Here is a 238,113-nt window from a genome sequence, read left to right as displayed (position 1 = left end):
TCGAGTTAGGCCTAGCTCAGATTATTGCCAACCCTACTCCCAAGTGAATACTGACACTTAAATCATCTTCATATTATCTATCATTTTTTTCTTTTTTTTTATAAGTTGATGCAATGCAATTGATGATGGCTTATGTTTCAATTGTTACATGTAATCATTAGGAAAAATGAAAGGTTATTTTCTTTGTATTTTAATTTTTAATTTTAAATTTATATTTAATTTTATATTTTAAGTGTATATTTTAAAATTGTTAAAAATATATATTTTTTTGTAATATTTTTTACGTTTTAAAAATTTTGAACATGCTTGTGATGAAAAGAGTTCAAATGATTTTTTGTTATTTTGATTTTTTATTTTAAACAATATATTTTTTAAAATATTAAAATAAATAAGTTTTTACTATTTTAAAATTTTAAAAACTAAAAATTATGTGAAAATAAGAAAGAGAACAGACTAAGCTTTTGATAATTTCTAGGAAGTGTTTGTGCGGTGAGGCCAGCGACAATAATAAATAAGGATGAATTAGTAAAGAAGTTTCATCCCCGTGGGCTGGGCATGGGCTTGACATCTCAAGCTCCGACTCGTTCACTCATTTTGCTACTTGTTCAATTCATGGGTCATTTCTGTCCAAATTATAGGCCCAAAGAGAGCCCATTTCATTGCCAGAGCCCAATAAGAAAGCCTTAGACCTTCGTCCTTAGCTCGTTTAAAGGGCTTGCACCTTTTTTCAGTTCAATCAAGTTCCATTATACAGAATATCTAAAATTATTAATCTGGATTACAATTCATTTTGGAGTCAGCACTAATCAAAACGACATCGTTTTGATCATTTCCTTATCCTCTCATTCTCTTTCCCTCTTTTCTTCCCTTCTCTTTTTTTTTAATGAATCATCCTATTTTATTTGCCTAAAATTTTAATATTTGACCATAAAATTAATAAAAGTTGACCAGCAACATAATAAGAATGAGCAATGGCGAGACAAATGCTAAAGGCAAATTTGATGGCAGCAGAATAGCCGATGCAACCCTTCGCCTTCCCAATCATCGATGTAACCCTTTTCCATTGCTCTTTTCTATCGCGTTGCTAATGAATCTCGATTGCCTCGTTGCTAAATTTGACTTTAGTTCACGTTCGTCACTCCGTTACTCATTCCTATTGTATTGTTAGTGAGTCTCCGTTATCAAATATTCAACAATTATTGCACAAAGAGAATAGAAGAATAAAAAGGAAGGGGAATAAAAGAGAATAGAAAAAATAGAAATAGAAAAAGAATAAGAGAAAATGATCAAAAATATGTTTTTATTAGTTTAGATTGCAAAATAAATTGTAATCTATATTGATTTTAGATATTATGTCAACAATAAAAGCTAATGTTGTGTTTGGAAAATAATTTTTAAAAAAAGATTATATTTAAAATGAGAAAGTGGCAACGTTTTATGTTATAGTTGGATTTTTTTCAAGTTCAAAGAACTTTTATGGTACAAAGTATTGGCTTAGTTCTAGAATATTGAAGAATAAAGTATTAATATGTAAAATATGATTCTAATGCACTAAGTACGTTAAGAGGAACAAGTGATTATACAAGATAAAGATAAAATAAGAAATAAAATTATTTAAAATATTTTTTATTAAAAAAAACATATTTAAAATAATTTAATGATATCATAAGAAAACCAATAACTTATCATGATAGATTTAGGAAAACCACTTAAAAGTGAACGTTAATTTGATTTTTTTTTTATTTTTTCTACTATATAAAAAAGGTTCACTCGATATTAGACTAATTTTAATAAGGGTAGGCACACTTGAAAAATTTTAATAGATTTACATGACAATATTATAAGTTTATTTACTTTAAATTTATTGTTAAATAATTGTCCCAAATAGGTTGCGATTATATTTCTAGTTTTATGAAATATATATATGTTTGTGTGGGCTCATATAAATTGTTATGCAATGTTTTAGGCTTGATCAGATTGGGGTTATTTGATGCTGGCATGTTTTTGCTTCGGCCCATTTTTAGGGCTGCCGTGTTTTGTTGCCCCTACCATATATATAGTCGTTATGAGAAAGTCAAGGAGATATATTATTTTTTTGCTGCCTTGAGAAAGACAATTGTTTTGACACAAAGGAAATTAAGATGTGAGGAGCAAACCCTAACCTCCGTAATCCGATCCATGCTTTCTTGATGCCATGTTGTGATTTGTAAGTATGAGATATGAAGGTAGGAGCGTTGCAAACCCTAACTTCCGTAACCTCTGTTTATCTTTTCATTGATTGGTAAATTTGAAATCGGTAGGTTGTATAGATATTGAGATCTATCTTGTATTTATGTTTGTCCTTTCTTGTATGACCGTCTTAATCATTGATATAGTGGATTGATTAGGGGTCTAAAGCCCTTGCCATGAGTAGGATTCTATTTTGAATCCGAACACGTAAACTCCTCTGTCTCTTTGTGTGCGTGTGTAAGCGTTTCTTTATTGTTCTTGTGTATCTGTTTGCTTCGATCTTGTGGGTGTTTGGTTTCGGATAATCAAACAAGTTCAACATTTATATATACACATGACAAGAGATTATGTAAATACTTGGAGAAAAATAATTAAGTTTTAAAAAAGACAAATACAAAATCTCTAATTTAATAACTCATTATCTAACTATCTAAGTTGTCATACATATAATACATCTTTCATTTTATTTTTAACGTTCATAATATAGAGTAAAATTTATATAGAATAATATGTTGCCATTGTATTTATACTAAATTTTTTATTTAAATATTTAAATTTAATATTTATAATAACATTCTTGTATTTTATGTTATATATATTAATATAAAATATTATTAAAAATATTAAATTTCAAGTGTTAAATTAACATTTCCTTCTTCATATATCCCATAAAAATTAAGAACCAAACGCAACACAAAATTCTGCCACTTTAGAGACTGTTTAGCTTTGTGGTTTGACCGCTTATAAGCTACATAAACAACATTTTTGAGTGATGTGTTTGGCAATCCAAATTAGCTTAAACACTACTATAATAGCGTTTGAGAAAAGCTGGAACCCCCAAGTTTTTGCACAAAAAGTTGCTCGTTGACCAAATAAAAGACTATCCTACCCTACCCCATCATCTTCTATTCGCTTAAGCCATTATTGCCATTGCCATTGTCGTCCTTCCTCCATAATTAGGTCGCTGTTGTCCAGTTGGGCTGTTGCAAGCAGTTGAAGTGTTGGTCGCGCCATCGCTACATAACCACCAAGTTGTGCCATCGCTGTAACCAGGTCACGCTATCGCTGCATAACCAAGTTCCAGATCTTTTGCCACAAGTCGTCGACCACCATCAACCCTTCTCTATTATCGCCGTCACCATCAGGTGCTGCCTCCAACCTCGATCACGACCTCCTCCTCCATCATCGGTGTTGTTCTCGGCTTGTAAGTTAGAGTATATATAATATATATATATTAATAGTCATATTTTTAAGAAAAAATAAAAGATGTATATATATTATATTAATATTTTTTTAAGAAGTATGTATAATTTATCTAATATTTAGAAATTAATTTATAATTTTTTTTATAAAAAATAGTATTTTTATAAATTTTATTTGTATTATTTAATATCATGTCTATTTTAATTTTTTTGTCAATTTTGATAACTTATCAGATTTTACAAACCAAATACATAATTATTAACTGACAACTTTAAAGCATATTTATCTAAATGAATAATGCTATTGGTACACCTTGACCTACACAAATGTGTACTAATGATAAAAATATCTCTAATGAGGCGTATGGAGACGAGGAGTATTTTAGTCATAATACATTTTTACATAGATCAATATATACAAAAATGATATACATATAATATATTATCAACTTAAACACTATACAACTTTATTCTAAAAGCTAATTAACTTAAAAACTACAATTAAAAACGGTAAGCCAAACATACTCTCTCTGTCTTTCCGTTCCGTCGGAGTTAAATAGCAACTAGCAAGTGCCTTCCCTCTCCCCCCCTCTCTCTCTCTCTCCCTCTCTCTCTCACCGTTGTCTCCCCGCCGATTGCTCAGGATGGGAGGCCCTAACGCCGGTACTCTCTCTCTCGATCTGTGTACTGTTCATAGTATTCCTGTGTCCAACAATGCAATGAATGCTTTGATCTTTCTGCAAAACCCTAATCTTAAGGTCACACTAACTCATTCACTCTTTCCACTGCAGATTCCATCACATTGGACAGATCCGCCAAGATTTTCGTCGCTGGCCACCGGGGCCTCGTCGGATCCGCCATCGTCCGGAAGCTCCACCAACTAGGCTTCACGAATCTCCTACTCCGCTCCCACTCCGAACTCGACCTCACCTGCCAATCTGCCGTCGACGCCTTCTTCGCCGCCGAGAAGCCGCAATTCGTCGTCCTCGCCGCGGCCAAGGTCGGCGGCATCCACGCAAACAACACGTACCCCGCCGACTTTATTGCGATTAACCTCCAGATCCAGACCAACGTTATCGACTCGGCCTATCGCCACGGCGTCAAAAAGCTCCTCTTCTTGGGATCCTCTTGCATTTACCCCAAATTCGCTCCCCAACCAATCCCCGAAGACGCACTGTTGACCGGTCCCTTGGAGCCCACCAACGAGTGGTACGCTGTGGCCAAGATCGCCGGCATCAAAATGTGCCAGGCGTATCGGATTCAGTATAATTGGGATGCAATTTCAGCAATGCCGACGAATTTATACGGCCCAAATGATAACTTTCATCCCGAGAATTCACACGTTCTGCCGGCATTGATGAGGAGGTTTCATGAGGCGAAGGTTTCCGGTGCAAAGGAGGTGGTGGTGTGGGGTACCGGATCGCCATTGCGTGAGTTCTTGCACGTCGATGATTTGGCTAGCGCAGTGGTGTATTTGCTGGAGAATTATAGTGGATTGGGGCATGTGAATGTGGGCAGTGGGAAGGAGGTGACAATTAAGGAGCTTGCTGAGTTAGTGAAGGAGGTGGTTGGGTTTGAGGGGGAGCTTGTTTGGGATAGTTCTAAGCCGGATGGAACGCCGAGGAAGCTCATGGACAGTTCCAAGCTGGCTGGCTTGGGTTGGATACCGAAGATATCTCTTCGGGATGGGCTTGCTGATACCTATAAATGGTACGTGGAGAATGTCAAGCAATAATGGAGGTGATATCACCGTCTATGTATTCTTATGTGCTATCAAATTCCATACTTTCTAGTCACCATTATTTTTATTAATGTGCAATGTGGCGTAAGATTATATCTAGACGTCATTTTAAAAGTTGGTGTTGCCATGTATTGATAATTTAAAAGAGCAGTATTACTTCGTTGTATATTTCCAATGCGAGGAATGTTGGTTATTGGTTACCATGGGTGCTGATTCATGTGCTATTTCCCCTTAATCTTCATTGTCTTATGAGTTTTTTTTTTTCTTAACTGCTTTTATATCTTTTCCTTCTTCACTTGTAGATATGCTTTAAAATCTGACTCACCAAAAAAAGTTTCAAGTTCTGTTTTGGCACTTTATTGCTCTGAGTTTGCAGCAGTTTTCTTGTCATTGCGTGTTGTTTATTCCTCTTGATTAGTACAGAAATTAACATTATACCCATAAAAGCAGAGAAAAAATTCCTTGCATTTTCTTTCTGGTGGCTTGTGTTGCTTCTCTACCAAACTGACCCTTTCAGTCAAATGTTTTGGGACTTTATAATCAGATAGATGATGTCTGTTAATTTATTTTAAATTTGGGAAAATGATGAAAGAACAAGAGCACCAAAAATGAGCGCAGGAATATGAATCCCATATTTCTATGCTTCAGCTTCCTCAATCCTTTGTCCTTGTTATGTCTCTAAATCTAACTGCATATCACCCTCAAGGAAAGGTCTTCTTTTTCTTGTGATGTTTCCTCTGAATTATCTAAGTAAAACTAATACATTCTAATCCATATTGTTTTGCTACTCATTCTTCAGCATCCCTGTTTATGTAAACCTGCTTTATTTATTTATTTTGTAGTTATTGGCTTATCAAAATCAAATGTCCCATAAACAGGGTCATGAAAATTGTGATCCAAATGGCATGATCAATTTGTGGAGAATTCAACTAGAGTTCTTGTAAATTGCTTTTCTGTAGGATCAGAATAGGATTATAGGAATTTCCAAGACCTCCATTCTAGCCGTTTGAGTTTTTACCACTCTTTAGGTTAACATTTGGCTTTTGGCCTTTGTCTAACCTTTTCCAGCAGTGGCCTGGAGGCACATTATCCAAATTGAATGAATACTTGTGCAATTGAGAATTTCTTCTCTCAGCCATTAGTTTAGCGAACATTATGAACTCTCCTTGCTAACCATATGTGCTTCTTCTTCAATAAATCCAGATAGGTAATAGTGTTCTAGCTGTGATGATCTTCTTCTTCCTCATCCTCCATAAATCCAGATAGGCAATAGTGTTCTAGTTGTGAGGAGAAATGATGTTAACCTTAGGAGGATAGTTCTTGGGTAAGGTGGCCTCTCTTGAAGGAGTGGCTGGGGCGGTGAAATCCTTGGATAGTATCATCAGCCCTAGTCCCGGATGGGATTACTCTTTCTTTCAACAGTGATAGGAGTTTGTTATGGATATTTTAGGTCTGTTGTCGCCACTCTTAGAGTCTAATGTGTTTGAAAAAGTGTAGATGATGATGATGTCATTTCTTGCCTTGATTTCCAAGATGGAAGGGATTTGAAGCCTTTCAATAATCTTGGGAGCAAGTTAATAACTAGCTCTGGAATTGAATGGTTTGCTTCCTGAGGTGGTTTTGCTTCTCAGAATAGTTTTATGGTAGGCAAACAGATTTTTGGAGCGGACAGTGCGGCTTAATATGTAAATCGAAATTGAGAAAAGTAACAACCATATCAATTGGGACTTGCTCCCATATTTGCTTCTAGAATGAGATTTTCAAAAATAAATACATATTGTGTTTCTATTTTCACTTTTCTTTTTTGGTTTGGACAGTGGGTCAATGACTGGGTTTTCCTTGACATTAAAGGATGGTCCTACTTCATCCTTTTTTTCTTTTTTTTTGGTTTTTTGTCTTGGTTTTGATGGTTTTGAGCATGATTTTAAACATAACTGTAGTTTGGAGTCTGGATGACTTAAGGTACGCAGCTTTACGGGGCTTCATTTTTATGGTTTCTTGTTTACTTTGGTACGGATGATACTATCATCTTTTTGGGGGCATCAACTGAAAATTTTGATCATTTGTGATGTGCACTTTGCATTTTGAGGTTGTATCTGCCTTGAAGGTTGAGACTTGGGAAACCATGGTTTTGTGGACTCTGTTCTGGAATTGTTAATTGGTTACTCTGGCTTTTGTTTAGTTGGTTCACAACTCACAAGTGGTAGCATTAACCCCATCTTTGGATAATTTTTTGGATACTGTAATTGTAAAATGATGTGAAGATCTTTGTTCTGATCCTCTCCCTTTTATACATGGGCCGGTACCCTTGTTGTACCTTTTCCATGTGCACATGCTATATCAAAAAGGAAAATGAGAGCTCCAGTATGACTAAAAACGAGTTATGTTTTTTAAGTGTCAGTTCAGGTGCCATGAACACCATGTAGATTAAAGCCAGGTGCAAGAATCTATGAAATTGGTGAGCTTCCCACTATGAAACCGTGCCCCTCCCTCTATACATCGTATGGGAAATGCTACTTGTAGAGAAAGCTTTAGAGAAGGGGTTACAGAAAATATTATTTTCTTTTTTAATTTTTTTTCATCCTTTTCTCTTTCTGAAATCCCGCCCAACTTCATTTTCACTCTCTATCTCTCCCCCTCCCGCCACACAGCTCGCACCGTCACCGTCGTTGGCCCCCACTGCCACTCACAACGCCCCCGCCAACGCAGATCACACCGCCGTTGCCTCCACCCAGCCGGCTACCAGTTGCACCGGCCACCGCCTTTAGATCCGCCATCCCTCCCTTCCTCAGCCGCTCAATCTGCCGTCTATCCTGCCACTGCCGCCCTATCCGCCGTCCCTCCCTTCCTCTGCCACTGCCAGAGCTGCAGTGGAAGTTCTCTGGTTAACCAGGCCCGCCATTCTCGCAAGACAACACAATGCTGCCATAGCCATCCAAACGGCTTTCAGAGGATATTTGGTAAGCGCTAGTTAAAGGTGACTATTAGGTTCACAGAAAGACCATCTTCATGGCAGATCATAGAAAGTCCATTGTGAGTAACGTTTTGTTGCAAAGCGGAATGCTCCTTTTATGCGAGCTTTGATTGATTGGCTTTGCAACTCTGAAACACAGTCCAGAGATGACTGCAGCGGTGAAGATGACTGGAATACAGTAGAAGAGGTCAAAGCTATGGCTACTATTAAACGTGAAAAGGCCCTTGCTTAGCTTTCTCTCAACAGGTCATCAAATTCATGGCTTCTTTTTCTCTTTGGAGTTGAGTTTAATTTGTAGCTTCAGCTTAGTACTAAAATTTCTGAACGGTTTCAGATTTGGAGGTCTGATAAGGGCCTAGTCACAGTCAGCCAATTAGAGGTACAAGAGAAATCGGGATTGCTAGACTAGTGGATGATGACAGGCAGAAGTTCGTGCGACCAAAGACGGGCGTCCCCACTGCATGAGGGTCGTCCCCGGTTTGCAACAAGCAGAAGTTCCCGTGACACGATAAAAACAGTTGAAATCGACACTTCCAGGCCTTACTCTTACACAACCCCCAACTTCCAGCAAGAGCCATTTTCATCGCCTTACAAACCAAAACCTTTCCAAGTACACTCGGCTAGCCCACGGTGCTATTTTATGTTAGGAGGTGGCTGAATTGAACTATTTTACCCAAGATTGAAGAGAGAAGAAGCAGCTGGTTGAAAAAGCTCTGTGCTCGGAAATAAGCTTAAGCGAATGTACCATGCTTACACTGAATGCTTTGCCTATCAATTTAGTTTGACGAACATTTTTTCTATTGTAAGTGCTCTGAAATTGAGTTTGAAACGTTAAAATATCAATAATCTTGCCAGAATTAAAGTAGACAGTCACTCTTAAAATTCAGGTAAGTTCAAAACATCTGCTGCCCCAAATTGCCATTGAAAGATCAACTCAAAGTGGATAAAATAAGCATCTTGTTGCTACCAAAACCCGTAAAACTCTATGCACCAGGACTAGTAGTTTGAAATTATCCATGGCCATATCTTCTGACCAGGACCAAGCATTTTACCAAAATTAGAAGATAAAAACCGAAAACATGCATTATTGTCACCAAAGCCAGCAAATATTAGTGTCAGCAACCTTCGCTTTATGTTGAACTTATTGGCAAAAACCAAAAACCAAGTCATAAACGAGTTATGAATTAGAATCAGTTAGAACAATCTTGATATATATTTTTATATAGAGATATTTTAGGGCAATAACCTTATAAGCTCGATCAAGTCTCTGTAAAATTTTCGCATTGAAACCAAAAACCAAGTCACAAACGACTTATGGATTAGAATCAATTAGAACAATCTTGATATAGATTTTTATATAGAGAGATTTGAAGGCAATAATCTTGTAAACTCGATCAAATCTCTGTAAAATTTTCGCACAAAAAGTGAAATACAACTATACTATGAGAAAAGGGGGAACCTTTCCACGAAGGTCTATAGTAAAACACACAATATTATAAATCCAGATCGGGACATTAGATATGTAATATACACGTATATATAATAATTGAAACCTGTAGAGCTCAGTTTACAAAGATAAACAAGAAACAAACATGACAAAGATTGTAAAACAACCGGGTTCAAAATGAACAAAAAGCACTCCGAAAAGATGACAAATTGCTCAAACTCAAGGCGTGATCTTCAAGGCTGTAACCGTTGGGCTCATGTAGCCACTGGCATCAGACGAAGATGAGGGCCTGGTAGAATCCTCATTGCAAGGAAAACGAAAACTTGGAGTTGAGTTCTCAGAAATGCTGCTATGGTTTAAAACCTAGGCCAATGGCCCACCGGGTGTTGCGGAATCCAGCCAAGAAATCGAATTGACCCAGCTCGAAACTTGGGACTTTTGCTGATTATCCATTTCCTCATCGAGTCATAGCCATTGAAAGAGAGAAAAATGGGAGAGGTTATTGTTGTGTGAAGAAACAAATGACTCATTATTGTTGTTGTTGGCATTGAGATCTTCATTTAACCGGTATCAATGAAATCCCTTGGAGTTTCGATTTGGGGCTGGCTATGGAAGCCAAGAAGATCGGAATTCACAAACTAAGGGCAATCATCGCTTTGCTAGTTAGCTTCAGGGGCAGCAAAATCTGCATACGAGATCAGATTCAGAGGCTCTTGGATGCAATCTTGCTGGTAAACAATTAATAAATCAAGCATCAAGCAAGGAAGCAAACCCCATAATTTGTAAAAACATGCACGAAGCTCCCCACACACGAGGCACCGGTAGAACCATAATTGTATATAACCTTCTTTTTTATCTTTTTGTAAAGAGGCAATTTTCCCAACCCATAATCGTGATATTAGCAACCTAAAATCAAAGCCCATAATTTGTAAAGCTAAGAAAACATAAAGAAAACTAACCCATTGGATGGTTCCCCCCGCCGGGGGGGGGGGGGGGGGGGGGGGGGGGGCGTAGTGGCGGTAGCGGCGACGATTGTGCTAGGAGCTGTGGGGAAGGCAATCGCGATGGGTGCAGGTGACAATGGTGTGAGTGGTTGGGGGGCGATCGAGGAAGATGACAGCAGGCGATGTGAGCGATGATGGCAGGAATGAGAGAAAGGAAGTGTGAGAAAGAATGAGAGATACTGAAAGGAGTAATGTTATTCGACCATCCTCAACGCCATCCTCAAAGCTATTGAATATACAATTACAAATTTACCCATTATTACAATTACAAATATACCCTTAATACATAAGACCCTCAATTCATATTATCTCTCTCACACTCTCTTGTGCTTCTTTTTTGCTCATTCTTCTTCCCCAACCCTCTTCTCTCTCCCTCTTGCGCATGTGACCACTGTCGGCCGAAATCCCTTAGACGCAATCTCCATTGGCCTTGATCTACAAATAGGTAAGTCTTTTAATTTTATCAGCAATGATATATGTATATATGCGGATGTTGGGTTTGGATGAAAGTTTAAGCTTATATCTATAGAGATTTGGCCGTTGGATCTTACTGATTTTTGGGTATGTTGGTCGACGGGATTAAAAGTGTCAGGTGGTTGCCTTTGATCGTCGAAAACCACCAGCTACTATGGCCAGTGGCGACTAGCAGTGTGTTTACATGAGTGTTGAGTTTGCTCAAAAGTTTAAGCTTAAATCTAGGAAGATTCAGCCATTGAATCTTGTTGGTTTTTGGGTAGGTTGGTCAATGGAGATAGGGGTGTTGTTGTGGCTGAAAATTAAATATCAGATCTACGAAAATTCAATCATTAAATCTGGCTCATTTTGATGTATGTTAACCCCCTTGATTTGGTGTTTCTAATGGTATGCTCTGATAGTAAGAATCTTAGGTCGATGGTGGTCGTTGGCAATCGTTGGTGACTACAGTTGTGACTGGTTAGACTATTTTTCGCGTCCATACATACATACATACATATATATATATATTTCTATCTATTTATATATTTTTCTTTATTCTACATTAATTTTCCTTGTTAGTTCATGTATTTTTTTTTATGCAAATGATTATGATGATTTGGGTGTTGAAGTGGAAATTAAAAAAATTTATTTATTTTTTTTATTGGGTTTTGCATGAGGAGGAGTTTGGGTCTCATTCGTGGAGGAGGGGGGTTCGCAAATTAGTGTTTAAATATTATTTTATAATTATTTTAGTTCATGTTTTGAATGCCAATATTTAATGAGATATTTAATTATGAATTTGTATTGCAAATGTTGAATGTTAAGTTGAATATTAGATTTGTGATCTTTTGTGAAGGTTAAAATGAAATTATTGATTGAAATTTGAATGTTAATAAATTGAATTGGTTTGTATTTTTTTTTGTGAATTTTTGAAGTGAAATTATTAAGTTGATTTAAGAATTGAATTGTAAATAGTTTTTGTCAATTTTATTTGAATTTAGATATTTATTAATGTGTATATATATTTTAAATTTATATTAAATAAAATTTAAAAATGTTAATTAAATGGAAGTACAATTCTTACATCTTAGGTCACGTCCCCCAACACAAGTAATTTAATTTTATTTAATATAAATTTTAAATATACATACGCATTGCTAGTTGCCATTGATCACCGTAGATGGTGGTTTCCGCCGATCCGAGTCAATCACTCAACACTTTTGTTCCTATTGACTAACATACCAAAAAATCAACAAGATTCAGCGGCCGAATCTTCATAGATCTAAACTTAAATTTTCGGTTAAACCCAACACTCGCGTATATACCTTTGCTAAAAATCATTGTTGATAAAACTAAAGACTCACATCCTTGTAGATTGAGGTTAGAACAAGCCTAAGGGATGCTAGAGACGTTATTGCATGGGTTGGAGAGAAAATGATGGCCAAAACGAGCTGAAGGGACTCTGGAGCCTCGGTCGAACGCGTAGGAGAAAGTGAGAGATGGCCGGAATGAGAGGAACAGAGAAATGAGCTGAAAAGACTCCGGAGCCTTGATCAAACATGTGGAAATGAGAGAGATAGCCATAACTAGAGGAACAAGCCGAATGGAATTGAGAGAGAAAAGGTCGAAACGAGAAAATGTGGTGCAGGAGAGAGTGTGAAAGAGAAGTGTGAGAGAAAAAAGAGATTTGAACTTCTCAAATCAGAAGCTACCATTCTTTCATTGGATATATCGCGATATCTCTTGGGTGGCTTTGAGGGTGGTGTCGAGAATGGTCGAATTTCATTACTCTAATGAAAAAAGGGAGAAAAAGAGAGAGTGAAAATAAAATTGGATAGGTTTTAGAAAGAGAAAAGGATAAAAAGAAATTAAAAAATAAAATTTTCAATAAATCATTCTCTAAAGCTTTCTCTACGAGAGTAGCATTTTTCTACATCATGTATGACACCTGTAAATACCTTAAGCGTTATTTTATAATTAGAAGATATCAAACTAAAAATTGGAGACTAAGAAAAATTCGAGTAAACTATAAGAAGAGAAAAACTTTAAAATGATGTCAGTAGTCGATTTGTTTGTTTCTAAACAACAATTGGTTATTCCTTTTTGATCAATGGATTTGCTGCAGATGTTTCCGTTAACATTTATTTAACTTTAAAAAGCATATGCTCATGCTTATTGATAAGTTGCTTTCTATACCTATACTTAAAGGGTCCATTCATCTAACCTAACCTGACCTCTAAATCATGTTTAATCATTACATTTCTCTTTTCGAGGGGATTCTGTATAAATTTTACACGACTCTCTCTCTCTCACTCTCCCGATTCTCACAAAATGGGCCGACTTTATGTATTGAGAAGGAGAGTTGTTCTACGAGACCCGACGGGTCTATTGAGCGGCTCACAAAAAAGAACAAAAAAGATAATTTTGCCCCCATTTATTTTACAAATTTGTAAAATGGACCACTGCCCCCCCTCTCTGGTGCGTCTCCCCTGTCATGGCCGCCGCCTCGCCTCGCTGTCGTCGCCTCTCTACCATGGCCGCCTCGCCCTCGCCAACAATCGATGCGAGACAAGGCGACAACAGCGAGGTGCGACGGTGGTCATGGTAGAGGAGACACACCAGAGCAGGGGGGAATTCATGGGAGGGGGAGGAAGAAAGAAGGGCATGGGGGCAAAATTGACTTTTTGCCCCCTTTTAATAAACTCGTTGGTAAACTCGTCGAGCTTTCTAGCATTTTTCCTAACAGAGATTACTTGTTGACTTTATTGATCTGGATTTGATGTGCCACTTAAAACACTCAGTGATGTACCGAGATCTGTGTCTATTATTACAGTTACATGACTTTTGTATCATGTTCCCTTCTTTATTATATTATACATAAATAATTTATTTTTTATTTTAATTTTATCTCAAAAAATTGTATCTCTTATAATAATATTTTATATTTTTCTCTCTATTTGATTCTTTATTTTATTTTTTATACAAATTAATAATTAAATATATAAAATAATTAAATAACATATACATAAACTCAATAATTAAATACACGAATCAATAACTAAAATAAACAAATACACAATATCACTTATTTAATACGTAGATAAATAAAAAATTAAAAAAAAAAAAATCACAAACCAATCTGAAAGCCCGATGAACAACAAGTTGCAGCAATAGATTTATCGCCAGTCGTTCTACTTGTTGTCGTCACCGCTAGTCGCCACTGCCTTCGAATTTGGTCGGCCACTTCTATTGTTGCACCTTCACTGGTTGCCGTCGCCTTTGAATTTGGTCAGCCTCTTTTGCTATTGCTCGTTGCCTCTGTTGGTTTTCTATTACATCTGTAACTCATCTTTTTTGATGTTGATGGTCGTTGTGAGAGAAAAGGGAGATGGCGATGCTGTCCTTAAAGATTTTGATCATCATAGTTGATGATTCTTAGAAATTTAGTTGGTGTTCTCTTCATGTTTCAGTTTTCAATTTTAAGTTTTGAATTCATTTTTAATTTTGTGTTTTTAGTGTCTGTTTTGAAATTTTTGAAAACGTATGCTTTTTGTTATTTTGAAAAACTATTTCTTAAAACAAAAAACTAGAAAACGCGTTTGCTTTGAAATTTTGAAAAACATCATTTTATAATATTTTATTCAATAAATTTAATTTAAAATAAATTATAAACAATTATTAATAAATTATAAATTATTAAAAAAATTAATACAAAAAAATTATATTACATATCATATTACACATTCGTATTCAAATAAAACAAAAAAAAAATCAAATAAAAAAAGAATTCAAAACAAAGAAGACAAAATGGATGGGGTCTCACACGGAGGGGAGGCGATGATGGTGGACGCGAGATGCAAGGGGAGCAACGGTGGGCTATAAAAGGCGGCTCGCACGGTCGGTGGCGGGCGCAGTCGACGGCGGTGGCAGTGGCTAATGCGGTCGACGACGGTGGTGGAGGCGGTGCTATGTTTTTGGGTTTGCGATTTTTGGATGTTTTGGAGAGAAGAGAGGAGAGAGTGAATGGATGGGGTCTGCCAGATTTGGGGGGAGAGGGGTGGGTTGATGGCTGCTTTCGGCGGTGGCGGGCGAGGTCGACGGTGGCTCTGGCAGTGACGGAGATTGTGCGTGAGGTCGACGACGGCTCTGGCTGCAACGGAGATGGTAGGTGTGGTGTTTGGCCGAGATTTGAGAGAGAGAAAGAAGAGAGGAGCGAGAGAAGAGATTCGAGAATGGAGGCTGGGGGGAGCGTCTACCACTGCGTGAGAAGAAATTCTTGTTGTTTTTCGTGTTTTCCTCTTTTACCCCTGTTTTGGCTGAAAACAGCCAAAACGAGTTTTTGTTGTTTTGGATTTGCTTTACAAAATTTTTATTTATTTTTAAAAATACATTTTTGAAAATAATAAAAGAAATACATTTTGAGTGTTTTGAAAAATTAAAAATAAAAAATACACAAAGACGACAAAAAGAATGTGACCCTAGCTTCTTGAAAGGCTTTTACATTTGGATGAGTGAGAATTGTAAAAATTAATCATGACCCAAATAAAAAATATTTTTTTAACCAAAGGTGATCCACTGGTAACTAACCAATTTTAACCAAATAGAAAATTGGTTTCATTATAGTGTACTTCTACCGGTAACTAACAAATAAAAAGGTGACCCACTGGCTATTGCAATTGAAAAGTTGCTGTACTTTTTTTTTGTGTTCAAGGCTTTAAGCCTGTCTGAATATTTTACTTTACAAATAACTCTTATAAGTTAATGTGCTACACTTGGGACTAATTTTAAATAAAATTATTATAAATTTATATATATCATGTCAATTTATAAATATTATTTGTTAAATTTGTTCGTACACAAATTTGCGCTGCCTCTATTTTTTTTATTTAGTGTCTTAAATGGGTTTTCTTAAAACTTAAAACCCTTTTATTAGTCGATAATAAATTTACCTTATATTTATACATTATTCGCAAATAAGGCCGATTGAACCCAATAGGTAAAAGGCCTTTTCTGCCCCTGTTGCCTTCTGCTCTTTCTTCTTCTTTCTTGACACAATCTTTCATCTTCTTCCCACTAGTACAGTACTACAACGCCTGGACCTCAAAGCTTTCACTCTCCCCAAAAATGGGGTATGAAATTGGCCCATTCAAACAAGGGGGACGACAAAGCAACTTTAATTTAATTATTATGTGAGACTGAGATGTAACGTACCCTACCCTTTGTTATTTTTATTATTATTATTATGTTTTTGTAAGTCTATCACGACTTTAGAATATCTCCTCTCATACGTACGTTCTATATTCACAAAGAGGCTCACTTTGTGAAATGAATCAAAGGCCTGGGCTGGGCGGGCCCCCAACCCCAACCAATAAAAGTAGTAAGCACAAAAGCAGCAGCTCATGTAAAGCGACAAACCAGCCACGCGGCCACCTAATCCATCCCGATCCAACTTTTTCACCTCCATCTATCGCCATGCCAATTGCCAGGAAGGTGTCGCATGTACCCAAGAAAGTTTAATATATATTCATATCAGAATCACCAACTAAATTCAAAGAGATATGCTATTTGTAGAGATGGTCGTTTACAGGTGAATTTATAGGTGAGAAATATTGTGATAAATTAAAAATATTTTGAAGCTAAATTGAAGTAGTTTATCATGATAAATTAAAACGAAATGAAAAGAAGAAGACATGAACCAAATCCCTCCACCTTTCCTCCACTCAAACTAGTCGACCATCAATCTCCATTGACGATCTGCCTCTCGTTTGATTTGTCTCCCATCGTTCTGGCTGATCTACCTCCCATCGAATCAACCCATCGTTCCCCAAGACCCTTTCCTCTCCATCTCTTTGTGGCACTGCGATTCTCCCGATATCGCCATAGCCACTACCTCCAAGCTCCCCGTGAAGATGTTGCCACTATAGAACCACCAAACTTCGTCATCGACCTCTCTTTCTCGATCTCTCTATGGCATGAAAGGCCACCGAATTCACCTCAAGTGGCCACCAATGCCTTTTTTCGATCGACATTGCAAGGCCACTATTGCTTAACAATTTAGATCTGCTTCTCTCTAATCATTACTTCTAGATACAAATCTTGTATTGCAATCAATATTATTCTTACATTACTCTTCAAATTTTCATATTGAAAATAGCTCCATGTTCTTCAATATTATTTTTTTCAGCACAAAAACAAAATAGCTCCTTGTTTGTTGTCTATTTTTTTTCTTAATCTTTTTATTTATTAAGAATTTGTTTATCAAATTTGGTATCTCCGTAAATATATTTGTGGAGGCACTCAAAATTTAGGAATAAGTTGATTTATTGCCTTCTCTTCAGACAAGTATTCCCTCAAGAGGAGATTAAGGATTCAAACAAACAATGTAACTTGAAACTGCTCGAAATATTAATAAACTTTATGACAGTGTTGATTAAGGAGTCGAACAATCCGGATCTCTTCTTGATCTACGTGGGATGTGGCAGAATGCTTAAGATTAACATATTGCTAACATCTTTATGATGATAAATTTTAAGACAAATTTATTTATTCAACAACAATATACTCTTTTATACCGGCTATGTTGCTCACTAATGGGCAACATAGCAGGTGCCCGCTAGTGGAGGAGACACGGGCCCCTATGCACGTGCGGCCCGTCTCTGCACATGGGCCCATGTGCATGAGGCCCTAGCCCTTTTTTCACTGGCGGATACCTGTTATGTTGCTCATCAGTGGACAATATAACAGGATTGTTCTTTTATATATACAAAATCAATGATTTACAGAGATGATGTTATTGAGAGAGAATGAAAAAGGGAGACAGAGCAGAGACTTCACTAAATGGAGGGTGCAATTCCATTTAGAATAAATAGGGGCAAAATGGTCATTTAAATACTAAGGGCAAAATAGTCATTTACCCCACCGGTCAAAGTCATTATTATGTACAAATAGCATAACTCAAATTGAAAACCGAACTCTTGCTTTTGCAGTGAATTGAGGGGGCTGCTTCATGCTTAATTAATTGGCTTTTAGCTTCAAATTAATTAATTATAGGAGTCTGTCTGTCTGTCTACACACCTCAGCTTCAACAATGCCCTTTCTTTCTTTTATTCTTTCTTCTTCCATATATATCTGCGCCAGTATAGTAGTACCCTTTCTGATGTTAATTTTGTTGCTGCCTTTTGGGTACTTCTAATTTCGTCAAACATCTACCCAACTTTAATTGCATGTTATGTTATGGGGGAACCAGACAACCATATATACATTCTGCAGGTCACTAATTATTTATTTATTTTTTTAATTAAAACCCGAAATGACTAGTTTTGCATTTTTATTGAATAATTAAACTTATTATGAATATATATGTGTGTAATTGAATAAATTATGCACAACAAATAAAAATTAATTATAAAAAAAAATATGTATGTATATACTGGCTTCAAAAAAAAAAATAATTAATTAAAACCTGCAGGTTGCAGATGCAAAAACTACAATAGAAGAACCACTTCAAGTCAAGCCACAGTGGAACTTAATTGTAGTCACCAACTAGTTTTACAGAGCTTCACCATATATATCCGGCCCAAGATATATCCTCTCTATCTCTCCTTCATTTTCCTTTATTTATATGGATGTGTGTGTCTATACATATACACACACATACACACCTCATTGCTCATTATTCTCATTCCAAGTAAGGGTTTGCTTTAGGAAGTAGAGTATATATATATTTGGTCGCACAAGGCACAGGCAAAATGAGAGCGAGAGAGAGAGAGTAGCCAACCTGTTTTGGAAGAACAATACCACAATAACAATTAATTCCATACACCAAATCTGTAATTAACATGGAGAGAGAGAGAGAGAGAGAGAGAGAGATTGATTGAGCCGTCCCGCCAATATCACTACCAACGCCGCCGCCGCCGCAAGTGATGGAAACAGGAGGGAGGTGATTGCAAGTTGCGAAGCATTTTGATTTTGGACATGGAAACAAGGGGTTAACTTCTACTTCAGAACTAACCCAACCCTGGTGGAAACCGCCGGCATCGATCACAGGCAAGCAACCCCTCGTTGATTATGAGCTTCAGCCGCCGCCATCGGCGGAGCCACCACCGCAGAACATCATACCACCACGAAACAGTATATACATATAAAACAAAAGGAGGGTTTTTTTGCTGAAAGAAACTTGGTAGGTGAACATATCTCTAATTGCTTTCTAATTCTTTCCAAACCCTTTAATGGATCGATCTTAGACGGATATTTTGTCCTGACCCAAGAGAGAAGCAGTGGGTGGAATGAGAAAATCAAGGACCTTTGATGTTGATGGGTACTCGATCGTGTCGTGTCATGAAATTAAAACATAAAAGGTTGGTTCTTAGAATAATAAAATAACAAAATAAACTCTCTGCAATAAATATATTTTTTTATTGAAATCGAAGTCGAAAATACAAGCGACGAAAAACCCCACGAGCACAATAAGTGAAATTTTCTTCTTTTCTTATCCACAAAATCCACCAATACACAAGTATATTTAAGATAAGTAAAATGATAAATATAAATTATTTTTACGTCACCAATCTCTTAATTATTAAAATTCATCTTAACTAATTATATTTAAACAATCCATTACTTAAGTAATTAAACTCTAAGTTGTGTAATTAGAAAAAAAAAATTAAACAACTAACAATCATTTAAATTTTAAAGAATCAAAACTTAAAATTTTCAAAATTCACTTAACAAATCTATTTTATCGAATTACTTTAATTTTGGTTGATTTATTAACAATGTCAATCAAATACTCTAATTTATTTATTAATCTATGTTTAGCTCTAACAAGTTTATTCAATTAATCTAGTATTAAAATATTCGTTACAAATATAATCAAAGATTGCACATATAATAATCAAGTGAATATTTCTCAATTAACACATGTTATTTTGTCCAAAAATCTATTCCTTATTTATGTAAGTAGCGATCAAATAACTACAAGCATTAAGTTTAGAACAAAATAAACATAGTCGAAATAACAATCACAACTAAAAATTGAGTAAACCAATAAAGTTTCATTGCATAGGATCTATTAGAAATCCCAAAACAATTAATTAGCACTGATAATGAATAATATATTCTTAAAATCACCCGAGAATTGTTGCATAATTGAGATCCCAAATAATCAAAGAAAAACATAATTTAGAAACTAAAACCAACTTTGATGTTGCTTTGACTCCTCATTGGTATAACACCGCTATTTGTTTAAGCTTCTACCTCCAAAACCTTACTTTTGGCCCCTTTAGGGTTGCCGCAAAAGTTGGGAATGAGTAGACAAGTTCTTGGAATAAAAAGCTCAATACAAGAAGGAATGAAGCAAAACAGTATCTATAAAAGAAAATTTGTCTTCTCTCTAAAAAAAAAAATTGCCCTTTTCTCCCCTTATTTTTAGGGTTTCTTGAGGCTTAATCTATTCTCTAATGTGTCTCCCACATTCCTAAATAAATGGCTCTTCTAGAAAGTCTAAAACCAACATGGAAAAAGATTCTCAAACCAACAAGTCTTCTAAACAACAGGGTTGCGCACATATGGCAACTTTGCACGTGTTTTCAATTACCTTCACCCCATAATTGGGATTTATGAAAGTTATAGATAATTGTCTTAACTTTTTAATTCATATAAGTGATGTTCAAATCAAGTCATTGATTTTATGTTCAAAATTGAGTGATTAGTTTTGATGATGTAAAATGACAATTGATTTTTTGAATTCCTTATCGAAAATAATTTATTGTTAAATAATCAATATGTTTATAAAACTAATCATTATGATCAAATCAATCTTTATATATATAGCTATGAAAAACTATATTTAAAAGATTACCTGAACCGTTAGTCAAAATGGATTCAAAATGAAGTAAATTTCCCCCCTCCCCCCCAAAAAAAGTAAGGTCATCTTAGATTGGTCAAAGTGACCTCTCGATCGTTTTTCAAATTTTAACCAAACTATCAATAGTTGGTAATAGCCTATCGACCGACAGAATGCTTGCTTTTGAAATGACTTTTATTTGCCCACAGATTTCTCATTATCTGTCGACTAACCTTTTATTTTTTGGTCCATCTATCAATCAATACTCATGCATTTGTCGACCGGAAGAATCCACAACCTTATTCCTTCTAAATATTGCAAACCATCTGTCGATCGATACTTATACATCTATCAACAGTTTCAAATGAACTATCGATCGATATTTAAATATTTACTAATCTGTCAACTGATACCTTGCATCTGTTGACCATCTGTGTCGCAGAAACACCCAACGGCTAGTGTCGACGTTTGATTTCGGCCGACCGTGATTCGTTTTGGGCCGCGGTGAGTCAATCCAAAAAAAATACCGAGAAGGAAGGAAGAAACCCCCCCCCCCAAAGTTCCAAGCGTGTACACCAGAATCTTTTACGTGGTTCGGCCAGAACGATGCCTAGTCCACGGCCGCCATCTGATTATTCTCCCAGAGTGGCGGTATCTGATTATTCTCTTCTGTCCCTCCTCCTTGCTCCTCATGGCCCCCTTTATTTCCATTTTTCTTGAGGGACTTTTACAATCTAGATAATATATAAAAATACAGTGTTTGTATAATGGGGGACAAATAGTTCTTACCGCCTTCGCAAGACCGGGAGTGGGATCCTCATTACGAGGGGCATGGGCTGTTACAGATAAAGTGATCGGACCCTACCTCTGACTTCTCAGCAGCTTTGCCGCTCATGCGAGCTGGAGGTTTTAGGCGAGCGACCTGGATGGTCCAGCGATCTGGAGGATATTTCAGGAGCTCGTTAGTTGATTGCTCCGAGCTCGTTGGGGGATTACCGAGAGCTCGCCATACGCTCGCTTTACGAGTTCCGGATCTTTGATGGAGGCTGGACCTTCCTTGACGAGGTCGTCCGGGCCTTCTTGGCCTTGGGTGATTGGGCCGGTCTATCGGACCGAGTCTGGCCCATGCGGGGTGATGCGGGAAATACATATAACATAAGCCCCCCAGTTCGTGGCACGATCTTCGTGCTGGGAACTGACGCGTGCCAGCTGTTCTTCCATCCCTCCAACTTCTGTCCAATCACCTTAAGTCTCGTCGTTCCACGCAGCACGCTTTGTCGGCAGCGCATTTAATGCACGCCCCCTCCCCATTTCTGCGCATGATTAAACTCGTGGGACCCACAAGCTGTTGTGCGGCCGCTGGATGCGGAGCATGTGATAAGTCGTCATTCGATCCGACGGTTGGGATGGACCAGGCCGTCAGTATAAATAGTGGGGAGTGTCCACCCGCTTCTTCTTTCATGCTATTTTGAAACTCCCTCAAACCTTTGCCTCCCTGCTTTCTCGTTTTTTCTCTCTCGAGGCCTCCGTTATCGCCGTGCTTTCAGACGTCTGCCGTTCTCGTCCGGTGCTTGGTACGAGTCCCCATTCAGTCGTCAAGCGCAGCTTTTAGGTAAGTTTGTCGTGACTTTCTTCTTCTTCTTGTGAGGCCGTCCACCGTTGGTTAGCCGTCGGTGGTTTCTCTGGCTTCGTCGATCGATGTCGTTCTCATTTTGGAGAAACGGCACGATTCGGTTTGTCGTTTGCTGGGCCTTTGGGTCCAATGACCTTAGGATTAGCTTTTCATGGAACACCGGGCTTGCGGCTGCAGCCCCTCCGCCCTAGGCGGTACCCCTTTTGCGAAGCGCTCGGCCTGGAAGACCTAGGGGACGTTTTAGGGTTTTTCTTCTAGTTTCTTGAGGTCTGGTTCGCGACTTGCGACCTGACTGTTCTCTCTTTTCCTTTGTAGATGTCCGACCAACACCGTGGAAATTCAGGTCAAAAGCGCTGCAATTATATCGTAGGAGAAAACGACACTTCGAGCTCCGAAGATTGTCTCATTATGGAGGGCCAAAATCTTGGGGGTGCGAGCTCGGGGTGCAGGGAGGTCGCCGTCCCGACCTCTCGGGAAACCGAGCTGAAGGTTCAAAATCAGATCGCTGGTGGGAGTGCTGATCTTGCGGTCTTCAAGAGATTCTCGTCCAAGGCCAAGCTTCACGAGGTGATGACTTGTGCTCAGGAGTTTCGTCTCCCCAGGACCTGCCGAGTATACATCCCTGCATCAAGCTCCCATGCAGCCTACCCGCCAGCCAATTTCATAGCTATTAGCCCCCAACACCTCGAGTCTGGCTTTAGGTTCCCAATAGCCCCGTACCTTATCGCCCTCTTGAACGACGTCAAGCTCGCCCCCTTCCAACTAACACCGAATTCGTATGCCCAACTTACTTCTTTGGCCGTTTTATTCCTTATAAACAAACTTCCTCTCCCTTCCCCAAAACTGATAAGATTTTTATTTTCTTTCAAAAATGCCAAGGACGGGCTGTATTACCTGGCGGCTCGTCCTTCTCCGTACAAGGCCGCCCTTCCTCAGGGTAAAGCAAAGGGGAAGTCCAACGTGGGCGATTACAAGTCCAGTTGGTTCTTCGTGTCTTGCCCTTCCCTTTCTCTACTTAGGAATTGTAGCTTCGCACTGACCCCTGGTAAGAGAAGATGAGCTCTCACGAATCTTTCCTTTGTTCCGAGAGTGCTTGTTTTAACTTGCTCATGCTTTGATGCAGATTTTGGGGGGAAGAAACCGATTTTATCGGCCGAGGAGACAGATATCCTTGGCAAACTTGTGGCTGCGGAGTTGAGCTCGGAGATTCTTGAACTTTCGGACGAGCTACTTCGCGAATACGAGCTCGCCCCTCCTCTTGGCACCGAGACTATCGAGGGAGATCATTTCAGGGACTTGGGTGCGGAGGTTCTCTCTTCCGGCTTACAGCTCGCTGAGACGAACAGTTCAAGAGGGGAAGCCGACCAAGACGATAATATGGTTGATCTCGAGCTCCTCCAACCGAAGCGTCATAGGGCGAGGTCGAGCACTACGTCCTCCATAACCCCGAGCTATAGCTCACGGGATGGCAGGTCGGAGCAGCCGCAGCCGCAATCACGCCCCCAGCAGCAGCAAACCCAGCAGTCGCGGGGGGGGGCAGCAGGAGCAGCGGCAAAGAACACTGCCCCGTCAGCCCCAACAGTCAAAGCAAGCTCATCTGCAGTTGGGGCATCGGCCCCCTGCCTCCCGAGACCATGGTTCGAGTGGAGCCCGTGGGAAGGAGGTCGCAGTGGAGGTTCGAGACGCTCCTGCTGCCAGCTCGAAACGGAGATTGGACCAGCTGCAACAGGGGGAGGATATCAGGGCCAAACGGGTCAGGGTCCGTGAGAAGGAGCTGGCCGTGGAGGCCCTGCCAGGAGGGGTCTTTGTTGGTCCCCTCCTGGATTCCGTGCCCGATTTCCTGGGTCCGAACTCTAAGCCCCTTGACGACCCGAAGTTAAAGGGAATCCCCCTTTGTGATTTTGTCGCCCGTCACAGCCTGGTGGTAAGTAGGAATTCTTCGTACCTTGGTTTCTTAACCTACTTTTTTTTTTTTTTTTTTAATGAGCTAACATTTCTTCTTTTGCAGACTTCTCTTGCTGCCGTGAAGCTCCGAGCTCAATACAAAGATTTTGAGGAGCAGCTTCAGTCGGTGAGCATGTCCCGTCAGGCCGAAATCGCGAAGCTTGAGGACGAGAAGAACGCCCAAAAGGCCGAAATAACGAAGCTCTCGGACGAGAAGAAAGATCTCCAGGTCGAGCTTCTTGCCACTCAAAAGGAGGTGGAGGGTTGCTTGACGCGTCTGAGGATGGAGATCCAGAAGAATAAAGATCTCGACGAGGAGCTTCGCAGGTCGAAGAACATGTGGGAGCAAGCCAACTCCGGGCTCACCGGCGAGCTAAATGGAGCGAAGGCGGAGTTGCGGAGGGCTGAAGAGCGACTCAAATCAACCGAGGCAGAGCTTAGGGCGGCGAAGGAGGAGCGGACACGGGCGGATGATCGTGCCGTCCGATGCGAGGAGCTTGCCAAGAGGACCATTGACGATATAAGGGCGGAGGTCGGAGAGCGGATGGACGCGGCTCGTAGGGAGACCAGATCCGACACCTGCTCGGCATTTCTGTACACCCTTTGGGTGAACCATCCTGAGATGGATTTCTCCTTTTTCGGTGCGCAGGCTGTCGAGGAGGTGGCTCGGTATGCTGCCGAGGCCGCGGAGGATGCTGATGATGCCAATACCCTTGACTCGTTTTTGGTCGCAGCGCAAGCTCCTCAGGTCGGGGCCGAGCTATCCGGGGTCGCCGCGGCTCAGCCTGGTGAGACTGCCAAGGAGCCTCCTGTGGGGGTTGCCGAGGTTTTCCCAGCCGGGATTGTCGAGGTCGATCTCCAGCCGACCATACCTACTGAAGCTCGCCCTGTCGAGGTTGATTCTGCAGAACCAAACGCCCATCTTAGCTAGGATTCCCACATGTATTTTTTATTTTTTTTTTATTTTTTTTTTTTGTAATGTGACCTTCATCTCATAATAAAAAATTGGCATTTTGTGCACGTTGCCTCAGATGTCTTCGCGAATTCAAGTTATCTCTGATGACGATTCTTGAATCATGACTTGAAAGTAACTTCTTCACGGTATAACTTGAAATTTCTTCAACAAAGCTCCCGTATTTTTGAAAGGTCCACTGATAAGGAACTTTTGAGTATGTAACTTGATAATAAACTGTTCGAAAATAGGTCCAGGTAGATCCGGAGTTTTATCAGCTCGTAGACTAACGCTCTTTAACTAGCTCGTTGATGATAGTTGTAATAATCAGCGCGAACACTCATACCTAGGCAATTTCTAGGAAACCCCGTTCGGCATATTTTGACGAAATAACGAGAGCCTTCCCGAGATATATGTAAAGTCGGACGGCCTTGTGATCTTGTCTAACATGCGGTGGCTGAGAAGCTCGTTATAGGGCGTGTGCCTGATAGGTCGCGAATGCTTTATTTTTAGCCAAGTTAAGACGGACCTCAGCTGATAGGGTCCAATACGCAAAGTTTGCTAGGGTATGAGCTTATGCCATGGCCTCGGCCGGCATGTTGAGGCTTTAATAAGTTTTCAATAAATTGGGAGCGAACACTCAGGTAGGTCGCAGACCATGGCTTTAAGCCAAGATAGGAGGACCCCAGCTAGTGAAAGCGCAGCCTGTAGCACCAAGTTATATGTTCAGGCGGGTCATAGAGTGACCCCAGCTAACACACCATGGCTTGTTATTTCGTTTGACTTGTACGGCCGGGATATGTGTCCAGGTAGGTCGCGTTACGTCCTCAGCTAACACCCAGTGGCTTCTACAAGTTTTATTTGAACTGAGAGGGAACACCCAGGTAGGTCGCAGACCATGGCTTTAAGCCAAGATAAAAGGACCTCGGCTAGCGAACCCAAGCTCGGGGTTACTTGTGGAAGTGGTTGCTCAGTAGGTTCCGAACCATGACATAAAGTCAAGATGACTGGTTCTCAGCTCGCAAATCACGACCTGATGGAGGGACCAAGGTAAATGCTCGGTTAAGCCGTTGACCGTAGCGCCGTGGCTAGGTTATTTAGGCATCAGCTCGCAAACCATGGCTTCTCAACCCCTCGTTACGGGGGCATTCAATCGAATACCAATAAGAATAAAGTGTAATGAAAGTTCATAAATTCTGACCAGAATCATGAAAGTCATTCGTAATGAAAAAGACGGAGCATAGGCAAGAACGATTACATTTATCTGAAGTAAGGACGAAGATGTTCTGCGTTCCAAGCTCGTGGGAGAGGGAGACCGTCCATGTTTGCCAGATGATATGCTCCGTTATTCAAATTTTCTTTGATGATAAATGGACCTTCCCAGTTAGGCCCTAAGGTGCCATCGCTTGCCGCCCGTGCTCCTGGTAGTACTAGGCGTAGTACCGGATCTCCGACGTTGTAACGTCGGATTCGGACCTTCCTGTTATAGTATCGTGCCACTCTTTGTTGATAAATGGCGATCCTCACGCGAGCTACATCTCTTGATTCCTCGAGCAGGTCCAGATTAGCCGCCAGTAGCTCGTTATTGCGATCTGAGCTGAAGGTGGCCCTTCGGTGGCTGGCCACTTTATTCTCAGCGGGGATCATAGCCTCCGACCCATACGCCATTGAGAATGGGGTTTCTCCAGTGCTGCTTCGGGCTGTTGTTCGATAGGTCCATAGCACTGTTTGCAGTTCATCCACCCAGGCCCCCTTTCTAGCCTCAAGCTTTGTCTTCAGGGTCTGCTTGATTATTTTGTTGACTGCTTCGACCTGCCCATTGGCCTGGGGGTGATCAACGGCGGTGAAACTCTTTTGAATCCCCATTGACTCGCAGAATTGGATGAATTGCTCGCTGGTAAATTGGGTTCCGTTGTCCGTTACTATTTGCTGTGGCACTCCAAATCTGCAAATTATGTTATCCCATGTAAAAGCTTGTGTCTTCGCACTGGTGATCTGTGCGAGCTCTTTGGCCTCTGCCCATTTGGTGAAGTAGTCAACTGCCACTATGGCATGTTTGCATCCTCCGCGAGCCGTGGGCAGCGGCCCGATTAGATCCATGCCCCAAATGGCAAAGGGCCAAAGGCTGCTCATCTGCTGCAGGTAAGCCGGCGGAGCTCGCGGAACCTTGGCGAACCTTTGGTACTTCTCGCATTTCTTGACCGTCTCTATGGCATCTTGCTTCATGGTGGGCCAATAAAACCCTTGTCGGAGGGCCTTTTGTGCCAGAGAGAGTGCCCCTGCATGATTACCGCAGTGGCCTGCATGAATTTCTTCTAGCACAGACTGGCAATCGGTGCCGTCAATGCACCTCAGGAGTGGGGCTGAGAATCCCCTCTTGTACAGTCTTTCATCGTAGATGCAATATCGGGCGGCTTGAGCTCGCAGGCGACGTGCTTCCAGCTTGTCTTCCGGTAGTTTCCCGTCTTGCAGATATTCCAAGATGGGGGTCATCCATGAGTTTTGGGGCACCGTGATCAGTAGCGTTTCATCTCGTTGTTCTGTGCTCGAGGTGGCCAAAAAATCGACAGGTATGTCCCCCAAGAATTCTGCGTCCCGGGCAGTTGTTAGGCGAGCCAGAGCGTCCGCATGAGAGTTCTGGGAACGGGGGATTTGATGCATTTCATATTTTTCGAAAGTGGCTAAAAGTTCGCGTGCCTTCTGTAAGTATGCTGCCATCTTCGTGTCTCTGGCCTGGTATTCTCCCCGCACCTGGTTGACAACTAGTTGAGAGTCGCTGAAGATCTCCAAGAATTCAACTCGTATTTCCTTTGCCAGGCGGAGTCCTGCTAGTAAGGCTTCATACTCGGATTCATTATTGGTGGCTAAAAAATCGAACCTCAGGGCGCAGAGGATTTTGTGACCTTCGGGGCTTATTAGCATAACCCCGGCTCCCGCTCCTTGTTCGTTCGATGATCCATCGACGTATAGTTCCCAGGACGGTCCTTTCAGGTTTTCCGGCTCTTCGTCAATTGGCCCAGTAAACTCGGCAATGAAGTCTGCCAACGCTTGACCCTTTATCGCCGTCCTTGGTTTGTACTTTATGTCGAACTGAGCGAGCTCAATAGACCATTTTAGTAAACGACCTGAGGTATCCGGTTTTTGGAGGATTTGTTTCAATGGGTATTTGGTCAGGACTTCGATCTCATGAGCTTGAAAATAGGGTCGCAGCTTCCTCGACGCCACTATTAGACAGTAAGCTAATTTTTGGAGACGTAATAAATGGGGTGCTGCACCCCTTCTTCCCCCCGAACGAGGGCCGCGTTGAGAGCCTGTTGGGATACTCCTAAGTACAAGGTCAACCTCTCTCCCTCCTTAGGTTTGGCGAGCAGCGGGGCCCGTCCCATGTACTCCTTTAGTTGTTGGAATGCGAACTCGCATTCTTCTGTCCATCTGAAGTCTTTCTCCTTTTTTAGAAGCTCGAAGAATGGGGCACACTTGTCAGTTGCCTTTGAAATGAAACGGCTCAGAGCCGCGACCTGACCATTGAGGCTTTGCACCTCCTTCTTTCTTATAGGCGACCTCATGTCGAGCAGAGCCTTAATTTTGTCTGGGTTGGCTTCAATGCCTCTGTTGTTTACCATAAACCCAAGAAATTTTCCAGAGGCTACACCGAAGGCGCACTTGAGCGGGTTAAGCTTCATCTGATATTTCCTGAGGACTCCAAACGTTTCTCTTAGATCGGAAACGTGGTCCGTCACTTGCTCGGATTTTACCAGCATGTCGTCAACGTATACTTCCATGGTTTTTCCGATCAGTGTTTCGAACATCGTATTGACCAGCCTCTGGTAGGTCGCGCCAGCATTCTTCAATCCAAAGGGCATGACCTTGTAACAATAGAGCCCCCGGTCGGTTATGAACGAGGTGTGCTCTTGGTCCGTTGGGTTCATGGGGATTTGGTTGTAGCCTGAATAGGCATCCATGAAACTGAGGAGGCGGTGACCAGCCGTTGCATCTACGAGCTGATCGATTCTGGGGAGGGGAAAGCTGTCTTTAGGACAGGCCTTGTTCAGGTCGGTGAAGTCGATGCAGGTCCTCCACTTCCCGTTTTTCTTTTTTACTAGGACCGGGTTGACCACCCAGACCGGATAGTGGGCTTCCTTGATGAAATTATTCGCCAAGAGTTTGTCCACTTCTTCTTTAAGAGCGGTATAACGCTCCGGAGTCATTGGCCTCCTCTTCTGGCGCACTGGCCTGTAGCCTGGATCTACGTTGAGCCTGTGTGACATGACTTCTGGGGCGATTCCCACCATATCTTCGTGGTTCCATGCGAATACATCAAGGTTAGCTTTAAGGAAATCTGTAAGTTGGGATTTTACCTCGGGGGCTAGACTCTTGCCTAGCTTGAGGTGCCTTTCCTCGTCTGCCTCGCCAACTGAGATATCTTCGAGCTCTTCCATGGGACCGGTGGGCTTTTCGCAGTCGACCTCGCGTGGATCCAGGTCCTCCCATCGGCCGGTTGATCGCGGGCCGACTTTTGCGATGATATTTACTTTCTTTCCCTTTGCTCCCATTTTCAGGGCGTCCTCATAGCAACGTCTTGCGAGGTGCTGCTCGCCTCGTACACACCCTACACCGTCGGGGGTCGGGAATTTCACCATAAGCGACCTGGTTGAGGTCACTAGATCCAGGTCGTTCATCGCCGGCCTTCCGAGTACGACGTTGTATGCTGAGGGGCAGTCAATTATTAGGAATTCTGCCAAAGTAGTGGCCTAGCGGTTCGCATCCCCGATGGTGAGGGGAAGGCTGATCCGACCGACGGGAATCACTGCGTCTCCCGTGAACCCATAGAGTGGCTCTGGGGACGAACCCAACTGTTCCGGTCCCAAACCCATCTGATCGAAGCATGCTCTGTACATTACATTTACCGAGCTGCCCGTGTCCACCATTATCCTCCGCACTTCGGAGTTGCCGACCTGGGCTCGTATAACGAGTGCGTCGTTGTGCGGCCAATGGACGTCTCTGGGGTCTTCTTCCGAGAAAAACATCTTCTCTGGGATTGGGTTACCCCTAGGCCGCTTCGCGGGAACCGGCTGTTCGCCCGATCTCGCTAGCAAGACATGGTTGGCCTCTCGTATGTATTTGTCGCGGGATTTGTGGGAGGAACCAGCGAGGTGGGGCCCGCCATGGATCGTGTAGATGGTTCGTACAGCCGGTGCTTGGTCGTCATCGGTGGGAGGCTGCTGCTGTACCGGCGGCTGGCTTGGTTGATTAGTCGGCCGCACCACGTAATCTTTCAAGCGACCTCTTCTTATCAGATCTTCGATGGCGTCTCTTAGGGCCCAGCATTCCGAGGTGTTGTGACCCGCCTCGTTGTGGTACGCGCAAAATTTTTCTTTGTTTCGGAATTTGTTTGGGGTTCTTAACGGGTTGGGCTTCCCGAATTCCTCTTTGTTCCTTTCGATGGCGAAGATCCTTTCTTGGGGGTCTGACAGGGCACAGTAGCTGTCAAAGCGCTTTGATCTATGAGGTCGCTCATCTCCCTCTGCCTTCCGAGCTCGCTTGAACACTTCATTGCTCGAGCGCTCCCCCCGAGCTTCTCTTCCGGCGTCTCCGTTGTGCCTTCTCTTATTCTGGCTGGAGCCCCCAACTTCTTCTCTCGAACCGACGGGCTTCTTCGTCCCGAAGGCGTCTTCCCATCGGATTTCCTTGGAAGCTCGTTCATAGAATTCCCCCAGGTCTTTGACCGGGGTTCGGTAGATGCTCTCGTAGAGCTTTCCGTCTTTTCGGAGGCCGGCGGAGATCGCCGTTAGGATACTTTCATCCGAGGGATCCTCGACGTTGCTCACCTCGCGCCTGAACCTGGCGATGTAATCCCTTAATGGTTCGTTTGCTTTCTGGAATACGGTGGCGAGGTGGCAAGGTGGCGCGAGCTGCCTCCTTAGAGCCCTGTATTGGTTAAGGAACCTCTGTTGGCACTCCTCCCAGCTGTTGATGCTACGAGGCGGAAGGCTCCTGAACCAAGCTCGGGGGATGTCTCCTAAGATTGCTGGGAAGGCGCGACATTTAGCCAGCGAGCTGGTTGTCTGTAGATCCATTTGCACGTTGTACGCATCCAGGTAATCATAGGGGTCGCTGTCCCCATTATATTGTGGCATGCTCGGGACCTTAAACCTCCGGGGCAGGGGTTCGAGCTCAATTTCTCTGGCGAACGGCGTCCTATCCCCACGGCCATTATTCTGGCTGCGGACTCCTTGTCGTTCCTCCAGCTGTCGCACCCTCTGATACAACTCTTCCACAGTTGAGTCCGGTCCTACTGATTGCTGGGCTTGCGATCGCCTGCTTCTTTCTCGGACTGGGGAGCGGTGAATTGGGGACGGGTAGTTATCCCCGATATCTTCTTCCGCGGGTGGGTGTCTCTCCTCCCGCGGTTGGCGGACCCTGCGAGGCGACGCCGGTGGGTCGTGGACAGCCCGTGCTTGAGCTTGGGCCAGAATTCTGACCGCGTCAGCGAGTTGCATTACCGTATTCTCCAATGCTTCCTGGCGCTGTTGCCAGTCCCGGATCGTCCCTGTCCCGGTGATTTGGACAGTAGGCTGGACAGGGATCCGTGGTGGTATGCCGGGAGCGTCTCCGGCGGGCGGCGGCAAAGGAGTATCGGCTGTCGGGGCAATGGGTCCTCCATTTGGTGGTAAGTCTCGTGGTCGGTCGTGGTGATTTTCAGGTGGGTCGACCGCCGCCTCGGAACTTCTAGTATTCCTTCCTCTAGCCATGGCTATTGATCAGAGCGGCCCCTTCCTCTAGCGCCAAAATGTCGACGTTTGATTTCGGCCGACCGTGATTCGTTTTGGGCCGCGGTGAGTCAATCCAAAAAAAATACCGAGAAGGAAGGAAGAAACCCCCCCCCCCAAAGTTCCAAGCGTGTACACCAGAATCTTTTACGTGGTTCGGCCAGAACGATGCCTAGTCCACGGCCGCCATCTGATTATTCTCCCAGAGTGGCGGTATCTGATTATTCTCTTCTGTCCCTCCTCCTTGCTCCTCATGGCCCCCTTTATTTCTATTTTTCTTGAGGGACTTTTACAATCTAGATAATATATAAAAATACAGTGTTTGTATAATGGGGGACAAATAGTTCTTACCGCCTTCGCAAGACCGGGAGTGGGATCCTCATTACGAGGGGCATGGGCTGTTACAGATAAAGTGATCGGACCCTACCTCTGACTTCTCAGCAGCTTTGCCGCTCATGCGAGCTGGAGGTTTTAGGCGAGCGACCTGGATGGTCCAGCGATCTGGAGGATATTTCAGGAGCTCGTTAGTCGATTGCTCCGAGCTCGTTGGGGGATTACCGGGAGCTCGCCATACGCTCGCTTTACGAGTTCCGGATCTTTGATGGAGGCTGGACCTTCCTTGACGAGGTCGTCCGGGCCTTCTTGGCCTTGGGTGATTGGGCCGGTCTATCGGACCGAGTCTGGCCCATGCGGGGTGATGCGGGAAATACATATAACAGCTAGTTTGTCCACTACTACCAAGTGCTCTCTCCATTTACAACAGAAAGATTCGTGAATGGACTTTCAAGGGATTATAAATTCAAGTCAAATGGAGAATTCAAACAACTCAAGTAATCAATCTACAAGCTCCCAAGTGCTAACCCATTATTGTGCTTCATTGGTGGATTCAATCTCTTCATTTCAAGGTTTTGTATTCATCTTTGTAAAATTAGATTTCAAGCCTTGAATTTGTTTGTGGTTATATTGTAACTAAGAGTGTAAACTCTTAGACATCTCTTTCTTGTTCTTCAATTTTTGTTCCTAGCTCATATAGGTATAGGACTTACTTGTGTTTAAGTAGGAGAGTGTATTTTACTTAACTTTGCTAAAGGGTTTGATTAGTTAAGCAAGAGGATTGTATTTTCCTAATTTGATGCGAGAGGATCTATCTAGTGTGATAAGAGTTATAGTAATTTAATTAAAAATCATTAGTGAGGAGTTAAGGTAGTGGATTATATTTGTTTAAGTCGAACCACTATACATCGCTTGTGTCACTCAATTATGCTTACTTTTCATCTCATCAATTGTGATTTGCAATCTTCCAATCATCTTTAACTTGCATCAAAAATTTTATCCGTAAGAAAATTTCGAAGTTTTATATCAAAATTTTAAATAACTCAATTCTCCCCTCTTGGGTATTAGTGCCATAGCAATTCGATTCTATCAATAAGAACACCCAAATTTGATATATGTGGACGAAGTTATGTTTGGAAAATCGAGCAGAAGTCAAAGCAGAAATTTCAATCCTTGTGCATCTAAGATTCCAATTCGATTCAAACTTCTTTTTTTCATGTCATTTAAAAACTTTGACTTCCAATTAATCTCTTAATTTCTCTTTCAACTATACCACATAATAAAATAAATATTAGTATAATATTAATTCAAAATAAATTAATTAACACACTAATTAACTAAAATTCACAAAATTAGACATTTAATTTGTGTAAAAAATTCAGCTCATCATCCACCCATTGCACGCTCAATAAATTATAAATATAATTTGTTCTCAAATTTTTGACACACAAGGGGTTCAAGACTGTAAATTTCGGTTTGGGCTTTTAAATTGAACTGGATCGGGTCAAAAATATCAATCCGATCCAAGATCGAACCATGTCGGTTTGATGTTGGAGCCAAAAAGTAGGTAATTTGTGTTTATTAATTATTTGAGTAAATTAAGCCAATAAATTGTTTAATTTATTAATTTGAGTCACAAATTTTTTATTGATTATGTAACCCATAGATAATTTGTAACAAGTAATTAAGTTTATTAAATAATTTTTGCAATAATTAATTTGAATTTATTAATTGTTTGAGTGTAACCCATCGATAACCTGAAGGTGAAGGGTTTCTTTATGCATCTTGGAAGTCAAAGTACCCATAATCAAACTCTAAAACCTAGAACAAAGAAGATATCAACAATCAGGTTAAAAGTTTGAAATTGTTTTATTATTGAATATGAAACTAAAGATAGGGCTATTAGGGTATCAGATAATTATAGTGGGGAATATTATAATACTAACTCTAATAAGAATAGTATTAATAATTTATTGGCACGTATGAGATAGATGTGTCAAATAAATCCAACCAATTATAAGTAACTTAAAAAAGATATAGACAAAGTTGAATTTTCAACTCGTGTAGTGTTTGTTAAAATAAATAAGATAATATTATATGAAGATAATTTATCTATAAAGTTCAAGATAAGTTATTCGAATAGGGAGAATGAAAAATTAAATTTATTTTAAAAATTCAAGATAAGAAGTCATATGACTTGTTTTTAGAAAATTTAACAGATACAATGAAAATCACTTTTGTTTGAAATATTTTTTATATTTTATCTTTTTTGATTTATATCTTATTTAACAAACGCTATTTCAGGAAAGATAAGGGTCATGAAGAGAGGTACACTATCATGTTAAAAATTTGAACAAGAAACTATTAGGGAGGCAATAACTCTTGTGATCATTGTGGATGAACTTTATTTTAAATTTGTCGAGTATCTTGATTTTAAACATTTGGTATCAATGGCATGTCCTTAGAGTTCACATTTCACCATTGCACCTTATTGTTTTTAACTTTATATTAATGAGATTACAAAGTTGGGAGAATTTAAAACATCTTATGTCAAAGAATTTGTACTACCACTAACACTTGGACTTTAATTCAAATGATTAATTACACATTATTGTTTTTCATCATAAGGGTAAGGGCTATGAGGCTATTGACAAAGTTGTTAAAGCGACTTTAATGAATTGAAAACTTGAGATGAGAGCAAAGTTTTAACCATTGTCATCGATAATGCCAGATCCAATGATATTGTTTATTCACATTTGAAGAAGAAACTTACATAAAGAATGGGTTTTATATGCGAAAAATATATTCATACACACACAATGCATTGCTCATATTATTAATCTTAAGGTGTTTTTTGATTGCAAGTATGGAATTTACATAGAAAGAAAATATTTTTTAGGCAATTGAATTAGCTAAAATTAAATTACAAGAAAAATGTTAATTTAAGGTGTTTGATTGGCTTAATTTTCTACTTAGAAATTGTAATATTTTTTTAATTTTTGATGTTTGATTGCCATTGAATTCTAGGAAATTACCTAAAAATAAATCAAATACACTAAACAAAATATTCAAAAAATCAAATATACATACACCCAGCTTGAGGATGAAGGGTCGTCGCTGCCATCGCCATCATCACTGGCCATTACTGTCGCAATTGCCATTCACCATCACTCTCGCTCGCCCTTTCTCTCGCTCAATCCATCGTTGCCATCATTGGTTGCGGTTGCCATTGCCATTCACTCCTCATTCACTTACCATTGCCTCTCGCTCACTCAGTCCGTCGCTGCCTCTCATTCCTTGCTACCGGCGACCACTCTTTTTCTCCTTCACACTTTTGCTCTTCTTCTTCAATTCCCTAGAATTTCTTTTCCAAGCCCCCCTGAAAATTTGTTTTCCTGTAAAAGTGAGAATTGACTATCACGTGACCAAAAGTGAGAATTTGAATTGTTTAGAAAATATAGCCTGATCAAATACTACCAAAACTAATTTTTTTATAAAAAAATATGGCTAATCAAGCAAACCCTTATTATATGAACAGTTAGAAAAGAACAAACAAATTTATTGATGGTGTCGGATCTAATGGTAAAATGTGAGATAATCTCTGAATAGATTCTAAAGATTTAAGAAATGTGTACTTCAAAAAATTATTGAAAATGAGGTCTTGTTATCCTGCAAACTACATGGAATTCAACATATATAATGTTGAACACAACTCAAAAATTAAAAAAAAAGAAAGAAAGAAAGAAAGAAAATTAAGAGAGCATTTTTGAAAAGTATAGGGAGCAAGATCCTTTTATGCAATCTAACTTGGTAATGATGATAATGAACTTTTATTAATGATGATAAAAGAAAATTAAGGATCATTGGAAAGTTGTTAGAAATTTGACTACTATGTTAGTAAACTTTTATTAATGAACTTTTATTAATGATGATAATAGGGGGGGGGGGGGGGGGGGTGTAATAGTGGATATGATTTTATGATTTTGCTCTGTATTATAAGGACAAACTAATGGATTACCCATGCGATGTATGGATATCGTAAAAAAAAAAATGGTTAAAGTAAAAATTATATAATTTAGTAATTATAATAAATGAAAATTATAATAAAAAATAAATAAAATAATTATATTATAATCATGAAAATACAACAAAGAATTACAGATTTTGAAATATTTCCTTATATGCATTTAAGGTAGACGAACAATTAAAAGCACATAACTTTATCCCAAAATTATGTAAAAAATAAATCTAAATTAACATGTAATACAATAAGTAATGCGTAAAAAAATACAAAAAATACACAATAATAGGGAAAAAAAAAGAATAAACGATAACTAACATCTTTATTTTAAAATATGCAATCAAGGGTAGATGTTTTTTTTTAGATTTTCACGTGTATTTGTCTCATATGTGCGTACCACACGAACCCTCAAGGCCTAATTTTTCTTAGTTGCATTCACATCACTCATTTGACAGAATAATGGTGCTATGTTACATCAGAAGATCAAACTGGGTAAAAAAATACGGTTAAATGTACTAAATAAAAGTAAAGAAGAAGCGAAAATTTGAGAAGAATAATCAAGAAATGAGAAGAGATGAAATGGAATGGTCTAACGGGAATAGAGGAAGAAAAGAAAAATATTTACTTTCTTTTATTAATTTTTTTTCCTTCAAATTCTTCTATTTCTCTCAATTTATCAAATCACATGCCACTATTAAGTTTCTCTTTTTTCCCCTCGCTTTGCCACACAATTTGAATCTTATTCACTTAACATAATTTTCAAAACACAAATTTAATTTGCATTTAATTTCTCTAAGTCCAACATATAACACATCTTGGGAGTAGATTAATGGGAAAAAGGAGAATTAAATAAATGACAATAATCAATTAAGTTGAAAAATAAAATTATGACATTTAAAATTATAAAAAATAAATTTAAATTAATTAAATTATATGTAAAATAAAGATAATTTAAATAATTAATTAATTATATAAATAATAATAATTAATTTTTCAAAATTGATTATCCATGACTTTACATATTTCTTCTAACAATTAATTACTATTTAAAACACGTCAAATTTTTAAGGAAGCAAAAAAAAGAAAAAAGTTAAAAATAAAATTATAACATTTAAGTTATATATAAAATTATAATATTTAAAATTATAAGAAAATAAATTTAAATTAATTAAACTATATATAAAATAAAGATAATTTAAATAATCAATTAATTATATAAATGATAGTAATCAAATTTTCAAAATTGATTATCCATACATGACTTTACATATTTTTCCTTACAATCAATTATCATATTTAAGACATATCAAATTTTTAAGAAAGCAACAAAAAAAATAAAGTTAAAAAATAAAATTATAACATTTAAGTTATATATAAAATTATAACATTTAAAATTATAAGAAAATAAATTTGAATTAATTAAACTATATAAAATAAAGATAATTTAAATAATTAATTAATTATATAAATGATAATAATCAAATTTTCAAAATTACCACATTTAAGACATGTCACATTTTTACATTGATTATATATAAAATTATAACATTTAAAGGTATAAAAAAATAAATTTAAAATAATTAAACTATATATAAAATAAATATAATTTAAATAATCAAAATTTTAAAATTAATTATCCATACGTGACTATATATTCTTCCTAACAATCAATTATCACATTTAAGACAGATCACATTTTTAAGAAAGCAAAAAAAAAAAAATAAAGTTAAAAAATAAAATTATAACATTTAAGTTATATATAAAATTATAGCATTTAAAATTATAAAAAAATAAATTTAAATTAATTAAACTATATATAAAATAAAATAAAAAATTTACTTGGCAGTCAATATTCGGCAGTATTACCTAATATCTCAAAATTTCTCCCGATTTAAAAAAGTTTCATTTTTCTATAATTTATTTCAATTAAAATTTTATATTAGTATTTGAAAATTAATAATATGGATTAGATCTTGACTCTTCATATACCAGCATGCTTACACATTCTCCAAATACTATTTAGCCATAAAAAAAACCATTTACGTGTTTCAAGAACTATACATTTTTCACAAATCTAGATTTAATTAATGACGTATAAAAATTCTATTTCAGGTAAGCAAAAAGAATTAAAAAAATATAATAAAATATCAAAATAGTAACTGAAAATAGGCGAGAAAAAATTTGACGGTTGTTTTGTTATAATATATATATATATATATAGATATAGATATTACTTTGTGTGCAATTACCGTAGTTCCTGTAACTTGCAATTACCTTGGAGGTTGATCCTTTAAATATTGTGAAAGTTATAATGAAATGATTGATTGAAATTTGAATAAAAAAAATTTTAATATCATGTGAACCTTTGAAGTCAAATTATTATGTTGAACTAAGAATTAAATGTTAAACAATTATCGTTAATTTTATTTGATTTCAAATATTTATTAATGTAGGTGTATATATATATATATATATATTAAATGCATATTAAACAAGACAGAAAAAATTATTAAATCGATTTAAATTATGTCAATCCGGTCTTCGATTTTGAAAATAATTTTTTTTATTTCAATCTAGTCTAAACCCCTAATTTTCATCATAAAAAAAATCAAGTCAACTAAGTCAGTGATATTTTAGGTTTAAAAAATGATATATATCTATTATCCTTGATTAGGAAAACCTATTATAAAAAAGATGAAAAAAAAAAAAGAAAAGAAAATAAGTAGATTTTTAAAAATATTATAATACAAAAAAGAATTATTATATATTATTCTATTTATTATTATGCAGTATTTATAAGCGACACCCACCCCTTTAAATAAGGCGGAGGTACCCCCTAAAGGAAAGATCATAACATTTTCCCAAGAGGAATATATGTTTTGTTGATGGCTGCTGGCACCGCCTGTCATTATTATTATTTCAATTTGTACTCACTACAGGTCAAGCTCAGGGGGCAGCATCACAAAAATCCAAAAACCCCACCTTCCAGCTTTTCTTCTTTTATTTATTTTAGTAATATATATATATATAATTAATAATTAAAAATACTTACAGTTACATAGATTGACAACATATATATATAGGAGGTAGCAGGAGATGATGCACTGCTTTTGAGCTTTTGTTTTCGAGAGCTGCGGCCACTCTTCAGTCTTCAATCCGCACAAAATTCTCATATTCGGATCTCTAATAATAACTGAACAAACTAAAATATACATTAATTTTTTTTATTTTTAAATAAACTAAAACATAACATAAAAAAACCTATTTTATGATTGATAAAAAAAAGAGGTGAATTTTATGATGTACTTCAAAGGTCTATTATTTATTTATAATAATAATAATCACATAGTGAGACAAAAGGGGCAGCTGCAAGCAACACAGGGACCCCATTCATTACAAGTAATTATCACTTCAAACAGATATAGAAGAAAACTTTAAAAATCAATACAACGACGACAAAAAAGAGATGGTCATTTGCTCCTGATCACCTGTTTGTTTATTTGCGTACTGAAAGAGCAATATACAAACATTGTGAACTTATCATCAAAGTAATTGCTTATAAAGAATTGAAATTTAACATGTCATAGGCAAGCAGCCCATAATTGTTCTCCTTCGTTTTGAGCCCCAGCAAACATCAAACTTACCAATCTTTCTCTTCATCCCAAGATAACCTTGACAGTTTGGAGCTCCACAGTTACACCTTACCTCAGGCCCAAACTGCACAAATCTACAAAGCCAAACCAAACAACTATTTAGACATACGCTCCCTATTCATGTTCGGATCACTGCGTTTATATTCACTTCAAATACTATTAAATAAAAACATTTCCATTGGTGTTAATTAAAACAAAACAAATTTACATTTACCAAACAAGCAGGTTGCAAGGAGGACATAAAATACACACTGTGAAATTCGTAGAAGAGGGTGAGTTGTAACATGAAAGTTCATTATAAGCAGGTTGCAAACATCAAAAGCAGGAGCAGAACAAAGGAATTTAACAATGTGAAATAATTTAATCAAGAATGAAGTAGAGAGAGAGAGAGAGAGAAGTTAGTCAAAAAAGTTACCAAAGCAATTTTGCTAAACAGCTTATGTTTCCTCCCTTAGGCCATACAATCTATATAATCTTTCTTTCTTTTGTCCCTTCTCTGCTTACTTACAAACCATATTACCATGCAAGGACTGTTTTCTTTAAGTTTCCCATGACATATATGTTGTCTCCAGTATTGGGGACCCAGGAAAAGGTCCTAAACCAGAAGAGACACGTTTATCTTGCTCAAAGGACCTTTAAACTTACCACCCGTCCCAAGAACTAAAAATCAAATCTGGTCCCAAGGAGACCCTCACACTTACCACCGGTCCTCCTATTGAGGAAGAAATGAGACAGAAAGTAAACAACAATAGCATATCAATGGGTAGGGTAAGTTACATAGATTCTAACTTGCTAATAATCCCTATCTTTGGCTATATCTTTTGCAAGGTCATTATAACGCATTATGTCTAAGAATTTCCAGCTCAGCTTTTCTTGATCTTCATGTACCACTATTGGTAAAAACTTTTCCATTATATTCACTCTCCTGAGATGAGCATGCATCAGTCTTCTACTCACATGAGCAAATCATTTTAATCACATCTCATACATCCTGGCCACTCTAAACTTACAAGGAGAAGAGGCAGAAGCTGCAGAAAATAAATTCCAACAAACAAATATCAAAAGCAAAAGGCAGTGCATTGTAAGAGTGGCAAGTTTAAGTACATGAATTAGATGATAAGTAGAAGCGAAAGCAACGCAGGCCCACATAACCAATGCATGCATATTCCTCCACTAATAATCCAAGTGCAAGAGCAGTTGCTTGCGCTTTTTTAGTAAGAAGAAATTTCGTAGTAGCAATTTTCAGGCACCTTGCACTGGATGATTAAAACAAATATGTTCACTGCCTATTAAAGCTAGCTTTTCCTCTTTCTTCACTTGTGTAAATGCTTTAAGATATAAAATTTGAGTTCATCAATTTCCTTAGCATCAGCATTTTATTACTGTGAGTTCAAACTGTAGTTATCAGTTTCTGAACCAGCCAATACATACCATACCAAGAATACGTCTCTAAGTATCTAATAATAATAAGTCAACTCTTCAAGAACTTACATAAATGATTTGACTGATTGTAAGATTGGATTTCTACATGGGGCAAAAACCATGTGTATGTAGCACATAATATTAGTTATTGACTAGTTCATCAATGTTGTCACGAGCCTTAATCCCACTATTTGGAGTTTCAGCTGCATGAGTTCTAGATAAACGATGATATTTTCTCCATATATATAATTAGTTACTGACTAGTTATACTTGTATAGAGAAGAAAAAATACATCTAACTTGGTCCCAGCTGGAAGCTAAGTTGATATATGGAGAAAAAAGGAAACATATAAACCTAACTTGGTCCCAGTTGCATGCTAAGTAAGTTACATAGGGAGGAAAAAGAAGGAATATTTAATTTGGTCACAATTGCATGCTAAGTAAGTCTCTTCCACCTGCTCACCTGTATGCCCTAATTGAATACAAAAGTGCAAGTAGATTGACAGTCTGACTAAACATGCCAATCATATTTTCACATGCACAAATGCATGCTCAATTTCATCCTTTGCCACAATCAAGTATTTATAAGAATAACAGTGACAAAAAAAGGAGGGGGTGTGGAGAGACAAAACAACACACCTTAATAAAAGAGTTATCGAAGACACAGAATAAAATAAAACATACCGATAATCATATGTCAGTGGTTCCCCAATATTAATACATTTAGCAGCAAAGACACCAACACGTGTCTCCCCGTCCGCTTGCCTTCAAAAAGAAACACATAAAAAGGTTAGAACCTGTTTATGCAAATCAGTGAGATTTTAATATGATTTGAACATTCTTGAATCCTTTCTTACTACCACAAGAACAGTATTATAGACAAGCCAATGCCCAGTAAATAGACACATGAACTCTCAGATAATGTCAACAGATCATCCAATATAACAATAATACAAGATCTCACGTGAGCACATTAAATCTATTATGAAAAAACAATTATGGGGAACTATAAGGTCCAACACAAAATGGAACTAAGAATTAAGAGACCACCTCTAGATTCTATTCTACATCAACCATGTATCTTAATACATTTTTCCAGAAAACAAATGGAAGATGAGCTCATATGCTCAATGATGTTGAAATTTCTAGCCTCCAGCTACCTTCACTGTACAAGATTAGTAAACCTAGTCTCCATATAGATGTAGCAGAAAATACTCTGAATAAACCTACCTACCCCTAAATATGATTTGTGAACAGAGGAACTGTCTTAAAAGGACCTATCCAGGTATATAATGAAAGGTGTCAGAAAAGAGGGAATTGCAATCCCATTTATAATTATACAAGAACAAGAATCAGAAGCCCAAATCCCACCGGGTGCAGAATTCCATTTATGTTCATTTTAGGGGGTGGGGGGGAAGAAATCCCTGATGACTGTCAAACAAAAATAAATTGATAAAAAAATCAATAAAAACAAATCCATTCCCCTAAAAGAGAGAAAACAAGAATGCATGATGAGAAACAAGTAGAACCACCTTGAAATGAGAAGACAAGGTTTGGAGCATAAACTCAATATGCAGCAGCTCCAATTGGGAAATCAGATCTTTCTAAAACTAACATAAAGTAATTGCAAAAGAGATCAAGACTAACCACTTCTCCAGTTTACAGTTAGGATCACAACTATGGTTCAGAAAGCGAGAAGAATTTCCCTTGAAAGTTGCATCAATTATAAAGTCTTTTCGAATTTCACACATGTAGAAATTTTTATCGCCATTGTACTTCATGTCCCACAGCCTTTGTTCACAAATAGCATCATCAATAACTGCAAATAGAAAAAATTATTTAGAACATATAAATTGACAGAAAGAGGAACTGCATGCAAAAATTTAAATTACAATATCAAGAAAATTTTCATTATCTGATTTCAGAAGTTCAAACAAACACACTTTGATACTAAAAGCTGGAAACAGAAAGTGGAACATCACAATGTCCGCAAGCTGTCGAAATAATAATAAATTGTAAGAATTGTGAGTCCATGAATTCCATGTCTGGGAACGTTAGGAAAGGTTTATCAGAACTTTATGGATTTCCAAACAGAAATATAATGTACTGTCTACATGCTAAATAATAGTTCCAACCTGCAAAGATGGGAAAACATGTGAAAAAAAACCATTTAAATTGAATCCTATTCACATGTACTTCACACAGAAAGTTGTTGATCAACTATAAATAACAAGATAATATCATTAAGAGTAGCCATAAACAGCCAACATGTAGTCAATAGAACAATGTTAAAAAGATCATGAAGGGGTACACTCTAATACATCTCTAGTAATAGATAAATAAAATTACCTTCTCCAATATACTCTATCACAAAATCCCCTTTATTAATGGATTCAGCTGCTTCTACTCCCCACCCACAAAGTTCAGTCTGCAAAGGATATAACCATGCCATATTAAATAATTAAAAAAATAATTACTATCTTTGAGGAAGACCTAGATGAGCAACCAAATGCTATACTAAGGAAATTGAGGAGACCATAAAGCCAAATTTCGTACCTTAACAATTTTGATTTTCTTTTCCTTTCGAAATGGTCTGTTTGAACACAATTCAGAGCAGCGACAAGCCTTTGAGCAGCTTATACACTGAACCCTGTTAATCACACATTTATAATACAATACGTTGATCTACCAATAACCCAACAAAGAAAAAAGAAGTCCTTAGTGCACAAGGCATCCTGCTTTTTGAGGGCTGGGGAAGGGTCATTTTTGTTTACTGCCTTGCTTTTGCTTAGCAAAGAGGTTGTTTCCATACTGATGAATGGATAGCAGATGAAGTTAAATGCAGTAAAGTCAAGAGACAAGTTCTCAAAATTTCACCCCCCAGAATGAGTTAAAAATGCAGTAAAGTCAAGAGACAAGTTCACAAAATTTCACCCCCCCAGAGTGAGTTAAAAATGTTCTTGAATGCTACACGAGACTGATACCTAAGTTTAAATTCCATAGTTCTATTAGCATAAATTTGTCCATTGTCATGACATGCAGTCTACCTTCTCCCTTGGAGTTCAAGGGGAAAAAAAACATTGTGTGGTCTACATTGGGAAATTACATTTAAATAATTTCTCAACTCAAATCACAAGAACATTTATGCACCAGGATAAAGAATCATTATATAATGGAAGAGGCCGTGCCTAATTTCATTGTAAAATTGAAAATAAGCCCTCATAAATGAAGTCCAGATTTTTGCACTAGGACCAATTATCAGGAAATTCACAACGGAACTGGAAGCCCAACTGTAATATGATTGTTTAGACAAAATCACATTGTACTGGAACAAGATACCTGCAAACACAATCTTCAGAACATTGACTTGAACTGCAATTTGTGCATCCAATGTCAACATCAACGTCACTTCGTTTTTTCTTAATAAGGAAGACATCTAAACCAGTTAAGGAAATTAACTCCATGGAATACTAATAACTAATCCAATTCAAGCAAATAAATTTTAAGCAGAAACGGATTTGACCACATGAAGATGTTAGAAAATGTCAGTACTTTCACAAGGGCAGTTTATATGACTTAATCATCAGCCCAAAGAAAATGTCAAATAGATTAAGTTAAATTAAACAAATGCCAGTTTAGGATACTACGCCTGATGTGCACATAATGAGGAGGCTCCATTTTGTTCTCCACCATGTCTTTTCCATTGACGTCAATCTTGAACTCCTCCTCAACATATGGTAGTGGCAAGTGACAAAATATTTCCTAAATTTGAGAGGTCAATGAGTTAAGTCTTAGCAAATAATTTATGCAAAACATCTATAGGGGTGCAATAAAACAACACAGTGCTTTTTTAAGGCTTCCCAATAAATTGTAGCATGATTTGGATATTATCTTAGTTTTGAGTGAGACAAGAGACTGCATTCATGGAACCTGGAAATCAAGAAAGTTGTTTTTTCATAATGATACTACTTTGTTTAATTTTGGGAAATATAGCTAGACAAGAGGATCGGTTATGTTGTAGGGATTGTAAGGTGATACCGGGAGAGTGTTTGACTACTCAACATAGACTTTTAGTACTTGACGTCCAAGTAAGAAATTGGAAGAGAAAAAATCACATAAAACAAAATCCAAGAATCAGATGGTGGAATTTAAAAGGGGAGAAACAACTAATCTTCAAAGAAAAATTAAAAGGTAGCAGGGAATGGAATGGAGAAAGACAGACAAATCAAATGTGGAAAGAAATGGCTAATGCTCTGAGAAGCACGGCAAAGGTAGTCCTTGGAGAGACAAATGGTAGAGCCCCTAACCTTAAGGAGTCTTGGTGGTGGAATGAAGAGATACAATTGAAAATTAAAAATAAGAAAACTTGTTATAAGGCGGTATATCAATGCAATAATGAAGAAAATCAAAAAAATTATAAAGAAGCAAAAAAGGCAGCAAAAAGAACTGTTAGTGAAGCAAGGTCAAAAGCATATGAGAATCTATATAAATGACTTGATACAAAAGATGGAGAAAGGGATATAGCTAAAGCAAGAGAAAGAAAAACACGGGATTTAAATCAAGTGAAATGCATAAAAGATGACAATCAAAATGTTTTAGTAAATGAGGGAGCGATTAAGGAGAGATGGAAGGAGTATTTCACAAAATTATTCAATGACGGTGGTGACACAAGAGTTAGGTTGGGAAATCTTAGTAACTCCGAAGGGAATGTGAGCTACACATTCTATCGACGCATAAGTTCAAATGAAATAAGGCAAGCATTAAAAAAGACGAAAAATCATAAGGCAGTGGGACCAGATAATATACCAATAGAAGCATGGAAATGCATGGGAGAAGAGGGCATCTCCTGGCTAACGCAACTATTTAACGCCATCCTTAAATCAAAAAAGATGTCAGATGAGTGGAGGAAGAGTACTTTGGTTCCTATATATAAGAACAAAGGAGATGTTCAAAACTGTGAAAATTATAGAGGAATTAAGTTAATGAGTCATACCATGAAACTCTGGGAGAGAGTAATAGAACAAAGGCTCAGAAAGGAAACAAATGTGTCAGAAAATCAATTTGGTTTCATGCCTGTTGGTCAACAATGGAAGCTATATATTTACTGAGGCGTCTAATGGAAAGGTACCGAGATCATCAGAAGAACCTACATATGGTGTTTATAGATCTAGAAAAGGCCTATGATAGGGTCCCTAGAAAAGTATTATGGAGGGTTTTAGAGAAGAAATGAGTCAAAATAGCCTATATACAAGCCCTTAAGGACATGTATCATGGTGTAGAGACAAGGGTCAAAACATGCGGAGGGGATACTGAACCATTTACAACTACAATAGGACTGCATCAAGATTCTGCACTAAGTCCATACTTATTTGCCCTAGTAATGGATGAACTCACTAAAGATATTCAGACAGATGTGCCATGGTGTATGCTATTTGCAGACGACATAGTGTTGGTGGATGAAACAAAAGAAGGAGTGAACACTAAGCTTGAGTTGTGGAGAAACAATTTAGAATCTAAGGGATTTAAATTAAGTAGAAAGAAAACAGAATATATGGAATGCAAATTTAGTAAAAATGCAAGAGTGTATGATGTTATAATAAAATTAGAAGACCAAATCTTACAAAGAAAAGACCATTTTCGATATTTGGGATCAGTGATTCAAAAAGATGGAGAAATCCACGAGGATGTCGCACATAGAATTAAGGCAGGTTGGCTAAAATGGAGAAATGCATCGGGGGTGTTATGTGATCGTAAAATCCCATTAAAATTGAAAGGAAAATTTTATAGGACAGCTATAAGACCAGTCTTGCTGTATGGCTCAGAATGTTGGGCAGTCAAATACCAGCATGAGCAAAAGACGAGTGTAGCGGAGATGAGGATGTTAAGATGGATGTGCGGACATACAAGAAAGGATAAAATTAGAAATGAAGTTATTCGTAATAAGGTAGGAGTAGTGCCAATCGAGGAGAAAATGAGAGAGACTAGACTAAGATGGTTTGGTCATGTGAGAAGGAGACTAAGAGACGCTCCTGTGAGGAGAGTTGATGAAATGGAACAATTAGTCACAAAAAGAGGTAGAGGTAGACCCAAGAAGACTTTGGGAGAGACATTAAAATTTGATATGAAATATATGAATCTAAATGAGGATATGACAAAAGACAAAAATACATGGAAGTCTAGAATTCATGTAGCCGACCCCACATAGTGGGATAAAGGCTGGATATGTTGTTGTTGTTGTTTATAGCTAGCACCTAATCAATTAATGTAGTTTTAAGCTTAAAAAAATGGAGAAGGGATTAGGAAAAAAGAAAAATAATATTTTCCTCACTGTACACTCAAACAATGAGAAGTAATAGAATGTTACAACTCTCACCTCTATATCTTTCAGTGGAACTGTTCGCTGCTCATGCAACAAGATACATCAGTCCTGTCAACCAGCCTAATAAATAAAAAATATGAATAAAATAATAAAACCTAAACAAAAAGCTTGATTATCTAGAGTTTAAATGCAAGAAGTCCATCCAACATCATCAAACAATCAGTTTGAGAAGCTTAATAAGAGGAATAAATAACTTAAGAAATAAAGTATTGAAGGTCATGACTTCAAATAAACTAAACTCTGTATGAAAATAGCCTACCAGCAGAAATAGTTGCCTAGAACCTTTTTTATGTGTCAATAATATAGTTCAAATGTGTGGGGATAGAACAACAATGCAAAGAATTCATAAAGAATGTTGTGACCAAATAAATAACTAGACAATTGTACAAAATGGCATACAGGTCAAATGAAGAGAGAGAGAGAGGGGGGGGGGGGGGGGGAAGAAATGACCAAGAACTCAAAAAAGTGGATCAGCATAGCATGTTTGTGGACATTTACTGAACTTGATACTGAGGCCAAGTCCTGGCCAATGACTCAAGGAAAAAGTAATATGGTTAGAAATTAACACTTCTTTTTTTTATTTTTTGTTAGGTAAAGGAAAAAAAGAAAAAAGAAAATCAAGGGGAGGGGGCTGTGTGTGTGTGTGTGGGTGTGTTTGAGAGAGAGAGACTTGAGCAGAAATCAGCAATTGTGTTCAATGCCTATTAATAGGCTAAATTTTAACTAGGGTAAATAAAATAGTTGGTCCCTCAACTTTATGCTCTGCAACAAAATAGCCCTTGTACTTCATTTTGTCTTATAACAACCATTAAACTTTTAATCTTGTTACAATTTAGTCAATCTTTAAAAATTTCACCAAACTTTGTCAAAAAACTATCACATTGCAAATATATAAAATAAAGAAAAACAAAAAACAAAAAAATGGTTGACGGCAAGAGTCACCTAACACTTTGAAGATTCTGTACAAATAAATATAAAAAATTCAAATATATATGAAAATTTGCAATAAACTTTCTAGGCAAAGAGAAGAATCTTTTCAATTTTGACAGGAAATTTTTCAAGAAATTCAAGGAAAAGCAACTTCAAAGAAAACCAAGTGATTTCCAAAGAAGAATAAAGAACCCAACTATGTGTTCTTCCAACACTGGGTCTGTAACAAACAGTTACCAGCAACGGCTGCTAGCAATTGCTACTTCTATTTTTTTATTTTATATTTTTCTTTATTTTACGCATCTGTCACATTACAATTCTTTGGTGGAATTTTTACAAGGGACTAAACTATAAAAAGATTAAAAGTTTAATGGTTGCAATAAGACAAATTAAAGTATAAGGACTAATTTGTTACAAAGCATAAAGTTTAGGGACCAATAATGTTATTTACCCTTTAACTAAAAGATAAATACTTTAGTTACAATTATATCAAAATAAGTAAAAACAAAAGATAAAAATCCAAAATACAAAATTTAAGTACTACTTAAATACTAATATAAAAAATTAAAATTCAAAATTTCATTTTTATCATCAAGGGGTGCAACCTCTAAACATTGGGTCTATACAATCAAACAAAAGTCTTTCATCAAATGCATATATCCCTGACAGACCTACAAGATTCACTCATCAGAAATAGAGATACCATGCTGATGAAGGAAAGAAGAAATTGACCTTCTTCTCAAGCCGCCAATCAATGGGGTGCCTCCAACAAACAGCTCGACCTGGTTGATCCTTTAAATGTATCACACCCTCTGGAAATGCAGCACATCTGTCATGTGATGCTACGGTACATCTGACACACCTCCAATAAGATTTTTGCTTGCACAGGAAGCATGCCTGTTCATAAAAAGATGTCACATACACTAGCAAGAAATAGAGAAGCTAATAATACACACTGTTAGAATTATTAGTATATATTATAATTATTATATGTGTGTTTTATTTTTGTAATTAGATTAAGCCCATAACTTTAAGACTCGTTATGCTTATTATAAATAATAAGTTAAGAGATGCTAATCTCTTAGGTTTTTTCTCATAATTATTTTCTCACATGGTATCAAAGCCACCGGTGAGGAAAAAAACATAATCGTCGCTGTGTATTTTTTTTCTCACAACTGAAACCCTAGCTGTCAAACCCAAACATCACTGCCCAATACCAGAACCTCATTGTCCAGCCACCATTGAACCACACCACCACCACCATCGGGTTCGCCGCCCCTAGATCGGCCAACTGCAGCAGACTCGCAGGTGCCGGACCACCCACGCACCGTCGCCGCTTGTTGCCTCCGTCTCCACGCGCAAGCGCGTGACAGCACGTTCGCCGGCCAAGTTTTTCCGGCTTCTCCAGATTTGATCGCCGGCTACCCCTCAAGCCACTCCCGGTGTTGAAACCCTTGCCATGTCTACTTTCAGTGATGCCGTTTCTACCGGTGCTATTCCTGCTTCGACACTTGTTGCCCCCGCTGCCTCTTAATCCTTTATTGTCTCCAATCTCGGGACAGCTAACATTACCATTGACAAGTTGATAGGGTAGGTCAATTATCTCTCATGGGTAGCCTCTGTCAAAATGTGGTTCAAATGGCAAGGCCAAGCGGATCATCTTATCACAAAAGTTGAAAGTGTGCCAGAAGCGAATCGGGCTAGATGGGAACAAGTTGATGCCCAGTTATGTAGCCTCCTATGGCAATCTATTGATCATTCCATCATGCAGCTCTTTCGCCCCTTTGAAACTTGTGTTGATGTGTGGAAGGAAGCTGAAGAGTGTTATACAAACGACATCCAACATTTGTACACTGTGATTTCTAATATCAAGAATCTCAAGCAGGACTCGTCCATGGAATCTTATCTGGGGCAAGTTCGGGCTCTCATGCAAGAATTTGATGCTCTTCTTCCTCTCACTACGACCCACACAGAAAAGATTGCTCAACGAGAGAAGTTTTTTATGTTTATTGTTCTCTCCGATCTGAAACTAGAGTTTGATGCCATCCAACATCAAATCTTGACCAGCTCCGCAAGCCCTACCATGAAGGACTCTTTCAAAAGGTTGTTGAATATGACAGGTGCACATGGTATGGTTTCTTCTTCTCATGTTGTTCCTCCAGCCAAATCTTCAGCTCTTGTGTCTCAGGCTTCCACCATAGGAGGAAATAGAGGACGCAATAATAATCACTCACATCCACAATGTACCTTTTGTAAGAAACTGGGTCATCTTGAGGACAAATGCTAGAAGAAACATGGTCGGCCAGCTACTCCACCTGTATCATCTACCAGTGCAGCTCATGTATTTCAAAGCGATCCTAGTCCCTTTCCATCTTCATCAAGTTCGCAATTGATACCTATGTCTGCAGCTGAGTATGATGCCTTCATGAAGTTCCAGGCCACCCAGTTGTCTCATCCTGATAATCCCGTTACTCAAGGCTCATCTGTAAGTCATTGGATTATAGATTCTGGCGCCACTGACCATATGTGTGGTAATGAACTTCTTTTCTCCTCATTTACCTATTCTGATACCTTACCTATTGTTACCCTGGTTGATGACACCAAAATTGCAGTTAAAGGAATCGGCCAAATCACGCCCACCTCGTCTTTCTCATTAAATTTTGTTTTATACGTTCCTGATAGTCGTTTTAATTTGATTTCAGTTAGCCAACTTACCAAAACCCTTAACTGTTCTATTATCTTTACTCTTACCTCTGTTTGTGTTCAGGACCAGGGTACGGGGTTGACGATTGACGTCGGGTGTGAGTCACAGGGTCACTATCATCTTGTTGTGCCTAGTTCGTCGGTAGCTTGCACTAGTGCCGCTTCCCCAGATCTTCTCCATTATCGTCTCTATCATCCTAGCCTCTCCAAATTGAAGAAATTAATTCTTAATTTGTCATCATTGTCCATGTTTAATTGTTAGTCGTGTCAGCATGGTAAACACGTTCGTCATTCTTTTTCTCGCCGGGTCAATAATAGGGTTGAGGCTCCCTTTTCCCTTGTGCACTATGATGTATGGGGGCCTAGTCATGTCAATTTATTCTTGGTTTTTCATATTTCGTTACTTTCATTGATGACTTTTCTCATTGCCCTTGGTTGTTTCTTATGAAGAGTCGATCCAAGTTATTTTCTATTTTTCAGACATTTATTGCTGAAATAAAAACACAGCTTGGAGTTTCTATGCGTGCCTTATGTAGTGATAATGCCCCTGAGTATTTTTTTTCTCCATTTACTACCTTTATGACTTCTAATGGCATCTGCATCAATCCTCTTATCCTTACACACCTCAACAAAATGGTTGCTGAGCATGAGAATCGTCATTTTATTGAGACTGCACGAACGTTCCTTTTACATGCCAATCTTCCCACCAAATTTTGGGGCGATGCTGTTCCAACTACATGTTATCTAATCAATCACATGTCATCTTCAGCGTTACAAGAGCAAATTCCTCATTCCCTTTTGTTCCCTACACAGCCACTTTATTCTGTTCCTCTTCGTGTTTTTAGATGTATCTGTTTTGTGCATTCTTTTTCACATGGACAAGATAAGCTTACTGCAAAATCTCTCAAGTGTATCTTCCTCGACTATTCCCAGTTGCAAAAAGGCTATAAGTGTTACTCTCCTGAGCTGCATCGCTATTTTTTGTCTGTTGATGTCACATTCTTTGAACATCAATCTTTTTTTTCGATTGCTTAGCCTGATTCACGGAGTCTTCACCAGGTTTTGTCTGTTCCTTTTTTCTTTTCTTCCGTTGTCCTCCTCGGGTCCGTCTGTCTCCTTTGTGATGCCTACTCTACCATTTTTCAATCCACCTACTACGTCTCCTCCACTTCTTACATATCATTGTCATCCTCATCTCGCTATCGGCGCCAGCATTCCTCTATCCTAGGACTCTCCTGACTCGCTCTCTCCATCTGTGGTCCTTCCTGCTTCAGATCCTGAGCCTAACAATCTCCCTGTTGCTCTTCGCAAAGGTACACGGTTTACTCGTAATCCCCATCCTATTTATAATTTTTTATGTTATGACCATTTGTCTCCTTCTTATAGTGCATTTATTTCGAGTCTTTCCTCTGTTTCTATTCCTAAAACCACAGGTGAAGCTCTGTCCCATCCTGGTTGGCGTCAGGCTATGTTAGATGAGATTGACGCCTTACATTCAAATGGTGCTTGGGATTTAGTGTCTTTACCACCAAGAAAGACTCCTGTTGGTTGTCATTGGGTATTCACTCCCAAAGTGAGTCCTGATGGTCAGGTGGAACGTCTTAAGGTTCGTTTGGTTGCCAAAGACTTTACACAGATCTATGTGCTGGATTACAGCAATACTTTCTCTCATGTTGCGAAAATGGCCTCTATTCGCCTCTTTCTCTCTCTGGCTGCTACGCATCATTGGCCACTCTACCAACTTGATATTAAAAATGCCTTTCTTCATGATGATTTTCAAGAAGAGATATATATGGAGTAACCACCTGATTTTGTTGCTCAGGAGGAGTGCAATGCAGTCTGCAAACTCAAGAAGTCTCTCTATGGTCTAAAACAATCTCCACGGGCGTGGTTTGACAGGTTAAGCACTGTGGTCCAAGCCTTTGGTCTCACTCGAAGTGAGGCTAATCATTCGATTTTCTATCGCCATTCTACTTCCTTATGTATCTACCTTGTTGTTACAGAGTTTGTTAACTCCAATGATCAACTTGCAAATGTCTTCACCAAGTCCCTAAAGAGTGCTCGAATGGAATATATTTATAACAAGCTTGGTGCATATGATATCTATACTCTAGCTTGAAGGAGAGTGTTAGAATTATTAGTATATATTATAATTATTATATATGTATATTTTATTTTGTAATTAGATTAAGTCCATAGGTTTAAGCCCCATTATGCTTATTATAAATAACAAGTTAAGCGAAGTTAGTCTCTTGGGTTTTTTCTCATAATGATTTTCTCACACACCAGTGTAAAAATTAAACCCTAGTGCACATTAGAAGTGAAATATCATGAACAACATGAAAAGAAAATATAGCAAAAAGAATAATTTCATTGAAGAAAGGATCAACATGTGTGTGTGTGTGTGTGAATATATATATGAAATGAGATATTCATTCAGAATTTTTAGATAAAGAACGTATGTTTGCAAACTTCGGATAGGATAAACCTTCCTCCTGATCTTCTAAATTGTTAAATTATTTTTTCAAACACAAAAAAAAGGGGGTTTTGACAAGTAAAAAGTAGTCAATTTACTGTGAATAAGAACTGTAATATTCATTAAAGGTTGTTGAGTTGTATATAGAGATAGTTAGCATTATGTTATGAGTTACCATTATGTCATGGCTTATGTCATGGCATTTGTATAAATGTGTTCCATCTTTTAGTTTGTAAGATAATAGAAATTCCTCTCTCTTCTCTTAGGTTTTTCTATCCTAATTATTTTCTCATGTGGTATCAGAGCCACCGATGAGAAAACCCTAAGCAACCGTTGTGTATCTTTTCCAACAGTTTCCAAGCCCTCTTTTTCTCTCCTGGTCACCGTTGTCAGGGCCAGAACTCCATTGTTCGGCCACCGGTTGCCAAAACCATTGCCACCATAGGGTTCGTCAACGTCAAATCGACCAAACACCAGATACCCATTGTCGCCAGAAGTCTCATGCACCACCGCAAACTTCCTAACTCGTTATCACGTGCCAGTGCGTGGGAACTTATGTCTCATCGAAATTTCGCCATCCGTTCCAAGCACATGTCAACATTGTTGCCTTACCTTCTGCAATCATCGGATCTCACAACCAACAGCCAGTTGCCATCAAATCTCACAACCCTTGCCACTCTCTTCAAATCCAATAGTTGCCGCTACTGTTGCCGTTACCCAAGGCTTCCACCACTTTCATCAATGTCTATGGCTTCCATTGTCGCCGCCTGCAACCGCCTCCAACAGCTTATAGTTGTTGCCATTTGACTCAAGGCCGACCCACTTTTAAGAACTTTCGGTTGACCATCATCACGTTGTAGTCACTGTCAATTCCTTCTCCTCTTTTCGCCATTGACCATCCTCACACCCTTGCCATGTCTGACCTCACAACTCCTACCTATGGTGAGTCTGTTTCAACATTTGTTGCCTTTCAACCCTTTACTGATGCGGTCACTAATATTAGAGACCCGATCCAAAGTCGAATTGGCCCAAACTGGAACAGTAATCGGCCGAAACAATAGCACTACAGTAGAACTCCATAAGTTTTTAGAATTTTAGATGTTTTAGGATTTTTACTTCTATTCTACTTCATATGTTTTAGGATTTTAATTCTATTTCATATTTGATTGGGATTTTATTTTTATAAGGATTCTAGTTGAATTTTATTTACAAATATTAGATGAATTTGGATTAGCCAAACACTATAAATATGCCTAGAACCTAAAGTTTGTAATCAATTTTTCTCAATACAAATTTCGACAACCTATTTAGGTTTTCTTAGCAAAACAGTCTTGTTTTTGCATCCTCTTGAAAGCCAAGCTTTGGCCATTGAAGTTTGTTCTTTCAAAAGTTTATTTTGGTGTGTTTTTTTCACACACGCGCTACACTCTTGCGTCAGGTGGTATTAGAGCGGTTAATCAACCAATCAGACGACCAATCTTGAAAATAACGGTAGCAACCAACCTCATGACGGTGATTAAGGGCTGCCTACAGTTTGGAGAGCAATCAAAGAACAATAGGAAATAACTCATACAATGTAGCAGCAATTGGAGCGAATCCACAACCAATTGGGCGTTTTACAACGAGTTAATGATAATCGAGACCAGACTAATGGCGTGAATCAAGCCAGTTATGTTAAACCGGGAAGACCAGCCATTAATCATGTCCTCGTTAATCCTAGAAGACCAATGATGGATGATAGTGACAATGAGGATGATCTTAGTTGTATGATAGCCAACCCTAGTGGTAGAAAGGTTAGGAGGAATGCGCAGCAACACAACCATTGGGGAAACGATGAGTATAAACTAAAGAATGGCTTTTCGGTGAGTTTGGAGCTTGATCTCGAACATTATGTTGTCCCAGCAACCTCAACATTTGATGATAGAAACTCCAAGGTTGTTGACTTATATTGGGGTATTTTTCAGTCCTGAGGGCTCAGGCATTGCTTTGCAATCTAAGGATGGTGGTGTTTCTTCTGATCAGCTTGCGACTATAAAGGAGATGGAGGCCATGGTAGCAGATCCTTCTACAGTTTATTCAAGCTCTGGCATGGTTGAGTCGAAGGCAATAGGAATATATTCACCTTTGCAATTGCAAAAGCAAAATGGTCACAGAGGTCTCTTTGTGGATAAGGGTGTTGGATCTCCCAAGCTAGTTAACTCGGGTAGTGCAACTGCTTTCGGTATTAATCTAAAATTAGATTCCGAAACTAAGAATGTTGTAGCAGTTGCCGCTATAGATGATCAAGTGCTTGGACCAAAGGAGGATTCAAGCATTAATATTTTAAGTGATGGAGAGACTCCTGGTAGTCATGAAATAAGCCTCTATTCGAAACAGTTGCAAAAAAATGGTTCTCTAGGCAAGAAAAATCTACAGATGAATTCGAAAACTGTTGAGGAGTCAAAATCAAGAAAGCTAATGAGAGGAGGACATGTGATAAGATCTACCAGATTAGAGAAGCGCTCAAGATAGAATGCTCAACGTCTTCAATCTAACAGTAATAATACAATAGAGGCATAGGGCAACAAACCTAGCGATGGTTGGACCCATGCCAACGAAGATAAGGCTAAGAGAGGGAGGAATGTCTTTGCTCATGTTCCCTCAACAGAAAAGTTCAAGGGTTCTAAACCAAGGACTGTTCCAGTTGTTCATGTTGTGGGTGGCCTCCACAATACTATGCAGCCTTTGATCCTTATAATGAGTCAAGGTTTGGGTATTTCCAAACATTTAATATGGCTAATCTCTCTTTGTACTTGCCAAACATGGAGTTGTCCTACTCAGATCAAAATTCGAGGTCAAATTTTTTCTCTAGTAAAGGTGAATGATGCGGTCACTAATATTCAAGACCCGATCCAAGGCCAACCCGACCCAAACCAAAACAGTAACCGATCGAAACAATAATGCTACAATAGAACTCAATAAATTTTTAGAATTTTTGATTTTTTAGGATTTTTACTTCTATTCTACTTCATATGTTTTAGGATTTTAATTCTATTTCATATTTGATTAGGGTTTTATTTTTATTAGGATTCTAGTTGAATTTTGTTTACAAATATTAGATGGATTTGGATTAACCAAACATTATAAATATGCCTAGAACTTAAAGATTGTAATCAATTTTTCTCAATACAAATTTTGGCAACTTATTTGAATTTTCTTAACAAAGCAATCTTGTTTTTGCATCTTCTTGAAAACCAAGCTTCAACCATTGAAGTTTCTTCTTTCAAGGGTTTATTTTTGTGTGTTTTTTTTTCACACACGCACTACACGCTACATCATTTACCCTTTCCAACATAGGGAGCCATGTTATCACCTCTGACAAATTGATAGGGTCTATCAATTATGTCTCATTGACAACCTCTATCAAGCTGTGGTTCAAGGGATAAGGACAAATAGACCACCATCTCACCACGAAGGTAGAGGATGTCGACACAACCAACAAAGCTAGATGGGAACAACTTGATAATCAATTGTGTAATATTTTGTAGAATTCCATTGATCGCTCTGTTTTGCAACTCTTTACGTCGTTTGAAATTTGTTATGAGGTTTGGAAGGAAGCCACTAAGTGTTATACCAACAACATTTAGCATCTCTATACTGTTGCCCACTCTATCAAGAACATCTAATAGGGTCAATCTATGGAATCCTATATGGGCCAGATGCATTCTCTCATGCAAGAGTTTGAAGCTCTTCTTCCATACTCTGATTCCAAAATAGCTCATGATTCTCAATGAGAAAAACTATTCATGGTCCTTACTTTCCGATCTCAAGCCTGAGTTTGAGCCTGTCCGCCATCAGATATTGACTGAGTCCACTATCCCTACTATGAAACATACAAAAGATTGCTTAATATGGCTAGCAGTTCTTCCTCGATTGGTGCTTTTATCTCCCGAGGCCTCTGCTCTTGTGTCTCAGACTTCAAGCAATAATTAGGGCCAATCTGGTAATCGCTCTCGCCCTCAATGCAACTTTTGCAAAAAGAAAAGGCATGAGGAAGACAAGTGTTGGAAGAAGCATGGTCGATTAACTACCCTTCTTGTATCTCAAATATCCTAGGCAACTCACATTACACAAAGTGCCCCTAGTCCAGCATTTAGCCCTCTAACTGTAACCTTACTTGCTATTAACTATGAGGGTTTCTTGAAATTCCAAGCGTCTCAGCAATCTACTAGTAATCCCATGGCTTGTGTTACTCAAAGCCCTTTTATTGGGCCTTGGATTTTGAACTCTGGCGCCACCGATCACGTGTGATAATAAAAATCTTTTCTCTATCCTTACCTTTTCTAAACATTTACCAACAATCACCCTTGCAAATGGCACAAAAATGCCAATTAAAGGGATAGGGAAAACCTCTCCTACCTCCTCTTTTTCTTTAAATTATGTGATTTATGTCCCACGTAGTCCTTTTAATTTGCTTTCTGTTAGTCAGCTTACTAGAGAGCTACATTATTCAGTAACCATTACTTCCACTTCGGTTCGTGTGCAGGATTGGGGTATGAGGCAGACAATTAGTGTCAAGTGTGAGTCACAAGGCCACTACCATCTTGCTATACCTAGTTCGCCAGTAGCCTACACCAATGTGACTTCCCCAAACCTCCTCCACTCTCGTCTCGATCATCCAAGTCTCTCCAAACTAAAGCAATTAGTTTCTAGTTTGTCATCATTATCCACTTTTAATTATGAGTCATGCCAGCATGCTAAACACACTCGTAGTCCTTTTTCTAGCCACGCCCAAACTAGGGTTGAGGCTCCATTTCCCTTTGCACTCTAATGCATGGGGGCCAGTTGAGTCATCTCTACTCTTGGTTTTTCATATTTCGTTACTTTTATTAATGACTTTTCTCGTTGCACTTGATTGTTTCTCATAAAGAGTCGGTCCGAATTGTTTTCTATCTTTCAAACATTTATTATCAAAATAAAAACACAGTTTGGAGTGTTTATACATGCTTTTCGTAGTGATAATGCCCCTGAATACTTTTCCTCTCAATTTACTGCTTTGATGATTGTTAATGGCATCTTACATCAATCTTCATGTCCTTACACACATCAACAAAATGGTATTGTTGTGCGTAAAAATCACCATCTCATTGAAACTGCACAGACACTACTTTTACATGCCAATCTTCTCACTAAATTTTGGGGAGATGTTGTTCTTAGTGCATGTTATTTGATAAATCGCATGCCATCTTCAGTGTTACAAGACAAAATTCCTCATTCTCTTTTGTTCCTTGCACAACCACTTAATTTTGTTCCTCTTCATGTATTTGGATGTATCTTTTTTGTGCATTTTTTCACCTAAACAGGATAAACTCGTTGCCAAATCCCTCAAGTGTATCTTTTTCGACTACTCCCAATTGTAGAAAAGCTATAAATGTTACTCTCTTGAGTTGAGTCGCTATCTTATGTCTGCTGACGTCACCTTCTTTTAACAGTAATCTTTCTTCTCGATTGCTCAACCCGATTCATAGAGTCTTGTCCAGGTATTGCCTATTCTTTTTTTCTTCTATTCTGCTGCCCTCTTTGAGGTTGTTTATCTCCTCCTCTATGGACCCCCCATTACTATCTTCATGTTCACATTCCATGGATCCTCCACTCCTTACATACCATCGTTGTCCTCAGCCTTTGTCGACACCATCATTCCTCCAGAACAGGACTTTCTTGACTCACTCTCTCCATCAGTGGTTCCTTCTACCACAAATCCTGAGCTCAATAGCCTCCGTGTTACTCTCCATAAAGGTACAAGGTCTACTCGTAATCCACACCCTCTTTATAACTTTTTGTGCTTTGATTGTTTGTCACCTGCTTATAGTGCATTTGTTTCGAGTCTTTCCTTTGTTTTTGTTCCTAAAACCAAAGGTGTTGCCCTATCACATCCTGGTTGGTGTCAGGCTATGTTCGATGAGATTAAAGCCTTACATTCAAATGGTACTTAGGATTTGGTGCATTTATCACCAGACAAGACTCTCGTTGGTTGCTGGTGGGTGTTCACCCCAAAAGTAGGCCCCAATGGACAAGTGAATCGTCTTAAGACCTGCTTAGTTGACAAAGGCTTTACACAAATCTATGGACTGGATTACAGTGATACATTCTCTCTTGTTACTAAAATGGCCTCTGTTCACCTATTTTTCTGTGGCTGCTATGCGTCATTGGCCGCTCTATCAATTGGATATTACAAATGCCTTTCTCCATGTTGATTTACAAGAAGAGATTTATATGGAGCAACCACCTGGTTTTATTGCTCAAGGGGAATCCAATACAATTTGCAAACTCAAGAAATCTCTCTATAGTCTAAAAACAATCTCCACGAGCGTGGTTCAGTAGGTTTAGCAATGTGATTCAAGCCTTTGGCCTCACCCGAAGTGAGACTGATCCTTCAATTTTCTATCGACACTCATCTTCTTTATGCATCTGCCTTGTTGTTTATGTGTATGACATTGTTATCATAGAAAGTGATCAGGTTAGCATACATAAGCTGAAAGAACATCTACATCAACACTTTTAGACCAAAGACCTAGGCAAACTTTGATATTTCTTGGGTATTGAGGTTGCACAATCAAGAGATGGTATCTCAATTTTTCCAAGGAAGTATGCCCTTGACATCTTAGAAGAAACTGAAATGGTGAACTGCAAACCGATTGGCACTCTAATAGACTCGAATATCAAACTATTACCGGGACAAGGGGAGCCCTTTTCAAATCCTAGAAGGTATCAAAGATTGGTAGGAAGTTAAACTATATCACCATCACTGTCATAAAATTGTTTTTGTTGTAAGTGTAGTTAGTCAGTTTCTCAGTTCTCCATATGATTCTCATTGGGATGTTGTTATTCAGATTCTGAGATACATCAAAAGAGCACCGGGTAAAGGGCTACTCTATGAGGATAAAGGACACAGATATTTGTTGCTATGCAAATGCGAATTGGGCAAGATCTAATTCTAATCGTAGGTCAACTTCTGGGTATTATGTTCTTGTGGGAGAAAATCTAGTTTCTTGGAAAAGTAAAAAACAAAATGTAGTAGGTAGATCCAATGCAGAGACAGAGTATCGGACTATAGCTAATGCAACTTGTGAGCTCTTCTGACTTAAGCAACTCTTGCAAGAACTTAAGTTTTGTGAATGTCCCATATAAAGCTTGTTTGTAATAATCAGGTTGCCTTACACATTGCTTCTAATCCAACGTTCCATGAACGGAACAAACATATTAAAATCGACAATCACTTTATTAGAGAAAAGTTGGTTTAAGATATTATTATAGAGTTTGTTAACTCCAATAATCAACTTGCAGGTGTCTTCACCGAGTCTCTAAAAGGTTCTTGGATAGAATATATTTGTAACAAGCTTGGTACATATGATATCTATGCTCCAGCTTGAGGGGGGGAGTGTTGAGTTATATATAGAGATAGTTAGCATTATATCATGGCTTATGTCATGACTATGTCATGGCATTTGTATAAATGTGTTCCATCTTTTAGTTTATAAGATAATAGATATTTCTCTCTCTTCTCTTAAGTTTTTCTCTCCTAATTATTTTCTCACTAAGGTACCTAAAATTTATATTCCAATGACCAATATGAAGCAAACAATACAATATTTTGAACAACCTAAGCAACAACATCATATTGTAGAATGATTTGTTCAAAATTTTTATAAAAGCACCAAACACCAAATACGCAAATTATGCCGAGTAAAATCAATATTTTCTTCTTAGAAACCTATGATGTCATTTATCTGTACACAAGAAATGCACATTGAACACGTTACAAAGATAAAAAATTCTACCTAAAAGTAAAAGTTGAAAATAAGCCACAATTTATAGAATCATACATGCTGAGGACACTTGAATTTCTTTGAAGTGAAACAAAGCTTTTCTTTTGCACATATTGAGTGGAAAACACCTTGGCAACCACGAACAAAGCATGACACCTCGTCACCAGGATAGATTGAATTCTGGCAAACACGGCACTCAACCTGCAATACGTTTTGAAGTGTTTGAAAGCATTTGTTAGTTCAAACTGAAGCTAAAACAATAAATTTGCTGCAAATACATGAAAGGACTGGTAAAATTATGGTGATGAATTAAAATGAGAATGAACAAAAAAAAATGCAGAATTTTAGCCAATGGCAACCATAACATTAGTTCATTTTTGGCCTCTGTTCAGAATTTATATTTTTTAAGAAAAAAAGACATGGAAAGGCAAATAATACAAAAGGAAAAGGAGACTAAAGGAGAATAATTAAGATTAGGTTTTCATTCATTGTTTTTTGACAGGCCAAGAAAATGAGAAGAAACAACAAATAAAAACATGTTAAGAGAGTACTGCTGGAATTGATTATCCATAGAAAACATACTAGTCAAATTAAATTTGTTTTACTTTCTAATCCCAGTGCCAATCCTATAACAGTAACAATTTGAACAGATGTGTTTAATGGAGAAAGACAAGCAATTCTTTTGTTCCAAATTTCTAGAATTCTAGCTCCACAGTTGTGAACATTTTATAACAATAATTGGCAAAGGACATAATTGTGATAGAGGTAGTTTCTTAGTCTAGTGATTCATAATCATTTCCACTTCTCTTTCTTCAACACTCACACACACATGTCAATTGCATTGATTTGAAGGATAAACCATTGATTTCATACAGGACATAGTCTCAACTCAAACCATTGATTTGCAGTTTTGGCCTTCAAGTCATGGAGGTTTGAAATAGATTTAAATAATAAATGATATAATTGGATAAGGAGACTTTGTACAAATAAAATAGTGATAGGGCTTAAAATCAGGACAAAATCAAGTGAGTTTAGCCCTTCAAGTCATGGAGGTTTGAAATAGATTTAAATAATAAACATATAATTGGATAAGGAGACTTTGTACAAATAAAATAGTGATAGGGCTTAAAATCAGGACAAAATCAAATGAGTTTAGCCCGTTAACACTAGCACTAATATAAGTGACCAGCTTCATATCCTCTTTTTTTCAAGATTGAGAGTTCATTCTTGGCAACAAGTAAGATAAGTTTCAGATGGTCTCACAAGAAGACTGTTGCAAATACAGGAAATTCAAATTCAAGCCCAACAAATGCAAACCTTTTATAAATGAAACTTTTAATACAACAATCCAGTGCATAAAGCTATAGCACTTCTTACCATAGCCTAGAAAAATTAGACAAATGCAACTTGCTCCACATTCCACATCTGATAAGAAAACACATATATTTTGCTCTACTGTGTCGTGGCTTCACTTACAATTTGAAATTGCTTCAAATTTTGCACAAAAACTTACTGTATGGTTTAAAAGTATTTGTATTAGTGACTTTAAACATTAGAACCAAGTGATAGAGACAGAACAACATAAAGAGAAAAAACTAGCACCACCAACCATAACATAAAACAAAACAAAAAAAACGTTATATATGTAGAAGCAATAAAATCTTGAACGGGAAAGCGTCAGGGACGAGAAATACCAATCTTGGTGCACCGACAAGGAACGGAAGGAAGCATTTCTGTTGAGGAACTCCAGACTGGATCTTCTTTGTCTCCCAGTCCTTGACATAGGAGTCCACACTCTTGGTCCCCGATGTCTTCTTGGTTCCTTCCGCTGACCCGCGAACCCCCCTAAAAACCCTACTCCCATTTCCATAAGATACATCGGCCTTGTGCAAAATGGGCGAGGGCAGCGCCTGGTCAGAATTGATGAACCAGCTGTCTTCCCATCCTAGGGTTTTGACAGGGACCGGGTACAAAGAACCGCCAGAATCACATTGATCGGTGAGTGGCCTCAGGTTCGAGCAACGAGGGACGGTTAGCGACGGCGAATTCAAGCAACTGCCAAAGTCCGGCATAGTGACTTGAAAATCCTTGGAGTAACCGCTAGGGTTAGGGCTAGTATAAGATCCAAAGATGTGTATGATTACGTATATGCATTGAGGCGTGGAGAGACAGAGAGACTCTGAAATGGATGTCCTAGACGGTAAGAAAGAAAGAAATGGGCAGAGACAGAGAGAGAGAGAGAGAGAGAAAGAGGGAAATGGTTTGTTTTCTTTCTTTTTATTTATTTTTTATTTTTTATTTTTTTTACAAGGGATGGAGGGAGAGAGAGAAATGAATAAAGGGGGGAGGATTTGGGCGGGAAACCTGAAATTTGTAGTTGCATAGGTTTGCGATCACATTGCGGTGCCGAACTGTCCCTATTAAAACTACAGTGGGATTAAGTTTAACGTTGTCGTTTGATTTTGTACTTAGTTTTATATTTTTATTCTTTTTTATTTTTGCATTAGTTATTAAAGATCGTGATTGAATGAATAATTTAACAGTCTTTAGAAAGTTAAGCCCACTCATGCGCATGGGCCCAAAATACATGGCCTGGGGCCTCAGTGCAGCTCTTCATTTGTCAAAACTTCAATGTGAAATTTAGTATATACGTTATTTTAGTTTGTTATTTGTAATTATATCCATTATTATAATTTGTAAATTATAAATTAGTATTATTTTATAACTTTTTATTTATTAATATACTAAAACAATCAAAATAATTTGAATATTTTTTGAATTATCGCTCTTGCGCGATCTCTCACTACTCATGTTCTCAATTTCGACAGATGAGATAAATCACAGGGGAAGACTTTGCGTCACTACGCAAGACAAAAAATCGAACACACAATTTATTGATACGAATCTCGACTTATCATGACTCAACCACTTGACCTGTACCCTGAAAGTAATTTAAATATTTTAATTATTTGATAGTGATGCACGTAAGTGTTTTGATAGTGTTGTTTTTTCTTTTTCAAAATATTGAAAAAAGAAAAAAAAGAATAAGAAGGTTTTTATTCATTTTATATAATTTTAAAAATATTTTGAGGTGTTTCGTAATATATAGGTAAATATTGGGAACATGTTGCCAATTTATGAAGAGATTAGAGACAAAATTATTAATGTCTCTAATCAGGATAATACTTAATTTCGTTTCTAACTCTAGTCTATAGCTGACCTTCCTTTCATCGTTGTTTCTCTTACTATGAGTTTGCTAAGTGCTTGATACCATCGTCGATTCACAATTCTAATTGATAGGTGTCGTTGTCAATTCAATAATACAAACTAGGTCGAGCAGCCATCGATCACAACTCCAATTACTTGATGTTACTGTTGATTCACAGACAAAAACTCTTGACAACCATCTGAATACACTTTCTATATGTATTTATTTCAATTTTGTATTCTATTATATACGTATATATATTACCTATATGTATTGATTTTTATTATGTGATTGTATCTTGTATATATATATATATTATGTGAATTAGTGAATATATTGTGTATGAGTATATGTAATACTTATTTTTCTAACTCAATACTATCTATGTAAGATTTGTAGTTATGAATGTAATACTTGTTATGTGAATTTATGTAATATTTATAAAGTATTGACTATTAATGAATATGAATTTATGTAATCCTTATAGATCCTATGTCTGTTTGAATACATTATCAAATTTATATTTATTTTTAAATTAAATAATTATTTTTATAAATTTTATATTAAAAATTATATTTATAAAAAAATTCTATATTTTTTATTTACTTATTTTTCTCTCGTTTCCATTTTTTATTTTTATAAAAAATGCTACTTTCCTATTTTCATTTCGTACCGTACAACTTTCTATTTTCATTATGTAGAATTAAGTTTGATGTTGTTATAAGTACTTTATGCTCTCCTGCATATGGGTTGGACTTAATTCGATGGGTCAGCCTAACCGCTTGAGATTCAGAAGACCTCGAGTTACGTCCACCAGAGTGAGCTCACGCGTTGTTGGAGCCCAGGCTCATGTAGTAGGACCAAGCGGGCTCGCTGTAATGCCTCTAACTTATCAACGTATTCGGGCGAGCTCCCAACTGCATTTTGAGTAAGCTCCCAGAGATCATTGTGGTATGTTGGCTCAGCCGATCAACTTGCGTAACAGAAATGATGTAAGCCACGGTATATCATTAGGCCAAAGATCGCCACAGTAGGACTGATCAAGCCCATTTTCTCGGCCTATCTGGCCGGCTCATGCTAGTCCCATCTTGGCTCATTTGCAACAACATCATTACAACCACATATGGGTTTCTATGCGTTCATCTCAGATCCTAACCTCATTAATGGTGGATTCCATATACATTAATGAGGGTCTCATCGGCACCTTGTTACTACATCATCATCCCCGCCAACGCCGACTATCCCATCTCATCATCTATATACGTACAGGGGAGGCAGTGAGACATGTCCGAGGATATATATAGGCCAACTCTTTTGAGAGCCGGGGTATGTTTGTCTTGATCCACAAATAAATACCTTGCACATTTTACTGGCTCGCTCGCTGACTTGGGTATCGGAGTATCTTTGCAGGGAAGGATTGGCAGGTCAAGGCGTTAAACCAAGCACCCTGTTCTCTCTCTCTCGAATCCATCACACTAGAACGGGCCAACGAATCATCGTCGACCAATTCCAAACGTCGCCAAATGTATTTATTGATATTTTATATATTTATATTAATATTACATATAATGCAAAATATCATCTTAAATATTAAAATTAAGTATCAAAATAACATTATCATTAACATTCCTTGTTAAATTAAACAATTCAACTTCCATATATTATATTTTTTTGTCAACAAAAAATGTAAAATACCACTCAATCTATCAAGTGGAGCGACTTTAATCGTCCCTATCAATATTCTTGAATTAAATTAATCTGATTGTATTAGTTTAGTTTAAGTTTTTTTATTTTTTTAGTGTTGAATTTAAACAAAAATTCATTTTAAAACTACTATTATAAATTACAAATAATAAATATTTTCAATTACAATATCTACTTTACTTGCTTTATTTTTGTTGTTGCCCTGTTTTTCATTTAGATATTAGAAAGGCCTTATTATTTTTTTTTTTTTTACGATCTAGGTGTTTGGACTTTGCCTGTCTACCCCCGTAGGAGATCGGCCTTCTTCATTGATTTTGTCTCTAAATAAATCAGATGGAGATGCAAGTTTATACATTCCCTGTAACATCCCGCATTGAGCGATAGGAATGACCGGAACAACTTACCCTGATGGGCCTACATGAACTTCCCAGGGGGTCACCCATCATTGGATTACCCCAGGTCAAGCACGCTTAACTTGGGAGTTCTTTGCCTACATTCAGCCCAAAAGGTATACAGCTGGTGTTGTTTCCTTTCTTACACTATCCTCGATATATTCTAACTTTTCTGGGCCCTCGGGGTATTACATTCTCCCCCCCTTAAGCACATGACGTCCTCGTCATGCGACCTTACAACTGGTCCCAGACCTTCTCCCCTTAAGGGCTGCCATCCTAGAAGCCTGCCAGAAGCCGCTCCTTGTACAGGCCCTCAAGCCCCGGCGCCACTCCCCGCCCTCATCGGACCGCCTTCGCCAAGGGTCGGCTTTGATACCACCTGTAACATCCCGCATCGAGCGATAGGAAGGACCGGAACAACTTACTCTGATGGGCCTACATGAACTTCCTAGGGGGGTCACCCATCATTGAATTGCCCCAGGTCAAGCACGCTTAACTTGGGAGTTCTTTGCCAACATTCAGCCCAAAAGGTATCCAGCTGGTGTTGTTTTATTTCTTACACTATCCTCGATATATTCTAACTTCTCTGGGCCATCGGGGTATTACATTTCCAAGCAAACACGCGATCAGTCCTTATTAAATAAAATATTTTTATGTCCATTAATAATTGATTCATCGCTACTCCCAATAAAACTTAGAAATACCTTTTTGACAAGTCCCAAAATAAGATAATTATTTTACATGTTCGTTAACTCGAAATCTACTCGTATTCAAAATAATTGTTGTCCTATTCAAATAAATATATTGATGCTTAAATTTGTATTTGGAGATTTTTATGATTTGGGATGATAATTAGTAAATACAAATAAATTAGATGATAAACTAAAGTTTCGGACAAACTATCTTTAAACTAACATAAAAAGTTAGTGAAAAAAACTTACTCTTCATTTTTTTGATATAGAATTAAATATGTTAAAAGTTGTGTGTCTTAAATAACCATTGTTATTGTCTCATACCATCACATCTAACCATAAGATTTGTGGTTGTTGGCCTTTTGTCGTGTGTCACCGATCTTTATTACTAGTACTCATGAAGCAATTGATTTTCGTTGCTATCATATGGCAACCCTTGCGATTGCCTTGCCATTATTTGAGTTAACTTATCACCGCTATTGATTTACTCATGTAATATATAAAAAAAATTTATATGATAAAACTATATATATACACATAACTTGTAAGAAATATACATCTATCTATCTATTATTTATTATATCTATTATCTATTATGTATAATGAACCCAAATAAAGGATTTATAAATTAATGTGTGAGGAAAATAAGAAGTTATTTTTTATTAATTTAATCAATGTGATTTAATTAGCAAGAAATTGAAAAGTTGTTTCTTGAGGTATTGTTTATTAACTAAGATTTAGACCAAAATAAGTAGGGTATGAAAATCATATTAGATAAAAAATATTTTTTTATTATATTTGTTAAATTTATTTAAAAATAAGTCATATGATTTATTATGTTAAATGTTTCAAATAAATTTATTTTTATCTCTTCACATAAGTTATCTTGAATCTTACAAATAAGTTAATATAATCTTATTTTATTAATTTTAACAAATATTAATTATATTGATTACTAAGGCATTTAAGATAAAATTGAATAATTAGAATTTGAAAGATTACGACGAAATCAAATAGTTGAAATTTGAAAGATCATAAAGTTGAAGATTGAGAAAGGGTTTATAAACTAATGAGTGAGAAAAATAAATTTGCTATTAATTTAATTAGTGTTGGAGAAGGGGATTAGGGTTTGTAAATTTATAAGAAAGAAAAATGATATTTTTTTATTAATTTAATTAGTATGGCTAAACTACTTTAAAATTGAAATGTTGTTTATAAATATAATATTTGTTAATTAAGATATATATTAAAAAATATAAGATATGAAAAGTATTTTAATTTTTTATATTTTTAAATATATTTATTAAATTTATAACACTTTTAAAAAAGAAGTAATGTAATTTTTTATTTAAAATTTTGTAGATATATTTATCTCTCTATTTTCAAGATAAGTATATATTAGTTTCTACATATAAAAAATAATTTTTACATTATTTAATATATTTAAAAAAATTTAACAAACAAATAAAAATATAAAAATGTTTCTTAAATTTATTTTAATCATTTTATATCTAAAAAAGTATTCAAACCTTAGGTGAAGGTGAAATAAATTAGACGGGCTCTCTATAATTTTAATAATAATAATTATTTGCTAGGGTTTAGCCTCACTGTTCGGAGAAGACGACGACTAACCTTGAAGTTTTATCAATGGTTGCAGCGAACCAGTGGAAACCCAGTCAAAGTTGATACCAAGCGGAAGGATGGATTTGTCGGAGGAATGGAAGTCGCTGTGGCCAATCTCCTCTGTCTTTTCCGCACCTCTCCTCCTCTCATCCGGGGGTAGCACCCGCGGAGGCGGTAATTCTTCTTCATTAAAGTCGAAGCTCGGACCTCTCATCTTCAATCCGTCTCTGGAAACCCTAGAGCTGCTCTTCTCGTCTCCCTCTTTCTCCCCTCCGATTCCTCCCCCTTTTCCTCGCCTCTCTCTTTCCCGCTTCTTGTCCACCCCACCTTCCTCCCTCATCCCCTCCATCGCTTCATCCATCGCCGCCACTATTGGTCCGCAAATCTCCTCCGACCATTTCGCTGTATTCAGACACAACCGCCTCCAGTTGCTCAACTGGCCGGCTACAAACTCCGTCATTGCCTTCTTCCCCACCGGCGACAACTCTGACCAAATCGGGTTTGTTGAGGTGTCTTTTTTGCAAGATTCTAAGTTGAATGTTAGAGCCAAAGGAAGAGATGGTCAGATTTTCACGTCAGACAGACAATTTAACCATCGGATTGAGAGATTGTTGGTTAATCCTTTGCCATATTTTAGTAACTCTTCTGTTGCTGGGTATCTTTTGGCTTGTACAATGTACTCTGTTCATTGGTTTAGTGTTAGAATCGGGGAGCTTGGCGTGGATACTGGGAAAGCTACTTTAGGTTTTTTGGGTAGTAAGGTGTTCAAGAGTTCTGTTGTGTATGCTTGTTGGAGTCAACATTTGCCTGAAGAGAGCCTGGTATTGATGGAGAGTGGTGAAATGTTTTTGTTCGACGTAGATTGTTGTTCTAATGGAAGCTTTAGTGGGAAGAAGCTGAGAGTGCCGTGGGAAGATTACGCTAGTTTGGGTGATGGCCAGTGGCTGAGCTGTGAATTTAGTTGGCATCCAAGAGTTTTGATTGTCTGCCATTCAAGTGCGGTTTTTCTTGTTGATTTGAGACGTGAAGGATGCAATGTGAGTTGTTTGCTGCAAATTGATGCATTGGGTATGAATGCTCCAGTACAAAAAGATCAGTTTGTTGCATTCTCTAAGGCAGATTCTGATGATTTCTGTTTTGTGGTTGCTACTCGACGTTTGCTGCTTGTTTTTGATGTGCGGAAGCCACTGGTTCCATTGTTGCAATGGGCACATGATCTTTCTAGCCCATCTTATGTCAGTGCGTTTCCATTGTCTGATTTGAGGTCACATTGCAAGGATGATCGTTTTAACTGGGCTTCTGACTCGGGCCACTGCATTATATTGGGATCATTTTGGCACTCTGAGTTTAGTATTTTTTGCTATGGACCAGCCCTTGGAGGGACTGTTGCTTCCGAAATTTCAAGATTTGGCAAATCATTTTATGCATGGGAACTCCCTTCAGAGCTCTCACTGTCTGGTCGTGAGTGTCACTGCGGTAGCTGTCTTCTGAGAGAAGAGTTCTCAAAGGATGCCCTTCCTGAATGGATTGACTGGCAGCAAAAGAAAGAAATAGTTTTAGGGTTTGGCATTCTTGACAAAGACCTCCATGCCAAGTTGTCTGAACCAGACGAGTTTGGTGGGTTTACCCTGATTAGGCTGATGTCCTCCGGAAAGCTTGAAATAGAGAAATACTGTGCCTCATGGGAATTCATGAAAGTGCTGAAGGAAGGGCATAAGGAGTCATCTCTTCCAGAAGATACTCTTCTGTATGCTATGGGTGATGGAGGTTATAATTTTCCCAAGAGATTTAAATACCTGAAACTTGACTACCTTTATGCTTATACGAAAGGTAATCTTGACAAACTTCTGTTTACAAAGGCGAAAAAGCATATACGTGGTCAGTTCATGGCATCTGGCTTCAGTAGTTTAAGATCATATCCTGCTGTTCTTGATGTGCTTAAAGACATCCGACTACTAAGCAGCATGCATGAGGTTGCTTTGAAGAAAATTTATGCAGGCTTGCCTGCCAATCTTCTGCAGCTGACCTTTTGTTGCTACTCGGAGCTTGATGAAGTCCTTGTAGATGATAAGAAGGTGTCCTTGGAATTTCTAGATGTTCCCAGCCAGCCTCAGTTGCCTCCTTTTGTCTTCCGGAAACCTTCATCCCGTAGCAGTAAGTGGACGCATAAAGTGGGGCCCGGTGCTGCTTTGGTGGGTCCTGTTCTTCCTACGCCGGTTCTGCTTTGTCTTCACAAGCTACATAACGAAGAAGGCGATGTCCTCTCTGCTAATGCGGAACTAAGGAACCAATGCAATGAAGTCATACGTGTGGCTAGTGAAATGTCTTTAACAGGTGCTGCCACCATTGATCACAATGACCATGCTGTTTCCCTTGCTGATGATACAGATGAAATGCCTTACAGTACTGCAGATAAACCCACTCTGTTCTGTTTACACAAACCGGCTGCTTTTGCTAACGAGCTCTCTACAGTAGGACTGGTGGCGGAAAGTTTTGTTGGTGATCATGAGAGATTTACAACCTTTATTTCCAAAACACCTGAAAGGGAGCTTGTCCCCAACTCTGAAATGGAGATGGCCGGACCAGAACTGTTTAAATCTCTGTCGCCAGTAGAGTTGAGGTTCGATGAACGAGCAATGCCCTTTGGGCCAAATGAACTGAAAGCTTTCAAATTGTTGAGGAGACAGTACTCAAATTTTTTACACAATTTTAGTGCATATCAAGAATGTCTTGATAGCTCTAACTTCCAGAGACAGTATCTTTGATATTCAATTTTTTTTGAGCTAGAACTCAAGAGTGACGAAAAAAGGTTTATTATATTATTCACTTTTTCTCCCCCCACCCCCAACACCAAGCGCAGCCAATTTAAAATTCCAAAACAGGTGCTTCACTTCATTGGTTCCTCCTCTGTTGTTCGATTTGCTTATGTTTACTTAATTATCTCCTGTTCTGTTGTTCATGCTCAGCCATTTGCTCCTGTCAGGCATGTGGCAGAAGGGAGCCAGGAAGGTACCTACTGTGGATAAGGCTAAGTCGGGCACTTAAGAGTGACAGTTTTTTTTGAAAAGATGGAGAAAGATATTTGTATCAACTATTTGTTTACACGGATCGTGAAACTCTTGTTGTGGAACTGTATTGCACACACACTGCAGCTTGCATTTTCTACAATTTGGCTACAACGCTGCCTCCATCAAGGGAAGTTTATACATGGATAGGAAGTTTAAAGATGGGCAATTACTGTTATTCACACTTCAGAGATATTGATCTTTGAAAGCGTTATGTAACATCCTTATATTTTGCTATTGTTACAATTGGCAACTGTTGGTAAGCATCTTTTATTATGTCCTACATTTGCTAAGTTCGTTGAATTTTTTATATTTTGCTCTGTTTCTCGACTACTTTTTGTATTCATTGGTTATCTATCTGGTGATATGTCTAGTTTAACTTGATGCGACTGCTGTCAGATGTAAAAGTTTTCCTATATAGTAATTGTTTACTTTTAAATATTTTCTCTGGCTAGGGAAAAAGCTGGTTTTTTTTGTCTTTTGTCAGAATCCAGTGCAACTAGCCTATCCTCTTAGTAGTATTGCTTTGACAAGAGCATTTTTGTTGTTGTTGTTGACTCTGTAAAGAAACGAAGGCTCAAAAATTTTATATTTGTTGACTTGTAGCCTTTAGCCACGTAATGAATTTCTAATGTCAAATCTCTATGCAATTGACTATTTTGCCTCTTCTTTGGAAGCAATGCAAATGAATCCTTCAGTGTAAGGTACAGGTTTCTTTGAATTGGAGGTGAAGTTCCATGACCATTGATTTCAATATGCACAGGAAAATTTTGTAGAAAGAAGCCTTGTGTCACGGCACACCCGTGAATGTAACTACTCCTAGCCCCGATTGTATTAGGAATGGGTTTCGACCAACACAAAACAGAACAGAGCAAGGGAGGGAGAGAACGAGAGTGAAGAATGAGAGAGAAGAAGGAGAGAGAAGAAGGAGAGAAATAGGAGCAATGGAGGAGAATCAATTATGGTATTCTCATTCAATGATCCTTTCTCCAGCAAGCTGGGAATATTTAAACACTCGGTGGGTGGGGACTGCTACAGCATATCCCTTCTCCATGCGGTTATAACCGCTTCTTTGTCATATTCTAATTCCCACCCACGTGGGGAATCTTCCAGCTAATATCACTAGGGAAGTTACAGCAGAAAAATAACAAGATTACCGCAATAAGGAAATTACAATAGTAAGCAAAAAATAAACCAAGACTTTAACTATCTGATTCATCAGTCCTAGGCTCCCTTCCGTGACACCTTGATAATGGTATTATACATCTAGTTAATAGTGATCTGAAATTGCAAACCATGCCTGCGTGAAGATATGGCCCTAGGTAGGATTAGTTATCTACCGTCTTTTAGATAGGCTGTAGAATGACCAAGCTAATGAAGCTTTGTTGATATTTTCCGGGCTTGCTAAAAACCTGTTCTAGATCAACTTGTTACGTCAAAAAATCGTGCTTGGATTTGATTGTTGTCAAATATTTTAGCTATAAATGAACTTGGCTTGTTAAGTGTACAGGTATTTGATGACTGAATAAAATACTAAACTACTTGATCTTGGTTCTTGGTTGGCTTGATGAAGCTCAATTAAGGTAACTTCAATATAAAAACAAACCTCCCCTCCAACGCATACATATTTACAAAATGTCCTTGGGGGGGGGGGCACTCCAGCTGTTTAGGCTGCATTCATTCAATAATGAAACTTGAGTCAATACAAACATGTCGTTATTAGAAGAATTAGGAGATAGAAAATAGCAGAAACCAGTTGAACTTGTTTCAACTGGTATTATTTCAGTCTCAGTAGCTGGCAACAAACCACTGCAACTGTTATAAGTTGTTAATAAAGTCACTTACAATGTAACCAATTAACTGTTGAGGGTAGTCTTATATAAGGCTATACCACCTTGTATTGAGACATTAAGAATGAATTGATTTCAAGTTCTCTCATTCTCTCTATCCATTCGTTGTTTCCCTCTGTTTTTCTCCCTAATTTCCCTCATCTCTCTCTCTTTCTTTCTTCTTCCACAACTGCCAACTAGAAACCCTGGATTTGAAACCTAGGGTCCTGACAGAACACATGTATAAGCTATAAATACTGGCAGAGGATTAGTATATATGCTGTGCATATATTTACAATTTTTTGGATTATTTTATTATTACTTTTTTTGGCATGTAGTTAGCCTGGAATTCCTGGTGAACTGACAATATGTTCAGCCATGAACCTGTCCTCCTTTCTTGAGCATATCTAATAAATATATCCTTGATAAGCGTTTTGTATATTATCTGCTATCCATGTGCATGTTGTTGTTCACATTGGTACACTTGTTTCTTTCCAACACTTGTGCCATGCACTGTAAACAATGGTTCTCTTTTTGGTGAGAATGACGTAGTGCTACAATTTTTCTTAGAGAAGGGTTTCTCAATTATATGCATTGATTTCTTTCCACTCTGGCATAATGCTACAGGTTATGGAGAGATACATGCTGTCAATATCAGGGAAATGAATTTTATAATGGTCTTATGTCTCTTTTGATATGATTCTTGCTGCTTATCTACTTGGTAGCATGACATCATTGATTGTAAAAGGATCAAAAACAGAGAGGTTTAGGGGCAAAGTGACAGATCTTATCAAACACATGAACAGACACAAACTTGGAAAGGGTCTCAGTAATGAGGTCAAAGGCCACTTGAGACTTCAGTACGAGAGCAGTTACACAGAGGCTGCTGTTCTTCAGGATATTCCAATCTCCACTTGAGCTAAGGTATCATAAAACTAATAAGAATGATAGCATGCATCATTTATGCTAGTTCTATATTCAATGTTGACACCTACACACAAAACACAAAATAAAAAACCAAGAACACAAACAACCGTCAATATTAACTTGGTTTCTTTGACATAGTTCATTCATGACCTGTTGAATTTTGTTGAATTTGCAATTTGCTTTTTTGCTGCAGAAAGTCTATATCTTGAATTATTTTGCCCCGTTATCTGTTTTTTCTTCACAGATCTCACAGAAGTTATATGAGCCAATCATTAAAGAGGTTTCTCTTTTTGGGGGCTGCTCATCAGGATTCATTAAACATATTGCCAGTCTTCTTTGTTACTAGTAGAACACTAATGCTAAGTTTGTACCAGTTGATTTTTTTAGTTCAAACTTGTGGGCTCTGGTACCTGTGTGAGGTAAATATTTTCTTCAAGATCATAATACTGCTACATGCTTAACAGTTTTTAATTGCTGAATCTCAACTTTCTGATTCCTTCCTCTCTGGCTGTCACATGTAGAAATAAAGGTTCAAGAACCCAATCATTTGGTTGTCCAAAAATAATCAATAAATATTGGAGCCAAATCTTTGAAGTTTGAAAGATTACGAAAAAAATAAAATATTTATGTTACCTCATTTTTTCTTGTTATTTTATTTTTCCTTTTCTCATTTTTTGGGGCGTGTTCTATCAAAGTTGTTGGATTGATGGCTTTGCCCAGTGGGTAGATTGCTCCTTTGTGTCTTAAGCATCAGTGGGTTCCAAAACTGAAACAGCCTGTCCTCTCAAGGGGATACAGCCCTATAACTTGGACCATTCATCAGCCTCGTAGTGGCAGAAGCCTTGTGCCTTGCTCTTTATTCTATCAATTTGTCTGAGTCAACTGGGAGGCTAATGGATGAACCTGTAGGACTTTTTGAAGTTGAGGGTATCACCTTTCTTTAACGTTTCCAGCTTCTTCAGAGTGTTCTTGATAGTATTTTGGCAGGAGTAAATTGAATACTTTCTGCTGTATTTCCATGCTACCTCTATTTGCTACAATAATTAAACCCAAGTACTGGTTTCATGGTATCCCTTAAACTTCCTCTGATTGTTTTCCCCTTCTTGTTTTAGTTGTAATTTAATCATGCTCATATCTTCTGGTATGTTTCTAATGCGATAAGATTAGAAACCTAACTTCTTGTTATGTTTATACATTCTTGTTCAGATATAATAATATAATTTATATGTTGGAAAATTATCTTTATGCCAATAAATTCTTACAAGTCGACTCAGGGTATAGGCTTTAGTGGCCTATGCCTAGGGACCCCCAAAAATAGGCTCCCAAAAAATTGAGACCTCTTATGCTTTATTTCATGATGATTTTTTATTTAAATTTAAATTTTATTGATTTTGTTGTTTCATTTAAACGAGAAGGGTTTTTAACTCTTTGAGTCTATGAATAATTTTTTAATGTTAGATAATGAATAATGAGATATTATTTAGACAATAAATTTTTTTAATTCTTTATGGATATTTTTTAATATTAGATAATAAATTATAAGGTGTAAATTAATAACGTAATAAAAAAAAAAGAAAAGTGGTGTTATTTTATGAGAATAATTTGATAAAATAACTTTTGGGACAATGAAAATTTTATTTGGAGAATTTGCACTAATTTGGGCTTTAAAAGTTTGCACTGGAAAATAAAAATTTAATTAGTAATTTTGTATATCAAAAAGTAAGGAAAATAAATTTTAAATATTTATTTATATTATTAAAGGGCCTTAAAGTAAATATTTCTAAGATTACAAATATTCTTAAATTGACTTTGAATGTCTTCAGGGGCACAGGGCAGTCTTTATGTTATTAAGTTAATACGTAAGTCAGATTCTTGTAGTTGTTAAAAAAATTATAGAGCTTTTGAATTAGTATTAGTAATGTACATTTTTTAGCATAAAAGTTCTTTTATTTATATAGAAATAGAAATTTGAGATTTAAGGGTAAGTATGTATGGTATTTCAAGTTGGACTAAAATGTGGCCTTTTATGAATAAAACATATTTATTATGAATTTTTGGATAGATTTTTTATATTATATTGGTGCATTAATTGGGACTACCCCTTGAGAGGGGGAGGTCTCCAGGAGACTTATAATCTGTTGGAACCGTACTTGCTAGCTTTATTCTTGAAACTATTATAAATTTTTTCGGAGAATTTAATCTGTCAAAACTGTTGACAGTTTCAGTATATTGTGGATAATTTTCAAGACAATTTCTTAGAAATCTCTATGAACTGTCACGATTTTCGATAATTTCTAGGATAATTTTTCGAAGATATTTAAGAACTATTGATAATTTCTAGGAGACTTGATAGTTTTTGAGCAATTTCTCAAGTTTGAGGTGTTTTTCTTTTTATGGGGTTCGGGTTTTCTCTCTTTTGGGCCATCACTCTTATCGACTTTAACTAATAATGCATCAAGTACAATTCACAATGATTATAAATCAAGTGCTTGAATGAATGACACTATATTTTTGTTTTTGATAATCTAGGTATCGGTGCTTACGCTTCTCTAATCCTAGCCCTATAACCCACTCCCCAAGAACCATAGGCCGGTAAATTGATTCTACTAAATTTGAAACTCCAAGTCCTTTTCTTCTAGGATTCTTTGAAATCTCTGATAAATTGATTCTACCAAATTTCAAAATTCCTCAAGTGCCTGTAACGCATACACCTATATATATATATATATATATATGCAAAGCTCTCCCAAACGAATAAATTAGAGGTTTGAAGTGCAACTTTACAAAATTTTTGTCATTCAATTGAAAGAAAGAAATAACTCTGATTAATTTTAAATAAATTTACAAAAATAAATAAAATTTCAGACTACAAAGACCAGACAGAGGATTTTGGTTTTTTTCTTTTTTTTTTTTAATTGGTCAATTAAGAAGATACATTAATAAACAAATGTCACCCTCTCTCAGATTATTTTCCATCTGGGCAGAAGAGAATAAAGAATTTTTTTATATTTTCCTATGACCTCATTATTCCTTCTTCCTACTCACAAAGAATTCTTCTTCCTTCCTCATTAGCTGCCTTCCCTAACCATCAAACATGAATGAGTTGAGCTCTCCAAATATAGCATCGTCTCCTTCACCATACAGCCCAAAGTCTTGAGCCTCAAAGTGCGTTTGGATGTCATTCGGGAAGCTGCAGTGTGGCGAAAAAGACTCCTGAGGGTCAGCCGGGCACTCGGTTATTGTCGAGGTCATCTCCATCATTTCCTTAAATTTCGATGACTGGAGCAGAAGCCCAAGGGCTGTTGTGGCAGTGGTCGGCCGGGGCGGGGTTGGACCTGGACCGACTTCGTTAACGATCGAGAAGGGCTCTTGATTGTAGCGGTCGAGGCTTAATCCGAGCTCGTGGTTAGGGTTGGTTGGTGTAATGAAGTTTGGTTCGACATTGGGGTTTGAATTGTTAGTATTATTATTGCTGTTGGGTTTTAACCATTTTATGTAACGACTAAGGTTAAAGTTGGTAACGGCATTGACTCCTCTGTACTCGATAGCTGCCATATCATATGCAATTGCTGCTTCTTCTTGGGTAGCTGCAGATATATTTGACAACTTAGGAATATATGAATTAAATTCAAAAGAACTAATTAGACTAACAATCAGCTGGTAAAGTAGTTGAGAGTTAGAAACCTTTTGCAGGACAATTGGAGTTTGAAGATGATGGAATGGTCAGGGTTGGTTGATCAACCCAACTTACTGATTATTATTATTATTATTATGTATTTAAAGGTAAAAGAATTTCACCAATTGGACCATAAGTCTCATAAAAAATAAATAAATTACCATATGTTCCAAGATAAAGGTATTTGTTGCCAAAAACTCTGCCAATCCTAGCTTCCCATCTTCCATTATGGTGATGCCTGTCACATCATTTTATTACTACTATATATTATATATAACATAAAGATGAAATAATAAATTAAAAAAAAAAAAAAAAACTATAATGTGAGACATATATACTACCTTGCAACTCCCCTATACTTTGACACTCCTCTAGAGAAGCCACTGCTCTTCCTGCGGGATCAGTAACAAAGTTTAATATAATTCAAAATATTAATGATAACTCATAGCCATTATTTGAGGAATTAAGTAAGTGACTAATTACTCACAGTAACTTATTAAGAATCATAACATGGATAAAGGGAAATTTGGGATAAATTAATGAAGTTTAATCAAATAATAATTACCTCCTCAATGATCCAATGTATTCTTCTCTGGATGTCCCTTCCATTTCTATCAGTTCTTTCTCGTACGTCGTTAACTACGATTACATAATTTCGTTTATTAACGTTTCATAATACAATTTATTTATTAATTGCCGGAAAAAAAATTCAGGACGACCGAATCTCTGCGAGTCCGGTGAGAAGTCAGTTACCGGAAAGTTTAGAATGGTTTCTCGGCCCCAGTATTTCAGTGCTGCCAAATCGTAAGCATGAGCGGCAGCTTCTTCATCATCATAGGCACCTGAGTTGAGGAGACCAGCAGCAATGGAGGAACAAAACCGAATAAGCAAACGATATAATTAATTTTCCGGGAAAATCATCATAAGAAGTTGAAAGGAAAAGATAATCAAGAACTGTACAAAGAGATTGTTGATAAGAACATACCGAGATAGACTGCATTTGATTAGAGTTTCCACCAAAACCAGACAACCAGCACCATCCATGCAACAAGGAGACAAGAATCAACAAAATTGCACAACATATATATATTACAAAAACCATGTATTTATATATATATATGCACACGTAAATGCACATTAATATGTAAATGTATGTGTGTGTGTGTGTGTGTATAAAGGAAGATATATATATATAAATATAAACTGAACCTTGTCTTCCTTTCTTGTTCTGTGATTCATTCCAGCAGTTCTTGTCCCACAAATGAGCTTCATATCTCCCAGTCCATCGATGCCTGAATCAATTATATGGAAAACCCATTAATAAGAACAAAGTTATGGGATCGGTTCGATGGATTACTAGTCAAACTCTTTTTTTACAAGAACCAATGAAAATATCATCATCAACATCATCAACGAGACCTAAGCTAAATCGGATCCAAAGAGTCAAGCAAATTCAACCTGGTAACACCTCTGTAAATGGAGCTACGCTGAGGAGGCGAATCTCTGGGGACAGTCTTCCTAGTCCTCTTGGGCTTCGTCGACGTCGCCGAAGCGGAGCTGTTAGTAGGGTTCTTGAGATTTTTCTTCATGTTTTGCTGTGATAACTTCGTCATGGAAGCAGGCTTTTGGGAGGGCGATCGAGTTGTGGGAGAGGGAATTGGTAGCTAGCTAGCTGCTAGCTGTGTGTGGAGGGGAGGGGATGGAGGGAATAAGTTAAAAAGATGGAATGTATGACTGGGTCTCCAATGGCGAGGGCTTTTAAAAGGGAGCTGGAGATTAAAGAATGGGTTGGGAAGAAGAAAGCGTGTGTCTGTGGAATTAAGCAGAGGGTAGCCGGCGAGGAAGAAGATGTTTGTTTTGCCGTCTTTAACCGGCTTTCATGTCCTCTTCTCTCTTGTCCTCTCTCTCTCTCTCTCTCCCTGTATCTGTGGAATACTTCTACTTGTTAATAAGATACGGAACATATTTCAAATAAAATATTTTTATTATATTTTTTTAAATTTATTTCATAATACCTAAAAAAGAAGTTTCAATTTCTTATACAAAATTATCCACGTAAATTTATCTGATCTTCCAAATAAGAAAAAATGACTCGTATATAATCTTTAATATATTTTTAAAAAATAATTAAATAAAAAATTTAATAATATTTTTTTATCTTTATCTTAATATAATTTTATATTTTAACAAATGCAACTTTGCCATCAAGACTGTCCGTCCTTGCTGTTTAACATTAAAAAATCATGACAGCAGGAGGAACAGAGGATCTAAACTTGATAATTTAAAAAGATAAAATATTATTATCCCATGAAAATAGAACCTCATGAACAGATAATTTGAAATAGAATATGGACCCATTTCAATATTTTAGTTTTTTCTTTTTGCTACCTTTAGAGTTTAGGGTGTTTCTATATATATGAGGAAGTCAACGTCATTGGTACAGAATGTGATTGTATCCTTAAAAAAAATTCTAAAAAATATAAATATATTTTCGCTGTCACTAAAAGAAATTCTTTTTTATTGTGGATGATGAATTTTTTTTTTTAATAGTGCTACTTTACCAGACAAAATTATCGAGGGTGTCAAAAAGACTAAAATACCTTCGTTTCAATTACAAATTTTCAATAGCTGTCACTGCTATTTTTTCTTTCCATAGTTGCCGATGCAACTTTCGCCGCTGCCTTCGCCTTGCCACCTTGTTGCCATCACCTAGCCTCTCCAACCGTCGTTGAGACTATGTAGCGGCAGTCGAAAAGGTGATGACAACGAGACAATGATGGCGAGGCGACAAGGCGAAGATAGCGGCGATGGAGGTTGCATCGACGATCATGAAGAGAAGAGAGAACAACATGCAAGCAGTGACAACTTTTGAAAATTTAAAATTAAGGTGATGGTATTTTGATTTTTTTAACACCTCTTGATAAGTTCATCGGCAAAGTAGATTAACTCTTTTTTTGGGGGGGTGAAAACATCAACTTCAAATGGTGAAAATGACTACAAATTTTATAACATTATTGGTCTCATATCGTTGATTGCTTAAATTTTATAACTCTGCTGAATGTCAAACTCCAATGCCAATGGTTGTTTAATAGCCTTTCTAAAACCCAGCAATTCACAGGGTGTTTGGGCTTACCCTTATTAAAACAATTTTTAAGTTATTTAATTTTTAAATTATGTAAAACTTAAAAATTAGAGAGCATATGAGCAGAAATGTAATTTAAGCTGTCAATTATATAGTTATATGTTTGGTTTGAAAGAGTTGATAAACTATCAAAACTTAATAAAAGGATAAAAATAGACATGTTGAATAATACAAATAAAATGTATAAAATTTTAAATTTTAATAAAAATAAATTATAAATTAATGTTCAATTAATAATATTTTACTATTAAATATTGATAAATTATATATAATTATTAAAAAATATATTAATATACTATTTTATTGAAATCAATATATATTATGTGTTATATATATATATATATAGTGAAGAGTGGACGACGACGGCGAGAGAAGGTAGCAATTGAGATAACAGAAGAAGAGATGGGTGACGGAAGGAAGAGACAATGAATGCGACATGAAATGAAGATGCGATAGGAGGAAATCTAGCCGACAATGACAATGACAATGACAATGACGGCGTTGGGCTGGAGGTGGTAATGAACAATCAACTATGGAGGAGGTGATTAAACATTTGAATTGTGTGGAGAAGGAGATGGGTTTGGAGGTGGTGATGAACAATCGGCCATGGAGAAGAAGATGAGAGAGGATAAGAGAGTGTAAATATTTGAATTGTGTGGAGGCAATTTCATAATTTACTTGGTTAATACAATAAGCTAGCTTATTTGAAAATGTTGGGAGATGAGTTTTGGAACAAGTTACTAAAATAGCTTATAAATTCAATAATATTTAAATTCTTAAATTTTAGGATAAGTAACATAATTTATAAACTAAAAGAATAGCTTATAAACAGCAAAACCAGTAAGCTGTCAGTGGGCTTGTTAGTTACTGTTTAAGTCCTAAAACTTCCCTTTTTAGCATTAAGAAACTAATAAAAGCTAGAAAAGAAAGAAGCTACGAAATGAGTAGTACTTACTAATGTACTAAGTGCGAGTTAAGGAACGGCCTCGTCGACCACCTTAATTTCCTTAGGCCCATGTAGTTTAATCCAAGCGGATACCCGGCCCATTTAATTCAGTCATATTCATAGGATATGAGTTGGTTGGCCCATTTCTATTTTCCAGAGAAGGAAACTAAACAAATGTTATATTTGGAAAGAGGTCCAATTGTTGACTTTGTACGAGGCCATGACGCCGTTTTGCCCTTCTAGAAAAGGCAAATATATTCCTTCCTTCCTTCCTTCCAAAGTAAGGGATGGGGTTTGATTGCTACGATAAAAGAAGTAGGATCCCTTTCATGTAAATAGAAATGATTTCAGCATTATAGTACGCTTTGCACGTGAGTGACGCAACACAGGCCGTGCCACATTGCCCGTGGAGTTTATCAAATGGGATAAAAAAAAAATTAAAATGCCCTCGTTCAAAATATAAATTTACAAGGAATGTCATTATCTTCGCCTCTCTCTTCTCTGCCTTCCCATTGTCGTGATGCTATCGCTGATTGTTGCTACTTTCACCTCGTCGCCTCATTACTATCGCCTTGTCGCCCCACCGATTGTCTGAGGATGCATTCAGGGGCGGAGCCAGCATAGGCCCAGTGCAGGCCATGGCCCTCACTGGGCCTTTGTCCTCCATTAATTTGGCCCACACTGGGCCTTGGGCCTCCATTAACCTTGGCCCTCCATTAATTTGGCCCTTACTGGGCCTTGGCCCTCCATTAATGATGAGAAAATTTTGATTGGCTTTGTGGTTTATACTAATTTTTAATATATTTATATTATTTATTATTTTTTTCTTTAAATAAATTTTGCCCTCATTGAAAATATCTTTTGGCTCCGCCCCTGAATGCATCAACGGTCAGTAAGGTGAAGGCAACAACGTTTGACGGTCGCATCGCGGCCATGAGAAGAGAGAGAGGGGAGATGCAAAGACACTGGCATTCCTTACAAATTTATATTTTAGACGATGATATTTTGATCTTTTTGACTCCATTCAGTAAGCTCCTTGAGCAATGTAGATTAAACTCGCAACAAATCTTGTCTCCTTGACATCATGACGCCCAGTCTACAGAACGATTCAAGTTTGTGTTTTTGTAGAGGTTTTAAAATATGGTATTATTTTTAATATTGTAATATTATATTTAATATTTTATTAAATATGAGATAAAGCTAGTTGAGTTTAAAATAGTCTCTAAACTTTACACTTTATAATAAGTTAGTTATTATGTATTAATTTTTATCTCTGTAATTATTAAATTTTAATTTTGGTTATAATTTAGTACATTTATTGATTTTTTTTATCAAATTTTGTTAATAAAAATTGGCACGATATATATATTAATATAAACTAAAAATTTACTTAATGTTAAAATTAATACACACTCCACAATCAAGTGATTTTGAGGTTTATATTAATGTATACTATATTTGTTTTATTTATTAGAATTTGACAAAAAAAACTAAAAAAGAATTGAATTTAATAAAAAATAATATTTAATAGTTGTGATGATAAAAATTAAAATATGAAAATTAATTTGTTGTGAAATACAAAATTAAGAGACTAACAATATAATTAATCTTAAAATATAGGGGGGGAGTAGGATTAAACATTAGATCTTGCGTGGGCATTTTTACCCTCACTATACAAACAAATCTAGGCCATTCACTCTCTTCTCAATCTCATTTTATTTATTTTTAAAATTTTATTATATTATTAGATATATATTTGTAATTAAAATATGTTTTATGTAATTTAAAAATATTTTTTTGTTAATATAAAATATTTATAATTATTAAAAATTTGTTTCTCTTTTTGAAATTTTTTTGTTGGTGTAAACGGGGAATTGAGCTGAATTAGGTTCTACTCGGACTTTACTTGTTTACATATATGAATGTGTTAAAATTAGGGTGTGTTTGATTGAAAAAATATGAAAAAAAAAAATATTCTCCAATTTCATGGAAAACAATTCTCACCTCCTCTCTAATTGTAATTTTTTTATGAAAAATACGTCAAAATATGTTTCAATATGTTGTACCATGAAATTTTTTTCATTGATATAATATTTTTTTATGAAAAATAATTCCAATCAAATATGAGTTTTGTAAAATACATGAGTTTAGTTCGTTTATATATAATTTTTATGTTTATGTCAAACTCATTTGTTAAATTCTTTTAATACATTCATAAGGTAAATATCTTTATTCATTTTGTTTAATGAAAAAAGAAATATTTTTTTTTCTTTTAACTTAATTTGTTTAATAAATAAATAATAATTAACTTAAACTATACATGTTCATTAATCGTTTACCAACCAAACTCGTTGGTTCACACGGCTCCTTCCGCCAAATTTGAAAGTTTGAAACTAGAAGGCGCAAAGGAGGAAAAAATCTCCGGGAAATAACTTTTTCTTCAGCCAATAACTCTCTTTTACGCGTAAATTCTTAATTGGCTGTCTAGTGAGTGGGAATAATTCTTGTCCACCGACTTTGACAATTCTTTAGTCGAGCTACTTAGATTCTGAAAGTTGGCTATTCTTTTTAATTTTTTTCTTATTTTCTATGTAATCCGGTGACACTCTGATCGCTAGCTAGCTATAAATATCTCACCCGCTGCATGGAACTCCGTTGATTTGGAGACGGAGACGGAGGTGAAGATCAGGGTGAAGGATCTCGCCGGAAAACGAGGGGAAATGCCGGCGAAGATGAAACGGAGAGGGCAGAACCTCGGTCGTGGGGACCGAGTTGACTCGGAAGAGAACGGAACCGCGAAGGAGAAGAGATCGCAGAGGCGCTTAGTGAGGTTCGAGGAGTTACCTGAGTATCTGAAGGATAACGAGTTTATATTGAAGTATTACCGGTGCGAATGGCCTTTGAAGGATACGCTTCTCAGCGTCTTCGCTTTGCACAACGAGACGCTCAATATCTGGACGTGAGTCATCTATGGTTCATCAAATCTCCGTTTCATTCATCTGTCGATCTCAATTAATAATTCTTTAGTGAATTTATTTTCCGATTCGGTGATTGGCCGTTGCAGGCATTTGGCGGGGTTTCTGATCTTTTTTATATTGACGGTGTTGAGCTCGTTGGAGAGGACGAAGATTGATGGCATATTTGCGATTTTCTTCAGGTACGTAATTTTTCCGGCTTCCCGCATCTTGTCTCGTTAGTTGAGGAATTCATTCCTGAGGTGTGGCCCGTCGTTAGACCTGCGTTTCAGACACCGTTGATGACGATGAGGATGACGGCGAGAAAGTCGACCGGCACCAATGGCTCCGATCCTTTCTTCCAGGTTTGATCTTATTCTCTCTCTTCTTGTCAAAAACGAACAAGGATAGTGTCAAAAAGGTAATTTCCACAGAATTTATATATATAAAATATGATTTAGATAAAAAATAATGAGACAAGTATCTTTTTATTTTCGTCGGGACTTATAGAAGTATATTTTTGAATTTTGAGAATAGTGTGATAGATAAATTTAAATAATTATAGTTATTAATATTTTTAATTTGGTAATCATCAGAAGTTACCTCATTTATGATTAAGATATTTTTCTGTACGTTTTTATTCTATTTTAAAATTTGAATATAAATTATTTTTCTTTTATCGTTTTCTTGTTCTTCTCCATCACCATGGCCTGGCGTGAAATGACTACTCTGAAGCGACAGGTTACGGCTGAGAATTTGGTTGGATGGCCACTGAGCCCTACCACGTGGTGTGATTATTAGATTAATGTAGGTTGCGCGTGATTATCACGTGACGGCTATTGCGTACACACAATTACATATTATTTGTGCGTTGCATGTACGACGGCGACATGCATATCTTTGATTTCATCAATGGTGCCTAGGCTCTCTCATTTTCCAGTCTGATGCCTTCCAACTTCCCACCTACAAATTGATGCATGCATTTAATTTTATCATTTCTAGGAACTTGAAAAGAGGAAGAAATTTAATGAAAAATGTTATAATGTTAAATTTAATAACTTAATGACTAAAGGTTAAAGTCAGGCCACTTCAGTGCTTTGTGTTGTTGAGGATTGGAAAGGAAGAAAGGAGTGCTTGCTTTGTGTGAGTAAGGAGAGGCAGAGAGGGGTGGAGAAGAGGGTCAAAGACAACAGAGAAATAATTTTTGAGTTAAGACGACTATGAAGATGATGAAGTGAGGGTCTAGATCCAAGTTAACCAAGTAAAGATGACGAAAAAGTGAAGTAATCGAAAAGTTCAAGAAAAAAAATTGAACCGTACAGTAACACAAAAATAATTGGACCCAATCGATAATTTCAGTCATTTTAATTTAATTAATTCTATTTATCCGAATTTTTATTCACTCCTACTGACAGCTGAACTACATATTTCAGTTTGGTTGATTATGCATACCATATACTGTTGAATGATTTTTCTGGAAAAAAATAAATAAACGTACCAAGATGAGAAAGCCAAATAGGGTGCTGCCAATCATAGTGAAATATCAGATTTACCTTTGTGGGTTCAAAAACTCATGCAATGGAAAATTTCTTATTTCACAGTGTCGACACCTCATTTTGCCCCCTCTTATGGTATACCTATCGCTATTCTAGTAAAAATATATCTAGTAGTAGGGTATTAAAATTCTTCATATTTAGTTTTTTGAATCATAATTTTTCATTCAAGAATGTTATCTTCAATGAGGGTCTGAAAATGTATTTATCCATTTTATCCTTGCAATAACAATTGTTTAAAATGTGTACAAAAACATTTTCAGACAGATACTTCATACTTTGTTTTTTACTCGGATCTTAAAGGAAGATGAGCACTCTGCTTTTATCTTGCACTTTTACACCAAATCCTTCTCTGTGTTTTTATCTTCCACTTTAGTTGCTCGTGCAACTATATTGCACACTCCCTAGTAGTCTAATTCAAATGTCCAAGTCCAAATTAGTATCAACCAAAGATGAACAAATGAAGTCCAACTTGTGGAAGCTTCTTAAATTAGGTGGGTGTTCCATTATTTAAGTATTGAGTGGATTTAGTGCTTTCATTATTTAAGTATTGAGTGGGTTTAGTGCTAATTATGTGGTTGTCCTTAATTTAAGTATTGAGTGGGCGGTTGTATCTAATTTCTTTATTTTTTTAAAAAGTGTGGTCTTTAATACATTTTGTAAGCTATAAATAGTTCATTCGGTTGCATAAATAGCTCATTTTGTAAGGCATCCAATCTTGAATCAAAATATATGTGTATTCTTAGCACTTATCTTTAAGAATTGTTCTTCTTTTTGTGAGAATGTAAGTTAGAGTGAAATTTAACAAACCGTTGTGTCAATAGATATCAGAGCAATTAACGCAACGGCTTGTTAGATTTTGCCCTAACTTGGGTTCTTACAAAGAGAAAAGAAAAAAAAAAAACAATTCTCAAAGATAAGTGTTAAGAATACAAATGTATTTTGATTCAAAATTGGATGCCTTACAAGTGCAACCAAATGAGTTATTTATAGCTTATAAATGGTATTAGAAACCACACTTTTAAAAAAAAAACTAGGAAATTAGGTACAACCACCCACTCAATATTTAAATTAAGGATGACCACATAATTAGCACTAAACCCACTCAATACTTAAATAATGGAAGCACTAAATACACTCAATACTTAAATAATCGAACACCCACCTAACTTAAGAAGCTTCCACAAGTTGGGCTTCATTTGGTCTTCTTTAGCTAATGCTAATTTGTACTTGGGCCTTTTTTTTTGTGTTTTCAAAATATTTGGGCTGCATCAATTCTCCCCCTTTTGAAAACAACTTGTACTCGAGTTAGTTAAGGTATTGGTTGTAGACCATGGTACTCGTACAAGTCTTGAACATTGAAAGTCTTAGAAATTGTATAACTTTATGATAGATCAATGATATAAGCATTATCATTAATCTTTTGGAGGATGCGAAAATGACCAATCTTCTTCTTCTTAAGCTTATTGTATTCCCCGGTAGGAAGTCATTCTCTACACAAATGAACCATGACATAATCGCCTACATCGAAAGATTTAAACCTTTTATGCTTGTTAGCGTTGGTCATGTACTTTGCAGCGGATTGTTCTAACTTCTTCTTGACTTCTCTATAGACGTTGGTCACCTTATTGATCAAATGATCAGCAATGATACTCATTCCAAGTAGTTTTGGTAAGGGAATCAAATCTAGAGTATGCAATGGAGGACGAATATAAACAACTTCAAATGGAGACTTGCCACTAGAAAGATTTGGCATGTTATTGTAGGCAAATTTAGCTTGTGGTAGGACATTGTCCCACTGTCTTGGGTTTTCTTTGATCAAACATCACAAAATATTGCCTAGTGTGCGATTGGTAACCTTAGTTTACCCATCTGTTTGTGGATGATAGGTGCTGATGAACTGTAAAGTCTATCAAGTTTTTTCAACAAAGTACGCCAAAAATGACTAAGAAATTTGTTGTCGCGATTAAAAACTATTGTTTTTGACAATCCATGTAACCGAACAATCTCCTGAAAGAATAGTTGAGCAATGTAGGTAGCATATGAAGTTTTCTTGTAGGGAATAAAATGAGTCATCTTAGAAAAACGATCTACCACAACAAAGATAGAGTTTAAACCTCTTTGTGTTTGCGGTAATCCCAGAATGAAATCCATGGACAAATCTTCCCAAGGGGCATTAAGAATAGGAAGTGGCATGTAAAACCCAGTATTATGAGTTTGTGCCTTTGCAGTCTGGTATGTACAACAATGCTTGAACTTCTCGACATCACGCTTGAGATGTGGCCAAAAGTATCGAGCTTTAACCAATGAAATGGTCTTGTCTCGCCCTATGTGCCCTCCTAGTCCGCCAGCGTGTAACTCTTGAATAATGTGTTCTTTGAGAGATACTCGAGGAATACATAAACGATTTTCAAAGAATAGAAAACTGTCATGTATTTGATGTTTACCTACAACCTCGATAATGCACTGCTGCCATTTTTCTTTGAAATCTTCATCGTCTGCATATAGATCCTTCAAATAATCAAAACCAATTATTTCCTTTTGAACTGCTATCAATAACAAAACTCGACGGCTCAATGCATCTGTGACTTTGTTCAACTGGCCTAAGTTGTGTCGGAGTGAGAAAGTAAATCTCTAGATATAAGCAATCCATCGAGCATGCATTCAATTGACCTTGGAAGAATTGTTGAGATACTTGAGAGCCTGCTGTGTTAAGGATAAATTCCTTTTTTACTAGGTATGATTCCTACTGTTGCAAAGTGCATACAATTTTTGCTCATATGTTGACCACTTCTTCCTTGTGTTGTTGAGTTTTTCGCTAAAAAATGCTATTGGCTTCATTTCTTAAGATAGAATTACTCCAACTCCTACCCAGAAGCGTTACAATTGACTTCAAAAAGTTTGTCAAAGTCTAGAAGTGCCAGGACAGGTGCATTTGTAAGTTTCTCCTTCAAAATTACAAAACTTTGTTCTGCTGCCTCCGTCCAAACGAATTGTTTCTGCTTCAAATAGTCAGTAAGTTGTGCAACTATGGTATTGGAGTCCTTCACAAACCGCCTGTAAAAAGTTGCAAGGCCATGAAAACTCTGAATATCGTTAATTGTCTTCAGTGTGGGCCATTCTCGAATAGCTTTCACTTTTTCTTGATCGATTTTGATTCCCTCAAAACTTATAACAAATCCCAAGAAAATTAGGCTATTTGTCATAAAGTTGCATTTCTTTAGGTTGGCATACGACTTATTTACCCGTAACGCTTTAAAGACTTCCTTCAAATGTAGAAGGTGTTCTTCCTCACTATGGCTATAGATCAAGATATCATCAAAGTATACAACAACAAACTTCCAAATGAAAGGTTGGAATACCTAATTCATTAGCCTTATAAAAGTACTTGGAGCGTTGGACAAACCAAAAGTTATGACTAGCCACTTATATAACCCTTCATGAGTTTTGAATGCTGTCTTCCATTCATCATCAGGATGGATACTACTTTGATGGTACCCACTCTGTAAATCAATTTTGAAAAATAATTTTGATCATCCCAATTTGTCAAGCATGTCATCTAATCGAGGAATAGGGAATCGATATTGCACCGTAATCTTGTTGATGGCCGACTATCTACACACATTCTCCAACTTCCATCTTTCTTTGGAGTTAGAAGTGTTGAGTCTGACAACTAAACTCATGCTTTCTCGAACCATGCCTTTGTTAAGAAGATCTTTGACTTGTTCATGCAAAATCGCATATTCTTTGGGACTCATGCAATAGTGTGGCAAGTTGGGTAATCTTGTTCTAGGGACAAGATTGATATGGTGCTAAATATCCCTAAGTGGAGGGATTCCGATAGGTAACTCATCGGGAATAATATCATTGAATTATGCTAGTAGAGGCCGAACTAGATCTGGTACATTTTAAGAGATAAAAGCTTCTTTCGGCACTAAAATGAGGTTGGTTTTGACCTTTGAACAGGCTGGACCGTTTGGCTGTCTCATTAGGGTAAGAATAATCTTCACGTTGTCTCTGTAGAACGTGTATGTATTATTTTTTCCATTGTGCGCGGTATTTAAATTGAACTGCCATGGACGACTTAGTAACATGTGACAAGCATCCATATCAACATCGCATAATACCTCATCTTTGTATATTGAGAAAAGAATACAACACTGCTCTGTTACTTTTGTTTCTCCCACATCCTTGATCCACCCAAATACGATACGGAGATGGGTGTGGTTGAGTTGGTAACTGTAATTTATCCACCATGGTCTTGTACACTATTTTCTCACTATTTTTGCTATCAATGATAAGATCACATACCCGTTGACTAACTGCACATCGTGTCTTGAAGATTGTGATAGCATTGGGTTCCAGGTTCCCATTTTGCTGAGTTGTGCTTCAATTTTCAAAGCAAGCTGAATGGCACTAAACAAAGTACTATGTGACTTCTTAAACACATTGTCTTGAATGTTGTCACGGAGTCCATCAAAGAATCTTGAAATCTTTTGATTTTCAGATTCACATATGTCAACACGGGCATCAAGTTTGTGAAATTCAGCAACATACTCATGTACTGTTCGGTAGGCTTGCCGACGATGTTGATAAGGACTAAAAAGTGCTTGCTCGCAATCTAGGGGAAGGAAGTGCTTGACCATCAATTGTCTCATTTGACGTCAAGTTCGAACTTTGTTTTTGCCTTGTCGAATCCTTGCTGATTGTAACTGGTCCCACCAAGCTAACACATCTCCTTTGAGTCTATAGGCCACCAACTTGACCTTTAGGTGTTCTTTTGTTCCCCAATAATCAAAGAACTTTTCTACTTTGGCCAATCGAGAAATTCTTCGATCACGAATAGACCATCAAATTGTAGGATTTCAATCTTCATACGATAGTCATTTTCTCGAGGCCTTCGGTTATTTACTGGTGAAATTGGATTTTCTTGTTCTTCGCTCGAATCTTCATCTTGAAAAAGTTGGTTCCTATATAGCTTGAGATTCTGATGAGAATTAGCTTCGTCATGTCTCTCTTGTCGGAAGTTATTGTTTAGTTTACCAAAGAAGTGTTGGAATTGTTGAGTCAAGGTTGTAAGCATTGCTTCCATATTCTACAATCTTCCTTCAAGTGCATCTATTGATTCCTTTGTCCAAACATTTGGCTGGTTTCTTCACCTGACATTATTTTTCTCTTTACTTTCTTTTTTTTTTTGGCCTTTTTTTTCTTCTCTTTTTTTTTTTTTTTCCAAATAAGAAACAAAATTCTCCCAAACAATAAGAAAAAAAATTGACACTTTTTTTTTTTTACTCTTAAGGAAAAGGCCAAGAAGACTCCAAAGTATATGTAAGATTTTGTTTGGACTTGACATATGATATGGTAAGGTAGTTGTTGGGTTTTGATTTTGGTAGATATTGGACTTGGATAGTAGAGGGTAGAGGCTAGGATGGAAGTGTTTGGAAAGGTTAGTGGCAGTGAGTTTGGTTTCAAGATGGGAATAGTAGAAATAGTAGGAAATGCGGGGTTTCTTTGTTTTTTTTTCCCTTTTCTTTTTGGAGATAGTGATAATTTGTAAAAATACTAAAAATGAAAGTAAGGTGATAGGGGTGGTGATGGAAATACCTTGGTGGTGTTGAAGTAGTAACTAGGAAAGCTTCACTTGGAAGATTTTGATATCAATTGACGCAGCAGCTTGCTAGATTTCGTTCTAATTTACATTCTCACAAAGAGAAAAGAGAAAAGCAATTCTCAAAGAGAAGTGCTAAGAATATAAATATATTTTGATTCAAGATTGGATGTCTTACAAGTGCAACCAAATGAGCTATTTTTAGCTTACAAAATGTATTAGAGACCACACATTTAAAAAAATTAAGAAATTAGATACAATCACTCACTCAATACTTAAATTAAGTACAATCACACAATTAGCACCGAATCCACTCAATACTTAAATAATAGAACACCCACCTAACTTAAGAAGCTTCCACAAGTTGGGGTTCATTTGGTCTTCTTTGGTTAATGATAATTTGAACTTGGGTCTTTTTTTGTGTTTTTAAAATATTTGGGCTGCATCATAAGCTCAAGTTCTGGTCGTTTGGCTTCTTAGAAATCTATGGGTAAGTGCGGTTGCCACTAGTGGGAAACCCTTTTGTTTCTCTGTTCATTTGATTTGTGTGAAGTAGAAGAAGAATGAAGGTCTTCCAGATCTAATGCAATCACAAGTTAAGGAATTAAAATTTCAGTCAACAAGTAAATAAGAGTTTCATACTATCGTTTCATTTAATATCGAGTTCCTGGAGGGTGATTATGTTCAAGTACAGTGCATTAAAGAATTACAAAATTGTAAATTATAAATTTAACAATAATCAAAAGGAAAAGAATTATAGAACATGAGGAAATGAAGTTTAAAAACCAATCAAGATGTCAGCCTGGTCCTTTCATATCTCAACTGTATTTGATTTGAACAACTTCTAGATATTAAGTCTTGATTGGGAAATTAAATATAATTTTACCTGAACCAAAAAAATTTCTTTCTCAATCTACTCCAGGTTAGTGCACAAACTGTTCACATGCTATCTGAAATAATTTCTTTTTTTTTTTTTTCAATCTAGCATTGAACAAAATGCTATAGGAGAAAAATGCTGCTTCTTATTTGTCAGATACAGGGTGGTGTAACTGAAATTTTGTTTGTGATGCTTACTACAATTGTCTTTTGCCTTCTTTCTGTGTTTTCCACATGGCTTATTGACCTAATATTATTTATTTGTTTATTTTTTTTTCAAGGAGTAACTACAATATCCCTAATCTATAGGCTAGCTAGCTTCTCAAGGGATTGTCAGCTGAGCTAAATACTTACATTTAACTTTGCAGGATTCACAGGTAGGACACGTTTCGCCTTCATCAATGCTAGATATGGATAGATACGGTGACTCTTCTACAATTCCTCAATGGCCCTGGTTTGTGTTCCTCGCGGGCGCCATGGGCTGCTTTTTTTGCAGCTCCATCTCCCACCTCTTCGCTTGCCATTCCAAACGGTTCAACTTCTTCTTCTGGCGCCTCGACTACGTCGGCATTTCCCTAATGATTGTCTCCTCCTTCTTCGCTCCCATCTACTACGCCTTCTTCTGCAATCCACACGCCCGGCTCCTTTACCTCACCTCCATTTCATTCTTCGGCCTCCTCGCCATCACCACCCTCCTCGCACCCGGTCTCTCTTCTCCCCGGTTTCGCTCCTTCCGGGCCTCACTTTTTCTCACCATGGGCTTCTCCGGCCTGATTCCGGCGGCCCATGCCATGGTTCTCTTCTGGGACCACCCCCAGATTCTCGTGGCCGTCGGCTATGAGCTCGTCATGGGAGTCTTATACGCTATAGGCGCAGGTTTCTATGTACGTAGGGTGCCCGAGCGATGGATGCCGGGAGCATTTGATATTGCAGGGCACAGCCACCAGATTTTCCACGTCTTCGTTGTCGCCGGAGCGCTTGCCCACAGCGCCGCTACCTTGGTTGTCATGGACTGGCGCCGGGGTTTGCCAAACTGTGATAGGATATAGTTAATTAATTAGCTACAGCCTACACACGGCACGACACTTTTGATGAGGGACCATTTTCGAAGACGCAACAATTGTTTGTGCTCTGCCTCTCTTCTCCTCCCAGGGTACATAAGCCTTGATATTTTTTTCAAGGACAGGTTATTGTTGTGTTGTGCTTCTTGACATTATTCAAGAAACATAATGATTACATGATGATGATGAGTTTAGTGTACTGTAATTGGTTTTTGGCCCGGGCTGTTTGCCGAGGAACTTGTGGCATAGAGGCCTTTGTATTCGAATGACGTGGAACTATTCATACTGGAGTCTCTGATGAATATATTGCCAATTGCTAATTAATGATAGCTAAAGGGAACTGCTTCGATATCTTGCCTGAACACCTTGATATAAACCAGCGTAAAATGCCAACTCTAAAATGGTCAAACATCTTCCAGCCAAAAAACAAAAAAAAGATCAAACATCATACAAAATTTATTAGTAATTAGTCAGTCAAAATTTAACAGATCTCTTTAGTTTGAAACCTAACTGAATTCTCTAAACAATGTCGACTTACTTTTGGAAGTTATCATTGAAATAATGTTATAACATCTAAAATCTAGAATAAATTGATTACCAAATTAAGATCCTTTTGGCTACCCATGAAGCGCAACCCTACTGATTGAATCAACGATTTTGTCCACTACTGTGATTTTTTTTAAATGTTGAACAACCAGCGACACTGATTCTGAATTTTTTCAAGGAAAAACATTTTATGGCAATCACTTTATGATGTTGGATTGATGTCATTTTTTTTATTGCAACATATTGTTAGAAACCCAACTCCCACAATTAATTGAATTTTGGAGGAGATCGAAAATTAAAAGTCTAACAAATATTCAAAACTTGTAAAGCACAACTGCATACAAAACAAATAAAATTTTTATATGGAAAACCCCATCAAATAAAGAGAAAAAACTATGACACTAAGAGTCCATCAAGAGCTCCAATTTAATAAAAGAGCTTATAAAAAACCTTATTTAAGGTGACACAATGAGTGCACAAATTCATGGCAATTGTTCACACATTAAAATTGGAAGTTAAGGTGAACCAGTCCGCAATCCTTCTGTTTGAATAAATTTCAAGGTGTCCTCTATTTGCACACCTATTTTGGCTTAATTTTACCACGAATTAACCTCTGATCAACCACTTAAAGTTTGCTCACTCGACGAATTGAAATTTTGTAGTAGTTTTCGGCTTATTTTCTACCATCCACTAGAACATGGAGATATATAACCCAAGTAGCAAGTGGGCCAAAAAAGGCTTAAGTAAACCACTATATAATTTAGACTTAAAAATATAAGCATCCAAACTAATTTGGGCCATCCTTCACATAAAAGAGAAACCCAACAAATCTCCATCTCTAGACTATGTGGGGGTGGTTGCCATCTTCGGCAATCAAACGACAAGAAACAAGTTTTTCATTAAGTAAAGCCTTGATAAACATGTTCGAACTATTATCATTCATGTGGATCTTCTCAAGCTCTAATATGACTCTTGAAAGAAACTCTATGTTGCTTCTTCTCCAAACAATAATCACATTTTTTCAACCTTGCATTACTCACTCCATAAAGCAAGTTATTTTTGGCCAAACAATTAAAACCTTTCTCACTCATGTGATTAAGCCTCTCGTGTCATAAATAGGTGATATGGTCTTCTTTTAACGCATTAATAACACTTTTATAAAGTTTAGGTTTCATCACATATAAGCTACTATATTTCTTACCATGGGCCATAATTAAGGAGACTTTAATGAGTTTCCATTGTCCGTCACCAAATATGTTGCAATAACCCTCGTCCTCAAGCTTCCTCGCTGACATCAAATACAATCAAGCATTTAGTACGTCTCACATCTTTTAGTACTAAGTTAGTTGCATTGTTGGTTACCAAGAAAACATTTTTTATGCCAATAAATTTTGACAAACTATCGTTATCCATTTTCAAGACATAAAATCATCGGGTGCGTAAGAAGTAAAGAAGTCATTCTTTGATATCACATGAAGTGAAGCTCCACTATCAATAATCCAACTTGTCTCATGGCATGTCAAATTTATCAAATTCTCATCATAAACAATGACAAAATACTAGAAGAAATGGAGGTAAGAGGATCATTATTTTCATGATCTTTGTTTCACTTCTTATTGTTATTTTTCTTAACTCTCTTATATTGGAAACACTTTCTCTTATGTCTTAACTTGTGACAATAGTAACACTTTATATCCTCATACTTTTCTTTTGACTTGCTTTAGCTTTTATGCCTATTTTTTGGACCCTTGCTTTTAATCCTCCCCCTATTCTCAACAAACAAAATCTCAAATTTTGATGATAAAGCTTGAGATTTTCTCCTCATCTCTTTGTTTATGACACCACTTTTAACTATTTCCATTGTTATAACACCAGAGTTACAAAGTGATAGTTGAAATGTCTCCCAAGAATCCAATAAAGTATGTTACAACCAAAGTGTTTGAATTTCATCATCAAACTTTATACCCATAACATGCAATTGTTGAATAACACCTTTAAATTCACTTAAGTGATTGATAATGGTGCACCATTCCTTGTATTTCAAACTTATTAACTTCTTAATAAAAAATAACTTCTTGTTATTGTTTTCCAAACATACAAGGATTCAAGTATCCCACAAGGTTCGTGCGTGTATCTCATCACAAATGTGGCTAAGGACATGATCATCTACCCATTGCCTAATGTAGCCATAAACTTGTGCATGCTCAAATTCTCAATATTTATCAGACTTGGATTTGGGTTTCTTAATAACAAACATGGGTAAGTGCCAACTTTACACATACAAGACATCTTTCATCTTTTCTTTCCACACATGATAATTAGTGCCATTCAAACTAATCATTGTACATGTATTTCCCTATATCATTTAACAAAAAAAAAAAAAAATCAACAAACTTGGCTCTAATACCATTTGTAAATCAACTTATACAATTGATTGAACTTAAGAGGAGGAAATTACAACTCTAACAAATAATATTGAAGACTAGCAAAAAGTACAACCAGACACAAAACAAGCAAGATTTTTGCTTGGAAAACTCCTCCAAATCAAAGAGGAAAAATTATGGGACTAAGAGTCCATCAAGAGCTTCAGTATAATCAAAGAGGTTAAAAAGACTTGTTCAAACTCACATAATGAGTACACAATGTCAATTTAAACATCAAAGAAATTAATCTCAGAAAATTAGAAAATTGAAAAAATCTGACCAAATTTGTGGCTACTATTCACACAGGAAGTTACAGTGAACCAGTCCATAATCCCACTGCTCAACATAAACTTTAATATGTGCTCTATATGCACACCAAATTTTGACTCAATCGCATCATTGATTGATCTCTGATTAGCCACTTAAAGTTTGCTGGATGCACCAATTCTATAACTCCAGCCCTCCATTCACTTGAAGATAACCCGTACAACAAGTGGACAAAAAGGACTTTCTGTAAACTACCAAATAATTTGGACTTAAATATAAACACCCAAACAAACTACCTTAAGTCCTCCTTCACATAAAAAGAAAACCCAACAAATATGACTTCCTCTTATCTATCAACTTTTTGAAAAATTTATTTAAGCTAAAGTGATACGTTATTTTATCTTTGTCAATACTTGAGGTGATCATTTTTGTGCGACTTTTATCGCTCTTGCTCTTGATTTCAGTAAAAAAGATAAATCGTAGGTATGCGATTTTACTTTATTGTGCAGCGCGAAGATTAAACTCACAATCTATCAGAGTGAACCCGGGATATAGCGTGCTCGACCTATGCCTTGGAGGTTTTTTTTTTTTGTCAATACTTGGATGGATGATTATGTGGTTCAAAGTCTTACTAATGCAATCACCTTTATGAATTCTAAATTATTATCAAGGAGTTGATAGAGAATGTAAAGATAATTAAAGACATGCAATTAATTAATACTTATTAATGTATTATAAAAACAAACTAGTGGATAACCCATGCGATGCATGGATATTGTAAAAAAAAAAAAATCGTTAAAGCGAAAATTGTATAATTTAGTAGTTACAATAAATAAAAATTATAATAAAAAAGTAAAAATTAAATAAAATAATCATGTTACAATCATGAGAATACAACAAAAGAATTACAAATTTTAAAAGATTTCCTTACATACATTCAAGGGTAGACGAACAATAAAAAGCACATAACTCTATCCCGAAATCATGTAAAAAATAAACCTAAATTAACATGTAATACAATACGCAATGCGTAAAAAAATACAAAAATTACACGATAACAGAAAAAAAAAAGAATAAACGATAATCAACCTCTTTATTCTAAAATATGTATTCAAGGGTAGACGTTTTTATTTTTAATTTTCACATGTATTTGTCTCATATGTGCGTACCACACGAACCTTCAAGCCCTAATTTTTCCTAGTTGCATTCATATCACTCACTTGACATAATAGTAGTGCTATGTTACATCAGAAGACCAAACTGGATAAAAAAAAACGGTTAAAATTTACTAAATAAAAATAAAGAATAAGAGAAAATTTAAGAAGAAGAATTGAGAAAGGAGAAGAGAGGAAATGAAAGTGTTGAACGGGAATGAAGAGGAAGAAGAGACAAATATTTGTTTTCTTTTATTAATTTTTCTTCCTTCAAATTCTCCAATTTCTCTCAATTTATCAAATCATATGTCACCATTAAGTTTCCCTTTTTTTCCCATGCTTTGCCACACAATCTAAATCTTACTTAACATAATTTTCAAAATACAAATTTAATTTATATTTAATTTCCCCAAGTCCAACATATAGCACATCTTCGGAGTAGACCAATGGGAAAAAAGAGAATTAAATAAATGACAATAAACAATTAAGTTGAAAAATAAAATTATGACATTTAAAATTATAAAAAATAAATTTAAATTAATTAAATTGTATGTAAAATAAAAATAATTTAAATAATTAATTAATTATATAAATAATAATAATTAAATTTTCAAAATTGATTATCCATACATGACTTTATATATTTCTCCTAATAATTAATTACCATATTTAAGATAGGTCAAATTTTGAAAGAAGTAAAAACAAAAAAGTTAAAAAATAAAATTATAACATTTAAGTTATATTTAAAATTATAAGAAAATAAATTTAAATTAATTAAACTATATATAAAATAAAGATAATTTAAATAATCAATTAATTATATAAATGGTAATAGTCAAATTTTCAAAATTAATTATCCATGACTTTACGTGTTTCTTCTATAATCAATTACCACATTTAAGATAGATCAAATTTTAAAAAAGTAATAAAAAATATAAAGTTAAAAAGTAAATTATAATATTAAAATTATATATAAGATTATAATATTTAAAAATATAAAAAATAAATTTAAATTAATTAAACTATATATAAAATAAGAATAATTTAAATAATCAATTAATTATATAAATAATAATAATCAAATTTTCAAAATTGATTATCCATATATGACTTTACATATTTCTCTTGACAATTAATTACTACATTTAAGACAGATCAAATTTTTAAGAAAACAAAAAAAAATAAAGTTAAAAAATAAAATTATAATATTTAAGTTATATATAAAATTATAACATTTAAAATTATAAGAAAATAAATTTAAATTAATTAAACTATATAAAATAAAGATAATTTAAATAATTAATTAATTATATAAATGATAATAATCAAATTTTTAAAATTAATTATACATACATGACTTTACATATTTCTCCTAACAATCAATTACCACATTTAAGACATGCCACATTTTTAAGAAAACAACAAATAAAAATAAAGTTAAAAAATAAAATTATTACATTTAAGTTATATATAAAATTATAACATTTAAAATTATAAAAAAATAAATTTAAAATAATTAAACTATATATAAAATAAAGATAATTTAAATAATAAATTAATTACATAAATAATAATAATCAAAATTTTAAAATTAATTATCCATACATGACTTTACATATTCCCTCTAGCAATCAATTATCACATTTAAAACATGTCACATTTTTAAGAAAGTAATAAAAAAAATAAAGTTAAAAAATGAAATTATAACATTTAAGTTATATATAAAATTATAACATTTAAAATTATAAAAAAATAAATTTAAATTAATTAAACTATATATATAATTAAATTAAAATAAAAAATTTACTTGGCAGTCGGTATTCAATGGTATTACCTGATATCTTAAGAGTTCTCCCAATTTAAAAAAATCTCATTTTTCTGTAATTTATTTCAATTAAAATTTTATGTTAATATTTAAAAATTAATATAATAAATTAAATTTTGTCTCTTCATATATCAGCATACTTACACATTCTCCAAACACTATTTAATAATAAAAATATATATTTACGTGTTCCAAGAACTACATGATTTTCACAAATTTAGACTTAATTAATGACTTATAAAAATTCCATTTCGGGTAAGCAAAAAAATTAAAAAATATAGTAAAATATCTAAATAGTAATTGGAAATGGGCGGAAAAAATTTTGACGACTGTTTTGTTATAATATATATATAAATAGAATGAATGTTAATCATGTGATTAGAAACTAATTTCAAAATTGTTAATCTCTTATTGAGTATTATCCTAGTTTTATATTTTTCGTTGTTCCACCAAAGAAAGTGTCACTAATTTATTAGCAAATTTGATTGTAACCAATCCTGATAATAATTATATCTGCTTCAAATGATTATACTAATAGATTTGTAACTCTGAACAAGACATATAAATGCCCCAAAACAAGACATATGATTTATAAGTCATTACTTGTGATCGATGAGTTTAACATGAATGTCTCCAAAAAGTAATAGCCAATTATAAACAAAAGAAGAAAATTAACTTTAAGTTAAAACTCAACTTTTTAATATATCTCAAAAATCATATTTTATTTTCTAGAAACCCTCTTAAAACTTATAATTTGTAAGCTATGTCCATAAGTTACATTGACGATTATCACCTCTGAAAATTTTATTTTTAACATTATTAAACATAATCTTAGTAGTTATTTATCATCGTTGAGAAAATCAATTATTACTTTTAATGTGTGGATAAGAGGTTTATATTTTTTTGTTTGTTATTTATGTAACAATCGTGTCATCAATTAATAATTAATATTAATAAAATTAGATGATAATATATAATTAAAATAAATTATAAAATTAGATATTTTTAGTAACAAAATTAAAATTAGATTTTAAATTGAAAAACTTAGTAAAAGTTTAACACTTTTTCTTTTTAATAATTTACCATAATAAGTAAAAAGATAATATCCCTCTCAGCCCAAAAAACAGAGAGTTAATAATAATAATAAATAAAAGGCTAAAATCCCCTAACATTTGGAAATACGCACGCGCTGTGCTCCTTTCTGGCTGGGAAACCAGAAAAACCCTCCAAAACCCTGGCAATGGCAGTGAATGGCGATGCACAGACCGTCCATGTCCACAGGCTCCCTCAATCCAAGTACATCGACGAAGTTCGCTGGATTCCGGCGCTTTCCGCCTTCGATCGCTACTTCGCCGCCGCCGTCTTCGACTTTGATTCCGATGCCTCCGCCATCGAAATCCATTCACTCGACCAATCAAATCCAGCTAATCCAATCCTCCAATCGTCATGGTCCTCGCCCTCAAGAATTTCCTCGCTCAGAGTTTCTCAGGTCTTCCAAAAACCCCTCGTTGCTGCTTGCACTCTCGCCGGTCGGCTGCACGTCCTGTTCCCCGACGCGGTCGATGGCTCGATCAGATCGGAGGTCACGGTGCCTGACGATTCCCTGCACCATGGAGCCATTTCATTTTGTGACGTGCAGGAAAGTGCGTCAGAGTTCGTTACTGTTGGGGAGGATGGGAGGGTGAATTTAGTTAGTATCGGCAATTCGAGGTCGAGCCACCGTTGCATTTTCGATTGCGACGGGTTGGCGTCTTTTACGGCGGTGAAGTGGGCGTCGCCGACGGAGTTTGCCACCGGTGGGGTGGGGTTTGGTCTTCAGTGGTGGGATTTACGAGAGAGGCCCGGAGGGCCAGCTTCTGAGTTCAAGGCTAACTGGTGAGAAAGTCGCATTTGATTGCTTATGTTTAGCATAGATGTACAGCACTATAATAACATACTAGGTCTTTATTCTACTACATATGATTGGTTACATAAATTCTATTTCTCCAGTTGTTTCCATCTATGACTTTATCTTTTGCAAGTGCTAGACCCTTACAGCTAATGTCATACCTTTGTGTTTTTGTCAATTTTTTCTTGGTCTTCCTCTACTTTTTATGCTAGATACCTGTTCCATTTTATCCACTCTCCTCATAGGATGCACTGTTGGTCCTTTTTTCCCTTATAATTCCATTTACTTCATGGTATGCACAGGGTTATTCACTTTTGCGCCCTTTGAAGCAATTTACTTTTGGAGACGATCTGAGTAGTTATGTGGAGAGCTTCAAGTTGTACATTTCAAGTATCCCCATGTTTGCTTAGGCCCATTGTATTAGAACTTGGATGGGCAAGGATGGATAAGTTATGTGACATTGTAGAGCTTTATAGAAAAACTATGTGTAGGGGTAGCATGCTTTGTGGGACTTTTGATCTTTGGCTTGATTGTATTCGGTTCAAGTTTCAATTAATTCTGTTTCAGACAGGAAACATCCTAAGGATTTTTTTTTGGACAACACTTATAGCAAAAACTACATGGATCCCTTCCCATTTTAACTGGCTTGATTACTCATATGTTTAATATTAACAATTCAAATGCCATGAACATCTTAAAAGTTAAGTGGCATTAGCCACTTAGGAAAGATGTTTTTTTTTTTCTTTTCAGGATGAATGCTGCTGCCAAGGAGGCTGAAAAGCTTCCTGATGCTTTCAGTATGGCAATTGACGTATAAATAATGCTGTCACCTTGTCACATAATCATTTCATGTATTCTTGAGCTCATTTTATCACTTGCAGCACATCTGTCACCATTTCATTAAAAAGAAATTGAGGGGGAATGAGTGACCCATAGAGAGAGAGGGAAGGGGAGGGGGGGACGGAGGAATGGAGAACAGAGATTTACTTTCCTTTCACATCCGTAGATGTATTTTTTTTTATCAAAATTAGGGTTCAATTGTGTGTGTTTGTGTGGTTTTTTTTTTTTTAATTTCTTACCCATGAACTATTTGTATTTGTGTTTTTGTAATTAAGTTTTAAATTTCTATAAACTTTCATGTCTTGAAGTGAGTGCAACTCATGGACTCACGGGTTTGTACATGTCCAGACCATTGACATGTGTGTCTGTTGTGCTTCTATGACATATATAGAAATGAAAAAATAATAAAAACAATTAAGGAATGCCATTTGGCATACCCAACATGTATCCCGGTGTGTGCAAGGTATATTTGTGTTTTATATGTTCTGTACACTAGTATAGCATCCATAGAAAGTCTCTGCTATCTAGATAATCCACATGTTTGCCATTGGTGTAGAATGATATATCAGGAGATGCAAATTTGCAGGAGATACTGCTTAATGGATACATTTGCCTTAAACCTTCTTAGACACTTGGATCATCACCACAAACTAGCTTTCTCAAGCCATTAGAAATATAAAAGAACATGGATATTTTTCCTGTTGTCTGCTCTTACCATGTCTATGAAATGTTTTAACATTGTGTTGGCAGCGGTTCTAAATATAGAACCCAAGTGTTATGATATGAAAGTTTGTTTGCTTAATTAAAATTGTTGAAATATTTGCCTAAGGATTAGACACGGGAGAGTAAGGATGATTAGAAGGTATTAGATTAAGTCTTAGAAGTCTGTTAGTTAGGGATATATTTGTAACTGCAGGCAGTTAAATAGACTCCTTGTAAATCGCACCCTCTATAGTCTATAAATAGAAGGGTTTGGGAGTCTTATCGCTCTCATTTAGTTTTGCGATCTATCTTATGGAAAGAGAATGTGCTAGGTATGTGCGTGAGAGTAAGGGGTATCACTTTGTTATCTCTGGGTAGTGCAGCTTGGTAATAGGGCTGGGAGAGAAATCAGTGCATGTAATCTTTGTTTCGGTTTAAAGATAGTGAAGAGCAAAGTCATATCAGTCTGGATGTAGGTTCTCCTTCTAGGAGTTTTGAACCAGGATAAATCATTTGTCTTGTGTGTGTGTGGTTTGATTCTGTGTTAATTTCTTATATTCCTATTGTTCTAACTGTGAGTGAGAGATAGTATTTGTCTTGAGGGAGAATTGAGTGTGTGTTGGCGAGAATTATTATAAAAATGTTGAAAAGTGAAGGTATCTATTTGGTAGAAATGTGCTATATGAGTACATGACTATTACTACTTGGAGGATTGGTGAAAGCAATAAGGTTTTCATGTGTTTTGCTCTGCTATAATGAGCTTACCATATTTATGGATGTTGGGTTTTGAGGGTGTAGAGCATTTCATTCATGGCCAAATGTGAGATAACTTTGTCTCCCTTTTTGTATTCATTCTGCACCACGTATTTTACCCTTTTTATTCATTTTCGTGATGAGCCTTTTGTTTATGCTTATATGTATTATTCCTGTAGAAGGTTTTCCAGCTTAAGGTGATCTTCAGTCTTTATATGCCTTTTTACTCAACAAATTATTATTTTTTTAAAACCAATGTGTATCTTGCCCAGTCTTCACAGTAGTATCTGTGTATCCTTGCACTTGGGGTCAAAGATAGCACAACAACTCTCTCTCTCTCTCTTGTGGCTTGTTTTAGTTGTGATGTAAAAATAATTTTGTTATGATGTTGTAGGTCTGTTGGAACTACTTCTGGAATTGTACACTCCATTGATATTCATCCATCACGCAAGCACACTTGCCTTGTAAGATGCTGTTTTAGCTTTTACTTTTCCTCTTCACTCCAATCTTTGGTCTTGCTTCCAATTATTTTGATGATAATAGTTATTTTGTATTTAGTTTATAAATTGGCATAAGTTTTTGTGGCTTTTTTTTGTCTAAGCCGCTGAACAGTATGGTAATGACCAGGTAAACATATAAAAGAATAATGAATGGGATACGATCAGGAGACTTCCTGTCATGTCTCATGTGTGCTATGAACACATCTAATTGAAATGTATGCCATATCAACATTGCAAGGTGTTTGACTGGTAAAATTCCAACAACCTCATGCTGCTCTAGTTTTGTAACTCCTGTTGCTGAAACTTGTAGATATAAAGTCCATAATTCAATTCCTGTATACATTTGTGGACATGGTTTTGATTCTTGTTAAAGATTTAGAGCAGTCCGGTCTGTTTCTGCTCCCGTCATGTTCATGCATATAATCAACATCTTAGGGTCCCTAGTTCTTTTCCTCTATTTTCTGTTTGTGTTCAATTTTTTATAAAGAAAAACAAAAACTTTGGACGATGAATTGATTATGTTCAAAAATTCAAGAAACAGAACTTGGAAAAACATAACACACTAGAAAGGAGAGTTGATTGGAAATATTACAGAACAATATATTGATTTGTTCAGAGGTTATATTCATATGTTCTTACTATTGCTATTTGGAATATTTTGATATTAATGACCATAGCATTATATAATTGGGATATGATGGAATATAAGGAAGTAGAAGCACTTTTTGACATTAATATTATATCATTTATGTTGTTAATAGATGTTGATTGAAATGATTGAATATAGTTCTAATAGTGATATAGTAATATAGTTTGTTAATGATCTAATCAATTGAAAATAACCTATATTAGCATTGTTAAAACTAGCAACACTAGAAAGTGATATAGGTTAATGATATATGTACCCAATAAAATAAAAATAAATACTATGATAGGAGATTATTGAACATGTTTTCTTGTTTTTATTTTATTTTTAATTTTTTAAGAATTACCAAAATAACATCCTTTTGAAAAAATTACCGATCTAGCATCCTCCCTCACACGTCTCCTCTCACACAGAAAATTATTATCTTTCAAGTAGCTTCTATAGAGAGACAGAGCAATGTTAAATTGGGTACAAGCAATAGCAGTATAAGAACTGTTGAGCACACCAGTGGTTCTGCTTGTGAGGGAGAATGCTAGATAGGTAAGAACTGTTGCTTCTGCTTTTAAAATATATATATATATATTAAAACTAGTGCTATTTTTTGTCTATTTTTTTATTTTTATTTTTATCTGTTTAGAAAATACGCCTGTGGGTTTTGATTTATAGCCGGTCTGAACTCTGAAGCCCAAATAGAGGAGGGGTTGCATTAGGTAGCCAACAGCCAGTGTAAAGCTCAGTGGATCAAACGTCTTGAATAGGCAACCCCAGCTGGTGGAATTAAGGCTTGATAGTGAACTGTTTTGTGTGTTCTCCTCCCGTCTCCTTTCCTGTTATGAACTAAAGGTAGAGTACAAAAGAAAAAAAAAAACTGAAACAGAGAAAAAACAAAACAACTGACAGTGCTATTAAATGAGTCTTTTTGAGTTGGTTTATCTTGCCATTTACTATGATATTTCCCATATTGCATAAGACACGTAGAAGAGTTACATGATGCTTCTTAAATGTTGTATCACTGAAGTCTAAGAATGTTGAATTTGGTTAATGCTACTTTGCTCGAGAGCCTCACAGAGAGGCTTATTGAGAGGGGCCAAAATGACAAAAATGCCCCCTTGCCTGCTTGCCTACAACCTCCCCTCTCCTCTCTCTCCCCTTCCCATGGCCACTGCCTCCAGTAAGCTCCAGCTCCTACTGTCGCCTTCCTCGCTGCCTTGCCTCGTGCCGACCGTTGCTACATCCAGGTCAGCATGAGGCGAGGCGGCGGCGTCCATGGGAAAGGGAGAGAGAGGAGAGGGGAGGTTGCAGGCAAGGGGGCATTTTTGTCATTTTGGCCCCTCTTGGTAAGCCTCTCTATTAGGCTCTCGGGCAAAGTAGCAAGGCTCGTTGAATTTTCCTGTTTCACCTTGTCTTTATACATGCTATCCCAAAAATCAAGTGATTATCAAAGATCAAGTTGGTTGTTGTCAGCATAAGAAATTATTCTACATTACCGAAGTGGAGATATTTTCTCAAGCATATTGCTTAACTAAAGATATTTTCTGTTTTAATATCCTCTGATTCTATGCTCTGTGATGATTAAGTTCTTACTTGAGAAAGGTTCAATGTCGATTATAAGTCATCAATATAAAAAAAAGGAAATAAAACGATCAAGGTCAATCATATATTATGTTGGTTTATTTGAAGGCTGGAGGCTCCTCTGGTACTGTATTTGCATGGGATCTCCGGTGGCCACAGCAGCCTGTAATTTTATCTGCGGCTACGGCAGTTGAGATGGAGAACTCATCACCAGCTGAAAGTGAAGTCTGGGAAGTCCATTTTGATGGTTATATGCGTTCTTTAAACATTGGTAACAACTCTTCACGGATTTTACCGGTTATGATCTGCTCAGAAGATGGCATCCTCGCTGTCATTGAAGAAGGTATGAGGCTTGCTCCTGATTCTGTTTTGAATGATAAACTATTATTGACAAGGCGGTAATCCATTTTGTTTATTGTTATATTTTTACTTTTTGAGGGGGCGGGTTGTGGGTGGAACAGTGGAAGTGTGGATGCAAGTACAGACATATTATCACAGATAAGGGAACTCAGCACAAAATTGAGATTTAAATATGATGGAGATATGACGCTGAAAAAATAATTTATATACATATAAAATGTAGGTGAACCACCAAACATTTATTGGGAAAAAAAACACTAATTTGACATGAAGTTACCATTTAACTTGTAAATTTAAAACGTGTTTCTATTTATATGTTAATGTAAATCTCTGTCAATAATCCATCATCCATCAGGAAAGGAAAAAACAATAAGTCAATAGAGAATATCATAACCAATATGTTATTACAGTCTTGTAAATTCATTAATCCTCTGAGGGTAAAAATAAAGATTAAATAAAATAGAGAAGAACAAAAGTTTTTATGCCCTTCAATTAAGGAATCCTGGAATTCTGGTTCTATTTCTACTAGTGTAAGTTAGTCTATTGTGTCTAATCATTCATGACTATTGGATAAAGCATTAGGCATGTTTGGTGCTATTTTTTCTTGTCTGATCAGTGTGCATGTTAGATACATGTCAGACATGGAACCGACAATTTTTTCACAGGATTCATACTTCACGTTTTTCTGTTTCTGGCAATAATACCAACCATAATAATAAGTCAGACAATTGGCAACCGAGTTTACAAGGACTTAAACAGACTAACCGTTATCACTCAAACTTATAGGTCAGGAACCCGTTGAGCTCTTAGCAGAACCGTGTGCCATCAACAGCTTTGACATAGACCGACAGAACCCTGCGGTGAGTACTCGGTTAAAAATGGATTGGAAGTCGCTTTTTGGTTCTCTGGGATTGATCAACTTGCTTTATTATATATACATGAGGTGCAACTTAATTAATTGTTTTATCTGTTGACATAACAGGATGTTGTATGTAGCTTAGAATGGGAGTCCATAGCCATTTTGGCAAGGCCATAATTTCTGGATTTGTGATAAAGAACTCAAGGTTCGTGTATCTAAGGAGTGATGAAGCTCTGCTCTACTACTGGCACACCATGATCTTGGAAGGTGAACACAGCAACTGACGGCATTTTGTACCGGTATATACTTTAGATAAACCGCAACCCATATCTAAGGCTTATAGTTACATTTTCATTACATGTAGCACAAATGGTGCTTCCAGGGGCACTGGAATGCGTCTACCTCTGAAAAGCAAGTGTATTTTAGGAACTGTCTGATCTTGTTTCAGGGCATGTTAAAAGAAAATTGCATGCAGCAGCTGTAGTTTAGTTTGCTTGATCTATTGCCCCATCATCATTGACAGGACATGTTGAGTGACATTGTTGCTTCTGTTGTATCTCCGTTGATACTGGATTTTCTGTTTCTTTTAGGTAGTGCTACCTCCAGACGGCATTTTGCTAATTTTACCTCAGCATTCTGCTTTCTTCTATCAATCTCCTTTTAACTGTTGGAATCTTGTTCTACTGAGTTAAACAATGGCAGCTTGAGACATATTTGTTCTTGTAGGGAGGGAAAAGAAAGAGAAATGATTTGACTCTCTACATTTTGTTACAATTTCTTTTAATTTGTGGAATGGAAGGAAACGGATGCATATATCTTGCCAACTAATCTCCCCTCCAAATGGGAAAATGTCTGATTTTCTACTTATATTTTTGCAGCGATATTCTAATTTTTCTCCATCTTTTAACTACGATTTTAAAGAATTTATAGTCTATGGGAACGAGCTACCTTTTGAGCTGTTTTATGCAGCTGATGAGCACATTCATCTTGGAAAGTTTATGGGCCTTTCGACATCACAGAGTAGCTTCAAAATCAGTTACAACCCAATAAAATTTTGTTATCAGTAACTCTTGGCAAAGGTACTCCTTTAGTATTGTTATGATATTTTTGTTGTCATGAGAATCATTTTTAAAATGTATTTTAGAAAGAATAATTTTAATTAATTTGAAAATAATTTTATTTTTTTGTTTGTTTTCCGTAGCAATAATTTCAATTTCCTACGTCTCTTCTTTAGTAAAGAATAATTTTATTTTGCCATATAATTAAGTGTTTTGGTATTGGCTAAATGGAGTGAGTAGAAAAAATATATGTTTTCTTATCAATTGAACTAGCAGCATTATCAAACTTTTGTTATAACCCTTTGAGTAGACTTCACCCTCAAATGCTACTTGTAGATAATGGTGCTTAAAATGTTTTAAACTCTATATCAAGAGTCTAAATTTTTGATGTGGGATAAGTCCCATACTTTGCAATCTCACTCCTAAAAATTAGCTATCAAAGAGAAGATATCAAGAATCTAAATTTTTGATGTGAGACAAGTCTCATGCCTTACAATGATCATAACATATCATCACATTCTGTAGTATGGCTCTCACGACGACAAGTTATGCACTAGTCAAGATTAGTTATGGACAAACACTATAATGCTAGTGTCACCTTTGTTGCCTCACGATTGTAGCTAGAAGACATGGGGTCGGCTTTGATACTACTATTATACCTCTTGAGTAGAATTTACCCTAAAAAATTAGTTGTCAAATAGAAGGTGCCCAAGAGGTTATAAACTTTACAACAAGAGCCTAAACTTTTAATGTGGGACAAGTCTCATACCTTACAGTGGACCATAACATACCATCATGCTCCGTAGCCTAACGCTCATGACAATAGATTGTACACTAGCTAATACTAGTCCCGAATGAATACTGCAATGCCGATGTCACCTTAGTCGCTGCGTGATTGTAATTGGGAGATATGAGGCCAGTTCTAATACCACTGTTATAACCCTCTGTGTAGAATTTACTCATAAAAACTTGCTATCAAGGAAAGGATATTCAAGAGGTTATAAATTCCATGTCAAGAGTCTAAATTTTTGAAATGAGATAAGTCTCATATCTTACAGTGGACCGTAACAACTTTAAACTTCAAACTTGACCAATAGTGACCTATCATCTTTGTTATCATTTTCTTTTCATTTTGTTCCTAACTTAACATATTGAGATGGTCACAATTAGTTTGGTTTGAGTGGGAAATATTTTTACTATCTTTTTTCTATAGAGGCAAATGTTTTCAAAATCTCAAAATGATTAAACATAAGAATACATTTAACACACATATTTCTCTCTTTTACAAGTGAATTCTTTAAAATTTAGTGAAATGTTATGTTGTATCATATTAAAATACGTGAGTTTTATCTCTTTGTATGTATATATCAGACAATATAAATACAAACAACAAATATTTATGTTGGAATTTATCTCGAATAATAACACTAGCAACAAAAATATGAATACACTAATTTAAAAGTTAGATAAAAATCAAATTTTACCAACAAAGTTCAATCACTCTTGGGCACCAAAACCATTGTTTAGGAGGAGGACCACCCATCAAAGAATTACTCTTCAAACCAAAAGTTCACCCAATCCACGAGCACTCCCAACTCTTATCCATTCCTTCGGCTCCCAACCAAATTTTCACGTCAGCCGTAGACACACAGGCACAGAACAACCAACCCAAGGAAGAAAGAGGACGACGACAACCATGGCATCTTCAACAACCTTATTCTCTTTCGCCCTTAGCTTCTCGTCCTTAACTCCCTCTTCTAGTCTTCGCATCTCTCCCGCCATTGTTCCGCTTCCACCATTCCCCAAGAAACCCTCTCTCCGCCTCAGTTCCTCTCACAGCCTCTCTGGCTTTGCTCCCCTTCTTCCTCGCAGAGTCTCTACGCTGCCCTCTCTCTCTCAATACCCCCAATCTCTCACTATCGTCTCCGCCAAAGCCTACAAAATGAAAACCCACAAGGTATTTCTGTAGATTTATGCTATTCTATAGATAATCGAGAGAATTGAGGGCTTATTTGAGTCGAATTTGGAGTTTAGGCTTCGGCAAAGCGGTTCCGAGTGACGGGTAGTGGCAAGATTATGAGGAGGAGAGCCGGGAAGCAACACTTGCTCAGGAAGAAAAATGCCAAGAGGAGATCGCGCCTCTCCAAGATGGTTGGCCTTCGAATTCTCACACTTCTCTTATTTGTGCATACTTTTGTTTTTTCCTGTATGGTCTCAAGGAGACGTTCATTGGGTTTTATTTCTATCAACTTTCACTTCTTTTTACTTCTGATTGTTTAGAAATGAAAATTTGAATCTAATTTATTGGGTTGTTTGGTACTTGCTTTGTTTTTAAGTGTGGACTCCAAGGTTGGGAACCATTTCAAGTGCCAAGAAATATAGTGAATCAATACTTCTTACGTTTTTTTTTACATCTTTAAGGGGTAAGGTCATTGCGGCCTTTTTGAGGCAGGGGGAGGACTCAAATCCGACAAATGGTGTTTCTTTTTTCTTTTGGAGGGTGGGGTGTCCCGCTGGAATTGAAGCCTGAAGCTCTATGCTATGGGTTCCTAATTGGGTAGCATTTCGCAAATGATTTATGTTGGGTGGGTTAAATTGATGAATTTTGTTTCAAAAGTTGGAAGCCCCCCGTGTCAGAGATGAAGGTTGGTTTGGATTTCAATCCATGTTTCTTTATGTCTTATTTTGGAGGTCATTAGGGTAAATAGATTTTTGTCTACTCTAAGCTGGAAGCATTGAACAAAGTCAAGGTCAAGGTTATTGTGCTTGATGGCCTTAAACAAGGCAGCTAATTTGGGTCTGTTGAAATTCTTTACTGGTTAAAAAGTAACTGTTGTATTTTTTATGGTGTAACCTGATTAGGGCTTGGTATGTTGTTTATAGCTTTGATAGAGCAGTGGCTAGAACTAGACCAAAATAGTTTCAACAAGGATGTCTTCTTGCATGACATGGTGAATATGGTTTTTACCAGCATTGAGAGAATTGGATTTGATTGGCTGGGTTCAACCAGAGAAACCAGAGCTGGTTAACGGACAGCCGGTTGGCAGCAAAAAACCAACTGATTAACTGCTGAACCGACTGGTTGTACCAGGAATCAAATGGACTGGCTTGGTTCAACTGGTTGGATGTTTTACTTTTTTTTCCCTTTTACATTTTAATTTTTGTTTTAGATGTTAGAGAAGGTAACAATAATTTGTGAGATCTAGAAGGATTTGTTGCCGGCTCTTTATACACCATCTATCATTTAGATAGTTTGATTTTTAACATAAAAAGACAAGAACGCAATAAAAACATTTATAATGATATGTAATTTGGATATTGTTGATGCATGAACAAATTTTTTTTGTAACTTTTAATTTGTACTTTCAATATTTGATCCTGGGTTTTATTTTATTTTCATCCTAAATTTGTTTTGATATTGTTTGTATGGACTTTTCTAATTATTGGAGAATGTTAATAAGTTTTTAAATGTATTATAGGATTATGTTATGGATTTTTATTTTTTTTATTTTTAGATCTAAGTTTTAATTATGATGTTATTATTTATTTAATAAAAATAAATCTGAGTTTGACCTAGGTTCAACTCTGGTCAGACTATTGACCCTTGGCCGTCTCCCATTTCTGGTTTGATGCCCCATCTGGGTTTCAGAACATTGGTTTATAGTTAAGTGGAGAGGCTTCTAATTGTATAAGTTTGAGAAAATATTATGAGTACAAGGAGAAATAATCTAGAATGCAAGGAAACAGAAAGATGCTGGTTTAGTTTGTCTAGGCATGAGAAGGAGCCAGAGCTTGTTGACTGATGAAGTCTGATGCTTTTGGTTACATTAATATTTGAGCGCTATATATAATATTGTACAATCAAGTTCTCCCTAATTAGATTTATAGCTAATATATAACTTGAGATTATCGGGCTTGAGATGAAATGAAACTGCTGCGCAAAATCCACCAACCAAATGCCATATATGTTAAGATATCCATGTAAGCCATGGGAAAATTTTAGAGAAGCATGCAGCATATTTATGTGGCCTTTGTTTTTCATTTGTTTGTAAGTCTTGTTGAGAAATGCCAGTAAAAAATGTGCGAGGCTTGTAATTTGGAGCCATCCCACCCTGTCAACTTATGTCATGTGCATCAAGGGTACCTGACATGTCTTGCACATTCCGTATAAGATAACCTGGATTTTGTTTTGTTGCTGATAGCTACGGTTGTTGGATAGGTATGAAGTTTATTCTTTATTACCTTAGCTAGACTTTCTTTTAGCAAAGAAGTATGGTTAAATGAGCAATACATTGCTGGTTAAGGACATGGAGAGAATGCTCTTAAGGACTGTTATCTGGTTACTATTGCAGAAGATAAAGATGTCTTAGAGGCTTATCGGTGCCCTATGGCATGAATTCTTACTCTTAATTTTAGCAGTAATTTGAATTGGGATATCATTGGTATTTGTTTTTTAAAGATATTATCTTTTCAAAGTTTTTGGCGAGTGAAATTCTGGGATGTAAGTGGTGCTGGGATATTCTTATTGAAAAAGATGGTGGTTGGATATTATAAGCCCCTTTTGTTTGACAGATTATTTGGCTCAGATTTCTGTACAGCATGCCGTCTCTTCCTGGTATGAAAATTAATTGCATTCATATTCACTTCAAATTTGTGATTTTGTTAGCATGTTATGTTGGGAGGATTCTAGTTATTCAACTGCTTGATAAATGACATCCTGTTGCTGATAAGGAACAAATTGGGGGGTGGGTGGGTAAACCAGATCTTCCACTTCCTGGATTTGGTCTACTGGTGGTTTCTTGTTGCTTCCTTTTCTGAAGTGACATTCCTTGCTTATTTAGGCGATCACTATTCAAGTCCTAAAAGGCAAGATACTTGAAATCTCTTACATGGTTATGGCACAAAAGTACTGAAAGCTAGAATTCCTTGAGTTTCTACTTTCTAGTAGTTATTTGGTGGGAAATTTCACGATAACTGGATTGAGTTTTTGGATTGTAAGATGCTTTGTAATAACTTGGGTAATGGTTGTGATCTTTAGGCAACTTACTTGTTTGGAGGGTTCAAAAGCCTAGTGCCTCTTTGGGGGTGTGGTCTTTCTAGCTAATTTGGTCTCGGCTTCAGACATTAATATGTTAATAGTCTTCCTTGATACGCATATTGAGAGGTCAATAATAAGCTATGGGATGGGAGTGGCAATAGTAACTTGGGACGTCACTTGTTGGAAAATTTATTTCACAAGTCTCTGAAGATTTCAAGGAAAATCTTATCAGCATAACAGCATTCTTACCGTATTCTGTTATGCATGCAACAGAAGAACAGCAAATGGAATTACTATTCGAACTTGTTATAGAATATCAATTACTAATTGATTACTTTCTGTTGCTGTTTTCGTGACCTTTACATCAAGGAGGAGAGCATAATGCTTGAAAAAGTTCAGAACATTTTTCTTTTTAGTTTTTTTCTGCAATATTTACTTCTGGGCATCAAACCTGAAATCCCTATTTCTCTGCTGATCCTCTAACAACTGTAAAATTGTTTGACTAGATGAGCCTAGGTGTAATGCTTCTGAGTCAAATTCTTCTTTTTGGAAACACTAGAAAATTTAAATAACTGGACAAAGTTTTTGTTTTTGATGGTATTGATCCATCTATCATATCTCAATCTTATATATCAAAATCCTTTATCTGACATGATGGTCGTTGGTCATGTGCAGCAACAAGTTGATCGCAGTGACTATAACAATGTCATTGGTGCCTTGCCATACCTGAAGGTTAATCGACAGAACTAGAGGTGCTGTCTTCCTCATTTGAGATGGATTATTTCTTACATTTTTTTTTCCTTTTCTTTGGCTTATGTGAAGCCCGTAGTGTTCCATGTCTTCTAATTGATTCGTCTATTGCAATTTCTTTTAGCTCGAGATTTCAAATGTTATTTTATTGAGTGCAGGGAGATACAGTTATAATATCACTGCAGCATACACAATGAAATGAAATAGCTGTGTAAACCAACACACCACTGTTAGATTTCCATAGCTGTGTAATTGATGCAGCCTTTTGGCTCAGTAATCAGTTTTCTCAAAGATGCATTGTCTTTTTTGTTTAGGTTTGATATGCCGCAACTTAAATAACATACTGAGTTTTTATTACGCTATGTGGAGTTGGCTACATTAAATTTAGTTTTTCATTCATTTTTATCTATGTCTCATCTTCAGAAGATAAATTATTGCGGTTCTTTTGCACGAGGGTCCATTGTTGTATTGATATATTTGCATCGTTGAAAGTGGTTGGTTGGCCGCCATGCCAATTACGACCCAACTTTTACCTAGTTTACAAGCCTGGGGACTGTTTACATGTTACCGTGGATAATTATGGTACATTTGGATTTTGCAATAATTAAGCAGGCCATACTCACCTTGGGGTCACCAAGTTGTTGGTCACCAAGTTGTTGGTGTTTAGTCGCTCTGCTGACAAAGCTAATAGACACAATATTTTGATTTGAGTCCATACTTCCTTTATATGCGCAATATGACCATGGAGAGTGTTATGAAATGAATGCCTCAACTATATTGAACGGAAAACAGAACTAACTTACATACAGAAGGAAGGAGGAAAAAAAGAACAGAAACAAAAATTCTATTTCTAACTAATCTAACTAACTGAAATTAGTTTAGCTAATTAACAATATTCAAAAATTGATTTAACAACTTTCGCCTTCTTAACACTCTCCCTCAAGATGAGCATATATGTCATGAATGCTCATCTTGATCAGCAAATTGTGAAATTGAGATGGATGCAACGCCTTTGTAAATATGTCTGCTAGCTGGAGGTGAAGTCTTCAAATGCAACTGTTTTATCACTCTTGCAGGCACTTTTTCTCTAACAAAATGATAATCTAACTCAATATGTTTTGTTCTTTCCTGAAACATTGAATTTTTGGAGATATGCAATGCTGAAATATTATCATAATATAAATGCACTGATCCCTCGTGACGAATTCTGAAGTCATTTAATTGATAAATCATCCACATAACCTCACGTGTAGTCACAACCATTGCCCTATAATCTGCTTCAACATAATTTCTTGCCACTGTATACTGTTTCTTTGACTTCCAACTAACCAAAGCATCTATAAGAAAAATACAAAATCATGTCAAGGATTTTCTTGTTTCATTGCACCCTCCCCAATCACTATTTGAATATACTTTTAGGATGAAATCAGAAGATGACGATATAAGTATACCTTGTTCTAGTGCTGACTTAAGATATCTCAAAACTTAGTATGCAGCATTCAAATGTATTGTTACTGGTTTGTCCATGAATTGAGTTAAAATATAAACAACATAGCTAATATTAGGTCTTGTTAGAGTTAGATATAACAACTTCCCTACAAGCTGTTTATATGTTGTTGGATCTTGCAGCAAGTCAATATTAGTATGAACCAGCTTATGATTTACTTCCATAGGTGTACTAGGTTTTGCTCCCAAATGACCATAGTCTTCCAGCAATTCAGAGTATACTTTCTTTGAGATAGTGAAATTTCATGCTTGGATCTGGCTATTTCAAGCCCAAGCAAATATTTCAGTTCACTTAGTCTTTAAGCTTAAAGTGGGAGCTTAAGTATTTCTTTAGATCTTCAATAAGAACAATTTTCTTGCTTGTTATAATAATGTCATTAACATAAACCCATAAAGCAACATTATTTTCTCCCATATGATTAGTGAATAAAGAGTAATCTGACTTTGATCGAATAAATCCACAATAAAGTAAACACAGTAAACTTGGCATTCCACTGTCTGGAAGCTTGCTTTAAACCATACAATGATTTCTGTAATTTGCATACAAACTTAATGTCTTTAGATTGTGAGCTATCAGATGCAATAACAGTCTCCCCTGGAAGCTGATAGCCAAGGGGAAGATCCATATAAACTTTTTTGAGAAGATCCCTATTAAAAAATGCATTATTAACATTAAGTTGAGAAAAGTATCGGTTACTAGCAGCAGTAAGAGCAAGAAATACTCTAACAATTGTGTGCTTGGCAACATGACTAAATGTCTTGTGATAGTCAAAGCCTTCATTTTGATTAAAACCCTTAGCAACCAAATGAGCTTTATACCTCTCAATGCTACCATCTGCCTTGAACTTTATTTTGTACACCCATTTGTAATCAATGACATGTTTACCTAAGGGTAAATGAACAATCTGCCATATGTTGTTGTCCTCTAAAGCTATCAGGTCTTCTTACATGGCATGTTGCCAATGAACAAACTGACTTGCTTGAGCATAAGTAGTTGGTTTAAAAGTGGTGGAGATGGACAAGGTAAAAGCTTTGTACTGTGGGGACAAGTTATCATATGAAACAAAGTGTTGAATAAGAAATAAAGTTCAACCATTAGATAAGGAAGGTAGAGAATTAGAAAACTGTAGGTTGGTATGGTAGTTCTTGAGGTAAGAAGGTGGTTTGATAGGTCTAGTGTTGCATTTAGGCTGTACAGAGATAATAGGTGGGGAATCAGATATAGTAGGAGCAGGATCAATTAAGTCTGCAGTAGAATTAAGAGAAGCAACAGAAGAAAGAAAGAAATGAAGAAGATATATCAATAGATTGAGAATACAGATAAGGAGAAACATAATCAACATAGGGTGTTGAAGGAAATGATGGAAGAACCAAATTAGGAACAACAACAGAAATATGAGCATGAACGATGGTTTAATGTGCAGTATCACGAAAGGAAAAAATATCTACACGAAATTGAACATCTTTGGAAAAAAAAAAAAACATCGTTGGAATCCAAATCAGAGTTTATAAGCTTTGACACCAATAGGATAACCCAAGGATATACACTTTCTGGCTCGACAATCTAATTTCCTTCTATGAGTAATAAAATTGTCAGCAAAGCATAAGCATCCAAATGATTTAAGATGACTATAACCAGGGGGTTTATTGAAGAGCATTTCACAGGGTGTCTTATTGTCTAGAATAGGGGATGGATTTCTATTTATAAGATAAGTGGCAATAAGCATCGCATCACCTTAGAATTTTATAGGTAAGGAAGTATGAAACAAAAGGGCTATGGCAATGTTCAAGATAGTTTGATGTTTTCGTTCCACCACCCTATTCTGTTGGGGTGTATAAACGCAACTTATTTGATGTAAAATCCCTTTTGAAGCATAAAAAGTAGGCAAAGAGAATTCAAGTCCGTTATTAGTTTTAATGGCCTTAATGGACTTGTGAAATTGATTAAGGATCAGATAATAAAATTGCTGGATTAGTTTAGGGATCTCTGATTTTGTTTTCAGTAAAAATAGCCAAGAACATCTCGAAAAATCATCAACAATGGTAAAAAAATAATGATTTCCAACAATATCAGGTTGGGAATATGGACCCCATATATCCATATCCATATGCACTAGATCAAAGAAAGTAGTAGAATGATCAGTATGAACAGAAAATGAGAACGTTTCAACTTTGCTTTAGGACAGGTCAAACAAAAATTGTCTACAAGTGACAAATTGGGTACAACGGACCGCAAAGTATGAAAGTTTTTACTAGAGATATGTCTTAGCCTATGATACCATACATTTGAGGAAACATTACAAACGGTTTTATTGGAACAAAAAGCAACATGAGCAACAACATGAAACATTGTATGTTGAAAATGAGGCTGCAAGTAAAAGAGACCATCTCAGAGCTTAACTATGCCAATCGTCATCCATGATGACAGGTCCTGAATAACACAACAATTAGAAAGAACAATAAGGCAATCTTTCTTGGTTGAGGTGAGTTTACTAACTGACAAGAGATTGAATGTAAAGGTTGGAACTAGAAGGACATTGTGTAAAATGATACGAGAGTTCAAGATAACTGTGCCAGTATGTGTAACTTGAACTTTCATACCATTAGGCAAATGAATAAAGGCATTTTGAAGTGGAACATATGAATAAAAAAGAGTCAAAAAAACAAATAATGTGATATGTTGCTCTCGTATCAATGATCTATGAGGAAGTAACAAACTTTGTTTGCAACAGATTATGAAATGTGGTGGAACTTACTGCAAAAATAAAAAAAAAATTAAATGTATACCTACAAAGTTGGCCAAATGTGTAGGGGAATTGATTGATTTAGGTTGTGAATCAAGCAAAGAATGATCATTAAGCAATGCCATAAGTTTTTGAACTTGTTCTTTAGAGAAACTTAACTGTATAGATTGATCCACAAGCTTCTGATTAGCATTCATCTTCGATTGTTCACTCAAAACTTGATTAATTGATCCGTGATTTGAATTAGCACCAAAAGTTTTTGATTTTGTAAACTTAAAGCTAGGTGGAAAACCATTCAATTTGTAGCATTTATCTCTTGTATGCTAGGTTTACCACAATTTGAGCATACAACCTTAGACTTATCCCCTCTCTTAACAACCATTGCAAACATTTCAGTCAAATTTTGTGTTTGGATACAGAGACTCCTTTGTGTTTCTTTTCTAAGCACCATATTATAGACCTGATCTAGTGTAAGAAAAGGCTTCATAAGAATTATTTGAGTACGCAGAGCCTAATATGACTCATTTAGTCCGTTAAGAAACCTAAACACACATAATCTTTGAGTTGAGCATCATCAAACTTTTGAACACATGCTTTGTTATATGAACCCCACACACAATGTGGCAAAGGTCTAAAATTCCTTAATTCTTTCCGTCCTCCATTGAGTTCAATAAAATATGATTGTAGCATGGTTATTGCGTTCTATTTTACCGTCGATTGCTTCAACAATGTTTTACATGGAGGATGCACATCTCATTTGCGTTATGTAGATTACAAATTCTAGATTCATCGAGTTGAGAAAACCTTTGAAGTAATATGCTCATCTCTTTTCTCCGTGATACAACCATTGCATCTTTGAAATGAATGCATCAACTATATTGATCAATGAAAAGCATAACTTATATACAAAAGAAAGGAGGAAAAAAAAATATATTTCTAACTAATCTAACTAATCGAAATTAGTTTAGCTAATTAACAATAACCAGAAATTGATTTAACAACTTTCTCCTTCTGTTGGTTGATAAGTTAAAATTTATGTAATTGCCTCACGAGTATAAGGCTTGATATATTATTGTATGTACACTTTGTGTTTTTTTCGTTGCATTCATAGTCGTTGTGAGGTTTCTACTAAATAATTGGGGAAAGTATGTCATGCACCCCTAAAGTTCAATATAAATAAGTATTTTATATTTTAAAAATTATACTAACTACCCCTACTTATGTTTATACTTTGTAATTTACACTACAAGTAGTACCTTAACCTTAACGTTTGATACAATTATATAGATTTTTTAACGTTTGTTCATTGAAAAGGAGGTAGTATAATTTTAAAATGCGAGAATAGATATTGAAATTTTAGTAGTGTTAAAAGGGTGTAATTTACTCCAAGTAATACCATAGGCAGCCAACAAACTAGAGCGGTGAAAGATGGAATATATGTATGAACATGATACAAATATAATTCATATCAAATATAATTATACTTTGACATCATAATATAGTATAACAATCTTATATTAATTCTCTTGTACGTAAAATTCACTATCAACTAAAGAATTTATACGAGAAAGAATAATAATATGTCAATATTAATTAAAATCGAAATATTCTTTTTCACGTAGTTTTGTAAAAGTTAAAAGAAAAACCTCGCTCACATTACCTAATCATGTTTTGGTTACATTGAGTTGTTAGGTACCTTTTTCTTAAAAAAAATCAATCAGCTAGAGATGGATGGCTCATTTGTCTGGGTGACGGCATTTAAAAAGGACTCAAGTAGACAAAATGCACTAAAATGAGAGAACCCCTAGCAATGTATGTATCACGTCATCTTAGCCTCTGGCAACCTAAACATGCACGCACGCACGCTTATATATAATATAACAAAAGATTATCTTTTTAACTTTGCAACGCAGCATCATCATCCACAATCCCCATATATAGCCAGCCATATGCAAGCAAAACCATTCATTCCTTTGCTTTGTTAGGCCTCTGTATATATAATAAGTTAATGACATGTAAACCACCAAATTAAATCTCTGAAAACGATATCGGAACCTTGGTTCTTCCTCACTACCACCCCCTGTTCACGTGTTCCAATCCTATTCCTCGAGTTCATACATAGTCATCAAACATTAGGCGTCAAACCGTAACGTAACGTTCATCCTCTTCAACGGCAGTTAGGCACAAAGTTTCAAAATCTTCTGCGCTAGTTACTTCTTTGTATTGGCCATCTCTAGCTAGCTAGTTGGCGTCTTTACCTTAATAACCACATGAACCAATTCTTCTCTACCTTTCATCACTGATCTCCTCTCGAGCTTGAACTTTTAATTAGCTCTTCCAGAGAAGAAGCAGCAGACTGCAGAAAGTACTTTAATTTCCCAAATGGGCTTTCTCAAGTATTCCATGTTTAGTTTTCTGTTCCTGGTTGTGATCTTGTTCGTCGTATCGGGCGAAGACAATGCTCGGATTTTGAACGATCGACTTTCCCTCCTTTCGTTCTTTTCGGGGATTGTTTCTGATCCTTCAAATGCTCTCAAGAACTGGAATTCTTCAGCCGTTCATCTCTGCAACTGGGCCGGAGTTGTCTGCAACACCAATAGAGATCAAGTTGTCGAGCTCGACCTTAGTGGGAGGTCCTTAAGAGGCACCATCTCGCCAGCCATTTCCAATCTTTCTTCCTTAAAAATTCTTGATTTGTCCGATAACCACTTTGAAGGCCACATTCCGGTTGAGCTAGGCAGCCTTTCCGGGCTCCGGCAGCTCAGCTTAGCCTCCAATCTTCTTGAAGGGAAAATCCCTGATGAATTGGGATATCTCCAGCAACTGGTCTACCTCTCTCTGGGAAGTAACCAGCTCGCCGGAGAAATTCCTAAGCCACTTATCTGCAACGAGTCTTCTTTGGAGTATCTAGACCTTTCCAATAATTCTCTCAGTGGTATAATTCCTTTGAATGATCAATGTGAGCTAAGGGAATTGAGGTACCTTCTCCTCTGGTCCAACAACCTTGTGGGTCGAGTTCCTCGAGCCCTTTCGAACTCCTCAAAGCTTGAATGGCTGGACCTTGAATCCAATTCCCTTTTTGGGGAGTTACCGAGTGAGATTGTCAGTAAAATGCCATGGTTACAATTCCTTTACCTGTCCTACAATGGCTTCCTAAGCCATGATGGAAATACTAATCTTGTACCCTTTTTTGCTTCCTTGGCCAATTCATCTAAGTTGCAAGAACTTGAATTGGCTGGAAACAATCTTGGTGGAGAGATTCCTTCTATTATTGGTGATCTCTCCACTCATCTTGTACAGATTAATCTTGATGAGAATCTTATCTTTGGATTTATCCCGCCAGAGATTTCTAACCTAGCCAATCTGACACTATTGAACTTGTCTAGCAATCTCTTGAATGGCTCCATCCCGGTTGAATTCAGTCGACTGGGAAAACTGGAGAGGCTTTATTTATCAAACAACTCACTGTCCGGTGAGATTCCACCGGCGATTGGCATTGTTCCTCATTTGGGTCTCCTTGATTTGTCGAAGAACAAGCTCTCCGGTTCGATCCCCAATAGTTTTGCCAATCTCTCCCAGCTGAGAAGACTCTTGTTGTATGAAAACCAGCTCTCAGGAACGATACCACCAAGCCTAGGAAAATGCATTAACCTGGAGATACTGGACCTTTCTCACAACAAAATTTCTGGGGTGATTCCCAGTAAAGTTGCAGGATTAAGCAGCTTGAAGTTGTACTTAAACTTGTCTAGCAATCACTTACAAGGGCAAATACCTCTGGAATTGAGCAAAATGGACATGGTTCTAGCCATTGATCTTTCATCAAACAATCTCTTCGGCGCAATCCCATCACAGCTTGGAAGCTGCATTGCCTTAGAGCACCTCAATCTTTCCGGTAATATGCTTCAAGGTCCTGTTCCTAGCTCAATTGGCCAGTTGCCTTACCTTAAAGAAATGGACCTATCCTTCAACCACTTAACAGGGGAGATTCCTCAATCTCTGCAGGAATCTGCAACTCTGAGACAGCTCAACCTTACTTTCAACAGTTTCTCTGGGAATGTGTCGAATAAGGGGGCATTTGCCACAATGACCATCGCTTCTTTCCTCGGGAACCCGGGCCTCTGTGGTTCAGTTGAAGGCATGCGAAGCTGCAGGAGGAAAACAAGTTACCATCTTGCAGTCTTGCCAATTCTGCTTTCAGTAATTGGATGTCTCATATTCTGCTTGTATGGTTACCTTCTGGCACTCAAATCAAAGTTCAGGAGGAAACTTGCCATATTCAGTGGTGAGGAAGAAGATGAAGAAAAAGAAAGGAAAGAGCTCAAATACCCGAGGATCTCTTACCGAGAACTCATTGAAGCCACTGGTGGCTTCAGCAGCTCTAGCCTAATAGGGTCCGGTCGATTTGGCCATGTCTACAAGGGAGTTCTCAGAGACGACACGAGAATAGCTGTGAAGGTATTGGATTCAAGGACAGCTGCAGAGATTTCAGGTAGTTTCAAAAGAGAGTGCCATGTCCTGAGGCAAACAAGGCATAGAAACTTGATTAGGATCATCACAATCTGCAGCAGGCCTGATTTTAAGGCACTTGTTCTTCCACTGATGCCAAAAGGAAGCTTGGAGAACCATCTCTACCCAAGGCACGGTTTGAGACGCGGGCTGGATTTGGCTCAGTTGGTGAACATCTGCAGCGATGTGGCTGAGGGGATGGCTTATCTGCATCATCATTCGCCTGTCAAAGTCGTGCACTGTGATCTGAAACCGAGCAATATTCTCCTTGACGAGGACATGACAGCCTTAGTAACCGATTTTGGCATCGCTAGACTGGTAAAAGGTGGTGATGACAAAGCTTCTGTAATTGATTCAGCTTCTTTCAGCTCAACAGATGGCTTACTTTGTGGATCCATTGGTTACATTGCTCCCGGTACCTAGTTTCAATCAAAATTTCACAACTTAGTTATTAAAATCATTCCCTTAGTATAGATAACACATTCATTCTTCGTATAATGCAGAATATGGAATGGGAAAGCGAGCATCAACGCAAGGAGATGTCTACAGTTTTGGAGTCCTTTTGTTAGAGATCGTGACAGGGAAGCGTCCCACAGATGTGCTTTTTCACGAGGGCTCGAGCTTGCATGAATGGGTGAAGAGTTACTACCCACGAGAACTTGAAAAAATAGTTGAAGCAGCACTGGAAAGGTGTGCACCAGATGACAAGGTTTACAACACAAAAATATGGCATGATGCGATCATGGAGTTGGTTGAACTTGGGTTAATCTGCACCCAGTACAATCCTTCGACAAGGCCAACCATGACGGATGTAGCCCACGAGATGGCTCAGTTGAAGGACTATATTTCTAGTCCTTCCACCATGCTCATGGAAGAAGAAACATGTTCCTGAGATATGGGGTTTCCTGATTCATCATGGGATTTGATTGTTTTCTGCTTTTACTTCTGATTATTTGGTAATAAAAGCTCGCTGAAAGTCCAATATTTCCGTTCATTACAAAGTTGTTTCGTAACATTTTGCATCATTTCCTTCCATTCTGGAGCTTCATCCCTGGTATCTTTCCAAAAGCAAGTGTACTTTTTTCGCTCAGACTTTGTATTATGATGAGTTGCAAAAGTGAAAAAGGAGCAGTTGATTCGAATTCTGTAGTTGCAATCTTCTGTTTCCTTTTCCCCCCAAAATTAAAGGGTATGGAAGCACTTAAAACTAGTTTGTCAAAACTCATTTCACTATTTGACACTTATCTTTACGAACCATTATTGATAGCACCATCAATCTCACCCGCTTAAATTCATGAACTGTACAACATGAGAGTATTCAAGCAATAGTGCAGCTCAACACGACTTGAACTAGCAATCACAAACTTGCAAAGTGATGCATTGAACCTATGCTAATCACCAAACGAACACCTCGTATGGTTTATAGTTGCACAATGAAGCAGGTTTCTTGATTGTCTAGAGATTGTTGGACCAACACATCTATGGGGTGCAACCAACCAAACTCAAACCTTTGCCTGTTAATGTCAAGGACAATGATAGTAGCTATTATGAATTGTAAATTCAACCCATGCCTTGCTGTTTTAGTATTCTACTATTATCTCTCAAGTTAGTGTTTTGTGGTTTCCAGACTGTTTGTGCTTTGCATAATCAAATTGCACTTATATGCTTCTTTCTACCTACCCTCTTATGTTATTTTTTTTTTCTTTTTGCTAGATACCTTCTTATATTAATTAAATATACCAACAAGGCTGCTAGTGGAAGGTCAGAAAAACCAAACTCACTAGCCCGCCCAACATAAATGATACAATGCACTAAGAAATATATCAATTTTTATGGCTTTAGCAGGTAAAGAACAAGTGATTCAACTTAAAAAATTCCTCATCATACTGAAGTTTACTCTTCTGAGTAGCAGAAATGGACAGAAAAGCCGTGAGACATACGGTAAGTCAACATGGTGGCTGTCAATTGCAAGTTTAAGGCATTTTAGGATAGAAGTTATTGTTGCATGTTGACAAACTAATTCTTGAGCAGTACACAAACTACACTGGCTCCTGAACAAAATCTTTTCGACCAATTGCCTTCATTAAATTGTCAGCTATTACTATTTCATTAACTTTTTCTAGCTAGTTGATCATAATCCACACATCACTTAGTAACCACATAAAGAATACTTAAGAATGCATAAATATCCCATTGCTTTCTCCTCTTCAACCTACCATCCCCACCAAACTAGTTTCCACAGGCACAGAGAAAAGGCGAAACACTTGATTTTCCATTAGTAATCTTCAAAAAAAACAAACCTCTTAGTTCGCTGGTGCCACTTTGTGTGTTACTGTAATATCACTTGGCCATCTTTTGCAAAAGCCATTGGACCAGTGAAATTCTTGTGAATCTAGAGTAACTGCTTTTCTGCTGCACATATCTGAGAACCGAACTATGCAATTCTACCCGTCTAAGAAGCAACAAGTTGCATTATTAGAGAATTCTGTCTTAAATGAATGGCTTGCCGATCTTCAGGTTAGCTGCCCATCCTTTCTTAGAGAACTCCCCAAGCAATAGTATAAGGACCAGTTTCCTCTTTGCACTTCATTGGATTGTGTATGTTGCTGCAACAACTCAAACAAAAACAAAGGGAGAGAGAAGAGAGAGAGAAACAAGAGCGGTATATTTACAAAAATTTTAGCCCAATGAAGGGTAGAAACTTATTTTCTCATGAACTATTGCTCAAAATTATAACCAAGTGTACCGTGATAGTTTATGGTTAACCATGATAATAAGAATCTTGAGCTATTCGTGTCACAAACTAAAATAGTGTAGACGATGCTGAAAATTGGCAGGAACACAAGTACCATTATCCACCACCGTGTCCAGATCTAGTGAACAATCAATTGATGTGAATATCCCAGGAGATTTTGTTACTTTGCTTCAATTAATTCAACTGCTTAGATTATCTGATGATAACTAGGAGACTCCAACACCATTAGTATGGTTCAGTTCAATAACATACAAGATTTATTGAACCATGCTATAGACGAGATCCAAAATGAATAAATAGCATAGTTCAGTTTCCTATTCTTAAAAGCAACTGACTTCAAATTATCAATGTCAGATCACAGATAACTGAACAAGCTAGATTCATGTTCTAAGAAATTGACTAGGAGGTTCCAAGATACAATTGTTTAGATTAGATTGACATATTCCTGCAAACATAGTATTTTCTTATAATTTAACTTAACAAATGGATAGGTTAAAGTGATTGACATTTTACCAGAGTTATCAGGCAACATTTCCATGAAGCTGATTAATTGCTTCACTTGGCAATCTAAGTTTTGACGCTTGCAGGTGACTTTCAGAGATCAGAAAACCTGGATATTCTGTTTTATTTTTTCTGGTAAGATCCCAATAAGCCTTATAAAAGCCAGAGTCACTTTCGAACCCTTTATTTAACAATTTCAGAATCCATCACATCTAATTTCTTGTTTGTCATCCACGTCCACCTCTGTTCGTTTGTATTTTCCAGAGAAGGGAAAGATTTTTAATTTTTTACCTTCATGCAAGTTCTTAACATGTTGGCTCCTTCCAAATCCATGTTTCTGACTCGAGGAAAAAGAAAAAGTTTCATTCTCAGATTTTGGTTTGTCAAAGAAACAAGTTCTTCAATTCATCACAGGTGTAAGGCTATAGAGTAATAGAAAATTCTTGTGACAGCTTAATAAGCCTCGGAAATTGGCGCTAGAGACGCTAATAAAACAGATGTTCTTTTCATAAAATGTCATAAAATAAGCAAGGGACACCTTATGGCTCCCACAAGGTATCATCACCATCATCACAAGACTTAATTCTACTAGATGGGATCTGTAATTCAATTCTCCAATCATCTTTATCCAATGTCATATCTTTTTTCAAGCTGTTATATTCTATGTCAAGGCTAAAGGTTTCCTGCAGAATTTTCTTAGTTCTTCTACCTCTTTTACTACAAAACCCACTTGCCTCACAGATGCATCTATTGGTCTTCTTCTCATGTATTGAGACCATATTAATCATATCTCATGTCTTATCTTCAATAGATGCTACTTCAATTTCATTATGAGTAATCACGTTTCTAATTTTATTTCTTTTAATGCTTGCACAGTCACCATAAAACCCGCTCGGAGTTTGCATATGTTGGTACTTATTGCCCAACATTACAATGATGGTTTCATAGTTGTCTGATAAATTTTCTTTCTATTTCTAAAAGAATTTTATAATATGCTTTCACTTAAATCTAGTGAAAATTTTTAACTAAGCATTTAAAGCTACATGCTATTTACTGCTCAAACCAACAAGATTGCATTGAAAAGGAGCAAGAAAACTAAGGTTTCTCGATGGAGAGAGAAATCTGTACAAAGAATATTTTAACAAACAAAGAGTCCATGGTTAAAATTTTTTTTGGATAATTATGATTATTAAAAACTAGTGTTGTAATTATGAAAAAAGTCAACTAGTACTATAAGGTTGAAAGGACAATAAGACAAGACTAGATGAGAGTATATTTGGATCGATTATATGATTTATTGGTGGAGGAGATATATAAATTGTTCTTGTATGAGGACAATGACAAGTTAGTTGACCTTACCATTTATGAGGAGGCGATATCTGATATCGATGTCTCGAAGTGATAGATAACTATGGAATTTGAGATGGAGTCTATGTGCTCCAATCAAGTCTGGGTTTTGGTAGATCCATCTGAGGAAATTTTTTTTATCGAGTGTAAATGGATCTTCAAGAGAAAGATCAGTTCAGATGGACAGATTTTGACCTATAAAACTCGGTTGATGGCAAAAAGCTATCGTCAGCGTCAAGGTATTGATTATGATGAGACTTTCTCACTTGTCGCAATGCTGAAGTCTATTAGGATGATGTTAGGTATCGCTACTTATTATGACTATGAGATCTGACAGATAAACGTCAAGATGACTTTTCTAAATTGATTTCTTGAAAAAGAGATCTATATGGAATAGCCGAGTGTATTTGAGTCCGCTGATCCATGTCAGATGTGTTTGCTGAAAATATCAATTTATGGTTTGAAACAAGCATCAAGGAGTTGGAACATCTGTTTTGATAATGAGATCAAAGGGTTTGGTTTCTTGAGAAATTCAGATGAACCATATGTTTATAAGAAGGCTAGTGGGAGCAACATTGTATTCCTAGTTTTGTATGTGGATGATATTTTAATTATGGGTAACAGTGTGGATATGATGATGTCTACGAAAGCCTAGTTGTCTAGATTATTTTCCATGAAGGAACTGGGATATGCTACCTATATTTTGGGGATTAGATTTTATAGAGATAGAGTTAGGAAATTGATAGGTCTCTCCCAGAGCTTGTACATAGAGAAGATGCTAAAGAGGTTTAACATGTTGAATTTCAAAAAGGGGCAGTTGTTTGTCTGGGTTGGAGTTTATCTCTCTGAGGATATGTCTCTTAATACTTTTAAAAATAGGGATCGTATGAGTAAGGTACTTTATGCTTCGACGATTGGGAGTCTTATGTATGCGATGATATGTACGAGACTATATATTGTATATGTTGTGAATGTTGTAAGCCAATATCAGTCCAATCTCGGTGAGAGTTATTAATTAGATCGCAGTGAAACATATTTTAAAGGACTAAAGATATGCTACAAATTTATGGAGGGGGTGATTTCCATGTGGATGGATTTACTAATTTGAATTTTCAATTTGATGTTGATGATCACAAATCGACATCTGATTTTGTATATCTCTTGAATGGTGGTGTTGTGAGTTTGGAAAAGTTTCAAGCAGATAATCACAACAGATTCAACCACTAAAGCCAAGTATGTTGCGACATGTGATGTTGTTAAAGAAGTTGTTTGGATCCAGAAGTTTCTTTTAGAGGTTGATATGGTTTTGACCATTCTGTCACCAGTACCTTTGTATTGTGATAACAATGGAGCTATCGTGTAGACAAATGAACACATGTTTCATCAAAAGTCAAAACACATTGAATCCCAGCTTTATTTGATTTGAGATATTATAGCACGTAGGGACGTGCAGCTGCAGAGAATAGATTTTGCGGATAATGTAGCTAACCCATTCACCAAGGTTATGACTCAGTCACAGTTGGATTGACATGAATATAAGTATCCGATTCCTGCTAATGGTGTATCACTAGATGTACATGTAATGTAAATTAGTATTAGTGCAAGTGAGAGATTGATAGTGTTGTGTGCCTTGATGATAGATTTGGATGACATCGAACGAACTTATTTTAATGCATGAATTGTATTTTTGTTTAAATTAATAAAAAATAAGGTTTTCTTTATTCATATTTTCTCCAATCAATTATATGAATGAGTCCTAGGTCTTCTGTATGAGAAACTTATTCTCAAAATGTTGAAACTGTGTGACAAGATTATCTAGTAACAAGACTTCTTAAATTATTTATAGTCCTTAAATTATTTGGATGGAGACTCCAATTAATCGAGTATGAACTAACACAAAGGTTACTACCTCGTTTGGTATAAGGATACTAATGGGAGGATGGTGTGTCACGCGCCATATGACATGAGATATCGTTAGTAGACCTGTGGGTGGTCATTGGGGAACAATTAGCCAAATGTGACGTCAATGATTGACCACATAGTCTGGTAGATAATGGTCGTGTCATCAAGTTGCGATGGTGTATTGATTCTTAGACTTGAACTAACATGGTTGTTTTTTGTATTGGTGTGCGAGATTTGCTAATGAGCCAAACCATCCAATTTAGAGGTGAGAATGTTTATCTATGTGCTTCTGTATTACTAGTATATAGAGACAGGTGTTGGAAATATGATCCGTTACCCTTGTCAGTAATTGATGTAGTGAACGTCCTATGTGATTTACTATTAGTGTGACGGGATAGTCTCTAGTCAAGCCAGATTAAAAGTTAAGAAAGGTGTTTCCTAAGGTGTCATCTAGTCACACTAATGGAATTTAACACATAGTTATTGAGTTTGTGAGTTTGTTACTCCATGACTTTCGCTCAATCAGGACGTTAGGTGATGGAAGAATTATAACACATGTTAATCATTAACTGTAATAGATTCACTTAAAGTGAAACTTTATTACCACCTATACTATTTTGAATCGTTGTTAGGCACTATTCAGGAACTTTCAGAACTTCGTTAGGATTTGGAGAAGTTCAGGTGATAGATCAAGGGGTTGACCGATACCAAAAAGGGTTTCGGTATTATTTGATTGTTAGCAGATAATGAATCTAGAAAGTCATACACCATATAATGCTGCATTTGATATCGATATCGTGTGCCCAAAATGTCTTTAGAAATAGTTGGTCAAAAGTTAACCCTTGGCCCTTCCTGCCAATTATGCATAGTGCATAGTAAATTACATTATTACACTACATTATTAAATCAGGGGGGCAACAGACGTGAAAGAGTTTCAAATAGAGATAAGGAAAAAGAAAAGGGGGGAATGGGGGATTGAATAAAAAGATAGGCAAGTCCTCTATTTCTTTCTCTCTCTCCCTACACATTGCTTTCCTCTTTTTTTTTTTTTTTTCTTCTTCTTCTGAAAATATTATACTTTAGAAATATTTTATGTGTAATTGTTATGCGTATAATTTTGAGATGCGGGTATTAGTGATACGTGGAACTTCTGTATCTAGTACGAGAAGAGGTGATCGGAACGATACCATTTAGCATATTAGGTGTGGACCGACTAGGACCACCACATCTTGAGGTGGATTCAGTTGCAATACAAAAAATATTTATGTAGTCCATCCTTATATCGGGCAATAGGTATGTATTTATTTATATTCAATTATTGAATATGCGCATTTCTTAAATATCCAAGCTAGTGTATGTCGTGTATGCTATATTCTGCTGTGTATTTGATACATAGTAAAAATTTTATTTTTTTTCCATACCACTATCCACATGATTCCTTTCATATATCATAGCAAAAAAATTGAAGAACACAATAGTAATAAACTAGGACAACACCAATGTATATTTGTGTAGACAACACAACAATAATACACAATAAACATAATAGCAACTCGAAGATGTACAGTAACCCAAAACTAAATAGAAACTGCAAACCCAGTAATCAGAGATGCAAACCGCAACTGGAAACCTAGAACTTGGCAAGAACACCACTGTAACTAGAAGAAGGATAATAGCTATCGAGGCACACAGGAAACGTTGTCCCGAAGACAGTAATCGCCCTGCTTCGGTCACACACATGCTTCGACAAGGCGGGATTCAACAATTGTCTCCAACAGGTTAGCAACCACGAATAGTTGAATTTGGCAAAACTCTCACTGGACGCTTGCTTTCCGTGACAGGAACAACTCTAAAACGCAAGGGGAAGACTCACATTGGAACTCAATGACAAAAACGAAGACAAATTCAACTATATATAGTCGAAAATCCTCGAATTGAAAGGCCACATACTTACTCCGGTAATCAATCTAGCGTTGATTTCAATCATTAAAATAAAAAAAAATGCTTGATTTAAAAGTAAGAAACCGAAGCTGCAAAAATCAAAAAAATAAAGTAATTGATTTTGAGAGATCTCACCAAAACACCGTTACTTATTATTTTGTTTTATACAAAAATATATATTTACTAACTGAACTGATCGGACGACCGACAATGTAATGACGAGTAAAGACTTGTTCGCTTGTAGAATTTAAGTGTCCCTTGAGGCCCAACCTTAAGTGCAAGTGAGGGATTTATATACATATGCATATTCCATACTCCACCAATGTAGGACGGAGTACCCCTCCGCCCCTCTCCCACACACTTACATTCACACACTGACACACAACACTTATTGCATACTTCTTCTTGAATCTCTTCGATGTCTTACTGGCGAGCATTGAAGACGTAACGTCCATTGTTCCAGATTTCAAGGAGATCAAATGAGTAAAATAGAGAAAAAAATTGGTGATGCATGAAGTATCCAACGGTGGCCGATTGGTCCGTTAATTCCACCACCGACTGGTTCCAAGGTTGCAACACAATGACACTAATGCAACACGATATATTATTATGACAACATATATATATATATATATTATGATATTATTATTTTTATATAAGCAAAAAATTATAATTCTACACAATTATACAAATAATTAAGATACAATAAAAGAGTTCATCATTAAATTTGTACGACAATATAAAATACAAATTATTTTTAAAATTTGTCTCAACTATTTTATAAAAAATTCTAAAAAAAAATTCATATGGTGTCTATAAATGTTTGAAATATTTGTTTAGAATGTGAGATGTGTGTATGTAATTTTTTTAATAAAATTAAGTGTTAAATACAGGTATATCATATTAGTCATGTTAAACACATCTTAAGTCATATTAAATCACTTCAATTTCAACCACGTCAATACTACAATCCTAATCAACCAATGTGTGGGTTGACCATACACTAAAGGTACCTAATTATTTTCAAGGTAAAGATTAGAACTAAATAATAGAACAAAATAAATTAGAGGTGAAAATAAATGAGAGGTGAAAATAAAATGAATAGAGTGAAAATAAAGAAAATAAAATAAAAAAATATTTTCTGAAAAATGAGAGGTGACAAGTAATAAGATTGGATTAAAGTAACCGATCAAATGAGTTTTATTTCCTTTTAATTTTCTCTAATTTGGGAGGCTAAAAGTATTTTTAGAATATTAGATGAAAAGAGTTTTTATTTAATTCCTCTTCATGTTGTTGTCAAAAAGCCTATCAAATAAAAAATTATATATATTTCAATTCTTCACTATGATAGTTTAAATTTTTGTTATTAGCAAGGAAGGTTAATTAAATTTTAATTATGCTAATTTAATCTTAATTAGATTAGATTTAATTAAAATGAAATAAAAAAATAGCACTTTAATTGGGCACATTAATAATAAAATAAAAATATAAAAATGAAATACAAAACCTAAGATAAATACAAATTTATCAAACCACATGTACATTTTCACTTGATTAATTAAATGAAATAAAAACTAAAAATTAAAAGCAAAAGGGTTTTTATTTCGGAGTTGTTGCTTTCTGTGGTTCCGAGATAATTTGAGGGCGTTTTTGCAAAATTATTGAATTTTAAGAGCGCTTTCAGAGTATCGGGGCTCAACTCCGGAACCGGGGGACAGATAGAAGTGAGAGAAGCGGAAGAACCCTACCGGTGGCGTCCGTACCTCCGGTTAGCTTCTCCGGCAACAACAGATCTTGTTCAAATGGTTAGTGTTATTTGATCGATCAGTAGGCTGTATGCATATTGTGAAACGGCTTTGATTGTGTTTACTTAATAACATTTGGATGATCAATGGCGGTCTTTTGCGTCTCTCGTCATCCGTGAGATTGTATGTTAGGGTTTAAATTCCAGGTTTAGATTGCTAATTCTGAGCCGCTTATGGTGTGTTATTTTCATTGAGCGTGTCTTGGATAAACATATTGTCCTTTTTCTAAGTGTTTCCACATGTTTATAGAAGTTTAATATTGAAGCGTCCACATTAAATTGCCAAATGGAGTTCTTAAGTACAAGGATTATGTGATACAAATACGGTTCCCAAGTGAATGAGAAAGCTGATTGGGAGAGAGTTCAGAGATGGAAGTACGTTTGTTTCCTGAATATGTTTTGTATCATTATAGTGTCCCTCAAATTGGAGTCCACTCATTTTCTTTTTGGAACAATTCCTTTGTTATTTCTTATGTCGTATTTTATTTTGTTATTTTTTTTTAGTCTAAGCAGACTTGGGCTTGTAATTCCGTGATGACAAAAGTGCAACTTATCCATGCAAGTTGAGAAACAGGACACAGCCCTACCATGTTCACCTCTAAACAGAAAGTTTTTACTTTCCATAAATTGTCAAAACCTAAATTAATGGTCATTCTGGCGTCATAAAGCATCCATCTGCAGTGCCATACTCAATTAAAGTACATGAATGCTTTGCATTCTAGTTTCGTTCAACCTCAGATATCAAGGTCCTGTAAGAGGGTGGCTAGGAGGGTTTTAGAAGAATTAAAGAAAGCTTTTACTGGGGTCTGCTACTGGACAATATAGGATGTCTCAATTATAATTTGACAAAAGCAATATCCATAAATTATGGTGATAATGACAAAATGAAATAACTCAACAAAAAAAGATGCTGTTTAATTCATGAACTTAAACATTTTTTAACATACAAAATTCAGAATATTTGAATCGGTTATATACCTTGAAAAGCAAAGATGGTTAACATTTGTGTTCAATAGTTAATAAATTATCAACGTCCAATGTTCCTACTAAAACACAAAAGGAAAGAAAGAGCTAGAATTCAAAACTTTTGATGTTCATGGAGACATAAATTCAACTGAGCCATCATCATTGGGCAAAATAAAGTATGTTTTTCAACATGCCTGAGTCTAAGATGTATTTTGAGTGCCCTACAAGTATTTGTGTTCAATACATGTTGGATGTGGATATGCCCCATGTTTCAAAGTGTTAATGCCACGCAGCATTTGGCCATGCATGAAGAGACTACTAATCACATAGTTCTTTTGTCATATTTGATATTTCAGAAGCAGCAACATTAGATTTAGAGAGCGTTTGGTTAAACTTAAATTATTGGAGCTTATAAGATCTAGAGCTTTCTGTTGTAAATTTTAGATTTCAAAGAACGCATTTTGGTCTTTTACTTGGCCAACTATCGGATACCAGCTTTTGAAAAAAGCTATTGGAAGAGCTTATAAGTTCTTCCAACTTTGCCAAATAGGGAACAAAAATGTTTAAGCTCTTAAGGAGCTTATAAATTCCCTTGGGCTGGAAAATAAGCTAAGCCAAACACCCTCTTAGTCTATTAGTTGGAAAACAATTCAAATGCCAAAAATATTGCAACCATTTTGCTGAGTATAAATATAACAGAATCCAATCCTGTACATTCTTAGTATATCGTTCAGAGCAGTTCACTCTAGCCATTGATTATACCTTCATTTCTCGGAGAATCTGCAATATGAATTTTATGCAGGCTATGTACATTCGAGTGAAGCGTAGCAAGACAACCTACTTTCTGCAATGTGATCCAACTGAGACAGTTCTGAACATTAAGGAGAAGTTGCACTCCCTTATTGATCAGCCAGTCAATGATCAGCGTTTGATTCTAGTGGCAAGTGGAGAAGTGTTAGATGATTCAAAAACATTGGCAGATCAGAAGGTATCAGACAATGCCTTTTTATTTCATTTTTTGCTGCTCAGTAAACATTGCATTTTTATTTTCCAAAATTTACATCTTACATAATCTATTGAGAAGTAGCCACATCCAGGCTTCCTCCAAAAGAAATCATATGAGGCAACATTTTGAAAATCTCCTTAAGACTTTTTTCTCTCGTTCTCTTTTTTATTATTATTACTATTTTTTTGGATACCTTAGCCTAATGCTACTGTTTTTAACATGTGTTCTATATCTTTTTCAGGTTGAAAATGATGCTGTTGTGGCACTGACCCTGAGAAAAGGTTGTGTTTCCTGACCTCACTTCCCACTTCCCCCCAGGGCTTAATGTTTTCTTTTTCTTATCCTCTGGCTGTTTTACTTTGGATATATTGTCTCTTTTGGCTTTTATGGTGATCGTTGTACTCATCCAATGTATCATCTGATTCCAGAGTATGAATATACTTGTTTATTTAAATTGTTGTGCTTGTTATTTGATAAAAGTTTTTTTTGGGAGGGTGTGAGAAGGTTGGGCGGCTGATATACAGAGCTTTTTTTTCTTCTTTCTAACAGTCAATCTGATAATATCCTGCATTTTCGACTGGAATTGTGGGAAAAAATTCTCTATATCAGGGGCTTCACTGATATCAATATTCCTTTGGTAGAAGAACTTTTAGTTTCTATTTTCTGTGGCATCTGAACTCTTGAATCAGGCTTACGATTTTAGGCCAAATGGTGGGAAATTTTTGTATCTTTTCTGAAAATAGAATACAATCTTTTGCAGAAATCTATCCTCCATGGAAAGTTTTTCAACCCCCTCCTTATAGTCTAGCAGTGGCCCTTTCCTTGACTTCAAGGAACCTATTTTGGGTAACTGGTGATGGCACCATGGGCCAGACCACATTGATAACATGCAAAATGTTTCAACTCCTAAGCCTCTGTATGCATTCTCTATACTTGGAAAACCAGATTATCCAATACCCAAATAACTTTTAAATAACAAGAATATGCCCTTATGCCCGTACTTGCAGTGCTATTTAAGTTCACAAGTGGGAATTGTCTGTCTTGTTTGTCAAACAAGAATTAAACAGAAAGAGGGAGATTAGAGGGAGAAATGCAATCAGAACAGAGAGGGAGAGAGATCAGAACAATTGAGAGAGAAATCAAAATTCAAATGTCATTTCACAATGTGCATTCTCTAACTCATCTAGCCTATTTATAGGCTTTTAACTAAAAGGTACAAACATGTAAACTAACTACTATTATAATTACAATTAGAGCCTTGGGGATCCTTGGGGTTGTGACAATTCCCCCCTCCTTGAGAAAGTTCTTGGCCCCAAGAACTCTCAGCTGTTGGCCCTGCTTTTCATCCAATCCCAGCCTTCACAATCTGATTTATTCTTCTTCTGTTTTTCCTTTCTTTCTTCCTCCTCCTAAGCTTTTTCCCATCTTCTCTTACGTTCCATTGCTTTTGCTTTTCTTGCAAAGATAAAATGTAGACTCCAAGGATCACCTTGTCAAGGCTCCCTTCTCCAATGTCAAAACTTCCAACCAGATGGCAGCAACCTTCTCTTCCTTCATCTTCCAAATCTGGTCTGCACCATTTGATATGACAGCAATACTGTCATATTGTCCAAGATCAAAAACACTCATTTTCCTCAGCTTTCTTTGAAACCAAAGGAAAAGAAACAGTACTCTTAGAATCTTCCTCTGTCAGTCCATTGAATAATTCCTCATTTTCCCCCTGCAACCTCTCTATAGGCACATCTTGATTTATTCACTCTTCTTCTGGTTTATTGAAAACTGTAACCGAATTCATTGCGACAGATTTCTCCCTTAGTGGAGCCTCAATAACCTCTCTGGTAGCTGCCTTTCCTTCTTTGTCATCCTGAATTGTCTGCTCCAATTCAAGTCTTTCCTCACTTCCTGTATCATCCATTCCTAATCTTAGGAACTCAGCAGCCTTAGGAGTACCTCCAATCTGCTTCTAGTGCCCATTCTTGCTGCCTAGCCTTCTCAGCTGCTTGGTTTACCATGGCAGGACACACATCATTTTCACAGTAGACCTCAATTCATCTTTTAGACCACAGATGAAGTTCAATACAAAATAAGATTCATTCAAAGTAGGATGGGAATTGAGCATCAGTGATCTCAATTCCTCAAACCTAACTTGATAATCCATAACTGATCCTTCTTATTTTAGTTTATCAAACTTTTTGTTGCAACTCTTATCTCCAATCTGATTTAAGGAAGCAGAATATTCCTTAGAAAAACATTTAGTTAGAATACTAACCTGAAGTTTCTGTGAAAATGGAATCAAAAAGTCGTCCAGCTTTCTATTGAGGTCCTTGATTCCTTTTCTTGTTGCAGCACATTCTTCCTTGAATATTTTCCCAAATGACACTGCACTTTCAAAAAGTCCTTTGGCCATCTCCACAGTTCAATTCCTTGAAAATTCACTGCTGCAATAGCCTCTTGATCAGCTTCTAAGGACCTTTTCAGAAACTTATTCCGGTACTAAAATTCAGCAAACCTAAATTCACTGAGACCCCAATTCAGCAACCTGGAATCCGCCTCAAGCACTGCTTCAAGAAAGTGATCTGACCTGACACTAGATTGATCCGCAGAAAATCATCGGTTCTGTTGCTGTCTTAGAATTTGCTGAGAACCACAGAAATTAACAGCGTGCAGGAGAAGTGAAAGTCCAAGGAATGCTCATAATAGTTGTCAGGTCCAGAGACTTCTTCAATCGGCTCTGTTGCAGTTAATAGATGTTGCCTGAATCACTGCCCGAAGTCGCCGGACTCTGCTTCTGAGGTCGCCTTCCTGAATCGTGAAATACTGTGAGGTCGCCTTCCTGACCTGCGAAATGCAGCAACTGAGGACTGATGGTTTGGATCAACAGCTGGAAGTCACTGTTGGAAATTAATAACAAAGAAGTGTCGGAAATCAATCAGCCGATAATCAACCGGCTCTACTGCTCTGAATTGCTAGAAATCCAGCTGAAAAATAACCTGTAGGTATCGCCTGAGCCACCATGCAGTAGCCAATACCTATTGGCTCTGATCTGCATTCAATTTGACTCGGAATCTTACTAAGATTGCTTGGTCAGCAATCGTCTATGAACTGCTTTCAAGATCGCCTAAGTTCCTTTTCTAAAATCACCTTCCTGATTTACCTCAATCGCAGTACAATAGCTGAGATCCAGCCTCTCTGTTTCACGTGAATCAGCTGTTAAAATTTCCGAAATCACAGCTGATAACCGTCGGCTCTGATACCATTTGTCACAAACCTAGGGTTTTCTTAGGGTTTGAATAGGAAATTATTGAGGAATTTGGTAGGAAATGGGAAAGATAGAACAGAAATGGAGGGAGGAGAAATGCAGTCAGAACAAAGAAAGGGAGAGAGATCAGAGGGAAATGAGAGAGATCAGAACAATTGGGAGGGAAATCAAAATTCAAATGTCATTTCACAATATGCATTCTCTAACTCATCTAGCCTATTTATAGGCAAGTTAACTGAAAGTTCCAAACATGTAAATTAACTACTATTATAATTACAATTAGAGCCTTGGGGATCCTTGGGGTCTAAGAAAGGAAAGCGCTGGGCTGCTAGTGCTTGCAACTTTTAACGGGCTTATTTATGTCAATATTTATTCTTTTTTTGCCATTTGGGATAAGTGTTTCCCCTTAATTTACACATTTGGAAATCTAGTTTGATTCAAACTTAGAATTGTTGTCTAGTTTTCTTTAGTCTTTTCCATGTTGGGGAGCATTTATATTCAGAAGAAACTATGTGGGCCCCTTCTGAAGCCTTTAGGAGGCTCCCTTATAATGGCACTTCCATTGTATGGGGGGACAGCAGATAACTCTGCCGTTGTGATCTTCATCGCTTAATCCTTTTTCCCCCCCTATCTTTTCTTTACTTTTTTCATTTTTCTGTTTTTTTTTTTATTGGGAAGGGAGGGGGGGGGGGGGGGGGGGGGCTGGCGCAGGGACGACAAGAGACAATGGTGCTGGCTTCTGTTTGAGATTTTTTATCTGTCCTAATTCAGGGGGTGGATAGTCTGAATGAGCTAACTATGATACTGTTAATTCCAAATTTTAACTTTCTACTTGATCTAATGCTTCTTCTGTTTCTGCTTTGCTTATTCAGGCAGAAAGATTTGTTTGTCCTTCCTTGCATCTGTTATGTCTCATTAAGTTAGTCAACCATAGACTTGTTCTTTTTTCTGGAGAGAACTGGTTGCTTTCTCCTTAAGCTTGTTTAATGGGAGAAACCTTGTGAAGGACTTTGAATTGATGATTCAAGTTTATGGTTTGTAATAATTTGGTACCTGTTTTTACGACATGTACAAGCAGAGAAACATTTTTCCAGACACATTATTTTCTATATATGAAATGGGTTTTCTTTTGTTTGTTGATTTTAAGTTTCAGAGTCCATCTTATGCATGGCAGGTGTCTCTGCTGTTTAGATGAAATAAGCTATACTTCTTAACTCGCAAGCAATGTAGTAGGGCCATTGGAAATTAGTTATCTTTTAGTGCATGTCTGTGTGGCACAAGGACATCATGTCACATTTCAGCCAGGACATAAACCTTACACTTCCTTTGCAGTGGGGTGACATCCTACTCAAGCCTGCAACCGTTGTATTAGTCCTCTCAATGGTGTGGTGCACTATGTCAAAAATCTAAGAGCAATTTTCATTCTGTAGTTGGTATTTGGAGCGAGTGACAACATTGATAATAACAGTCTAAGGAGTGCGGTGGCTGACAGTCTGAGGATGGTGATTTTGGAAAGGAAGCTCATTGTCTAATATATAAACCTGCTGAAATTAGAGGGTGGACAATGAAAGTTTTCTCATCTCATTTTGGTTCCTGATCATTGATTGGCAGTGTGACTTACTATGTAAAATCATTATCAGTTTGTGACAAAGTATCATTAGAAATGGTGATTTTAAAGTTTGGTAGGTCAATGTTGCATGGTGTGAGAGTTTGCTCCTTATCTTTGCTGGTTCAATTTTTACTCACATGCAGCTTCGTGTTCATCAAATACTGATGAATTTGATGTGCTCTGTAGTCATGCCCTCAGCCATGTATTTTTGTGTCTTCTAAGAACCAACCTCATAATAGTTCTTAAATATTGAATTTGGCTTGAGATTTGACTTCAACTTCCTGTCCGGACCCACAGAAATGGTCAAGAGTAATTATGTTGTTTTGTGTATTTGAACAAAGGCTATTGTTATTTGAACTCACTTTCACATTTCTTGCTAACAGATGACAATGAATTTGAGGATGTAAACATCGTAAAGCCAGATGATATTTCAATCCCATGATGCAGATGATGCTGGAAAGCGGTGAGGCAGGCTGTGCACCCGCAACAAAAACCTATGTGACAAGCATGGTATTCAGTCGATTTCTTACTGTATTGCCCCTTGGTTATCTTACAAACACCAGAAATTCGCTACAGAAATATGTCCAAGACTGATTCGGAAATTACAAATGCTAAAGTTTTCTTACCATTCCCAGTTTATCAAATTTCTTCCTGGGTATTATGTCTTGAATTTATCTTGTTCTGCAAAGCAGCGAAGTCCCTCATGAAGCTTATGAAAACAGGCCTGAACTTTAACAAGGCCGCCTAATAGCAGTGGATTTGTTAGGATTGTTTTATACAGCAGATGGGATGCCAGCATTAATGTATTATGCTGGAAATATGTGTGCCCTTATGAATTTGTTAATGGAGAAAAGAGGCTTTCTTTTCTACCATCAAGGTCATGAGATAGATGATTGAACAGCTAACTTTTATGGTCAGATTCCACATAGTGATATTAAAGCTTTATGTGTTATTGGCGCACACAGAGAGAGAGAGAGATCGCGTCTCTTTCCAGCCTGTTCCTGCAAGCACCAGGTACAATCTGAGCATTAGCATCAGAAGGGATTAATCCAAATTTATCTCACTTTTCTTGCTTAGCCAATTTAGCTAAGTGGCTTTTGAGTTATATTTGTTTTACTGTTTTCATGGAACTCAAGTTTATGAAATGAGGGATATGATTGATTTCCTAACCATATTTTGATGCCCTACTTGTGACACTACCCTTGGCTGTGTGCCCTGCCCCTCCAAATTGGTATTGTTTGCTTTTACTGTTCTCTAAATTCATTTGGAAGTATATGATTTCATAGATCCCTCTCTTTAAAGTTACAAAGAACAGTTCTTTTGCATGTCTAGTAATTTTCATGCCCTCTTGGAGGGGCTCTCTGCATGATATCATAGGTTCATTTCAAGGCTTTTGGACCGCCTAAAGGAAATTATTACAATTCACTTGAACTCATCATGTCATCTTTTCTTACTGAAGAGAAAAAGAAAGAGAGACTAAAAAGCTAATTGGTATGATTGTTCCCAACTTTTGCATGTTAATATTCCAATATATTAAGGCCTTGTTTAGTACCTGATTGTTTTTAGTAATTTCTCCTTTAAAAAGTTAAAGGTGTTTAGTTGTTAGATTTAAAAAAAAAATAAAAATAAAAAGTACGAAAAAAGCTTGCAAACTAAAAAGCATTAAAATGATACTTCCTAACTTTTTAAAGTGAATTTAGAGAGATATGTTTATATTTTTATAAAATTATTTTATGATACAAGTGTATCTTATTATTCTCTCTTGTTAGAGGATTGCGTCCAAAAGGACATCTAATATTAAAGTTTGTTATTTGCATCTTTGCATTGATTTTTTATAATCAATGCCACTCTTAAAATGTAATTGATATTTTGAAAATAGTGTCACTGATCTTGAGGTGAAGCCTCACAATACCAACTTACTTGGGCGATTTTTTTTTTTTTTTTTATTATTTTTATTTTCTATAGTAAAATAGAATATGTTATAATCACATTTTGACCAGACCGTTAAAATGGTCCCCTCATTACAATTTAGTGCATTTCACATATGATACGTGTAGTGTACGTAATATAACATCATCTATGAAGCAATAAATGAAAGGAAAAGTAGGTGGCGCGAAAACAACAGCCTTGCCTATATTTCGCCTTCGGTGGCCAATTCTCAACGTCTCCCAACTGAAACCGTCCTCTCTGTCAATGTACATAATTCAAACTTGTATATATGCATATGTATGTATATATATTCCACTCATTTTCGCCAGAAAACTGTGGTGGTTTCAGTTCCATCTACTCTCAAAAATTCAGCGGAACTTTCGCCGGAAAAAGCTCCAGTTTCCACCGATCTACCGTGAGTTTTCTAATCCGAACTTCCTCGAATTGTAGAAATATATCCGGAAACACTGCCATAGATGTACATGTATTTGTTTGTTCCTTATTCTGAATTTGATATTAGTCAATGCATGCTATTGCCATATCGTAGGGCGCGTGATTTAGTTTGAACTTTTAATTTTGAGATGACTGATTTCGGTAGGGTTTTGGATTAAGAGTAATGCGAAAGCAAGGGAAGAGGACCAATTACTATGTGCTTTTTTCTCGATCTGATCATCTGTTGTTGATTAATTATTATCAAGTTATTAACCGAAGATGCATGAAACTTTCTTCGGATCATGGTGTTTTCTGTTCCTCTTCTGTAGGCATTAAAGTTGAACAATTCTGATCTATCAGGATTTAGGAACCAAATTACTTTCAATCTCTCTTTTATTAATCTTCCAGGATTTTCAGTAATGTATTGTGTGATAAATTTAAAGGATTTTGGATATTTTCTAATAATCTTGTGAATTTACTTGAGACTGAAAGTACAATTGCTTCCCATTCTCTCTACTCCTCTTCCCTCTTCTGTGAATTGAGTCATGCTGCTCTTACATTGTTGTACACACTTTAGATTACATAGCGATATAAAAATATTCAAAATATCTTTGGCCTCATTGCACCTCATATTGAGGTTCAGGGGTATTTTAGACATTTTTATGCCATTGTGTAGCCCAAGGTGTAAACAATGGTGTAAGAGTAACATTTTTCCTGTGAATTAATCTGTTATCTCACTTCTATGCTTTTGTATTATTATTATTATTATTGTTAAGATAAATTTTATGGTTAGTTACTAAATTTTGCATTTCATGATAAATTCATCACTGTACTTTGATTTTGTTTCCACAACCACTGAATTTTGATTTTTTTTATTACAATTTAGTCTTCTTTTTATTTGTTGTTAAATCATTTTAGTGAAAGCTATACGCTAATATAAATTTCAAAATCACTTGATTAAGGGTTTATGTTATTTTAACATTAAGTGGATTTAAGTTTATATTAATATATATTACATTAATTTTTTAATAAAATTTGATAAAAAAATTAAAAGATAAATTAAATTGTAAAAAAACAGTAAAATTTAATAATTGTAAAAACAAAAAATAAAATTTACGAACTGCAAAACTCAAAACTTAGTAGTATAATTTACACTTATTTTTATGCCAAACAACTTGTAAACGTAATCATAACTCTTCAAATGTACATTAAATAAATTATAAATCAATTTTTTTATTTATAATGAGAAGAATTTATAATTAATTCAAAATAAATGCATATTATTATTTTTGAAAAAATATTTTTAATCACTTAAATAAATTAATTATACTCTATAAAAATTAAATACTTTATTATTTAATAAAGAAATAAGTACGAGCGGATCTGCACAAGCTTTCCTCTCAATCATAACTTATATATTCATTTTACTTTATTATTTAATTGGTCAAAAAGGTGGTTGAAGTTGAAGGATATTTGCCCTATACGACTCATCTGACTCTGTACGGGTTAGGAGTGTTAGGTAGGAATAGATAATTTTTGTGGACTTTCAGTTACTTAATAGTTTTCCAAATGCAAATGATAGAAGTTTCGAAATAACATGATTCTTTATATTATATTTTTATTTTTAAATATTTTCTTATTTAGTTATCAAATTCAGTAAGAATTTCATTTTGTTTTGAGAAATGAATACGTAAATAGTCGAGGGAGCCAGAATTGGGCAGGATTGAGAGATATTTCTCAGTATAATTAATTATAGAAAATTATTTTATATTTTTTAGATATAATATATTTGTTTCTATTTTTACATAAAAATAATATTACTTTTCACTTGAATTTATTTCCACTTTATAAAAATCTATTTGAATTATTCTTAACTTATCAGATATATACTTAAGATCTAGATTATTATCATTTTGAATAAAAATTTAATAAAAAAATCATCGTACTTTCTAATGATAAGAAATCTCATATATCAAAAAATAATTAGAAATGAAAATTTAAGAACATTTTTTTTCAAAATAAGTCACAAATTAAAGAGCGACCTTAGAGATTTGATTCTCATTTTAGAGTGATCGATAGAGTTTTGTAATGAAAAAAATAATAATTTAGAGTTGTCTTTTTAAATCAAAGAAGTTTCTATGAGGTAATTATAAATTTAATAACAAACAAATATTATAAATATTGTAGACTGATATCGTTATGTGCTGACTCTCTTTAGTGTAAGAAATAATCATATATTAAGAGTGATTTCTATTATTTTGTTAATTTATTATCATGAATGTAGATAAGTGATGTTATTAAAATTTCTATTTATATGTAATAATATTTATTGTCAAAGAATAAAATTGACGTCACCCTTCAATCATTAAAGATGGGATCACATGAAACAAAATATTAAGTCGGTGACAAATATGTATAATTATCTTATTTTTTGGTTGATTTTTCACTTCTCTTGTACTCATGAGAACTATTGTGAAGTTCGCATATAGACTAAATGGAATGAGTATTTTAGTATATAATACATAGATGAAATGAAAAATAAATTATTATACTTTAGTTGGAATCAAATTAACTACTATATTTTGAAAAAAAATTAAATAAACCACAATATTTTAAAATTTTGGAGCTAAATTGACTATTATATTTAGAAAAGACACAAACTGCAGTCTGTGAAAATTTTAATTTAAAATAGAATTGATTTCTTTAATAGAATTAAAATATTATTAAATAATCTTAAAAATACATCAATCATAATAATTAATGTGATCCCAATTTTAAAATTATAGTGATTTATTAATTTTTTAAAATAAAAAATTTTTAATTTTTAAAAAATATAATAACTAAATTAACCTCAAAACTAAGCCTCCACAAATATACAGCCCGACCGACTATGGCATTCCCACGACAAAGAGAGCGACTCAAGCAAAGGCCAGATAAGATAACAAAAATGACAAAAGCAGCATCCCTCTTTGTCCCGTCACCTTCCTGTTTTTTTATATTCTAATTCGATCCTAAACCTTTTTTTCTGTCAAATGTACTTAGTAAAACTCACTCTTAAAAGTTAAGAGTGAAAGAGTAGAGTGCCCAAAATGCATATAAATAATATAATAATTCAAATTACATATAGATGATGCAAGACAAATGCATTTTTAACGCTTTCTCGTGTAATGCGTAAATATATATAGGCAAAGTCTAAATCTAAGACCGCAAATAAAAGTCTACTCTGATATCATTTTAAATGAGTTTAGATAAAATTCACTCCTAAAAATTAATTATTAAGAGAAAGATCTCCACATCATATATAAAAATATAACAGCTCAGTAACTTGGCGGCAACGTGGAACAAATGCACTTCAACACTTTCTTCTTCTGGGTATATTGCCCTTACTACTTGTTTGTTAACCTCTTCTTTTGATCATTAATGCACGCTAAAGCCCTCACCCATCTTCCTTATAGTCCAGAGCATCAGATGCTTCCCCATTACCCGCTCGCTTCTTCTCTATTGCTCGAGTCTGATTGGCATAGTCTGATCGGTTCTGATTCTCCAATTCATTCTTACTCAGATCAGATTTCGTGTAAAGATGTATTCTTTTTTCCTTTCTCCTCATGGGTTATTAGTTCTTCTGCCTTATCTGTAATATTTTACTCTGGGTCTGATTTTGTGGCAGATTTGCAGGAGAGAGAAGAATCTTCTTTCTGAGAAATTGGTTTCGTTTTCCTCAAATGTGGGATGCATGAAATGAAAGCCTGCCGAATGTGTTGAAAGGAGGAATCGATGTGAGTGTTAGAAAAGATGAAAGATGAAAGAAGAAGCTGAGAGAAAACATTGAAATGGTACTATATTGTGGTGGTGTTGGTGTTGTGTTGGCTTGGATGCATACAGTGGCTATATATAAGTTCTATGACTAAATGTAGGTAATAAACAAGTATGGAAAGATTATAAAGAAAATATAAAAGATCTCCAAGATACAGAAAACATTGAAACGGATGGATGTACATGAATCGGAGGAAACATTACAGAAGCACTCAGCAGTGACCTCAAGACCGCCATTGTTTCCAGCTGACAAGAATTATGGAACCATTGGCCGGCTTAGGACGAGGGAAGTTAGTTCTAGGTACAGGTCGGCTGCTTCATCCCCAGTTTCTCCATGCTCCCAATATGTACAGAAGAGAGCTCCATCGTCTGGAAGGAAACGGCCCTCTTCACCAGCCTCCCCGTCAAGGCCATTCATACCCGTCCATGATGCATCCACAAAGATGCAGGTAGCCGCCAGTCAGTTGCCGGAGCTTTTATGGCCTTCAACAAGGCGCAGTCTCAGTGTTTCCTTCCAGTCTGATACCTTTTCTCTCGCTCTTGTTAAGAAAGAAAGACCGGTTGATCGTGCTCCGAGGCCAGCTTCAAATGTAGCACAAAAACAGGCTGAAACATCATCTGTTTTGAGGAAGCCTACACCAGAGAGAAAGAGGAGCCCTCTTAAAGGAAAAGATGTCACTGGTCAGCCTGAGAATTCTATGCCAGTTCACGTATGTGCTGAACTAGTAGATCATTGTCAATGGGGGAGCAGAGCTGCCAGGAATATATGTTCCAATGCTTTTACTAGCAGTTTGAATCACAGTAATAAGAATGCTAAGACTTCAACATTACCAGATGTGGGAATTGGGATACCTTTCCCTGGGAGAATGTCTTTTTCTGATGGTATGAGCACACCCTTACAAAAATCGGCTAGTGGCATAGTGACGTTAGCATCACATAATAATTGTGGGAGCATGGAACTTGAGGTGGATTATGATAAACTGCAGGCATCTGGGCTACGGAACCCCTTTTCCTCACATTCACTTGAAGGAATGACATTAATGACTCATGCTGTTAGATCTCAGTTTTTTCCCACTACAAAATCATGCCCTCCTTCACCAAGTAAGGGTTCTGTATTTTCATCCTCTAATTCTAGATGTGGTAGTCCGTCTCGAATAAAAGCCTTCAATCCAACTTCTAAAGGTGCCAGTCTATCAAAGCAATCCAGCAGTTCAACTTCCGTGCTAAGTTTTATTGCTGATATCAGAAAAGGAAATAAGCATGCAAATCACATAGAAGATGCTCATCAGTTGCGATTACTATACAACAGGTATCTTCAGTGGCGATATGCAAATGCTCAAGCAGATGCTGCTCTAAGCACTCAGAAAGTAACTACAGAGGTACTTATTTTTCTTTTCCTTTTTTTTTTTTTTTTTTTGTGCAAAAAGCAATGTTCATCGAGCCCTTTCCAGTGCATCATATATATCTTAGTTACTTGTCTTTCTCATTCCCAGTATATTCTTAAGACAATGGTTGGTTGTTAGCTAAACAAAAAATTCTTCATGTTGTTAGTAAATTTGTCTAGGATGATGTGATTTGTGAAGGTTCTAAATTTCAAGTTATGCAAGATTTGGCAGTCGCAGCAAAGTTATGGGCAATAAAAACACAATTTGACTGAACAAAACCGAGCAAGCTGTTAAAAGACCTATGTTTAAGTTATTTATACTTAGTTAAATTTTGTTATCCTTTCCTATACTTTTTGCTAATTATGTTTCGCTTACATGCATGAAGTTAAATCTTGGCATTCTTTCTTGCAGTCTTTATTTTTGTGAAAAATGCCACTTGTCATCAATGGCTAATTCCGTAAAATTTCTGGTCTTACAGATTAGTAGGTACTAATTATTTGAATATTTGATTAAATGATGTAGACCATATTATGCCGTGTGTGGAGAACAATCTCAGAGTTGGTCTATCCGGTAACCGAGAAGAGGATTGGTCTCCAACAGCTGAGGCTGAAACTGAAGCTATTCTCAGTTTTGAACAAACAAGTAATGCCTCTTAACTACAGCATTATGATTTGGCTAACAATATTGTGTTCGGGTTTATTTCATTTCAAAAGTTGCCAGTGTCAACATTTATTGGGTCCTCATATCCAAACTATTGGACCCACCTCCCATGTGGCTCACTACACGTGGATCCTCCTTTCATTTGAATGGCCTTGGACCCTCCTTTCCATTCCAGGTTAAACATTGTCGAAGGATGTTACCTCGTGAGTTAAAGCAACATTCTTCGTATTGCATTGCTATTCTTGGAAGAAATGAAATGGTGCATATGGCCTATAACTTGTATCTGCCCTTCTTGATCTGGTAGTATTTAACATCTGTAATAAGTTCCAGAGTCCAAAAGTAGTGAAGGAAATGCAATGCAATGAAAATGATGAGAACTAACCTGTTGATCATGAATTGTTTATGTATGTCTTACACAATAAAACAGTTTTAACATGGACCATTTCTGTGAAATATTTCCCTCCATCCACACGGGCCCCACCCCCACTCCCACTCCTGCCCAAGAAAAAAAACATGATTCCATGAAATGCTGCAAAAAACTGGATGGATCATCTAGCCTGTGGATGATACAAGACTGATTGTTCGAGCGAGTTTTGTATATTTTCTTCTCATTGTCAGGTTGGCTGTAACTTCTCAAGTTTCTTATTTAATTTGAATGTACAATTCTGGTGTGACAAGAAGTAGTGAATGCATGTGGATTGCAAATTTTCGAGTTCTTTCTTGGACTGGATTTATCATCTTTTCAACAATATGAACAATGTGGTTATGTTGGGCTATTCTGCTTGTCCATTTATTTCAAGTTGTTTCACTCATGACATTTCCTAAATGCTTATACATACATTGGCTGGTTCAGATGGCCTACCTTGAGGAATGGGCTTCTATTGGAATAGATCATATTAATTCTTTATCACAGGCAATTGAGGATCTGCAGTCGAGCATTCTCCGTCTTCCAGTCACAGGAGGTGCAACTGTATGTCTCATGATGAGAATCCTTTCAAATTGATTTTAAAATGACAAATCATTGAATAGCAAGTGAATCTATATTTTCTGCAGGCTGACATTGAAACTGTAAAGACTGCTGTTTCTTCAGCAGTGGATATGATGCAGGCAACGGGATCCTCCATTTCTTCTGTACTCTCAAGGGTGAGACTCGTGATATTTGTGTTTTTACCTATAATCTGTTCGTCATATCATGTATTTTACTTGTCTATATCTTTAGGTCTGCATTAGGTAAACTCAATAATCACACGTAATAGCCCACAAACCACGCACGCCAAGTAAGCACATAGAAATCTGTGTGGACTCCCCTCAAGGAGGTTTAAAACCTACTCCCAGAGGATGCCACTATAGCCTATTACCACCAGGCCCATCCTTGGGGTTTCTAAATGGTTCTGTTTTCAATGCCACTATTTATGTTATAATATTTGTAGCTCTCTGCGGCAATAACTCCAGCTGCAACAAAATTGCTGTTGCTATGGGCAGCAGCACGGCAACAGAATTACTGCTGCTGTAGCAAGCAGAGAGAAGAGGAAGAAGAAGAGAATTGTGGCTGCTGCTCTGGTCAGGGAACAGAAAAAGAAGAAGAAGATTCAAATAAGAACAATAAAACTGAATACTAATTAAGGGAAGAAGAGGAAGATTCAAATAAGAAGAAGAAGAAGACAAAAAAGCAGAGGGTACTAGAAAGTGGAGGAGAGGAAGACAAAGAGGAAGAAGAAGACGAGATGTGCTTGATGGCTAGAGTGTGCTTGGGTCCCCAGCTGATGCTGAGAGAGAACAAGAATGGATTGCCCTAGAATCAAATTGAGAAAACCCATTACACTTGCAATTCTATATTGAGGGTAATGGACCCGGGCTACAAGGCTCAGACTCAAAAATATAGAAGGTCTAAGGAGGCCAGATTTAGCCCAAAAATGTGTATTTTAAGTAGGATCATAATCCCACGATCCTCTTATCTTACCACGATCATACAAACTGCAAAAGCGATCATTTTCTGAACGATCCAGTTGATTCTTGAAAATTGGATCCCATTGCAATTTTAGTAACAGTACAGTGATAGCAAACCTTAATCTCATTATGTGGGCACCAACATGAATTCTAGCTCACCAATGAATAGCATTGCTTTCTCAAACTGCATCCTTTCTTCAATTTTCTTTCTGTGGATCGATGAGCATGGGGCGGGTTCTTATTTAAGATATCTTAATCTTATTGTCAAGCTTATGTTGTGTTGTAAAATTGCACATGCTAACAACTTAATATCAATATGCATTTGGTCACTGGTAACGTCTGCAATCCTCAGCTGCATTTATCTATGCATTGGGATTTCCTGAGTGGTATTGCTTTAGTCATGAATAAATGTTCTCATTGCCGAATACTGCCTTTGATCTTTTATGTGTTACAGATGGAGGGGATGAACTGTCTGGTTTCTGGACTGGCTGAAGTGGCAGCACAGGAGAGAGCCATTCTTGATGAATGTGAAGCCCTATTAGATTCAACAGCAGCTATGCGGGTAAGAAGAAACTAAAAATAGTTGTAAAGTTGAATTTTTCACAAAAATCAAGTTTTGCTGATGAATTGAACACAACTACGAATGCACTGTCATAACTACATATGAACCACGTATCTAGATGATATATCTATATATCTAGATGATATGCATTGATGTGCCTGCTGTTGTCTCTTGACTTATAGTTGACAAGGATGGAGTCTTAGGTGCAGCAAAGTATGGATTAGGTCCAAAATGAGATAAGAAAATGCAAAATACTACAGACTAAGTGAAAACAAAATATTTATGGGATCTGGCGTAAAGCATATATCAACAGACAATGAGATTCAGAATCTCGTTTGGGAGGCAGATGTCATATGGCTTTATCTCTTCACCTACAGCTTAACTCTCCCTATATCATCAATACCTTTTACTTGACAACCCCAAATTGTCTCTAAAGTCCAACTCCAAGTACGATCTCAAAATGAACCTAGAAACAAGGTTTGGCTCACCCTAAAAGGTTTGTCTGAGGAGTCTCTGGATCTGCCAATGGTTTTGAAGAAGCTGCTTTGGCTTGGATTCCAAATGCAATATGCTGTAGTGTTATTGTTGAATATTTGACACGTCCTTCTGTGCTTGAACTGTCTTGTATCAGTGGTTACTACATAGACATTGTATGCAATGCTGAAAGCTTCCATTGAATTAAATAAAGGTTAAGTTCATCAACTCCCAAAGAAATCACAGTTAGCATTAAGTTTTATCATCCTTCCAAAGTACAACTATGGTGATCGTCTTAGTCCCTTCCCTTCCCAAACTAGTCTATCTCACACCTCTGCATGAGCAGCATAAGAATATCATGCTATTTTATTAAGAGAAGAAGCTTCTTTCTCCTGTCACCATTACGAATAAGTGAAAAGGAAAGAAGAGATTCCAAATTATGATAAGGAAGAAAAATAGAAATTTCAAAATAGCATCCAAAAATATAGCGGAAGGTACTCTATTTTGTTGGATATTAGTAGTAATGATTGTGGCAGGTCATGTGGTGATGTAATTGTTGATCTTATTCCTCTTTGTATTACAATAAGTCAGATTAGTGGGTTAATTTTTCTTTGTTCTGATGTTTGTAAGCCGAAAGCTTGATATGTTGTTGTTGTTGGTTCTCGTGTTTGTAACAAAAGTCTGACTCATCATCATCATTAATTGCACCTTATCCTAACAAAATTGGGGTTGGTAGCACAACATTCATAGTGCCTGTTGACTTCTAAAAGCCACCTTGACAATACAAATCCTTGCAAAAGAACAGTGTGACAAAATTTTATGTTGGATACCCTTCCTTACACAACCTTCTACTGAGGGAATGATCAGATAATGTTCCAGCACTATTTTCATATGGAAAAGTTTCATGAGATCATGGTGAATGAAAATAATTGATATTGGTCATGTTTCATCACATAGTTGATATTGTGCAACCAACCTGACCACTAATTTTTATTTACTAGCATAAAATATGCTATTATGCAATCATTCTGTTAATACATCATCCTAGTTGGACTACCCTCAATTCAGTTGCTTGCAGTCAAATGTTATGCCTCCTCCAAATCAAATTATCTGGCTAGGTTGATTGTTGAGATGGACCAACCATGTTTTGCTTAAAAGTTTGGTGGCTAAGTTCAATAAAATGCTCGCTAGTCGGTTAATGATTGGATATGCACCAATTTTGACAGTCTTTCTAAAGTTGGATATTTTTCTTTCCATTGGCCTGACAAGATCTCAACGTTTTAGTTGGTAGCATAACCCTTGACTTGTCAAATCTAGCTACATAGTCCAGTGGCGGATGCCCCAAAACATGAGTTTTTGTCAGTTGCATTTTATCTCTTATGTATCATTTTCTATATAATATTTTGAAACAATATTGGTTTGTATGATGGTATGTAATTTAATTTTTGTTGACTTAAAACAGGTTGGAGAATATAGCCTTAGGACCCAACTCATACAACGGAAACAAACTCTGAAGAATGGTCAACAGGCATTGAGCAATCAGAAGTGTATGGCCGCATAGGTGCTAAGCTATCAACGTTTTTCTTTGCCTCTTCAGTGAACAAAAATGGACGTTCATGTCTCGCGTGTATTTTTTTATTTTTTTTCTAATTTTCTTCTTTTTTACTGTTTTTTAATTATGTTGGGAGCATGTATTTTTTTTCAAACTTCTTATTCTTGTTTCCTCAACAAATGGATGCCTCTATTCCTAGTTCGTGTAATATTTTTATCAATCAGTTGGAAAAAAAGAAAGCAATGGAAGGTTCCATTCAGAAAAGAGGCAAAGTTCTTCATACTGGTACACCCTTTAGTTTTATGGTACTTTATGATGGATGGATCTTTCTGGTTACATCTATATCTTGACCATTGCTACCAAGGGTTATCTTCATGGTCCATGATTCAAAAAGCACATATTTTTATACACCAACACATTTGTGTCAACTGCCTTCATTGACATGGTCTCAATTATGGAGGCATTGTGGTTGTTTGTCAATATGCAAGAAAATAATGAGATTAAGTGGAAAGCTAAAGTTTCCGGTTTTGACCTCCATGGCCATGGCCATGAAGCACTGGACCCATTCCATGATGGATTTAAGGATTTCCTTCTAGTTGTGGCCTCCACCAGCTGGCAGTGAGGCACAAAATCTTCACTGAAATACTGGATTCAATGATTTCCCTAACTGGGGTTACTTTCCATCTTATCTTGTGTGTTTGCTCCCATGATGGCTTAGTGAGAGGACATGAGTTACATTATTATGCTCCTTGATCATGGGTTTGGGCCTTCGGCCAAACTGTGTCTCCATGTTGACCTCCATGGTCAAGCTGGAAATTGTAAAAGGCCTTTGAAGTAGTTAATAGAATGACTGCTCAAGCCAGATCCTGCTGGCTTTTGATAAGTTGTTTGAATTGGACTGAGAGAATGTAGGGATCCATGCCATCATCTCTAATATGTACTTGGCTTACCATATCTGTCCTTTGGCTGCTTTATCATGCAGGTGGTTAAGAAGAGAAATCTGGCAGACTAGGCATCCCTCATGGCCATGCAGATGCAGGTATCAATCCAGTCAAAGTCAGAGAAGTTTATGGGACGATGAGAGAGGCTGAATCTCAGACAGAAACATCACTGCATTGCACGACATGAAAGATGAAGAGGGAATAATGGTGAAGATTCACAGTGAGAAAGTGGCCATTGCTTTTGAATTTATTACTTCTAATCAATGATGGAGGTCTGGATCATCAAGAATCATCAGGCTTGTTTAGGATTTGCATCAGTATCATTCATATAATATATTTGATCAGAATCAAGGCTTGATATGTTCTTGTTGTTTTTACAGTTTTCAAGGTTTAATTGTTGTATATATCTTGCATTATGAATAAACAGCCCAGCATTGGTTAGATTTTCCTGCAACATTTCCACAACATTATTGATATTTGAAACTCACTTGAATATCTTCTTCTGATTAGATCCAAAAATAAGGTTTATTTCGTTTCCCCTTTCCTTCTATAACCTTCTGTTTCAAGGAGATGCCAGAGCTTGTATTAAGTTCTTGTTTAGTACTTGTGATGCATTTATTGCGGTTTTGCAGAGGAAACCATTCTTTTTATCAACAGCAGAGCCACCCTCAGACCATTCAGGGATCAGAAGGTATGTTGCTATCACTTGAATCTAGGGTGTGATCAGCATGATAGCGTGTTAAATGAACTTGGGAGATAGATTCCGATAATAATTTATTGCTTGGGTCAGCTCTTTCTTGCTTTGAGCTAGTCACCAAGTTATGTTACAGATATTTGGCTTTATCTTTGTTTATTATGTGCTTGTTTTTTGGGTTCTTTTTCCTTCCTTCTTTCCCCTATTCGGCACTTGGCCATCCGCAGTACTATGGATTCCTTAATGATGCCCATGATTTATCTTCTTTGGTATAAGAACAGATTTCAAATGCTGCAACAATCAGAAAGAGCATGCAACTTCTGATGCATATACTGTTAATTGATATACATGCCTGACAAGATTAGACACAACAGAAAAAAATTTCCACTAGCATTTTTCTTTCACACAAAAACTGAATACAGCAAAAATTTCTTTCATTCAGGTAAACAGAATCTTCTGTATTTATTTGTTCTGTCACTCCATTTTTCTGGTACATGTACTATTAACATGAATAGAGCAAAATTTACATGCATTCCTCTATGGAATCACAATCTCCCAAGCAACAAAGGAATCTAGTTCAGCAGTTGATGCCGCATTGTTTGACATCAGGACCCTTTGTTTTTAACACGAATGGATCAATGCGAACCCACAGCAAGGAGAAGATAGAAGCCAAAAGTATTGACCATATAACAACAATGGTGGGGGTCCTGTTTTGCCTGCCCATGAGACCTTTGAGGAATGGGTAGAGATGGACAATGACCCAGAAGGCAAAAAACAGCTTCCCAAATAGGGGTCCCCATGATTGGTACCCATTGTTTATGGCATCTGAGATTCCAGCCACAACCCCAACAAGGTTAATGATTAAGATAGTGGTTGGGGGAATTAGGAGGGTAGTCCACTTGAAAGTGTATAACTCCCCAAAGTCCTCATCATCGGCTGCCTTTGATGTGACAGTAAAGTTAGTATCAATTCCTGCCAAAATCTTAAGAAGACCCTGTACAACGGCAAAGAGGTGTGCAGACACACCACCTATGACCCAAAATTGCTCATTTCTCCACCATTCCTCTATGCTTACTCCACTCCATCTGAGCTCAAGGATTCCAGTAGCAAATATCGAGAGAAACAATGCAATGAAGAATAGACTAGCAAAGGTGCTTATCTGCACATAGAATCAACAATGATCTAGTTCATTAGCAACAAGATAAGGACCTTGAAGGGAGCTTTGGTACAAAATGTAGCAGACTGTTCCACAAAAATGGGGGAACATGTAAGCATCAGTTCTGCTACTTTTGGATATAGAATTTCTAATTATGTAGGATTTAGAAAAACAGAAAAAGAAAAAAGAATCCATATCATTTCCTGTGGTGGTCAAATTTAAAATCAAAGCGGATGCCTTAGTGTCTTAAAATGACATGTAAGAAGGAAGGTGATATCAATTCATTACCTCTGGCATAATGAATTTGTCTGTGAGCAAGCAGATTGCAGGAAGAACGCAGTACGCAAGTAGAGGTATGGAGGTGAAGGGATAGACAGTTGTGTTGACATATGCAAACCGCTCAAGCCACTTAAGTTTTCCTTCTTTGTAGCCATACCAAACTGGGCTGTGACGACTGAAAAAAATCTCCACTGAACCAAGGGCCCAACGAAGCACCTGGTTAAGACGATCTGATAGGTTTATTGGAGCAGACCCCTTAAATGCTGGCCTTTTTGGCATACAGTAGATGGATCTCCAACCACGGCAATGCATCTTGAAGCCTGTTAGGATATCCTCTGTAATAGAACCGTAAATCCAACCCAACTGCACAGTCAAGGATATCAGAGATGTAATCAATAAATTGGAAGAAATGATATTATAGATGCAGCTTAGATGATTATGTTTTCATTTTTGGAACTGTAGCACAATAGAGATTAATGCTCGTAGAAAATTGTGGTCTCAAAACTTCACAGATGCTTATAATAATGGTACTATTGTAACTGAGGAGTACCAGATTGTTTTTGCCTTCCTTCCACTGGAATTATAAATCCTGATTTTAGTTTTTATATTATTTGTCATTGAATAGTACCTCAAGACCCCATTCGGTTTTGTCTTCATAACCACAGCTGATCACATGGATTGCTTCTTTCAGCAGGCCTGCTGGGCTTGAGGAAGGAGGGACACCGCCTTCAATCATTAAGGTTGAAGTCACAAAAATTGCTGACTGTCCAAACTTCTTTTCAAAATTCATCTGGGACATCAGTAGCTCCTTGTCATCATCGAATCCTAATCACGAGACAAATGTGAGTCTGGTACAGTGGAAGGAGATGAAATGATATCACAGTATGTCTAGAACGATTATCATTCACAAGGTAAAGAATGCCAAAAACCTTGAGCAGTTGCAGCATCTCCATTTGCATCATGTTTAGAATGTTTTGGAAGCTTCTTGCGGCGCCCAAAACATGGGCAGCAATCACAGCTAACCATTTTTGGGCGCTTTTGACCCTTTGGCGGCTCATAACCATATAATGCTTGTCTTCTGAACACACATCCTGTGCCAACATACACAGGACCCTGGATGCCATCTAGACCTTTCATGTTAATCTGCCAAAGAAGGAAATAAAGCACATAATTTAGGAAACAGAAAGATGAATAAAGAACAGATTCTGAATTGCACTTTAAATATGAACAAACGGGGTATTTCAGGCGGGGGGTGTTTTTTGCAGCGACTTACATCAAAGAAGACTGTGTTTCTGTTGGCATATCGATCATTCCTATCAATTCCATCGAACCTTTGAGGGAATTGGACATAACAAACCTTTTTCCCAATTTGTGGGTCCATCAGGAAACACATAGCCTCTCGTGCAGCCTTGCTGTTATTTATATAGTGGTCACAATCCAAGTTCAGCATGAATGGAGCATTGGTGAGAACTCCAGAGACACGGATCTGCGGGTGTGTTATATGAGAATAAAATTTCACATCTTATGATTTTATTTGAAGTTTGTGAATTTGTCTCCATGACAAAGCTAAATGGTCTTAAAAGTAGTACTTGGAAGCTTGGAGCAAAAACAATTTTGGACGGGTTGAAAGAACAATTTTCATTGTCAACGGAAACGGGAACAGAGTATTTTACCAGGGCATTCATGGCACCAGCTTTCTTGTGGTGTTGGAAACCAGGCCTCTTTTCACGCGAGACATAGACAAGACGGGGGAGCTCATTTCCTTCTGAATCAAGGCCGCCACTGTGACCCAAAAAAACTTGGATCATACCAGGATGATCCTTGGTGTTGTTTCCAGGCCATGGAGTACCATCCTGCATGATCCACCCTTCTGCAGGAATCTTCATGGATTTGGCAACCAGGGCATTGATTCGAACCTTAAATTCTTCGTACTCCCTCTGTCAAGAATGGAAAATCATGGAGGATGGAGCTATTATCCAAGCAATTTCTGCAAATTTTGAAATGAGGCGAAATCAGGAGGTTAGCATTCTAACCTTCATTGCTCTGCGCTCCTTCACGAATGTAGGCTGGACTTTGTCCTTGAGATAATCAATTTTGAGGGAGAAGTACATCTCCGGTGCTCGTGGCTCTATTGCAAATTTCTTACAGAAGGGAACCCATTTTCGCGCAAACTCTGCAGTTTCAGAGAGTGCTTCGAAAGTAAGCATAGAAGCGCCATCATCAGATACATAGCACGAGATCTTGTCAACAGGGTAGTCCATCGCCAAAATCGACAAAACAGTGTTTGCCGTAACAAGAGGAGGCTCTTTCATGGGATCCACTGTGCTGACGAAGATATCGACTGGAGCTAGCATATTCGGCTCTCCTTCCCTCTCATATCTGCACAGTAAGTTTATGATTTATCATTTGAAGTCAATGATTATAGTGTTACCTATAGAATAGAAGCATGTAATGTAGCAAAACTAAAAGATTTTACTTCCTGATTCAATCAAATGTGAAATGCGGTTTAGAACTCTCAGCCTTCCATTATAAGCAGAATTTTTATGCAGAATTATTTTTGATTATGAACGAGGGTGTTGAACGTAGATATGGTATCACCTGATAGAAAGGCGATCAAGATAGGTCTCGCGATCGATGGGGAACCATTTGGGGAACTGATCGAGGATCCATGAGAAGGCGAACCAGATCTCGCAGATGACAGAAGTTAGCCAGAGCCCGGGGGCATCGTGCACCGGGTTGAGGATTCTATACCGGAGAAAGAAGGCCAAAACCAGCAGCCTGGTAACAATCACCATCCGGTAAGGATTCACCTTGCTGGACGCAATTGGTACTTTTCTTGAGAGTGGCTGCCTTGCCTCGTCTAACCTGCATTTTCATTTGCATTTGTATTGCATATGTGAATTAAAGAGCGCTAGTTGGAGCTCCATCATATATAGTCATCGTCACAGTACAATGTTGCAAATATGACCAACAGAAAGTTGATTTTATAGCTGGTTATTGAACATTTTTTTCATCTTTTTGAGTGAATTTTATCCTAACCCTGCTTGGTTTAAGTAATTTTTAGTGACACATCATGTGATTTAATTTTAATTAGGCATTTAGATCAGAGATGATGGCTGGAAAGTTGTCAATGTACTGTGTTGTCCAAATGGTGATGTAACTCAAGAGAATATTTAGTTTAAACTCTTTTTGTTAAAATAATAATGTTGTAATTTGAGTTTCATGATTATCTAAAAAAAATTATGTAGCTGTTGTTGAGTATGCAAAGTAAAGTCCCACATCGGCTAAACATGGGATAAGGGTATATAAATGTGAACAATATTTTCATTGGTACGACATTTTTGGGTAAAATTAAAAATAAATTCATAAGGGTTTAAACCCAAAGTGGATAATATCATACTAATGTGGAGATTTAAAAGGTCCATAATCCTAACAGTAGTTGAGTGTAGCATTATTCATATAAGATATTTACATAAAATGAAAGTGCAGTAAAATAGTTCATAATTATAGAAATAACTATGAATATAACTTAATTTCTTTCAAATTAATATATAATCAGAGTTAAACTTTTCAAAGTCTTTGTCTTTACTTTTTTTTTTTTTTAGAAAAATAAAAAATCACACTTTGACAGCAAATAAATAATTAAATGGAAGGAAGTTAAATGGTGACATGACATACATGGCCATGTCAGGATCAGCGAAATCATCAGCTTCTGTGCCCAAATTGCCTTGCTGATATTTCCAGTCATCCATCCGCTCCTTCCACCCTCCTTCCTTCCTCTCATCCCATCTTGCACTTCCTAATTTATTTGTATATATATGTAAACTTAAGAACACAAACATATAATATAAGACCATAAATAAATACATATCGATAATAAATCTAAATTTTCCCCGAATTAGATTAAAAAAAAAAAACAAAACCCAGCTTTTTTATTAAAAAAAAAAAAATCAAAGCAGCAAACCAAACAAGCCAGGCTATGAACACATCCCTCTTGGCCCGCTGGCTGGCTCAACACAGCTCATAGAGGTCATGCTAAGGTAGATTCCTGAGGACTTGGGTCGGCTGACTCGGCTCCTTTTAGACCTCCATACGAGACTTTCATTTTTGTTGAAATTTTTTTGTACATATCTCGTGTGTGTGTGTGTGTGAGAGTGAGAGAAAGAGAGAGTGAGAGAGACGATCAAAATACCAGGCTCGGAGACTGGATATGGATGGACACGCTTGTGGAGAGAAGAAGATAACATCTGGTTCTGATCGCCGTAAGCATGAGTTGATATTGGAAACTCACCGCTAACCTGCATTTTCATGCATGAAATTTCAGAGATATATGTAGATAGATAGATTGTAACATGCAATTGCATGCATGCATGCATATATATATATATATATATAATGTATACCGGGCGGGAGCGGCCACCGGAAATAACAGGAGGGTAAAGGGTGGTGGAGGAGTTTTCATCATGATCATGATCAGGGCCTCTGCCATAGCTCATCTTCCCGTGAAGCATGGCTTCAGCAATCTGAGTGTTCTTGTTGATCTTCTCTTCATCTTCATTATTTATCTTGAATTCATGTTCTATGTCATCCACGTCCTCTTCGTCTTCGTCTCCTTCCACTCTCGGGCTCCCTTCATTTTACAAAAAATCCCAGATATGGATATATATATATATCATATGATCATGATGAGAAGTTGGCATATGCATCAATCAAGTTTGTTAATTTATTTTATTAGTCTGATAGAATTGGATCAGTTGGAGGGAGAGGTACCCCTGAGGCGTTTGTATCTGGTTTTGCACTGGGGGCAGTTCTGGGAGCCTTCCCTTCTCTCGTACTCGTAGCACGGCCGACACACCGGAAAACCACACTCGTTGCACGCCACGAACAAATCTCCCCCCACCGTCAGCCCCACTTCGTCGCCGCATATCTCGCACACTTGCCCATTCAAATCCTTCATGGGCTTCGGCTGCGCACGTACACCAAATTATATATATAATATACATATATATATATTCAATATTGATTGTTAAACTATCTTCTCGATCTATATATGTGTATATATGTTTTTTGTGTGTACTTACCTCTTCGTGGCCATGGATGACGACGAGTTCGTTCCGGTTATGGGATCCGGCGACCAGTCCAGCGCTGGCTTCCATAGTGGCGATGGAGATGATGGCAGAGAGTTTGAGTGTAGAGTGGTGGTGGTGAGATTGGGAGGGGGTCTTTTTAAGGAATGAAAATGAAGTGTCCGATCTCTCTCTCTCTCTCTTTCTCTCCCACCTGATGTGTCCACAACACACATGATGGGTGGTGCAGTTCAGTTGGTTACAGAGTCCCCATTGCCTTGAAGTTAAGCTTCTTCCTTCCTTCTTTCCTTCTTTTCTTCCCCTTCAACTACCACTCTCTCTCTCTCTCTCTCTCTCTCTCAACCAACAGGGTTTTTTAATTTTTCTTTTGAATTTTTTTTTTCTCTTTCAAAAGGGGAAAAAGGAAATTAGGGAAAACTAATTAAATGATAGGAAATTGCTAGATCTGATATGAATTATAATAAAATCTTACTAAAAATAAAGAAATAGAATTAAATGACTAATGAATTAGATACCATGTAATTGATGACCTCTCTCATGCATGCATATATTATATATAATAATGTAACGGATGTTTGATCATATGTTATTTTAATTTCTTCATTCAGATATGTATAGGCTGAAAATAAATGAGTCATATGAAAATCATTTGCTTGTGTGCATGTAATTATAAAATTAACCCTTTTTAGTTGAGTGCCCATGACACGGCCAAACCCGGCCGCCATAATATTAATATATATAATTGGTCTAGCTCATTCTTATTATGAGTTAATTTGACAAGTAATTAATACTGTGCTAAATTTTTGGTACAAAATATAATATAAAGTATACAATTATAAAATAATGAATATCCCTACTGTGTTAATTATCTGAATAATAATATTTTTATATAATTTTGGTAAATTTGTTGGACGGATTAATTAATTTGAATTCTTATTTACTCTAAATTAACACCACCGGCAGTTATAGAGCCCCTCAGCGTGTCAAAATCTCAAGCAAAATTAGTCCACCTCTCTCTACCATATTTGATTGCTCTCCTTCTCCTTCTCCTTCAACTACGTATTAATTGTGGCCTCTTTCTTTTAATTACTACTGCATCGACGTCTGATCAAAATTAGTTTATAAACTATGCATCATTGTCAAAATGTAGGTCAAGAAATAAAAATATCATATTGATTGAGAAAATTTAAGACCTTGCGGTTGATTAATTAATTATTATGTGCAGAAGCTATATATAGCTATCTAGCTTTTAATTTCTTTTTAATCTGCATTGCTTCATGCCAAAATATATATGCTAAGTAAGATATGACATATACTATATATGAATATTAATTATTAGCTTTTCTTAATTATTAATTAATGGAAAATTTCTATAGATAGATATAATTAGGGCTAATATATACATATATTGTTGAAATTAAACAGAGTAATTCACAGTACTGATGATTAATTCCTCGGATAAGTCTTAATTGAAAGGATATAACATAAGATCGACATAGCTAGCTAGCTAGTGATATTGTAGAAAATATAACCATGATCGAGACAGTTGGAAATATAAAATTCTTGTAGTCAATCCAACCGGTAGGATAAAGTCTTGTGATTAATATTGATTGAGAGTTGGGCAAAGTTATTATTTTGTATTTTTTTATTTTAACTTTAGGCTTTAATTTTATTTTTTTTTTTCTCAAATTTTAACAATCAATTTTCTTATTTAATTAATGTATGATATCACTTATTGTATTGATCCATATATATATGGTATTTGAGTCTAATTCTATTTCACCACACCACATCAACATAATAATATAATATAATGTAATATTATAATTACATTATTACACATAATTCTCTTTTTAGTTCGATATAAGTATGTACATTTCATTAGACCATTTTGGAAGATTAGACTAATTAAGGCCACGTAACATACGTAGTGAGATAGCTACATCAAACAGTTGGTCCATCAATTCCCAAAACTCTTCTAATTAACTTCCTCCATTTACTTGATTATTATTTTAGATCCACATTTCATACACCCCAATTAAATTAAAGAACTCATAAAGTATCTACTATACATAATTTTTTTACCAAAAATGTTATCAAAATAAGTGATAGTTATATTGGTGAATTTGAGATTTTAAATTTGAATTTTAAACTTACATTAATTTTCACTAGATTTCGAAATGTATCGTCACACTTAAGGTAAAAAGAAATATATATATATATATATATTTGATAGTTCTCTTTTAATAATTAAAAGTGATTTTAATAATTATTTTCTTTTTTAAATAAAAATTAATGAATCATATCATTTATATGTGTATATATATGTGTGTGTGTGTGTGTGAAAGTAATGAGGTGACCAACCAAGCGTAGCTTTCGGTGGAGAGCAAGCAGTCGTGGTCAGGCTGTTCACCAACCATATGATAATATATATTTACATGTTTACAATAGCAGGAACCCAAAGCCGAAGGGAAATGCATGCTTTGAATGCAAGATCCTTCAAATGAAGGCATTCCACGCTTGGAATTGGGTCGGCGAGTTGCCATTTCTCCATCACCCAAACCAACACCCATGACCCATATATATACATATATTATATATATAATATATATGTCTCCCTTTACATGCATGCATATATATGGTATATATGGCGCAACTTCTCATGTTCTTCATTGTGTGGATTATTATTTATAATACATCTTATGTAAAATGTTTTTAAGGAGCTCAGATTCTCGCCATTAAGTTAATAGTCTAAATAGCTTGTTTTAGGCTATCTTCAATTGTGGCAAATTCTGCTCGCCAAGCCAACAAATTGAGGAGACAATTCAAGATTTGCAGCTCCAACGGTCATCACCATTACCAATTTTCCTTGCCAAAAATTTGGCAACCTTGAAAATCCTCACCAGTGTTGATGATCAATATCTCCTTGTCATCTCTCCCTCATCGCCCAATGACCATCAACATGAGAAGAGAAGGAACCATTGCAGGCGAAGATGAAGGCGACAGAGAAGAGACAATGACAATAAATACGACGAAGACAACTAAAGAATACGAGTTGTAGGTGCGACGGACGAGTTGCAGACACCAGATTCGATGGCGATGATGACCAACAAAGGTAGCCGCAACAACAAGCAATATTGGCGGTAACGTCTTCTTCGGTGATGGGCATATCGAGTAGAAGGTGGGTTTGTGAGATTTTGAGAAATTTTTTTATTTATTTTTATATTAGATGATTTATATTGTATATTTAGTTATTGGTTTGTATATTTAATTATTGATTTTGTGTATATGTGTATTTGATTATTTTATGTATTTAATTATTAATTTTGTTTATGCGTGCATCTGATTATTTTGTGTATTTGGTTATTAATTTGTGTATTTGATTATTGATTTTATGTATATGTGAAAATTATAGATAAGGTAAAATAAATAAAATTGAAGTTTATTAAAATAAAGAGAAGAATAGAGAGTGTGGTTGGAGCATGCACATTTTTCAAGATAAAATTAAAATAAATAGTGAATTATTTATAATATAATAGGAAGTGAGATAGAAAAGATAGTTGGAGATAGCCTTATGGTTTGATTTGAATTATAACTAATCAAAAAACTCATTATAATTAAGGATTTGTGTACAAATATAATCAAAACCACACAGGATCAGAGTGAATTTGAAATTAAGATCATAGGGATCTAATATGGATTTTTCATTTAATGGAGAGGGTATGTATGTGCAAAAAAAAAAACCATAAAAACTTTTTTAAAAAAATTGAAATATATGGGATCTCTAACCAAATGGGCTGAATTATAGAAGATTTTAATGTAATATACATACTCTGTTAATTATTAAGTTTCTTAAATTCAAAGACTGATGACATTCATAAAGTGAAAATTGTTGCTTATCCACTACTATTAGGAAATACATATATGGTCCTAAAAGGTTGCATTTTATTAGCCTTCAAATACTTTTGGTATTTGTGTTTTTTCCAACACTTACGGTATATAAACAATAATTTTTACTATGAGAGTACTGGTATCCAAGTCAAAAGTCATCTTAAGTTACCTACAATATTCAAAAGTGCTATTTGAAGTTGATTCTTAGGTTTTTTTGGAATTAATTCAAGGTCTCCTCAATAGATTATAATCTAAAACCACTAGCAAATAGGTGCAAGTCGTGAAATTTTTTTATTCTAACTTGAATAAGATTTGAGATATAAAATTTGCAACCTGATAAAGTTGATAACGACACAAGGAAGGCGATGACATGCCCTTAGAGTATAGATCGAATAATCGAATAAGTAATATATCAGTATCAATTCGGTAGGTTGTGAGTTTGATCATCGCCCTATGCAAGAATTAAAGACCTAACTTGTGATTTATTTTTTTGACATAATTAAGGACATAAATATTGAGAGTTGTGCAAGGATAATCATCCCCAAGAAAAGCACTAGACTCTTGATTTCATATTATAGGGCCTTTCTTTTGTCTTTTGGGGCGGCCTTAATTTGTTGGGCATCAGATATTTTGTTTGTTTTGGTTGGCCCAATTTACTTTGTTGTTAGTTTTGAAATGTTTTTATTTGGCTTGTATGTCAGCCATTGTACTAGCATAGTAGCATGTTCCTTGACTTGAGAAAAATCTCTTGGTATAGGCCTTTTATAAGCTTATGGTTTATGCTCTCTCTCTCTCTCTCTCTCTCTCTCTTTCTCTCTCTCTCTGGTTTATGGTTTTAGACAACCACTCTCAGATTCTCACCATCAAAACACCACCACTCTCAGATTCTCCTCTATAGAAAGCAATTAAGCATTTCATTTCTGTGTTTCTGAGCACCATCCATGGCATCCACCGCAGAAGGAAAGGACATGCATCGGCATCGACCTCGGCACAACATGTAGCTATGTCAGCGCTTGGCAAAATGATCGAGTCGATATCACTACCCAATGACCCCTTTCTTACGTCGCCGTCACCGATACGGATATTGGCTCATCGGTATCGCCGCCATGAACCCCCCAAATACCGTCTTCAAAGCCAAGCGCCTCATCGACCGCCACTTCTCCGACCCTTACCGTCCAGAGCATGCGACATGAAGCTCTAGCCCTTCAAGGTCATCGTCCATGTTAAACATTAGAAATGATACTATGAATTTGTTTGATAATTGATAGTGATGTTTAATTCATTTCACTACTTCTAAAAATGAGGACAAGCCCATGATCGTGGTGGAAGAAATATCGAGCACGGTTCTGACGTCGAAGATGAAGGAAACTTCTGAAGCTTCGCTTGCCAAGACCATCAATATGCTATGGTGGCGGCAATGCCAACGTATACTTCAATGATTCTCAGAGGCAGGCAACGAAGTACGCCAGAGCCATCTCGGGGCTAAACGTGATGCGCATCACCAATGAGCCAACAGCAGCGGCGATCGCCTACGGACTGGACAAGAAGGCGTCGAGGAAGGGCGAGTAGAACGTGTTGATCTTCGACCTCGGCGGCGAAACCTTCGACGTTTCCTTGATAATGATCGAAGAGGGGATATTCTGTTTGATAGTTTCCAGTCTTTAATGGAAAGAAAGACTTGAGTATGTAATTACAACATATGTATTATTGTAAATATATATATTTCTTGGGGTGAAAAGATATAAATTTCGGGTGAAGGCATCTTTTGGTGAAATATTCAAAAGATATTTTTTTGGTGAAATAAATAATTATTTATATAATAGAAATCTTTAAGCTAAAAAGACATGTTCTTTTGAATAAAAATGAGTAGATATAATTGTAATTCAAACAATATATTTTTTATTTTTAAATAAAAATATGAAAAGGTTTATAATCTCTTTATCATCTATAAATGGATGGAATTTATGTTATTTTTCACACACAATTTTTTAGGGTTTACTTATTCACTCATCTTTCAATTTCTTGTATTTTCTCTCCCAGATTTTCTATAAACAGTGTTTATCAGCAGTCCATCAAAACTTTCAGGAGTCATTCTACAATGCTCGATGGGCTTACCGAGCTCCTTATAAAAAGGGAGCAAAAAGACAAAATTACCCCCACCTACTTTGCAAAGTGGGCCACTACTGCTCTCTTCTTGTTCGCTCGTCTCCCTTCCATGGTCGCTATCTTTCCGTCACGCCTCGCTGCCATGTCGCCGTCACCTCGCTGCCATCGACGAGGCGAGGCGACATGGTAGCGAGACGACGGAGACGAGGTTAAGGCAGCGAGGTGACGTCGGCATAGCAACAATACACGACGGTGAGGTAAGGGCAGCGGCCATGGAAAGAAGATGAGCAAGCAGGGAGAGAGCAATAATGGCCCACTTTGCAAAATTGCAAAATGGGCGGGGGAAAATTCTTCTTTTTGCCCCTTTTCAGTAACCCGGTCGGTAAACTCGTCTGGTTCTTTAGACTTTTCCAACTTTCAGTCTCTATTATTTGTATCATCATTTCTAACATATTCGAAGTCAAAGACACTACCTAGGATACCTATCTCGGCATTGAGGATTTTGACAACTAGCTAGTGAAACCCTTTCGTTGATATGAAAAATTGTTGCATATTTTTAGAGAGCTCCGTCATTAGAATGGACTAAAGATATCTTATTAAGAATTGTTACATATTTTTGGAGAGTTTCATCTCTAGAATAAACTAAGAAATATCTAAGTAAAATATCTAGATACTTATGTAAAATTATCTAGACAAGTATCTAGAAATATTTAAGTAAAATATCTAGATATATATTTGTGTAAAATTATTTAGACAAGTATCTAGAAATATTTAAGTAAAATATCTAGATATTTGTATAAAATTATCTAAACAAGTGTCTAAAAATGTATAAGAAAATATCGAGCATTAGAACCCATACTCAGGCCTATAAATAGGCATCTATGTATGCATTTTATATCCAAGCAATCTAAGCAAAAATCCTCCAATCTTCATAGCCTTTCACTTAGTCCTACTTTCTAACTCCTCAAAATTAATCCCTCTAAAATTCACTAAACCATTATGAGCCAACTTCTGCAAATTAACTCATTCCATTCATCCAAATACTATCAGTCGAGTTGAGAAATGAGGAAGAAAAAAGATATTAGCGGTAACGCCCGAGATTTGAGAAGGCTTCAAACTGCTTGCGAAAGAGCCAAACGAGTTTCGTCGTCAACCACACAAACGACGATCAAAATTGATTCGTTATACGAAGGGATTGATTTATGTGTGAGATTACGAGGGCAAGGTATGAAGAATTGAACATGGATTGTGTTCATAAAGTGCATGGACTCAATCAAGAAATGTATTCAAAAGCAAAGATTGATAAGAGCTAAGTTCATGAAGCGATTTTGGTTGGCGGCTCAATGAGGATTCCAAAAATTCAACAGGTTTTGCAGGACTTTTTCAATTGGAAAGAGTTTTGCAAAAGTATTAATTCAAACGAAGAGGTGGTAAGCGATGATATGGAGCTACGAAGGGCACATGCAAAAAAATGTTGGATTTGCCGTTAATTGACATCAAGCCGCATAGTCTCAGACTCGAGACAGTTGGTGGCAATGACATATGACCGCTTCGATTCCAAGAAACACCACGATTTGGACGAAGAAAAAACAAATCATCTCAACATACTTGGACAATCAGCCCGCGCATGCTAATCCATGTGCATAAGGGTACGTTTATTTAATTTTTGTATTCTTGCAAATGAAACCATTCTTTGTCTTATATATCTATTTTAGGTGAAAGAGCTAGGACGAGGAATAACAATTTGCTAGGAAAATTTGAGTTAGCCTTGGCCAAGATCTCACTGGCACTAAGAGGGATACCATAGATCAACGTGGTCTTCGACATTAACGTGATATGATTCTAAATGTGATGGTTGAGGACAAGATAGCAAGAGTAAAGAACAAGATCAAGATCACGATCATGAATGACAAAGGGCGATTGAGCAAGTAAGACATCAAGAAGATGGTGAAAGACGTGGAAAGGTACAAAGCGGAGGACAAGAATGTGAAGAAAAAGGTGGAGGCGAAGAATGCGCTAGAGAACTACACCTACAACATGTGAAACATGGTGCGGCACGAGAAATTCGTCGAAAAGTTGGATCTAGCGGCCATGGAAAAGATCGAGAAGGCAATTGAGTGGTTGGATAAGAACCAACTAATGGAAGTGGATGAGCCCTAAGATAAGTTAGAGGAGCTGGAAGGATTGTGCGACCCTATTATTGCGAAGAAGTATCAAGGCAATAGAGTCAGTAATGTGCGCCCTAAGGGTGATGAGAAGCCAAGTGACGACTATGGAGGTTTTGGTGGGGGGGAGTAACAATGACAAAGATTGAAAAGGTTGATTAGATTAGGGGCTTATTATTTTTCTTTTGGATCCATGTTTATATGTTTTGAACTTCTTATTAAAGTGGAATAAGGAGCTCGACTTTATCTAAAATGTGTTACATAGAAGCATGGTCACGAAAAAGACATGCATTTGTAAGAGGTGTTTTGGACGTAAGTTATGCAAAATATTAAAATTATGTAAACCTAATTATTAATCTATAGATTGAAACATATCTTCTAGGAGAGATTTGGAGAACTTGTGCTATAGATGAGGAAAAAAAAAAGATGTGAGAAAATTTAATTTTTATTTTTAAATATTCAAATTAAAAGGTGTTTACTAAGTCTGATTGAGTCTTGGAGAATTGTATTTTTTAATCTCTCTTTTTTTATTTAGAAAATTTTGTACTTGAATAATTTTAAATTTTTTATTTATGTCGAGTAATTTTTGAAAATTCAAATTCCACAATTAAACTATGGTCAAGATAACATTTGGTTGGAGAAAATATGAGTTGATAGAATGGTCTATTCCCTCAAATTGATAGAAAGTCTCCCCATCCATTAAGTATTGATTTCAATTTACTCTCTAACTTCTTCCTAAAATTATACTTGGTCACATATACAAGTCTGATTTGAACCATTCTTCACCTCTACATCAACCCATCTGGTGTGAAGAATTTTTTCCACACACATCTATATATCCCCCGTCACCTGCTCTTAGAAATCGTCGTCGCCAACCACGATTTCCCTTTGATGATCTGGTTGTCACTGCCAAAGAACACCACAACCACCCATCTCTTCTACAATCCACCACATACCATATCTTCTCTATCGCTGGAACCATTGTAACCCACCCCGACTCTCTTCAATTGCCAAAAATCATGATATCACCCATTTCCTCCCAAGTAAATTTGGCCCAAAACCACAATAAATTAACCACACCCCTTTCATTTGTCGTCGTCACCATCATGACCCTTTCGCCTTTCTTCTACGTCAAACAATGCTTGAAAACCACCATGACTATCCATCTCCCAAATATATCTAACCTTGAAAGCACCTCGATCGAACCACACTTCTCCTCCACTACCGGAGCCATCGTAACCCCTTTTTTTCATCAGTGGACAACACCAAAAATTTATGTTGCACGGAAACTTTTCGGATGAGTCGTTTTCTCATTTTTGAAACGTTTTCGAAACGTTTCAAACCCTATTTATACTTATTTTTTAAAAAAAATATCCGTTTTACCATTTCATATTAGAACACATTTTCTTTTCCGTTTCTGTGCAATTTGGCAAAAACCACTATGACTGACTACCCATCTCCCAAACAAATTTAACCCAAAACTACCACGAACCAGTACCCCTTTCTCCCTTTGCCCGAATTGCCATTACCTACTTCTCCCTCTCTTTCACTATTTGAGATGACCATATTTTTTACTAATTATATGTAATTACATTAAATTATATATATATATATACCATTAAAAATGTCAAAAAATCAATTTCATAAGTTGTAGTCAATAAATACATGAATAAATTAAATTAATGTTTGCTATGTTTTAAATGCTACTCAATATTACTTATGTATTTTCCATTAAATAGTTTTCTTGAAAATTAAATAAAATTTTGTTTTTATTTAATATTTTTAGCTAAAAACAAAAATAACTTTTTAACATATATTTGATAATTGTATTATTTTTGAATTAAACATTATTTTTGTAATGTAAAAAGGTATTCTTGTTAATTGATTATTTTTATCATTTCATTACACTAAAAATTAAAATGTATCAAACATAACAATAAAACGAAATAAAAACCAAATATAATGATAGAATGAAATAGTCATTTCAATTCATTTTCCTCATCGGCCCAAACATGACCCAGAGGTTTTCTTGTGAGTGGTCAGTTGTTATTATTGTTAATAAATTTTTATTCTTGAACCTTATTTTTGTAAAAATTTATTTTTAAGAAAATTATTTTAAGTTTGAATATATTATTGAATTAGAAAATGGTTTTATTGTGCCCAACCACCATCTTGACCAAATTGAGCCCAAAATTGAAAATATAGTAGCCAAATTGCGGCCAGAGTATAATGTTTTTTTGGGACTTTAATTACCTTTACATATTTATAGGTTAAATAATATTATTGGTTTTTGAATTTTATATTTTGTAATAAATTAGTTATTATAATTTAATTTGTCTTATAATAATTATCAAAATTTTAAATTTATTATAATTTGATCACTTGTTACAAATTTCATTAAAAATTATGATGTAACATATACATAAAATAAAAAAAATAAAAACATAAAAATAGTGATTTCTATTAACAATTGTCGGGTTTTCTTCCAATTTTCTTTTCTTTTAATTTATCAAAAAAATTCCACCAAAATCAAAGAGATTCTAGTCTTTGGTTACTAAAATTTTATTGCAAATTATATATATATGTATATATTTTTTTATAGAATCTTCAAAATGTTTAGCGACGGCTGTTGGCAAGTGTTACTTTTTTTTTTTTTTTTATTTTATATATCTACAACATCGTAATTTTTTTGACAAAATTTTTAAAAAGTGATTAAATTATAATAAAATTAAAAATTTAATAATGTTAAAGTATTAAAATTATTTTGTTATAAAATATAAAGGTGATAGATTATCCGTGATATTTATCCTATATTTTTAAGTATCAATTTGTTATAATTGTTGTAATACCACTAAGTCAGGAATTTGAATAGAATATTATCAAACATGTAAATCAAGAGAAACTGAATTATATAGAAAGTTTACTGTGGTTTGATAAACTGTCTGTATCCACAATCACACAATAATTGAATAATCTACTACTATACATAAATTGAAAAACTCTTACCAACTCTCACTTCCCACGTTTAATTGTCAATCACTTGAAACACATAACCTTTGAAATTTTGGTTAGTCAAATTATAAAAATCATAATTAATCTTGAGAAAGCGATCCAATTAACTATTGAGCTTTACCTCCAATAATTATTCATAGGTTATCATTTTTTTTTTAATTCACTTAATATCTCTGAGTTTCGCTCTTCGCTCGTTTAATTCTTAAGGACGGATGACATTTTCCCTGATACACTCTTCGGATAAATACAAATATGGACATAGTCTATAAACACTCAGAATTTGATATTCGATATAATTCACGTGGAACTTATCCTCCAACTAAATATTTACCTTTCAAATCGCTACACTAATTCAAATTCTGTTACTTCAGATAAAATTTTAAATATTTTATTACTGCATCATAGTAAGGGCAAAAGTTACCATTTTTTGGATTATAAGTCTTAAACTCAACAGTTAACTAATGGAGATTATATCCCATAAGGGAGTTAGTTTGTATTCATGTCGCCTATACTCATTTTATTTATAGGTTGCTCCTTTAATTGTAGCATGTTAATTTTTTATTTTAGTAATATTTATTAAATTGAGTAAAATAAAATTATATAAAGATAAAATTAAAATATTTTTACATCAAAATATAAAATGATTATGAGAATGCTGAAAAATATTTTAAATTTTTATCAAACTTTTTATTAAAATTTTAAAATAAATTAAATGACACAGGTATTATTTTTTCTTAATTATAAGAATCAAGATATATTTATGTGAGAAAAAAATAAATATATATAAAAAAATTAAGTAAAAAATTATGTGACTTATTTTTTAAGAATTGTTAGATAAGTTTAACAATTATATTAAAAGGATAAAAGTTTGAAATATTTTTTATATTTTATTTTTTATTTATATCTTAATTAATAAAAAATTATATAAAAAAAATTAGAATTTATCGTGGATATTGGATACCATGGATATATGCAGTAAATCGAAAAATCGATAAAAAAAAAAAAAAGAAAGAAAGAAAAGGGGGAAACAGGATAACTGCACATAAATGTGTGCGTAAATCTTTCCACAGTCATCACCAACAACGGGAAGGGTTTTCCCCTCTCTCCTGTCCTTCCAAAACTTTCCGCGGCAAGGAGAGGGGAGAGAGAGCTCTCTGTCTGCTCAATCTTCAAGAGAATCATCCTCTCTCTCTCTCTCTCTCTCTCGTTTATAATTTTCAGTATACAGAGTCGTTCAGATTTAGAGCTTTCTGAACCGAATATTTGAGTTGAGTTGTTTTTGCTTGTGGTCGGACGGCGGAGATTGAGGTATGCAGGCTGATCAGACAGTGTTGAGCTTGAGACCTGGCGGCGGCGGCGGAGGCAACCGAGGGAGCAGAGTCCTTGGTTCTTCTTCTGCTGGCTTTGGTTTGTCTTCGGACATTCCTGGTTTTCGTCCTCATCGTAGCGCTGCTCCTACTTCCTTTTCTCTCAAGGTCCGTTCTTTTCTCTCGCCTTCCGTTGATCTAAGGCCTCTTGGTTTGTTTCATTTTCGCCTCTAGATGATTTGCTGGATTTGTTTTCTACTGAACTTTCGCTTAATAGGTATTTTGATACGTAGGTTAAGGTGTTGGTTTTTGTTTTAGTTACTTGATTTATTTTATGTGGTTTGGATGCTCATATGTGATGTTTTTAGGTTTTGGATATCATTCAATTGTAACTTAGGGTTTATTGATGGTTGAATTTGAGCAGTACGAGCCTGCTGGATTGAAAAGTCTGACAATGGATTTGTGCAGTAATTCTTCTGAGATGAAGAATTTGGTCCCCCATGTTTAATTATTGAAATATTTGGTGCAAGAATGGAGTTAGCTACAAACTGGTTTATATGTTGTAGTTTTTACAGGTTTAATCCAAATTGATTCTTATTTATTTACCCTGTTGTATCGTTGTTGTAAGAGAAGGATATCTAGAAATGTACTGGGTTTCTCTCAGCTGGTTACAGCTATTTGTGATTACGAAAGTTGTGTGGAAGTCTGCCTTTTCTCGAGTATTTCCACTGTTTTCTTGGTTTAGGAACGTGGTCACAGGAATCTGACCAAGGTTGTCAGGAAAAAACTCTTGAACTTTTTGAATAATTTCCCTGTAGATGGTACATTGAAAAGGTAAAGGATGGAAATTGTTGTAGAGAGGAATGCCCAGGGAAGCAATTTATGGTATTTATCTGCTGTAAATAGACCATATTAATATATAGGATTTGGTGTCTTGCAATGAGCACCAACTCAGTCCTTTTAGAAGCTACTTACAGCAGGAGCTTCTTCCTTGGAACTTTGTAGAAGAACAGCATCTTGCACTTCTGTGGAATACAAGAAAAATGGCACACGCTATGTGCATGTGTAAGAAAAAAATTAAAAGTAATTCAGCCAAAAAAAAGCGAGAGAGTAAGATAGTAACTTACGGTTATGAAAACCTCTTCGTCCTGTCTTATATTATAGGTGGTAAAAGAAGTGGTGGGAAGTTAGAAACTAAAATGGTTATATGACTTGGTCTACCCTTATGCCCTCACTCTACAATTTTGATCTTCAAACTATGAAATCTTAAAGTAAATTTAAGTTGTAATTAAGATACTTGGCTGGAGAACATTTTCTAGATAAAACAGTGACACAATGTCAGAAAAGGGAGAAAATGAAATGGTATTCTGGATTTTATAATAATATAAGTGGAAATTGATGATTACTTCACGATCTTTTTGACTGTTTAACATCAAGAATGTGGAAATATTACTTTTGGATCATTAATATGCATTTTTCTCATGTTGCTGTAATGTTCACCAAATTAGTTAGGCTTCCTGAGTTTCTGGACTTTTTTTTTTTTACGTTGACCAGATATTCTTTTACGTAATTACTGGAGCTGTTTTTCATGCATACTGCTGATTAACCTGTTGCAAAATAAGTTTACTGAATCCGTTCTTGAGGTTACATGTCTGCTAATTTGTCATAATTAATTTTGATTTAGTTACCATTCCAAATATAATATGTGTTGCTACGTTTTATGCATGCTGTTAATGTTTAGTTATATCTATTTAATGTGCTGCTAATTAAGCCTGTCAAGTCAATTCATCAATGTCAAGCGATATTTTATTGGAAGCATTTTCCCTCTCACGTTGTTTTACTTATCTGTGTCTGACAAAAAAAATTGGATTTAGTTTTTGACTGCTCATAGTTTTGATATTGTAGATTGGAGATTCTAGGTTTGAGGGCTGCAAGTGTGTGCAGTACACACGGAACCAGCTGTTACAACTTAGGGAGGTAACATTATTGAGATTATGCACTTAATGTGGATATGTTACTGTTTGATGATATTGCTTCTCATTAACTGGTTATTAGTGACAAACCAACCTGTGTTTTTTGCCTGTAAGATATCTGAACCATCTTACCATATTGGTATCAGTTCTCCTTATTTCTTTTATGAATTTGTGATTTGTTTATTTATCCTTTCATAGCACCAGGACTTTTACCATGTTCCTTCCATGTGGAGTCACATGAGATGCATGCCTATCAAATCCCATATTAATGGAATGTTTCTGTAATTTTGAATGTTTTTAGCTTCTATACCCCCCTCCTCCTCCCCTCTCGCTTGTCCCATTCTATTTTATTTTGGATATAGAATGAATCTTGGTAACAACTTTAGTATGGCAGATTTATGTTTTCTCTCTTTGTATGATAAACATAACTACACTCTGATTATGGGGTGTATTTTTTTGTAGGTGGGTAACCCCCCTGAGGCTATACTGAAAATCAAACAAGAAGTTGAAGCTGAATTTTCTGTTGAAGATCCTATCTGGGTTCGTGCAGAAACCACTGTAAGTTTAGTCATCTGGCAAGAACTCTCAATCTGATTGTGTAACAATTTCCTGCAGGAATTCATATCACATCTTCATCTGTTGCTTGATTTTAATACCTTGTTGTTTGATTGTGTGCACTGATGAATTTCTTGGCCAAGGGCTTTCAGTTTGTCTTATTTTTCCTATCTTATCTGTATAGTCATTAATGTGAAAAATTTTGTTTGGCCGCAAGTTCAGCCTCAGGGTCGTTATGCTGAGCCTGACAATCGTGATTGGCGCGGCAGGGCTGCCCAATTTCCTGCATCTGAAGAGGATAGATTACGAGAAACTATTCGTGAGAATAAAGAGTTTGGTGGTCAATTCGACTCTAGACAACAGGAATCAGTCCAGTATAACCGCCAAGACCAACTCAGCTCACATTTTGCTAGGGCAAACATCTCTTCTAACCAAGTGGTAATATTTTTTTTTTTTTTGTTGGGCTGCATAGGGCGGGCTTATATCTGTATGTTACCTAGGTTTCTTGGGTGCACAGATTTAGTTTTTGCAAACTATTCTCATCCCTGGATCTATATTTTATTTTTATTTTGAAATATATTTGCTTCTCCATTGCTTAAAACTGCATTCGATATTTAACTTAATGGGTTAGCGGTTGAAAGCTACTTTCTGCCGGTTGTGACCTGAAATTATAGATAGAAAAATTACTTGAGAGTGTGCCCAAATAGGCTCTTTGATGCTTAAGTCGATGAGAAAATGTTTTTTGTGTGTTAGTATGCAAGGAAATAAAGGATTCAGTCTGTTCCTACCTTATGGCAGTGGCTTTTTATAGTTATGTAGTGTCATTGCATGCAGAAGATACAGGGGCCGAGATGTTCAGGCCAAAATGTTAGGGATTGAGATAAAGCTTGCATTGTCTGGCATTGTTGATATCTTTAGATGTTCAATTTTTATGTTGCCCTCATGGTTGAACATGGCTTGAGCCTACATGGCATTTAGGTTTTGTGTGTGAGACAGACCTTCCTTGTAAGGATTGTTGGAATGCTTTGACATGCTTTGTCCACGTATCAGTTAATAGTGCATAGTTTATAGCTACATCAGTAATGCTTGAGTAGTGCAGAATTCTGCTCTTTTTGAGGAATTAATGCATGTCTGATTTGAGATTATACGTAAGCTTTCTCAGGGACCATATCTCTCTGAATCTTTTACATAAACTTTAGTGTTGTTTAAAATTTTAAATCTGGAGTGCACAAGTGGCTCAATCAATATATATTATACTGCCATTAGTTTACTATTCAGTTTCAGGTTTCACACTCATTGTAAGTGGAGGGTTCTACCAACTAAGAATTCCCTTGATTGATAATAACTTGTGTCCTAGATAGTAGATTTTCCATTTCTGCTGTTAAATGGTTACTTTGGAAATAATACCAGGCCATGTTCTGTCAATGAACCAGGTAGGACCTGCACCTGTTCTAATTAAAGCTGAGGTCCCGTGGTCAGCTCAAAGGGGGACTCTCTCTGATAAGGAGCGTGTCTTGAAGACAGTGAAAGGGTAATTTTTTCTGAATATCTTTTTTGATTTCCTGATATTTGTTTTTCCATATTGATTCAAGGGAGTATTTGATTTAATTTTTGGAATTTATCATCCCTTCTAATTTTCTTCTTCTTCTTCACTGCTTGCGAGGGCCCAACAAACCCTTGTCCAACATGAGATCTAGGGTTGGCAACCTCAGATCTGGGTTGCACTACCCCTGACCTGGGTTGCCGCTGCTAATGGTCTGGCCGTCTGGGTACCTCACAATTTTATTTTCCTTCATTTTGTGAGCAGCCTTTGGCCCTTCTGGTGACACTATGAGACTGAAGGGCTGACATGTCTTTCAACACAACACATAGAAGGTGGCTGTTAGTTGGGGCTGGGGAAGGAGAAGAGGGAGTGTGCCAGAGGTTGGCATAGCCTAGGAAGTTGGAAGAAGAAGATTCAAAGGAATTGGGAGGAGAGGAGAGGAGGGTGAGAACATGTGCCAGACCATTTTCTATTTTCTTTTTTTTCTTTTTTTTTTTAAAAGCGAGAATCGTGTCCATTTTTGGAAACAAAAACATGCACCAAAAGCCATTTACTGTTTTTGTTTTTGAGAGAAAGTGAATAAAAACTGAAGACAGAAAACAGAAGCGAATCAAACAGGCCCTGAAAGTTCAAGAGATCATTTGATCAACCAAGAAATTCTGAAATTTATTTCTTAGTAGGTGGATTTTAACATGTAACAATCACCAGTCACACCGCTTGAATGCTTCTGATTTTGAAATGTCTATGCTTGACAGAGTGTGAACATGTGCGTTGTTCAGTTTCTTGTTGGTTAATTGACTGTTTCTGTGATTTAATTAAATTCGGCTGGGTCCTCATCCCTCCCTGTTTAATTTTAATTGTTGGGATTTTTAGAATTTGCAAATTGCACTCGGTCATATTTAACATAATACGCAATGTGCGATAACATGTGGTATAAGCTGGAGATGAGTATTGCTCAAAATCCTTTGTATTTGCTTTGGCTTCTGTTTCAGTTTCTGAAAAAAATTGTGGTTTTTTGCCATGTAGGATACTGAATAAACTGACTCCAGAGAAGTTTGATCTTCTCAAGGGTCAGCTAATTGACTCTGGGATCACAACAGCTGATATTCTGAAGGTTCCTATTTTTCTTCGACACTTTTCTGGATATACAAGCTATTATAAAAACAGCTACTTTCTTAGTGATTGTAAACGCTAATGCAGTTTCTACTTGCAATACAGGGAGTTATCTCTTTGATCTTTGACAAGGCAGTGCTGGAACCAACATTTTGCCCAATGTATGCGCAGCTGTGTTCTGATCTCAACGAGAGGCTCCCTCCATTCCCATCTGATGAACCGGGTGGAAAAGATATCACATTTAAACGAGTCCTGTTGAATAACTGCCAGGAGGCATTTGAAGGTGCTGATGGACTTAGGGCAGAAGTAAGAGAGATGACTTCTCCCGAGCAAGAGTTGGGGCGAAGAGATCAGGAAAGAATGGTCAAACTCCGCACTCTTGGAAACATCAAGCTAATTGGGGAGCTTCTAAAGCAGAAAATGGTGCCTGAAAAGATCTTTCATCACGTTGTTCAGGTTCTAGTTGTTTTCTATGGCTAGCTTCAAACATTTCTCTCCCTCTCTCTCTGCACCAACACATACAGAGACCTAATAGAAATACAGTCTTACAATTACTTGTCATGTAAAGCAGGAACTCTTAGGTCCTGATAACAAGACCTGCCCGGAAGAGGAAAATGTAGAGGCTATATGTCAATTCTTAAATACTGTTGGTAAACAGCTTGACGAGTCTGCCAAGTCACAGCGTATTAATGATATGTACTTCAGACGATTGAAAGAACTTTCAGCAAATCCTCAGCTTGCTCCAAGATTAAGGTTCATGATCCGTGATGTTCTTGATCTACGTGCAAATAATTGGGTTCCCCGACGTGAAGAGGTTAATTTTCCTGGTTCATCAGTTAGATTTTCGATGCTGGTTTAAATGCATTATAATTTTGCTCCTAAATTTTACAGGTTAGAGCCAAAACCATAACTGAAATTCATTCTGAAGCTGAAAAAAATCTGGGGTTGCGTCCTGGTACTACGGCAGGTATTAGAACTGGCCGTGGCATTGTTTCCAGTGGTCAGGGGAGTATCAGCCCCGGGGGCTTCCCCATCAATCGACCTGGCTCTGGGGGAATGATGCCTGGAATGCCAGGGAAAAGGCAGATGCCGGGGATGCCTGGAATTGATAATGACAACTGGGAGGTTCCCAGGTCCCGGTCGATGTCAAGAAATGACCCATCTACAATCCATGCCACTGGACGTGTTCCGCCACCAATTATTGGCACGGCATCATCACCATTGAAAAATATTCGTCTTCAGGGTCATCAGCCTATTGGTGGCCTTACAGGTCGTAGGATTAGTCCTCTATTGCAAGGCAGTGGTCCACTTCCTGTTAACCCTCCTAATTTTGGATATGGTATGGACCCTGCATCTCAAGCCCCTACTCCTACCAGCCCTGCCCCAGCCGCATATATTCCTCCAGCTTCTGAGAGAAAACCGGCTCCTATTGGGTTGAATCCCGATGAACTTAAGAAGAAAACAATCTCTCTTCTGGAGGAATACTTCGGCGTCCGTATTTTAGAGGAGGCGTTACAATGCGTTGAGGAGTTGAACTCCTCGGCTTACCATCCCGAGCTTGTTGAGGTGGCCATTTCACTAGCTCTGAATAAAAGCCCTCCTTGTGTGGAACCAGTATTTAAGCTCCTCGACTACTTGCTCGCCAAGAATGTCCTTACAGCCACCGACATATGGACCGGATGTCAGCTCTACGGCTCAATGTTGGACGATATAGCCATTGATGTACCCAAAGCTCCTAATAATTTCGGTGAGGTAATCGGACGACTAATTTTGGCTGGCGGATTGGACTTCAAGGTGGTAAAGGAGGTCCTGAAGAAAATGGAGGATGACATGTTCCAGAAAGCAGTACTAGCCGCGGCAACGAGGATCATCGCTTCAAGCCCATCTGGGCAGAAGGTTTTGGAGTCACAGGCATCTGACATTGAGGCCTGCAAGAGCCTATTCTAGGGAACCTGATTTTGGTAGCTCTGTGAGACTGCGACCTCATGTATGGAACTTGTTTTGGTACGCAATTTTGTTTTTCTTCCCAATTTCTCTTCGATTTTCTTCAGTTGGTTACCAACCATGTTACATGTGATAAAGGTGGAACTTCTGAAGGAAACAGGGTTTTTTTTTTTTTTTTTCTAATTGACCTGTACACTCTCCAGGGGTCATAGCATGCAAAATGTTTCTTAGAGGACGGTATACCAGGGTAGTGCCCTGGGTTTTGAGTGTGGCCAATTAGTTGCTCAAGTAAACGGCCCTTCTTGGGACTGACAGTTGTTTTATACGATTAGCTTTTTTGGTTTTTACATAATTTTCTCTGATTCTACCATTCTATGGAGTAATTAGTTTTTTGTTTTTTTTATTTTTGTTAGTAGATATATCTAATTATATAGGCTAGAAGTTTCACACTGAACCTCTTTGTTTTACGTTATTTTTATAGAAATTCTGTGGTTTAAATTTTATTAAGTCAAGTTACTAAAGATATTATACAAAATTATGATAAATTTTATGGAACCTTTTATTTAATATTAGAGATGTTAAGAATGATATCGTTTTTGATAAATGGCGTGAATCGTGACCTAGATAGAATGGGCAGTTTGAAAAAAATAAAAATAAAAACCAAGTTATATTGACTTTAAATGTTAAATTTAATTACAAAAATTCTGCAAAAATAATCGCTGGGGATTTGAGTGGAATTCACCCATTGAACTTTGCCTTTTGGTTTGTTTGTGGGCTCCTTAAGCCTTAGGGCTATTTAATTAAAAAGTTATTTTTTTTTTTGTTTTTATGTTTTTCATAGCAGAAGTTATAAAATTTTGTTTTTTATAATAAAAAAATAACTTTTACAATCATACAAAAGCGTATTATATTATTAGTCTATTAACATAAAAAGTATAAAAAATATATTTATCTACTGAATATATATATATATTCTATTTCTATGTATTTTTTTTAAGTGACTATTAAATTGACTCTTTCACTATCAAAATTTATTAACTCTTAAAAGTTTTAAAATTCGTGATAAAACTAGTTTTTCTACTTTCAAAATAATTAAATAAATTATTATATTTTCAAATTTAGTAACAAAGATAGTTAAAATATAAAAATAATATTTCTTCTAATTTAAATCATAATCAAACTCGAGCCTTAATTGATTTTTTTTTATAATAATTGTGTCTCAGAATTAAATTTACACGATCATTTGCAATTGAAGAACTCTACCCCACCGAATTAATTAAATGCAAGAACCCTAGTAACATAGTATGTATAATGCTGTTAAAGTTTTGACTTTAAGAGTTAAGATTTAATTTAAGATGAATTTAACTCAATTCACATAATATAAATGGTGTTAAATGATGTTTAAATGACATTTGTTTAAGAGAGAGAACATCTCCTCGATGGGGTGTTCAAATTTTGGACTAAAAAACTAGATTGAACCGAATCAAAAAATCTTATTTGATCCTAAATTAAATAATTCCAGTTTGGTCTTTAATCTAAAAAATTAAAAAAATCAACCCTCGGTCTAGTTCTAATTTTAAACTGAAGACTAAATAAATTACTATTTATATTAAATAAATATAGTATTTATATAGTAACTATTATATTTACAGTAATATTTACTTGAGAGAAATTCATAAATAACCTAAAAGAAATTTAAAAAATTGTTTTTAACCACTTTCTAGTAAAAAAACATTTTTGACAAATCAAACAAACTAATTGTACTCTATACCCACTTTTATATGAAATGCCTAAAATATCCTTAATGAGATTTTAAATTAGAAAACTCACATTGTCCTTATCTTCATTTACTAAAATACCCTTGTCTCTTTCATATTGCATTTCTCTTCTCTCTCATCTTCTAACGTTCACGTTACTCTTTTTCTCTCCATTGTCAAACCATCCAAACTCAATCATTCATTATACATTCAATTTTTTTGCTTGTTGGGTCATTTAACAATCTTCATTAATGACAGCGATCTCATTGAAATCTCACTCAACAAAATTATTTATCTCTAACAAACAATTTCACTGACTGAATCTCTAAGAATTGATTTTATTTATATTTGTTTTGTTTTGTGATCACATTGCTTATAAATATTGTGTAGTATGTTTATGGATGTAAATAAAACATATTTTGATAGATATTATTCCAGATCTATACTGATTTCCATGAAAAAATAATTTTTCAAAACTGCACAACGTCATCGGGCCATGAAACCTGATTTTTTTTAAAAAAATTGATTTTTTCAATTTTTTTTTTGGCAATGAGATTTTTCAAAGTTACCAAATAAAAAATGTGTAAATTGCAAAAAATAACCCCTCCACAAATAGAAAATTCGTTTCTAGCATTTTTTAGACAAAAAAACGTTTTTACCCCCTACAAACAAATAGTTACAAAAAATAATCACTTTACCACTTTTCACCTTAACCTTTGACTTTTCATCTCTCTACTTTAATTAAAAATTAAAAATAAAAATAAAGACAATATATTATCAAACTACCCTCAATATAAAACAAACAAAAGAATTGAATTTCTATTTTACCCCATAAAGAAATCCGAGAAACCCCTCATAATTATAATAATAAATTTTTAACTATTAAAATATTATTATTATTTCTCAATAGAATTCTTATTTTTTAATAATTTAATTACTGGGTGGATTTTGAACCCACGGTGAGTCCCCCATCTCTTTTTTATTATTAAATATATCTATTGTTATATATAAATAAAATTAATTAAATAATAATAATTAAAAGTTTTAAATATATATGTATTATTAAATAAATAACTAAAAATGGTTATTCAATGATTCTTATATTATTTTTTAATTGTAATAATAAATACAAATCTTAATTATAATAATAAATTTTCAACTATTAAATTATTAGTATTTTCAAATAAATACTATTATTTTTAATAATTATTTTTTTTTTTAATTTAATAACTAGTTGAGTCTCGAACCCATGCTCGTTCCCTTTCTTCGCTTTTTTATTATTAAATATATATATGTAATAATATTACATATACAATAAATAAAATGGATTAAATAAAAATAATTGAAAATATATGTATTATCAAATAATTAAAAAATTGTTATTCAATTATTATTAAAATAATTTTTTTGATCTTTTTTTTTTCTTAGCCATGGGATTTTTTCAAGTTATCCAATAGTCCAAAAAATAAATTATTATTTAAAAATTATACTTGAATTTTTGGGTAAATTTTATAATCATTATATCAATTTAATCCAATATTATTAGTGGTTAGAACACTTAATCATGTATTGGTTGCGTTTTATTATCATTTCATTGTTGTTTATTGTGAATTATAAATTTAATTAAGCCAAAAAATGTAAAAATACATAATTTTTTATTGGATAACTTTGAAAAATCCCATGGACGAAAAAAAAAAAAAGATCAATATCTATTTTATTAAAAAATCAGGTTTTGTAGCCTCACAAAACCCAGGTCGGGCTTTGTGGCTCCACAAAGTCTGATTTCTTTTATTAAAATGGTTTTTTTGATCTATTTTTTTTCTTTTCTTGTCCATGGTATTTTTTCAAGTTATGCAACAGTCTCTAAAATAAATTAATGTTTAAAAATTATACTTATATTTTTGGATAAATTTTATACTCATTACATCAATTTAATCCAATTTTGTTAGTAGGTAGAACACTTAAACATGTATTGATTGTGTATGTTTTATTATCATTCCATTATTGTTTATTGTGAATTATAAATTCAATCAAGCTAAAAAATGTAAAAAGACATCATTTTTTATTGGGTAACTTTAAAAAATTCCATGGCAAAAAAAAAAAAAAAGATCAAAAAATCTATTTTTATTAAAAAATCAAGTTTTATGGCCCCACAAAGCCCAGTTTCTTTTATTAAAATGCATTTTTTGATACTTTTTTTTTCTTTTCTTGGCCATGGGATTTTTTCAAGTTATCCAATTGTCCCAAAAATAAATTATTGTTTAAAATTTATACTTGTATTTTTTGGTAAATTTTATAATCATTACATCAATTTAATCCAATGTTGTTAGTAATTAGAACACTTAATCATGTATTGGTTGTGTTTTATTATCATTCCATTGTTATTTCTTGTGAATTATAAATTTAATCAAGTCAAAAAATGTAAAAATACATTATTCTTTATTGGGTAACTTTGAAAAATCCCATGCCCCCCCCCCAAAAAAAAAGATCAAAAAATTCATTTTTATTAAAAAATCAAGTTTTATAGCCCGGGTTTTGTGGCCCCACAAAGCTCGATTTTTTTTTATTAAAATGGTTATTTTTATCCTTTTCTTTTCTTTTCTTGGCCATGCGATTTTTCCAAGTTATTCAATAGTCCCAAAAATAAATTATTGTTTGAAAATTATACTTTTATTTTTGGATAAATTTTATAATCATTACATCAATTTAATCCAATATTGTTAGTAGTTAGAACACTTAATCATGTATTGGTTGTGTTTTATTATCATTCCATTGTTATTTCTTGTGAATTATAAATTTAATCAAGTTAAAAAAAGTAAAAATACATTATTCTTTATTGGGTAACTTTGAAATATCCCATGGCAAAAAAAAAATCAAAAAATCTATTTTTATTAAAAAATCAGGTTTCATGGCCCCACAAAACCCAAGCCGGGTTTTGTGGCCCCACAAAGCCCGATTTTTTTTATTAAAATGGTTATTCTTATTATTTTTTTTCTTTCTTGGCCATGAGATTTTTTCAAGTTATTCAATAGCCCCAAAAATAAATTTTTGTTTAAAAATTATACTTTTATTTTTGGATAAATTTGATAATCATTACATCAATTTAATCCAATGTTATTTGTAGTTAAAACACTTAAACATGTATTAGTTGTGTTTTATTATCATTCTATCGTTATTTCTTGTGAATTATAAATTTAATCAAGTTAAAAAAAGTAAAAATACATTATTCTTTATTGGGTAACTTTGAAAAATCTCATGGTCAAAAAAAAAAAAAAAATCTATTTTTATTAAAAAATCAGGTTTCATGGCCCCACAAAACCCGGGCCGAGTTTTTTGGCCCCACAAAGCCAGATTTTTTTTATTAAAATGGTTATTTTTATCCTTTTTTTTTCTTTTCTTGGCCATGGGATTTTTCCAACTTATTCAATAGCCCCAAAAATAAATTATTGTTTAAAAATTATACTTTTATTTTTGGATAAATTTTATAATCATTACATCAATTTAATCCAATGTTGTTAGTAGTTATAACACTTAATCATGTATTGGTTGTGTTTTATTATCATTCCATTGTTATTTCTTGTGAATTATAAATTTAATCAAGTCAAAAAAGGTAAAAATACATTATTCTTTATTGGGTAACATTGAAATATCCCATGGCCCAAAAAAAAAAAAATCAAAAAATTCATTTTTATTAAAAATTCAGGTTTCATGGCCCCACAAAACCAGAGCCGGGTTTTGTGGCTCCACAAAGCCCGATTTTTTTTATTAAAATGGTTATTTTTATCTTTTTTTTTTCTTGGCCATGAGATTTTTTCAAGTTATTAAATAGTCCCAAAAATAAATTTTTGTTTAAAAATTATACTTTTAATTTTGGATAAATTTGATAATCATTACATCAATTTAATCCAATGTTGTTTGCAGTTAGAACACTTAATCATGTATTGGTTGTGTTTTATTATCATTCCATTGTTATTTCCTGTAAATTATAAATTTAATCAAGTCAAAAAATGTAAAAATACTTTATTCTTTATTGGGTAACTTTGAAAAATCCCATGGCCCACAAAAAAAAAAGATCAAAAAATCCATTTTTATTAAAAAATCAGGTTTCATGGCCCCACAAAACCCGGGCTGGGTTTTGTGGCCCCACGAAGCCCGATTTTCTTTATTAAAATGGTTATTTTTATCTTTTCTTTTCTTTTCTTGGCCATGGGATTTTTCCAAGTTATCCAATAATACCAAAAATAAATTATTGCTTAAAAATTATACTTGTATTTTTGGGTAAATTTTATAATCATTATATCAATTTAATCCAATATTGTTAGTAGTTAGAACACTTAATCATGTATTGGTTGTATTTTATTATCATCCTATTGTTGTTTATTGTGAATTATAAATTCAGTTAAGCAAAAAAATGTAAAAATACATCATTTTTTATTGGGTAACTTTGAAAAATCCCATTGCCCAAAAAAAAAATCAAAAAGTCCATTTTTATTAAAAAATCAGGTTTTGTGGCCTCACAAAGCCCGGGCCGAGTTATGCTTCCCCACAAAACTTGATTTTTTTTTTATTAAAATGGTTATTTTTATCCTTTTTTTTTTTATTTTCTTGGCCATGCGATTTTTCCAAGTTATTCAATAGTCCCAAAAATAAATTAGTGTTTAAAAATTATACTTTTATTTTTGGATAAATTTTATAATCATTACATTAATTTAATTCAATGTTGTTAGTAGTTAGAACACTTAATCATGTATTGGTTGTGTTTTATTATCATTCCATTGTTATTTCTTGTAAATTATAAATTTAATCAAGTAAAAAAAAAGTAAAAATACATTATTTTTTATTGGGTAAGATTGAAATGTCCCATGGCCAAAAAAAAAAAAGATCAAAAAATCTATTTTTATTAAAAAATCAGGTTTCATGGCCCCGCCGGGTTTTGTGGCCCCACAAAGCCCGATTTTCTTTATTAAATTGGTTATTTTGAATTTTTTTTTCTTTTCTTGGTCATGGGATTTTTCCAAGTTATCCAATAGTACCAAAAATAAATTATTGTTTAAAAATTATACTTGTATTTTTGGGTAAATTTTATAATCATTATATCAATTTAATCCAATATTGTTAGTAGTTAAAACACTTAATCATGTATTGGTTGTGTTTTATTAATTATCATTCCATTGTTGTTTATTGTGAATTATAAATTCAATTAAGCAAAAAATTTTAAAAATATATCATTTTTTATTGGGTAATTTCGAAAAATCCCATGGTCCAAAAAAAAAAAAAGATCAAAAAATCCATTTTTATTAAAAAATCAGGTTTTGTGGCCCCACAAAGCCCGAGCCGGGTTTTGCTGCCCCACAAAACCTGATTTTTTTTTTTAAAATGGTTATTTTTATCCTTTTTTTTTCTTTTCTTGGCCATGAGATTTTTCCAACTTATTCAATAGCCCCAAAAATAAATTATTGTTTAAAAATTATACTTTTATTTTTGGATAAATTTTATAATCATTACATCAATTTAATCCAATGTTGTTAGTAGTTATAACACTTAATCATGTATTGGTTGTGTTTTATTATCATTCCATTGTTATTTCTTGTGAATTATAAATTTAATCAAGTCAAAAAAGGTAAAAATACATTATTCTTTATTGGGTAACATTGAAATATCCCATGGCCCAAAAAAAAAAAAATCAAAAAATTCATTTTTATTAAAAATTCAGGTTTCATGGCCCCACAAAACCAGAGCCGGGTTTTGTGGCTCCACAAAGCCCGATTTTTTTTATTAAAATGGTTATTTTTATCTTTTTTTTTTCTTGGCCATGAGATTTTTTCAAGTTATTAAATAGTCCCAAAAATAAATTTTTGTTTAAAAATTATACTTTTAATTTTGGATAAATTTGATAATCATTACATCAATTTAATCCAATGTTGTTTGCAGTTAGAACACTTAATCATGTATTGGTTGTGTTTTATTATCATTCCATTGTTATTTCCTGTAAATTATAAATTTAATCAAGTCAAAAAATGTAAAAATACTTTATTCTTTATTGGGTAACTTTGAAAAATCCCATGGCCCACAAAAAAAAAAAGATCAAAAAATCCATTTTTATTAAAAAATCAGGTTTCATGGCCCCACAAAACCCGGGCTGGGTTTTGTGGCCCCACGAAGCCCGATTTTCTTTATTAAAATGGTTATTTTTATCTTTTCTTTTCTTTTCTTGGCCATGGGATTTTTCCAAGTTATCCAATAATACCAAAAATAAATTATTGCTTAAAAATTATACTTGTATTTTTGGGTAAATTTTATAATCATTATATCAATTTAATCCAATATTGTTAGTAGTTAGAACACTTAATCATGTATTGGTTGTATTTTATTATCATCCTATTGTTGTTTATTGTGAATTATAAATTCAGTTAAGCAAAAAAATGTAAAAATACATCATTTTTTATTGGGTAACTTTGAAAAATCCCATTGCCCAAAAAAAAAAATCAAAAAGTCCATTTTTATTAAAAAATCAGGTTTTGTGGCCTCACAAAGCCCGGGCCGAGTTATGCTTCCCCACAAAACTTGATTTTTTTTTTATTAAAATGGTTATTTTTATCCTTTTTTTTTATTTTCTTGGCCATGAGATTTTTCCAAGTTATTCAATAGTCCCAAAAATAAATTAGTGTTTAAAAATTATACTTTTATTTTTGGATAAATTTTATAATCATTACATTAATTTAATTCAATGTTGTTAGTAGTTAGAACACTTAATCATGTATTGGTTGTGTTTTATTATCATTCCATTGTTATTTCTTGTAAATTATAAATTTAATCAAGTAAAAAAAAGTAAAAATACATTATTTTTTATTGGGTAAGATTGAAATGTCCCATGGCCAAAAAAAAAAAAAAAAGATCAAAAAATCTATTTTTATTAAAAAATCAGGTTTCATGGCCCCGCCGGGTTTTGTGGCCCCACAAAGCCCGATTTTCTTTATTAAATTGGTTATTTTGAATTTTTTTTTCTTTTCTTGGTCATGGGATTTTTCCAAGTTATCCAATAGTACCAAAAATAAATTATTGTTTAAAAATTATACTTGTATTTTTGGGTAAATTTTATAATCATTATATCAATTTAATCCAATATTGTTAGTAGTTAAAACACTTAATCATGTATTGGTTGTGTTTTATTAATTATCATTCCATTGTTGTTTATTGTGAATTATAAATTCAATTAAGCAAAAAATTTTAAAAATATATCATTTTTTATTGGGTAATTTCGAAAAATCCCATGGTCCAAAAAAAAAAAAAAAGATCAAAAAATCCATTTTTATTAAAAAATTAGGTTTTGTGGCCCCACAAAGCCCGAGCCGGGTTTTGCTGCCCCACAAAACTTGATTTTTTTTATTAAAATGGTTATTTTTATCCTTTTTTTTTCTTTTCTTGGCCATGAGATTTTTCCAAGTTATTCAATAGTCCCAAAAATAAATTAGTGTTTAAAAATTATACTTTTATTTTTGGATAAATTTTATAATCATTACATCAATTTAATTCAATGTTGTCAGTAGTTAGAACACTTAATCGTGTATTGGTTGTATTTTATTATCATTCTATTGTTATTTCTTGTGAATTATAAATTTAATCAAGTCAAAAAATGTAAAAATACATTATTTTTTATTGGGTAACTTTGAAAAATTCCATGGCCCCCCCCCAAAAAAAAAGATCAAAAAATCTATTTTTATTAAAAAATCAGATTTCATGGCTCCACAAAACCTGTGCCCACAAAGTTCGGGCCGGGTTTTGTGGCCCCACAAAGCATGATTTTTTTTATTAAAATGTTTATTTTTATCTTTTTTTTTTTTTTCTTGGCCATGGGATTTTTCCAAGTTATTCAATAGTCCCCAAAATAAATTATTGTTTGAAAATTATACTTTTATTTTTGAATAAATTTTATAATCATTACATCAATTTAACCTAATGTTGTCAATAGTTAGAACATTTAATCATGTATTGGTTGTGTTTTATTATCATTCCATTGTTATTTCTTGTGAATTATAAATTTAATCAAGTAAAAAAAGGTAAAAATATATTATTTTTTATTGGGTAAGTTTGAAATGTCCCATGGCCAAAAAAAAAAAATCAAAAAATCCATTTTTATTAAAAAATCAGGTTTCATGGCCCCACAAAACCCTGGCCGGGTTTTGTGGCCCCACAAATCCCAATTTTCTTTATTAAAATGGTTATTTTGTTATTTTTTTTCTTTTCTTGGCCATGGGATTTTTCCAAGTTATCAAATAGTACCAAAAATAAATTATTGTTTAAAAATTATATTTGTATTTTTGGGTAAATTTTATAATCATTATATCAATTTAATCTAATATTGTTAGTAGTTAGAACACTTAATCATGTATTAGTTGTGTTTTATTATTATTCCATTTTTGTTTATTGTGAATTATAAATTCAATTAAGCAAAAAAATGTAAAAATAGATCATTTTTTTTGGGTAACTTCGAAAAATCCCATGGCAAAAAAAAAAAAATCAAAAAATCCATTTTTATTAAAAAATCAGGTTTTGTGGCCCCACAAAGCCCGAGCCGGGTTTTGCTGTCCCACAAAGCCTAATTTTTTTTATTAAAATGGTTTTTTTTATCCTTTTTTTTTCTTGACCATGAGATTTTTCCAAGTTATTCAATAGTCCCAAAAATAAATTAGTGTTTAAAAATTATATTTTTAATTTTGGATAAATTTTATAATCATTACATCAATTTAATTCAATGTTGTTAGTAGTTATAACACTTAATCATTTATTGATTGTGTTTTATTATCATTCCATTGTTATTTCTTATGAATTATAAATTTAATCAAGTCAAAAAATGTAAAAATACATTATTTTTTATTGGGTAACTTTGAAAAATCCCATGCCCCCCCCAAAAAAAAGATTAAAAAAATTCATTTTTATTAAAAAAATCAGGTTTCATAGCCCCACAAAACTCGAGCCCACAATGCCCGATTTTTTTTATTAAAATGGTTATTTTTATCCTTTTTTTTTCTTTTATTGGGCATGGTATTTTTTTAAGTTATTCAATAGTCCCAAAAATAAATTATTGTTTAAAAATTATACTTTTATTTTTAGATAAATTTTGTAATCATTACATCAATTTAATCCAATGTTGTTAGTAGTTAGAACACTTAATTATGTATTGGTTGTGTTTTATTATCATTCCATTGTTATTTCTTGTGAATTATAATTTTAATCAAGTCAAAAAATGTAAAAATACATTATTTTTTATGGGAGGAATTCATATTTGACCTAATTCAAATGTATAAGATCGTTTCTGTACTTTTCATAGAAAAAAAACGTTTTTGACTATTCAAACAAACTAATTACACTTTATAGCCACTTTTATGCAAGATACCAAAAATACCCTTAATGAGATTTTAAAATAGAAAACCCACATTGTCCTTAGTCTATTTTACCAAAATACCCTTGTCTCTTTCATATAACTTTTCTTCTCTCTCCTCTTTCAACACTCACGTTACTCTCTTTCTCTCCATCATCAAACTATCAAAACTCAGTAATTCTTCATATATTCAATCTTTTTACTTGTTGGGTCATTCAATCTTCTTCATCAATCGCAACGACCTTACTGAAGTCCCATTCAACAAATTTTTTTCTCTCCAACAAATAATTTCACTCAATCTCAAGATATTAATTTGATTTGTATTTGTTTTATTTTTTAAGATAATTTTTGTATTCACATTGTTTATTAATGCTGTGTAGAATTATTGTGATTGTGAATAGAATATATTTTGATAGATATCATTCTAAATCTGTACTAATTTGGGTGACAAAAAAAATTTTCGAAACTGCACATTGTTATCGGGTTTTGTGGGCCACAAAGCCCCCCCATCGAGCCTTGTGGTTCACGAAGCCCGATCGAGCTTTGTCCCATCGGGCTTTGTAGCCCACAAAGCCCAAAAATAATTTTTTTCAATTTTTCTTGACTTTTTCTTCAAATTAGTGTGTTCCATTAATAGTAAAATGATTTCTTTTTATGTTTATTGGGTTAATTGAATGTATATATCACAACAAAAGTCATTATCTTTCACTTTGTGTGAGAATGTCCATCCACTATGAATACAACCAATACATGATCAATTGTTCTAGTTAATATTGGACAAAACAAATATAATGCTACGATAATAAACTTACTCAAGAATAAAAGTATAATTTTTTAACAATAATTTATATTTTCAGATTATTATTGGGCAACTTAAAAAAATCCCATTGCAAAAAAAAAAAAAAAAAGGGCTTTATGGCCCACAAAGTCTCTCATCGGGTTTTGTGACCCACAAAGTCCCCCATCGGGCCTTGTGGTTCACGAAGCCCGATCGGAATTTGTCCTATCGAGTTTTGCGGCCCACAAAGTCCCCCATCTGGCTTTGTGGCCCCCAAAGCCCGAAATGAATTTTTTTTTTTCATTTTCTTGATTTTTTTCTTCAAATTAGTATGTTTCATTAGCACTAAAATGATGTCTTTTTACATTTATTGGATTAATTGAATGTATATATCCCAACAAACATCATTATCTTTCACTTTGTGTGAGAATGTCCATTCATTATCAACACAACTAATACATGATCAATTGTTCTAACTAATATTGGACAAAACAAATATAATGATATGATAATAAACTTACTCAAGAATAAAAGTGTAATTTCTTAACAATAATTTATTTTTTGAGACTACTAGTGGGCAACTTAAAAAAATCTCATTGCAAAAAAAAAAAAAAAAAAAAATCAAGCTTTGCGGCCAACAAAGTTTCCCATCGGGCTTTGTGACCCACAAAGTCCCCTATCGAGCCTTGTGGTCCATGAAGCCCGATCGGGCTTTGTCCTATCGGGCTTTGTGGCACACAAAGTCCGAAAATAAATTTTTTAAATTCTCTTGAATTATTTTTCAAATTAGCATGTTCCATTAGAATTAAAATGATGTCTTTTTACGTTTATTGGGTTAATTGAATGTATATATCACAACAAACATTATAATCTTTCATTTTGTGTGAGAATGTCCATCCACAATCAACACAACCAATACATGATCAATTGTTCTAGCTAATATTGGACAAAACAAATATAATGCTACGATAATAAACTTACTCAAGAATAAAAGTGTAATTTCTTAACAATAATTTATTTTTTGATACTACAAGTGGGCAACTTAAAAAAATCTCATTGAAAAAAAAAAGAAAAAAAAAATCGGGCTTTGTGACCCACAAAGTCTCTCATCGGGCTTTGTGACTCACAAAGTCCCCCATTGGGCCTTGTGGTCCACGAAGCTCGATCGAGCTTTGTCCCATTGGGCTTTGTGGCCCACAAAGCCTGAAAATAATTTTTTTTAAATCTTTTTGACTTTTTTTTCAAATTAGTGTGTTCCATTAGCATTAAAATGATGTCTTTTTAAGTTTATTGGGTTAATTAAATGTATATATCACAACAAACATCATTATCTTTCAATTTGTGTGAGAATGTCCATCCACTATCAACAACACTAATACATGATCAATTATTCTAGTTAATATTGGACAAAACAAATATAATGCTACGATAATAAACTTACTCAATAATAAAAGTATAATTTCTTGACAATAATTTATTTTTTGAGACTACTAGTGGAAAACTTAAAAAAATCTCATTGCAAAAAAAAAAAAAAAAAAAAAAAAACCGGGCTTTGTGGCCCAATAAGTCTCTCATCGGGCTTTTTGACCCACAAAGTCCCCCATCGGGCCTTGTGGTCTACGAAGCCCGTTCGGGCTTTGTCCCATCGGGCTTTGTGGCCCATAATGCCTGAAAATATATTTTTTTAAATTTTTTTGATTTTTTTTTTCAAATTAGTGTGTTCCATTAGGATTAAAATGATGTCTTTTTACGTTTATTGGATTAATTGAATGTATATATCACAACAAACATCAATATCTTTCAATTTGTGTGAGAATGTCCATCCACTATCAACAACACCAATACATGATCAATTGTTCTAGCTAATATTAAACAAAACAAATATAATGCTACGATAATAAACTTACTCAAGAATAAAAGTGTAATTTCTTAACAATAATTTATTTTTTGAGACTAGTAGTGGGCAACTTAAAAAAATCTCATTGCAAAAAAAAAAAAAAAAAAAAAAAAGCAAAAAAAAAAAAATCGGGCTTTGTAGCCCACAAAGTCTCTCATCGGGCTTTGTGACCCACAAAGTCCCCCATCGGGCCTTGTGGTCCACGAAGCCCGATCGGGCTTTGTCCCATCGGGCTTTGTGGCCCACAAAGCCCGAAAATATTTTTTTCAAATTTTCTTGATTTTTTTTCAAATTAGTATGTTCCATTAGTATTAAAATGATGTCTTTTTATGTTTATTAGGTTAATTGAATGTATATATCACAACAAATATTATTATCTTTCACTTTGTGTGATTATGTCAATTCACTATCAACACAACCAATACATGATCAATTGTTTTAACTAATATTGGACAAAACAAATATAATGTTACGATCATTGTTGTTAAAATCCCGATTTTATGCGTATGATTTTACGATTCGAAGACCCCCAAACGATTCAAATCCCATGTAAAATCCAATTTGGGATAAAATCCTATAAAATCTCAATTTTACATGTACGATTTTACGATTTTACGCTTCAAGGATCCCCAAACGATTTTACGATTCAAAGACCTCCATTGATTTAAGTTGTAATTTAGAGGATGCTTCCAACGTCTCAATGTCACATAGCATCTGACATTGGAACTTATGCAATGAATTGTTATATTTTGTCTCTAAATTGGAACTTGATTTAACATTGATTGCATAAGTTCCAATGTCACATAGCATCTAACATTAATTGCATAAGTTCCAATTTATTTGATTTAAATTATAATTTTTACTTGATCTAATATTGATTGCATAAGTAAATCAAGACAAACAAGTAATTAATTAATGGACCACCCAACTCCAAATCGGGATATTACTTGATTTAATCAATGTTAAATTAAGAAAAAAATTGTAATCTAAATCTAATGGAAGACGTTGGAAGCATCCTCTAAAGAATTTTAAGCTATATTTTACCTTTAAATTACCTATATTTTGCCTTTAAATTGCTTATACCAACCTGCTAGTTTTTGAGCTATATTTTGGAAATATCATCTTTTGAATTATAATAAGGAATAATTAGGTTATTAAATGATATTAATTCATTTTCTACAAAATTATGTTATTATAAACATATATTTACAAAAATTAAAGGGTATTTTTAATTATCTCTAAAATCTTACGATTTTACGATTCCATTTTACGATACGATTTTATGGACCCTTTGTCGATCCCACTTAAAATCCCGATTTTAACAATCTTGGTTACGATAATAAACTTACTCAAGAATAAAAGTGTAATTTCTTAACAATAATTTATTTTTTGAAACTAATAGTGGGCAAATTAAAAAAATCTCATTGCAAAAAAAAAAAAAAAAAATAGGGCTTTGTGGCCCACAAAGTCTCTCATCGGGCTTCGTGACCCACAAAGTCCCCCATCGGGCCTTGTGGTACATGAAGCCCGATCGAGCTTTGTCCCATCGGGCTTTGTGGCCCATAAATCCTGAAAATAATTTTTTAAAATTTTCTTGATTTATTTTTCAAATTAGTGTATTCCATTAGTATTAAAATGATGTCTTTTTACGTTTATTGGGTTAATTGAATGTATATATCACAACAAATATTATAATCTTTCACTTTGTGTGAGAATGTCCATTCATTATTAATACAACCAATACATGATCAATTGTTCTAGCTAATATTAGACAAAACAAATATAATGCTACGATAATAAACTTATTCAAGAATAAAAGTGTAATTTCTTAACAATAATTTATTTTTTGAGACTACTAGTGGGCAACTTAAAAAAATCTCATTGCAAAAAAAAAAAAAAAAAGGAGCTTTGTGGCCCACAAAGTCTCTCATCGGGCTTTGTGACCCACAAAGTCCCCCATCGGGCCTTGTGGTCCACGAAGCCCGATCGGGCTTTGTCCCATCGGGCTTTGTGGCTCACAAAGCCCGAAAATAATTTTTTTTAAATCTTCTTGATTTTTTTTTCAAATTAGTGTGTTCCATTAGTATTAAAATGATGTCTTTTTACGTTTATTGGGTTAATTAAATGTATATATCACAACAAACATCATTATCTTTCATTTTGTGTGAGAATGTCCATCCACTATCAACAACACCAATACATGATCAATTATTCTAGCTAATATTGGATAAAACAAATATAATGTTACGATAATAAACTTACTCAATGATAAAAGTGTAATTTCTTAATAATAATTTATTTTTTGAGACTACTAGTGGGCAACTTAAAAAAATCCCATTGCAAAAAAAAAAAAAAAAAAATCCGACTTTGTGGCCCAATAAGTCTCTCATCGGGCTTTGTGACCCACAAAGTCCCCAATCGGGCCTTGTGGTCCATGAAGCCCGTTTGGGCTTTGTCCCATCGGGCTTTGTGGTGCACAATGCCCGAAAATAATTTTTTTAAATTTTTTTGATTTTTTTTTCAAATTAGTGTGTTCCATTAGTATTAAAATGATGTCTTTTTACGTTTATTGGGTTAATTGAATGTATATATCACAACAAACATCATTATCTTTCAATTTGTGTGAGAATGTCCATCCACTATCAACAACACCAATACATGATCAATTGTTCTAGCTAATATTAAACAAAACAAATATAATGCTACGATAATAAACTTACTCAAGAATAAAAGTGTAATTTCTTAACAATAATTTATTTTTTGAGACAATTAGTGGGCAAATTAAAAAAATCTCATTGCAAAAAAAAAAAAAAAAAAAAAAATCCGGCTTTGTGGCCCACAAAGTCTCTCATCGGGCTTTGTGACCCACAAAGTCCCCCATCGGGCCTTGTGGTACATGAAGCCCGATCGGGCTTTGTCCCATCGGGCTTTGTGGCCCATAAATCCGAAAAATAATTTTTAAAAATTTTCTTGATTTATTTTTCAAATTAGTGTGTTCCATTAGTATTAAAATGATGTCTTTTTACGTTTATTGGGTTAATTGAATGTATATATCACAACAAATATTATTATCTTTCACTTTGTGTGAGAATGTCCATCCATTATCAATACAACCAATACATGATCAATTGTTCTAGCTAATATTAGACAAAACAAATATAATGCTACGATAATAAACTTATTCAAGAATAAAAGTGTAATTTCTTAACGATAATTTATTTTTTGAGACTACTAGTGGGCAACTTAAAAAAATCTCATTGCAAAAAAAAAAAAAAAAGGAGCTTTGTGGCCCACAAAGTCTCTCATCGGGCTTTGTGACCCACAAAGTCTCCCATCGGGCCTTGTGGTCCATGAAGCCCGATCGGGCTTTGTGGCCCACAAAGCCCGAAAATAATTTTTTTAAAATCTTCTTGATTTTTTTTTTTCAAATTAGTGTGTTCCATTAGCATTAAAATGATGTCTTTTTAAGTTTATTGGGTTAATTAAATGTATATATCACAACAAACATCATTATTTTTCACTTTGTGTGAGAATGTCCATCCACTATCAACAACACCAATACATGATCAATTATTCTAGTTAATATTGGACAAAACAAATATAATGCTACGATAATAAACTTACTCAATAATAAAAGTATAATTTCTTAACAATAATTTATTTTTGAGACTATTAGCGGGCAATTTAAAAAAATCACATTGCAAAAAAAAAGAAGAAAGAACCAGGCTTTGTGGCCCAATAAGTCTCTCATCGGGCTTTGTGACCCACAAAGTCCCCCATCGGGCCTTGTGGTCCACGAAGCCCATTCGGGCTTTGTCCCATCGGGCTTTGTGGCCCACAATGCCCGAAAGTGATTTTTTTAAAAAAAAATTTAATTTTTTTTCTTTAAATTAGTGTGTTCCATTAGCATTAAAATGATGTCTTTTTACGTTTATTGGGTTAATTGAATGTATATGTCACAACAAACATCATTATCTTTCAATTTGTGTGAGAATGTCCATCCACTATTAGCAACACCAATACATGATCAATTGTTCTTGTTAATATTTGTTATATGTATTTCCCGCATCACCCCGCATGGGCCAGACTCGGTCCGATAAACCGGCCCAATCACCCAAGGCCAAGAAGGCCCGGACGACCTCGTCAAGGAAAGTCCAGCCTCCACCAAAGATCCGGAACTCGTAAAGCGAGCATATGGCGAGCTCCCGGTAATCCCCCAACGAGCTCCAAGCAATCGACTAACGAGCTCCTGAAATATCCTCCAGATCGCTGGTCCATCCAGGTCGCTGTCCTAAAACCTCCAGCTCGCATGAGTGGCAAAGCTGCTGAGAAGTCAGAGGTAGGGTTCGATCACTTTATCTGTAACAGCCCATGCCCCTCGTAATGAGGATCCCACTCCCGGTCTTGTGAAGGCGATAAGAACTGTTTGTCCCCCATTATACAATCACTGTATTTTTATATATTATCTAAATTGTAAAAGCCCCTCAGTATAAATGAGAGTCAAAGAGACCATGAGGGGCAAGGACAGGAGGAATAATCAGATACCGCCGCTCTGAGAGAATAATCAGACTGCGGTCGTGGACTAGGCATTGTTCTGGCCGAACCACGTAAAGATTCTGGTGTACACGCTTGGAATTTTTTTTGGGGGGGGGGGGGGTTTCCTTTCTTCTGGGTATTTTTGGATTGACTCACTGCGGCCCAAAATGAATCACGGTTGGCCGAAATTGAACGTCGACAATATTGGACAAAACAAAAATAATGCTACGATAATAAACTTACTCAAGAATAAAAGTGTAATTTCTTAACAATAATTTATTTTTTAGACTACTAGTGGGCAACTTAAAAAAATCCCATTGCAAAAAAAAAAAAAAAAAAAAAAATCGGGCTTTGTTGCCCATAAAGTCTCCCATCGGGCTTTATGACCCACAAAGTTTCCCATCGGGCCTTGTGGTGGACGAAGCCTGATCGGGCTTTGTCCCATCGGACTTTGTGGCCCCCAAAACCCTAAAATGAATTTTTAAAATTTTCTTGATTTTTTCTTCAAATTAGTGTGTTCCATTAGCACTAAAATGATGTCTTTTTACGTTTATTGGGTTAATTGAATGTATTTATCACAACAAACATCATTATCTTTCACTTTGTGTGAGAATGTCCATCCACTATCAACACAACCAATACATAATCAATTGTTCTAACTAATATTGGATAAAACAAAGATAATGCTATGGTAATAAACTTACTCAAGAATAAAAGTGTAATTTCTTAACAATAATTTATTTTTTGATACTATTATTGGGCAACTTTGAAAATATCTCATTGCAAAAAAAAAAAAAAAAAAATCAGGCATTGTGGGCCACAAAGTTCGCCATCGGGTTTTGTGGTCCACAAAACTCAAAAATGAAAATTTTTAATTATTTTTTATTTTTTTCGAATTAGTGTGTTCCATTAGCATTAAAAATTTAAAAAATAATAATTATTAGAAAAATGTATTTAGTAGTAAATTATTTTTTTAGGGGGAACCGAACATGTGTTCGAAACCGAACCAGTTATTAAAATATTAAAAAAATAATAATTAAAAAAAAATAATTACTAGAAAATAATAATAATTTAATAGTTGAAAATTTATTATTATAATTATGATTTGCAATTATTATTACAATTTAAAAATTAAATAATAATCATTGAATATCAATTTTTCAATTATATATTTAATAATACATATATATTTAATTTTTTTAATTATTATTAGTTAATTAATTTTATTTATATGTAATAATACATATATATTTAATAATTAAAAAGAGGTGGAAGTTTATGGGTTTGTTGTGGGGGTTAAATAGAAATTTAACCCTTTTATTTTTTTTTGTATTGAGGGTAGTTTGGGAATTCACTATCTTTGTCTTTATTCTTAATTTTTAATAAAAGTTGATTGTTGAAAAGTCAAAGGTTATGGTTTAAAGTGGTAAAGTGACTATTTTTTGCAACTATTTGTTTGGAGGGGGTAAAAATATTTTTTTGTAAAAAAAAGGATAAAAACGAATTTTGTATTTAGGAGGGGCTTAATTTTTACAATTTCCACTAAATTTAATAGGAGTGGATTGGACTGTCTTGGTCCAGTGTTGCCCTTGTATAATTTAATCTTTGATCTAAAATTTTTAATTAAAATTTTAATTTCGGTCCAATCCGGTCCTATTGAATCTAGACATGGCCACGGTTCATGAACCGCCGGTTCCGGTTCATGAACCGCCGGTTCCGGTTCAAGAAATCTTTGAACCTGAACCGAACCTCCCAAGGGCGGTTTGGGACGGTTTGGTTCCGGTTCGTGCCGGTTCGATCAACGGTTTGGACCGGTTCGGTCAACGGTTTGAGCCGGTTCGGTCAACGGTTCTGGTTCCGGTTCAAACCGAATTTTTTTAATTTTTTTTAAATATTGTTGTATTCAATTTTGGTCCTTGTTCCGTTGTTCGGTTCGGTTTGGTTTCGATTTTTAATTGTTAAATGTAATTGTAAATATAAATATTCTCAACCATATTTTTAATAAAAAAACACTACTAAAAATTGAAGAAATATAAGTAATAATTTCATTAAAAATAATTAAAACAACTAAACAAGTATGTAATACAAGTAATTAATTTTTACAAATGTGAAAAATAAAAAATAAAAAATAGAATTAGACTTAATTTTATTAAAAAATAATTACAACAAAAATGTAATACAAGTAATTAATTTTTACAAATGTGAAAAAAAATAAAATATGGACTTGGATCCTACGCATCTTCATTGGAGTCGGAAGTCGCCGTTGTTGAACCATCATTAACCCATTCGTCAGATGATGATGAATGGATAAGTTCTTCTTGACGTCGCATGTTAGCTCTTTCCCAATCATCGAGGCAAACTTGAGCTTCCAATGATTCTGGAGCCAATTTTGATCTTCTTTCGTCCAAAATGTTGCCTCCACTACTGAATGTTTGTTCAACGGCTACAGTTGAAGCTGGAACTGCAAGAAGTTGACTTGCAATAATTGCAAGAGTTGGAAATGTCTCCTTGTGCCTTTTCCACCACTCCAAAATTTCAAAATTTAAACCTGTATCATCACCAAACTCAAAAACTGTGGTTAGATAAGTTTCGAACTCCGAATGTGAGCTCGATCTAGGTTTTTTCCTCCTTTGATCTAAAAATTTATGACCCCATTTCATTGGTTGGGAGGAAGAGGAATGCGAAGCCATGGATGGAAATGATTCTTCACTACTAGGAGCAATAACATATGCTTCATATAATTGATTGCATAAAGTTCTAACCTTAGAAATTATAATATTCACATCAATTTCTTCATTATTTTCTAATCCTAACAACGAATAATAGTTAGACAAACACTCAATGAAACCATCAAATTTACACCTAGGATCAAATACCATAGTAACAAGAAAAATTTCAGGAATAAATTGATAATAACGTAACCATTTTTCTCTCATTTCTAAAACAGCATGACAAATTTCTTCAACATTAATTCCTTCCATTAATACACCGGCCACATTCATTGCTTCTATTAAAAATTGATGTGAAGTTGGTTTATAAACACTACTAAGTGTATGAGTAGCATCATTAAAAATTCGTAAAATATTCAAAATTGAACTACAAACATTCTACATAGTTGGAAAAATAGGATATTGTGGAATATAATTTGCTGCAAAAGAACACAATAAATCTTTATATTCAAAAGATTGATTAAGTAATTTAAAAGTTGAGTTCCAACGAGTAGGGACATCTTTTGAAAAACGTTTTGGGGTTTGACCATTGGAGGTGCAAAAATGTGCCCATGCTTTTGCAGTTCGAGGGTGTACCCAAATATAAGAAATAACATTTCTAATTGGATCTAAATAAGAATTAAGTGACTTAATACCATCTTGAACACATAAATTTAAAACATGGCATGCACATCTAACATGAAAAAATCTTCCACCAAAATTTGGTTGGCAAATTCTTTTCAATTCATTAATAGAAGCAATATTAGCCGATGCATTATCAAAAGAAATTGAAAAAATTCTATTAACTAATCTATATTCTTGTAAAATTTGTTGAATTAATCTACAAATATTTTCAGCATTATGACTTTCATCGAAACATCGATATGCAAGAATTCTTTTTTGTAAAACATAATTTTCATCAACCCAATGACAAGTAATACCCATATATGAATGAGTTTGCCAATGATCACTCCAAATATCACTACAAATAGAAACATTAATATTATTGTTTTGAAAATATGTTATCAATTCAATTTTTGAGTTTTTAAACAATTTTAACAAATTCCTTTTCAAAGTATTTCTAGGAATTGATTTAAAACTAGGATTAACAAAGTTTTGACAAAATCGAGTAAAACCTATTTTTTCACCAAAACTAAAAGATAAATGATCAATTGCTACCATTTCAGCTAAACCAGACCTACAATTAGCTTCATTATAATGAAATAATTGAGGAGAGTTTGAAGAGGTAGCAAACCCGGATATTTGTGTTTGATCGCGGCTCAATCCAACCTTGAGCGGGTGCTTTGTTTGCAAATGTCGGGCGAAAGTACCATATCCACCTCCTTGCTTGAATTTGTATACCTGATTACAATAATTACAAGATACATCAAATTTACCATCTCCTTTTGGTGTTTTCTTGAAATGAATATTAAAAATATCAGAAGTAAAAATTTTTCCACCTCCCTTTTGTTGAGTTTCACTCTCTTGTGTTTGAAAATTTTGAGTTTCAAACTCAACATTTTCAAAATTTCTACCTTCACTTGCCATTTTTTTGAAAAAAGTATGATAATAAAAAAATATAATAATGATAAAATAATATAGTAACAAGTAATAAATAATTAACAATATAATTGAATAAATTGATAAATAACAAAATGAGAAGATTGAAGAAATTGAAATTGAAATATTAAATGAGAGACAAAATTGAGAGAATAATAGCTTGAGACTTGAGAGAGAGAGAGAGAGAGAGAGAGAGAGAGAGAGAGAGAGAGAAAGTGTGAAAAATGAGTGGGGGAGGGAGGGGTATATATAGATAGAAATTATAAAATTTAAAAAAAATAAAATAAAATTGGCTGGGGGTGGCAGCCAACGGTCCAATTTTGGACCGTTGGGGAAGGGAGGGGGCACGGCCGCACGGGGACGGGGGGGGGGAGCACGAGGGGGGGCCAACGGTCCAATTTTGGACCGTTGGGGAAGGGGGGGCACGGCCGCACGAGGACGGGGGGGAGCACGGGGGGGGGGGGGAGGGGGGGCCAACGGTCCGGTTCTGCGGAACCGGAACCGGCGGTTCCGGTTCTCCGGAACCTTGAACCGGAACCGGACCGAATTTCGCCGGTTCGGTCCGGTTCCGGTTCCGGTTCCGGTTCGGCCGGTTCCGGGTCCAGTTCCGGCCGGTCCGGTTCCGATTCGAACCGCCGGTCCGGTTCAATTTTGGCCATGTCTAATTGAATCATTAAACACCCCCTATTCTAGGAGAATTTATTTAGTTTTTTTTTTTTAAATAGAAGAGAATTTACTATTTAGCCCACAAACAAGGATTAATTTGACATTTCAAACATTTTTTTCCCCCGAAGGCATCGTATAAATTAGTTTAAACAGAGCTCAAAATTCCCGCGTGGCTGAGAGCGAGCAAGAAGGAATCGGACGATGTCGTCGGAGGAACAGCGAGCGAAGACCGATCCAAATACATCTATGAAGCTCGCCATAGCAATGGCGCTTCTTCGATCAAAGCTAATCCGTGAGCAACCTGCTCCTGCTCCTGCTCCTCCTCCTGATCATCCACCGCCATCATCTTCAACTTCCGAATCCGACGCTCTGAAATGGAGGCGCAAGGTCCGCCTCACTCTTCCATCTCTTTCTTCCTGATCTGTTATCAGAAAAAAGTAAAACATAAAGAAATGTGGAATCGGAATCTGTAATTTCAGGCAAAGGAGCGAAAACAAGAGCTTCTGAGGCTCAAAGAAGACCTCCGCCAAGCTGAAGGTCTCTCTCTCTCTCTCTCTCTCTCTCTCTCTCGATATATATATATATATATGTATGTATATATGTCTTTGGCCTACGGCGGAGTTGATTGTTTAGAATTTCTATTTTTGGTTTTCTGGCTTCAGAGGGTTCTCTGTGCGATCTGTTCCCCCAAAATGCGTCTTGCAAGTGCCATTTCTTCGATCATTTGGGGAAACTGACTTTTAATCGGGCTGGAAACAGTTATGATCAGAGGTTCAATGACGTTTTGCGTCGTAGATTTCTCAGACAAGGTCAAGTTAGGTCCAGTATTCATTATCATTATCCTCCACCTGAAGTATCACGGTTCCTAGTTCAAACTGATGCTTTTGATTTTGCAGTGCGGCTTAACGAGAGAAGACGAGGGAGAAAAGATAGCTTAAAACAGAGAAATCATTTTTCTGGTATATATAAGCTGCTATGGTCTGCTGATAAACCGAGTTATATTGACACTGAAATTTGATTTATCCTGACCATGGTAAAATTGAATGGTATATTGAAGTTATAAGGTTTATACACTTGGGAATTGCACATTAACCAGATCTACTCTTAACTTCAGTGATTTGTTCACTTGTATAAAAGTACTACATAAAAATCTGATTTCTATTGTTTCTTCGCGTCTTAATGGCAGAAGCTAGCAGTGAGGATGAAACGGAGGAGCTCAGGGCCTCGGTTGATTTTCTTGTGGAGCTGTGTGAAACTCTTTCTCCTGTGAAAGTGTGTTACTCGGTGCATTTATTTGCATTCCTTTGATCATGACATCCTTTATATGATTATTATCCTATATATGACTAGATGAGTTTAATCTTCTTTCAGAATAGATGATTTTAATATTGTTTTGCAGATTGAGAAGACTAATTTTGTCAACTGGTTGCATCAAGCTGTGGACTTCATTCTAGGTATCAGTGAACTCTTCTTAATGTGAATTCAAATTCTTTCATTTGTCTGTTGCTATATACTAAATGAGTAATTAACAAAGCAGAGGAGAGAGAGAGACAAAATGTAAATAGCCTCACCGATCTATCCATTAATTGGATCTCAGCCTTTAAATACTAGCCCTAAAACTAATACATCAAAATTACCAAAATACCATCGTTCAAAACAGCAACACTAGAAATGAAATAACAGAAGCAAAATACAGATTAACAACTCAAAAGTAAAAATACAATGAATTAAACCCAAGTACTCTATTACGCCCCCTCAAAGATGGACTATGAGGATTGAGGATGGCCATCTTGGATAGTAATGAAAAAAGTTGGAAACGAGGCAAAGCCTTGGTAAACATATTCGCCAGTTGATGGTGAGACCGAATAGGGAGAAGCTTGATCTGACTAGCTAAGACCTTGTCACGAACAAAATGGCAATCAAGCTCTATATGCTTGGTGTGTTCATGGAAGACCGGGTAAGTAGCAATATGGACAGCAGCTTGATTATCACAAAATAGGATAGCAGGTGCAGAAACAGAAACCTGGAAATCTAACAAGAGTTGGGTAATCCAAGTGAGTTCACTAGCAGTGGCAGCCAAGGCACGATACTCAGCTTCAGCTGGGGAACGAGATACAGTAGCTTGCTTTTTAGAGTGCCAAGATACCAAACAATCACCAAGAAACACGCAATAACCCATGATTGAACGCCGGTTATCTAAACAAGAAGCCCAGTCAGCATCTAAGAAAGCCCTAAGCAGCATAGATGATGTTGCTGGAAAAAATAAACCCTGGCCAGGAGTTGCCTTAAGTTATTGTAGCAAGTGATAAACAGAATCAAGATGAGATTGCCGAGGACTGGACACAAACTGACTGAGTTTGTGAACCGCAAAAGTAATATCCGGTCAGGAAATAGTAAGATATAACAACCTGCCTATCAATCTTCGATAAAGGGAAGAATCCTCAAGCAAATTACTATCAGAAGCACTAAGTTTCAGATTAGGTATCATAGGTAGAGAAATAGGCTTACTAGCCAAGAGACCTGAATCTTCCAACAATTGTAACGTATAATGTCGCTGAGAAAAGAATATACCCTTTTCAGATTGAGCAATCTCTAAGCCAAGAAAATATCGCAATTTTTCAAGGTCCTTAAGTTTGAATTGGCTGTGGAGAAACAACTTAAGATCATTTATAGCTGTAAGATTGGGGCCTGTGAGGATGATATCATCCACATACACCAAAAGAGCCACAAAAGAAGAGCCCGTGCCCTTAGTAAACAATGAATAATCAGATTTGGATTGAACAAAACCAAATTGAAGGAGGGCATTGGAAAATTTTGAAAACCACTGCCTTGAAGCCTGTTTTAAACCATAAATTGATTTATGTAACTGGCAAACTAATTTCTCTCTTGTTGAACCAACCGGGATTGGAGGCCTATATCCAAGAGGCAATTCCATATACACTTCTTCAAAAAGATCCCCATTAAGAAAAGCGTTGTTCACATCTAATTGCACAAGAGACCACCTATTCATAGCCGCAAGAGCCAGCAGAATTTTCACAGTAACTAGTTTCGCTACAGGAGAAAAAGTGTCCAAAAAATCCAAGCCTTCTTGTTGGGTATATCCTTTTGTAACCAAGCGAGCCTTATGTCTTTCTATGGACCCATCAGACTTGTATTTTATTTTATAAACCCATTTACACCCAATGGCATGCTTGTGAGAAGGCAAGGAAGTGACAGTCCAAGTGTGGTTAAGATGCATAGCATCTAACTCAGCTTTCATGGCATCTCTCCAATGGGCATGGGGAACAGCTTGATGATAGAATTGAGGCTCAAAATCAGCTGACACTTGAAGTAGAAATGAGCTATGGGCCAAAGAAAAATTTGAATAAGAAAGATATTGAGACAAGGGATAAGGACTGTTGGTTGAAGGAGGTGTCTTGTGAGAAAGAAGGCTGCAATGAAAATCTTGAAGGTATGTAGGAGGTTTAATCAGCCTAGTAGACCTGCGAACTGGAGTGACATAATTAGGTAAAGAAGTCGGACTATCAATAGGATTAGGAAAAGAAGGGGAAAGAGGATCAATTGTAGAAAAGTTTGAAGGAACAACCGACAATGGAGCATGAGAAGAAGGCAAGTCAGTGGCTGGGATTGGAAGCACCAAATCAGGAAATGGGTCAACTACTTGATCAGGAAGAGTGACAGAATGAAAAGGGAAAATGTGCTCATGAAATTGCACATCCCGGGAAACGAAAATGGATTTGGTGTGAAGATCGTAAAGTTTGTAACCTTTAATATTTGGAGGATAACCAAGAAAAATGCAGGCAGCAACCCTATGATGAAATTTTGATCTATGAGAAGACAATGTGGAGGCAAAACAAAGGCTACCAAGCACTCGAAGAGAGGTATAATCAACTGGTGACTGATATAACAGTTGATAAGGTGTTTTGGAATGCAAGAGAGGAGAAGGAGTTCTATTTATCAGGTAAGTGGCAGTGAGGATACAATTACCCTAGAACTGAATAGGAACCCTAGATTGAAAAAAAAGTGCTCGTGCCACATTTAAGAGATGCTGATGTTTCCTTTCAACCATTGAGTTTTGTTTAGGCTTCTCAACACATGAAAACTGGTGAATAACTCATTTAGAGGCAAAATAATCGGCAAATTTAAGTTCAAGAGCATTGTCTAACCTAAACCTTTTAATCCTCTTATTGAATTGAGTCTCTACCAGAGAAAAAAACTTAGGGATAATGTCCTTAGCTTCTGATTTATTTCTCATAAGGAAAACCCAAGTGTATCTCGTGCAATCATCAACTAAGGTCAAGAAATACTTATATCCAGCATAGGTAGGCACATGATAGGGACCCCAAGTGTCACAATGAATCAAATCAAAAGCATTATGTGATAGATGATTATGAGATATAAAATATAGTCTCCTTTGTTTAGCCAAGGGACAAACAGAACAAAAATCATGATCAGTATTATGGAATTAAAGTTGAGGCTTTATTGAATCCAATCTTTTGAAAGAGAGATGTCCTAGCCTGTTATGCCAAGTAGTCTTACTAACATGAGCTACTATGGCCACAGGAACCCCAAAATCTACTACACCAGAAATAGCATCCAAAACATATAAGCCAGCAATCAATTCTGCCTTGCCGATCATCTTTAAAGTGTGTGTATCCTGTATTGTACAGGAATGAGAGGTAAAATTGAGACTCATAGAATTTTGTCTTACTAATGCACTCACTGAAATGAGGTTAAACTTAAAATGAGGCACATATAGAACATTGTCCAACACTATATGTGGAGTAAGCTTAACACAGCCCATGTATTGAACTAAAATCCGTGTGTGGTCAGGTAAAGTAACATAAGCATCCCGAATAGGCTTCAACTCAACAAAAGATGCAAAATTAGAACACACATGACTTGTGGCTCCAGAATCCAACACCCAATGATTAGGATTACTAAGCAATGAACTGATATTAATAGAAAAACAGATACCTGATGCCTGACCAGAAGAAGAAGGGGCATCAGGAGGAGTAGACTCAGCATTTTCTTGCTTGACAACCGAGAGGTGAGAACTCAGCATGCTCAAAAGACTCTGATATTGTAGTGGACTCAGGGACTGCATAAATCCTTCTACTTCTTGAGTCTGAGAGGAGCTAGAGATAGATCCTGATACCTGACTCACAACAGGATTTTTATTCTGATTATTAACAGCCATGTGATCAGAATTATTTCCGCTTTGTCTAGGCTTGTACTCGGGAGGATATCCATGGAGTTTGTAGCACTTATCTATGGTATGTCCAGTAAACCCACAATGAGTACAAAAGGACTTCTCCCTCTTCTGATTTTTACCCTGACTAGACTTATATGTGTCATTCTTAACCAATAGTGTAACAGGATCAGAATTAACAAATGCATTATGTATGTTTCTTTGGTTCTCCTCTTGTGTAATCAGGGCAAAAACCTTATTGATAGGTGGAATAGGGTCCATCAACAATAATTGTCCTCTAACTTGAGAAAAAGTATCATTTAAACCCATGAGAAAAGACATGACATACTCGGCATGATAGTATTCAGCTAAAGACTTCAAACCACCACATGTACATTTTCCACAAGAACAAGTTGGCCTATAGCTGCTAAGTTCATCCCAAATGACCTTTAATTTGGTAAAATAGGCACTTATTGATAACTGTCCTTGTTGCAGGTTCATCAATTCTCTCCTAAGTTGGAAGATTCGAGGACCATTAGCTTGTTGATATCTTTCTTTTAAAACATTTCATATGCCATAAGCAGAATAAAAAAAAATAATATTTGCCGAGATTTCTTTAGAGACAGAGTTCAATATCCATGAAATCACTGTATTGTTGTTCCATATCCAAGAGCTAAGAACCGGATCATCACTTGATGGCCGAGAAATCAAGGCATTTACAAACCCTAATTTGTTCTTTACCGAGAGTGCGATGACCATGGCCTGACTCCATGATGAGTAGTTGCTCCCGTTAAAGGTTGCGACACCAGCAATAGTCCAGGATTGTCGGAGTGGTGCAAATCATAGGGGCTCGAGACATCGTTAGTGGCAGATGAGTTGCTCATTGACGGAGAAGATATTTCTGGAAACATATTCGCCATAGAACAAGTATGGACGATCGAAGAGAAAGAAAACAATAGCAGGAAGCTGCCACGGAAAGACATCGATTCATGGATCTCCAATCAAAAGAGATCGATTTGCAGATCTTTGATCAAAAGATATAAAGGAGGAAAACTCCGAACAATGGAGATTCACAACGAAGAGAGAAAATATAGTGAAGAGAGGAAACGTACCTAAGACTCGTCGAGCTCGTCGGAGTCGAAGATCAATGGAGAAAGAACCGTGATCGATGGAGATGGAAGTGCGAACCTAGGGTTTTAGAAAGTGCTCTGATACCATAACAAAGCAGAGGAGAGAGAGAGACAAAATGTAAATAGCCTCATTGATCTATCCATTAATTGGATCTCAGCCTTTAAATACTAGCCCTAAAACTAATACATCAAAATTACTAAAATACCATCGTTCAAAACAGCAACACTAACTGCAACACTAGAAATGAAATAACAGAAGCAAAATACAGATTAACAACTCAAAAGTAAAAATACAATGAATTAAACCCAAATACTCTGTTAGTAATTGGGATCCAGTGGTACCGAGATATGGTTGCAGAAATCCATCTATAGGTATACGTCTAGCAAATCATTGGCTGCATAACTTCCTTTTTGCACTTATTGCATTGCGAGAGTCTGGGAGCATGTTTTAACAAAACTGGGGAAAATTCATATTTACATGTCTCAATTGGATCTTAGGGGAGCTGGGTTTGACACAAATAATGTACAACTTCGCCACAGAATAATGGTCATGGTCACATCAGTATCAAATTGCTCTTGATTATTTCTTGATCAGAATGACAAGCTGCACTTGTATAGGACTGGAATTCTTCTTATTCCAGTACTACTCTGCTTAGACATTAAACTAATTAGGTCAAAGAGAGTACAGAGAAGCTAGAGATATAACTTAGCATTCAATTAAAAAACCGGGTGATTTTGAGTCTCTGCCAGTATGTTGATGAATCAATATTTGTTGAAAAAGTGTTTGGGAGCTTTACAGAGATTTAGAGACAGCACGTTAAGGAGTCTAAGGAGGAAGGGTTTTAAGTTGTGCCTTGAACTGTTCATATATTACAATGCGTGATTGGGTTTGGAACTGGAGTTGGTCTTGTGGTTTTCTAGTAAGGATTTCCCACATAAAAATTGTCTCTTTATCCTTTAATTAATTATTATTCACATGCAACAGTGATGATGCATGTCATCTGAGTGTCATTAGGATAGCTCAACAGATAAACCTGATTATTATTGGAAATTAATTTCGGAATTCTTTTTCATATTTAAGTTTCGTTTATCTTGTGCAGTGCTGCAACTACAGCTCAGTGTATGGCTCCAATATTCTACTAAAGATGTATTTTCTCTTCTTGTTACATGTCATTGCCTTTAAGACCTTTGTATCTGTTTGTTCCTTCTCTTAATGTTTGAAGCTGCACTAAAGAATATATTGTCGAAGAGAAAGGACATAGAATTTCTTGAAGGAATTGTCAGCAGGTTAATTGTGCGTCTGGTAAGAAGAATGTGCACTGCCTCGCAAGGAGATGGTGAGCATATGAATCTGTTTATTATCCAGTCTAACCTATTTTAGCTCCGTGTTTCTAGCCATTCATTCCATGATGAATTGTTTTGTTATTCTTCTATGCGTAATTTCTGAGTGGTGGTCAACGAAATTTCATGCTTGCAATGTCTGCATGATTTGAATAGGCTAACCAAAATTTTTGGTGAATGGTGTTGTTACTTCAATTGAGGACAAGTCCTTGTAGCAAAAGCAAGGTTGGGCTTTTGTAACTGGAAAGTCATGGGTTTGAATTTTGAAAATAACCTCTTTGAATCAATGGTAAGGCTGCTTATAAAAGCAACCCTCCTTTGACCCTTCACAAAGTTGGGAACCTCATCTAGTGGGGAAGCCTCTTGGTGTTGCTACCCTTTTTTTTATAATTCTTGTTATTTGCTAGTTAAGTGACATGGGGAAGGGTTGTTATCCAAATTATTATAATATCATTCAGAGCCAAATCTTATCATTTTAGCTTTTACTTCAATGCTAGATTGAGTTTTCAATATGTATAATAAGGAATGTTAATAACATTTTTTGTCATGGTTTAAAGAAAATCAAAAATTGATTGAGGATATAATGTCGGAGCCAAAGAGTTCGAGTTCCTTCTTCTCAGAGAAGTGTGTGAAATCTTTGGAGTAGACAATATAAATGAGTCTACAATCAACTATGATTGATTGAAATGAATCTTACTAATTAAGTGCACTGAAAATTGAGGCCTAATGTTTGAAGACAAACCAAGTTCATAAGATTAAGGTTCGTACTCCTTTAATTAACTACTAGATGGAATAGCTAGGGTAATGATAAGGTTGTTACTTGTGACTTGTAGCTGAGTTTACGTTGTGAAAACAGTTTTTTCACAAAATAAAAATAAACCTGCATAATAAATGACTCTCCCCCAACCTCACGAAGCAGGGTGGCTCATGCATTAAAGAAACCTTTATCATATATGCATACCAATTGCTACTCCTTTGAGAATGCTAATTAATGAAGAATCCAGATGCCAACGTCATTAGAAAATGTCAAAGCCATTAAAACTTAAACATTAAATTATCCATTTCTGTTCTCTTCACTCTTAAATTGTTAAAATAAAGAAAAAATAAAAGATAAAGAAGAGAAATAACTTATTTTGCGTTTTCCTCCCAGTCTGTATTTTCTTTATATTCTATCTTTAGACCATTATTATCTCAATACAATTGTGGAAAAAAGGAAAGCTCTTAAAGAAGCTCTGCAGACCACAGGTGGGGCTTAAGTCTGTGTAAAACTTCTTGGCATATGTTTGTACTCTATTATTCTAGAGCGCCCCCAAGAGAAAATGCAAAGGAAGAAAGATCATGGTTTACTAGGAGTGCTGGTGATACTGCCAAATAGTTTTGTGCTTGAACCCAAGTTGAGCCTTATGATAAGAGCATAGCCATAAAAACAGACAGAGGACATGCAATACAATAGATGAAAATAAATCAAATTTATTAAGTATTACATGCGTAACACTAAGCTAATTGCTAGGAAAAGAAGAATAACACGTTTGGCCTCATAAGGCAGGCCCGTATGAAAAATGTTCCCCAGCAATGGGCTTGGCAGCCTGTGAATCACACGTATGCCAGTTACAAATGGTTTCAGGGTTACGGTCCAGCTAGAGAGCTGTATGCTTGGGCTTGAGAATTGGATTCATCTCAATACAAAACTGCAAAATAGTTCTTAAATGTTAAAAGGCTTTAGTAACTGGAAGAATGAGAATGTTTCTTAGGCAGGGACTGTAGCTACTTAGTAGAAATCCCACATAGGATTTTACCGCATTTATATAAATAAAAACTAAAAGCTTATCAAGGTCAGATTCCATCTGTGGCAAAAGTTTTAAAACGTTAAATTTGAAAGCATTTTTCTTGTTTATGAGCAGTTCTTGGGATCAATCTGAAATCTCGAAGTTTATTATTGTTCACATATGCTGTCATTGCAATCTTGCTGCCATCTCTAATAACATTTGCTAATAATAGCTCAAAGTTTAATTGTTTACATATTTTACTTTCAGTTCTTAAATTAGACAGCCCCTAATTTTATTCTTGATATTTCAATTAATTGCGGATTGATTCTGAACATTATGTTTCAGAGCTACATCACTTTGACCCTGATGCCCAGTTGTATATTCAGCACTTGCTTCGCAAGCTTGGAAGTGAGCCATATGTTGGGCAGCGTGTGATACTTTCTGTTTCTCAAAGAATCATTGTTTTGGCAGAAAGTTTACTCTTCATGGATCTATTCGATGATGCTTTTCCTAGTGTTCACGACAGCATATACATACTGTGAGCATTGTACTTCAACTTTATACTGTTCAAGATGCATCACTTTATTCTTATTCGTAACTTATCAGGTTGGTTGCCATACACCCATTTGTTATCCTTCTTGTAGCATGCATGTTAGATGTTAATTTGTTAGTTTCCTATATTTGTTGTAAAGTGAACATTTTTCTCATCGAGAAGATGATTGGGCTTAGTATTAGCTTGCATCTAGCATGCTGGTGCTTATTCCCTTTCGCAACACAATACTAGATTGCAGCCTATATGAAAGTTTTAGGCATATTACATGGTTTTAAGAGTTCAAAAGTTAATGTTAGCTAGGACTTCTAGGTAAAGATCCATAGTGTTCCAATGCCATTAGAGCTGACAGAAGATAACTATCATGTGGGCATAGACGAAGAGAGTGAAAGGAATGTACCAACGCTTAGTGTATCAAGCAAGGGAGACACTAAGGTTTTCAAAACTTTTTCAAAAACACACACGTAGTGGAAAGGATACTAAATAACCTTTGCAAGACTAGGCATAGACAACCATATGCAAATACACACGCATCAAAATGAAATACCAAAGTAACTTTTACCTCATTCCGTAGAGATGTTGCTGTCAGTTACTTCCATGATGCACCTGGGCCCGAATTCCTTCGGTCACGAATAGCTTCGCCAAGCCGATCTACTCTGGTACTTGCCTCTTTGGATGACCAAGCCACCCTCACAAATATAGGGGACCAAGTTAGTCCACACTTAGGCTACTCCAGAACCCTTCGTCTCACCCATGTGTTAGACAAGCGAGAATGAAGGTGACTCCAACTTGACCTAGGTTCTCCTCGGATGACTTGATCGTTTCACGACCTTTGGACAAACAGAACACATGGAGCAAGAGAGAGGAAAGCAATCAAGCAAATGAAAAAGAAGATGAACAGTGGATGAGCTTGCCTATGCTTTTTTTTTTTCTCAATGAAATGGACGAAGGAGATGGGAGAGTGGAGTGGTGTATCTCATACGTTGCTTCTCTTCCCTTTTTTCTTCTTTTCTTCTTTTTTTAATTTCTTCCCTCTCCCTCTTTTCAGATTTGTGTCTCCAAGATGCAATCATAGCCTCAATAGAGCATTAATGCTCTACTGACTGAAACAACAAAAGAAAAGATCTAATCTCATTGAACGAAATTGTTGACTGTTCAAGACGAAGTGTCGACAATTCCAAAAGTGTCAACCGATCCAAGAATTGTCGACCGTTTTGTGTTCTTCTCTCAAATTTTTACCAAATTGCATTCAAGCCCACCATTAAGTCTTAATGACTCTTCCACTAACTCTTAATGGAACCAAGGTCCCCGTTAATTATTAACGGTCTCCCTCTATTAACTCTCAACAGATTGTTGATCCATTAGTTAATTCTTAACAACACATCCATCATCATCATCATCATTAACTTTTAATGATGATTGAGAACACACAACAAGGAATCACTAATCCAATGCATTACCTAGTATGTGTATGACTTTCTAGGTTCACTACTATGTAGCAATCAGGACACGCCAAACTTTTTTGCGAAGTGTTTTAAAACGCGCTAGGCGGGCGCCAAACTAGGGCCTAGTGCCTAGGATGCCTAGGCGGACTGTTGTTTTTTTTTTTAAGTTTTTAATATAATTTCATGTTATTTTCAAATAAATTAAAGTTAAAAAGACAAATAAAACTTATATATATATTTATATATATAAACAGATAAATATATAAATAGATTTATTAATATATTGTTTATACAGAAACTTATATATATATAAACTGAGATGGCTAGGGTGGAGAAAAAATAGCGGAAATGGAACTTGAGTCCGCAAGGATGGAGCTTGACGATGGCGATGGCATAAAGGCAATGAGGAGGTCACGAAGAAGCTGGAGGCAGCGATGAGGTACCGGCAGCTTTCAGGAAGTAGCAGCCTTAGGCTAGAGAAAGGGGGAGACGACTGAGAGATAAGCAAAAAATTAGGCGTCCCAAGCGGCGCTTAGCCTCCGTCGCTGACTGATTAATTGGGTAGGCACCTAGGGGGGTCAACTAGGCCAAATTCACAATGGCCGCCTAGGCTGATTTTTAGAACACTGTTTTTGCGTTGACCGAACATTTCGGTCTACTATGAGAAACTCTACATTTCGTCACAGCACCCTGAAAGGTCCTGAGTGACCTTTAGCATAATATCAGAATGATCTTAATGGCAATAAAGTCAATATTTCAATGAACCTATTAGGGCTCTCGATTATCATGCACTATAATCCTTCCACTAACTAACATCCCAATCGAGTGAGAGCTATGGACTAATTAAACTCACAAGACTCGATAACTATACTAAGATACAGTATAGTGTGGTTGAGATGACACATCAAAACTTCTTCTCACATCGAAACTCCTTCCAACATCAGAAATTCTTTTCGATCATGCACACCTTAGCCAGGGGTTTTCCAACCACAACCAACTGCGACCGCATAAGATGTTCACCCCTATTGCCAAAGATCAATGGATCTCATTGGTGAGCATATGCCTTCATACACCACTGCACAGAGACCACACATAGAGCATTCTCATCTCTCACACTGGATGATTTCGCTCAACGACAAATCTCCAATACCAATGCATAAGATAAGTATGTCACCTCTGGTCTGAGGATCAGATACAATCAAAAACCAGTAATAGATCATTAATCTTCTCAGCCATGTGATTTATTGCAAGCATCACATTTAGTAGATGTTCAACTAACATTCACCCACATGTCTACTAGTTGCATCTCATACAGTATGGCATGTAACTCACCTTCATTTATTGTTGAAGAATAAAGAAGTCTTTCAAGACAAGAAGACTTGGAGATAATTAGAGTTTAGTGTTTTATTTGTTTAGTGTTTTATTTATCTGTTTTATCTTTTTGTTTTATCTCTTTGTTGTAAGTTTAAATAGTGTTGTAATCTAGTTCTAGATATAAGGAAATCTAGATAATAGGGATGTAATCTAGGAGAATTCTTAGGAGAAGTATCTCTTGTATAAATATTTTTGCTCAAATCAATAAATCATACGGTAATACCGCTTCCCTTTCTCCTTTTTCCTACATGGTATCAGAGCCTCGTTAATAGGATGATACAGTAAACCCTAGGGCCTTCATTGCTTTGTTCGAGTGCCTTCATTGCACCAATGAGAAGAACCCTAAAAACCTTTTTTTTTTTTCTTCTCATCATCGCTTCTGTCCAAGTCTCAAAACACCACTGTTCAGCCACTGTCTACCTGCACTGCCACTACCATCAGGTTCGTCGTCATCAGATCGGCTGACCATTGGAGACTCGCCGTTAACGGAGCCCTCACGCACCGGCGACGTCCAACACCCTTTCACCTCCAGCTGCTCCATATTACACTTCTGACATCTGTTTAGCCCATCCCTGGTGCCTTCATTGCACAAGGTTCTCTTCCGCCACATCTGTTCTTCCTTGTTCCTGTTACTGCCAAACCCCTGTAGCCTCCTTTGTGTTGCTTCTCCTTGGCAGCCATGTCAGAAACCGCGGACAGACGCTCTTCCACTCCAACCATCACCATTGGGGAAGGAATTTCAGTGGATCAGTCCTTCTTTCCTGGTGACTTACCAACAGTTCATTAGTCCTATCGATTGGATGGTCGAAATTTCCTTCAATGGTCTCAATTGATCAAGACTCTACTCAAAGGACGAGGGAAAGGTAGTCATCTCACCGACAATTCCCTAGCAGAAGAAGATCCCAACTTTAACGCTTGGGATGTTGAAGATTCACACATCATGTCATGGTTGTGGAGTGCGATGCAACCTGAAATCAGCCAGAACTTTATGTTTCTCGGCATTGCTCGAGAGATTTAGGAGACTATTCAACAAACTTACTCGAAGGTCAAAGATGCCTCAGTGATCTTTGATGTTAAAACAAAGATTAATGTTGCAAAACAAGGCCAATTGTCTGTCATCAAGTATTACAATTTGATGAGAGGCCTATGATTAGAGCTTAACCAATATCAAGCTATTAAGATGGTATGCAAAGAAGACACTACTGAATCCTTGAAAGAGACCGGATAGTGGAGTTCCTAGTAGGCCTAAATCCCGAGTTTGATCAGGTTCGTATACAAGTTCTTGGTAAAGATAATCTTTCTAATTTAAATGAGGTATTTGCTATTGTGAGGAGTGAAGAAAATAGGAGAGGTGCTATGCTTAGTGGATCTAACATGGAACAGTCAGCACTTCTGTCCAATACTAAGGAAGGAGTAGGAGGAAAAACATGAAAACCACCAGCAGCCCGAACCAAGGCTTCCGGATGTGAAGGACAGTGGTGCACTTACTGCAACAAGCCCTGGCACACCAGAGAGACATGCTTCAAGTTACATGGGAAAGAGGCGGTTCTTAGTCGAATTGGTGGGCTTTAGAATATGAGAAATCAAGGTAATCCACAAAAATATCCACTAAGTTATCTTTCAACCAAGGAGCAAGAGAAAGAATCATAAAAGGAAGAAATAGCCAGTTCTGGAGCAGATCCCAACCAGCTCAATAAATAGGAGATAAACAGCTTGAAAGAGTTCCTAAAGACCATCCAAGATTGATGGAGGTGTATCCTGCTCTATTGCACAACAAGGTAAACAAGTGTATTTTACTCCTTTTTTGATCTTCAATACTGATAGGAATAACATATGGATCTTGGATTCAGGAGCTACTGACCTATGACACCCAATTTCCATGTCCTATGAGCCTTTTGAAACAACCAAATGAATCATTGTTGCCAATGGGACCTCCATTCCCATTAAAGGAAAAGGCAAAGTGAGTTTTGGCCCATATTTATCAATAAATCAGGTACTCTATGTACTAGATTTAACCCTAAGCCTTATCTCCATAAAACAACTCACAAAAGATCTCAATTGCAATGTTGTTTTCTCTCCATATGGGTGTAAATTTCAGGCCATGAACATGGGGAGTACGATTAGTGTGGCTAAAGACAAACATGGGTTGTACATCCTACAAGGGAGGAGTTCTTTGCCTAAAGAAGACAACCTGCAGGTAGCCTACTCAACCCAAAATTCAGCATCTGATCGAGCTACAATTTGGTTTCACCATCTCTGTCTTGGTCATCCTCCTTTTAGTCTATTGAAGGGAATGTTCCCTACTTTATTTAAAACTCTTGATTCTAGCAACTTTCAATGTGATGTGTGTGTTATGGCAAAACATCATAGATCTTCTTATCCCATTAGCAATAAACTTTCATCATAGATTTTCTTTAATTCATTCAGATGTTTGGGGTCTTTCAAAAATACCAAACTATTTAGGGGCAAAGTGGTTTGTTTCTTTTATAGATGATTGCACCCGAATGTGTTGGATTTTTCTTTTAAAAGATAAGGCTAACATTGGGACTGTTCTGCCCTATTTTTGCAAAATGATCCACACTCAATTTGGAACTCCAATTAAAAAAATTAGGACAGATAATGCAAATGATTATTTCAATGCTCACTTACATCATTTTTTTTTCCCAAAATGCGGGGATAGTCCATGAATCTTCATGCATAGACACTCCACAACAAAATAGAGTGGCTAAAAGGAAGATGAGACATCTCCTTAATGTCACTTGAGCCCTTCTTCATTATCACAATGTTCCTAAATATCTATGGAGGGAGGCTATTTTGATAGCCACTTATGTAATTAATGGGATCCCATCCAAGGTTCTTAATAATCTAAGTCCATTCCAATGTCTAACCGATTTTTACCTGGACCTAAAGTTGCATTCTCCTTTGCCTCTCAAAGTTTTTGGATGTGTATGCTTTGTTCACATACTTAAGATTCATCGGGACAAACTAGACCGTAGAGTAAAAAGGTGTGTGTTCATTGGCAGTGTCGTACCTGAGATTTCGGGGCCTTGAGTTGAAATATAAAAAATGGGCCCCCAAATCATAGTGTACATTCAAATTTTATTTTTCATAATAAAATATAAAAAAAATATTCATACCATATCAAAATAAAATTAAAAATTTTATAACTGATCAACTAAAAACTACTCTCCTTGCAGTTTTGAAGGCAAAAATATCAATCAAATTTACATAATCAAGTTGTTCAAGCATTTTTTTCTCAATAGACAACATAGCCAATCCATTCAATCTGTCTTGTGACATAGTTGAGTGGAGATAAGTCTTGATCAACTTCAATTTGGAAAAACTTCTTTCTGTAGATGCAACTATAACAGGTATAGTCAGCAAAATTTTGTAAGCAACACAAGCATTTGAGAAACACTCATCCATTTTGTTCAAATAATTTACCACATCAATTGCTTTTTTTGTTTCTGTAGGTAAAGAGTATTTCAAGACTGACAACTCTAAAAACAAATCATCTCCATCAATATCGGAATGACCATTATGCGTCAAGGATTTTTCAAGATTCTTATAAGACCCTAACAAAGTATCATCATCAGCATACTTCAAACTCTCCAAATTAAATAAAAATCCAAATGTTTCCTCATATTTTTTAAATTGTTCAAATCTAGTTTGAAGTGAAGAACGAGCCTGATCAATTATGAAGAGAAAATAATTTACTCTAAAAGAATCTTCTGCTGATTGTGTTACCTCATCACTTCCATCTTCATCAAATTGTTTCTTTCTTCGAATCATGCGTTTTTCTCGAAATACAACTTCAACTCCTATTTTATTTGCCATTTGTTTTGCTTCAACCATAGCCTTATCAAATCCAAATTCTCTATAATCATCAAGAAACAAAGAAATCCTTCTAAAAGATTGATTGCAACATCAATATCCATATTTTCAGCTTGAAGAAATTTATTTGTAGTGTTAATGGCATGCAACAACTTGTACCAAATTACCATACCAAGCAAGAACTCAAAATTTTGAAGTTCATATGTTGCTAAGGACTCAGCTTCACTCCTTGTTTTAGGATCTTCACTAGTATCTGCCAAGTCAAATAAAAAATCTCTTATTTGTATAGTTTGCTCTTTTATAGGCCTAACACTTTCAACATGACTTTCCCAATGTGTTTGTGACAATGGCTTAAGTGTAAGACCTTTTACATGATCTTTAAAAATTTTCCACCGCTTGGTAGAAAAAGAAAACAATGTATAGATGTGTTGTATCACTCATAGCTTTAGGACAACAATTTGCCATATCACATAATGTCAAATTAAGACTATGACAACCACATGGAGTATAGAAAGCCCTCGAATTTATTTCAAGTAGTCTTATCTGTACACCTTTATGCTTCCCTTTCATATTAGATCCGTTGTCATATCCCTGGCCTCTTATATTGTCAATATCAAGCTCAAGATTGGTCAACATGTTTTTAAACTCAGTAAAAAGTCCAAGCCCTGATGTATCATTAACTTTCAAAAATTCTATCCAATATTCTTCTACCATTGTAGAGTTTGCCGAATCATCCACACATCGTATTACAAGAGACATTTGCTCCTATGACTGGCATCTGGAGTACAATCTAATATGATCGAAAAATATTTTGCTTGTTTAACTTTTCTAACAATTGAACTTTTCACCTCATTTGCCAACATTTGTATCAATTCATTCTGAATTTTAGGGCCCAGATATGTATAATGAGTCTCATGTGCTTGAATACGTCGAATGTGCTCTTTCATAATCAGATCAAATTCAGCAATCATTTCAATTATTTGCAAAAAGAGACCATTGTTTTCCACATAAAGCTTCTCACAATCTCCTCGAAATGCCAAGTTATTTTTTGCCAATCTTTGCACAACAGCTATTATCCTCTTCAACACATGTCTCCAATGTTCTCTTTCTTTATTGATTTCAGTTTGCACACTTTGATCAATTGTTTTATTTTTTTGCAGTTTTGTTTCTAATTCGATCCAACTAGTCATGCAATCTATATGCTCCTTACTTGCTTCATGACTTTTAAGACTCCAACTCCTCTTATGCTGATCTTTGTATCCTTCATTTCCCAACTGACCAATTTTACTTATTGTTTTTTGACTCTTGAATAACTTATAGCAAAAGCAAAAAATCCTGTCCAAATGAACTGAATATACTAGCCATCTCCTATCTTTTGTTTCTCCATTAGGCAATACTCATTTATATTGTGATAATTCAAAATGTCTGCCAATACTATCTTTAGGAAACAATACTCGATCAACTCTTTTTGGATCTCTCTCTATTAAAAAATCCCTCATATTTTGATCAATTTTATCCCAACACCCTGGATCATAAAAATTAATCAACAAATCTTCATGTTGAACATTTTCTTCTTCTTCCTCATTCAATTGATTCACATCAACATTTTCTTTTTCTTCTTCATTGTTCAATTCATTGATATTAACGTGATCGTCTTTGTCTTCATTAAATTCATCAACCTTTTCACATTGTTCATTAACATTGTCATTCCAAGTTTCTTGTTCTTCCACCAATGTTTCATTCAAGTTTTTAACTATTTTTGTCCTCTTTGTTATTTTGCTGCTATTAAAGTATTTAAACATATCATCGGCTTGACATTGAACTAATGATTCTTCCCTTTGTTTCCTTTTTCTTTTTTGAGCTCCAGACATATGTTTAGAATACATGATTTGTGATTATTGCTTAAGCCTAACAAAAGGAAAAAAACAATTATTATAACAATACACAACTCGCTTAAGCAATAATAACATTAAACTTAATTTTTAAATTATAATCCAACAAATCAATAAAAATTCACAAATCAATAAATGCATAAAATCCTAGCTAGTTACCCATAACCCATTACCAGAGCTTCTAATTCACTAAGATTCTAGTTAATCATAATTGAGTTTATAAATTTAAATTATCAAATAAAATAGAAATAATTAAACCCAATTAAATATGTTTGTTGGGTCTTGATTTCAAACTATAAAATCAAATTCTATATCACAAAACTTGTATACCTAAGGCACACAGAAAACATTAACATCTAGGAATATATAAACTTAAAAAAATTACATTTACAAACAGATTCTGCCACCCAAAAACGAATCAATGAACTGATGTATCACCTTAGTTAGAAGATTAAACAAGTGATTATATCTTGAAATAATTGAAGCAACCACTCGTGATCACCATTAACATATATATATATATATATTTACAGAATATATATATTCTATAAAAAATAACAAAAATATAAATAGCACAAAAAATAGATCTCATTGGCAGATCCCACCATGGCCGGTGGTTTCCAACGATCAGAGGCAACCACCTAACACCCTTATCCCCATCGACCAACATACCAAAAAACCAACAAGGTCCAATGGTCGAATCTTTATAGATCTAAGATTAAACTTTCGGCCTAGCCCAAACCGTGTGCATATATGTATATATCATGCATCTATATTGAAAATAATTGTTGATAAAACAAAAAGACATACCCTCTTGTAGATCGAGGCCACTTTCACTATAAAAATACGGTTGGATCTAAGATCAGATGGCTGGATTTCAAAAAATCAATGATTTAAAGAGTTGTTCTTCTTGAGAGAGTGAAAGAAAGAAGGAGAGAGAGTTTGCCAGAGAGTTTTTGCGTTCAACAGATTTTTTTTTTGGGAGGGGGGGAGATTTATATGGGGGCAAAGTTGTCATTTTGACACAGGGGCAAAATAGTAAATTTCTTTTCAAATTTATGGGCCCCCTTAAATTGGAAAAATCATGGGTCCTGAGACAATGGGCTCTTGAATTTGGCTATAGGTCCGGGCTTGTTCATTGGATATTCTCCAACCCAAAAGAGCTATAAGTGTTGCAATCCTTTTTCACGAAAAATCTATGTTTCTAAAGATGTAACCTTTATTGAGTCTCAACCCTTCTTTGACTCTCAACCTAAGGGGGAGGATAATCAATCTGAAACCAATCTGGATAGCCTATTCTCCTTTCCAGAAACAACTATTGATGTTGTCCATCAACTCTCAAAGCCATCCCAACCTTCCTCTCCTCAGTTCACTCCATCAACAGCCTCTTCTCTTCATTCAACAGAGCTTGAACCAGCAAACCAGCAATTGTATTCTTCTAACAGGTACAAAGGATTCCCCTATGTGTACAAGAGAAGATAACCTAGTGATGGTCCACAACCCGCACCAATTGCAGCCCCTGATTCGAGCATGGAAGAACACATACCTAGAGAAACAAATACAAACCAACCAGAACTAGAATTTATTGATTTGGAGCTTCCAATTGCAATTCGAAAAGGAGTCAGAAATTGCACTAAACATCCCTTAGCCAATTTCCTATCCTATCATTGTTTTTCTCCTACCCACAAAAGCTTCTTAACATCCCTAGTTCTATTGTTATTCCAAAATCAGTGGATGAGGCACTAAAGGATCCAAATTGAAAGGAAGCCATGTTAGAAGAGATGAGGGCTTTGCACAAGAACCAAACGTGGGAATTAGTGTCTCAACCCAATGGAGTTAGACCTGTGGGTTGCAGGTGAATCTTCAATCTAAAGTATAAAGCTGATGGTACCTTTAAAAGATACAAGGCAAGGTTAGTTGCCAAATGCTACACTCAATCCTATGGGATTGATTACCTTGAGACCTTTACCCTAGTAGCCAAGATGACAACTATTCGAGTACTCATATCATTAGTAGCTAATTAGGGTGGAAGTTGCAACAATTAGATGTTAAAAATTCATTTTTACATAGGGATTTAAAGGAAGAAGTGTTCATGGAATTACCTCCAAGTTTTTCACAGAACAAAGCAGGAAAGGTGTGCAGGTTGAAGAAGGCATTATATGGACTCAAACAGTCCCCATGAGTCTGGTTTGGGCAATTTTCTACAGCAATGAATACTATGGGGTACCATCAAAGCCGAGGGGACCACACTCTCTTCATCAAACATACAGGAAATAAGGTAACTGCTTTATTGGTTTATGTTGATGATATTGTTGTGACAGGTAATGATGAAGTTGAACAAAAAAGCTTAAAACAAAAGCTTGCTAAGGAATTCGAAATTAAGGACCTTGGAAGACTAAAATACTTCTTAGGGATTGAGGTAGCCTACTCCAAAACAGGGATATTACTATCTCAGCGTAAGTATACACTTGACTTATTGGCTGAGACCGATCTGCTAGGAGGAAAAGGAGCACAGATTCGAGTAGATCCAAACATCAAGTTGTTGGAAAATCAATCTGGAGAAGTAATAGATAAAGGGCAGTTCCAAAGATTGGTGGGTAAGTTGATATACCTCTCACATACTAGGCTAGACATAGCATTTGGAGTCAGCCTAGTAAGTCAATTAATGCCTAGCCCCAATGAGGAACACATGCAAGCAGTAAGAAGAATTCTTCATTATCTAAAGGCTAACCCAGGAAAAGGTATATTGTTTGCACCAGGAGCTAATTTAAAGGTTCAAGGTTGCACAGATACAGATTATGGAGGCTCTCTAGTGGATAGAGGGTCCACAACTAGATATTGTGTGTTCTTAAGGGGTAATTTGGTGTCTTGGAGGAGTAAAAAACAAGGGGTGGTAGCAAGATCAACTGTTGAGGCTGAATTCAGGGCTATGGCCCTTGGTGTGTGTGAACTTTTGTGGCTAAAGATAATTCTTGAAGACTTGAAGATTCAAATACAACACCCCATTGAGTTATTATATGATAACCAATTAGCAATAAATATTGCCCATAACCCGGTACAACATGACTGAACTAAGCACATTGAAAATGACAAGCATTTTATTAAAGAAAAATTGGAATCTGGATTGCTACACATCTCCTATGTTTCATCTAATCAACAGGTGGCAGACATCCTTACTAAAGGATTGCCCATTAAGCGCCTTGAGGAGCTAGTAAGCAAGTTAGAATGGTAGATATTCATTCACCAGTTTGAGGGTGAGTGTTGAAGAATAAAGAAGTCTTTTAAGCCAAAGAGTCTTTCAAGACAAGAAGACTTGGAGATAATTAGATAATTAGAGTTTAGTGTTTTATTTATCTGTTTTATCTTTTATTTTATCTTTTTGTTTTATCTCTTTGTTGTAAGTTTAAATAGTGTTGTAATCTAGTTCTAGATATAAGGAAATCTAGATAATAATGATGTAATCTAAGAGAATTCTTAGGGTATCTCTTGTATAAATATTTTTGCTCATATTAATAAAATCATAGGGGAATAACGCTTCTCTTTCTCCTTTTTTCTACATTTATCATTAATATCTCATACTAATCAAATATAGTAGCCCATGTGCTAGTCCATAATCAATTCATCATAGTCGCCATCTCATAAATCTAAGGACTAGGAATATCTTTAAGAAATCATGTGTTATAGATTCTTGTCACATATTTTTAACAACTTAAGAATAGGACCATCAGGAAATCTAGGGACTCATTCATACACATTTGGAGAGCAATGAATGAAGAAATGATCATTTTATTAATTGTAAGAATATAATACATGTATGCCTACTACATATTAGATGTCATCAAAATCTAGCATTAGGGTATACATCACTAACAGAGAAATCATTTGGAACTTAACATGGGTTAGAATTGTGGTGAGATGAGATTTATGGAGTAACAAAGATGCTAGGGTCTAAAAGGAGAAGTGTCACAATCTAATCCCACATTAATAATCTATTAAGGAGATCTTGTTATTTTACTTGATAATAACACTTTTAGGTGAGGGCCTATCATAATATTTCCACATGCAAGGTCTCTTTCTATCTCTCTATGTGAAGGCTTGCAAGAGACTTAGGTATGATTTAGATTTTTAGCTTATATTTGGGAGAGAGTGTGGGTAAAGAACCAAAAGATACATGATGGAACATGAAGGGTAAAGGAAATAATGTAAAGTTCGTTATTATTTTATTGTTTGGGAAGAATAAAATGTAAATGAGTGTAATATAACTTTATTTTGTTTAGATGGAGAATGGAATGTTAGGGATACAGAGAATATAGATGCGTACGTTATACAGAAATAACTTTCTTGATATAAGAAAACAGTTCTAGCCCACTACGGTACAAGAAACATAAACTACAACACTTGACCACTATTATAACAGTTGATATTAATAACAACAAAAGCTTATAACCAGCAACAACAAAGGAACAAATGTTACCAGACCAAAACAACAAAGTGGAGAAGACGGTTGAATAGCAACGCTTGCAGCTAGAATGGCAAGGAAACATGAACAAAACTTCTGGAACATGGAAGAGGCAGGAATAGAAGTAGGTTGAGTCGCGCTTTGCGTTGTCCTGAAGACAATTAGCGCCCTACACCAGCAGCAAACAGACTACGGCGACTATCTTAGCAGGATAAAACGACCTATCCAGTGAATGGCAGCCACGAACAATCGGAGCTAGCAGAACTCAAGACAGGCTTGCTCTCAGTGAAGAAAACTCAAGATGGGAGGCAAAACTTGAGAGGAGTGAAAACCATGAAAACTTATAAAGGAATGGAAAACTTCACACCCACAAAAATAAGCCAACACAACCAATATATAAAGGCACCCCATAAACTTAGCAATGAAGGAAACTTGGAGACCAAGCCAATCTAGAAGAACTTGGGGGCCAAGTATATCTAGAAGACCTTGGGGGCTAAGGAAATCTAGAACACCTTGGGGACCAAGCAAGAAAGAAAGATAAAAATAAAAATAAAAACTACACACACACACACTCACTTCCAACATGGAAGGGACATAACGATAAAAGAAGAAAATAAAATTACAATTATATCCATTTACTTTCAAAATAAATAAACTAGCGAAAAATAAGAGTAAGATAATAAAAATAATAATATATTTATAAATTGGGGTGTAAGTAAAATAAGAGTATAAAAAAAAGACAAAAAGATATTATGTTACTTCCCCCTTCCATTATAAAACTCTTGTCAAAATAAGGAAAATATTCTCCCTTCCCATCCTATCTCTTCTCCTCTGTACCCATCCAAAAATAGCATTAATGAACTTCTCTGGCACCAAACGGTTATGTTTACTAATCACAAACTAAGCATTATCATATTGCCATCATGTGATGCACTTGGTGTCTTTCAGATTATTAGTATCAATTCCTTTTGAGGCACTTTGAATTCCCTTTTCTATATATTCTCTTCATATCTCTCTGAATATACTTGCTCCATTGTTCACGCAATAAATGTTCCCATTGTTGCAGGTTAAACTGTGTCTAACATTTCTATTCATCTTTAATGCTCTACATCTCCATATTCTATTTCAACCTTATATGATGCCTATAATGTGGTTTGCCTCTTTCTAGTAGCCATGGAACTTAACTATAGGCTGATTATTGTTCCTATTGACATCAGTCTTTTGCAAATCCTTCTAATTAACAACGGATCAAGCTCGTGGTTCTTGTATCAGACTTTAATAAAGTTCTATTAGATGCCATACTCCACATTTCAATTTGAAATCAAATAAGAAATCATAGGGTATATGCATACACACACATATATACGTGCAAATGTTTCTAAAATTGATGATTTGAGGATAGCTTCATCACATTTGTTAATGTGGATGACAGGATCCAGCTTATTGAATTTCTGGTATCGGACCACTTACTCACCTGGTCAAGCAGTCAAGATTTCGACATGAGTAAGCACACACATGATCGTACCAACCTTCTAAGATTTTCCTTTCTTGAACTTGCGTAATTCTTATTCATCGTAGCTGATGATCATAACTCCAAGAGGCTTAACAAGAGAAGTGTTCTTAATATTCTAGAAGGGAAAGAGCCTGGAGTTCCTGGTATATATGCAAATGGCTAGAAAAATGACTTCTGATGGTGAATCCGCAGGGCTATTTGAAGACTGGGTAGCATCGATTCTTCATGCAAGGAAAGCATTAGAACTCTTGGAAAATAGGAACGGGCTTTACGTGCTGTACATGGATCGAATGATGGGAGGTGTCGCCAAACAAGTAGGTCAGGTTTCATCTCTTCAGAATCATCTGAACCCTGATATTTTAGCAAACCTATTACATTGACTGGAGCTTAATCTACATTTCACCAAATAGCAAACTGAAGGGCACTTCCTAGGAACTCACTTCCCGTGTATAGTGAGTACTAACTGAGATATCATATTTGGGCAACTTGATTCATTCATTGGCTTTTTCATTTCATTCATCATCAACGTGGTCGATCCTTTTAATAACAGCACAAGAATGCTAGTAATTAAGCTGGTTAGTGGACTCATACATTTTAGAAACAAATATGAAACATTATGTAATAGTTTGTTTAGATTAGTTATTCTATCTATTTGAAAAGTAGACAAAAAAAAAAAAAAAAAGAACCGGTGGCGGCAAATGAAAAAACAGCTGTTTAGCGTTAAGCACTGTGAAGGACGTGAATAAAAATTTGCAAGCGTGGCATTTAGATTAGATTAGATTAGATAAAGATCTTAACGAGGAAAATTAGGCATTATTCCTTTATATCTCATCGTTCAAAGCAACCACAAGGCTGGCTGCGTAGCAAATCCAATCACCAAGTAAAACTTTTATTGCTTCTTTCCTTCAACATAGTCTCCCTTTCATCCTTCTGACTTTCTCTCACTCACTAGTGGCAGATTCCTCTCTTTCGGTGCCAAAGATGCCCATTGTCTTGCACGCAAAATGATATGAATTTTTCTCTCTCCTTTTTCCCGAGAAACAAGCAAATTAGGAGTCTAGAATGGGTATAGAATATCCCTTCATCAGCCACGTGAAGAATTAAATTATCTGTTGTAGCTGCCCACTTGAATCCTTCTGATTTTACAGTTCTGGACTAACAATTTGGGGATAGGATTAATTAAGAAAGCCACGCTTTGGCATGTAATGGGTGATGTGCTCGAAATTTTCTTTTGAATAAAAATTGTCAAATAATTTTCAACATTTTTTTCCTCGGTCTCGTTTGGGACCTCACATAAATTTGGACTTCATTTTTCTTACAAATAACTATAAAAATATTCTTTTAATGATATTTTAAACCAAAAATTACTTAAAAAAATTATTTTCTATAATTTTACAAGATAAATGATATCTTCACTCATATTCTAAACCATCTTCAATACATTATATACAAATTTACTCACACAACTCCATCCAACTAAGAGAGGCAAAGCATCCAGAAAATATGAATACATGATCCCTCAATTTGTGGGATCTCATAAAGTAAAGATGTTTTGTCTCCATTTCTTACACTCTTCTTCAAGTTGGAGAATAAATGTTGGTCATTCTCAATTTGTAAATACAGATATTGAAACTTAATTTCTGAAGTACTTTAGTTAGAATATCAATTTCTTGAGATTTGGTAGGAATGTACAACAAGGCGATAATCTCATTCTTAGTCTTTGACTTGATGAAGTCTTTGTCAATTCTCACATGTTTGATTCAATCATGTTGAATTAGGCTATGGATTACATTAATAGTTGATTTGTTGTCACTAAATAATTTCATAAAACCTGTTACTGGCATGTTTAAGTTTGTCATCAATCTCTATATCTAAATGAGTTCACATGTTCCTTGAGTTATGGCTCTATATTCTATTTCTGCATTGTTTCGAGCAATTACGGACTGTTTTTTGTTTCTCCATAATTACCCCAAACTTTTGTGCAATACTTAGTTGTTGGTTGTTGATGGCGGATGCTCGAGGTATGCACCGCGACAGAGGTCTGGCGGTGACCTTGTTGCCGGGGATAAGAGAAAACAATGACAATGGTTAGCGCAAGGAGATGGTTGTGGAGAACCAACGTGAATGATGGGCTATGGACGACACAGCTTCTAGAAACGCCAAATAAAAGGCCTCCGCTCTTGGCCTTTGACTGTAGTGGTGAGTTCGTCTGCTAGAATGGTGGCAGATCGACGGTGGTTGTGGGAGGTTGGGATGACAACAAACGCCGAAGCTTCTCTGTTCCTAGCATTTTGATAGCAACGCTGACTTGTCTACTAGAAGAATGGCAAATCGATGGCGATTGACTTGGGTTCTGATACCATATAATCTTACAAGATAAATGATATCTTCACTCATATTCTAAATAATTTTTAACACATATAAATTTACTCACACATCCCCATCCAAGTAAGAGAGATAAGACATCCAGAAAATATAGATACATGATCCCTCAATTTATAGAATCCATAGAGTAAGGATGATTTGTCAAATATTCTAAACAATTTTCCATGCATTGTCGTTAGTGTGAACATGAAAAGCATTATTCCGAATGTCAAATATGCATTCAAGGGAGCTACAGGTTACAATGTATTCTTAACATAGGTACAATGTATGGATTTCAAGATGAAAATTTTTAACTTACCTTCAGCTGCAAGTTTAAAGGCATCTTTGAAAAAACAAAAAAGTTGAAACTTTTAGGGCGGCATCATACGAATAATTAAATGCGTATACAAATTTTAAATTTATTACAATAACTGCTAGCACATGTGATGTGTCAACCTTTACACTATTCGAATAACTTTTTGTCTCACTTCAATAATAAAAAAAATAAATATCTCCAAAAATTGTTATATGTAAAGTATATATAGACTAGAAAGAAGTAGAAATTGTTATGTTGACAATTTCTTTTACATAAATAATTACTGAAAATTTTAAAAATATGAACCAATTTAATGGATAATTTATTTTGATGTAATGAAACTCAAAAAAAGGCCAGATCATTCCAATATAAAAATTTAGTTAACTTTTTTATTTGTAGAGAATTAGCAAAGAACTTTATAGGAGATTATTTATAATGATCAATTACACGACATAAAATTGGGGTAAGAATATATAGACAAAAAATTGTGGAATAAAGAAACTTATTACCAACCTTACATTTGAATCAAAAATAGACTGACTAAAATAATTTATAGTTATAAAAAATATAACAACAGTGTCATTTAGGTAACATTCCAACATATCGTTTCAAAAAATTAAAAAAAAAAAAAATTTATGACATATCAAACTTTATTATTTTGTAGGGTCATTAATCATTTTTATTTATACTCGTGTATCATATTTTGGTATCTCTCGCTAAATACTTTTTAGCTTTACTCTACCTTTTCCTAGATGCTTGTGACTTGTCATCAACTTGTCTCAAAATAGCTTTTCCTTTTCCCATAATTAAATAATTTTAATTTTATTTATATATTTTATGTTTAATAAAATCTATTTCAACTTATTACAAATAAGTTTATATGCAATTTTTTGGCTAAATATATATTTTTCTCATGTATTTACACATTTTTTTTATTTAGATACTCTTTACTTTTTTACTATTTCAATTACGATAATTTAACTTTTATATTTTGATAATTTTTTCATATAAATATTTGAACTTTTTATTGTTTCGATTACACCTTTAAACTATACATTTTTTAGTCAATTTAATCTCTTATCAACAATAATATTTTGTGCGATTGGTATATTTAACACTTGTATTGATTATACACGCAACAAAATACATAAATATAAAAGTGTAACATTAAATATTATTTTAAAGTGTTCACTATCATTTTTTTATAAATAATTGTTTTAAATATTTTTTGTAAACTTATAAATTAAATAAATAATTATATAATACTAACTTTTTTTCAAATATAATTAAAGAATAAAGTATTAAAATACCAACAGAAAATTAGTGAAATTTTTTTAAAAAAATCTACATGTAATAAAATTGAAACTTCAAACTAAATGAAAGAATTGAATGCAGATATGGTGCCACTGTAAAATATAACAAGTTTTGAAACTTCAATTTTACGCCAATGAGCTCTCATTTGGTTTGAAATTTCAATTTTATTATATGTAGATTTTTTTTAAATTTTTCTTTAATTTTCTGTTAGTATTTTAATACTTTATTCTTTAATTGTATCTAAAAAAAGTTAGTAACTTAGTATTATATAATTATTTATTTAATTTATAAGTTTACAAAACATATTTAAAACAATGATTTATAAAAAAAAAAAAATGATATTTGAACACTTTAAAATAACATTTAATGTAACACTTCTATATTTGTATAATTTGTCGTGTGTTTAATCAATATAATTGTTAGATATACTAATCACACATAATATTATTCTTGAGAAAATGTTAAATTGACTTAAAAATACATAAATCATGAGTGTACTCGAAATAATAAAAAGTTTAAATGTCTTCACGAAAAAATATCCAAATATAAAGAATTAAATTGACTCAAAATTATATAGCTCAAGAGTATAATTCAAAAAATAAAAAGTTCAAGCATTTAAATAAAAAAAAAAAAAAACGTGATAGGTATAAAGATTTTATGTATTTGACCCAACTTTTTCTTTTATTTTATGATTCCACATCCATACTTAACATTTTCATCTATATAAGACAAATATCTTGCAAATATATGGATAGGATAATGTTTTTTTGGTCAAGAAATTGGATCTAATGTTGCTATCATATAAATAACATTCTTATTAATCCCTCCATCCTTTTAAATGCTTGATTCAAGATATCTGAAGTAATTTTTTTACAAAAAAAATTACATGTGATACCTCTAAAATTTAGGATAATTGGAAGACCTATCCTTGACTTTTAAAAAAATACAGCAAGTAGCCTTAAAATTCAGTACTATTTTTCAATTTTTCTTACCATTAAATATTTTAAAATGCCCAAAGTGCTCTTATATTTAAAAACTCAGTTCTTTTCTCATTTAAAAACTCTCTTTTCTCATTGTTCTTTCTTTCTCATCTTAAACCAACTTTCTCTCTCAGTTTGCCAACAAGAATGGTGACAATCCCTCATTTCTAGTGATGGCATTAATTCACAAGAAGGATAATCATTTTTCTCTGTCAAAGACTAAGATCTTCTTCATCACCTCTCTCTTTATCCTTACTTCTCTCACTCTCTTTGATTTGCACTTCTTTGTAAATTGAAAGGGTTTGATTTGTATAGAGTTCTCTGTAAATTGAAATGTTACAAACCCTTTGATGCGGTGATCTACAAAGGATTTTATTCGATGACAACAAAAAAGAAAAAAAGATAAAGAAAAATCCTTATATTATTGTCGTCATGCAAATCAGGGGCTAACACCATTAAGTTCTCTTATTTACGAATTCATATGGTGTTTGATCAAAACCCAAATACCTAGTAGTTGCTGACAATTGTTGGTCTTTTTTTATTTTTATTTTTTTAAAATCAAACGATAGAAAAAAAAGAATAAAAGATAAAATGATCATTTTGTTTATTTATTTAACAATAGAGATAGTCATTGCTATTTCTAAAACATGAAGGATAATTCTTGCCATGACGTTAAATTTTAGGAGTGATTATTACAATTTTTTTTAATATATCCTCCAATTTTACCTAACATTGTTAATATAAAAATTTTATGACTATTATTTTCGTAATATTGTAGCCTCCAACTTAATATAACAACGGTAACAACCAGAGCAGCCCAGCCTGGGCAGACAAGATCTGTGTGTAGCCGAATTCTTTGATCTGGAACCTAATTCTCCGGTCAGTTTTGCCACTTTACACATTTTAACTTTAGCTTTGTTTGGGTTGTTCTTTCCTTTCAATACATATTTTCACACTATATTATTCCAAAGCATCTCTGTATATATTAACTCCTTATCTAATGCTGAAGCTCATCAACATAATCTACCTGGTTTTAGATCTCTCCAGAGATGAGAGCTCAAGTGCTTGTATGGCTCTTCTTCTTCCTCTGCGCTAGAGCTTTGCCATGCCGTGCATCTGAAAGCTCCATCACACCCAAACCTAGAGGCTCCGACCAGCTTCTCCTGTGCGAAAAGCAATTCAGAGGTAAAGAGTTTAGCGTATATGAACTCAACTGGCGAACTAAAATTCATGAAACTATAACATGCAATATGTTATTACTGTTAAGCTCATTATTTTGTCGTTAATCCTACACAGATGAAACGAACGCCATTAGTGAGACATATCGACAAGATGATCAACGACGACGAGCAAGTGAAGTGCACGAAATTATTCACAAAAGGAAAGGAGTTTACGGAGGTGCAGACATCTATAAACGCCCTCCAAAGTCTCGCAGTGGAGCGAGCCCCTTGCCTGTTCTTTCAGCAGCAATTGGGCATGTTGTTGTGGGTTTTCTTGCTTTTGCTTTCTGCCTCTGACTCCCAATGGCAGGTTGTTCTGATGTTGAATTTAACCATTTGGAAGAACCAACAAACATTTGCTAGAGATCTTTTGATGTAATCATTTGCACAACCTGCTCATATCAGTGTTGTCATTCCGTTTGTAACCAAATATTGTGTCCGGTGCTTCATGTTGTGTTGATTTCTTCTTCCAAATGTTAAGCTCCCATTGATAGGTCAAGAAATTGATACTAGGCACTGGACACCCTTCCCCAATCTTGTGACCATAAGGTTGTTTCTATGTTTAGAAGGACATGGATTCTAGTTATAAAAAAACATTCCCTTCACATAACAGCATGGGGAAGGTTGTATAAAAAGACCTCCCCCAACCGTCTCGGAGCAGAGAGCTTTGAGCATTGGAGACTGTTTTTAATGTCTAAATATCTTCCAGTACAGGAAACATGGGAGAGGAAATGTTTTGCTAGGTAGAAAAATCATCGTAACTTGGAAACAAAAACTATAGGAAACAAGGTGTTTTCAAAATTTTTTATAACTATTAATTTCAAAAACTGTGAAATGAAAGTTAAAAAACAACAATGCAAGAAGCATTGCCAAAAGAGGCCCAAAGATTATGGAAGATTTAAACTGTAGCCATTTGTACTCAAAGATCTCCAACAGTTGTGGGAACTAAAAGAGAATGTTGAATCTACTTTATTGTGCAACTAGGGAGTTGTTTAGTTGTGGAAAATGACTTCCAGTTTTCTTTCTCCAATTTTCTAAAATTTCTAATTTTCATTTTCCATAGAGAATTTGAAAAATGCTCCCTTTTTAGGACTTTTTAACAGATTATTTCATAGAATATTAGCATATTCGGTTGCCATACTAGATAGCAGTAGTTCTAAACGAGTTACAATTTTTTTAGAAGTTTTATCTAGCCACATAGACAGCAGACTTATTGGAGCAATCTGAAATGATTATTTTGAGTCCATGAATAAACGTTGAATTCTTGGTATAACTTTGAGCTCTTTCTCTCTCCCAGCGCCTCCAATTCTTTGTTGTTGACTTCTTATTCTTATTCTTCTCTATCCCCTCTCTCTTCCCTATATCTCTTCTTCTCCTGCTAGATAACTTCTCTACCAAATAACAGTCATAACAAATAACCATC

At 35.5% G+C, this 238,113-nt stretch overlaps 14 protein-coding genes, 1 long non-coding RNA gene and 1 pseudogene across 24 annotated transcripts; 12 read left to right on the top strand and 4 right to left on the bottom strand.

Moving 5' to 3' along the window:
- The first annotated feature begins 3,982 nt into the window (after positions 1–3,982).
- LOC127793989 (putative GDP-L-fucose synthase 2) lies at positions 3,983–5,372 on the top strand. The gene is made up of 2 exons (XM_052324836.1): positions 3,983–4,094; positions 4,223–5,372. Exons 1-2 carry the CDS (start codon positions 4,076–4,078, stop codon positions 5,164–5,166), a joined length of 963 nt encoding a protein of 320 aa, XP_052180796.1. The 5' UTR covers positions 3,983–4,075; the 3' UTR covers positions 5,167–5,372.
- Positions 5,373–39,926: 34,554 nt separating this feature from the next.
- On the bottom strand, positions 39,927–64,158 carry LOC127793987 (histone-lysine N-methyltransferase ASHR3). 2 transcript variants are annotated; one of them, XM_052324831.1, is made up of 11 exons: positions 63,612–64,158; positions 61,975–62,118; positions 49,666–49,830; positions 47,998–48,024; positions 45,269–45,386; positions 44,964–45,060; positions 44,181–44,274; positions 43,974–44,052; positions 43,272–43,443; positions 42,309–42,389; positions 39,927–40,277 (listed from the first exon to the last, which is right to left on the bottom strand). In XM_052324831.1, the coding sequence occupies exons 1-11, from the start codon at positions 63,987–63,989 to the stop codon at positions 40,124–40,126; spliced, it is 1,509 nt and encodes a 502-aa protein (XP_052180791.1). In that variant the 5' UTR covers positions 63,990–64,158; the 3' UTR covers positions 39,927–40,123. The 2 variants fall into 2 exon arrangements, with proteins under 2 accessions (XP_052180791.1, XP_052180792.1); XM_052324832.1 differs by lacking the exon at positions 47,998–48,024.
- A 5,334-nt stretch (positions 64,159–69,492) lies between these two features.
- Positions 69,493–75,858, top strand: LOC127795615 (uncharacterized). Its single transcript, XM_052327397.1, has 4 exons — positions 69,493–72,418; positions 72,520–72,860; positions 75,058–75,354; positions 75,602–75,858. Exon 1 carries the CDS (start codon positions 69,614–69,616, stop codon positions 72,299–72,301), a length of 2,688 nt encoding a protein of 895 aa, XP_052183357.1. The 5' UTR covers positions 69,493–69,613; the 3' UTR covers positions 72,302–72,418; positions 72,520–72,860; positions 75,058–75,354; positions 75,602–75,858.
- Positions 75,859–78,114: 2,256 nt separating this feature from the next.
- On the bottom strand, positions 78,115–80,948 carry LOC127795313 (AP2-like ethylene-responsive transcription factor At1g16060). Its single transcript, XM_052326915.1, has 8 exons — positions 80,492–80,948; positions 80,243–80,325; positions 80,019–80,027; positions 79,787–79,875; positions 79,599–79,672; positions 79,375–79,425; positions 79,195–79,271; positions 78,115–78,944 (listed from the first exon to the last, which is right to left on the bottom strand). Exons 1-8 carry the CDS (start codon positions 80,644–80,646, stop codon positions 78,439–78,441), a joined length of 1,044 nt encoding a protein of 347 aa, XP_052182875.1. The 5' UTR covers positions 80,647–80,948; the 3' UTR covers positions 78,115–78,438.
- A 4,692-nt stretch (positions 80,949–85,640) lies between these two features.
- Positions 85,641–95,524, top strand: LOC127796079 (heptahelical transmembrane protein 2). 2 transcript variants are annotated; one of them, XM_052328142.1, is made up of 4 exons: positions 85,641–86,080; positions 86,186–86,278; positions 86,356–86,440; positions 94,481–95,524. In XM_052328142.1, exons 1-4 carry the CDS (start codon positions 85,842–85,844, stop codon positions 95,159–95,161), a joined length of 1,098 nt encoding a protein of 365 aa, XP_052184102.1. In that variant the 5' UTR covers positions 85,641–85,841; the 3' UTR covers positions 95,162–95,524. The 2 variants fall into 2 exon arrangements, with proteins under 2 accessions (XP_052184102.1, XP_052184103.1); XM_052328143.1 differs by lacking the exon at positions 86,186–86,278 and having other exon boundaries at positions 85,878–86,080; positions 86,279–86,440.
- A 7,045-nt stretch (positions 95,525–102,569) lies between these two features.
- On the top strand, positions 102,570–110,339 carry LOC127796060 (nuclear pore complex protein NUP43). 2 transcript variants are annotated; one of them, XR_008021911.1, is made up of 6 exons: positions 102,570–103,263; positions 105,966–106,035; positions 108,398–108,632; positions 109,436–109,509; positions 109,632–109,807; positions 110,099–110,339. XR_008021911.1 is itself a non-coding variant. In XM_052328111.1 (5 exons), exons 1-5 carry the CDS (start codon positions 102,629–102,631, stop codon positions 109,683–109,685), a joined length of 1,068 nt encoding a protein of 355 aa, XP_052184071.1. In that variant the 5' UTR covers positions 102,570–102,628; the 3' UTR covers positions 109,686–110,339. The 2 variants fall into 2 exon arrangements, 1 of the variants encoding a protein (XP_052184071.1); XM_052328111.1 differs by having other exon boundaries at positions 109,632–110,339.
- Positions 110,340–112,133: 1,794 nt separating this feature from the next.
- On the top strand, positions 112,134–116,645 carry LOC127793884 (50S ribosomal protein L35, chloroplastic). The gene is made up of 4 exons (XM_052324660.1): positions 112,134–112,523; positions 112,601–112,717; positions 116,280–116,356; positions 116,513–116,645. The coding sequence occupies exons 1-3, from the start codon at positions 112,263–112,265 to the stop codon at positions 116,352–116,354; spliced, it is 453 nt and encodes a 150-aa protein (XP_052180620.1). The 5' UTR covers positions 112,134–112,262; the 3' UTR covers positions 116,355–116,356; positions 116,513–116,645.
- Positions 116,646–122,655: 6,010 nt separating this feature from the next.
- On the top strand, positions 122,656–126,342 carry LOC127793883 (putative leucine-rich repeat receptor-like serine/threonine-protein kinase At2g24130). Its single transcript, XM_052324659.1, has 2 exons — positions 122,656–125,525; positions 125,614–126,342. Exons 1-2 carry the CDS (start codon positions 122,987–122,989, stop codon positions 126,000–126,002), a joined length of 2,928 nt encoding a protein of 975 aa, XP_052180619.1. The 5' UTR covers positions 122,656–122,986; the 3' UTR covers positions 126,003–126,342.
- Positions 126,343–135,205: 8,863 nt separating this feature from the next.
- On the top strand, positions 135,206–143,105 carry LOC127793882 (polyubiquitin 9). The gene is given in 5 exon segments (XM_052324658.1): positions 135,206–135,361; positions 137,129–137,314; positions 137,574–137,613; positions 142,584–142,626; positions 142,628–143,105. Coding segments are annotated over 5 exon segments (312 nt in total). The 5' UTR covers positions 135,206–135,358; the 3' UTR covers positions 142,668–143,105.
- Positions 143,106–144,383: 1,278 nt separating this feature from the next.
- Positions 144,384–156,834, top strand: LOC127793881 (AUGMIN subunit 8-like). 7 transcript variants are annotated; one of them, XM_052324656.1, is made up of 9 exons: positions 144,384–144,544; positions 148,017–148,143; positions 148,229–149,753; positions 150,282–150,401; positions 151,273–151,389; positions 151,473–151,562; positions 152,821–152,928; positions 154,865–154,963; positions 155,937–156,834. In XM_052324656.1, the coding sequence occupies exons 3-8, from the start codon at positions 148,548–148,550 to the stop codon at positions 154,961–154,963; spliced, it is 1,740 nt and encodes a 579-aa protein (XP_052180616.1). In that variant the 5' UTR covers positions 144,384–144,544; positions 148,017–148,143; positions 148,229–148,547; the 3' UTR covers positions 155,937–156,834. The 7 variants fall into 7 exon arrangements, with proteins under 7 accessions (XP_052180616.1, XP_052180617.1, XP_052180613.1 ...); XM_052324657.1 differs by lacking the exon at positions 155,937–156,834 and having other exon boundaries at positions 148,229–149,475; positions 149,557–149,753; positions 154,865–155,901; XM_052324653.1 differs by lacking the exon at positions 155,937–156,834 and having other exon boundaries at positions 148,022–148,143; positions 154,865–155,898.
- A 116-nt stretch (positions 156,835–156,950) lies between these two features.
- On the bottom strand, positions 156,951–163,262 carry LOC127793879 (cellulose synthase A catalytic subunit 7 [UDP-forming]). Its single transcript, XM_052324649.1, has 13 exons — positions 163,106–163,262; positions 162,795–162,990; positions 162,428–162,654; positions 162,217–162,322; positions 161,703–161,823; positions 160,623–160,889; positions 160,058–160,403; positions 159,698–159,961; positions 159,298–159,510; positions 158,954–159,167; positions 158,653–158,849; positions 158,034–158,387; positions 156,951–157,748 (listed from the first exon to the last, which is right to left on the bottom strand). The coding sequence occupies exons 1-13, from the start codon at positions 163,178–163,180 to the stop codon at positions 157,167–157,169; spliced, it is 3,162 nt and encodes a 1,053-aa protein (XP_052180609.1). The 5' UTR covers positions 163,181–163,262; the 3' UTR covers positions 156,951–157,166.
- Positions 163,263–166,822: 3,560 nt separating this feature from the next.
- On the top strand, positions 166,823–171,406 carry LOC127794656 (heat shock 70 kDa protein-like; annotated as a pseudogene).
- A 3,939-nt stretch (positions 171,407–175,345) lies between these two features.
- Positions 175,346–183,072, top strand: LOC127795523 (eukaryotic translation initiation factor-like). Its single transcript, XM_052327270.1, has 9 exons — positions 175,346–175,760; positions 177,498–177,569; positions 178,028–178,123; positions 178,343–178,558; positions 179,554–179,651; positions 180,690–180,777; positions 180,882–181,232; positions 181,348–181,590; positions 181,668–183,072. Exons 1-9 carry the CDS (start codon positions 175,596–175,598, stop codon positions 182,721–182,723), a joined length of 2,385 nt encoding a protein of 794 aa, XP_052183230.1. The 5' UTR covers positions 175,346–175,595; the 3' UTR covers positions 182,724–183,072.
- Positions 183,073–206,182: 23,110 nt separating this feature from the next.
- LOC127795212 (protein MULTIPOLAR SPINDLE 1) lies at positions 206,183–231,164 on the top strand. Its single transcript, XM_052326750.1, has 10 exons — positions 206,183–206,388; positions 206,481–206,538; positions 206,664–206,810; positions 206,898–206,960; positions 207,188–207,273; positions 207,401–207,455; positions 213,546–213,659; positions 215,775–215,967; positions 230,416–230,486; positions 230,689–231,164. Exons 1-10 carry the CDS (start codon positions 206,203–206,205, stop codon positions 230,874–230,876), a joined length of 1,161 nt encoding a protein of 386 aa, XP_052182710.1. The 5' UTR covers positions 206,183–206,202; the 3' UTR covers positions 230,877–231,164.
- A 5,168-nt stretch (positions 231,165–236,332) lies between these two features.
- Positions 236,333–236,997, bottom strand: LOC127795211 (uncharacterized). The gene is made up of 2 exons (XR_008021760.1): positions 236,865–236,997; positions 236,333–236,633 (listed from the first exon to the last, which is right to left on the bottom strand). It is a non-coding gene; the product is annotated as an uncharacterized LOC127795211 (long non-coding RNA).
- LOC127795210 (uncharacterized) lies at positions 236,513–237,128 on the top strand. The gene is made up of 2 exons (XM_052326748.1): positions 236,513–236,655; positions 236,767–237,128. Exons 1-2 carry the CDS (start codon positions 236,520–236,522, stop codon positions 236,985–236,987), a joined length of 357 nt encoding a protein of 118 aa, XP_052182708.1. The 5' UTR covers positions 236,513–236,519; the 3' UTR covers positions 236,988–237,128.
- Positions 237,129–238,113: the final 985 nt, after the last annotated feature.

Source organism: Diospyros lotus, chromosome 2, assembly GCF_014633365.1.
Source record: "Diospyros lotus cultivar Yz01 chromosome 2, ASM1463336v1, whole genome shotgun sequence".
NCBI classification, from domain to species: Eukaryota; Viridiplantae; Streptophyta; class Magnoliopsida; order Ericales; family Ebenaceae; genus Diospyros; species Diospyros lotus.
This window is presented reverse-complemented; position numbering and strand designations above follow the sequence as displayed.

Bases quoted from the DNA above. Each gene is read 5' to 3' on its own strand.
- LOC127793987 (XM_052324831.1), bottom strand. From the start codon at position 63,989: ATGCCGGACTTTGGCAGTTGCTTGAATTCGCCGTCGCTAACCGTCCCT. The intron at 44,053-44,180 runs GTACGAAATTTG...TATCCTTTGCAG, and splicing joins AGAAAATCAAAATTGTTAAG to ACTGAACTTTGTGGGTGGGG. The intron at 42,390-43,271 runs GTTAGTCTTGAT...TTCTTTTTGAAG, and splicing joins AACTGTAAACTGGAGAAGTG to GCAAGCGGACGGGGAGACAC.
- LOC127795615 (XM_052327397.1), top strand. From the start codon at position 69,614: ATGGATTTGTCGGAGGAATGGAAGTCGCTGTGGCCAATCTCCTCTGTC.
- LOC127795313 (XM_052326915.1), bottom strand. From the start codon at position 80,646: ATGACGAAGTTATCACAGCAAAACATGAAGAAAAATCTCAAGAACCCT. The intron at 79,673-79,786 runs GTAACTGACTTC...ATGTAATCGTAG, and splicing joins AAACCATTCTAAACTTTCCG to TTAACGACGTACGAGAAAGA. The intron at 79,426-79,598 runs GTAATTATTATT...CTGATCCCGCAG, and splicing joins TACATTGGATCATTGAGGAG to GAAGAGCAGTGGCTTCTCTA.
- LOC127796079 (XM_052328142.1), top strand. From the start codon at position 85,842: ATGCCGGCGAAGATGAAACGGAGAGGGCAGAACCTCGGTCGTGGGGAC. The intron at 86,279-86,355 runs GTACGTAATTTT...GCCCGTCGTTAG, and splicing joins ATATTTGCGATTTTCTTCAG to ACCTGCGTTTCAGACACCGT. The intron at 86,441-94,480 runs GTTTGATCTTAT...TTAACTTTGCAG, and splicing joins GCTCCGATCCTTTCTTCCAG to GATTCACAGGTAGGACACGT.
- LOC127796060 (XM_052328111.1), top strand. From the start codon at position 102,629: ATGGCAGTGAATGGCGATGCACAGACCGTCCATGTCCACAGGCTCCCT. The intron at 103,264-105,965 runs GTGAGAAAGTCG...ATGATGTTGTAG, and splicing joins TCTGAGTTCAAGGCTAACTG to GTCTGTTGGAACTACTTCTG. The intron at 106,036-108,397 runs GTAAGATGCTGT...GTTTATTTGAAG, and splicing joins CACGCAAGCACACTTGCCTT to GCTGGAGGCTCCTCTGGTAC.
- LOC127793884 (XM_052324660.1), top strand. From the start codon at position 112,263: ATGGCATCTTCAACAACCTTATTCTCTTTCGCCCTTAGCTTCTCGTCC. The intron at 112,524-112,600 runs GTATTTCTGTAG...TTTGGAGTTTAG, and splicing joins ACAAAATGAAAACCCACAAG to GCTTCGGCAAAGCGGTTCCG. The intron at 112,718-116,279 runs GTTGGCCTTCGA...GGTCATGTGCAG, and splicing joins GATCGCGCCTCTCCAAGATG to CAACAAGTTGATCGCAGTGA.
- LOC127793883 (XM_052324659.1), top strand. From the start codon at position 122,987: ATGGGCTTTCTCAAGTATTCCATGTTTAGTTTTCTGTTCCTGGTTGTG. The intron at 125,526-125,613 runs GTACCTAGTTTC...CGTATAATGCAG, and splicing joins CATTGGTTACATTGCTCCCG to AATATGGAATGGGAAAGCGA.
- LOC127793881 (XM_052324656.1), top strand. From the start codon at position 148,548: ATGGATGTACATGAATCGGAGGAAACATTACAGAAGCACTCAGCAGTG. The intron at 149,754-150,281 runs GTACTTATTTTT...TAAATGATGTAG, and splicing joins CTCAGAAAGTAACTACAGAG to ACCATATTATGCCGTGTGTG. The intron at 152,929-154,864 runs GTAAGAAGAAAC...GACTTAAAACAG, and splicing joins ATTCAACAGCAGCTATGCGG to GTTGGAGAATATAGCCTTAG.
- LOC127793879 (XM_052324649.1), bottom strand. From the start codon at position 163,180: ATGGAAGCCAGCGCTGGACTGGTCGCCGGATCCCATAACCGGAACGAA. The intron at 161,824-162,216 runs GTATTTTGATCG...CAAATAAATTAG, and splicing joins ATATCCAGTCTCCGAGCCTG to GAAGTGCAAGATGGGATGAG. The intron at 157,749-158,033 runs GTAATGAATTGA...TTCTATGTGCAG, and splicing joins ACAAATTCATTATGCCAGAG to ATAAGCACCTTTGCTAGTCT.
- LOC127795523 (XM_052327270.1), top strand. From the start codon at position 175,596: ATGCAGGCTGATCAGACAGTGTTGAGCTTGAGACCTGGCGGCGGCGGC. The intron at 179,652-180,689 runs GTAATTTTTTCT...TTTGCCATGTAG, and splicing joins GTCTTGAAGACAGTGAAAGG to GATACTGAATAAACTGACTC. The intron at 180,778-180,881 runs GTTCCTATTTTT...CTTGCAATACAG, and splicing joins CAACAGCTGATATTCTGAAG to GGAGTTATCTCTTTGATCTT.
- LOC127795212 (XM_052326750.1), top strand. From the start codon at position 206,203: ATGTCGTCGGAGGAACAGCGAGCGAAGACCGATCCAAATACATCTATG. The intron at 206,811-206,897 runs GTCAAGTTAGGT...TTGATTTTGCAG, and splicing joins TCGTAGATTTCTCAGACAAG to TGCGGCTTAACGAGAGAAGA. The intron at 206,961-207,187 runs GTATATATAAGC...TCTTAATGGCAG, and splicing joins ACAGAGAAATCATTTTTCTG to AAGCTAGCAGTGAGGATGAA.
- LOC127795210 (XM_052326748.1), top strand. From the start codon at position 236,520: ATGAGAGCTCAAGTGCTTGTATGGCTCTTCTTCTTCCTCTGCGCTAGA. The intron at 236,656-236,766 runs GTAAAGAGTTTA...AATCCTACACAG, and splicing joins GTGCGAAAAGCAATTCAGAG to ATGAAACGAACGCCATTAGT.